The 273,156-nt window shown below is 42.7% G+C and overlaps 1 protein-coding gene across 2 annotated transcripts; it reads right to left on the reverse strand.

Annotated features, from left to right (window-relative positions):
* Positions 1 to 8,946: 8,946 nt before the first annotated feature.
* MYO10 (myosin X) lies at positions 8,947 to 179,923 on the reverse strand. Of its 2 annotated transcripts, none has more exons than XM_054190799.1 (41): positions 179,873 to 179,923; positions 144,938 to 145,036; positions 104,521 to 104,679; positions 87,845 to 88,032; positions 80,924 to 81,058; positions 79,797 to 79,921; positions 78,866 to 78,879; positions 78,657 to 78,741; positions 77,876 to 77,979; positions 75,490 to 75,619; positions 74,450 to 74,568; positions 73,536 to 73,682; positions 73,260 to 73,360; positions 72,958 to 73,024; positions 71,463 to 71,555; positions 70,635 to 70,703; positions 70,367 to 70,449; positions 68,746 to 68,854; positions 65,534 to 65,614; positions 41,511 to 41,635; positions 41,236 to 41,350; positions 37,861 to 37,967; positions 36,627 to 36,836; positions 36,286 to 36,325; positions 34,950 to 35,852; positions 33,536 to 33,659; positions 32,308 to 32,551; positions 29,882 to 29,977; positions 26,440 to 26,533; positions 25,616 to 25,671; positions 23,054 to 23,196; positions 22,397 to 22,591; positions 21,127 to 21,284; positions 19,729 to 19,852; positions 17,649 to 17,946; positions 15,817 to 16,024; positions 15,108 to 15,244; positions 14,039 to 14,159; positions 11,147 to 11,599; positions 10,576 to 10,767; positions 8,947 to 10,308 (listed from the first exon to the last, which is right to left on the reverse strand). In XM_054190799.1, the coding sequence occupies exons 1-41, from the start codon at positions 179,906 to 179,908 to the stop codon at positions 10,198 to 10,200; spliced, it is 6,198 nt and encodes a 2,065-aa protein (XP_054046774.1). In that variant the 5' UTR covers positions 179,909 to 179,923; the 3' UTR covers positions 8,947 to 10,197. The 2 variants fall into 2 exon arrangements, with proteins under 2 accessions (XP_054046774.1, XP_054046775.1); XM_054190800.1 differs by lacking the exon at positions 179,873 to 179,923 and adding an exon at positions 179,343 to 179,642.
* Between the last annotated feature and the right edge of the window lie 93,233 nt (positions 179,924 to 273,156).

Consider the following 273,156-nt stretch of genomic DNA (forward strand, 5'->3'; position numbering starts at 1 on the left):
GCTTTGTGTCCTGCCCAACTGTCCTGGTTTCAGCTAGGATAGAGTTAATTTTCTTCCTAGCAGCTGCTGTGTTCTGGATTTAGTATGAGAATAATGTTGATTTTAGTTGTTGCTAAATAATACTTAAGGACTTTTTCAGCTTTCTATAGAAGCTGAGAGGGAGCTTAGGCAGGACAGTCTGGCCAGAGGAATATTCCACACCACAGACGTCATGCTCAGTATATAAATGAGGGTCAGCGGGACGAGGATCTGCAATTGCTGCTCAGGATGGGCTGGGCAATCGATCATCAGGTGGTGAGCGATTACATTGCATCATTTATTTTGTGTATTCTTTTACTGTTATTATTTTCTCTTCCATTACTGTTCTATTAAACTGTCTTTTATCTCAACCCACAACGTTTTTTTTTTATTTTTCTCCCTCTTCTTATCCCATTGCTGGGGGGGGAGTGAGTGAACGGCTGTGGGATCCTACTTGCCAGCTGGGGTTGAACCACAACACCAATTTAGTTGTGAATGTCTCTGAGGACTGGAGATTCTACAGCACACTCTGGGCAACCTGTTCCAATGTTTGACCACATTCATTGTGAAGAATATTTTCTTATTATCTATCAAAAATTCTTCTTCTGCAAGTTTTGCCCCTTTCCTCTAATTTGTTTGGTCTGTACCACATAGGGGAGGACTCTGGCCCTGTCTGCTCTGTAACCTTAGTAAATAGATCTCCATTAACCTTCTGTCCTCCAGAGTAAGCGAACCCAGTGCTCTCAGCCTCTCCTTCTACATCACGTGCTCTACGCCACTGACCTTCCAGGAGCCTTCTGGACTCCTTCCAGTATGTCAGCGTGTATCTTGTATTGGGTAGCCCGAAACAGGACAAAGCATTCCATATGTGGTCTCACAAATGGGAGGAGGGGAAGAACCACTTCCCTTGTCCTACTAATGACCCATAGTTAGTGGATGATTATTGACTCTGTATCCAGTCATGCCCGTGGCACTTCCTAACTTATCTCTGAGCCCCATCTTAGTCATTCTTCCTATGGTAGCAGTTCTGTGACTTTGATCATCCGTGTTCCCCTTCCCTGACCCTTTTCCAGTTCTAAGACGACCTTCTCGTGCAGTTCTAGTCACATCATCACTGAGTTCAAAGTGGGAGCAGGTCATGGATTTAAATAGTTTCATAGCAATGCTCTGTAGTTTGCCTTATGCCTTTTGTAATAATTTCTAACGTCTGCTTTCCTTGTTCTTTTTTTTTTTTCATCCCCTAACTGGTGAAAAACATTGTATTGATATTTTCCTGGAACTATTTAAACGTCACGATTTTGTTCTTTAGTGATAATGATCAGTTCATCACTTGTTGTACAGGTAAATCTGGGGTTGAGTTCCTCCCCTACTCCCTGCAACCTCACCTGTCTCACTTTATCTACTTGGAATTTATTCTACCATTTTATGGGACAACTATTCAGTTTCCTAAAGTCATGCAATTCTTTAGTCTGCCCTTCTTCTCACTTCCCTGAATACTTGATGTCCTCACTAAAGTTTGAGCTTGCTCTATCATTTTTCCAGTTCACTATTGAACAATTGAAGAGCACAGAGCTCCTGCAGAACTTCACTCATGGTTTTCTTCCTTTGTTGAGAATGGACCGTTTGCTCTTATTGCCCGTTACCTATCTTCTAGCCAATTATTTCTCCACATCAGGACTTCCCTTCTTATGTGGCTACATAGTTTCCTTAAAACCTTAGGTGGTGAATTTTGCCAAAAGGCTTTTGGAAATCCAGGTAAACCAAACAGCTGTCATTCAGAGGTCACTGAGCCTGTCAAAGAACTTCAGCAAATTGCTAGGGCAGAGCTTTACTTTACAGAACCTGTGCTGCTTCTCCCCAGTAGAGCATACTTCTTCAGGTGTCCACTAATTGTATTCTTTATTACAATATTTACTAATTAACATTTAAAGCCTTTAGTTGCCTAGACCCCTCAAACTCTTCAAAGACTGGTGTCATACATGACATACATACCATGGACCCATCATTAATCCTGTTTCTGGTTGAAGTTTCATGCATGCTTTTGTGGACTTTCTCGCAGGTCTCTTTACCAAATGCTGATATCTTTTATAGTTACTGTTTAAGTGTAGAATAACTTTCCAATTAATAATTGGCAAACAGTTTTCTCCTTTGATGCACACCCTCTTAGCCTTTCAGCATCCAAAAGGTCTCTACTCAATTGTGGAGCACTGATGAAACCACATCCCAGTTTATTCTTTTATTTAAGTGTAATATATCATAATCTTAAACTATGGAGCAGCACTGTTAAGTGGTGCCCTATGTTATGCAAAATGCAATTAGGATTGTGACACACCTTTTAAAGTATTTTACATACAAGTTTGTACATCAGTTAAAATGTCAGGCACTAAAAGTCCTATTCTCTCGTCCCGTGCCACATGCTTCAAAACCACAGCATTCAGTTTAATATTCCAGGTTTTGGGCTTCAGTACAGCCATGTGCGTTGCTGCAACTAAATAACTAACTAATTGTAGTTAAAGGAAATGCAGGGAAATTCAAAGGCGTAATTGCCAGTTGGTCTGAGGGAATGTCAATCCAGAAACACTTTATTTTAGAGGCTGCCCTCTGCTGTTTCTCTCAGCCATCAGCCCTGCTTCTTGCCTTTTTTTTTTTTACCTTCTTGAAGTAAACAGGATAGGAAAATGAACATATTTTTAAGTTTTGTGTGTCAAATCCCTCAAAATACCTCTCGTCCCAAATTATATTTTACATAAAGAACTTTAGTCACTAAGTTCTTATTTGGTACCATATGAGGATTGTGTGTTGTTTTTTCTTATTCTCTTTTTAATTTTACCTCTCCTGTGTTCATAAATTTCTGTTTTCCTTTTTTTTTTAATCTAAAAAGGACGGACAATTTATGGGAGAACTTAATTAAAAAAACCCTAACACCTTGTCATCAGCAGGATGATGTTGTTTAGAATGTTTGCACTGCCTCTGCTGTTTTTTTAAAGTTACAGTAATCTGGAAAATAGAGCACTGTCTGAAAATGAAGAGACCTGCACTGTGCTTAAGTGCTCCCACTGTCCTGCTTCGTGAGAAGGGGAAGATCGCTTTATCTTCCTGATACACTTAATGCTCCTTGCATCTTCCTGACCTGCTCTTTGTCTTCTGTATTTGACTGAAGTCTTTACAGATGGGGGTGACCTCATATGTGTTTGTGCAGTGCCAAGCCTAAGCAGGGTGCAATCTCAGAGTTCCCAGGTACTTTCCCAAGATAAATAATGAAAAACAGGAGAACTTGTAATTTACAAATCAAAATTGTGGTTGATTTATAAAACAAATCTTAAGAAAGGCCTGTGCTTGCAAAAGCTTGTAAGTGACCTTAGAATGAAATACTTGGTGGCCTGAGGTTATGAGAGTGCTTAGCATATACGTAATTATGCTGGATTGTAGTAGACAATATTAGTTGCTAGGATAAAATTAAAACTTGGTGCTTTTAACACTGGGTCTGCAAAGATGTATATTTAGAGGAAAAATACATTAATGAGCACAGTGTGCTGGGCAAAATTAAAGTTTCCCAATTTGGACTTTTCAAAATGCTCGTATGTTACACTGAAATGTTTATCTGTTGGGCAGCTGGAACGCATGGGACCTACTGGCCTTATAAACTACATCTACCAGGTGGTACAAGATGAAAAAATGTAACAAAGAAAGAGTGACAAAATTATGTGAATGTTGATGCTGCTTCTTATCCAGAAATGTTAATATTTGGTTTTTTTTTTTCCCCTCTCTGCTAGGTTATGCTTCTTAATGCCTGTGAACTCGAAGCTTTAAGAGTAGAATCCAACAATGAAGTAATATATGAAAGAATCATGCTTATTATTCTCTTTTAGTTTTTCTGTAATACAGATCATGATCAGGATGCTCTGATGCCACTGCATCAGATATTCCTTTTTGTATGGTTATTGTGTGTGAGTACAATAGTAAATGTTCTGTTCTCAAATGCAGTGTTGTTTTCTGAATCCAGCTTTTATAGAATTAAGCTAGTATAACAATATAAATTTCCATGTTTTGAGTTGTTGTTGGGGCATTAGATGGATAATTCTATGATTCTATGATAATAAAGACGCATCAACTTTCAATTAGAAAGGACGATATCTCTGATGTAACTGTTTAAGGACCTGAGACAAAGGAATTTGCAGGAGAAAATGCATGTTGACAGGCTCAACAGCTATGATTGAAGCTGGTTAAAAAAACACTTAAAACAAGTGGTATTAGCCCAGAAATTGTATTGTACTGCAATCTCATAAAATATTTAGGCAACAATTTATAGACGTTCAACAGCAAACTGTGTTGCTGTTCTTGTCTGTTTAATCATGCCATGTGGAAGATCTATAAGAATAATTGATTTTCATGCATCTAATTTTGGACCTAATTATTGTAATCTCTTAGATAGCATTATCTGTTTGAATATATGTGATAGAGAGTCAATAATGACTTTATAGGTTTATCTCTACTCTTTGGTCAACTCTGCCTGAGAGCAGGCCAGCAACCTTTTTGAATTTAGCAATTGTTGAGAATTTATGAAACAGGTAAACTCACAGCAGAGTTATCATTGGCAAGGAAGAATCAAAATCACTGGGAATCAGCAAATCCATACATAAGTCTTTGGCTTTCTTTATAGGGATCTAAGCAAAAACATTAGTATTGTGATAAAAATATACAATACCTTAAATATTGTGGAGAGGAAAGTAATTCGATGTATTTGATTATTACATTGACTTCTGTATCTTTATGAACTGACGTTTTAGAGGCAGGCTATGTGGGTGATTATCAAGAGTTGATGTCTGATGCTGTGCTTTGTTATAAAACTGTAGGTCAAGAGATCAAGATTCTCAAAGTGGGAAGAAGTGTGGGACACACAAAATTGGGGGCAGTTGAGAATGGAGAGAAGAGTGTTTGCTGTGTGTGTAGCCAGAACTGGAACCCCAGCTGCTGCCAGGGAGAGTGCTACAAATTGTGGTCTGTAGAGCTGAGGCTGCACGATGGCAGTGGGTCTATCAGTGTGCTCTGGCGAGGGATAGTAGACAACAGGTAATTTCACTTGAGGGTAAAAGGTAGAAATTCCTGGTGGCAATCTGTGGAGAGGACAGTTGGGTGTAATGTTTGGTTTAGTAAACTGACAAGTTCCTAGTGAGGAGGGGACTAAGGTAACGCCTTAGCTAGAGAAAACTGGATTGTGGCACTGTACCTAGAGGACTGACTGTGGTAGGATGGGTGGGGAAGTACTCTCTCAGAAGGGGGCATCTGAGAAAAAAGTTAGGGAAGTGTCTTTCAGCATGCAAAACAGATACGGCCCCCTTTATATGGAATTTCTCAGAGTGCACACAAGATCCTTCCTTATAGTTGAGAAAACAGATCTTGAAGATGGGATTTCATCAGCATCTACCGTTTTTTAATTCTGACACAGTCAAAGGAGAGGATGTTGTGATCTTATTGTTGGTCAGCTGGTAAATATCAGGAGTGTGATTAAGGTCTGAAAAGATGTGTGTGGGTGACTAGCAGCAAGGGAAAAATACAGTCTTATGCGAGAAAAATTAGTTGAAGTCTGATCAGTTGATTAAATTTGGCTTTTTGTCTCCTTTCATCTTTATCAGTCTAGAATTCCCATGCAGAATTAAGGGGATGTCACTATGAGTAGGACTAATGAGATTATGAGATGCAGGTAAAGTACTTTCTCTAGATGAGGGTATTAGTATTGTTGTTATAAAGCAACAGTAAGGTGTTTAGAATACTGTACTATTCCCACCTCCTTTGTTTTTAACGAACTTAAACTGTAATAAATGCTGAAAGATGCTATGAGGCTGATTAGGTAGAATAGAAAACTTGTTTTTGAGAAAAGTTTATTTGAAAAAAAAGCTTTGGCTTGAGTCGTCTTGCCAAATGAAGTCTGGAAGATGATGCAACTTTATAAAATGTATTGGGAGGGAGGAGTGGGTAAAAATGTATACATGGAGGAAAAAAATTATTAAAATAAAAAGATTGTGCTGGAATAGGAACAAATAATTTGGTGATGAATCAAGACAAGAAATTTGGGAAAAATGTCTACAGAGAAGTTCAGGAACAGCCTTTTGAACAGGGTAATGTGGGCAAGTAAGCAGAATTAAACTAAGCAGCGCTCCCCCTGCTAGCGTGTCAGTAAGAAGGAGCGACTGGTTAGAAAATTTCAGCTTTGGCCTTTGAAGTTTCACTCTGATTTGTTGGTGTCCCCTTTCTCCAGCCCCTCTGATGTTTAATGTATTTTTCACTTTATGATTCCCCAAAGCTAGAGATGGATGGGGGCGTTGGCATGTCAGAGAAGCAGCTTGCGTAGCTGTTGCTTGTCCTACACGTCTGGTGCACAGCAGGAATGACGAGAGGACCCCATCTTCCTTCTCCTACCCCTGCCTGCTGTCTTTTGATAAAGACCAGGTAAAGACCAGATACTACAGCTGGAAACGCTCTCGGTATAGTTCACTTCTTTGGATTGCTGCTGCCCTCTTCTGATTGCTTCCTGTGACTGTTGCAGCATGTGTATTTGATGTGTTGTTGCACCAAAGGCCTTTTGTCTGTTGTGCTGTGTTGCGGGAGATATTCTCAGTGGATTCCTTCAAGATGAAACTTTATTAGATGTTTATTTGCAAAGTGAGTTTAACTGGTGTTAATAACTCAGAGATGGAAAGTCCCAGGACTATCTCCACAATGTCATCCACCTTGCAGCTGCATGTGTGTGCAAGCACGGTTGTGCCACAGCACAGCCGGTAGCTGTTTTCCTCTATCTGATGGAGGGAAATGCTGTGGGTTTCTAGGGCTGGGCACCATGCAGAATTAGTTATATTCAGGACAGGGCTGTCATATTTGACATACAACAGCTTCTGCATTTACTTCGCAGAGCTGTAAATGATCTGGAGTGCATGCGCTGTGAGAAGTAGTCTGTCAGCACTGAAGAAATTATCACCATTCTGCCGGAGTTGCTGTAGGATGGACTTACGTTGGCATGACTTGCAGTGCTGTAGCATGTCTGCGTTAGGAGTTTGTACTGGTGCAAACCTGTGTGTACCTGTCATAGCTGTATGCCTCAGAAATGTGGGGCTTGAAACCTAAGTTTCTGATGAAACGCTTTTCGAGTGAAGCAATTTCCCGTGCATAACTTGTGTAATTAAGTTTATTAAGAATTCTTGCACCCTGACAAATGGCTGTATGTCTATCATGAGGCACAGGGAAAGTGCTAGTCTGAAGCCTGAGGACATAGGTGGAATTGAGGCGTAATTTCTAATGCACAGTTCTTTGTGATTTCTGATGCTCTCAACCTAAAGAGTGTAGCAGTTGCATTACTATGGCTTGTCTCCAGATGTACAGATCTACTCTTTCTTTTATAAGTAGCGGTAAGCTTTTACAATGTCTGGGTTTTTTTCAAAACATAAAACTTTATTTCAAGACAAGAATAAAAGTAAAGATGTATTCTGATTTGTGATGAAAGTTCCTCTCCTCTCTTCAGTTACACTCCACTGCTACTGTAACAGAAGAGATCATAGGCAGGAGAAAATTTCTGGCTCTAGCAAGAAATTTCATGTATTCTTGCAAAAAACTTTTACTGAAGCAAAATAATTTGCAAGAATAGAACGTCTCCTTAATAAATTTTTAAATATTTTATAATTTAAGGAGCATTGTTTTCACTTCCAAACCCTGGTGTATCTATTACGCAGTATTTATTTTGATAAACTGCGCATTCTTTTTTGCAACTATCAACAATTATGAAAGCTTTTATTTGCCTCAACAGCAGCAGCTGAAGTAAAATTTGCATGGCAGGTTGGCAGAATTGGCATGAATGAAGAAAAGGCTCTTAGATGTAGTGACAGGCGCTTCTGTGTATTAACTATGAGCAAACATCCCTCCTAATGGTTGATAGCATCCAGAAGTCACTCAGGAGGTAAACGAATGGGGATTGGAGAAGTGGTGTCAGCTTCTCAAGACTGTGACTCTGAACAAGATCATCACCTTGTATATTCCTGTTTTTTTGACCAATTAATGATGATGATGACGCATCAGGGACTTCTCTGAACATGTTTGCAAACAGTACATGGATAAAACTGAACCTTCTTGCTCCGCTGGTTGAAATGTTTCAATTGTGTCATTCCAAGGATGCCTTGCTAAGAGCAGCTAAGTTCTTTCTAAATGACTTGCATATGGAAAAAATCAGAAATGTTACAGCCTCAAATACTCTGTGTGTGTGTAGCTGTCCATACTGCAGTTACAGTTCTCTCATTTTTCTTGTCTTCTGTAGATAAGTTCACCTTTGCTGGGAGGGTGGGGACATGAAATTAGTACTGTAATTTAGCAAGTCTTCAGGGACTGAGGAGCAGTGTCACAGATGGAGTGACTAAACCTATCTGCCAGTTGGAGGAGGGTGGAGGATTTCTCACAGCAAGCCTTGTAGTCTATAAAGGCTGCGTGCACTCAGGAGGGCAGCGCGTGCTGCACTACTGTGCTGTGGCTGGCTAGTGAAAACAAGCCATCTTACATCAGGGATACACAAATAGCAAAAGCTTTACTTGCACATTCCTTGTGGAGTGGAGTTGCTCAGCAGTCTGTCCCCTCTGTCCTGCTGGTTTAACTGACACATGCCACATGATCAAGGAGGTAGCGGTGATCACAGAGGGAAACCTGCCCCATTGCAACACAAAGCACCTGCACCTTTCCAAGCAAAAGCATATGTAAAGCCTACACTGTCTGTGTTCCTGGCTTGGCTCCTGAGAAGACAGATAGAATTAGGGCTTTGCAGCAAGTCCAACTCAGTATTAAGTGGAAACAGAGCATGTCACATATATTTTCTTTATTGCTGGACTTTTTTTTTTCGTAAGTAGGCATGATTCCTTAAAGGCTGAGGTTTTTAATAACAGTAAGGTTTTTCAGTTGTTTGGGTTTTTTTTTGTTTTTTTTTTTTTTTCTGTGGACAAAAAGACACCTTTGATCAAAGTTTTGCCTTATATTACAGTATTTCTGTACAAAAATAGAAGTCCAAAATCAGCTTATTGTTAGCTGATATTCCCCAATTTATTTACAGGGTACTGTCAAGAACCTTCATCAAGCAACCAGGTAAAATAGAGAGCTCTATATTAAAGCAGTTGCATTGTATAACTTTGCTTTCTTTAGTCAACTCTAAAGGGCTCTGACCTTTGGCAGTCAGTCCGAGTTGGAGAGTCCAGCCAGAATATAAAAAAAAAATTGATGTCTTTAAAAGAAAAATTTAATATTAAAAACTTAAGCTGACATTATGGAGTATTGAACTGATAACTGTATTTCCATATTAGGGTAGTCTATAAATATTCTCAGCTACATCTCTCTTTATAATACAGCAGATACAGAATGCAGACTTCTGCTACTTATATGGTAATACATATTTGCAATAGTAAAATCAATGTATGAAAATTCTGGAATTTACTTGTTAATAAAACTGCTTATAAAGTAACGATACAATTGTAACAACTATAACTCTGAACTATTAAAATGTACAGAAAGACTGTTTACACCATTGCACATACTTATTCCCTTTGCTTCAAAAGACTTGTGAAATACAGAATAAAATTAGTCAATTTTTACTGACAGCTCAAATATGCATGCACAATGTGCATATCCATGGAAGCAAGGGGAAACAATGTTGGCGTCCACCAGGAAGGCTGCCTGCAGCTCTCCAAAAAAATATACCTTGCTCTTTTCCCCTCTCCCTTCCCACATGTACACAGGCCAGTAGATTAGTGCAGAATGGATGAATATAACTTTGTTTTCAGTGTTCTGGAAGGACAAAAATAAGCCTCTTGACTTTTATCAGCAATTTTAGGTCAATACAAGTTGGGCTTAATATTGTTAAGGCACTTATTACTGCTTGTATTGCAGTGGATTGAGTCTTAAGGCATTTGTTACATCAACTGGAGATAATAATGCTTTGGAAAGTTTTGAACGAGCCAGCAGTTCTAGTATGTGACTATTTCAGCTGATTTTCCCCTCCCCACCCTGTGGTCTTTCTAAAACAATGTTTGAAGATATTTTCCGTGGAAACTCTGGTTCTTTGTTAGCTTGTCAGCAGATGTCATCAGTATCATCAGGTCGTTTTGAGGCCAAGCAGCGATATATTCTATTTAGAGCACAGTAGAACTGGTTTGGTTTTCACCTGGAGCTGCCCTGACTTCCATGACTACTCACTGATCGAGAGGTGCTGTAGCGTTTTTTCACGATCATACTGATGTAAGCTTTCATCAGCTTTGCAATGTCAACCACCTGCCAAAAGGGTATAAAGAGCAAAGTTCTTAGGTAACAGTATGTGAATGAATTTCTTTAGACACTAACAATATAAAACTGTCGAGCTTTCAACAAAATCCTTTTGCGGTTAAAGAAATAAAAATACTCAGCATTTCTGTCCGTCTCACTATGTCTTTACAGGGATCTTGAATAAATCTGTAACGTTTGTGGCAATTATTAAATTTCTAAGTAGCTTGGCTATCAGAACACAAAGACCACAAAACCAAAATCCCTTCTTGCTCTTACCTCACTAGTTTCAAAAAGCAGTTCTCTCTCATCCACCACGATCTTGTAGGTGTTGGCAAGCGGTGCACCAAATGACAAGATATGTTCATACTGGAACACCTCCAGAGGCCTTCCTTCCCCACGCTTGTAGACAGAAACTGCATCAGCGCTGACTCCAAGCCACAACTCTTGTGGGAATCCCCCTTCTTTACACTAGAGGAAAAAATGTAGATTAACAGCGAAGGCAACAGCGGGACACACAACACATACTGTTGAGGTTCTTGTCTTTAACCTTTTCTTAAAAAGTGCGCATTGCCTGTCACTTTTTGAACTTAACCTTTTACAATTGTCCTAAATTTGTTTGCAACCCATCAGGCTAGCATTCCGTCCCTCTGTATGTATTTTATGGTTAGCTAGTGGACTGAAATGGCTGCAGTGCTTGCCAATGGGAGTATGCTTTTAATATCTAACATCTTATTACATCAGCTGTCTGAGCATTGTGATACTGTATTTATGGTTTCTCTACTCCGTAATGAAACCACCGTGTCTACAGTATAAACTGTAGTTTGAGTGTTCAGGAGGTCATACTCACCTCTACGTCAAAGAGTGTTGAGCCATAGCCAGGCCATTCCTTAATCAAAGCCATATACTTTGCCATAGCCTGCTCCTGGTTCATCCTCTGGAGTTTTTTCCATTTATCAATAATACTAGTCCTGGAGGCTGAGATTTCCTCTTTGACCCACATGTCTAACATCTGATCCTCCTCAACCTTCTGTTTGCTGACAGAGCCACTGCGAAAACTCCTCCGCAACGTTCCTTCAAGAAAACTGGCTCGTTTTTTCTCAGCTTTCTCTGCCACAGTAAATGTTTTGGTAGACTGTGTAATCCGAGACTTCAGCTTTTGCAAGGGATAGACTTCCTCCATGTCTGGGACGGTGGTGTGTAGAGTGTAGTCTCCCTGGAGGTACTGAAGACGCAAAGCTGCAAGGACCTGGAGGGTTTCTTCGGGAGCAGGATAGTGTCCTCTAATCACTGCTTCATGAGCCTATCAAGGGGAAAAAGGTAGCTTTTTATATATAAACCAGTCTTTGAAAGGACTGAGAGAGAAACAGGAACAGATTTACTGCCAGGCAAATCCAGGATCTGAAATAAACGATCCATTGAATAAATCAAATGTGGTAAATCTCTTGGCAAATTTGTTAAACTGGGCAAGACAGGGTTTACCAGAAGAACTGCAAGGCAATTGAGGAACTTGCTAAACAGGAATCACTGTTACTAGTACAGCTCTTCGCGAACTCATGTATAACAGTAACTGAATTACTAAAAAGGAAAATAAAACGTGAAGGGAGAAAATCAGCATCTAAACACCTGATTTGGAGGAAGCCATCTGTGTTTATGGGCATTAGGAAGAAATGAGTATCTAGTTTTGCTCACTGCCATCAACAATATGGTTGTGAAAACTGATGTTTCCAGCCAAACAAGCAAAGCCCTAAGACAGCTTTGTAATAAACTTCACTGAGAGAAAACAGTAAATCTTCAATGGATCCCAGGTAAAGTTAGCAAAACATTTATGTTATGGGGTCTGTAGCATCAGGGATGAGACTGTGAACCAAGACAACTCTTTCAAATCCTTGCTCTTTGCACACCCATTCGAACTTTCGGAAATGTGCAGCAGCTAGAATTTTTATTTTTTTTTCATATGAAACTACTGCAGGAAACAAACTCGCCTCATCTCTGGAGATGCAGGAACTGGAAGCAGTTTAGTAAACACACAGAGATAATTCACACCTGAGTAAGAGCTACTCCATTTAGGTGTACACTTAGGACGGAGACAAAATGTGCCTTTAAACATGCAAGGTGGTTTACCTGAGATTGTACACATGCAGAAGAAAGAGCTATCTTGTGGAAACGGAAGGACAGTATTTTAATGAGAAAGAAGTAGTAAAAGATTTTCTTCAGCGCCTTATGAATTAAAGGATTCAGACTTTAAAACAATGGAGGTTACAGAACTAAAACCGATGACAAAAGGTTTTTTTGTCTTTCTTAATCGTCGGAAAAAAGATGATGACTGACATCAAAAGCAGATAATCAGAAAAAAAGAACAGAACTGATATTAGAATGTAATAAGTTACCTCTTAATGGTATTGCTGTAATATTCATTGTAGGGATTGACCGTGCCGTGCTTTATAACTGAAATACTATGGGTCTTGGCAAGACAAGGCATAAAATATTTGGCTAAACACCAGTCAGCACAGAATGCTGCATGAAAACAAGCTGCTTCAGCAAATGTGCTTGTTTTAGTTGTTCAGCCAGAAAACCACCTAAGTCTGCCTCTTTAACCAATAATGTAATGTAAAATATCTGATGCAGAGCTCTCATGGATTTTCTTCTTACTGGTTAAATTTCATTCCAAAGCAAGAGGCATTAACTGGCTGACTCTTCTATTGCCCAGATCCTTCAGCCAACAATAAGCAGTTCTAGATTGAGCTACAGTTGTAGGCTCTGGAAGGAGACTTTTGGTAATATGTGATGTAATATGGTGCCTTAAAACCTAAACTGTGAACAAGGAAGAAATACTCTTACTACAGTGAAGATGTTTCTGATCCCATGGAAGAGGAAGAAGGCTTCGTATATACGAAAATTGAAATATGTCAGTTCTCGATCACATCAGGCTTGCTTACCAACAGAACATCAGTGTCTTGGCATTGCAAATAGCCTTACACAGAATTCTTTATCTGTCTCTAGTGCTCACTTGAAAGAAGCTGTCCACTGGAAGAATTTTTAGCCATTTGCGATATGGTAGTAAAGGAGAAGGTCAATCAGCAATAATAAATGCCATCATAAGACAGAAATGCAACTGCTGATGCATTTAATTTTCATTATAAATCAATGTTGTTTATTTTATGTTTTGCAACATGGCCTCATTCTGAGCTCAGCACATTCATGAAGTGGGTTTCTACTCATCATAGCTGCCTCAGCGGTTACTGCTGAGACCAAACTGATTTGTTTTACTATGGTGCCTATGAAATACCAATCAGTTTCTGAAAAGAGAAAAAGCTATTGTTTGATTAGTTCTGTCCAGTTGCCACTGTGGGTCTCTAATAATTAATTTGCTTGCCAATTACATGTTTCACTTTATTTCTTACACTTTCTTAAGAACGTGGTTTCATATGATCAAAATTAAAAGCAAGTTTTATCCTTTTCTGTTTTATCCAGCTTAGATCCAGTTATCCAAGTTTTTATACGTAAAGCAATGCACAAGCAATGCAGAAGTAAGAAAAGTCCTAATGGTAGATAAATCATATGTGCTTTGCTTATGTCAGGATAAGCCTCTTTTGACCACTGAACTGCTTTCTTTGCACTTGATGCTTGACTAATAGTGCATTTAAACAGAAGCATAATCAAAACACTCTCTGTGCCCCCTACATTTCTTGCTTTTTTCCTCCTCTTACAAGTGCCTCAAAACAGAATCTTTGTCCTTTACCTGCTCAAACATAAAGGCAAATTCCACGCTGTCTTTTGGGACGTTTTCTGTGTCCAGGAAGCAGTAGAGCTTGAAGTAGAACTTCCAGTGCATTTCCCCAGCTTCAGCAGCGGCAGCAAGCCTGCACGGGTGTGCGAACAGGGAGAGAGAGAGAGCAGATCTGTGAAATCAAACTCCTTTCTAAATTGACACCTGAAGAATCTAAGCAAGGCGTCAGATGAATTTTGTTTTGTCACACCTGCTATCAATCTGATATTGTTGACAGGAGCTAATTGTTTTCAGCAGTATACCTGACTGATCTCATTTGAAGATATATATACACACAGATACACGTGTGTGTGCTTATTTAGAGCCTACAGCAAAAATCAAGGACTTACAAAAGTTGACTCACTCCTCAGACAACTGTTTCTAAGACAAATTCTCTTAACAAACTTCTATTTGTGCCTCTGTCAGGTATTGATAAAAGCAACGTTATTAAGTCCCGTTATAAAATGTAATTGCACAACACTTTTTTTGCACAACATTCCTTTTCCCCCCCATTATTATGTGGATAAAGAAGGCTGACTGCCATGCATATAACATAAGGACAAGCAGGTATTTAGGCTTGTATTACATTTTCTTACTACAGTGCTATGGGTGGTTTCAATTTTACTGGTAAGAAAAATGTTATGAGCTGTACTGTGGTGACTTCCACGTGAAGTTAGGCAACGGGTAGTCAGAATGGCAATAACTGCCTGGAGTTTAGTTCTCTCAGTACTGGGGCAGCCACGACGCTAGTAATGGTGGAATGATTTGTAGTAGTGGAAAAGAAAATGCGGAAATAGTGATGAGAAATAGTCCCCTACTGGTGTCAAGACAGAGGAAAACCAAACACAAGTGAATGGGTGGCTCATTAATTCCTTTAAGAAAAAAAATAAAGATGCTTTTGTTCCAGGAATGGCTATGTGTGTAATTCAGCTGCGTCATCACAAACAAGCAAGAGAAAGAGAAAATTCAGCATTATTGACATTGGAAACGTATTTAATTGCTACTTTTTAGAGTGGCGAGAGAGAAGGAGAGGTGCACTCACTTTTCAAACTTTGCCAAGACATCAGCCACAATGGTTCTGCTTTCAATTGCTTTATCAGTAGTTCCATTGTATTCAAACAACGCAAACATATTTCTGCTATCCTCCATGGCCAAGCCACGAATTAACTTTTCAACCACCTAATGAAAAAAAGCACATGAAAACACCATAGCATAGAAAAACAGCACCACAGAATAAGACAAATAATTATCAGAAAATTCAGAGCTAGGTTTTACATTAGGCTAAAAATGTTGCTAACATGTTCTCATCAGCTGTATTAATCATTTTTAGACTTTATTATTTATACTAAACAACGATGATTCATTCAGAATATCTATGTGCTATCACTTGGCCCTGTATTTCACCAACTCAGCAAGAGTCTTCCAGCAAGCAACTTGGCTATCATGCACACCAGTATCTACTGAAGTTATTCCAATAATGCCTCTATTGCTTAGTCTTTCCTGTCATTTTTCCTGTAAGAGGGAACACAGTTGGGTAATCCTCTGCAGAATAAAGACAGTTTTTATAGCAGGGATTTCTTCAGAACGCGCTGGGATGTTGGAGGGACAGCTCTGTAAGCCTTCCCTCCCCCGAACGGAGAAACCGGTAGAGAAACCCCCAGCGCTTCTAACGTTTGACGCTACTACTGGCGGTAACTAGCACGTAAAGGGACACACTGATGTGCCAAAGCCCTTCCGTCACCACTTCTCACCTCTCCAGCTGTAGTGTGTGAGTTGATTGTAATCTTACAGGAGCCCCCACCGTGGCAATAAACTGTGGATGTCATTTCCTGCCTGCCGATCAGAGCTTCTATTTCATCCCGGGATGGCACAAACTCTCTGCATTTGGTTTTCTTCAGAGATTCATAAGTAAAAAGTGCATATTTCTCCATTTCAGTTCCTGGAAACTGGTCACGAACCCTGTGAGACAAATATTACTACTTTAAGCTGCCAGTCTGTAAACTAGAAAGTTTACTTATTTGAGAACGTTTGGGTTTTTTTTCTGGAAAGTACTTCTGTATCCAGTATGCTATGTAATTGCCACGCTTAAAGATTTACCTTTACTGTCAAGGAAGGTGTTCTAGCTTGTGATTTAGCTGTGGGATAACTTACATACTTTCATCATTTTGTTCTACAAACCTAATGGAAAGAAAAAACTGAGCTACCTTTATAGCATTAACTACAGGAATCTTGTAATGACTCAGATTTGACAGCAAATCTTCTTGTAATCAGCTCCCCTTTTTGCCAGTAACAGTTGTTGAATGAAGACTAAACTGCCCTAAGATTCTACAGAAAAAAGCAATAAAACATATTTGACTGCTCGGTTTTGTGGCAGTGTCACTTAGGACACTTGATTTCTATTCCTGTTTTTCTTAAAGATTTTCTCTAGACCTTACTGTTCAGCAGTCAGTATTACGAGTATTCACTAACAATTTTAATGAACTCAACCCTTAATTATTGAAAACTGTTAAATTTGGGTAGCTTTCAGTACAGCTTTAATATTTTTATAATATTTCCAGTGATAAAATACCAGCTTTGTAGAGCTACTAAGGTTTAATTTATGTGAAATAGTACAGTGATTAGTGATCTACAAGGCATAAAAAGATTACTGCAGGATTACAGAAATGCTGTAAAATGACTATGCATCAATAATGCTGAAACCAACCTACAAATGTTCTATCAGCTGCATTTTTTTTAACTAGGAGACTGGTTTAGGAGCTGAATTAAACTGAGAAAATGAATCAATGCTGGATTTTTTCATTTTAACAGTTATATAAACTGATAGATATTTTTCACTGATCTTACTTTGGTTGAAAGGTATACCTTCAATACAAACATTTAAAAAATATTTATCAAATAATTAGATTTGGCAAAGTCATTGGAAAAGTCCATGCTCTAGCACAAATACAGACATGACTTTTAAATTACTGAGAACAGATTATTGTTGGTGGACTAACTTTCCTAATGACACGCTGCGTTCTTTTGCTGCATCACAGCACGAGGAACTCCGTGTTCTGGTTAATGCTGAACTGTCAAAAATGAGGTTTTTTTTTTTAATGGTCACTAATATCTTAAAACTGGATTTGCAAGCAGCCATTTTTACCTCAAATACATCTTTATGATAATGTTCTTTTATGTGCATGATGCATACCTCATAAACTAAGATAAGCAGGATTAAGAATTTTTAACAGGTTTATTTGGACAGTTGAGAATGGGACCTGGAGGGTACAGGCTTGCAAGTCCTGTAAGCAACTTTATACGATTACAGAAAGCCCCCCTTTTGTCAACATGAATAAATTATGCATTCAGTTTAGTGGGATTTTGCTTGATTCTTCAAATGAGAATAATTCCACCTAGATGAACTCACACACTCTCTTCATAGGACATGTTTTTTTAGATTCGTTGTTCGGCATTAACCAGTTCACTAAATGAATGCATCTTCAAGTCTCACTTCCAGATGTTTAAACACAGCTACAAGTTGTGGGGAAGAAAACAGTGAGTGAAGAAACTTCTGTTCTTGCTCTAATAGTTCAAAGCTTCTCACCTTTTGAGATGGAACTTAAGATATTTGAGGATGCTGCGACTCGGCAGAAATGTGCAACTCATGCAGGCAAGTATTTGCCAACTATACAGGTTGCCCACGCTCCCGGGGTTAGGCACTTTATTGGTCTGCTTGATGAGCTGACAGTAGAGCTCATCTCGAAGAGGTCGTAAATCGTGTCCTGTTTGGAGGATACCTTGGATTATAGGGATGGGATCAGACATAGACTCCAGCTGCTGTAAAGAATTAAATATCTTGATGGCTTCATCCTGCAGAGTTGTGTAGCCTTTGTCTTTCAGCACTACAAAAGAAACATGGGGAGAAAGGTGCTTAGACTGAGATATGAAAGAGAAAGCACTCAGGCTTAACACAGGAATTGCTTACTGCTGTTCTCTGACCCTTATTATGCGGGATATTAGGATGGATCTTCTCCATTTCAAACATATGATGCAAACTCATTTTACAAGCTATTTTGCTATTGAGATTTGATCTGAATTTAATGAAATCCCGTTTTGACATTTTGCGACAACATAACTTAAAATGTATATCTTGCTTGGAGGTTTTTTTGATAATTTTTCTTCCAGAGCAATCCACACTGCTGCAGTGCCTATCACTTTTTCAGTGTCACAAGAAAGTGAAAATCTAATCAGATCATAAACGAAGTAAAGCATGACTGCATTATGGAAAGTGACAACGATACATGGCATTGCTTTGGTCCACAGCAGTAGCATTTCAATTAAACCCAAACAATACTACTAAAATAAATCATTGCCATAAAACTGCAACTTGCTTTTTGAGTGCTGGAAAAGAAAGTGATTGTTTTTTGTACTACAGGTTATTCAAAGTGGGCTAACAACTTTCACAATCTGCTTAAAAGCACCATGCAGTACTTGAGTTCAAGAGATGGAGGAGATTACTCTGATGTCTGCATCAGTTAGGCCAACTAACCATCAAAGCACAAAACAGTATAAACGTATCTTACGAAGTTTCAAACCTACATTACATTAACACAGAAAATAACTAGAACTCAACTGCAAGTCAAGGCAGTAACTGAGCATCCGTCCATCTGTGGAGCTACATTTAGTATAGGAAGACTTTGGCAGGACTTCTGCCTCAGAGGGAGCTAGCTATTCCTCTCCATGGGGAATAGAGAGCAACCATGCTGCACTCCTGCATGGGACAACAGCTCAAGTGCCGAGGAGACCAGAACTGTGCCTTGTACAGGAGGAGGAGGGCGAAGAGAAGGGAAAGGTTTCTCCTAGGATTTTACTTTTCCTTGTCTTTTGAGCAGAAGGATATTGCTTGAGTTGTCAGGAAGTGTCACCTGAAATACCTTAGCTTTTAATCAGCTGTGACCTCCCAACCTCCTTTCAAGGCTGAAATTTCTGATCTGAAGTCATATCTTGTTTAATACGCAGTTGCAAAATAAGATAAGCAAATCCATTTAAGGACACCAAATTCACACCCACCAATAGCTCTGAACCATTCATTCAAAACAGACTTCTAAGTTAGTGACTGAGCCAAGGATACTAAAAGACGTGATTGTGCCTGTTTCAGGAGTAGATGAACCATTAGTTTTTCAAATCATGTCCGCTCAAATGTTGTTTCCCATAAATAATGCTTCCCAACGTGACTGATGAAACTTACACTTGTTAATTGGAAGTTGTAGCTGCTGCAGCTCCCTGCATGGGGTAGGAAGCAACAATGATTTGAGAAGAATACAATTCAAGGTGACTGAATCTATTTGGTTTAGTTGCTTATTTCAGTGCAAGGCTTTTCAAACTTGGTGGTCTCAGCCGTGTTGCTGAGGGTAACAAACTTGTATTACGGCAGCAATAGCAACATTCCCTTCTGTAACGCCCGTGCAGGAGCACCACACGCCCATGGCTCTATGCTAGACAAACTGCTATTCTCTACCTCCCGGAAGAGAACAGGGAAACTTGTCTATTAGTATTACAAACATATATTTTGCCTACCATTATTTCACCATAGCCCACTGACAAAAAACTCCTTCATAAGGAAGCTTATGAAACTGACGAAACTCTTTCATAAGGAAAAGTGTTTCTGTGATGGAAAAACTTACAGTTTAGATTGATGTCCCCATACGGCAGTGGCAGTAACGGCGAGTGCAATGGATGATGAGTGTAACGGAGAATAGGGTTTCTCTTATAAATCTGTTCAACCACATCAGCATTCAGGCAGTTTTCCTATTGGGGTAAGAAAAAAAGCAGGATTTGGGGTCCAGCATTAACAATAATGCAAGGCTTTGTGCCTTTAGGTTGGCTGTGAAAAAATGAGTCATCGGTGTTACCAACACTATCTGGTGGTAAATCCGGTTGTGGGTACTGTGGCTCCCATGGCACTCTGCGGGCTATGAATGCTCAGTATATGCTAACCTCAGGCCTTGCATAAGCTTACTTTATCTGTGCAGTAACAAACAAACCACAGCAGAGCTGCAGGAGACAAAAATGAAGTTTCATAAATTTTTTTAAAGTGTGTTTTCATTTTACAATCATTTTTACTCCAGTATTTCATAACTGGAATTGTCATCTGTATTCAAATTTTATTTAAAAATATTTCTCCATCATAATTAAGTGGCCTTTTCAGTTAGAGTCTACAGGAGCTACCATAACAAAATAGTCCGGAAAAACTGCTGTTGTAAACCTGATGCACCCATTCAGACGTCTAAATACTGTTCTTAGGCGACGTTTGACAGATATGTGACCACCGTCTTCTATCAATCCTCAACTTCCAGATATGTCTACTGCTCTGAAGAATAGTGTTCATAGTCTTGGAATTTAGGAATTGATACTTCTTTTTCATGAGAGAAGAGGTGGCACCCCCTAAGGGAAAACATTCGTAGCCGTTCTCCCCTCTATTTTTATTTGATCTCTTCTGAGAATCATCATCCTCTCTCCTGAAAGTACATTAGCAAAAATCTCCAGGAAGACATTCTCTGGCTATGCAGGCAACATCTCCAACAGGACCATAAAGCAGTAAGCATTAATTGAATGTTTCGCATAATGCAGAGACACGAGATGTTTAGCCTGTACTATCATAGAACAAGAAATGAACCATAATGGAAAAAAAGTAAAATCACAGGATCTGTCTTGTCCACATCCTGGTGTGCTGCTCACTGTGGACACAGCCCTGCTAACCTGTGAATCCGCTGGTATAGCAACGTCTGTCAAGTTACACAAACCGGTAAAACTTGTTACTGTTTTCATGGAAAAAAGTTATCCCTTTTGCCCTCCAAGTTGCACTTCATACTTTGTTGTTTTACTCTTTAGATAGAAATTCCTTTATCAGGTCAGCGAATACATTCAGGTTCCACAATTTCAGTCTATGTCACTGTGCGATTAAACCCCACATTTTCTGCTTTATTACCCCATATGGCAAAGCCAACGTAAAAAAAGAGGCCGATTTCAAATACTTAAGCAACCATTCTTTCCTACCCCACACCCTCCTGGTTTGTGCCTACCTTAATATCCTGAATAAGCTGCTGAGTTGGTGTATCAATCGGTGCTTTGGTGTCAATCACATTCTGGATGGCACTTGACCAGCGGGTCGCCTCATTAAGCAATTTTGTATAGAGACGGTAACAATGTTTGCGTCCGTATACGGTTACATTCCAATAACCTAGCACAACAGTAAAAATTATTAATCATAGAAGCTGTAGCTATAAATATACCCCAGCTTCTATCTGAAATCAGCTGTAGTCCCATCAGACCCCGAGTGCTGCATTCTGGATCACACTGCCAGTTTTTCAGGAGCTAAGAAGTTGTATGACTAATTAAGTATCATAATACAGATACTACGGTATTAAAGGAGATTGTCTCCTTGAAAAAAGCCCAGGAGTACCACCATGCAGCCTCCCATTTTATCCAGTAATCTTAGTAAAGGTGATCCTAAGACAACACTATGGAACACTGTTAGCTACATGTGGCTTGTGGGCCCTACTTCTCCAGCCCTGTCAGTAACAGGAAAACTTGAGACAGTCTTGCTTTTTATGCAAGAGTCTTTCATCATCTGCAGCACACGTACAAACAGGTATAAAGCATGAACTAACTCTGCTGTAAAAAAGTCATTAATTTCACACCAATGAAGTGGCAACTATGACAGGAAGAGCATTTCAGCTCAAATTCTCTCCCTGCATCATCGTATAGGCTTTTTATGAAGCAGATTCAATTAAAGAAAATCTGTTTCATCTTTCACTAGCGAAAGCCTCTTTGAAGTGTCAGTGACCCCAATGAGATATATAGGACTGCCAGTAGTCGCTTCTCATTTGCAAACAGCCACTTCCGAGTTGAAAACCAGTTTTGAAAATGCACAGGGGAGCTGACTCAGATGTAGAATGTAGGTTAGCATAAGCTGGACTCTTACTCTATACTTGCTCCACCAATACTAGTCCTCACAGTTCCTCAGCACATAAAATAATGTATGAGAGTGCTACTCAGACATCTTTCCTCAGGTCTTTGATGCGTAAGCATAAGCGTTCACACTAAGTTAGCCGCAGTGTCAGTCTATGATAACTCAAATGTTGGTGAGAACAAATTTTATTCCTGCATACATTATTACTTCTGGTTTTTTTGTCCAGCAGTTCCCTGTAAAAAGCCTGAGTGACTTAGGAACCTGATTTGTTCATCAGACTGCAACTGTAATAATCCATTTAAAATATTCTTCTGCACTGTTTGTTGCATTACTAGGACAGAGGCAACTGAGAGCGTATTTGAACAAGAGCAAACAATTACCTGTCTCTTTGAAGATTTTTTCATCAGGTGGGACCACTGAGCAGAGGCTGTTCAGGACCAGTGTACCCAATTTCAAAGCATTTTTCTCTGAACTCTTGTAGTAGTCTAAGGAATTGTGCGTTAAAACAAACCAACGCTTCTTTAGTTTTAATGAAGACATCTTTGGGTTGTTTTTCACTTCCTTGTGTAGCCATCCTGTTAAAGACACAATTTGAATCACACTTTTTTTTTTTATTTAAGAGAGTTGGACAAAATTAAGTTGTTAAAAGTTAGTTGTATACTTTTAACAACAACAAAAATATTATGTGAATTGTTTAGCCCACATATTAAACAACTTTGACTAGAATTCTCAAACAATGAAATGATGAAGATATATAGAATCTATATATAAACTTTTATATTTTGGTGTTTACCTAGAAAAAAATCTTTTGTCAACTTACAAAAATGCTTTTGTCATCATTATAGTGTTTTTTTTATATGGCACAGCAGGAGTATAGTTTTAGCTGTATTAATTTGTGAGTAAACTCCATCGTCCAAAGATGAGGCTCCAGCACTGCCATGCAATGCTAGCATATTACACAGATTGTATTGTGGGAACAATCGCTTTGAAGCTTAATGGATGTTAATTACTTTGTTGCTGCCCCACTCAGTTCTTACCCCTCACAATGAATTCTTGTCCCTCCACTCGAGTGTCCCCCTTTGACCTTTGGAGCAGTGTTATCCAGTGATGCATCTCTTCAGGAGTGTCAGCATTACAGTGAAGAACACGATTGGCAGTGATGATCACAAACGAATTGGGTCTATGAAAATAAATGAAGATTGATAAAGCCTTTACAATCAACATATGTACTGTTTACCTCACTCACCATAATCATAAACACTGTCCATTGTTTGCATTTTCCATACGGACAAATACTGTCCACCTCTAAAGCATCTATTTCAACACCACTAAACCTAAAAAAAAAAAAATTAAACATTTGAAAAGACTCAATTATATTGGATTCACACCAAAATGCTAGGGCTCTGAATGGTGGGAAAGTTTACATTAAATTGCAACTTGTCCTATCTCAAAATAAATCTATGGTGAGAAAAACCTGCAATCTTTAATCAGCTTTGGATGTGAATCAGAACTCTCTTTCAGGGTCAGATCTATTTAGAGTGTCTGCTTCAGTAGTTACATTAGCTAAAACCGACTACAATTTACAAAGGTCTATAGTGAAGCAGCATGTGAACACAGATTCTTTTATTTTTAATGCAGTGCAACCCAATTCGCAAAGAGTACAATCTATTTTTAATGAGAGTCTGGCTTTTACCCAATCCTACACCAGGATTCACTGAAGCATGAAGAACTAGCCCAAGTGAACTGTGTGGATGGCTCCCTGGATTAGAAAGGTGGCAGGTTTTTCAGCCTACAAACACTTGCTTTAACCCTTTACCATTGATTTTTTCATCCTGGAACAAACACAATTTTTAAGAACTGTATCAGATGTAGAAAATGGCAATGATGCAGCCTGGGCCACGCCATGCATGAGAAGTTCACGGGCCTTCCTTTTTACAGTCCTTGCGAGAAGGTAACTGGGTAGGAAGTAGAACCAATCAAAAAATTGTTTATGGGGATGGAGAGGTTCACCCAAATACGATACCATTCTCCGAAAACAGTGTGCGCCACATAAAAGCTAGATGGATGACAGGACAAAGAAAAAAGTAAGTAAAATGATTAGGGAGGGAAAACTAGAAAACTGTGTGAAGGGAGGTCACAGTAAAATCAAGAAACATGAGAAGTATGTAAATTCTCTTAAAAGTTACCTGAGAGTTATCTACAAGTAGTGCTCCCCAGTGCCACAGGAGGGGTAAGGGATTGATCAGAATCCCATGTTTTGGTCCCACTCGCTGTGGCGCTGAAGTGCTACATTATTGAGGAAGAGCGGTGGATGAGGAAATAAGCGGGCATGTGAACCGAACAGAAGAATTGTGATGACCATGTTTTAAAATATGTGCAGAGGAGGCAGCTTTAGATTGAGCTACATGAAGCGCACACTCTAGAAAGCTGGATAATGTGATATACAGGATAGAAGCTGAAGCAAGAGAACTGAAAACAGAGAGCCCTAAGGTATAAGGTAGCTCAAGCTGTCAAACAGGAGGTTATGATCAACAGTAGCCAACCTTCCAGGCTCCCCTCTCCTCCTCCCCAGTTCAGGAAAATAATGGAAGGCCCATTCTTGGGCTTCTTTCTGAATACAGATTCAAAGGGCTCTCTGCTCAGCTTCTCTCTTTAGAACTTGCAATAGTGCGTTCATACGTGTCAAGATAAAAATAATCTATTGCTTGTATTAGTAAAATTTGTTCCCCAATTGAAAAAGCTTCCATCTCTGATTTAGACTCAGAGAACTAATAAAAAAAAAAAAATTACAAGAAAAAAAATCCGTGTGAAAAATGCTTACGGTAGAAATTGCTAACTTAAAATTTTGCAAGCTCTGGACATTTGTGTTGTATTGTTTAGGAAACCTGGGCTTATAATCACAGTTACTTGCGGTATCAGTGTCTTGGCAGGCCAAGGACAAACCAGTAACTTCAACCCAGCTGTTTCACACTCGTGCAACGAGGAGACTGGAATGAACTCCTACATCACAAATAATTCCTCACAGCCAGTGACCTCATCACCAGAGCCACAGCCCCAACCCAGATTACTTTTTATCCCCCAAAACACTGTTATTTGTTCAAGAACTAACAACATCCTGACGGTTATTTTTTATGCTGCATTGTCTTCTTTCTTATAAGACATTTTTATTCTGGGAAATAGTTCTCATCCCTGTAGAACACAACATTCTTGCAAGAGAAGCTGAACAGAAGAATGTTAAAATTAATTTTTCTGCCTACTATATTGCTAAAGGACTCAAAAATAAGCTGCTGTTTTTCAAGAGCTTTACTTGTATCAATGAAAGAAATATTTAATTTTCTACTTATGGGTCACTTTAGTAGCTGAACAGTTCATATACAAAGCAGTGACAGGGAATTTAATAAAGCCCCCACAAAAAAACACCACCATTCTTATTACATGTTTTAACACATGCTGTTTAGTACTATAAAAAGGAAGAAAATAATGCATCACTTTAATGCATGGTTGGTCAACAGACTATAGAGACTAAAGTATAAAGCATCCTATTTTGGCTAGAGAAAGGAGAAAAAGAAAGGAAGTCACCAGGCATGGTTCTGACTTACCTATCTGGATTGTCAGCAGCACAGACAGAATCAATTAGTCCTACATCGAGCGTACCCTGTAAACAAATATCCAACCAGAAAAGGAGGAAGACATTTACTATTGCATTGCTCACAGTACTCTTCTCAGAGACAGGTGAAAGGAGCGGCAGCTTTGATCAAGCAAAATGAACCGTAGGTTTGGGCATCAGTTTCTCTTAACCATTAAAACTACCGAGGGGAAAATTAAGGGACGCAGATAAACAGATCCACTCAGAGAGTATTGCAAGTTAAGCTGGAGGCAGCTCAAAAACTGCTCTTGTTTTTCTATGCTTCCAAACCTGCTTGAATTTTTCACCTAAAAGCGCCATCCCACTATAAATGGCATCCTCTCAGAACAAACTTCTGAAGCCATTAAGCAGAAGTTTTTATCTCCCTTTGCTTGATATTAGGTTGCAAATTTATCCCATTTGTTCCCAGTGTATGTTGTACAGAATGACAAATGCAGGACCAGAGAAATTGCAAATTTTCTACTCTTGGGTTTTTAATTTACTCATTAATTGTATCTTTGCTAAACTTCAAACTCAAGGGTACACTGTGGTGTGATAGGAGACCGGACCAGAAAAAAACACCATAACCAACACTAATTTTTCGTCGAGGTGAATGATGGGAGAGGAATCAGAAGTCAGATTCTCCTCTTGCATAGCTACAGGGTCAAGCACAGGGAGCCTCTAGCCAGTGTCACAGCTACCACTGCATTTAAGGAAACCGAGGTTGCGACACTAAAAATATTTGCCCCTGTTTTCTAAAAATATTTGCTTTGAAAAGTTCTTCAGATTTAGACTTACCACAGCATTCTGTGGATTTGCCTGCTCATCGTGCATCTCTCGGATCTCTTGCTCTGTGGACGCATGGACCTGACTCAGTACACTAAACCACTGGCTGTGGAGAGAAAGGCAGCAGTGTAAGTAAAATGTTGCTTCTGCACAAGCCTTCTGTCACCTTTGTTCTGCGGAGATCTAGCAGGTTCTGCAGGTTTCTGAAATTGCTTAAGATTCCTTTTGTCAACATGCATAAAAGCAGCAAGGTTTTGTGTCAGCTGAAGTAATACTGGGTACAAGCAAAGCCCTCCAGATCTCCCACCCAAGCTCATGTCGTACCCTTCTTCCCGAAGACAAATACCTTGTACAAAAAGCGGCAGCTCTGAAAAACTGGCAGTAAGCACACTGAAACACCTGAGTGCTTAGAGAGTATTTGTAACACATTCCACACATTTTGTCTGAAAAAAACCCTCCATTACTAGCTACCGACAAAGCCTTTAATGGGAAACCCAACCTTCAGATTATAAATTCTGCTGTGCTGATAGCGTGACCGGTACTGGTTTTGTACAATGATACTTCTGCAGAGACCACCCAAGTCCATCAAGTCTTCTGTAAAAGGACAGCTGAGAGGGGAAAAAGAATAAAAACCCCAAGCAAATACCTCTACATTTTTTGTTCCCTATGGAGCATTGGAAAATCCAGCTGCTGGAAGGACCAGTGAAGTTGAACCAGAGCCAATTTGTGCCACTCCAGTGGCCTTGTGTATATCCACAACAGGAAAACTGGCAGAGAGGTTTCCAGTACTTCGTCCCCTAGCGCTGAGCAGCAATTGCAGAAGGATTTAATTCCAACCACACCTTCTGCTTCTGGGAAATCTCTACCCTCCTGGCACTTGTGTATGATAAAGCTCAACCGCTCTAAGCAATCCCACTGAAATCCGAGGGCAGAGCTTGGCCTGTTCAGCAGGTTCCTGAATGCCATTCTTTGAGATATGAATTTGCCATTCTAATGAAAATCCCCTGGGGGCAAGTTTTCAAAGGGCTCAAAAGCCCAGCCTGTAAAACAGACTCCTCACTCTTCTGCAGAGGCTTCTCCACCACCACCAGGTTGAGGAAACAAATGCAAAACTACTGGCTTTAAATATAAAGCTACCTTTTCTGCAATTGCTTGTAGTCACAGCATTTATGTCTATGACACTGAAGTGCCGTCTCCTTAACTCCAGCTTTCAGAAGCCAACTGTTCCCATAATGTAGGTATCTGGAAACCGAACTGCCAAAATAGCTTGAGAAAACCCAAAATACCATCGCTGCCATATCTTAAGTCCTTTCTAACAGCTTGTGCTTTCGTTAGAAACAATGCAAGGCATGAAGAAAAACTAAGATTTAGAATGCCTGACAATAAAGATGAGGAACGTATTTATTTAGTTCTGATTCTTTTGTTAAGACTCAGAGACACCAATAGAGAGGTTGTGTTTAACACTTACTTTGCTGGATGTAAGACAAGGGTCAACCCTGAAACCCCCTCAAAACAAGGGAAGGGTCACCTAGAAAGAAGGACCCATCATCTGAAAAAAACTAAACCTCACCTACCAAAAGATTCCCACAAATTCAATTCAGCTTTCTTTTTTCGGATCAAGAATTGCAAATGTATTTAAATGTCAATCATCTGTTTCAAAAACAAAAAAAGACTTCATAGCACTGTATGCACATTTAGTAATAATTTATTACTGGATTTTAAAGAACAATTCAGAGTTTTCATAATTTCATGTCATCTTGGTGTAAACAATGAAAATTAATCATGGCACTTTGCAAAAGACAAAGGCAGATTTCACTCTCCTCAAAAGTCCCAGAACCCAGTTAATAGGGAAGAAAGTCAGACCACGGGTTTGAGAGGAATAAACCCTCAGCCATGGCTGCCCACTGAAGCATTACTTCTTTCCTCAAATACACTTCCACAATCAAAATACTAATTCCTCTCTTGCAGGGGGTGGCAGGTTTCCATTGTTTTGTTTTTTTCTCATTATTTGAACAAAAAGCAACCTCAGATCATGATTTAGCCCATGCACAAAATGTTTTTTTCAATAGCAGATCCAGAACCAACACAGTCCAGTAATTTTGTACTTCACTTTTAACAATGCCAAACATTAACGAGGCTTTGACTTAAGCCTATCTGCAAATCCTTACACATCTCCCTCATTAAAATCTTCTGGGATGACTGAGAAAAAAGAAACATGAAATACGCTGGTAAAAAGAAATTTAATCTGGGTGGTGTGTTAAGTGTACTATACACAACAATAGCATATAGTGTCTCCTCCTCCATAATTAAGAAAAAAATGAAAGATGTATGACAACAGACGAGTCTTTATGCTGACAATTTCGTATTGGTCCCTAGGGCATGTACACAAGCCTAATAGGAGAGACATTAGCTAAGCCTTCATTTTAAAATATACAGACATCACACAAGAATCTTAACGATAACTGCTGGAAAGCTCACAACTTATTTCAAGGGTAACTTTAAGGACACCTGAAAAATGGAAGAAAGTTTCTGCATTGTAAGCATTGCTAAATTTATACTCAGGGTTCTGTGATACAGTAAGGTATTATACCTTTAAAAGAGTATAATACGAAGCAACTTTCAAGGCTTCAGAGCAAAACTAGCTCAAGTGATGCTGACATAGGCATCCTGTATCCTGGCCTTGGGGCAGCAAGGCAGTGGGTAATAAGCTTTGATTACTAAATTCACTTTATTTAAATGCTTGATTTTTATGGGCAAGCGTATTATTATCTCGCGTGAACTGTAGTGTGGGGAATTTTTTTTTTTTTAAAATACGTATTACATCTGATCTGACAAGTCAAGCTTGCTCCTCACCTACCGGCCTCCCCCTACAGTTTGATATGGATCCTTTAGCAACAAAAACAAGACCCTTTCTAAATCAGCAGAAAGGGAAACACTCTGTTGCACGCTCCTCTTATTCATGAACATGCTTTCACCCTAAAATCCACTGACCACATGACAACTTTTAAGTGAAAAAAATTTAGGCTCTTCTTAGGCAAACAAATCCCAATCCTAAAGAACAGTACTTTACTTCAGGCAGATTACAGGGTCTTAAATATTGATTTAATCTATGCAGCTAAACGCAGGAGGGTAATGCACAAGACAAGCATCAGTGCCTGATGACTGTCTCTCTAAAGACATACGGTATTTCAGAAAGTTGCTAGTAAGAAACGGGTAACAGCCAAATTCTAGGCAAATTTTCATTGGCAGTCTGACTCTTCCTAGTAATGTTCTTCCCCAAGATTTTCTCCTGAGCAGGCGTTTCAAAAAAGTGTTAAACGCAACATGCTTAACACAGCCTGAGTATTTGTGACAGAGGGCAAACAAATCAATGATAAGTACAAGTCAGAATGGCACAGAGCTTAAAAAGGAAAAAGAAAAAAAAAAAAAGAAAAAGGCTTGATGACTTTCATACCTTGCATCCTCAGGAGACTCTGCAATTAAGTGGTAGGTCCTATCACCCATTATTAGATCAATACCATTTTCTTTGCCTGTATTATCAACAATCTCTCTGAAAAGAAGAAAATGCCAAGATTGAGCATTAGAGATCATCAACATTTTGAAAATTCTTTCTGCTGAGAGGCTCACAAACTACGGGTACTTAAAATAACAGCAGCCAGCCCCTCAATCAGGTTCATTTGCAAGATTCACAATGTGATTGATCAGACAGTATTAATTCACCAAACTATTGTTGTGGTTTCTGCCTATACGGTAAAAACATTCAAACTATTATTAACGTCACTATACCAAGTTGACTATTCTGTTACTGTTTTAACAAGAACTAAAAAAAAAAAAAAAAAAAGCATTATCAAACCTCAAGAGAGGCAAGGATAACTGAGTTGAGAAATGGATATGTTTCTGAACTGACTGCATACCTAAGTAATTTTTGGAGTGATAAAAAGAAAGCTCTCGAAGATAAAAACCAAAAACCAAACAAAACCTGGATTAGCGATTCTGTGTGGTTGTGAGTCAGCATAAAGACAATTCCACACATGACTTCCAGAAGAAGCTGAGCACTCATCTGCTGAAAAATTACCTCTTTCTAATTTGTAGTTTGGACATCTAGGTATCAATATATTAAGCAATCATGAACCACAAAGCACAAGATTTTTAAGGAGTAATTTAAGTATTACATCAGGTTTTCCTGAAGCTTAAGAAATCAACTTGATTTCCTTTTTGCTGTTTTTAATGTATTTGTCTGAAGCTTATTATTTCCTTAACTAGCTGTATTTCCTTATCAGCTGTACTATTCTCATAAATCTCTATCCTATAAACAATACATGCAAGCTCCACTTATCAGACTCATGAGGACAATTTATCTGCTTATTAAAACAAAAAGCTGTAATTCTGCGCTGTTTTCTTTAATTTGGTTTCCTTCCCTCCCAGTAACAGTGTCCAACAGAATACTTCCCTATTCCTCGTTTTAAGTGAATCAGCATAAGATTTATTTAATTTAAACTGGGTCCCTAATATGGAGTGGTGAAATATGTAAGTCATACGATATGTTAGGAATGCACTCAGTAAATCTTAAAGTTACCTAGAAAAGCTAGTGCTTGTTTCTCATGACATACAGCTCTCTAAATACAAATACTCTTCCTTTTAGCTCTTTTATACACAAATAGTCATTGATTGAACATACAATTCAAGTTAGATTCAACAAACTTTTCATGACAATTTTAAAGGTACGTTCAGCAATGAACTTCTGTAGGGCACTGTCGATGAAACAATGTGGTGACAACAAAAACCAGATGGTTTATGCATATTAGAAAAATATGCTAAATAAATGCTATGGTACCTGAGACAGAGTCAAATTCAGTTTCAACAAAAAAAACCCAAACAACTGTGGTAGGAACTTCAGTCTCTATTCAGAGATTTACCTGACAGCCAGCAGCCCATTGGTTTTACAAGAGGAAGTCAGGATGCTTGCTGAAACTATTTACTTTGTCCCGAATGAAATCAGGCTCAAGCCAGGACTTCCAAAGAAAAAAATTAATCTAAGCTTTCAGTTTAGTTTAAGTACTCTGTTAAATTAACAAAATAAAACGGACAGTTGCAGATGACAAGGAGCAGAGTGGAAACAAGTGTTACAGCCATTTCTGTTTTTCTCTACCTTTGAAGAAAGCTTAAGTACACTTTTATACAGAAATGAGACTACCGATTTTAGCAGACTTTAATTTTTAATTAGTTAGATAATCCATAATTTCATAAAGCATAGTGACAGTTTAGAAGGAAAAATACCATCCCTTAGAAAACTTTTTTGATGCATGCTTCAGGAAGCGTAGAATTTCAAGGCGTAAGGAACTTTAGTTAGCAAGACATAAGTTATTACGCCAGGTTTAGTAAATCTATTTTTTTTAAATGAATATACACATTTTAAAGACTTTCTTACCGCTACTGCAGTTATTTCAAACATGAGAAAAATTGTAAATGCATCCAGAAGATACAGCTTTGACCCATGCTAACTTAAATATATTCAGGGCCTATTAATTCCACCCTCTCCGTTCCAGGTTTGCCTGCAGCTACGGACTTGGCAACATGCCCCAGATTGCCTTGGGAATCATTACAGACTAAGTAGGGCCTCTAGTCTGGGAGAAAGCAGAGATGGGTTTATTATAGCAGCAGTTTTCGTAAGTATTTGGCACTGGCTTAGCTCTGGAGCGCTCCATAGACTTAAGGGAGAGCCAAGTAAGGACAACACTTGCTTTCAGTAACTTCATCACGCACACTCTCATGCTTGCATTTACACAGTTTGAAGGCAAGGCACTTAACATCCTCCCAGATGAAGGCCCAAGAAGTATGTAGGAGGAACTATGGCTAACATATTAAAATATATAAACCTACTTGGCTGTTCGGACATCAATGGCACCCTTTAGCTTTTCTTCACTGTCATTTTCAAAGTACATCAGCCTGGACTGTCTGAGAACAAACCATCGTTTCTTCCAGTTCCTTCTGGAAAGCGTAGATGATCCACCCCCCTTTTTGTGAAGCCAACCCTGCTTAAGTGCTTCCTGCTTGGAACGAAACCACAGGAAGGTCTCATCTTTCAGGACGCACCAGCGTCGCTTCCATGTGTTTATTAAGCCGCCTGGCAAAAGACACAGATGTGGGTTTACATGTAGTTAAGACAAAAAATTATATTATAAAACAGAAGCTGTGACCAAACCCACGCTGGAAGATGCTGACCAACAATGCTGCAGTTAAACTGAGTCTCTGCTGTAAGCCATGAAACCAAAGATCTCATTTTTGTATATCCTTAAGGCCACCAATATTGTTGGCAATCTAAAGACTTTTAAATTATAAATTATAATAAATCTCTCTCTAAAAAACCCCATATATGTAACATATATATAATTATACACCCTTATATATAACATATATAAAATAAAGAATAAATTATTAAAAAGTCTTATTGCATGTAAGAATCACATCTTTAGCACTGTTTTCAATGTATCCCAATGAAAATCTAGGAAAAGTTTAGTGTTACACCCTTTCCTCTCTCCAGGTTATTAGGAGGTAACAATGTTCAACTCAACCACAAAACCTGAAAAAGCTATACTCGAGTAGGAAATATACCAGTGTGAGCTCCGTCACACCAAAGTGGGGCTACGTGGCGGACAATACACCTTGCACTGTACTTACATCACAGTCATAGAAACCTTAACCAAATCAAGTCAACTGAGGTCAGTAAAACTGGTCTGCAATGTGGAATGCTGTCTGTGTTATAAGGTTTGGGGAGATGGAATCAGCGTTCCTCAAAATTTGGTACAGTTTGACTCTGTGCGTTATTATGCTATATTTATACTGTATATTCTGTTGTTTACATGCCAGAAAAGATGTAAAATGAAACAGAGGCAGCCCAAAATGTTAACGTTCCTTTGCGGATGGGAAAAAGACTGCCAGCTGTAAGCTGCTGAAAGTAACTTAATTTGAGAGCAGCTCTCTCCAGACTTTTCTATTACCCTTTGAAAAATTAGAAAATAGCTTAACTCTACAGCGAATTGGAGTGCAAGGTCTAACAAACATTTTTTTGTTATTTTGTGTATTTAGCAAACTCTGATTCACCCAGTACCTTTCATGTACAGAAAGCTGTGAAAGTAGGGCAGGCTGACACAGCTGTAGACTGAATCCCTCCGGTAGGAAAGTTCATCATCTGTATCAAACCTGGAGTCAAAATCTTCTTCACTGTCTTCAAACTACAGAAGAGAGGAATAAAGGTGAAACGATCTCTCAGGAAGGAGTTTAGATGAAAATGGTTTAGGAGTCTTCAGCTAAATCATCTTATGTTGTATCGGAAGGACATGACTCCTCGTTGCTTTTCGTCCAGGTCAGAAAGGAAGGAGTACACCGCAGGAAGTTGCAGCTGGTCCCGTCTGATTATACACTAGCTCTAATGTCAGGTAACGAATCTAGGAAACAGCTTTGTAGCTGCTGAGGAAAGTTATCCCTTCGCAAGACCATGGCCAGCATATACTACCTTGTGCTACCTCCCTCCATCATTGAAGTGCTGTGGGTAACAGCTTAGAAAAGTCTTGAAAAAGAAACATATTCCACAAGCTGTGGTAATGGCTTCCTCCACCCTTACCCCAAATAATAAGAATTTCTGTTCTGTATCTGACGCACACCCAGAGTCGCGCAACAGGAAGGAGTCCTCAACACAGACAGCTAAAAGTGTTTTCTCTCCGGCAAGAACTGTCAACTTATCGCAACGACCATGGTGGCTCTTTGACTGGCTTTCATAACCTCAACTGTAACAGATATTTTAGTGTTAGCATTCAGCCAGCGTTGCTGAAATACTTCTTCACTTTCCCAGACACACAGTCGCACAGAAGTATTCTGTGACAGGTAGAGGGAATCATATTCTTCCAAAAATATTTGCAGGAGCAAAGCCCACATTACGCTCAGTAAATGGCACCGAGAAAGAGCTGCTCAGTATGAGTGTCTGCCTCAATAATTTTAGCCATCATGTGAAATTTATTCTCCAAGTCATCTGAAAATTCACCTGGCATTTCAGGGACTTCTGCAAACAGCTTATTGCTCCATACTGCTGCAACTTGCATCTGTAACTGAATTTGTTTTTCCAAAATCAATTCCCCACCATACTACTGGTACTCCTCCCTTGAAACACAGATGCACACAGAAGAAGTGTGCTTATGAATTGCACCCAAGGCCGTGCATCGAGCTCCTCGCCAAATAGCGTGCAGTTCTGCATTAAAACAGATGGAACCATATCCTTGCATAAGCCTAGGACTGCAAGCAGCATCCCAGCTGCCTCTAACTCTAATGCACTCACCCCAGTGGCATCTAGATGGCAAAAGACAACTATGTCCATACGCAGCCTAAGCAAGTCAAACTACACAACACAGACATTTATTTGTAAGAACAGCCACAGTGACTCTACGGCTGCCCAGTGGGAAAAAAACCCCACCCAAAATAAATCAGAAAGCACGTATCAATTATTAGATAATAAAACCAGTGATACTTACAGAAGACTGAGCTCCTTCAGAGCTAAATCGGTATGCTCCAGAGCTATTGTAGGTCCCCACTGAGCATCGGTAGTCCGGTGACCACTGGCTACTGTGCGAATTAGAGAAGGTCACACTGCTACCAGAAGTAATAGCACCATCTTCATAATCGTCTTGGTCATAATCATAGTCTCCATCGGGAGAAATAAGTTCCACAGAATTTGGGGGTCTACACGATACATTTTCTGGCATGCAGTACGTGGATTCACCACTTGAAGAGTTGTGGAGACTGACCGTATCGTGGGTAGGAGGTATAAGCATGGTGTTGCTAGCAGCAGGAATTGTTGGCACCACAGTATCATTCATATAGGGATCCTCTTCTGAGGAATCATCACTTGTTCTGATGCCACTGGTCCTTTGATCAGAATGGCCATGCTCACTGGGGTTGGGCGAATCCTTAAATGCATCATCATCAGCTTCAAAGCCCTCATCTACCTCCTCCTCAGGATATGGCTGGCTGAAGTTAAAGTTGGGCTTTTCACTGCAGGCATTTCCAGTCTGTTCAGTCAGCTCAGCAGGATACCCATTGCCCACAGAGAGAGACCTCTCAATGTTTCGGACACATTCATCAATCTCGTCAAAGTTCAGAGATTCCAGGAACTCCTGGGCTGCTCGACAGGCTTCGTCCTCGAGCCGCCGGAGTTCCTCGTCTCGAAGCTGCTGCAGCCTCTGTAGTGAAGCCTCTGTCAAGGATAGCTCCTGCTGCTTCTTCACACGCTGCAGGTCTTCAATTTCTTTTTCCAGACGCAGGATTTCTTCAACCTGCCTGCTTTCTTTCTGCTTCTCCACCTCTTGCTTCAGCTCTGCCTCCTTCTGGGCTTTCTGAATGGCAGCCAGTTCCTGCTTCTTTCTCTCTTCTTCAGCCTGCATTCAAAATAAAATAAAATAAAAAATTAAAAGAAAATAAAATGAGGCCCCTCAATGCAAGTTTCCTTTTAAAAATTTGTTTATTTCTAAAGCACTACTGTCCCAACATGCTGTTCATTTAAAAGGACCCTTATCCCTACCTCAGAAACAAAAGAAAAGGAAAGAAAAATGAAAGTATGATTGCATTTGCTCACAGATACTGGACAGCTGAAATACATGCAGAAAGTTCAAACTTTGCCAGAAATTAAATGAAGCATGAGGTGAAAGAAATTTCCATGCAAACAACTGTTTGCAAGTTTCCTTTGGCTTTATCTGCCAACTCCTATAAGAAGTTTGGTTTAAATGCCACAGATGCCTCTTATTTTTTTAATGGCTGGGTTGAGATACTCAAGTAAACAGGATGGCTGAAAGCAGTAAGAATATAATTTACCTGCTGGGCAAGACGCTCTGCTTCTTGCCTTTGTCTTTCCCTAAAATTGAGGGAAGCAGAGAAGTTAGTAAGTCAAGCTCAACATAAGCTCATCACGTACCTTTGCTAGGGCAGTATCTCAACTTGCAGAGATCATCTGCCACATGGAAAAGACAGCCAAAAAATAAGGTCACCAAGGAATATGCGAATATGAAACTACCATGATAGCTACGTGCATCTTTTATCAAAAGAACCAAAGGTTTCCAAAATCACTTGATCAAGAACAGCCTGAAATAAAGGCGATTCGGACCAAAATCTAATACGGCACTGCCAGGAGAGTGCTGCACGACAGCATACTGCACCTTTCTTCCTCCTCTCTTCTTCTTTCCTCCTCTTGTCTCTGCTTCTCCTCTAGTCGCTCCCTGTAAACACGTCGAGCAAGCTGGCCTCGCCGCTGCTTCTGAAGGATTATGGCTGCTTTCTTCAGGCACAGGAACTTTTTCCTACCACTGAACGCTCTGTAGTTCTTCTGTATCACAACCACATAGTAGAGAACCTTCCTATACCGCTTTCTGGGAGATAAGAAAAAAAAAAAACCAAACATGCAAATTTCTAAGGAAACAAGGAATTAATAAGCAGTCGCAAGAAGTCTTGCCATGGTGACCTGCAGGAACGACCCCATGGTAGCAAAACAATTTATTATTTCTAGCTTTGTGATGGTTTCTCCATTCTTGTTCACATTCTCCTTCATTTGAAAGGGATTCTCCCATTTCTGTGACAGGGCTGTCTGTGTCTTCAATAAGGAAATGCACATTACCCGTCTTACATATTCTTATGTCCCTGACAAAGAGATGCTAAAAAGACAGGCCTGTGTGTGTGCACACATGCAGAGAAAGAATATACATAGTTATTCCATATCTCTGAAAAGAAAGATCATGAACAGCAGGATAGCTCTGTCATTAAAAAAGGAATGTAGCTTTTAAGCAACATAGTGGTCAGAATATAAGGACAGGACTAATATACGCATGAAGAGAAATTACCCCATTATGCAAACAAGTTTCCTTAAACTGTCTACTGATTTGTAGAAAAAGCAGAGAAATAAACAGATGGGATGAGCAACTCCACCTAACACACAATGCATGAGGCCAGGTAAACAAGTGAAACATTAATCAGTTACCTAATGTCGTGGTTCTTTAAGAACTAAACTAATTAGTTTTATTTGCCTTCTCTTTTCTTACCATGACGAAGCAAAGATAAATCTGAATCTCAGCTGGTAACTTGGAGCAGCCCCACTAGGTGCCATCCAGCTAGAGTTCCTACCATGGATCTAATGCCATGATACAATTATACGGGTACTGGCTGACCTCCAAACTTCTATACTGTCCTATTCATTATACTAAAACAATCCAAACTCTATTTTCTTTTATTCCTGGGTCTGGCAAAGATACCAGCTGCTATTTTTCAAAAGCCACTTACAGGATTTGGATGCCTGGTCCCTAAGAAAAGTTAACAGTTGTGCCAGAAGGATTTAATTCCATGGCACCCCAGCCATTTATTCCAAAGCTTGATTATTAATATTCTCATTTAGTCACTTACCGGGCCGCATAACCTAAGATGTGCGCTCGGATAATCATTGCTGCCTTGGTGACTTCCACCTCTCGCTGTTTCTCCAGCTTGTGTTCCAAGGACTCCCGGAGAAACACCTACACAAGAAAACTTCTGGCTTAACCACTCGTGGAGAGCATCATATATAAAGGACAGCCAGGATGCTGCCAATGTCAGTCTGAGTAGCAAGCCCCAGCTTTGAACTCAGAGACGAACATACCGTTTCAACAGAAAAGAAAAAAACAAAACGTATTCCTCTTAAAAGAAAATACCTGCAGATGATCCTCTGACTTTGAATTTCAGTGGGAAAAGCCTGATTACACTAATGGAAATTTTAATTAGAAGCAGGGTTTTTCCAAAAGCAACATAATTACTGGAATCATGAAACAGCTTTTCCCACCAAAGAGCAACATGGGCCAAAGAAGTTGTAGGACTTAGCATGAACTTCCTGATTTGAGGAGCACAAATACCACCCCAGTAATTTAGCTGTTTCACAGTAACACCAGGGTCCACAACCCCTTACAAGCCTCATTGCTTCAAACGACATTGCTATAAGCCTGTGGAAGTAAGCGGAAATTAGAGTGGTTTCATAGTTGGGTTGACTCGACTGCGTTTTCCTGGTCATTAGAGGGGGAGAGAGACACTCCACCACCGCCATCCACCCATCCAGGCTCTCAGCTGAGCGCTGAATGGGGCCATTCACTGGACTACCTCTTAGAGGCAGGTTTAGCCCACGGCATTGCCATATATTGAGCTATCCTGGCTTATTTCGCCTTAAATGAATGAAACTGCTTCTCCAGCCAAGCAGAGGCGTGGGGGGTGCAGCTTCCCTCTTCCACCCGCCTTGATGTCTGCTCTTTACTGGGCACCCACGAAACCCTGAGCCATCTCCTGCCAGCCCTTTATCCAGGCCTTCTCAACTTTTCCTTTTGGAAAGGAAATCTGCTGCTGTCAGCTAAAGGTGGCAGCAGCCTGGCACGCTGCTGCCTAAGACATGAGCGGCTGGAAACGTGCAGTTCAGTGATACTTTGATTATCCGGGGTGAGCCAGGCAACACATCGCAACGTGGCGATGAGGAAAGTGTACGGACAGCGTGGGCTCTGCTAAGGGAGGAAGGATACAAAGACATCTAAAAGCAGGAATGCTTCCTTGAAGTGTTTTTGTTTTTTTCTTGCTGTGAATCCAAAAAAAAAAAAAAGAAAGAAAGAAAGAAAGAAAAATATGCACTTTTGGGGATGTTCAAGTAGGAAAAAGGTAGTTTTTCCCTCTGTGTTTAGGGGAAAAAAACTCCCATCATCAAAGCCAAAGCAGCATGGTTCCTGAGGAGGTGCAGAGTTGTGAGTTTTGAATGTAGCTAGAACGGGGCTACATTTTACCACAAATTACCCAACAGTAAGGAACATAAAAAAGCTCCACAGAAAGTCCCAGTGTTCCAGTATCTGAGTTGTATGGAGCACCTCTTTCTATGTGAAGTTTTTAGGCATGGCAAAAGCCATTTCTTTCACTCAGTGGGCAATCTGTCTGCTCTACACACACTGGCTTTAAAAATACAACAAAATTCCGCTTCAGAAAGGCATTCAGCTACTTCCTGAACAAAAATGGATGTTCAGCACATGTTAATGAATGCCCGGTGTAATGCCTTTTCCCGAGCAGGTGCATTGCAGCTTGAGATGTAAAGGACAAGAAAAAAAAAATTACACCGAAGCTAAATCATCGCAGTGTTGTTACTACCCTTTTTCAATAACACAGGCAGGACAGTGCCCCATCCCATGTTCAGTCTGAAACCAAGCCCTCTTGTTCTCTTCTACAATAAGCTGTTTATGAAAACTCTTCCAAATGTGTAGCAGCTCCTGGGGGAGGATGAGCCCAGGGAAGTTACAAGAGAGCTCTGGCTCCTGCTGAGGTCCTGATGAGCAGCTGGTTAAAACAATTTCAGGTTCTGATAAATATATGTCCCTAAGATGCCAAAGCACCGTCTGAGGTCCGTGTGTAAATACTGTTAATATACATCTGAAAGTATAATGGGAAGCACAGCCCAGCGGCGTAACATCATCACTATTATCTGTAAGCCATTGTCTACAAAAGTGGGATGAAAGATGACTCCAATTGTCATCAGAATATTTCAGATTCTGTCTCTTACAATAGCTGTAAAATGACGAGATCAACTTTCCCAATAGCACCTCCGAGACTCCTTAACTGTGCAGAGGAGTGGAGGAAACGCTTCAAAACTATGCAGCTGTGGGGAGAAGAGAATGAGGAGGAAGGGTGTTTCACACAGAAATCAATCAGATTTTACAAAATATTTTTGCTACCTTATGATAACGAGAAAGTTTCACAATTCTACCAATTGACAGGAAAACTGCAAGCACAACACACAATTCAGCAAACTTTACGTATGGATCTGGTTTTCATTCTCTCTCCGCTACAGACGCCCTGGGAGCACCCACAGGAGTTACCCAGAGAAAAAAAGAAGGGAAGGTTATCTGCAGAGGCCTGGGGGGTGATCCTTGGCAGTGATGGCCTGATATCTCTCCAGTCCCTTGCACCAGGTGTTTTTAATATTTAGGAAACCTCAAATCCTGCGTTGGGGAATCTTCTCCTGAGTATGCAGTGCTTTCACAGTATTTGTTCAGTTCAAGAGCACAAATTCGCAAGGAGGGAAGCTCTGCGCACACCTGTTGTCCAAAATCAGACTTGCAAAATGAGCATGCAAAAACACCCGGACTGTTTTATTTCTCAAATTAGAATCCATTCTTTTAATTAAAATAATTAGAATTTTTTTTTGGAAGAAAAAAAAGTTGTGGACAAAGTTCAGATCGTCCAGTAGGACGTACATCGAGGTCTAATATAGGTAGGACATATATCAAGGTACTTCTGAAAAAGACTCTTCAGACTCAGATGGCAAACGCACTTAGAGCTCAACTCTGACACACGAACACTGGCTAAATCAGCCACTGAGCAGGTATCACCCAGGTGGGTTTACGAGTATGAGTGAGGCTCCCTGCAGAACAAAAGTGTTAGCTCACATGCTCGATGCTTCTGAAAATGATAAAATCCAGCTACCACATTTTAAGTCCTGATCCTCACCAGCGCTATTGTTTGTGAGCAGTGGCAGAAAATTCAAGTGGGCTCTTTCTCCACGAGTGAAATCGCCAGTCAGTGTCTAAGTGCCTTAGCAAATTCCTCAGCACAACAATTAATTGTTGCTATAAGGGCTTCAAGACACCAACAGGCATGCGCAGCTTCTTTTAAGGCCACAAGTAATTACCATTACAACTACATCTCTGCAGCTGGGCGGTCTAAATCCTGTCCCCTCAGCTTTGTATAAGCACCAGCCCCACAATATGCAGAATCAGATAATTTTACCTTATTTTTTCCAAGCTGCCATTCAGTGCTTGTGTTGTCATACAGACGAAGTAGGACGGCACATTTCTCATGTAAATCTTCAGGCAGAGTTAAGTTTCTCATGAGGACTTTATACCTGGCAACCAAAAGTATTTATTACCTCATTTAAGAGACAAGTTCTATTTTTGCCATATGATTTTTTTTTTGTTATTAGATTTTCACTTTATTCCTCAACATGGAAACGTTGATTTGGTACCCGTGAATTGCATCTGAAGTGCACAAGTCAGTGCGTTTACCTTTTATAAAAGTCTTGAAAGGGCCTCCGGACTGGGAAACCAGCCCTCCGAATCCTGACTGTCTCCAACATCCCCGAATAGCGCAGCTGGTTAAGCACCACTGTCTGATCAAACTGGTCTGGCATCTGAAACGAGCAGGTTCAAAACAAGGGTTTTAATAGCAATGGTTAGAGATGTCAGGGGAAATAAACAAAGGGCAAATTACAGGAATCTGAAACGCACAAAAGCTACAAACTGGCTACACAATGTCTTAAAGGACAAGAGCAGTTCTGAGCATATAAAAATATATCTACAGGATGGAAATAAAGGGGTAATTACACAATATCCTTTCCATAGACACAACATTTAAAGCCATTTAATGCAATCAGGCCTCTCTTTCCGTTTCAGGTATACTCGCAGGCCATTGCTGTGCAGGAAGAAACGACAGGAAGAAGCCCAGGCAGCTAACAGGTCAGCAGCTATAAGCTTGACTATTTTCCCTCTTTAGCAACTGAATTTACAGTCCCTGTAGATGATCCCAAATGTTTAAGATACACAAATACAGTGGTGTGATACAGTTTTAGAAAAAAAAAAAAAACACAAAACAAACCCACAACAAAACAAAAAGGGCAGAAAAGATTTAATTTTTAGTGTAGTCACAATTCATCTACTATGGTCAGGGATGGAAGTTTGCCAGTGGTACCTCAAATCTTAAATAAGCTGTATTTCAAAGAGTTTCTATTTGCTGCTATTCTGAACAGAAGAATTTTCATCTGTAAACAGAAAAAAAAAAATCTGCTTATCTGAAATAAGTTTCCCTTAGTTTGGATGCAGTTCTTCCAGCATCATTTTTCATTTAGAAAACGAATAACTCTACAGCCACTCAGTCATGAAAACCTGCGAATACTGATTAGTATATTCCTGCCCTTGGGAGCCAAAGGAATCCCCTCGTCCCACCTCAGAATCCCCCGAGTCACCTGCGCTTTCACCACGCTTTGAGGTAAACCAGCCACAGCCACACAAAGCTACTCAAGATACTGCTAATTGCTGTCTTGCAAAACGCTGGCAACCCCAACACCAAAATAACGCCATATGTAAATACCCCATTTAATCAGCCCAAACATCCACTTTAACCCATCAGGTCACCCTCCTGCAAAGCCATTTGCAGGGGTGGAGTACAGTGCTTAGCATCCCGCAAGAAGTAGTTCAGAAGGTGGGATCTCATAGATACAGTCAATGGTTTATATAAGATCTGAAGTCCTTCAGCTGATAGAAATGCCAGCAAGATCAAGCCCTGAGCAACTGTAAATCAGAGGACTCTCTGCGTGTTTATTAACTGGCTTTAATCATGCCTCTTGTTCAACTTAGCAAATAAATGACTCCCCGAAATTTTAACTTATACGAAGTACTTTCAGGAAAACACAGACCCAAAAGTTCATTTAAAATACCCAGTCTAAACTTTTCCACCAGCACCTTTATCCATAAAACAAAACACTGTGTGCTAGTGATGATACCTTTGAGTTGTTACTTAGGTAGCTTCAAAAATACCGATAGATTAGCTTCTACCTCCTTCCATTAAAAGGCAAAATGCCTAACCCGAAATGTCGCTACTCTTCCTTTCATTAATTTCTTTTCTGGAGCAGAGGTGAGAGACTCGTCTGGAGATGCCTCAGTCCTTCTGCACGGAGGTGTTGCAGAGCTGGGCGGGGGCAAGCCCTCCCCCAGCACTCACCGGTCCTCTGGCAGCGAGAGACTTCCCAACTTCTTCCTTTGGTACAGGGGCTAAATCTCATATGGAAAAACACCACAGCCCGGCCCCTCCTCCACAGCCAATAGCACTGAGCAAAAATGAAAACAATTTGTGCTTTAAGAAGCGGCTGGTCACCACGGTGAGCCGAGCCCTGTCCTGCCTGGGGTAATTAGCGCTGTGTGCCTGCAGGACCTGATCCAGCCCCAGCAGGCGGACGGGGGCTGCGGAGAAATTCAGGAACCCCAGGGAACTGGGGTTGTTCAGCCTGGAGAAAAGGAGGCTGAGGGGAGACCTTATCGCTCTCTACATCTACCTGAAAGGAGGCTGCAGAGAGGTGGGGGTCGGTCTCTTCTCCCAAGTAACAAGCAAAAGGACAAGAAGAAACAGCCTCAAATTGTGCCAGGGGAGGTTTAGACTGGATATTAGTTAAAATTTCTACGCAGAAAGGGTTATTAAGCATTGGAACAGGCTGCCCAGGGAAGTGGTGGAATCGCCAGCCCCAGAGGTATTTAAAAGATGGATAGACGTGGCGCTGAGGGACATGGTTTAGTGATGGTGTTCGTCAGTGTTCGGTTGATGGTTGGACGCGATGACCTGAAAGGTCCCTTTCCAACCCAGGCAATTCTATGATTCTGATTTCCATATCCACGTGTATAAAAAAAATTAATACTCCAGAGGGGAAAAATGCCTCTGCGAATGATGCGAACAAACTCTTCTTTCTCAACAATGCGCTTCACTTGTATTTTGCCACCACCAGTAAAATAACCACAAGCAAAATCTTTGTATCTTAGTGAACACGCAGTACGAACGCTTACAATAAAGGTACTGATACTGTCACGACTGGTACTGCCAACAGTGTTTTCCATAGGTGCCCACGCTATGGCAGCCAGGCGTGTTAGGGAACTAGCCTTCCTTTGAATGTCCCTGCACACCCCTGCCTGTCTGTTTCTGCACAGGCGGCTGATGATGCCGACAGGGAAGGGAACGGCTGAACACGGACGCAAGCACAAAGCACGAGGAGAAACATCTTCACCTTTTGCCTCATGTAACCCAAGGCTGATTGTGCCACAAATGGACACAGGTCAACAAATCTTTTTTTTTCTTTGACACTATACGTGTTCTCAGTCCTTTTACCCCACCTTTACTCGTTGGCTCAGGAGGTGACATTCTTCGCAAGACTTGCAAACAAACAGTATTTTCGGGGCAGTGAGACCAGGAAGCAGATGCACGGATGGGAGTGGGGATACACCAAAGCCAGGCAAAATTCTGGTGACACTACAGACGTGTCCCCCACAAGGCAGCCTCTCAATTTGCAAGGGAGCACCTCCTGCTTTGAGAGCCAGATGGCTGCTGCACCACCTAATGCTTTTATTGCCAGCCCCAGGCATTTAAAAAGCCAAAAGTCAGCCACAAGGCTGGCTTGAAAGCTTATGTTACTTTTTAGAAAAAACTTTCTCCTTCCATCCCTGTTTTCAGGCGCAGAGAAAAAGGCAACATTTTCATGATCTTTCTCCAGCGACTACAGAAGTCGGAAACAGCCCTGCTCTGTCACCAGAAGCTGGGACTGTCACACAGTCACCTACCTTCAGAAGCCTGCATTTTAAAGAGAAGCATGAAACACTGCAAGAGACGTTAACGCGGTATCCCAGCAGGGCAACATAAAGACCATCGCCATTTTAATTACATAAGCACACTCCTTTCACTTTACATTACTAGCTATTTTTAATTGCTCACAGAAACATGAGGCTATTAAATTGGAGGGTTAAATCCTGCCCTGGCGTATCACTGAAATTACATCTGCAACAAGTCTGGCTGCTTTGAGTAAACAGGGGGTGGTGGCAGGAGATGTGCTGGACTCCTATTTTACACTCTGAATACGGAGTACCAGAAGCTACTCCCCATCACCTGGGGGTTTCTGAGGGAGCCATCGCAGCAGCTCTTCAGTCCTCAGCAATGAGGAGAGCTGCAGCCGGTCAGAGAGGGGGACGAAACCCTACGCACTAAAATGCATCCAGGGTTTCCTAGATCTAAGGCAAGCAACCAGAAGAAGTAACAAACGCGGTGCTGTGCACAACACCACGGCATCCGGCATATCCACCTTATGACTTGGCGATACGTTGTACCTCTGGTAGTTTTACTCTGTGGATGAAGAGAATTTCAGCCTCAATTGCATAAACACTTGCAGGCAGGGATAAACTTAAGCATAACTTCCAGTCAGCAGGACTCCTCGTACTTAAAAGACCAACTGCACGTTCACTTATTGAACCAGAGCGCAAGTACTGTATATACCCCACTATTAAACTGCAGACACTTCTAAGACAGAGGATGATGACCATCTCCACCCGAACGATGCTCAACGCAGCACTAAGGAGTTAAATTTGCAATGGTAAAAAATCTCCATGCAAAGAGCGACCTGTGCAGCTGATGTTCAAGTCTTGTAGCTTTACTGGTGCTCCTTCAGACTTCCCGTGGTAAGCAAGCTAACTTTCGGATTTATACCAAAGTAACACAGGACAGGACTCTCCGGGGCCTGCTAAATTTTTACTGGTGTTGCTGTGAAAACTGTACTCGTTTCACAAATGAACACTTGGGAAGAAATTGTATTCTGCAGGAAAATGTCAGATAGACAACAGAACCGTAACTGATTTTAAAACAATATGTCTTCCAAAGTAAAAATTTGAAGGTAAGACTCCTGCAAAGTAAGATCAACTTTATAAAAGAGAAGGCAACAGAACTGATAGCTTCCAAAATTGTCCAAGAGATGCAATCAACTTCAAATCAACTTAATTTTCAATAGGTATTTTACTTTTATGAAAGAGTGGCAGCTCTAAACCACTCTAACACAAAAAAATCGCCAGACAAGGGCTAGACTCACGTGGGTCACAGCCTTGTTGGGGCACTGAGCAACATCAATGTGACATTAATAGCTACAAGTCAGGTCTGCTCTACTTGATAAAGGTGTTTTTTGTGGTGCACTCTTTCGTAGCACAACTTGTAATGTATCATTTCCTGAATCCAAAAGTCTCCGGTGAATTTGCTCCAGACGGCACCAAAGCCAAGGCTTTAATGCGACCTGGAGTCTCTGCTGGCGAGACTCCGGCTCCTTGAGCTGCTAAATGCTTGCTCTGATCTGATGTGAGCCTCCTAAAGGGCAAAGCTTCTGCCTGCAATCACAATTAGAAGGAGCCATTAGGACAGACATCTAACACCTACACATAATTTTCATGATAAAATAGTTCCTTAGACTACAGTCTGACTGAGGCTCGAAAAAACACCGTCCCTTTTCCCTGGACATCACCCTTAGTGGAGACCTCAAGCATCGAGTAACACACAAGGAGAACACAACATTGTTTTGTTCTGCGCATCATTTGCTCCTTTAAAACACAGAGGATAGCTGACTTCCCCTGCGGAAATCCTTCTTCCTCCTTGAACCACTGCCTCCCTCAGAATAAATAGCACAGGCACGATAATGACGGATTACGGCAGCTTCACGGATTTCATGTAGGCAGGAGGAACTTCACAGAGACACTTGGAGCCGGGGGGGGGAACCCCAGCCCCTTGTTTTTAGATTCTCAGTGACATCTTGAGTAAGCCTATGTCAGCTTTGCTACTGTGTCTCAGGTGTGTTGATTTTCCTGGCTTAGCCAAGTGTTTTGTGGAAGACGGGTACAGAGAAAGAAAAGACGAAAAACAGGAAAGAGGATGTGGAAAAAGTAATTTCTTATTTAAAAACCAACAACTTTTCTCAATGTCTTACTTTTTTAAATCTGCTCTTTTACTCCTGAAATGAAGTCTTGGCAATTTTACTCTGGAGAAAAGCAGCAGAAATTAAAAGGAGGTCAGTCCTCCCCTGCTTTAGAATGGATTTTGAACTTGTTTACACATCCTAATGTGTACTGATATTTCTTCAGAAATATGGTGACTTATTAAGCCAGATCTTTCTGAAACAGTCCCCATGGTCTTCTGATCTCAGTCACCAGCTGCACGAGTCAAAACCAACGCTCCAGGCTTTTCCCCCCAAACAAATCTGAAAAGTGTGAATAAATTAACTTCTAATATAATAACTTCTAATCTAGCTGCACCGATATGAAAATGTCTGCATGCCCATTGTTTGCCTTTTGTAAACCACATTACGCTCAGTGATTCTTATCCATACGCGCTGCTCGGCAGCCTCTACTCGTGCCGAGGATTCAAGCCAGTAATCTGAGAGAAGTGAAAGGGCAATGCCTGCACCAGCCACAGGAGAATGCTCTGCAAAGCCAGGACGGGCAGGGCGCGGGCAACCTCCCTGTCAAGTCCAGAGACTTCAGCTGCAGCGCCATGTCGGTCACCCTCCTGCCGCCAACAGACCATTTCCTCCCCTGCTCTTCCAGCCATCATTTCTTCAGTCGCTTGCAGTGTAAACTTTGATGGCATCAGCTTATTCAACAGAGTTTCGACCTCAGAGTTGCTGCGCTTCCAGCCCAAGGAGCATTAAAACCTGTGCGTGTCCTGCCCAAGGACCTGGAGCATCAGGTCCCGCTGACCTAAGAGTATGCGTATTTCAAGGAAAGAAACCCTCTACAGTCTTCTCCAGCAGGCGGCTAGCTCTAACTGGAACAGGTTCAGGTCAAAACATAGACAAGGTTGATGCCTGCTTTGTTTTTGAAGACATTCCCTTACTGTCCCAGAGTATTTGTGTCCACAGACAAACACCGTAAGAGTATAGGAGAATAAAAACAAAGAACATGCCACAGCTAAAATGTTTATTTGGTATTTCTACTGAATAGCACGGGCAAGTCAAGGAATATTTGGATAAACCTGACATTACGGAAAGTGTTTTGCATGCTCAAAGTTCTCCTGCCCTTTAGCCACACACCCACCCCAAAAACCCATGAAAAGCCTTTAAAAATTACAAACACTACTGGTGGTAACTTGCTAGCAAAAGAGCACGGGTATATTGCAACAACACTTGTGCCTCAAAAAATTCTGCTGCAAACTCCAGGCCGGATTTCACTGCAAACTCAGTAATGATGTGCTGGCTCTTTTATACAATCTCTACAGGTCTGAACGTGAAGGTCCTGCATTTACCAATAGCAAGTGTTTACATGATTAGCTGATCTTCTTTTCAACTCCAACTGCTGCATCTGACCTGCGTGACTTATCTTCCAGCCCGAAGTATTTCAGATAACAGACAGACTTCACAATTAGCCACTCTCATGCCACAGATTAGAGTTGCCCCTGCTAAAAATAAATAATACTGTATAGAAGGAACACTGTAGTTTTAGAGTTATTCTGCTATACCAAATCAGTCAAAAGAGAAGACTCAATAGACAAATGTGAAAATGCTCTTGTATTTATATTCTGCTTGTCACCCAGCTTACTTTACAATCAAGGGCATCTCAAGGATATTTTTAAGACAGCAGCCCGTTTAAGAGCTATGGAGCAGTACATTACCACACTGACCATTTGCACTCGTGTTTAAAGATTTCAACTAGGTCAAGACACTGCTGACTTAGACCCATCTACAAAGATGCTGCAGTCACCCTTCAGGTCCTGCTTGTCTATACATAGCAAAGATAAGAGCTGGAACTAGCTTCATTGTCGGAGAAAAGATGCTCAAATGGTTCTGACCGGCTTGCTGCGATTTTATGCTTTTGTCAATAAGGATCAATAAACTCACAATCCTGGGGCTATTTAATCTACTTTTCGTTAGTCATTGTCACTGAACTCTTGCATTTCAGCGTAAACTTCTTTTTGTTTGGTTTGCATGGACTAAAGGCTACCCCTGAGTAAACACACAACGGCCTCTTTGCGAGCCTTCCTTTCTAAAGGAATACAGAATTTCTTCTAAAGGAAGACAGAGTTTGTCTGCCTCTCTCATATAAGCCCAGAGGAACGCTACCTCCTCAAAAGAACAGTGTAATTTCTTACGCACTGTTTAAAACTTCACCGAATAGGAATGGATTGTGAAAGGCACAGGTTTGAACACTGCAGATATTTAAGTTTGCTAAGTGCGTGTTTAGAGCTGTCTATATGATTGCCTAAATCGTCAGCCGAAGGGAGCGAGGCCTTGTTGCTTGAATACATTATTCAGGGCGTCCATTGAAATGCACAGCAAGTCTCGGGCTGTTTGTCCCAGCAACTGCAGGACCAGCCATGTGGGACAGATGATTAAAAGCATTTGGGAAAAGAGGGATTTAAGTTTTGAAGCCGCTCTGGCAGGGTCTCAGCACGCTGACAGAAGGTGCAACCCGCAGCGTGGGCCCCAGCTGGAACTTTTCACGGACCCTCCTTCTCCACCTGTGAGTAATCTGTTGCCATTTCATCTGAGGTCATCCTCACTAAAGCCCCCAGTCCCTGCAGACTAAACCCCAGCCTGGCCTCATTCTCCCCACACTGTGACTGGTCAGCAGGCTCCTCCTGAAGAAAATCAATCAGGCTGCCGGATAGCCACAGACAAACCATGAAGAAACATGCTGTGAGGTACTAATTGCAAGGACAGCTGTCCTTCCTTACCCACCCCGTGTCAAGATGGCCAACACCAACGCCACCGCTGTTCATTACGATGGTCAAGAAAACAACGGCGCACACCGCTCCGTGTCCGCCAAGGCTGCACAAAGACCAGCTGTAGATGGTGAAACCCAGACACTTCACTTCAGCGATGACATCAAATAACTTACATGGACTGAGACCCCACCCTTATTTTTCTTTGTTTTGTTTTTTTTTTTTTAAATTTAATTTTCCCACTGTACTTTCACTTCTCCACACCAGACTTTTCACACACACCTTACAAGTTTTTTTTGTTATTTGATAGTTTATTGGCAGGCTGGGCATATAAGTCCATTTTTATACTTAAAAGCAGTAAATAATGTTTTAGGATGGTTCCTCTAACATCATTTCTTCAGATAATGGTGTTTAGTATCAAGCATTTATTCCTGAAAGATACCAAGTTTCATCAGGGGATCCTAATTAGATGAAAATACTTGAGAGATGCTGTTTAAGGTTAATTTCATCTTGCATGGCCAAAGTCTGACATAGCTGTAAAACCTTTTTTTGTAACAATCCATGTAAGAACCTAATTCTGTGTACTTCTAATATCTAGTGTAGCGTTACTACAAGTAATCTCACACTTGAATACGTGAAACCCTCCATGTAGCTGGTTCTCACTGAAATGCTGACACAGTATCACTTCAGCACTGCATCCTGAAATAGTATTGCAGATAACTTTGATCCGCATTATCGCAACTCTCCTTGCTTTCCTTGGTGACACGGAAGTGAGCAACCTTTTTTCAGACTGCAGCTCTATACAGGGGGGGAGAGGATACACAGGGATATCGCCTCCTCTTCTCCACTGCAGATAAGTAGAAAGGAGAAGGCAGAAGAACCTCACATCCAGCCAGAGCAGCTAGCGATGGCTGGCTGGAGGAAGCTAACATCACACCCCACAGAGGGACAAGAGACACCAACTCAAAGAGCACAAGCAGAGCAGAAGAGGACTCTAAATCCAAATTGCACTCTTTTCTCGGCTTCAGTCCTGGGCACCCACCTGCTGCTTCTCTAGGTCTGGTCACACCTTATTCCTTTAGGACCATGTGCCTGAATGCCATTTACGTCTTGAGACTCTTCTATTTTGGGGCATTGCTTTAAAGAGAATACTAAAAATTCTCTGATATTTCAGAATTCAGTTTAGTGCTTTGAGGGCTAACCTGTCCTCCTCAGCTATGTGACCGCTACTGAAATGCTGTGTCTAATTTTGGAGCAGAATAAAGGACACTGCTACACTGGAAACCATTTAGGTAAGAGCCATGAGAATAAAGATCTGAGTAAACAAAAGCAGTAAGGGGCTTCAATAAGCCTTGAGGAGCTCATCAATGAGAAAGCGAGAGGTCTTGATAGTAATCTGCGAGTAGCTATACCAAGAGCTTACATTCAACAACAATTTCTAATATACAGCAGATAAAGACACAAAAAGCATGAAAATCCCAGAAGGCACACCTTTTTCTCACTGAGTATATTCATTGGAAGAGCTTACCCATGGTGGTGGGACCGTCCGAAGCCACCAGACACTTCAAAGAAAACACGGGATGTCCTCCTCCTTCCAGCAGGCGTTAATGGTTTCCTTACAAGTTTGCCACCCAGCGGGTTAAACTAAAAAAATCTAACTAGCCCCCTTTCAGCACTCCAGTTGTGGAAAAAAATACTACTTTCATTTATTTGAAGAAACTTAGTGCTGACTTCTGTAACCTTTGGTACCGGGACACCCAAAGACCAACTCTGCACCGGGGAGAGGAACAAGACGGCACACGGTGCGACCCAGAACGGCGCTTCCCACACGCAGGGCTTCGCCTTGGCAGGAGGAAAGCTCATTACCTATGCAAGTATTTGGCGGTCCAGCAAGGGAAGTTTGGCTGAGATTTTACTGTGACTGACTGTCTGCAAAGAGACAGGCTGCAGCGCTACGGACTGGCTTAGATTAAGTCATTACAAAGCCTTCACACATTCACCATGAAATAATAAAAAACGCCTTCACGTTATCAGCTCCAATTGTCAAAAAATGGGAAAAGCCCCAACTCTCATGAATCACACCTCTGCAAAATATAAGGTTTAAAATAATAAAAAAGTTTGAATTGTCTTTAGTTGATTTCAGCGTGGAACGTATGAATTTGTTGTACGGCCATGAGGGCCAGCAACTTCCTAGCTAAAAGTCAAAATCAGATTCAAGCAACATTAAAAAGTTAGCCCTTGATGGCACCCTTTTTTCAATATCGAGGCTACAAGCAGTTTCTCCTTCTCCAACGCATTTTGCCCCTGCACGCGCTTCATCCCCTCAGTGGCCCATAAAAGGTGCCTACAAAGCACAAGGCTGATGTAACGCACAGACTTGCTGCTCGGTGCTTTCTCAAGCAAGGAAACGTTCCAGTGCAATTCTTACGCTGAAAAAAATAAATATGCTTTTATAAAATTATCTCCTAAGGAGCCCTTTCTCCTCTCCTTCCTGTATCAAGCCTTTGGTTTGAAGGCTGTAATGGGAAATCAGCCAGGCTTAAATCACAGCCAATATCTGATATGTGTAAATGAGGAACGCCACAAAATATTCAGCCCAACAGCTTTGGGTTGCTAGGACACCGGAGGTCGGGCAGCACTGAAAGGGCAGATTATTCCCACCCCGGCACAGGCACAGGGCTCCATTCATGGCAGGGATGCTGCCTCTGGGCAGGGATGCTGCCTCCGAGATGCTGCCTGCATGGGTGCCGTGACCCGGCCTTCCCTGAGCATCCCTGCCCGCCCAGCTCCCTTGGGACCCCGCACTGACCATCACCAGGAGTGACCAGCGTCCATGCCCCTCTGCACCAAAACTGCCCCATTGGCCTTGCTGGTTTTCATCATCACCAAGGGCTCGCTTCAACCTGGGGGAGCCCGGGACACGGTGGGGAGCAGAAGGGGGGCTGCCTGAGAGCTACGCTGCAGCAGACGTGAAGTGGGTGGTCTGGAGATCTGCTTTAAAAGTACGAGGAAACCTGTAACACTGCAGTTAAGATACCTTTTAAGTCTCGAGAGGGGAAATTCAAGTTTACAGGTGGTGATGGGGATCCCTGTGATCAGCACAGACGTCTACCTGGCTGACAGCAAGAGTTGTGTGGTGGCCCAGATAAATGACCCAGCTCAATCCCATGTAATCAGTACGTTAATTACCCCCACATCTTGTATCTCAGCACGTCTCAGACAGCGTCAGTCTAACTTTGGCATTTTTTCTTAGAAATTGGTCCTTTGAGCTGCTGCTCTTGTATCCCTCCACATTTTTACATTATAAATTCAGGACTTGCCTTGCAGATCTAGACAAGACTAGACAAGAAGATATCAAGACTAGTGAAAGGTGTGTATGTGTGTGTTTGCAGGGAAGGGACAGAAAATGAAGGTAGCTGTTTGTTCCTGTGTACATTCATTTCACAGGAAAAAGCAACAAATAGGTTCTCCTTGGACTGCTTTGTTACAACACAACAGTCCATTCCCATCCCATCCCCTCATAAAGAGCTGGAAAGTCTCCTACTCGAGTTCTTTGATGTTTCCGAGAACCACATCAAAACCAAATTAGATTTTTCTGATAATTCTGAAATTTCTATCCTAAACCAAACAAAAATCCCCTTTACTGATTTCTTCATATATTACATAAACAGGTGATGGAGGAGCTCTGCAGGTGACAGCTACCTGTGCTGCCACAGAGGCCATGCTGAAGGCACAAGCGAGTCAACATCATCTTGGCTAGAACAGCAGGTAGCTCCAGTGCTTCCTGCAAGCATTGCTAGTAAATTGCATTTGCTAGAGCAAAAAAAACCAACATTGTCATCTCATTGCTACAGATTATATATTGGCAATCATTAACGCTTGCAATGAAAGCCACCACATATTTTTCCCTTACCAAAAAACTGCACAAACTACTTGTTTGTTCCAATTCTAGGAGTAGGAGTAAATTAACTTTGCTTTATTAGCATGGTGCAGTTACCTAAAATTGACGGCAAGAAACCTCCCTTAACACCAAAATGGTTATCAAACTATTAACTGGTCTATCTACAGAGAGAGAGAGAAAATGAATTATAATAGATGGCAAAATTACATCAGAACCTAACTAATTTAACATTCAGTCACCCTCTGAGTGATTTAATTGTGATGCCACTGTTCATCTCCACAAAGCCTGCAGGATTGACAGGCAGGGATGCTGGTCAATGGCCCTTTGTTTCTCTAAGGCGAGTTCCATCTTTTCTTAGTTACATGAAGCACACACTTAGTTGACTAGATCTATTTTCAAGATGACCCTGTGGAGAAAAGTTTTGCCTTTACTTACGGTTTTACAATCCGCTGCGTGATATTTAAGTGTTTAATATGGCTCTTCCTGCCCTACAAGTGGATTTTCTCTGTCCCTCTTCTAGATTTTCCAATCATGGTGAAATCAGACTGTTGAGGCTCCAGGATGGGTTAGACACATTTTCACTGCTGACACACCACCACTATGTTTCTCCTGGGACTGGCCAGCAGTGTGGGCTCCACGGCACTGGGGCAATGGATGTAATAAGTCTTCCCTCCTCCCCTGCAAGGACCAGCTGCAACTTCGGGATGGTTACAGAACTGTAAGGGAGCTGCACATACACCTCACTCCCCTTCAAAACTGTGTGACAAGAGGGATCACAGCTCCAGGCACTCTGTTATGTGCTGCCCAGCACCCCCACAGCAGCCTAAAAACAGTAATAACTTAAGCAAAGCATTTAGATGCATGCTTAGAGCTCATTGAGGCCAATGAGATGTACGTGCCCTTCAAGCATCTGGCTGAGTCGAGAGGCGCTAGGCTGTGCACGCCAGTGGTCACAGGGAAATGGCGACCTTGGATGGCTGAACAGCCATTTCTCCCCTGAGAAATTCCTAGGCTGGCCTAAGTACACAACAAAACATAACCCTTATTGTTTGAGTCAGAAAGAGACTGAAGACAGAATCAGCCTTCCTAAATGCGACATCGTTTGCTATGTGAATTGTTTGCTTATATTAAAAAATTCTGTGAAGCTAATTTAAGTGCTAAACCACTTTTAACAAAAATCATCATTTCTTCCTTTGAAAGACTACTTAATTAATGAGGCTGGACACTGTTTCTTTTTGGTTAAATATGCACAAATGGTGTGGCTGGCAAGCTGCAGATGGACATACTCGTCCTTTTCATGCTGAATCTGGGGCAGCCATTCATTCTAGAAAGCCAGTATCACAGAGGATTTGGCATTTATCTGGCTTTCTGGAAGTGGATGTCGTCTCTCCACCCACCTACTTTATCTCTGCTTGACTATTAAAAGTTTTGAGACTCTCGAAAGCCCCTACTTACCACATACTTAAAGTTTAAGATTTCCAGATCTATAGAGATTAGGTTTCAAAAACGCCACGATAGATCTCACCGTATATATGGTGGAGATATAACATATCACTCTGAGTTTGGTGACAAACTTGCCTTTTCTACGCTAAACATTGCGCAATGCTCACAGGTGTGTGACAATCCAAGGTGGCAGCCGAAACGAAAAACTTCCCAGTGTCCCGAATGATTTACATGGTGCAGTGGGCTCCCTGCCTCACCAGCAACTTCGCAGACCTGAACAGACCTGAACCCTTACCCCGTGCCTGGCACTGAACAACAAAACTACTCCTGCCCACAGAGCCTGAGGAGTTGTGGTGCTACCACCTCCCCGGCAAACCTCCTGCCAGTGGCACCAGCTGCCCAGCTCCAGGTGGCCTGAGCAGGGGACGCACGGCAGGAAGGTGGAGGAGACAAATGGACAACAGCAACCTCAAACCTCATTGTGCGTCAGCCAAAAACTTCCTGTAGTTTAGGCGGACTGCCCTCACACAGCCACGACTCAGCTGATGTCCTGAAACACGGACTTCACAGCTACGGCATTCCACTTCACACAGCTGAAACCACAACCTCACCTCCGTAATTCCAATGGCAGCCCTAGGACTAGACCTGCCTTGCTGCTTAGGCCTATGAACTGCCTAAACCCCACCAGAAACAGTAGATTCTACGCGTAAGTTAGACAACAAAGATAAGATGCTTTGGTGTGCTTTCAGCGAGCATTTCGTGTTTAAAGTTTCATCTTACAAGGTGAGAGCAGATGTTCTGAAGTGTACTTAGTCCTTACAAATTCATCACAGTGAGGTTTTCCCCATGAAGTCTTTGCTTCTTTGTCACATCCTGTGACTAAATTAAGAATAGCCACATATATATATATTTATCTATATACACACACACATAAACAGAGAGATACAGTTAAAGAGAAAAAGGTTTAGCAACTGACCCAAGTCTACACTTAAACAACTACCTTCTGCTCTTGACACAGATTTTGGGTTCTGGGATTAGCTCTGACAAAGATCAGGGAACGCTGGGACAGTACTATAACTTTCAGCTAATTCCTACCAGTAATGTAGCTGTACTGGAAAAATTAGTTGGTTTTATGCTTTCATTTATGTTATACGTTGTAGATACAGTTTTATTAATAAGTCAACAAATGAGAAACAAAACAAATCTTATCTTTTTTGAAACTCAGCAGTTTTAGCTAAAATAAATACTGAATACATGTCACTGATGTTCCACATAACAAAAATACCCATGTTTTGACCTACCACCACTGTTACTGCTTGGGGTTTAAAAGGACACATCTCAATATCAGTGAGAGAAGAACAACTACAAGTTATGAGAACCCCCTTTCCCAGTCCCATAGGCACTTCATCAGATCGTATCTCCTCCACCTAGATTTGCAAGGCAAATCTAGAGTTCCTCTTCTTGAGACAAGAATAAAACTCCCATAGACTTCAATGATGCAGGATCAAACCCATTCCCTTCGTAACAGGTTCTCCCAAGCAATTTTATCCTAATTTTTTACCCCATGGCTGAATTCTAATGTTTGCAGAGGCAAGCTCTTTAAGTGGGAAAGCAAGGAACAAAATGCAGATTCCAGAAGCGAAAGCAATCAGCAGTGAAGAACAGAGCTATTTGACCTGCTGAGTTGGGTTGGGGGGTTTATTTCATTGGGGGCAGAAGGGGGGGAGTTGACACAGAAAACAAAGTCAAAATATACTGCTGTTATGGTGTCCTTTCCATCACTACTGCAATTTATTTTTTTTTTCCAGGCACATTCCGTTTCCTGTATTTCTATGGTGAAAAAATTACTGTCTCAAATGTGCCCCATCAAGTTTCTCCAGTAAAACTACAAAATTAATTCAGATTTTTGGGTGCTGCAGATATCTTGCTGGACTCCCCACGCCCCAAAACACGCTCGTCCCCAGTGTCGCTTTCTTATCATGTAATCAAAGCAGAACTATAGCCATGCCTTACGCCGTAATAAATTAAAGGAATACTATGGTCCTAAACTTTACATAGCTGGTTTTCCTGAATCTACACCATAGACTGATGAACAACAGAAAAGATCTTTCTCCAGAAAGCAGCCCATCACTACAACACGGGTCTTCCCCGCTCTGCACCACACAGCTCTACTTCTGCTGACTTCTTCCCTGCTCTGTGAACAATCACCCCTTTAAACTTTCAAACAGAGTGTGATTTATTAAAGCAGACTGCTTGGCAGCAAAGCTCTCCTGGCGTTCGAAAATATGATTAGACCAGTAAATTTAGTTGTTTTTCTTTTTTTTTTTCATTAACTTGATTCTGCATGCATTTACCCTCTTTAAAAGAAAATACAATCCCAGAAACATTTCCAGTACAGCTTGCTCAGCCAAACTCCAGGCACTTTCTTTTCTTTTTCTACGAGTCCACTACTCCAAGTACGCAAGATTAAAAGTATTAAAAAAACCTGCATGAATTAAACCCCTTACCTTTTAAGGCTTTTTCACCCTTCAGCGTTCGCCCATTGTGAAAAACTGAATCTTTTAGCAGTTGCAGCTATGCACGCACACACACACACACACACAGAGAACAAGGCTTTCTTCAGCTCACTGGTATTTCAAGTCTTTCATGTGATATCTTTGGCTGTACTTGCTTAATTCATTCCTGCTGCTACTCAAAGGAAGTCAAGCCTAGCAAGGGCTGGCTCTACAGCAATCGCTGTAGATATTCCTGACTAACAGGACACGAGGGCTAATCTCACCTCACAGGCATCAAGAATGTAAATATATTTCACAGCCAACGAATTCCTAAACCTTTAAGAGATAAAAATGCACAAAATGCCCTAAGACACACTTTAGCAAGGGAGTTACGAACGCTAAAGTTTTTGCTAGAGAACAGTACTCTGTACCCCAGCGATGCTTTTGGAGCTCTAAGGATGTCTATTTATCATGGACTGTGCATATTCCCCTGCAGTAGTTACCATGAGAACACAGCAAACAGGATTTGAATGTAAATTGCCATCCAGAGATGTGGGGGGATTTTTTTTGTTGTAGTTAAAAAAGAAAACTTCCAAAGCTTGACGAAGTACACACTTTTTCTGTGCATACATTTGCATGACAATGCTTGCAATTCAAATACTTGGTAGAGCGCACAAGAAGGAAGAAAAGCCAAGTTCTTCGCCCGGTATTTATAAAAAGCAAATACTTCAGACTTGGGATCAGTAGTTGCAGTTCCACAAATGCCCATCCATGTCACACAATCACACATGAAGGAATTCATAAAACACAAGAAATCCATCAGGTGGCACAAAATGCAAAATCATTGCAGTGCTTGAAGTCAGCTGGAGGCAGTAAGACTCTCTGCTGCTGACAGATCAATTTCTGCAGCAGCCAAAATTCTTCTCGCTTCTAAATATTACACAGCAAGTGTTGCATTTTAAAAATACCCCACCCCTAGGTATTTTCTTCTTCCCCAGAATTGTTGTGGTACTTTGCTCTTCAGGCCACCTCCTCCCCAGTCCCTCCTGCAGCAGCGTTTGCTCCCCACGTGTCCCCCCCCAACCCTGCTCACAAGAGCACACTGCCACGCTTACTATCTGAGATCCTAAAAATGACTCTTACCACTTGTGGACAGAGTCCTACCAAATGGTCTTTCCGGGAAACTTGGCAACCGCGCACATACGTGCTGCAAAACATGCAAAAATCCGTTCGCCGGCACTGCCTGGAGTTTGATGCAATCTTTTAGAGCGCAGTGCCGGCTTCCCTCCCCGGCAGCACCCCATCGCAGCTCTCCATCCCCGGCCTTAAACACCTCTATTTTAAACCCCTTATACCCTGGTGACTGAAAGACAAACCCTAATACACTTAGCAAAGGGATGCCTAGTCAGCCCTGCTTAGTAAACAACAAACCTTGATGAAGAAGAAGGACATGCCTGTCTGGGCGATTGCCTGGAGAGCGGAATGACCTACTTCAGCCCAGCAAGCGGCGACGCTCTGAGATGGGGACAAAGGGACAGCCCCGTGGCTCCCGGGCAGCATAACTGATGTGCTGCGCCGCGGGAGTGATGGGAGCGATCCCAGGGAGGCGACACAGGAGACAGGCACTGCCAGCGCAGCACGAAACTCCTCGCAGGAACCGTCTTGTTCTCTCAGCCAGGGATTCAGATCCGCACGTAACATCACTGCCGGCACTTCGCGAGCAATTGCTTTCCTCACACCCACTCTCCTTATCACTTTCACCTAAGGAGTCTTCTAGTGCCTGACCTAATTACTCAAGTGATGTGCCAGAGAATGATGCAGCTGGGACATACTCCACAAGTCTTGATTTGAAGCTATGTAATTCTGTAAAACCCAAGGCGACAAGATCCCGGCAGCTGAATTAAGCGGCGTTGGCCGGGCACGGTGCCACACCTTACAACTGCGCCTTCCTGATTACGAACAATAAAGCCTTATGAACTAGTTAAAGAGCTAAGGATAAAGAGTTTGTATTTGGCCCCACGCACTTGTTGACCTGCGAGATTGGGCCAACATGCTGTGTTTTTGGGAAACAGTTGCTCTCCTCCCAAGGGACGAGCCCGAACAGCAGCTCCCTTGAGCCTGACCCAGGCTGCCCCAGCAAGCCCCATCCCTGCTCAGAGCCTGTGGCTCTGCTTCCTCCAGAAGCAATGACAGCAGTAATTGGCAGCTGGAAAGCCTTCTTAAAACAAGTATTTATTGAGAACGACTGAGATAAAAGAGTGGTTTTTAAAACCGGCAGTAAGGATCTCTAATACATGAGCTGCTTATACAGCTGTAAATGAATACTACTAGACCTTAGCTTTCTACAGATAGCACCACACACAGCCAGCAGCTGTACCTGGGACATATAATCCATTCCCTTTACTTTCCAAGTATGACAGAGTAGCTATTAACATGATGAACAGGCTTTCCATTCCCTTTTCCTTATGGACAGCAAGTCAAATTTACCCTGTGATCTGCTAGCTCCCAGTACCAAAGAACATCACAGGTTCGCTGCAGAAGGGCTACCCCAGGGCTCTGCAACTAAGTGAGTAAACCATAAAGACGCCTCCACTTAGGGCCTAACACTTTTTAGCTTTTAACTGCTGGGCTCAGCGTCTTTAAAAACCCACAAAGTCATCTACTCCCCAGTAAGGAGACCCAGAGTCTGCTGAGTGACTGAGGTTGGTGTATAAAGCACACGCTTGGGATATGACTGCAGTAGGATGGATGTGCATAGAAGTTTGAAGCTGGACCACTTTATTAAGGTGTTTGGTTGTTTTTTTTTTTAATAGAGAATTTCAAAAGTAAAGTTTTATCCAGATGCTTAGCTATCCCGTGCTGAAGGTATAACAGAATATCCCTGAAGCTCAGTCTCCCTCCCTGCATCTTTCAAGGTTTTATGTCAGCGCTGTTCTCAACGCAGCGGCATTAGGCTTGCGCTGTCCTTATACGCATTTCTGCAAAAAAAAAAAAAATATCTCTCTACGAGGCCAACTTGGTAATTCATACAGTCAGGTCTCAATATGACCATACTGCAATTCCAGCTTGACAAGCAGTTCAGATGCTGCGTTCACGGAACTCGTACCTGCTCCACACCCTGCGCACAATCACCCTCGCAGATGGGGCCAAGCTGTTCTCTCATCCTTCCTTTGTACCGCATTCCTCAGCTGTACTTCCAACTGGTGTTTAGGCTGGTATCATGCTATACTTACCTTTGTAATGATTCAGAGCTATTTTAAGAGCACAAGTTTAATTCAGACGCCAAGCGAAATGGGTTTGCATCTTATTTCCTATTAGGGGACATACTGCTTGCTATTCCAGGGCGTCTCATGGCTATTAATGACATATGCCTCAAAGTACATTGCAGGTGCCAATAGCCATACCTTGATTCACTTTAAATGGCTCTGTCCCCAGAAGCGACATTAGCAACCTTATTGCCTTGATAGTAATTTTCCCAGAATGAATATGGAGCATGATAGGACTCCTAAGCAGCAGTAAGCCTCACAGAATTTATTACAGACCTTTTTCTACCAGTCTCCCTTTGAACTGCAAAGTTATTACTAGTTTCACTTTTTCTGTTGCTCCCTGTAACTCCTACCCTGCAGTAGGTTTACAATACAGGTTTAATTTTGTCTCACTTGTCCCTTACCTAATTAAATCTTAAGATTAAAAAAATTAATATAAGAAACCTGCAGAGAAACAGAATTGCCCTTTCAGAGCTCACAAGCTTCAGAGAACGTGGCTTTTATCTTGACAGTGGCAAGATCATCACGGCAACAAAGAAATGAGACAGACAAGGAATGAGAAGGAGGCTAACTAAGGTTTCCAAAAAAACCCAAAAAAAGCAAAGTGAAATTCTTGTCTACTTCAGATATTTCATGCCAACTCTAATGAAGCCAGCATTTTGCCTATCAGGCCCAAATTGGACTTAGATAACGAAAGAGAAGTGGCTGCACCTATCTATATACATGATAGAACAGCCACGTGCAAACCTGTTCAAGTCTCAAGAACCGGGAATTACAGAAGCGAGCTGTAATAATCGAGTTTTTAAAAGACCAGTACAGATGAGGCCATGCAGATGCTAGAGGTGGGGGCCACTCTCAATGATTATGCCAATATTATGGGGCTCGCTATGATTATGCCAATATATTTTCTGAAGAAAAATTCTAAAAGGAGAAGGGAACTTGAGAAGGCACTTGAGCCAACCTGCCCAAGGCTGGCTCCTTCTGGCCAACAGGAAAATTTCTACCTTGGAAACAGCTTGGATAGGAAGTTCAGATCTTAAATTTACCCTGAACTGTCTCCCGAGCAGCACCAAGGCTTAGCAACTTTATTAATAGCAGCAAGCTGGAAGAAGGGTTCAGCTGATGGCTGTAACAATGGTTGTAGTTTATTTTAAAAAGACAGTGTTTTTTGTTTTGGTGGGGTGTTTTTTTCTTGTTCCTTTTTTGATGGTGGTGGTGTTTGTTGTTTTTATTTTTTTTTTTTTTAATTTAAGGCGCACAAAAAAGGATACATGGAGACCAGAAAAGGCCAGGTGGCAGGGAGGAATCATTATCGAATAGAACAGGAGGCATGAAAAGAAATATGAGACCAAGACACAGAGAAAGATGTGCCAAAGTTCAAAAGGATGAAACAATACGTAGTTGTGCAAGCTGCGCTGAAGATAAGGGGAGTTGTGGAGAAAGACCCTTCATTAGCAGAAAATACTCATTAAGCATACCAGGTGGAAAAGTTTCCACGTTATGGCTAGTTCAGAACGGACTGGAAACTGTGAAAACAGATACAGTGATTGTTCGGGGGTCTCCCAAAGATTAATGGGTCCTCTGTTCTTCTGTCTGAGGCCTGCTCGCTGAAATGTCTTGTGACAAAAGGTCACGTACTCCGTGCGCTCCCTTTAGGAAATCGCTCTAATGAGTGTAGATCCTGCTTTGATATGTAAATGTTCAGTGGTTTACTGCATATGCTGAATTGTTTTTGCTTGCCACTGTTAACATATTTAAAAATCAAATATTTGATCAATTAAAAAAACAAATAATTACTGTAAATTATCACATCTCTTATCCGACGTGAATACACTTTAATGTCTAGAGCAGCAGAGGAAGTACTGTCTGCTGCATGTTCTGCTTTTCAAAGGCCTGAATTTGTCTTACATCTGCTCAACCTCATTCACCTGCAGAATTCAAACATATTTCCAGAGCAAAACAGCTCTCGAGCCCCACCAGCTCCTCCCCTCCAGAGTTACAGAGGATGCTCGCCCATAGGCGTGTCACCTATTCGTACCCAACCCAGAGAGCAACCAGTAGCTCGAGAGGCTTTCCTCCTGATAACACAACTTGCCGAGTCTCTCTGGTCCAGCTCTCCTTTAATGCTGCACATTTCAAAAAAGCAATTCAAACATCCCTTTCTTTCACATCATTTGTTATTTGGCAAGCGCTGCTTAAGGACTTTTTGAAGAGTGACATTTTATCATTCCATACCACCATCACCGCAGAGTAAAAACCATGGACGGAAAACACAGAAGAAAATGCTCAGTGGGGATTTTTACTTTCTTTCAATCCCAGTTTCTCCGTTTCAGCAGCTCATCTGAATGTTTCAAGCAGTTATGTTTCTAACCAGCCCTGCACCGTGAGTCACGTAGGCGGTAATCCCTGGTAGTCCACGTGCAGCCAACCTGCCTCTGAGCCGTGCTGGTTCAGAGCTACGCAAACTAACTCACCTTATTTCCCTTTGTCTAACTGAAAAGAAGCAACAAGCTGTATGACAGGGTAAACTATGAAATGTTTAACGTCGTGTGCATCCACAGCATCCAGCTGAGCTACAGAGGAGCCAAATGCCCTGCATGTGCCTGCTTCTGTACCTGCACCGTCGCAGAACGAGCAACGCCAACAACATCACAAGACTGGCAATAAAAATTACTGTGTTTGTGAGACACAGGGGGGGACAGAGAGCAGTGCACAGCGGACAAAACCTAAAACACTGAATCCCAAATGTGCACTTTGAGAACACCTCCCCGAGTGAAGAATCCCATCAACAAGTATTATGTATGACTTTCGTTCTCATTGTCCATCAGGTCTTCTACTGAATCAGCTACAAGAGGTAAACGTGTGACCCTTTTCTCTGCTCTTGTTCTTCAAATAGGATTCCTTATTTGGTAAAGCCATTGAATCGTTAAATTTGCAATCAAATTAAAGCAAATGGAAAACAAGCACAAACATTTTTGTGTCAGATTTCAGTGACATTTTATATGTACTTTGAAAGGGACTGTCTACGGGAATTTCCCAATCTGTTCCTGCATGCACTCCTGCAATTAGATGTGGTTTCCTGAGACGGAGGCTGTCTCAAGCTCCTTCTGCTTGCACAACTGCTAATTCTGTGAGAACTGTGTTTTAATGATAGTAAAATGTATGTGCAGATACAGCAGCATATGCCAAATTTGTCAGGGATGGAGCATTCTAGTGGGAAAAGACTGGCAGAGCAACAAGGAATATGGGAGTGGGAAAACTCAAGTGTTTGCCTTGCTATGGAAATGCAACAAGTGCCTGGTTCTTGCATCAACCATGGCAAATCCTTGTGACTTTGGTGCTGTGGAGATGAGCCTTACTCGGATGCAAAAGGACAAATAAGGAAAATGTGTGGGTTCTTGAAATTCCTGTTATACTCCAGTGGCAGCAGGTGGGCTTCATGAGGATCATGGGGCTTCCAGGCAAAAATGGGAGCAGGGAAGAAAACAAGCTTTTCAAAACCGCCCTCCCCGAGTAATGAGGGGCTTTGCTACGCACAAAGGCTCACAGACACCAGCCGCTGGCCAAGGCGCTCTCATCCATGGGGGTTTGGCTACCTGGTGGCTGCACACCTCAGAGCACCAAACACTTCAGGACACAGAAAGCAGGTCTTATTTGCTTCCGGGCTGTTCCCTCTTGCTAAAGCGCCCACAATCTGCGTGTTATTTGACACACCACCAGTAACAGTGCAAAAGCAGAGTTAACAGTCAGCAACCTGAAAACATGTAAAGCGAAGGATGCCCTGTCCAGATAACACAAAAACCTGCAATGAAATCTGCCAGGTTTGATGTGTTAGTGCTCTGATTAACCAGACATCCCAGAAAAATGTAACACGTAAAACTGGACTTATAGCGAAGTCAACTATGCCTAAGTTGCCATGTGAAAACCATAAACCAGATTTGTTAGCACCTCTGCCTTTTGCATTTTTGTAGACCATGTAAGCATAATATAATAAACAGACCATACCTGAATAATGGTTTATAAAGCCAAAACCAGATGCATAAACCCCGAGAATATCAGGATCAGGCTAACAATATTAACTTCAGCATTTACTATACCATTACTGCTTCATTTCTAGAGAGCCCTCCAACATACCTAAGTAAGTCTTGACATTGCCTTTCAGTATCTGTGACTCAAAAGACAAACTGATACAGTAAGCCTTAGTTTCCAAGTCTGTTTTAAAAACATAATTCTGTAACAGAACAAAACAGCCAGCATGAAGACACTTGGAGTTGTACAAAAATTGAAAGACTGAGTCTGATGACACAGAGTTGGTCATTCACACCAGCTTTGCTGTATCCACCACCATTCACTGCCTCTAGTGATATAAAACAAACTTTGCATTTTTGACGTTTTCTTCCTAAAAAGGCTCTCACAGAGCTGTCAAACGTGCAGCGCAGCCTACTACCTTCCTTTTATAACCATCCTCAGAGCCAGTCATTTGTCAGAGTTGCGAGCAATGACTATTAAAAAGGTGCCCAAAGACGCGGCCCATGTGCAAAAAAAAAATCAAACGCCTTTCCCAGCGCCTCACCTTGCGGAGCCTTTTACGAAGTCAGGGAAGAACGCTACCCTCTACTTCACACAGCGGTAAATAACCAGACAGACAGTGAAAGATCAGGCCTGAGATGTATAGAAAAGGCAGGCGTGACTTTAAATCTTACCTTCTGCACGTTGGGCTTGATGCACCGAACAAAGAAAGGATTTGAAGAACTCAGCGTCGCCATTAAAGAATGAAGCGATTCCTAAAACACAGGTAGAAAGAAGACACCGCTTCACAAGCTGACTTTTTGTACAAGCAACATACCCCGGCAAAAGCTCTTGCGGCTTCGCGTTGCAGACGATATCTAACTGCAACACCTAGTGGCATACACCAGAAATTACTGTACCGTGTAAGCTCTTGCTTGTGAACATACAGAATCGATGCCTGCATGTTCTTTTCTTCCACCGGCCCTTCTGATCAAAACTACCATCACTGTTTTACAGTGAACAAGATACACAGCTTGATATGAAGAAAACTGTTCATAAGGAAACACTAAATTGGAAAGTTGCTGTTTCAGGGATCTTTTGAATGACTGATTAAGACTCAGGATCCACATTCCCAAACAGCTAAGCCTGAGCAAGTCAAAAGGAAGGATAAGGGGTCTAAGGTAAAACCGAAACACCCACAAAACCAGATTTTCTCTTTTCATTTCAACCACCTCATACCCACTCATTTTCCATTTTCCCTGCCATCAGCAGCATTTTGTGCACAGGGTGTTCCTCTCTCCTGTGCAATCTCAATCTTTCGTGCAAAAAAGACACTCTGATAATACATGTCAGTCAACAGAAGGGTAGAAAAGATATTAAAAATTTCTGAAAAAGAGTTAATTTAGAATACAGCAGCCATTGTTTTACCAATACTAGATTTTAAAATGGCCCCCTCCTGAAATTAACAAAAATTGAGTAAAGATCGATAGAGTGGTGAAGAAAACACATTTTACTGAAAGACAAAGCTAACAGCTTTAAGCAGGCAGTTTCAGAGTTATTTCATGTGATAGCAAATTGCATTTAACAATAAAAAGAGAGATTATAAGGTTCATCTAAAAAACCATAGAAGAAAACATGGGTTTTTTCCTAGTTTTGGAACTCTGAATGACCCAACACACATTAGACTATCAGTTGTCTGAACCTCAGCCTGGAGATAAAAATCACAAAAATCCCTCACTCCTTTTATGATTATTACTTTAATTACACTTCCACCCCTTTCCCCCCTGAGCCGTCATTCCATATCTTATTCCAACTTGCCTCATTCTGTATGATTAAATATAATAAACCATTTTAAACTGAAGTCTTGCATTTACTTTGTAGAGATACAAATGTCTGTATAGGAGGGGAGCCCAGGCTCTGAAGAGCCCCGAAAGCTAGCAATGATAATGTTTCGCCCCTCAAAGGTGGCACTGCGTGCCAGGCAGAGGAGAGACTACAGAGCAGGCTGCCAAGGAGAATTAAAATTCACTTTTTAAAGGAGCAACGCTGTGTGTCCTACCATATGTTTTGGAGTGAAACTGCCAATGGCAGTCTGTTACAAAAAATTCTTGCTTTAATGTGCAAACCAAGGGCTTTCTTGGTGATTAAACACGAAGTGATAAAGGCAACAGGCAGAGCTGTGGCTATGCACAGGAGCTGGTACAGAGCAAAGGGAGCAAATGGTGAAGTGGCTGGGAACATAAATGATAGTTTGTGGTTCGTTTGCCTTAGCCTATGGGCCAGGAGTCGGGTGCAGCAAACATTAAACAGCCAGAAGATACAAAGACAAATATTTTTGTGCAAAGACAAATATTGACAGCTTCAAAAAGTAAGGGCTTCATCTGTATTAAACCTGTGTGACCATTACAACATCTACGGACAACTAAGCCAATTCTCTCAACACAGGCTCCTACTTACACACATCAGAAAAGTTGGTCAGTCTAAACAAAAATGATTTAACCTATTTTCACATTCATCTGTGGTACAGACAGCCAGATTCTGCAGAGTGCTGCACGCCTCTAAGTCACTGTCAGGTGACGAGCTAATCTGAAGTTTGCCCTGCTTTAAGCAATAGGCTGAAACAGATGGTATCCAACCTCAGCTATTCTGCGTGCACCCCCAGGCCCGCATTAGGCAGGCTGTCAAACGAAAAGAAGAGTTAACCAACCTATCACGAGAATAAAACTGTGAGGGCAAAGTTCTTATCTTCAGTTCAAATGAGAGGGACTAATCCCTGCAAGGCTTTAAAACGTGGAAAAAACACCCAACCTAATTCTTTGGGGACGGCATGATGTGAAGGTCAACCTCCTGTAAAGCATCCCAGCTGGTTAACGGCCAGTTACTGCAGCTTCAGGTAAGAGGCAACGATGTTTTGATTTCACGTTTTATCATGCTTTATGTTGTCCAGGGGCCCTGATGGAGAAGAGGAGGAACTCTACGCTATGTTCTACCTTGCAAAGTGCAAATGACTAAGTTGAAACAGTACCTTCTGCTATCCCGAGAGAGCTAGAAAATGGTACCATCCCACCACAAGAAGTGGGTATTGTCTGAGACGGGCGGTGTCAGCACAAAGCAGGCTGTCCAAGGAATATAACATTAATGTTTTTTAATAAAAGACACTGCATGTGCCCCAGCATACACTCCTCGCTGTTCTGCCCAACACATAGCAATAGTCTATTGGGATAAAATCTGCCCTTAAGGGGTTGAAGTCTGCTCCTTTTTTTTTAAAAAAAAAAAAAAAAAAAGTGAATGAACAGTGCAAATGTATATTAATTCAAACAAAATGAAAGACAACTAATCCAGACTTGTACTCATGCAATTTAGAAAAGGTTTTGTGCCAATCTTTCTCTTTTAAATAATTTGCAGATAGACTTTATGCAAGATTTCAATTTGGTGCCATTTTTGATGGGAGGGCTATAAAGCCTCATAAAAAGGTGTTTAATGAAAATGCTTTCCAAACTTAAAGTTAAAAAGCAAGGCAACACCTTAATGAGGTATTTATTCAGTACTTATTTTTTTTAGCATACAGACACTGCTGTAAGGCTTTGTGCGATTTTGCGGTTGGTTTTAGATTAGAAAGAAAAACCAGGACGAGAGAGAGCAACTTCGTAGATGAGCTTTAAAATAAGGACAAATAAGCAAGTGGAAAGCAAAAGGAGTTTTGTGTGGATGGTGTGATGAGAAAGTTAGTGTCTGCTCGAAGCTAGGTAGTATGGCCGATCAGTGGATCAGTAAGTGCAGTTTCACAGAAGAGACAGCAACGTTTTGATGCTGAAGTTTTGCCTGCTTTAATCTGCAACTGTTCTTTACTGGGCAGGGTTTATCTATCACTGATTAGCTACAGAGCAGAGATGACACATTAACCAACCTTGAACTGGAGACTGACAGTGGGTTTTCGGTGCTTGCTTCCACATTTAAGAGTGTCTTGATTGTTGCGACTTGAAACATGTTCAAACAGATCATAGATGAAATCAAGACTGGAATGGGAAAGAAAAAGAATATCTCTAAAGTTATCTCTTAACAGACTATGAGATTCACCACTATAGAATGCAAAGAAAGCACTGTCCCTTAGAAAGCAGCTCCTCCATCCAAAAAATGTTTATTCATTTTCTCCATAATCTCTAATAAGCAATAGATTTTGCCTTTGCAGAATTTATGCAGAGGAGAGGGGGAAAAAAAAAACCCAAACCAAAACAAAGCAAAGCAAAACAAAACAAGGAGGTTCTTTCTTCTCCACTCCTAACACATCATTAGGGAAACGAAGTGTGAAGTCCTAGAGTCATTACTGCATTTTACTCCACTCACTCAACCAAAACTCCAGCTGACTGTAATGGGAACTGCACCTGAACAAAGACTAAAAACTGAGACTTTCAGCTGGTTTGGGGCCATAACACAAAATAACCACCCACATGAGCCTGACTTTCAGATACCAGCTGTGTATGCTGTTTTCTACCCTATCAGGCAGGTGTCCTCCTCTCACCACTTCCACAGAAACCTTTTAACTTGAGCTCCAGACAGATGTTGGTGCAAGAGCAAGAGCAGGCCCAGCAGCTTTAACCGATTTATTACTTTTACCTACATACTTCAATTGACAGATATTACGTCGGATACGTCGTGTAGCCAGAACAACCAACAGAGGGAGGGAATCGCTTATTAATGGTTTCCCCTGCACAGAAGGGCTTAAGGGATTTACAAACAAGCAACTCCCACAGCAAGGCAGGATGATGGGACGGGATGGGTGAGGGCAGCAGCTGAGACAGCAACACCTGGGCTCAGCTCCCTCCTCTTCTGTGCATCCCGGAGCCTCAACCGTACACCTAAAAAAAGGGATGCTCCAGCTCACAGGGTACCACCACAGTAAGGATCCTGAGACCTTACACAGCAGAATGACAGGAGGCATGCAGGTACCAACAACATTCAAGCTCAGGCTTTCAGCAACGTGAACCTTTATAGAAATTCTCTCCTTTGAAGTAATTACTATATGGCAGCTTGCACTGTGGTAGGTCCCTGACGCTAAGCTTTCAGACAAATTAGCGAATGCCAGAAATCCAAGCAAATCAGGCTGCACCTGAAGCAAAAAAAAAAGCACGCACACACACTGCCTATGGAGGCACCCTGAAACAGTTAAAAACCATCACCAGCTTTCAGCTTTCTTATTCACCACCGAGTAGCAAGTGAGCTCTCCAGAAACCCCCGGACTGAACAGGGATGAGGTACTGCACAGTGTGGGAAAACCCGACTTTGTGAGAACCTATTAGAGTCAGATCTGCTTACAGGCACGTCTGATATTTCTTCTATCCTCATTTCAACTCTGTCAAGGTCTGATGCTGCACAACATCTAACATATTCAAACCCTGGCAGAATTCAGTGATAAACCCTGGCAGAATTCGGTGATACAACATAAACACTGGCAGAATTAAGTGATACGACAGCCCTTAACATCATGTCCTAAAAAAAAAAAAAAAAAATAAAAAATTGCAGAAACGTACCTGCTTTCACGTAACAAGTTCAGGAGATCGTCTCTGAAAGTATCTCTGTTCTTCTCCAAGATCCCCCTGACATCATACTGGACCTAGCAGGAAACAGAGCCGATTCAAACAACAAGCCAAGTAGTCAGGCACCTCTCACAAGAGCGGTACTGTAAAAAGCACTGAGGGAACAGAGTGCTTTAGTTAATTTTGAGCAGCCTCAGGGTAAAATTAAGCTAATGAAAACTCCGTTTGGAATAATGTCAGCAAATAAAGAAAAGAAAATTACCTCCCCAGCGTAGTGCTTCACTCCAAAGTTGTGAACGGCAACTCTTGGTTTTACATAAAAAGGATTGTTCTAATTGGAGGGGAAAGAAAAGAGAAAAATATTGGGGAGGGGGTAGCAGTCAGGGAGTGGAACGATACAAAGGGTCACATTATCTTCTCAACCCAGACCTAAACAATCCATTGTCTTCCACTGAACTCCCTGGAAGATCAGTGCTCCAAACGCAAACAACCAACTTACAACGATAATAGGATTTGTTCGTCTGGGCTGCTTCAACTGCAGTAATAACAGATTTATAGTATCTAAAAAGGCATTATACTAAACCTGAACCCATCTGGCAGAACCATCTATTAAAGGCACTTCGAAAAAGAAGGCTCGGTCTTAAATTGGCAGTTATGAAGATTGGTGGATACAGTCGTATCCCAGAAATCCTCAAAAATAATTCTAGGATCACAAACAAAGGTGACACTAATCTGGACAGAGGAAACAGCAACCTTTCAGTAAATGACATCAAGGTGAATACTTCATTAAATCGAGGGAAATTGAAGATCCAAGTAATCCAAGTTACTGCAGGTTTCCAGAGCTCTAACTAAGAGCAGAATTGGGGTTATTCATCAATACGGAGACCTTTAACTGGACAGTAACAAGGATATGTTCTTCCAGGTAACTGACTCAGTCTTAACAGCAAATGATATGGATTGCCATGGAAGTAGGATCATATCCAAAACAGCCTCTACAACTATGCACATATATATTTGAACCACAAACTCCTACAGAAGCAAAGAGACCCTCCACAATTTGCACAGAAAACGTGAGCAAAACATCACATACAGCATGCTGGATATTCAGCTTCTCCAGCAAGGTGGAGTCAGTAGCTTGAGGAAAATGGCTCTCTTCATTGATGAGCGCCAGCAGACCCAGTTTCTAGAACAGCAAGAAGAGGCAGAAGATGAATTAGTGCACAGATGGACACAGATGTTGTTCCCAGTTTGGAAAAAAAAAATAAAGCACAAAGTCCTTGAAGTTCTTGTGTGCAGAGAGGCACAAAACCACCCATACATGACTAACACCCCACTCTCATAGAGGACTGCAATCCTATTTTCCTGGCAACGCTCCTTTTGAAACAGACAGCATGTGACATATGGGCAAAATAAAGAAAAAAGAAGCTACTGGAAGAAGCAAGAGTTCTCCTGATGTTTTTAGGTGTGTGCAATGTCATTACCCCAGAATACATCCCCAGCCCCCAAGATCTACAATGATCAGGAGTCCCTTAAATCTGAGGAGTTTGTGTAAACAGCCTTTCAAAATCTTTTCTTCCATAAAATTATCTAATTCGTCGTTGAACCAATGCAAACTTTTAGCACCCACAGTGCCCAGGGGTGCAGCAAAAGATACACAGCTTAACTACTCGCTGCATGAAACACAACCTCCCTTTGCTTTGCATATACCTCTGTGCGATTTCCTTTGATGTTCCCTACTTCTCATAATGGATGAAGGGGTAAACAAACCAAGCTGCCCTGCAGTTAATTAATGAGTCCAGCACGCTTCAGGCTGATACAGCCTCTCGGAAGAACATGGTTCTCCAGGTGCACATTTTAATAAGCCACTTCCCACCGTCCCAGAGCAGCTCCTGACAAGCCACACCGTCCTGACTGCAGTCACGTCCCGGCAGCTGGATCCCCTGCCCACTGCCATCAGCTTCTGTGGTCATCTAAACTCAGGCAGCCGCACTCCCTGCTGTGGAGATAAACTCAGGCAGCCCGCTTGTACTGCTGGCAGACGTGAACATGGATGAAACAATATAGAACTTCGGCTTTGTCATCCAGCCGGAGTTATAATGTCTCTGCAGTGAGCTCAGACCTCACCCGCCCCTCACCGCCAATGTTCCTACCAGTAACTCTGCAGAAACTTCATGCTCTTTCACATGTTCCTTTAGTACAAATCAGAACACAAACAGAATTACGGATGAAGCTAAAACTGGCAGGCAACAAATGAAGATTACCCGCATCCCAAAAGCCATTACGGGAGCAAGGCACTGTCATTCTTTCTGCCTCCTCTTTCTATTCTTTTTAATCATCTCCAAATAGTGCCTTTTTATATAATCAGACACTGTTAACAGATCCTAGAAGGAAAGATACATGTATTGAGCTTACAATATGATCTGGACTATAACCATGCATGAAAATGATCTGATTAAAAGTTCACTGTTTAAACGTGCAAGATCCACCATTCTTTTCACTTGTTCTTTGTGTTGGCAAGTGTTTTAAAGACATATTACCTCAGAGCAAAAACTAGAAATAGGTACTGGTATCAAATTCTTTATTACCTTTTCAATAAGATCCAAGCACTCTCCATTGTCTGTCCAGTCAATATCCTCCCAAATGAGTCCTTCCCTAAGGAAAATAAGGAGGGCCTTTTTATTGACGACTACGATGACATTATTTTAAATATAGAAATAGGAGGAGCTGATGTATTTATCTTGCAAATGACAGAAAAATCAGCTTGCTTTTTAAAAATGCATAGCTCCAGACAGAGATTTTCAAAGGAAGATGAGGCGGCTGGGAACCCAGATTTCAAGTGAATACTGGTATTTTCAAAATTCTTTCAAATTTCATCTGTATCTCTTACCTGCTGTATTCCAGTTGCTCCAAGGAAAAGATGTGCTTGTTGAAATACTCCTGAAGCTTTTCATTTGCATAGTTAATATTGAACTGCTCAAAACGGTTTACCTACAGAGACAAGAAATTTTTAAAAATGCATACACTCCAAGTATTTTACTTTGCAAACAAGGAACTGTTTTAAGTCATAATACGTTTAATAATCGAGTTCCAGCAAAGATGACAAAGATATGTAGAACAATGAAGCATATATATCAATCCATTTGAACAAACTTTTAAAACCTACCTCAAAGTTTTCAAATCCAAATATGTCCAAAATTCCAATGGACTTGAAGTCTTCCTTGCTCCTGATTCTACTGTTGATTTTCTTAATGACCCAAGCGAAACACTGAGAATAAAGTGCCATAGCCATAGAATCTCTGCTGTCTATTGCCTGCATTAAAGAAGGACGACACAGCGCATCAGCCACCCCTGTAACTGAGAACTTATCAGACTTTGCTGGTCGGTGTCCCTTGCACAGCATAAAGCAATGTATAATGCAAGCAGGTTTGTATTCCCATGTACCTTGACAGTAACTGTTTTAACAGTTACAGAGCGTCACAATTTAAGCTTTAACAGTGTAGGTCATAACAACTGTACACCTATGTGGCTTTAAAATTACATTTCAAGGCGAAAGCATTCAAAAAATAGGAAATTATAAACTTAAGGGTGCAGGAAGAGAAGAGAAGGACAGAAAATAACACCTTAACTTATCACTTTCCAGAGGTAAGCATAACGTTATGTATACCTACTTCTAATCTCCTTCTTGTAAATAATAAGATTACTTCTGCTGAAAGTTTTCAAAACCTGCAACCTGACACAAATATCTGTAATGAAAAATATCAGCTGTTGTGGACATACTCTACATGATTAGAATTTTAAATATTCTACATGATTAGAATTTGAAAAAAAGGTAAGCAATCGGGCTTAGTAAGAATAACAAGAGCCAAGCTACAAGCCTTAGCCAGAATGATAGGATGGGATCTATAGAATTTCTAAAAGTTCGATTATACCCTTCCCAAAAAAACTATGTAGTATTTTTTTCTAGCAACTCTGATGCATGAGCATCAGACTGACAACATCAAGTTGTTCCCTGGACTTGAAGACCAAGCCAAATATTTAACAGACCCTGAAACCATGTCAAAACTGAGATGCCTTTACCTGTTGTATACTAAGAGGTGTTAGGATTTCTTCTCCCCTGAGTATCATTGACCTCTGTGTCAACGCTTCAGTTAGCTGCGTGGAGTCCAACCCCAGTAGTTCAGCAGATCTACCCAGAGCTGGCAAAAGAAAGAGACAAATACAAACATGTCCTTAAATGTATAAGGTTATGAAACTAATTTGTTGTATTATTATTATTATTATTACTACCACCACCATTTAAGATGCTTCTAAAATGATGGGGATTAGAGATAAAAACACAACTAGAAACTCTAGGATACGCTTTTGCTGCTCATGAAAAGGCACAGTATCATAAATATGCACAACTGAAGGAATTTAGCAGTAGAAATTCATCACAAGTCACAAATATTTATTTTCCTCTTAATGTTACATGTCAAGAATTCAAACAATCTGCTGCTTACACTAACATATTTTTCCAGACACAAACAGTAATTCAGTCTTTGTCCACATGAATGCATTTCAGCTTCCCTCAGGATGATGATGATAAAGAAAACCAATTAAATTTTTTTCTTACTTGCATATGATAATTTGCAAATTTGCTGTAATGTAGTATCTAAAGCAGTATGTAATGCTACTCTATTGCCATATTTGAACAAATGCTCGTCAGCCCGATCTTTAGACATACTAGCACATACTTTCAGATTCGTAATTGAGGTATTGAAAGCCCCAACAAAAGATACCTTCAGTGGAGATCTCAGTTAAGGAACGTACTTCAGCACTTACATTTTATCAACTTGAGAATATGTCAAAGAAAGAATTAGATAAAATGGAATTTCATTACTGTTAACGGAATAATTATGTGCCCAAGTCCTTCCCTAGTTAAGACCTACCATCCAGCAGCAGAGTAATTTGCCTTACATGACAAATAACAAAAATAACACTTTAATCAACATTTACAGGTGCTAAAAAGCAGTAAGACCCCTTCACTCTTCGTCCTTGCTATGGTCAGATATACTAGCAATGAATATGGCTTTCACAGCCTCAAGAAACATTTACATTTGGATGCATGGCCTTCTCACCTGTTTTAAAGGACACCTGTGCCCCACCAGCAGTGATGAACTCAACGTTTCCTAGATGCAAAATGCCAGCCAGCAGCCTCAACACTTCTCGCACCTCCTCCTTGCTGAACTGCATCACTTCCATGGCAGTCTGGAATGAGATGTGAGCTTCTTCAATAACATGCACATGGAATCAAAAATGGGGACAAGGACACACCCACCAATGGTGTTGTCAGGCCTCAGAAAAGCAAGTCAGGACTGACAGAGGGCTGGCAGGAGTTAATTCCTTTGGTTTCGTCCCAAATCGAACACACTGTAAGACACAGAATCGTCATAGAATGGTTCGGGTTGGAGGGGACCTAAAAGATCACCTAGTTCCAACGCCCCTGCCATGGGCAGGGACACCTCCCACTAGAGGGGACACCTTGGAACACGTAAGTATCACCCTGGTTCTAAGAAATCTGCTTTTGATGCTGTAAGGATGCTGTAATTTGCTTTCAAGTTCTTCATTAAAATTGTATAAATATTGGTACACCCTACTGAGTCATGCATCAGACACAATTTCACTAATTTGCATGAGTAACTGATAACGTGCTCTCTGTTTTTACCAAATTTTGCCAATTAGCCTAGCAATTAGGCATGGGGGAGGAAACAGCAACACGTAAGATTTGCTCATTTGTTTTCTCAGCCAAGGAGAATTCAGAGGAGCCCTTCTGCAGCATGTTCTGGGCAAACCATGAAGCCCAAACACACGTCTTACCAGTGTGGTCTGACACCTTACAGCAAAACCAAGCAAGAAAAAGAGATCTATATAAAATGTGTTGAATTTATGAATAACCAATGTGGCAATGATCAAGGCTCAACTAGGTAAATGAGGAGAGGAGCAAGTCTTTAAAGAAATACTAAAACAAGAGGAGGAACATACACTTTCCTCTGACATAGAAGAGGTAAGTAATTGTATGCCTTTCGAAATTACCAGAATTTCCCAAATTTGGGTCCAATATGAGCCTGCCTGAGACCAGATCACAGTTTTATACCCTTATAATTAGACTCACCATGTTACGGTCACTGCAGGTATCTGACAGATGGCATGTGACCCAATTTATCGTTCATAAATCAACAGTTAATGAATGGAAAAGCCTCAGACTCATTCCACAATTAAAAGCAGAAAGAGAAAAAGGCTGAAGGTTTATTTTGCATAGAAGACCTTTCACAACAGAGCTCTAAGAAAGGTGGCAGCACTAGGAGCTCATGCCCACGCCCACCGTGCGGTTCCTCCCTGTCTCCTACAAAAAGGTTACCTGAGTAACATTTCCGGGACTTAAACCACAATTAAAATAGGCAAAGGGGATGACTATAACGGGAAGAGACAGGCGAGGGTGAGTTGTGGGGTTTCTGTCCGCCTCCTGCTGCGGGAAGGCGGCCTCAGCCCCTGCCCCACACGCCTGCCCGCCGCACGCAAGCATCACCTGCTCTGCCCACCCTGGGATGATTAGCACAAATTAAATGTCGTGCTAATCAACTGAAGCATGTGACTACAATACAGGTAAGTCATCAGTTTTTCCAACACCTCCTTCCGCCATGCTAGATGAAGGGGCTTTTTTACACAACAAAAAAATAACTGCGGCATCTGCTACACATTGATTTGTCGATTTGGCAAAGAGATTAACATAGCTAAGCAAAAATAGGTGGAGGGCATAAAACCAAATATTTTGCCCGATTTTTAAAATCCAACGCGTATCACCTCCGTGATACAGTAAACAATTAGCAATTATCCTAACAGTCAGTACAGACTAATTGCTGTAGCTAATTGGTGTGGGTATAAGATATAAAGCCATTCAAAGAAAGGCTCCATCAGGAGCCGGCTTTTAATCTGTGTTTCCATTTTCTTCAACTCTGTTGTGTAAGTTACTCCATACAGGTGGATTTCCTGGCTGCAACTTAGAGAGTCACAGAGGCCCAGGTGCTTCCCTCCCCACGTGCCGCACTGCGGGCTCGACCCAGTAGATGCCACGTGATCCGGGCAAAGCTTTGGGATGGAGAAACAGTGGCAAGAGACATAGCGGTAGTATAGAACAATGCAGGGAAGGGCAAAGGCATGTAAATGCCTTCCTGTCTTCCCTTACTGATATTCTTTTCATTCCAAAATGTAATCATTTCACTAAACCATAGCACGCTGCGAAACGATAAGAGTAAAAATCCAATATTGGAGGGAAGGTTCAAGGCGTGCTCAAAATGAGAGTGAAGTGTTGTAAGAAAATGTAAGTCCTTATAAGATCAGTGCCCCAGTGAGAGGGCTGCACATGCAAGTAAGTAGAAGGCTTTGTCCCTTGCTCTGTCAATGGGCCCCAGGCACCTGAACCTCCGGCATTTTTAAAGCATAAAAAACTAAAGGGAAACAACTCACAATCACTTCCTTGAAAGAATCTTTGTCACTGATTGTCTTATCCGCTATACATCCAGACTGATTCAGGTAGTGGTAGTTCTCTGGTACAGATAAGTAAAAAGCATCTAATGAGGAGAGAAAAAAAAGGATGAGTGAAAAAAGAAATCCCAGAACAAAAGCACTCCACAAATTACTACGCCAGAGTTAAACAGTTCACAATTTATTTGCTCAGAAATTATCATGATGCACACAACAAAGTTTTACATTAAAATCAGAAATGGGGTTTTATTTTGCTGGTTTTTGCTTTATTTAGCTGCACATTGGAGTTAACTCTACTTTTTAGCATGCAAAGACGGCAGGCCCGAAGGGAGATGCCGAGACAGCCTCAGGCAATTTTGCACATATACAAATGTCATTTCTTTTGTTCAGTGGATTTATTCTTTATGAGAGAGGATTAGAGGAAGCAGAATTATTTCTCTTTGTTGCTGTGGAGTTATTTAGTACCAGCAAAAATATTCAGCTTGAGCAGAATGAGGTATGTTTGTCCCCAAGTAATTTTCCCAGGGCCACAGCAGAAGCTGGGAGAAAAATTACCGGCAGCTCAGTGACATTCTTCAACTAAGCAGGTCGTTTTTATCAAGTTGAGCTCAAATTCACACTCACTGAATCCCGGCTGAATAAATAACCTATTTCTCTCCTTGGGTTAGCGGGTTTCTGCAGTTAAACTCTCCACTGCTGTCACCATGGCTGACTGCTAGCAGAAAGCCACTACAGTTGTGTGACTTGCGCTTTTGCCACTCACCTTTCTCTCTCTCTTCTATCCCTGCCAGCAGAGCATAGAATATATGATAATTTCTTTCCCCGGGGTTTTGTCTTACTACACGATTCTGTCAAAGTAAAAAATAGTTTCCGTTTAAGCCATCATTTTTAAGGAGCCTTTTTTTATCCACAATTTCAAAGAAAATATTAAATCAAACAAAATTAACTGATCAAAATCAAACATCAACTTACTTTTTCCAATAAATCTACAGCCAGGAAGAAAAACTTCAGTCAAGGAATAAAGTAAAAAGCAATTAATGTGCAAGCTATTTATAATCTTCCTTCTTTCATTTGAGACAATAGGAAGAGCATCGTGGTCTTTTCTCGCGACATGCCTACTGCCGTAACAAGATGAATAAAGTAGCAATAATGCTACTGCAGAAGTTCTTCTGCTATTGCAGAACTTCTAATACCAATGTGTTCCCACACTTCCTTCCCCTCCATCCCATCAAAACAGGACTTGTCATGTTCTGGATTTTAAATGACGTCTGCTTTCCTTTGCTTTTTCTTTTCCCTAAAGCTTGGAAACAGCTTTAAGGATGAAATTTGTCCCACTGCAAAAGCAGCTTATGTTCAAAACACTAGGTAGCATCCCCTCAGTATATTCCTCATCTCCACACCTCTGGTACTCCGGTGGAGTCTAATTTTGCCAAGTGCAGGACAAATCCAAGGATCTGACCTGCTGAGGCTCCCACTGCAGAAATTCAGCAGCTCTGCTCTTTCAAGTACTTTTCCAGAAAAGTAAGAAGCTTATCTTCGGATATAATAAATAAGGGAAACAGTTAACAACTGAAGTTATCCCCGAGAACTCAGGCTGTTTTAGCTCACTACATAGGAGGAACACACACACAAACCACGCCAGCAGTAGCAATACAACATCCTGGTCCGCCAAGAGCATATAAACCCCACGCTGCCATAAATGCATGTGTGCATGTGCACAAACACATGCAGAATTCCGTGTTACTGCTTCCCTTTCCCATCTACACCAGCTCAGTTTAATTGTGTGTGTTTCAGGATGGGGTGACAGGACAGACAAGGGTTAGCCATTTCCCTCTCAGCCCTCCACAGAGGAGGTACGTGGGGGCTGCCCGCAAACAGCAGTAAAATCACCAAACGAGGATACAATCTATAATTCTTCCTCCCTGAATGTTCCCTTTCTGACAGATGTTCAGCTGAATAAACTTCCCAAAGCGACTTGAGTTGTTGTTGTAAACAGTCTTCGCATTGCCAAAAGCTTCCATAATTGGGCTGTTAAAATAAGGAAGAATGACAAGAGCGTTAACGTGTGACCAGCATGCCAACGGGTTCACATGGGAATGGTGAAAGAAACAGCAATCGGAAAAGCTCACTTCTGACACCCTCCTCAGCCACAGCTTACATCCTCAGCATTATCCTCAATTTATTAACAACGGGCATCTCAACGTTCTGTCAAAAGATGCAAGTACTCAAGCAGCAGGAAGATTAATCGTACTAAACTACTCTGCAGCTTAATCCATAACTGCTCAAAAGATGCTTGCAATTCTCGTTGCAGTACTCAAATTATAGAAATAAGAAATCTCAGCACATGCAAATTGCTAGACAGATGTAGACAAAATAGTCCTCGTCCTAAGGCAATTAAAAAAAATAATTACATCAAGATACAGTAGGTAAAACAGAGATGAAGCACGATAAACAAAAGTAATGGCATCTCAAATTATCTTTGTTTTTAAATAGTTTAGAACCATATGTTATTTCATTTGAAGACTGAAAGGTTTTTTTTTTTGTTTGCGCAGAGCGTGTCCGATTTATCTGATGCATTTCCTCATCTGTCTTATCAGTTCTGCTTAACCTCCCTTCCCTCAGCACGCTTTTACCGCTTGCACACTTTATCCTCACCGTGCTGTATCTTGCTCTACCTTATCCTCAGGCTATACAAACCAAACCAATGGTTTCTCCCTCCCATCACCCTTTCCCTCACTCTGATTATTTAAATTCAGCCCCACCTCCCCCCCGCCCAAAATGAAAGCCACCACTAAAGCATCACGCATTTCAAAACTCAGCATCTTTTTGCTTCATGAAGATATACCACTGCGCTCACAACTCTGTAGAACAGCCAGGTATTTTTATTTAATGGAAAATTTCCCCCTTTCTAATATTCGTTTTATTGTTCAGTAAATGCACCCACACATTTAATTACATTGCAAGCTTTTATTTCAATGACGAGGCTTATGTCTTCTGGAAAAAATACCTGTGTATTGAAAGACCTAGTACCTGCTCTCAAGAATAGCCTGCTCCACACAGAAGGTCTTCTCCCTGCAGGACAGCTCCAGCGAATGTTGGCTCATTGCAGACAAGAACTTGAGAATCAGCTTAGTGCTTTCCGTCTTACCGGCACCACTTTCGCCACTGAAAGAAGAGGAGCAAAGTGTTTGCGCAGTTCCACCTGCCAGGGTAAAAGCCCTCTGTCTGACCAGCACTCCAAACTCTAAATAACTGGAGGTCAGGAAGACTGGGGTGATTAGAAACGATAACTCAAACGGCAGCAGAATACCCCTTTAAGCTCGCTGAATATGACATTCAACACAACATGCAAGCTACCTTTAGACGTCATACCACTGTTCAGACAGCACTTCAAGGCATTGATGGCGCAAGGATGTACACAATGTGCATGAGGCATGAAGAGCTCTCTGAATGCAGACAACTATCCAACAATTCTGACCAACACGAAAAAACAAAGTTAGAGCAAAGGCACGGCAATGGTTGGGTAGAAAGTCCAGAACATGAACTAAGATGGTAGAGTTTGGGACTATGTTGCAGCAGTCTAGCTAAGGAGGGCGCTCTGCTGGGAGGAAGAGGTTCGAGACACCAATGCATATTATAACACACAAAGGCTACTAGTATAATTAATAATTATATTCGAAGTGAGCTACGTAGTCTTTAAACAAACTTTTTATTTGCCCATCCAAATAGATCAGATTCCCATGAGTTCAAAATACAGTTTTCACCTCTCATCATCAGAGATGTAAAACCTCTCATCTTCACCCACTGCAGAACAAAGCTATTTGATAATGCTAAATTGACATTTTAGAAACAAACTGTTAATAAGCAACCTTGTTGATACAAACAGAAGGCAATATACTCTGTTTCTCTTCAAAAACAATACTTTGTAAAGAGAAGGTATAACTTTGGCGCATTTCTGCAGTATAATTTCCCTTCAATTATATAGTCTTCTAATTAAAAACACACCTTGAGCCATTAAGAAACATAACTTGCGGTTAAGGTTTGTCTAGTTTGCTTACTTCTCATCTGAAGTCACAGCATTATATCCTAAACTTCAGCCTAATTCCTAGTTTTCCTAATTCCTAATTAAGCTGTGTCTAATTCCAGTTTGCTCCCAACGAAAGGAGGGACATTTTGGTCTTGTCCTACCCTTTTCATTGCAGCAAGCGGGAGACTTTGACGGAGCACAACTGGGCATGTGGAGCACACTTAGTTTATTTGACAGTCTTTTGTTGTGCCATTGCTGAGTGGTGACCCTGGTGATTTTAGGTTACAGCAAAGTATAACGATGCTTTCCAGTAAAAAGCAAAGGAGAAAGGTACAGCCCAAGAAAGCAGCATGGCATTTTCCTGCAAATGAATGCCAACAAATACAAAAATGATCAGAGAAGAGGCATTCAGAAAACATAAAGAGACACGAAGTTTTGTGGCTGAGATCGAAGTGTTTCCCAAGAAGAATCAGAGTCTTTAAAATGTTTCATAAAGCTTCATACAAGATATGCTACCTGCTGATATGTTCCAACAAGTATGACTCATCCATCATACTTACACCCTCTCAAACAAATTCTGTAGTATTTTTAATCTAGTTTTAACCTTAACGCCTGGCCTTTTTGGTATTTGTTCCCTTTCTCTTTGCAGGCCCTCACTCACACTCCTTTGCAACAAAGTGAATATTTAATAATCCCCATATTTAATATTCGCTCCTTGTACAAAACATTTCTGCTAGTAGTTTTGAAAGAGCTTCACAAACCCTTGCATTATCCTTATCTAGTGCAAAAAATCATCAACGGATACATACTTCTTCCTGCCTAAATTCTCACCCTCTAAGCAGTGTACAGCTCGACAGCAAGAACGTAGCTGCCAAGGAGGACACCAGCTCTTTCACTGACACCGTCCTTCCTCTGTCCCCACCCTCTGTCCCATGCTCTGGAGCACCTGCAGTTCTATGGAAGCTGAAAATTAGCCCACCATAATCAAGAGCAATTCTACAACTAGAACAGGAGAGGCTCAGAACTGGGTCAGGCCAAAGATCTACCTGCCCCGTGTCCTATCTCTGGCAGTTGCCAAATGGAGATGCCTGGGGAAGACATGCAATACTTCCCTTCTGTGTTCTTCCAGCTTCCAGTTATTTGCTGTTCAGAGGGCTCCCGACCTAAACCTGGTTTCTGTGTGTCTTTTAACCCTCAAAGGATTTACCTTCCATGAGTTTTTAGCTGTACTCCCTTAAAAAAATGTGTTTCATTTTGGATCTGCCTCCTATTAGCTTCATTTGATGTCCCTTAGTTCTCGTATTGGAAGGAGAAACCAAGAACTCATCCCAGCGCTCCCGCTCTCTGCTGTGTATGACTTCATGGATTGCCCCTGCAATTACAGTTGCTCATCTCCATTAGCCATTCCCACATACGAAGCCATGCTATACTTTCGATTGCTCCTTTCTGTTCTCCTTTGAACCACCTCCAGTTCCACAAAGCCCTCCTGGATATCAAGCAAGGGGGAAAAACGCTCATACCAAATACTAAAGATATGAGCAAATGCTGGATTTACCCAAGGTTGTCTATTCACTTACTAGTAACCGTTCTATTCTATTCAGTTTTACAATTACTACTGAGCGTTGAGTGGATGGGTTCCTGGAGCCCTCTGGCACAACAGCAAGATCCCATCCCTGCATGCTATTGCTCAGCTCAGGACTCATAATTTTATGTGCATCAAGTTGGCTCTGCATTTTTCCTTTATAAAAAAACAGCTATTGTTAATGAGATGAAAATCAAGAACAAGCATGCTAAACTTTAAAGTTGTTTATTCAACCCTACAGTATGTACACTAATGGTAGGTTAAGTGGGGTCAATCTTTCAGACTCCTTAGAAAGCCTATGTCTACAAGAACTTGCCAAGGTCAGTAAAAGGGTGAATTTTTTAGTGCACAGTCAACCTTTCCAGCAACCTTTCCACCCCGTGAGTTTAAGTGCCCGGCTTGTTCCACATCACTACATTCAGTATTGTGAATATATTAAGTGTGACAGCAACCCACAAGGCCCCCACTTAGGGGATTTTTAGACTTTCTCCATGACTTGTTCTATGCAGGACACCTCGCTAAGGCACAGCAGCCTGGACTCGAGACTGCTGCAGTGGAAAAAGGGATCACCAAGAGAGACTCCTCATTCTGAAGGACATGGCGTGAGTGAGGCGGTATCAACACTACTCTAAATTACTTCTCAGATCCCTCTGCTGGCTTTAAAACCCCAAAGACAGACACACACAGACAAAATAGGTCTCTTCAGCAAATACAGATCGTCAAACAAATCTGTGAATTTTTGGTGTGTCAGTCTCGTAAGAACGTCTCCCCATCACAAGTCTGGGTCTCATCCAAAGAGTACTTTGGTTCATATTGATTTTCAGGCTGAACAACAACAAAAATGTTAGGCCACCAGGTGATAATGGAGAGAACAAACTGGTGTCACACTGTGATTTCCCACTCGTGGCACTGACCTGAATGTCATTGAGGGTGACTGTTGCTGCTCCTTCAACTGCTTTACACTTCTTTTCGAGTGCTTTAAAGGGGATCACCTGCTATTGTATCTGAGAGAAGAGCATGTGTTTGCTTGTGCACGGACCAGACCACCTCAAACAGAGCAGCAACAAAACAAAACCTCCTAAAGATATTTTCCTATTCTTACAATAAAGCAGTGGAGGTTTGAACTTGGTTCCAACTTGTGAACATCAGCTTATCATGGGGGTACTCAGTCCCTCCCCTATGTCAGGACAAGCTGTTTTGCCAGTCCTTGAGTAAGATGGACTCCCTTCTGCCAAGGCATCTAGCTGAAAAATCAGGATATGTTGGAGTTTTGTCTTTTTTTTCCTGTTTGTTTGTCTTTTTTTTTTTTTTAACATGTCTGTTGTAACATCAAATTTTACTGTGGTGTTTTGTTTGTTTTTTTTTTCCTGTTTTAAATTGAACTGTACTCTGCAGTAAGGTTCAGATCAACATGAATCTGAGCATTCGTTGCTGTAGATGTTTTTGTCTACATGAAAACTCTAGTTCAATAGCCAGATAAACAATTTTTAGCCTGGGAGAGCGAGAATACCATTTCACAACTGTGTAAATATTCTAATACACAGGTTGTGCACAGCTTCTTCAATGTGCCATTCTGTTGACATTTTAGGCCGCTAAGTCATTTTTATGCAGCATTATCATGTATTAAAATAAGCCTGTGTAACACAGACTGATAAATAAGCATCTTTGGATGACTCCATTTAATATGATCTCTTCTGCATTTCCTTCCTTTTCATCTCTGGTCTGGGTGGTTATACTGGAAAAATGGTCTCACACTTATATTACATTTTGAGTCACTACTGATGACAGTTTTTAATTCGGGTTCTTGCCTTAACCCTCTCATCTTACCCCACCCAGACAAATATCCCAAGTATTTCAGAACAGTAGAAGCTTTTCCACAGGTTTTTGAACCCAGCGCCTTAAGAAAGTAGCTCCGCTACACAGCTGAGCTAATTCTGGATGCCAGCAGAGGGCACTTCAAGTCCAGAGGATCACAAGAAAGCGTTCAGTACCTTACCTCACGGGGCTGTCACAACTTGCTACTGAGTTTTTAGATCCCAAAGCCGGGAGCAGGTGAAACCACCTGTCAGAATGTGAAGCCCACACGAACAATTCATTCATTTTAACTGGACGTAACTGTTTATGGTGTTTTCGTGATGCAACAAAACTTTCCTTTCTATTGTCTCTTAGATTAAATACAAGACCAGAATATTTGCCCGAACTCAGCCACTGCAGAACTCCACTTGACCATTTTTTTTTTTTTTCAAACGTCAGTAGTAACCAAGAAAGCCTGACAGTGACTTGCTGGAACATCTAATTCAAAACCAGTAAAAGATGCAGGAATGAGCCGGGTGCTGAAGATGATAAGTGCACTTCTGATGCCCTAAACTAAGTATATGATCACAGGGACTTTACAAAACCTCACGAGGGCCACTGAAAACTTTTGGTAATTTTAAAAAGTCCCACTCTGAGTCCTTCACGGATAGAGGAGAAAATACTATTTTAGGAAAATAGATTCGACTTTTTATTTTTTTATTTGAACTGCATGCTCCTTCAATTTCTGTAGAAACAAGATACCCTTATAAGGTTGTATTGCGGCACTTGTCTGAAACACTGAACAAATCGTTTTAATCCATGACCACACTGAACAATTTTAAAAGGGACTGCTAATGCAAAACTTCTCCATAGTATGGCTTATCTGTACCAAAGTACATGGTTTACAGAGCAGGGATTGCTGGAGACTCCTCTGGAACATCAGAGACTTCTGCTTATGTCCTTTTTAGGACACAACCTACTTTTCTCTTGGCAGCTTGTGGGGAACTAGAAGGAAAGGTAAAATACTCGGGACAGTGCAGAATGGCAAAAATACCAATGGCAACCTGCTAGGCACCAGAAATTATTTCAGTCCCCAAAATTTGGGTACACAGACCGTTTGCAAGTAACTACCTGGCATTAAAACATGAAATCGTGATTCCAGGCTAGCTATTTTCACATGACAAACATCTCTGTGCATTTCATTTTTTCTTGGAGTGTCACTTGGACTCAGCTTTATATGTACAGCACTACGCATTGAATAATAAAGAGGAGAAATACAGTTGAAGAAAGCTGAAAAAACACACTCAGTCCCCTCTGCCCTTGTGGCATTGCCAGGCAGGACCTGACTCGAGGCGAGGCCAGGCGGGGACTGTGACCTGAGAGCTTGCAGAAACTTGGAACCAGCCCTAGCTGTGTTGCATCTGATCCTCCCTTCCAACGGCAGCTTGGGTGTTGAACCACATGCACCAGATCCTCCTCTTATCCAGGAAGCCTTGCAAACTGGCCTTGTAGTCTTCAATGCCAGTAGAGACTGCCTACTGCAAAAGATGCTGCTCTCACTCTGCTTTACCCCCTCTCTGCCCCACGGCTGTCGCAAGGGCTCCCGTGGAGGTCGGGAGACAGCCAAAATTCTGTCACCTTGCGTCTGAAGAGCTCTCCACATTTAACTTGTGCTGGTAGGCTGCAGGAAGGCAAGAGCAAACAGGTTTAATCACAAAAACACCGCAAAAGTGAGAGAGGAGGGGGAAGGGGAAGCACAAGCTCTCTCACCCCCCCCAACCCCGAGCATCACCCCTGGCTCGGAGCCCGACGGCTGGTGCCAGGCTGCCATCGCCACCGAGCTGCTCCTCCTGGTCCGTGCGAGCCAACGCAGCTGAGCTCGCACGCAGGGGAAAGGGAAAAGAGCTGGCTGGGTCTTCGGCTCTTCTGGAGCAAGAAGGAAGGAGGAGCTGAAAGCAGCGAAAAGCTATTGAAATGCCAACTGCTCTCAACGTACACTCGGCAGCCCCGAGACCCTGAATGCCAGTGACACAGCGGATCAAACAGGAAGCTATTAAATCACCATTAAATTAAAGCACAACGAGATTAAGCAAGGAAGATTAATCAGGCAGAATTAAGTGGCTGAAATGTAGAGGGTTTTCTACTCTGCTATTCTTATTTACTGCAGTTCTCAGGACTGGTGGGTTATTTTTGCTTTTCCTCTCAACACAGGGTTCAGGGTCCAGTGGTGACAAACTACTGAGCTGCAGAGGGATGTTTAAACTGGTGGGGAAAGCACTTAGGGTAACATTAGATGGGTGAGTAGCAAAAAATGCACAACAATACAATAGATTTTTTTCACTAAATGAAATCTTGAGACGCATAAGAAAAATTAACATTTTGTTAGAGGTCCTCAGAATGATGCAGAGCGAGTTCAGAACTACCAAAACTCTGATGATTTAAAAGCCTGCTTTCTTCTGGAGTTCTCCTCTCCACGTGGCCCAAACCATGCTCCTAAATCACCTCGGAAGGCGCACCAGCAGGGATTATCAAAGCAGCAGCTGTTTACCTGATGAGGATACACTGGTTGTCATGTCGCTTCCAGAGGCAGCGGTAGCACTCGTTTGCCACAGCGAAGATGTGAGGTGGAATCTCTCCCATGTGGTGCTTGCTGTATCGCTCCACAGCGGCGCGGTCGTACAGTCCCGGGATGCTCTTGTAAGGGTTCACTGAGGCAACTATCGAACCGATGTAGGTCTGCAAGCACACAGCCCCCCCCGATTTGTTATTACACATGAGGTGGAACAGATTGACACTCTTCCCAAATGAAAGACAACACATACATGTTTGCAAAAGCCTAGCAATCCTTTGGACAGAGGTGGCTGGTGTTTTCCCCTGCTTTCTTCTTTTCAACAAAAGCAACAGAAGGGCAAAAGCTGTTTCCACCTCCGTCATGCTTTCATCCTTACCCCACCGACAGCACAGAGCTTCTCGGCTGTACGAATCCCTGCCTTAATGATGTTTACAGCTGCGCAGTAATGCCTAGGAGCTCTCGTCTACAGCTGCTTCTCACGTGTTCTTAGGGACTTGCTCAGCTTACTAAAAACCTGACTATCCCCCCAAGTATTGGTGCAAAAGCCTGTATTTCCATGTAGAGTATCAAAGTCCTTCTCTGTCACTCATTTTTAAAACAGAAGTATCATACATTATGGTAGACACTAGCACTATTATATGGTAGCAGGCCCTAAGAAAAGCACGTGAACTGGCAGATGCTCCCAAAACATTGGGCTTCTCCAGCTTAATTTATTATTAGTTTGATGCACAACGGCAGCTGACAAGGCACTCATTTGAATCCCATTGCAATTAGAGAGCACATCAGTTAAAACCACCCAGGTAGCAGCTTATGCCCATTCCCGTTGCCTTAACTCATTAGGCTGTGGTAACGTGATCATTTGCAACAGCCTATTTGCAATGCTGTTCATTTTCTCAGTCACCCTCTGCCCACTTCAACACATTTTTCAAATAAAATCGAGTTAAGTGAGGTAGGAGATAAGCATTAAGCATGTTACATCCAGCATCTCCAGTACATTACTGGGACATGTGAAATTAATTGATATATCCTATGGTGTGTGCAGCGTTACCGCTGTGATACTAATTTAATTTTGTTAAGCACTCTTTCTGCGGTTACAGGCAGGAAGCTGACACCTGGCTTCCACAGCCCTGTGACACGGTCCCCAGGTACATGCAGATGCTTCACCAGCAGTCAACCCTCTTGCCCCCGACAGGAACCAGCTGAGAAGCTGACAGCAGGGCTGGGGCTCTCTCTGCCTCCGCAGTGCCCTACCCAGGAATGGCTGGATAAGGCCAGCAGCATCTTGAACACCACGGAAACGCAGCCCCACGAGCTCCTCCTGCGGCTGCCCTCTTCTCTGGCAACCCACCCTGGGGGCAACTCACTGAGAGCTGGGGGCAACTCACCAGCTCCATCACATTCTCCTTTCTTCTCTGTCAGTCTCTTCCACAGCATTTACATTCTGCATCTACCTGCCCCCCTCTTCTCCCTAATTAACAGGTAATTATCACCGTGTATCAGCTCTCCTCTCTCACTGTTGGCCTGCTGTTCCATTCCCCATTATCCACCTGTTCCTCCTCCATCAGGCCCAACACAAGTCACAGCTTTGAGCTTTTGCTAAGGGGACTACAGCAGTGTCCTTGAAATTATGACAATTTTATTAGCTGCGAGGGGAATATTCCTCCTCGCTGTAACTCAAGTACCTTTTCCAGAGCTGTGAACTTCCAATCTGTGTGTTTTATAAAAGCCCCCATGCTGTGCAATAGCTCAGGAGGTTTCATCTAGCGGAAAGATACTATTTCAACATGAGATCATATCGCAGGGCAATTACAGCACTGAGACAGCAGCTTAATTTCAGGGGATCATCCCCTCTTGGGTTCTTAAATAACTAGTGAGGAAGTCTCCAAGAACAAGCTTCCTCAGTTTGATACATATTTCAGTACAGATTGCACAGGCAAAATTTTAAGAGTTGGGTAGGGTTTTTTTTTTTTTTTAAGTTACATGAATATACTGCAAGCATGACCAATAAAACAGACTGCTACAGATCTTCCTCTTTACCTTATTAAAATCTGACTAAAATGTAAGAAGAGTAACTGGACGCACGCCATCACAACAGATGCCACGGCAAAGAAGCAAATAAAAAAAAGTCTCCACGAAACACGATACCATCCAACTTTATAACTGTAAGCATCCACTCTATTAGCTTCTGCGTGATCAAGCACCTGACAAAACCACATCACCATGTTCCCTGATCTTCCTGTGATAAAGCACTGGCAAATCCGCACCACCCATGGCTATAGTCTGACTTTTCTTGCTTCTCCTGTTTCAAACGGTAAATATCGTAAGAGGCAACAGCAGCCCACTTCTGCACAGACTCGCTCGACATGAGGCAGCCTTTCACATGGCTTAAGCATAACTTTTTAAAAATTACATAAACACTTCCAGAATACTAGTCGTTACTGCAAATAAGAAACATTTTTTATTAAATAAAGTCAGCTGGCTTCATTGCCTAATAATTCATCTAAGGTATCACAGAGAAAAAGGTAGTGTGTTATGGTAATAACAGAAACCTGGTGAACAGCAGAAATGATACTGGCAAAAACAATTCCTAAATCATCCTATGGAGTAATGCTTAGGACATGTCACTATTTTAAAAATTCCTTCTGTCTCTCTTTTTCTTTCAGCAAAAAGATGAAGAAACGTGTACTAAAATAGCTCCAATTTTGTGGTTCCAGTCTTCTGGTGCTTTGACTATGTATTACCTCTTTGCAGAACAAGTTTAATGCATGCACAAATTGTCAACAAATTATAAAGATACAAGATGGAACAAACTCAGGCCCTCAAAAAACAACTTTCTCATCCCAAGGCAAGATCACAAAAAGAAAAAAAAGGAAAAGAAGAGCTATATTCTTTACAGACACAGTCAATCAGAATTATCACCTGCCAAGTGCCATAATCCAACCCACAACTAGATGTCTGAACGGACTAACTAGGAGTTAGCTGGCCCAAGAGAAAGTTACTCTTTAACCCAAGGTAGCTCAGCAAGGTATCAATGAGCTGAAGCAGTACCGTTATTAAAAACTATTCCCATTATTAAAAAAGTTCCCATTAAAAGAAGTATCTTCCCAAAGTCTTTGGAGATTTCTCCTGGGATACTCAACAGGATCATTTCCTGCATCACTTCCAGGCTTACTACTTTTCCCATCCAGTAACTATCACGCGCTCTCACTAGTAGCAGTATTTTATAGACAGTAGATCCTACTCCTGCTAGCCTCTACCCTGGCACCTCTAGGAGCCACAAAGCCAGGGACCCGAGGGACCTGACCTGCGGCCACAGGCAGAAGAGCATCGCTTCACCCCCTCCCTGTTCGCAGGGCTCTGCTTTCCCTCCCCGTGGGGACCCCGAGCAGCCCCCCATGCAACCCCTTTCTTGGAGGACAGATTTTCCAGTTTTGCCAGTGCATGCACCTTAGCAGCAAGTTAAACCGGTGTAAAGATACACAAAAAATGCCAGGCTGTTCAGTGGATGGGTATCGTCTCCCAAACTGCTATTTCTGCACCAGGCACCATCATACAGCCAATTAAAGCAGTTAACAGTCGGAAGCAGGATCTCTGAATTACTTTATTATGCTAACATCACAAAGCAGCCGTTTGGATGAAATTTCAGAAAAGGTATTTTCACATAATGCCACTTCCACTTTGCTAAAAAGAGAGCGAATTTAATTTTCTCTTTGTTCTTTGCAGTTTCTAATCTGATTCTAGCAGTCAATAATTACTTATTTTAATGAACGCACTCCAAAGTGGTTATGAAAATAGGAAAAACGCTCGCGCATCTGCCAGAGCACTAGCAAGCAGACAGGATTTCTGAAAATTTCCAGTTGAAATAATTTGAGGGGTGTTTCAGAGAAATACTCTGTAGAGCTCCTATCACAAGCCTGACTTCTTAAATCCTTTGCAATGAACAGGACAGTTTACTTTCCTCTGTTATACGACCAATTCAACACTTCAGACAGAACCACACACAAACTCTTGAATTACTTTGTTACAGACTAAACCAGCAACAACTTGTTATCAGATCACTACTAATATATTTATTCAAACCCAAGAATAAATGAAAATTGAGTTATTCAGCCTGAATCCCAAGGCAGCACCGTGATTACCACATTAAAAGGTTGGGCTCCTTTTCCACTTTCAAATTTTTACTGAAATTTCACATTGATAATGCATCTCCCAAAACACTTCCAGTCACACTCCTGCTCCCCCTTTTAGCACAAAAAGAGGAAATAAGATTGTTTGCTGATCCTCTAAGAGGGCTTTCAAAATTAGAAGTTCAAGCCCTGCCTTCTCAGCTAGACATTCAGTGAGGCGATGGCGTTGCAAGAGTCGAAATGAAAGACGTGCTTGAGAAAGGAAGAGAATTTTCATCAGTTCTCTGAATGCTTTTTTTTTGTTTTGCTTGTTGCCTTCTGATAGCAATCACCTTTGAACCTGTTTCTTGAAATCATCCCAAACTTCTTCAAACACTCAAACCCAATTAGTTCTTTAACAAGGTTCAAGAGGTCACAAAGATTTCTGATATCAACAGAAATGCTCCAGAAAAACTTTGCAATGGTTAGAGTATTCCTTTCTAACATGAGAGGGTTTTTTGGTTTTGTTTTTTTTGTTTGTTTGTTTTTCTTACGGAAGACGCAATCCGTTCACTTTAGTTTGATGACAAACAAATGTAAATGATTTAAAAAGCTTTATTGGTTAAAACACACTTTTCCAAGCCAGTTTAAAATTACAAGGAACAAGTTTGCAATAGATCAACTAAACACAGTTTGAAATGTCTTTCCCAAGTAGAAAAGGCTTTCAGACTAAAAGAGGAAAAAGTTGAGTAAGAAATTTCCCCTTCAAAATATTTTTTAGGTTCTTTACACAGAAAAAGCAATGAAAAAGGAAACTGCCCCAATGCAAGATCACTTCGTTAATCCTATAAACCAAACATACTAAATATATCAGGACCACCTTGCTCTCCCCATCTTTTCCCCTTCACAGATGCTTTTTTGGGTATATCCTTTCAGGTTTGCTCCATATCCAGCAACAATCCACCTTCCACTTCTTCCCTTTTAAGTCAAGACTTTTGCATCTCCACAATAACTTGTCTATTTCTGAAGATCCTTTATGATTTCTGTGTTTTACCCAAGCTTGCTCTTCCCGTGTAAGGTCATCAATTTTTCTCCACGCTTTTTCTCATGACCTCCTTTCACCCTCTACATCAAGGTACCCCTCTGTACTTCATAGACTTCTAGCATCTCAGACATCCCATTCCTCCCTCTTTCTTAAACAAATAAATAAATAGGGGACAAGAAAGGGAGGGAAAAAAAGGACTTCTTTCAGGCTTTGCATATCTCATGCTACAGGGAGGGTGGGAGAGAGGGCAGGAGCAGGCTGGAGAACTCTGTTCAAGGGCTTTATGTGCTGCTCCTGAACTAAGTCTTTGATCAACAATCACAACAGAAACTAAAACCGCTTGCACTATTAAAACAGGCACAAGGAGACCGCATTCCTCAATTTCTATCATTGTATTTCTTCAATGACGCCAAAAATCAATATATTCTTCAAATTAAGATGTTTTGTTACAGATATATACATTAACATTGAGAAATAGCACTTTATCCCACTCTCTTTAGAGCACTTTCAAGACTTTCTGCTTTGGGACAAGAGAAAAAAAAAATAATCTCATTACAGAAACAAAAGCATGTTTACAGATACCTCAACATTTATGTTTCTGGGTTGTTTTTGAGCAACCTCTAGAGTCACTTAAGGAAGTGATTCTCTGTCTGAAAAGTAAGGGTATTTTTTTTTAAAAAAAGGGCATTACTAACAACCTGACAGTTTATTCAACAAGTATTATTTTCTGGGCTTACCCTTAATATATGGGAAGCTTCAAATAAAACTGCAGTGCTGACTAGACAGCTACTTATATGTCACTTTCAGACAATGTATGAGAAAAGATTTTTATCACTGTTCCACACAACTTACACATCTCTCATACCTTTAAACCATCACGGCTAGAGTAACATTACTGAATTACAATACCAGAACGTGCAGAGGCAGACAACGTTTGACAGACCACAAACTTGCCATCAAACTTCGTTATCTTTTCAACACCAAATTTCAAGGTGTCAGGATGCAAAATCTGGAAACAGAAGAGTTTGCCCCACGCTGCAGATACAGCCTCCGTCATTCCCAGTTCTCTCAGGTAAAGGGATTGATGGTCATCATGACTGAATTTATTCTGAGGCACATATAACTAGGTCAGCAACCACATACACATCAGCATAAAAAGGAGAAAGATGGCTGGGCTGTATTTTGGTGCGCTTTTCAGGGGAGGCAACAGAATGGGCAAGGGTATGCCATAAACAGGATGATAATTAATGCCCTTGTTCTTGGTAGGAACCCTGGGTTATCCTCTCTGTGGTAAGTATACCCCATCTTTCAAATAGTCCCATGCTAATTTCAGTGGGACGGAATCCAGTTGCCTCTCTAAATTATAAAATGTCCGAAGCCAAGCTCCTTTCTTAAAAACCATAATCAAAGTGAAGTACTAAACTATAAGTTTATATGTTTTCAACCAATCAAGCCATTTCTACGATGGAAATGTCATACTCTATAATCATCCTTACGTGCTTGGGCTTCTGCAGCCCTCACCATATTTGGTGACTCATGGTGGGTTTCCAACAGCCCAAATTTACATCAGCTTTGCTTTTCTTTATCTCCATTTTTGTTGTCAATGTGCACAACATTATGACCCCTAAATTGTCCTTTTCTCTTCTCAAGGTCAGTTGTAGAACTGATTGCAAAACAAGGTGTTTGCAAACACACAGGCCACACTACAAGTGCAAGAGTTAGCATCCATAGGAGAGGACCTTTCGAAGGGAACCAGAACATGACAGAGAACGTCACGAAGAAGATCAAGTGCCAACAGGCAGCTACCTACATCCAAGACCTACCTGCTAAATGTTCTCCTTGTCATTGTTTCTGAAAAGTGTCTTCTCAGGCACGGTCATACTGCTTAGCTGCACCTTCCCATGTGCTTCAGCCCACAATGTGAGCTGCAGAAGTCTCTTCTACCAACTGCCTCCCTGGTAACCTTTTCCCTTCCTGTCCTGAGCGCAGATCAAATCCAAGGCATAACAGACCACAGCATTTTCAAAGTCAGGCTTTATGCTTGTTTTCGCTGGCACAGTTCACAAGAAGAATTTGGAATAATTTTGGATTTTTTAAAGTACATGATTTCAGATAATCAGAGGCAACTGCTGGGCAACAGCATACCCCATCAGATGCATCCTTGTCTGTTATGTTGACCCTTCAATCCAATTTATGTGACTTTAAGCTTCCCTTGGTACAAGATTAATGGATGGACTCAGTGATCTTAAAGATCCCTTCCGATCTAGATGATTCTGTGAGTCTTAAGAGTATTAAGCAACACCATCCTCTTCCCAAGCCCCTACAAGGGCAAAGGCTACCTCTTCATGAAAAAAGTGGTACTTTGGTATACCTTAACTTCCAAACTAAGCAAATCCTTCCACTCCCTACAGCTTCAACCTTGCACATTCATAGTGTCTTTGCTCTAGGCAACTAACTGAAGCTGCCTAGATCCGTCTGCTTCTTAAGGGTTAAAAACTGGGGTTTTGGTCACCTTAGCTGCCAATATGAAAACCCAAAACAGTGCACACAGGCAGTCACATCTTTCAGCTTAACTCCACAGAAGCTCAGACATAGTGAAGAACTTGCACAAAACTAAGAGCTTGCCACAGGCTGAGAGATACATTTATAGATTAATCTTATCTTATTTTCCAATTAATTTTCTCCTACTGAACAGGCTGTTCCATGTGGATGAAGATACTCTTGGAAACTCTATGAGTGTTATCCAGAATCTGCACAAAAAAATCCAGTTGGGAAATATGAAGCCAATATACAGAAAAGCTGATAGAAGAGCATTGTTACAGCCAAAGGTAAAAGCCAAAACAACAGAAAATAATATTGATGTCAGATAGACATCTTTCCTTATTTCAGAACTTCACAGGTTTCTGGCAGTTTTTCTCCTGTATAAAAGGGACCGACTCTCCTTGTTTTTATTGCCTTTTTTTTGCTGACTAATACAATACAATCTCTACCATGTATCAGTCCTACATATCGGATGTCAGGATAATGATCATTTGTGCATAGACTGTTTATGTAAACAGTTATAGAAGAGCAACTCTCTTCACTGTTGCCAAGTGGAGAGAGGAGGTGACCTCCTGAACAAAAAACCACCATCGATCGGATTGATCAGATTGATTTTTGTCATTTCCATTGGTCTGCAATCCAGCATGTGAATGTAGGTTGGCGCATCAGACTGTAGCAATCTGTGTGCACAAGTGCGCAGCTTAACTCTAACCACGGGATCTCTAGCTCAAATCGGAAAAGGCCCCACAAAGAGCGGAGACCCCATGGCTCATCACTTCATTTCAAATGGCCTGTGGCCACACACTAGTTCTTCTCCCTGCTTTGTTGTTGCACAATGCTCAAATGAGTCTTTCAGAGCTGTCTGAAGGTCTAATTCACCCTCCAGCAAGAGAAGGAAAAAAAAAAAAAAAAAAAGGTCATCTTCCTTCCTATAGTTTCATCTTGGGAAGATGAAGGGGCTTTTCAGAGAAAACAAAAATGCTGGTGTTCTAGAGACGCTGGAGAAATATATATATATTAATACAAATCTTTGGAGATATGTTTCATTCTGCCTACAAGTATTTTACATACTGATATCCAGATCTTCATAACTTCCATGGTCCTTTAATGTTTTAAGACTTCTATAGAAAGGGCTTTTTTAGGAGGAGAGCAGGAAGAACAGGAATTACGCTTTAACAGAGCATGAAAACAGAAATCAAAAGCCAGAATAACTGAAATGTAAGTCTATGCCAGGTAGTTTGTTGGATGGCACCGAACTGCTGCCAAATAGCCCTGGGTCTAGAAATTAGCACTGAGATGGCAAATAGTATTAGAAGTTAAAAATCTGCTAAATGGAACTTTTGGATTCCATTCGCTTTTAAAAGGAAAGACTGACAGACATCAAAAGGAAATAGCTGAAACTGCTTTTAAGAACTGGACTACATCTTTTCAAATAAAAATAACAGCCTAGATATGAATCAATAGTCCGTTTATGCAGGTAGACAATAGCTACAAAATAATTTAATTAATTCTCAACTTAAATGGGCTGTCTGTGGCCTTTCTGGTGTTAAACTACTGGAATATGTGCATAAGGCAGTTGGACAGTGTAGCCCAAGCAGTAAATTTTGTGCAGCTCGCTTTACAGTCAAAGCCTAACTCAGGTAAAGAAAACATGTGCTGGTGACAGACAAGTGGCTTACATTTCAGAGTCCAAATTCCTGCCCTCCTTTCAACGCCTTTGTGGGACTGGGAGGAACAGAGTTTACAGAAAGAAGGCAAAGCTCACCTGCAAGCCAGGCAAAGGCGCACGCAGGAGCATTCTGCGCCAACTGCAAAAGCTCTGGCTGAAAGGCGCAAAGCTGCTGTTGGCACTTATGCAAACGACTGAAAAATTTTCCTTTTGATTCTGCACGTTGATTTATTTTCTGTTCTCAGCTTATGGAGTCAGCAGTGGCATTTAATAAAGGTATGGAGAAAACAACACGAAACAAGCCTTCAAATCTGAGAAGGCATTTGTAGCAATATATACCATCACCAATGACAAAACCTGCACAAGATGACAGACTCCTACTTTGCAGTTTTCAATACGAAGGTATCATTAAGTAGGGCTTAAGTATCGTTCAAAAATCATGGAAGTCAACAGGCACTGACCCTGCACATATTATTTATTCTCCTACCAACCAACCAAACGAAAAGAAAAATACTGGTACTAAGCAGACAGAAAGAGCAAGCTTTTTGGTATTTTACTGAAACTTTGACCTCCTCTGCCTCCCCATGTGTCTCACTGGAACATCTCACTGATGATAGAGGGTAAAATCCCTACTGCAGCATATACACACAGCAGGTTACCAACAAGTACCTAATGTGCTGCAAACCATAATATAAATCTATGTGTTTGTGTAGCTGTTGCATACATGACAATATACCCAATTACACAGACCTTTCTGGGCAGCTAACTTTTTAACGATATCATGTTGATCACACCACCTCAGGCCAAAATATTTACTAGGATCTGAAAATATGCACCTTTAAAATCCCCAGTATTTCCAGTTGTGAGGAAAAAGTTCAGGCAAATGTTCTTTATTGCTGTTATTATCAGCAGTCCCACAAGTTCTGCAGTCTGGAGGAATTCAGAAGCAAAGTTGGTTAACCAACTGATGGCGTTTGTTTACTTCTCATATCATTACAGCTACGTTCATCCTCTAACACGTATTAAAAAAAGAAAAACAAACAAAAACCAATGATAATTGGCCTTTGGCAGACAATTGCTGATCTATATAACTGACCATCCTTTAGAAACAGCAATCACCAGAAATAAATTCCACTAGATTTCCAATTAAGAGCCTGCTGTGTTTATATAGATCTTTGTCTGCCGCTCTCTAGTAACAGATGTGAAATGGAAGCTGTAATTAATGCTTGGAGACAGGAACTCACTTTGAACTACATGTTGAAAACATTATCTGATGCGTGTAAGCATAACATGCTAATTATGGAGGTAAGTAGCTATGTATAGACATTTGTCATGCACTCTTAGCAACACTGTTCTCTGCTCTCTGCACCTCCACCGAGGGAGCTGGTGGAGAGAATTTTCCCCATTTCCCCAACAGCACAGGAAGGCATGAAAAACACTGTGATTCATCAGCACATTTTTAAAATTTCTTTACTGTAAAAGCAGAGCAATTAAATAAACAGCGGTTTCCTCACTGACCATAGAGCAGATCCTGCAAACCGGTTCCTTGGGACTGCTCTAGAGCATTGGATGCTTGTGGAGAAGAAAGAACTGTGCAACCACAGCTGGGTTGCGGACAAGACCAGGATAAATGTAGTTCTAGGAGCTAGTGTAATAACGAAGGACTTGGTCTAAACGTACATGTATGATATTTATATATATTTCATGGTACTAATTAACAACAGAATTTGCATGTACCATTGTTTGGGTTTTTTTTTCTTAAAGTCCATGGCCCACACTTATTTATACCACGGAGCACGACAGGCCAAAGACCAAGGCTGCCCAAGAATGGTGTCCTCGATACACATTCTTTTTAGGTTCAGTTTCTGCAGGGAGTGCATCCAAGTTTTTCTGCTTAAGAAATCAGTCATGACAGTTTTTGTAAGTAAACACTTTGGGGCTATTGTCTTCTACTGATCTTCCTTCGTCTCTCTGCCTCCATCTGCAGCTTGTGTCCGTGGTAGAGGACATCTGACCAGGAGTGCTTTCAAAGTGTATGAATTATGGTCTGTCTGTGGGTATTAGGTAACCGTGACTTTAGTGTGCCCTGCTATTCTCTCACTATAACACGCAGCAACATCCACTTCCTGCTGACCAACGTAACATGGCACAGAGCAACTGCACCGGATCTGAAATGAGTTTTACTGTACTCAGAAAAAACCAAATGTGCAAGATCCTAGACAAACAAGTCACCGAGACCAACTGACCTAGATACTAAAGTGTCTGTGCCTGCAAACAGAATTTGAAAAAACCCCGACAGCGATTATCGATTACTATTGCACAAACATCAACTAGTTGCCTCAGGGAACCCCCATGACTTCAAGGGAGATAAATTGTCTAATTACTGCAAGTTTAACAAACTACAACTGAACACGCTACTAAAGTAAACAAATGCAAATAGAATTAAAAATTGATGCATAAGTAACTGAATATACCTTTTAAGAACAGATAACTGAGCATTCAGTGTGACGAAGTGGCGAGGAGCTCTACGAGCAACCTTGTCAGGGAAGAGACAAGTTTTCCAGTTTAACGCCTTTCTTAAAAATCAGAGAAAAGCTGCTTTCTCATCCAAGTTATTCCTTGTTTGTTGCTTCAGCTGAAGACAGAAAGGAAGCCAGCCACGAAAGCTGAGCTCCTAATTGCCATCATCCTCCCTCTGATGTGGATGTGGCTGGTACAGCACTACATGTCTACGTGGCTGGTACAGAAGTTTTTTATACATACGCGGACAAGCCTAACAGATGGTTTTAATTATCGGCGGGCAAGCTGCAGTCCTAATTTGAAAGCGAGCAAAAATAGGTTATGTTCTCTCTCACCCTTCCTGGCCACCACACCCAACTGCTGGACAACCTGGTGGCCTTTCTCCCCATCAAGGGAGGGCGGACAAGCGCTCCACCCCAGGCAGAATGCCTCTCGGGGCACGGGTACACCTTCTCCACCTAAACAACATGGGCACGCGTCAAATCATCACCGCTTCAAAGGGGAACGTGCCTGCCTGGCACTTCAGAGCTTAATTCAAAAGGAAAGAACTAATCAGACATGCTTTGAAACTTGTTTATTGCTCGAACTCAGGCAAACAAGGGTGGATCTGACACTGAAAGCCTCCATACTGACCCGCGCAATGTGTACTGCAGTTATTTCCAGCCCGGCCCTCGCCTCAGCAAAAGCTGCTCTGTAATTCTCCGGTCTGCTCTTCTGAAATTCGCTCGCCTGCCATCAGGAGCTAACCGCTGGCCCCAGAGACAAGACAACCGCGGCTCATCCCAGCCCCAGCCCAAACACTGTCATTTGTGCGTCTTGCAGCACAGTCCACGCGGTGCGGTTGACGGCGTCCTCTCCAAGGCTAGGCCAGTCTCCTCCGCAATGTGTACTTAACTAAAAGTAAACCAGAATCAACAGCTTTGGGAACAACTGGCCTTTGAACGGCGACAAGAACGGCCGCCGCAGCACTTCCCCTCTCCGCATCGCGTGCCCCGAGCTGCCCTTGCTTCAGAGGCCATGAAATCCCTCATTCGCCTTCACAAAAGGCTCCGTTTTCAAACGTGGGCACCTTCTGCTTTTAGCACCAGTGTTTATCTTTCTGTATTTTGCCACATACCAGCCTAGCACTGAAGCTAATCTGAGCGTTCAAGGATGGGCATTAAACCTTGTATGCCCATGTCCAGAAGCTGGACCTCCCATATCAAGTTGTTCCTGATGGAGTAAAATGGGAGAGGAAGTAGCAATGAAACCCCCTGCACCATAGGATCACTGCCATCCTAACTCTGCTCCTTTTCCTGGACAACAAAAGCAGCGATAGGCCAGAAGCAAACTTTTAGATAAAAGCAGTATTAATCAAGAAACACGAAAAAATACCAGACAAGAGCCTGCTTTAAGTCATCGAGAAAGGGCTTGTACATCCCATGCTTCTCGCAGGCCAAAAATATGCTTTTATGGAAATTCAGACAAAAAGCATCACAAGCAGATGTCAACAGACTTGACACTGATACAAAAAGATGGTTGCACATAGACACGAACAACTTTCGTCATTCACCTTCTCACTAACAGCACAGACTCAGCTTAGAGCCTCCACTCATTAAGTACAGAGCCAAGCATCATTCAGGCTACGAACACAGTCTGTGTGCTAAATCAATATTTCTCCCTCCTCAAGAAACAGCAAGAAACATAGAAAATCCCCTGCTGACCCTCTGTAGCTGCAGTTGTTGGCAGCGGCAAAGAAGGTCACTGGCATGTTTGACAAAACTTGGCATCCATAGCAAATATCTTTATAGCATTAATTAGGAAGTAGTGAAGAGTTTGGGAACACGGGTATGATTATGTGAGACAAAGACGTTATTAAGTAAAGGAAGATTAAACTGAACTCAAACATCTGAAGGTATTTACTTAAATGCTCATTGGTGGAGAAAGAGCTCCTCAAACACAGACAAACACACAAGTTAACAGTGGAAGATTTGCATAAATAATTGTCTTCTTGAGAAAGCAACTGTTTAATTTTCCTTTTAATTGTTTCTTTTGAATTTTTGAGATTATATATACTTTACAATTTAGTATATTGCACTTCATATAATTTTTTTGTGTGTTTGAAGAAACGAGCCTCAAAACTTACATCCTAATTAAGCGCATTCCTCATTAAGGGACAAAGGTGCTTCCAGGTCTCATTGCCACTGAGAAAGCTAACAAAAAGCTGCCAAACTCAAGAACCACACCAATATGCTCGTAATACTACAAGCACGTAAGTCAAAAAATGCCAGCATAAACCTTTGCCTATCTTTTCCCCCCACCCCTGATGTGGACAAGGAGGTGCACGGAGCTGAAGCGAAGAGGGACCTATAAGCTAAAAAGCCAGGACGTGGCAATTATACGGTGGTTTACATTCAAGGACGGCAAGGAGTCTTTTAATGGGATGATCAGCGCCTAAACTCGGACTGGAGAGGGGCACACGCCTTCCCGATTTATCCCTAACGCACAGGGGACAGATCCAGCCAAGGTGCAGAGGTGGATACAAGAGACAGTATGTCCACTACACCCATGAAGCAATTCCTGGCCAAAGGGAGAGGAGTTTTTGGAGGGAAGGGAGAAGGCAAATGTACAATCTGGAAAGTTTTGATTGCTGCTGGCATGAATTCCAATGGTTTCTACTGTCCTGCACAAGAACTGGTCTAGTCCCAAAGCAGAATGACCAGGAATCTAATTTCTTCAGCTGCAAGTATGCCTTCAACAAAGCTAAACGTAATGCACCTTTCAGTCCTTTTTTTTTTTTTTTTTTTTTTTTTTTTTTTTTTTTTTTTTAAACATCAAACATTAAAATATCATTGAACTGTTCAACACAGTTAAGAGATTCTGGCTTGAAAAGACACGGTTCATTTTGCACTGACAATACCTCCTCCTACAACACGTGCTCATGTATCTATCAAGTTTTCATAAAATTATTCAAGCTATTTAATCATCTTTTCTTGGGGTTTCTGTTCCTGGAGCCCTATCCTACTAAAACATTACTACTGGCACAACAGGAGTGGGGTACCAATGAGGAGAGAGAGAAAAGATGATGCTTTTTACATGAGGTCCTGGTTACATACATAGGACAACAGAGAAGCTCTCATATGCATTTCAAAACACACCTTTTTTCCAGTCACCTTTTCAATCATTTTTTGGATGAGCTGGAGCCAAAAAGGGTGAGCAGTAAAATCAGCAAAACTGAAGGGACAACGAGTATTCAGCAGCAACTGAAGATCTGTCATTATTAACAGCACACAAACCTGTTTGTCTAGAAACGTACACCGCACTGAGCACCAAGTAGCAAAATACCCTAAACTAGCCTTGACAAGCAAAGAAATAAGCTAGGACATGTCTCTTCAGAACAAGGCTATTCTTTGCCTCTTCAAAAAAATCACCGCCTTTTACACACGTGCTTTTTAAAAGGGAGAAAGGCTGACATCCGCACCCCACATCCGTGTACGCATAACTGCTCAGAAAACAAATGTTTTTTTTATTTTGACTCACGTTGAGTATTGTATTCTAAGCTAACAACACTGGTAGAAAACTAAACTCTTACCAAGTAGTTTTTTTTTTTTCCCCCTGCACGTGCAAGATTGTTCATATATGCCATTCATTTTTTGTTTACGGATTTTTCTGAAAGGGAAAATGGTTCATTTGTTTTGAGAAAAAACATAAAGACTTTTGTAAAGAGAACGACCTCAACGTTTAGCATTCTCCATACTAGTCCCTTTGAAGGTAATATACAAGGGCACATAATTTCCTTGTGCCCTTTTTTGCTTTCGGTTTTTGCTTTGCCCTTTTGCTTATCATAAAGAAATTTCTAAATACAGGGAAAGTTTATTTCTATGTTAAGATATGTTCGTGTTTAAAAATAAAGAAGCCAAACCTAATAGATGATGCTTAGAATAAAGCATGTACATGGCCAAATTGAGGGTCTAGACAGGGGATGCAAACAAAAAATATTTATGTCTCTAATTACTTATTTTTTAAAAAAACAACCCACCAACAACTGAACCACTGAAAAATAAGATTTCACAATCTGTAACAGCCACTAATATTCCATATATCTTTCTTACATTTAGTGTAGTTCCAGATTTAGGAAAGACTCATATCTAGTCGGTTCAAGATAAATGAAAATATTTAAAAAGCAGGTAAAGCTAACCACAAAAACCCTTTGTTACAGAGCTGAGAAAAAGAATTCTCTGCAGACTCATTCCTTCTTGTTTTTGAAACTGCTAAACAGCTGCCTGTTCTCATACACCCCGACTCTGACTATCTGTATTTAAAGACACAGGTCCTCAGCTTGACGATCATAATACCATCCCCTTTCTACTACAGTAGAAAAGTGGACGCCAATCAGAATTGGATCTTGGCCTGATGGGATCTCAGATGAGTGTCACAGCTTAAATCCCACCACATCCTCTCTGGTGACACACACAGCCCACATCGTTGGGGCAGAGAGTCTAACGGAGAAGAGAGAAACGAGAGCCCTTTACGCAACCCTGTCACTGGAAGCGTAAAAGCCTACGGAGCATGCCACTTTCAAGGTTTCCAAGGGATTGCCTGGCCAGCCCTGAGCTACCTTCTCCTTCCGTCGTTGTTGGCGAGAAGTCACTAGACGATGCAAGCTTCAGCTCTATGTGGATGCACAAAGAACTGGAGAACGTTAGGAAGGGAGATACCACAGAACAGCAAAACCCACACAGCACTTAAACATTCCCTCTGGATATTTTTCTTAATTTTAGAAGAAACTTACATAGATTTTATCTTGCTGATAGCGCTGGAATAAGTTGTGCATAATGGAGCCTTCGTGGAGATCTATGAGTGCTGCCATGTCTTCCACACTCTCTGCGCTCGTTTGATGCATGGGCGTTACTTTTTGGTGCGTGATTGTGCTCTGTTTATAAGTGAATACCTGAAAGAGGGGAAACAAAGAAAATATAACCATCAGAACATACGTTCAAAAACTCCTATCTGAGAACGGGGCTTTCATACCCGTATTCCCTATCCAGTTTATCAGTGTGCAAACTTGTAAAATATAACAGTCTGCCAGCCATACCTTCTTCTAAAGCTTCTCTGACAATAATTAGAAGCCCCAAATACGTACACAGGGGTCATATGAAACTGGCACATACTGACAATGCACTGAGGACTATAAGGTTTTTTCCTTTTTAAGGGCAAATGTAATCTTGTTTCACGCTGGACTATTGTTGGACTTTATCAAGAGAAAAATAAACCAAGCAATAATAATCATTACCAAAAAAACCAAAATCAGCCAAACAAAACCTCACCCCTTACAGTAAACCCCACTTATACTCAAATTACTCTGGGAGGAAACGTTTTACAGTGCAAAACAGTAAATGAAAATTATTGCTCTAACAGGCTGCAAGTGTTTATATGTTTGATCTGAAATCCACTTAAATGTTTCCATTCAATTCTCCGGTCAGGACCGCTATCGGGTTAGGTCGTTATTCCCAATGCAAGTAGCACGCTAAATTCAGTGTGCTGCAGATATTGGAAAATGAAAGGCCGAATCGATTTCTAATTAATGCACTTTCAGGACGAATTTCTGAAGCCTGTTCCAAACAGACAGTAAAAGCTCTAAAAAACCACCGTTTCAATACTCGATCGGAAAACACTTCTACATATCTTCTGTAAAAATATCACAAATATGCTCAAAAGATGGACACATCCCCAATCTAGTTAAGTAAACTTCTATGAATACTAATGACATCACTAAAGATGATAAAGCAATAAGCTTATGAATTCAGCTTCCCATTTCCTTTTAATTTACATCTTGTCAATTCATCCTCATAGACGTAAATCTGCATCCTGTAGCCAACGCTACTCAGGCAATACCAGTCCCTGCTAACGTCACCCTTTCAGTGTAAGAAATTCAAGTGCGGGGTTAATGTAGATACTTTAATGATGTGGAATATTAAAAAACAAAACACAACCCTTCCAAAATCCTTTGAAATAATATTTATAAAGCCGACAGAAGAAGCTGAATAACCGGCAGCCCAAGCGCTGGCGAGCACAGATGTCAACGGGACACACAAGCAAACCACCAGAAAGTTCTCACAGATTCAGATCATCCAAAGCACAATCCCTAACTGCAGGAAAAAGAAAGACGCTGAGATCTGAGCTGTATTTTTGTGGTAAACAACCATCAAGATGACAGGTCAAGCATTTGTACAGGGCAGAGAGGTGCTGGCCAGGATAGAGAAAGGAGCCACTTGTACATGATCCAAGCGGTCCAGATATCCGACAGAAAGAACGAACGTGAACAGCATCAATTGACAGCAAAACTTTGGGGATGAAAATAGTGTTAGCGGTCCCAAGACTAACCAGACAAAGTACGAGCTGGAATTAGAGGTAGTTACGTTTCAAGAGTAATAAACTGCAGTCCCTAGTTGGAAGAACCATGACAAAAAAAGGCCAAAGTTCATACTGCCTAACAAAGAATACTGTATGCTGGAAGACTTGGAAATAAAAGGGATTTAAGGAGAGCAAATCCTAGAAAAGTAAGTAACTTAACAGAAACCATGTATCAGCATGGAATTAAAACAGAAAAACAGACTCAAGGGAATTAGGAAACCAAAAGGGGACACCACATATCCTGTGAGCGTGTCTCATGTGAACACAGAAAGGAAACAAAACATCATTTCTAGGAGAAGAATTTTTGTATTTGTGATGTCTGTTCTTCAGTATGTGATGCACAGGTTAGTAGGGCAGGCAGGGCACTCTATACATCACTAAGCACGTTTATTAACATAAGGAGTTAATAAAAATGCACCGAGAGAAGCAATGTGACTATTGACTCGTGAGTGGCAGGACTATCGAAGATGGTCTTTGCAGATTCACCCTTCCCACTCAAACCCACTATTTTCTCCACTTCAGGCTGGTTGTTCTCACACTTCCAGCTTTTCCATGCCTTGCCTCCTTGTTTGGGTGAGGAAACAGCTCTGTGAGCGGACTCGGAGATATGCCTGTGTGTCAACCAGACAGAAAACACAGCGACTGGTGATAATGCCTGCCACCCAGACCAGAACGAAGCAGAGTCTCTTCCCCAAGGCTGGGGAGTCACTTTTTCCCTTACTTTTAATTTTTACCAGAGCCACACATCCTTCAGATTTCCTAAACCCACTATGAAACTTGGTCAAAATCATCTAACAAGATCAAAGTCATCAGATAGGGCAGCAGGATCACATGCGCAGACCAAATTTCCTTAAAACGGGCTTTTAGAAGTCCTGCTGCTCAAGCCCTGAAAGGCCTGCTTTTGTTTTATTCCATCTTGACTCAATGCCTTTATTGGGATAAGGATGTGAAACAGCTACCTTGAACTTTATCGTTACTAATTAGAAGGTCACGTTATGAAATATCACAGCAGATGAAATCCTCAGGAAATAGGAACCAAGAGCCATTCTGCAGGGTCAGCATCCAGAAGAGGAAGATGAATGAGTTGGCTCCTGAACTTCAAGAGGAGCCTGTTGGCAGCTCTCAGGAGCGTCCATCCTCAAGGATCTGGCCAGCATTTCTGGAAGGTCAAGTAAAACATCCCGGAAACTTGGAATATGATTTAAGACAAGCCTAAATGAGAATTCAGCAAAAAATTTCTTTCCTCTCAAGATATAAATGGTCCAAGATAACAAACATGCTGAATACATGGAAAACTATAAATTAAACCCTAAAGAGACAACACACAAAATAAGAACTCTCAGAGTTATTATGGAAGTGAAAATTAGAGGTTGAGATAGGAAGGAGCAATGCAAAAAGCAACAACAAAAAGAACAAGCTCAAGAAATATAAAGACAAAACGGTGAACCTAGCTAAACAACAGTAAAGAGCATTTCGCTGGGAAAGGAGAACAATACTCCAAAACCGCTTGTCTGTCCCTACCATGGATTAATAGTGTCGTGATGAACACGCCAAAAAGGGACCCAGATGAGGAACCAACCTGAAAAGCCAGGGGACCGATGCTACCAAGTTCCCTGGGTAAAGAGCTGCAAGAGGTACTCTGAAGTTCGAAAATAACGTAGGAGGGAACTATCAGACACCCAGATATTTACAGCTTGCTGAAAGGAGAACCCACGCTCAAGGGCTGGAGGAACGCTGCTTTGTCTGTCTTGAAGAAGAAAAAAAAAAAAAAAAAGACTAAAAAAAAGTAATCACACACTACTGAGTAGATTTCTTTCTCTAGTAAAAAAGGAAAGATTGAAGAGACAGGTGAGTGAGGACAGGAAAATTTGAATGAATATTAAAAATAGGGTGACATGCAGAAAGTGTGAAAACAAACCATATTCGTCTGGTTGTGACAGCCTGTTTCAAACCTTTGATGACATGACCCCATGTGCTGATTCATGTCTGTTCAGAAATCAACAGGATTATTAACTCAATTCTCTTCTCTCCAGAACTGGGCAAAATTCACCAGCCTTGCTGTGATAAGGACATACCCAGAGCAGTGTCAAGGTCTGCCTGCTCAACCATCGTGATACCCGCAGCATTTGCCAGATCTGCTATAGGACACAACATCAAGCCCTAGACACTGAGAGTGATAACTACACTCATGCTTCCCAAAAGTACTACCCGGATGACAAAAAAAAAAGGAAAAGTCAGAGAAAATGAATTCATCGTCTCACAATGAGAACGTTAGCCTTGGACAAGGACGGGACCAAGGAAAAAGAAGTTAGAGGGAAGTCCTCAGCAGCACACCAACATCTCCAGGACGTGGTCACGACTGCATTGCAAAGAAGGGACAGACTCCCACGTCACCCTCTGAAACACCATCCGGATCCACAAATGTTGCTGTAGGAAGCAAGCACCTTCTCTTTGCAGAAGATGCCAGTCGGATGCTCTCTAATGCATTGTAGGAAGCTGGAGAATGTACAGCATCACACCTGGGACTCCAGATGAGCACTAGGTAAATGGGGGTTTGGCGGTTGATGTTCCGTGAAGGGATTTGTTAAGAAACAGTGGAGCAACATAAATAATTTCATACAGGACTCTGTCTGGAAAGCCAATGACTCCTAAACCACATCCTAAAGCAAAGACATACAATGAAGATTATGGCTTTAGCACATAAAGATATAGTTTTCCCTATTCATAAATACCATACCTATTCATAAATACTGCTGCATGACCAGTGCAATATTGTACGCCAGGATGCGCAAGCATTTGTTAGATAAGCGTATCTTTATATTTTGTTCAGAAAAGCATTTCTTGTGCTCCATGCAATTTGGAATTACTAGTATTTTACATGAATATACTCTTTTAAAACTACCAGCGAGCAAGTAAAGAAAACAACCGACCAACAAATCAGGAGTTTGAGGCATATGACTGCAATTAAATTAATTTCACTGATGCTTTTAAAAGAGCATGAAAACCACTAGCATGAAGACCTTAATATTCCCCACTTCTTTATGTTGAAAATGACATTTTTATCCTGCACAATTAATCTGGCATGAGAAAAAAATAAGAAGCCTTTCAAGTATTCCATTTCAGGGGAATATCACAAAACAATGTCTAATTAATTTTCTGCACTGACAAATTACCCCTAAGCTCAAGATCTAATGGAAATTATATTTTAACAAAAGATTTAATTTGTAATACCATTTATTAACACCGGGAAAGAAGGTCAGAGTGGGCCCCCAATGACAGGCGCACACATGCTTTCTCTCTCAGTGCATCATTTTGTGACATGATGCCAAGTGACAAAAATCCCTGCTTGAATAAGGTCATTAAATGGTATCAAGGGATTTCAGAACAGCTGAGTCAAGTGAGTTTAGGAGAATGCTGAATTAAGCGCTTAGGTAAAGCACATCAAAAAGCCGCACGCAATCCCCATTTCTTGCAAAAGCTACAAATCAGAGTTTGGCTTTCCAGTCTGCGCTGAGAGAACACAACCAAATCTCTCAGGGTGTTTTTCACAATTAGCTGGTTTTTTTGGTCTGATGCTGATGATCAATATTGGACGGGAGGAAGGCAGAAGGCCCTCTAAAAGTTTCCTAATCAACAATTCAGTATTTGACCGATGGCTGAATCTTCATCATTTTAAGCAGGATTTCCACGTAATTTTTATTTAAGGGCAGAAATAGGTTTTTCTGCATCTTGGAAGCCAAACTAGATCATTACTGAATCTGTATGTGCAAGATCATCTACTGAAAAGTTTACATATTGTGAGCATTTTAAAACAGCCCCTTCTGTACAGAGACCTGAGCCTTCCTGGGTTCCCTCCCAAGCGCAGCTTCCAAGAGGTGCAGGCGGGGTCTCTTTCTTTAATTCAAAGACTGAGATTTGGATTAGAGCAAAGGGTGGTGACAGGCGCTGGCTCCCCACCGCTGCTGCCTCTGGACCGGGATGGGACACCTGCCCACAGCTTCACGCCTGGACCATCCCTCATGGCCATCACCCACCATGCAGGCAGCAACAGTTTCGGCTGGTCACGAGCCACCAGCTTCACCACTGATAACACACGCCAGACATGGTGGCATCTGGTCAATGCCAAGTACTGCCCGCTGCTGTGCTGGGGAACAGTTACCCATCTCAGCACATCCCTGTCGCTGCTGGCATTGCATTAAATAAAGAGGGGGGTTTTTTGGTATGGGTAACAGAAAAGGAGAAACCAACCTCCCTCCACTGCCCTTTTCTAGGTAAAAAAAACTTTTTACGCACCCTAGGTGTACTCTAGAAACTGCAGGATATTACAGAATGTAATACTGATATTTGTACGTGTAAAACAGAAATATCAAAGTCTTCTTGCACACTCGATTTAAATTAAGTTGCTCAAATCCATATAACCAGAGGCATAATGTAAAATATGGTAATTTAAACATAAAACTCAGTAAGACAGGAAAGGAGAACGCAAAGAGGTATTGCGCAGATGTCATCTGGGAGATGGGTTTACAAACAGTAAAAGATACAACCAACCAACCAAACTTTTTTCAATAATGCCTATGATATTAGCAAACCAACTACTACGGCATCTGGCCACCCCACAGACATCAGAAACCAAAACTAATTGTGACCCAAAACCTGAAGCCATGAGCCTTCCTCTGGTTGCCCCACAGGCTGCTCTACACGAGTTCTTCCACAAGGTTAATCCCAACTGCTATGGTGATGCCCACGAAAATCCACACGACTCAACTGCAACTCCAGAGGACTTGGCTCATACGTTCAAGACATCAGGGTCTTCAGTTTTCTAAGGCATCTTTTTGCTTACGGTCACTGACCCTGCAGCAGAGATATGGGCATAGCCCAGCAAAATACACAAGACTACAGCGAAACATCCACTTAAAAGTATCAATTTTTTTTTAATTCTCTGCTGTTGGTCTGAACTGAGGATCATCATTTGTGTTTGTCTCGTGTTTAGATGTTAAAAGAATGCAATAAATTTTACAAAATGTCTTTATACATGAGTCCAAACAGAAAAAAGAGGCCTTGGGCTCACATTACAAGTTGTGGAATGCAGCGTTCCAGGGAGAAAAATAAATCATGGCAAGCCCAAGGACCCACAGATTAAAAACAAAAATAAAAATCTTGTCGTTTACTCTTTTTTCCTGGAGAGATCTACTGTCTAAGTAGATACTTAAAATACAGGACAAGGAGGCTCTCTTATAAATCAAAAGCAATTTAAGACCAAATGTAAAGCAGATTAACTACTGACATTTTAAATTCTACAGTTAATCATGACAAGAGTGTGACCCAGGTAATGATTTTGTCCAGTAATTTACTATTTCTCTGTAACAGCTGACCTTAGACATCCATTCCGTTGTCCCAACAATCTTTCAGGCAACAAGATGTACTCAAGTCCAAGGCTTGCTTTGATGCAGTATAATCTTCTTCAAAGCAACAAAAAAAAAAAAACCACAATGAAGTTTCTTATCTGTTAAACTATGGAGGAAAATTAAATACTTTTATGTAAAGTGTTTATTGATGCCAAGAAAAAAAATATTACCAACTAAACTGGTGTCTTTACTACTGTGACTAACACTAGCCTTCAAGCAAATATGCCATACACACATCAACTGAGAACCAGCTTATTCACCACCCATTTTGTAAAATTCCTCCCCACTTACCCTGGGAATCACCCCACTCCCCAGCCTCCCTTCCCAGTTACATGTTAATCTTGACCTCTAATGGAAAACGTCTAAGTGTCCACTTTGCACATTACTGTACCTACACAACCCATACATTGTGTATAATCCTCTATTTTGTTCTTACCCCCTGCTCACTTTGGTTCCAGCCATTTTCATTCTTCGTTCCTCTTCCTATCAATCAAACCTCTTCCAAACCCTTCTCCTCAGTCCCCCTGTCATAACACCTCTCAGCCTTGCTGGGGCCTGGGATATCTGGGTCAGGAACTGCTCCCAGGTTCAACTGCTGAAAGCCTGTCCCAGCACCTTCCCCCACCTCCAGCAGTGACACCGCCAGCGATGGCTTGCAGCCTCTCTCCTGAACGGCTTTCCTACTACAACTTTTGGGTTTTCGCACCCATGCAGAATATCCCTCTCTGCTCCCAAGCTCTGCAGCATGGGAAAGCACACTGCCAGGATGGCAATCCTGGTCATCACCGCCGCAGAGCTCAGCAAACCCACTAAATCACACCTCTTGGTTGTTTCCCTATGTGTTGACCGCTGTCAATAAGCCTGTCTGATCCAGACTTCCCACCTAACGCCTATTCCACAAGAGGTATTTCAAGGCAGTTTATTCCACACACTAACCTTTTTCCGTTCTTAGACAAGCTCTATTGTCAAGTACAAACAAGCTTCCAATTACAGGTTCAGCGCTTATGACCCTTCAATTGGGCTTGCGTACACAGACAATAATGAAATTTAATTCAAATTAAACACATGAATTTTACCCAGATTATACTACAGTAAGGCCCTAGGCAGTCTATGCTAATCCTTACAAGAAAAAAAGAGTGCATAATTTATTTAACTTGCTTTGCAAGCAACCTTATATAACCTATTTATACAGCACCTGAAGACACCACAAAGCCTGATTTTTAAGAAGCCCACCTACAAAAACTGTGACCACGGCACTGCAGAAAATATGAAACATTCCTGGCACGTCACCAGCACTTGCTTCACCATGGGAAAGTGCTCCTTTCTCTTTCTTGAAACAAGAAGTGGAGGGATTGCCGCTGCCCAGGCTTTCCCAGAGCGTCGGACCAAATAAAGTAGTCCAAGGGCAGGACGCAGCAGAGGTACCACAAGATGGGCCTTAGCTGGTCAACAGCAGCGTCTCAACTGGAAACCAGCAAGCCATGGAAGAGGCCTCTGACCTGCAGGGCACTGTGATACGAGGCAGAGAGCAGATCCCAGCAGGTACCCAAGGAAGGTCTGGACCAACAATCACCATGGGTTCAATCCTCCATCTCGCTTGGGACACCCCACCAAAGGCACTCCCCAAGTCCATGTTCCTGCCAACAGCACCCAGTAAACAGATGTAATGACAATACTTCTTTTGGTTTCAATGTGTATTGCCTTAACTGGCTCCATGGACAAGGGGGTGAAAATCAATGGTTTCTTCTTGTCAGAAGGAAGCCCAAAACACTAAAAAACCCACAAAACCCCCCTCACCCTCTATCCCTCATTTTCCACACAAAATAAAGTGCATCTATGGACAATGCCAGGCACTGAAAGCATTAGCTTGACTGTCAACATCAGTTAGAGCGCAAGTGAAACTCTCAATTTCAAATTCATATTTATTCAATGATTCATATGAGATAAACAATGACTATTTGCAACTGAAAGAACAAGACCAAATTTGAATAAAACGCCCCACTATCAAGAACTGGAACAACTCTGTTCAACAAGCAGCCTCCAAATTACACCAGCTTTTTTTTTTTTTTTTTGAGGCACAAAGCAATTAATCTCAATAGGTCTTTTTTTCTAAAAATGAAGGAAAAAAAAAAAAAAAAGAAAAAACCATGAAAACCCCGCAGGCAGCTGCCTGGACCGCCTCTGAGGCTAGAATAGGAGCAGCCTGCGTGCAGCATCACAGTAATGAAAGGAGAGGCAACACTTATGTAGGAGCTGGAGCTCCGAGGGGCCATCCATGCAAAGCAAGCCCTGCCCCAGACGACGGCTGGCCGGAGAAGGAGACACTCTGACAAGGCCCTCCGGAATATCAAACAAAACCTGGTGCAATGCCATCGTGAGCCTTTTGGACTCCCCCCCACCTCTATCTTCCTCTCAGTGCAACACTGCCTCTGAACCGACCCTGCCCAGGCAGCCACCACAGCTGGTGGGTGCAGATGGTGCCCAGACCCTGCAGGGACCATCGCAGTCCCCCCGGCCACCAGCCCGGAGGGCAACCAGGGGGCTGCCCAGGGGGGAAACTGCCACCAGGCACAGCTGGTTGGCGGGAAGCTTTTGTTGTGAAAGTTTGTGGTAATTATCACCACCCAGGCCAGCCAAGGAGGCTCTGCCACAGCACCAGCTATGAAGGCTGAGAGGTCCTTGCAGTGCCCCGGGTCCTGCTGGTCCCCTCACCCTGTGAAGGGGGACTACAGACCCCTCAGCAGAGGCAGCTGGGAGGAAAGAAAAAGAAAACAGAGCCAGAAAGGATTTTTTACACCAAAATGGATCGTATTGCTGTCAAACTTCACAGAATCACAGAACGGCTTAGTCTAGAAGGGACCTTAAAGACCATCTAGTTCCAACCCCCCTGCCATGGGCTGGGACACCTCCCACTAGACCAGGCTGCTCAAAGCCCCATCCAACCTGTCCTTGAACACTTCCAGGGATGGGGCATCCACAGCTTCCCTGGGCAACCTGTTCCAGTGCCTCGCCACCCTCACAGTAAAGAATTTCTTCCTAATATCTCATCTAAATCTCCCCTCTTTCAGTTTAAAACCAATACGCCTCGTCCTATCATTACACTCTGTGATAAAGAGTCCCTCCCCATCTCTCCTGTAGGCCCCCTTTAGGTACTGGCAGGCTGCTATAAGGTCTCCCCAGCGCCTTGTCTTCTCCAGGCTGAACAGCCCCAACTCCCTTGGCCTGTCCTCATGGAGAGGTGCTCCAGCCCTTCAGCAGGCTGAGACAGCCTTGGGCTCTGGTTTCCCTCACTCCTCACACCAGGTAGTGGGCAGCCCTTCAGCTCCCGCCGCCCACAGCTGGAGGCTGCAAGTTTTACAGCTTGCTCACTATAAAGCAAGAAAACGATACTGGCAGGCATCACTCACAATCCAGTGCTGAAGGCAAAAACGCCCCATACATTGAACGTTTCTAAAGCCATTTGTGAATTAAAAGACGTGACAACTTGCACCTGCACAGAGGAAGTTCATATACACGTCATCTCAGCTTTCAGATCTCCTGACAACATTTAACTATAAAACTCTCATAAATTAAGTGTTTCCATTTTATTTTAGTTTCTCCAAATCTTGGCTTGGTTTCTCCTAGTGTAAATACTGCACACCTCACAGCAACAATATTCAATTGAACTCAAATCACGTTTTTAATTAAACAACTTTTTTTTTTTCCCCAGAACGGCAGTGTGTCTGCTTCAGTAGGGCATTCTTATCTTAATTTTAAAAACACATTTTACATCTTTCTGTATTGACAGGTTTCCGGAGAAGCAGAACAGGCAAGAAGATCAGAAGAAGCAAGAGGCTAACATGACAGTGAACTAGCAGAACTCTGAAATTATCTTCAAGTGACTACTTTCCAAGATCATTTTGATGCAACTCTGGTGAAATTTAGATAGGTGTCTTTGCCTGCTTAAAAAAAATAAAAATTAGTTTTAGTTTTCCTTGCTTTTATGTTACAAAAATTTGAGTATGAGAAATCCTAAAAGTATAAATCTGAATTGAAGTGTGAGCCACTCATTTTAACAGACAACAAAAACCAGAGTCCCTTTATGCTTTTTTTATAAACTAACTTTGAATCTTTTTTTTTTTTTTTCTTCTTCTGTAATATTACAAAACAGCATTTCTACACTATCACTAATTGCCTCGTGAAGTCAAGCCAAACCCCTCCCTTGACTGGCAACCTGCACACCACGCTCCTACCCACGCCTCTGCCACTACTTACTGTTGCTCTAATCCAGAAAATGGGAACTGGGTTACAAGCGATCCCAACGCCATGCAAACACCCTGGCTTGAACATCAGTCCCTCGTTCATGCTTTTTTTTTTTTTTTTTTAATAGGATCAGAGAGGCTTTTCTACCTGTGTTTACTACCTGTTTTTTTCCTGCAGGTTGCCTGCGTTATGAGGCTTTGACGCAGCCATACTGCTACCAAGTCAGCCAAGGGCACATTTTATTCACAGCTCAAAGCTTCTTCATTGAAGCAGTCACTTTAACAAGGTAGCTGTCTATTCAGTTCCCCCTCCCCCAAAACTGTAGGTGTATAATGGTAACTTACACAGGGGGGTGGGAGGTAGAAAGGGGAGGAACTCAAGGCCTGAATACCGTAAGCTCCTAAGGACGTCCATCTAAGAGAACAAGTATGTACATGATGATACATAACTCACAACAGAGAAAGTTCAAAACACAATTATAGGTAAGCGAACATGAAATATCGGGCATTTTCCCCAAACTTAAGCATACAGTACAGTTTCTATGGTAGCCATGTTTACAAGGCTATGATATTTCAAAGTTAACTTTTATCATGCGTGATAATCTCAAGACAATTCAGCAGCCTTTCAGGAAAGAGCTAACCGAGGAGAATACCGCAAGGCCACTCCCTCCATCACTACAGCCATTAATTCAGTTAAACAGATTCTTTTCCAGCTCAGACTGAAGGTAACTGGAAGATGCCCTTAGATGACAGTGGGAAGGGGTGACCCCTCCTTACCTACATGTCCGGTTCTGACACGCAGAGGTCATTGTAGGGGAGGCAGCAACAGACTAGCCCTCAGCAGGTCTCCAAGGCCGCCTCTCCACCTACCCAAGTTAGCGCTGGGTCCCACAACAGCAGTTTGCCCTGCCTGAGAATGCACCCCAAATATCAACAAAAATTTTTTGCTAACATGGAAGTACTGATGGATAAGAAAAATAAAATAAAATAAAATTGGTGCAGGTAATTTATTCACACTCAGAATTAGCCAGTGCCATTTGTGCGGCACCTGAAACCTGTATATGCATTGGCAAGAAGACCACAGTCCAGGCACAGAGGTTGCTTTAGCCATATTTCATAGTATAGGCTGGACCTAAATCTCAGCTGGCTCCACATAGTGTGAGTAGGGTTTCCTCCGATGAAAGCATGTGAACCAGGACCCTGGTACGTGCAGTCCGGAGACATGGGAGAGTCCGTGTGTGGAACTAGCCTGGGTCTAGGAGGGGACTGATCATTCACTCGGCTTTGCTGCCAACCTACCCGGGCCCAACAGTAAAGCTCACTACAGCCCACAGCAATGCCAAAAGGGGACAAGGAGGTCGAGACGCAAGAAGGCTTCATGCAGCACCCTGCTGGAAGGATTCGCTGGCTTTGCCACAGCTGAGGAGAAGCAGCTCAGCTTCAGCGCTGCACCCCAGTGAGCCAGTCTTCCCAGAGACTGGGACACTGAACCTCAACACCCCAGTCTGCAGTGCTGCCTGTGGTCAGGTAGGGCTATGCTGCTCTTCCCAGCACGTCCTGTGTGCCTCGGCGTGCCTCACACTCCTATTTCTCACAGAAGATGGGGAGCTGGCTGCAAACCAAATTTTCAGCTTCAGTCTAGAAATAAATAAAGTAATAATAACAAAAGAAAAAGAGACATCCCAGCTTCCACGTGCTGGAGAGGAAGCTGCCTGTGTGTGATTTGCTGCAGGGATGCCTGCCCAGGTCCGCAAATCCTCTGAAATAAAAATTCTGCAATAATCCCTCCCAAGGGGTGCTGCTCCTGCATGCCCTGCTAGCAGGACCGTGACAAAGGACTCCGTGTGCGCGGAGGGAAGGAGCAAGGGACCCTGCCTCCCCGCCAGCAGACAACCACAGGCAGCATCCACCGGTCCCAGGTGGGCAGGGCGTCCCTCTGCTGCTACCCTCGCTCAGGTGACCTGGTAGAAATTTTAGATGACAGGTGAACAGTGGGGGAGGGAGTAAGAAGCTGGAATAAATCTGAATTTCTACGCAGCAAGCAGAAAGTTGGGGGGTTTTAATAATATATTCTCATAGGTTAACTGTTGAAGGAGGTTTCATGATCAAAAAATCAGTATAAACGTTATTATTTTCAAAAAGCGCAAAGCCACCTAATTTTAAAGTCTTACAGAGTACATTTTGCCCTTAGAGTCTTGCTTTTCTCCAGGACTGGTGTGGGTGGACACCAGCAGATGACCACGGGCAGCTGCTGGAGAAGCGCTGCTGGGCAGTCAGTAGCACTACACAGCTCAGCCTGTTGCAGCGGGACTTTGTTTCACTGTCTTCCACCTCGAGGCCCTCCCAAAAAGCCACCGAGGCGCTTCGCTAGCTGTGGCACAAAGCAAAGGTTAAAGCTTTGAGACATTGGCATGACGTTCTCCCAACAAGGCGCCCACCAACACGTCTTCTTACGTTGAACTGCCAGAGAGAGCCACAACCCTTGTCAGCGAGGAAACCTGAAACTTATTAAAACGGCGTAATTGGGACGGGCTCTCCACCCCTCCCTTCCCCGGCACTGTGAACTGCAGCAGGAGGAGAGCTTGCTGCCAGAAAGAACAAAACAGGTTCGGACAAGCATGAAACGAAGCTGCACGTATCTTAAGATAGCAGCTGAGGTGGTTAAGCATTTTTCATTACAACCGTGAAACCCAGACCCACGCCCTGAGAGCCCAACCGGCTCCTGTCGACTGAGGTCCCCCGGCCCCATGTGCAGATGAAGTCAGAGGGTTCCCACCACCATGTGCCAGCCTTCACTGAGTGGGAGGAGACAAAGTGCCACAGACACTTAATTTATGGTATCCTCAGGTTTTCCTCTTGTAACTCCTTTTTTATTATTTTTTTTTTTCAGCTGTTTGTTTACTTTTGAGGGGGGAAACCACACAACTGAAGTTTTCCAGACGTCCTCTGCCCAAGGATCCCACTCTGGTTTAAGATCAACCAAACCAGATGAATATTCCACAATGGTTCAATCATCATGAAACCATGGTGAAGAGAAAGGGAAGCGGTGGCGTAAAAAGAAAAGGGAAAAGGAAAAAGACAAGACATCTAATAAAAAAAAACCAAACCCACACAATAAAAAACCTTACTCCATCTTGTTTTCAAAAGGTTCAGAAATGAGCGGGAGGGAAGAGTTGAAATGCGTAAACTCACAGGAATTTCAGATTTTTGTGTATTTGCCTGGACTGCAAGCCCACATGCAACTTTCTTTTATAAGAAAGTACTGCTCTGGACATGAATGAATACTTATCCTGAAGTCTAAAATCTTTACGTCTAGATTGGGAACAAGAGAAACTCTGCTTAGTAACAAGCAGCACACACCAGTCATCTTCTAATCTGCACTGAATAGGACCATTAGTCAGACTGATTACATAGTCAGGCACACTAATTACTTAGGTTCTCTCAAATGCATGCTAGTAAATTTGATTATTACTCAAATAAAGTATACATTGTTAGGTAGGCCACAGTGAGCTCGCTCTTTCCTTGACCGAAAGCTTTTTAGGGAAAAAAGCTACCTCTTTGCTATGAAATTTTACAGTGTCTAGCACAAAGATGGAAAGACCTCTTGGAGATACTGAAGTACAAATATGAAAACACTACTACATTTTAATATGTCTGGTTTGGGGGAAAACAATATTACATTATTTTGCTTGATTCTATTACAAGGTACTATTATAAGGAGCATGAATAAATATACCAGGTCCAGGAGCTGTAAGAATTCACAGAATGGCTTAAGAAGAGCTTTTCTTCTGTCTTAGACTCACTAGAAGTTCCCCTTTTTACAGCTTTAGAGATAATACTGCATGTATTACTGTTCATTTTCTGTTACTGTGCAGCTAAGAATCTCTTTTCATTGCACTTGGGAAAAGCCTGTGGATGTTAAATACGAAACCTTAAAAGCTTTCTTAGGAAAAAAAAAAACCCATAACAAAAAAAAACCCAAACTGGTAAAAGGTTTGAAATATGCCCAGTCTTGGCCATTCTCCTGTAGTAGACTTCTTTCAAGAAGAAGATACGTAAGTGGCACTGCTAGAACTTGCCCAGGAGACTGGAGCACCCATCAGTCATTGCAGGGCATGAATGCCCAGGTATGGGCAGATGGAGTGGTCAAGACATGCAACACTTTTCAGGGCCACATCATACATCTTATTGTATGGCATGGATATTGCTTTGACATGTGTGAGAACATGCATTATATACTAATAACGAAAAGAAGTTGCTCTTGGCCGCAAAAGTTTGACAGACTGTGCTGTAAGTCGCTCCCATAAAATCAGCATATAACTGTCTGGTTTGCATTTGAATTATGAACCTCAAGTTCAAGAAGCAAAAGAGCAAATTTAACACGTAAGAAGGTGGCCCACTTATGAAAACACGTATGTGCAATTGAATTTTCCACAGCCAGCCTCTGCTTAGACAGAATCATAGAATTGCTGAGGTTGGAAGGGACCTTTAAGATCATTGAGTCCAACCTTTAACCTACCCTGACAAAAGCCGCTTCTAAACCATGTCCCTAAGTGCCCCATCTACCCTTTTTTTAAACACCTCCAGGGATGGTGAATCCACCACCTCCCTGGGCAGCCTATTCCAATGTTTAATAACCCTTTCAGTGAAAAAATGTTTCCTAATATCCAATCTAAACCTCCCCTGACGTAACTTGAACCCGTTTCCCCTCGTCCTATCACTTGTCACCAGGGAAAAGAGGTCAGCCCCCATCTCTCTACGACCTCCTTTCAGGTAGTTGTAGAGGGTGATAAGGTCTCCCCTCAGCCTCCTCTTCTCCAAGCTAAACAACCCCAGCTCCCTCAGTCGTTCTTCATAAGGTTTGTCCTCCAGACCCCTCACCAGCTTTGTAGCCCTTCTCTGGACACGCTCCAACAAAATATTTGCATTCCATGCCATATAGCATGCATGCATATGTTGGAGAAGCCCAACTACAATTGGTTCCCATGATACAAGCAAAGAGCAAATCATCGCATCCTTTTTTCCCCCCACATAAGGACAGTACTTCTTCAGTAGTTGTGTCAGAATCATGAAGGAGGCAGACAAGAAAGATGTCTTATATTCAGAGAACTACTTGGTAGCTTTACACATAACTGTGATGTTTATAGTCCTAGGAAGAAAAACCCAAGCTTTTGCTGCAAAGAAAAATACACAATCATTTTTCTGTCTTTGTAAGGATACCGTTGTTTATTTTTGAACTTGCCTTGACAAACCTCAAGCACATGAAGCTGTTAAAAGCCCTAATCTATACTCTTTAAAATGAGGGTTAGATATAAGTTCAACAGGAAATATGGTGAGATTACCCTGACATGTTACTAAAAACAGGCTAGAAGCAGCAGATTAAAATTGGACCACCTTTTCCGATTGCTTGCACGGGAGGAAAAGTTCTAAGAGAGATACACGGACATGAGAGTCTTGTGTATTAGCAAATAGCGTTGCCCTCCACTCTCCACACAGATTTATTTTACTATGTTTTCTGATAAACATCACATCTTAAAACTCATCTTTAGAGACTGATGGGGAAAACCCTCCTGCAAGTGACAAAAGGCTGTCCTTTCCCATATCAAAGTCAATGTTCTCTTCCCCTAAAGATGCAACAACTCTCACCGCCCAAAACACGCTCAGCTTAATGAACAATGTGATGCACAACCTTTTCAAGGGTGCAGTCCTCCTGTTAGCCTACCAACTACCTATTCTTCTTATTACAGGCACTTATAGCACACAGGCCTTAATGTGAAATAGGCTCAGAGGGTAGGGAGTAAAGCAGCAGATCCATCATCCACCTGGGATGGAGCTGAACTGATGGCAAATAAGCTCAGGCAGGTGCAAGTCCTGATGCCCTGCACTGCAGGACACAGGAGAGTCTGTGGATTGCCTGTTTTTTTTACATCCCAGCCCTTATCCCTCTAAACACTAGAATTCACAGCAAATTTCAAATAGTCTGCAAAGGTCATTATGTTGTCCATTCATATGATTTCTGATGGAGCACAAGGTGAACAAGGACCTTTATTTACTTATTTCCTCATTTTAACATGAGAGGAACGAAAGCAACTTTTGCTGCAAGGGACGTAGAAGAAAAATATTACTGAGTGATTTTATCTGCATAAACTTACAAGCTGATGGGTATATTTTTCCCTAACATATTGCGGTAGAGCAAACAAGCTATAAGTTTGAAAAATCCTCCTACAGAAAAGAAACAGCATCCAATTAGGAAAAAAAGGACGCATTAAGTAACGATTTCATTTAGCTATCCAGGGCCCTAACTAATGTCACCTTACCTGAAGAGTATTTACCTAACACAGTCCAAGCAACTTCTCCCCCCTCTGCTGTCTCAGCTGTGTGTGCTTCAGAACTGAGACCTAGGCTTAGACTCACTGGCCACATCCAGCGACTTAGTTCCATGCATAAACTCTCTCCTGCTCTGATGACGCAATGATTTTTATTACATGTATCTTCAGCCTGGCAGATTAAATTAGAAGTTTCTGGAAACAAGGGCATGCTTTGTACAGCCAAAGATCACAAAGTTAGGGAGACAGCTACCATCTTTTAAACTGAGCAGCTGTATAACATTGAAAATAGACATACCTAAATTAAATTTCCATTTAGCAAAGTCTCAGTCCTGAAATATTGCAAATCTCTTTCCTTCCCCCTAAAATATCTTGCATTTACTACCATCTGTTTGGATATTGCCTTTTGTTATGCACAATATTAATTTAAGCTAGCAGTAGAAACTTTTCCACAGGCACAGACATTTCTTCTACAAGATTTATGGCTCCCAACTCTCGTCCCACTGATTTTTAAAAGCCTGGGTTTAGCAATGTTCTGTGTGGTACCCAGCCTCACTTGTCCTCATCCCAGATCCATCAAGTCCATGGCACCGATAACGTACCACAGTATACAACATGCAGGGAAAGCCACTATCAGTGGTGCGGAAAGGAAAGAGCCCAGGATGGGCACAACTGGACAGTCACACACAGCTGGTGGCACAGAGGTACCACCTATATACCCAAGTTCAGTCCTGGCCACAGGACCGCAGTTCTGCTTATTATCAAGGCAACCACGGAAACCCATCCTCACCAGTAAAGAAAGATGCAAACGAATAAAGTGCATCTGCGGACACCGCAGTGCAAGACTGGCTCTCACGGCACCAACATGTGCAGCACAGGTGGACTCTAAAAAAGACATAATCTTGTCTTAAAACTCAAATGCTCTGGATTAAAGGCCAGACTTTATGCCTTCAGGTAAGTGGTTACGCGCGCCACAGCTAGGACAAAAAGGTAAAAGTAAGTCCAAACAAGAGGACAAAAAATGCGCATCAGTTTAGTAGGACTTCTATACACAGGCATCTCCATTAAGTATTTTATTTGGAGTCATTTTATTGCCACAAACAGGACCTGAAGGTAGTGAGGCATAACAAGCCAATTCAACAGAGGGTCATACCCACCCTTAACAAGAAAGCAACGGCACTCAGTGACTTCAGAATTGCAGTCAACTATCACCTGAATATTAACAAGTATTAAGTTTAATATTAAAATCTGAGTATTAAAAAGAATAGTAAGATGGCATGACAAATTAGTCATACAATATTGAGCTGACTCATCACCAGGTGACTCATAACTAATGACTGACTCCAAGTCAATTGCAAAATATGAAGACTGCTGTGATCCTACACAAAAAGCCCTAACATTTGTATCCTAAGCTCTTCCATCATCAAAAGATTCATCAGCACCAGCACTAAAGCAGGTTTCTTACACCGTTAACACAAATGTGTATGAAGTACACACGAACACATTTAACCTGCAAAGGAAGAGATTGTTTCCAAAAAGAATCCATTGATACACATACATTCCTTCCTTTCAGCACAGTACTGAGATTACCAACTATTCAAATACAAGATTCATTATTGATCTGTCATTCTGCATTACAATAGCTTCAAATACAAATCTTTATACTGATCTCTTCTTTAATGTCCACACTGACAAACAAGATCCAGGTGACCAGGAAAAACCTCCAACAGTCAGTTATATCCACAGAAGTTCAGTGCCAGTGAGGAATCACCCAACGCCTCATTTAGTTCGAGACAGGTAGATATACAAGAAAATCATACTTGTTTCTGGTATGGTTTGAAGATCGACCTGTATTAAATTATTCTCAGGCAACCCCCTGTATCGTAAAGAATGAAAAATTACTCTTATATTGGAAGTGCTCAATTCTGGGATTCACTCATCTGAAAAGCTCAGTTAACCCAACAAATCTGCTGACACTACCATCAAGAAACCTTGCATGCTCGCAGATGCAATGGAAATACCTGTTCTTGCGCTTTTATAACCAAGTACTACTATGCTAACAGAGAGAAAAGAAACACGCCACAGGAGCATACCTGTAGGATACCCACTTGAAGAAAACGCACAGGCATAAATGTGAGTGTGACAAATTAAAACACAGTCCTCACGATTTTGCATTTGCTAGATTCCACTGTAGGTGAAGTTTTCACAGGAAATGGATCAAAAAAAAAAAGGAGTAAGGCTCAAACTCAGGTGCTGGAAGTCAAGCACGAAATCTTTGTATGAAATACTGGGCAATTCTAAACAGCTAGGAAGAAACTCAGCAAGCTACACAGGTTCCTAGCGTTATTTAAATTAGAGCTCCTGATTTTACTTCCATTATTTATAGGTTTTGATTTAACTGATCTGCCCAAGAACATAGAGACCAGAGGTCGCGTAGAAATGGGGAGTTCCCAACTCCACCACGAGACCATATCCATCAAACACCGCTTCACGTTCCCAGGCAGGGAAAATACGGCACACGCAGCCTTGGTGCCAGCAGAGGAAGCCTGTAGCCTGTCAGTGAGGGGAAGGTTTACCGCTAGACTACCAGGATACACTTCTTGAGAGGAAAGCCAACAAAAGCACGTGCCCAGCGTACAACTTGTCAATTAGATTAAGTCAGATAACAAAGCTGAAAAAGCGCTTCTTTTGATCCCCTCTGTCTGCTGCTGCTCACAGCAAGGGAACTCAAGCACCCAGGTACGTGGCGTTGCTGACAGCATAAGCAAGCGCTGGTCTCCAAAGAAATCCACTTCTCGACATCAGAGGCTTTTCCTGTTAAGACAGGTCTGCGCTAGATCCTGCTGATGCAGCCCTATGAATCACGAATATGAGAGATTTTCCGAGCAGAGGCCCTTGACCTCAGCAGGATTACTCCAACTGTGCTTTTTCGGTGAATTTTCTTTGCTCGCAGGGCTGCTAGGGTTACTTGTCTCAGGGTTAGCGGGCTGTCCCCGCAGCTGGGAAGTGCTGGCACATCTGCCAAAAATCTTTTTCCAGACCTCTTGGGGCACAGTTCAGTCCAGTTAAAACACGCACAAAAGTAATAAAACTGAAAAACCGTTCCCTTGGTGCTGTAGGCTCCAGCAGCCCAAAGGTCTTTCACCCTACTGCAGCACCAGCAACTGAAGTCAATCCCTTCCCAACGAAGCTGTTTTGGCTATTACCGACATCACCTGGCCCTTTTCCATGCGCGTCTGAGACACAAACCACGCTGGTGGGGTCCTTGGACCTGAATGGGATTTTTCTGACCAGTTTCAAGGGAACTAAGGACGGCTTTGCCCCCACAAAATTCACCGCTTAACTACACGCCTGTCCTTCTACCGATCTAACTGCACCACTGCAGTTAAACCACTCTGCCGCATCAGCTGAAGTTACAGCACTATCAGTGCCCGCACGGATATTTTTATTTTGACTTTGCACAAACCACTTCCCAGAAAGTGTAAGATAAAAGCGCTGGGAAGAAAAGGGGGCTGGGGGGAAGAGTTGCATCAAAACAAAACACTAGTGTCAGAATTTGAATCACTGTAGTTAAAACCTTCATGGTCCCAATTTGGCCTACAGCCTTCTTCAGACATGCTCCCAGTGGTCAGCAGCTACTCCGTAAAACATCCCTCCAAAGGAGATACATGCATTTGGCAGCAGAAAATCAAAGAGATCTATTTCCATCAAATGTGAAGATCCTCCACAAAGGACCAATAACACAGGCACACGTTTATGTGTATGATCTGGTGAGAAAGACAAGCTCATATGAGTTACAGAAGGCCAAAAGGTGAGTTAGGATGCAAAGCCTCACCAACTGGGCAATCGGAAAGCTGTTTTGAACTGGCAAAAGGACACCCCCCTGGGGCACGGTGCTACAGGCAGATGCTTCGAGCGGGATACTGACCACGGGGCATGGAGAAGTCACAGCTGGAGCTACGGAGGCATGCACACTGCAACCTGCCACGGAGAAAGGTGCGGGACAGGCTCCCAAAACGCAAGGCAGTTTTAAACGTTAGCAAGCCGTTGCCGTCTCCGGTTCAAGATGGCAGAAGATAACACCGCCGAGACAAGTTCAAGCAAGCGCTCCCCACAACCGCTGCTGGATCACAGGGTGAAGAAGCAGGTTCAGATGGGCAACCAGCAACTGTTTATTACCAGTGGGAAGAGGCTGTCAGGAGCCTGGCTGGATGCTCAACCCCCGGATAGATCCAACCCGCAGGGTTGGCAACGGGAGTCCCTGGCTAAACCCAACACACACACATGAAAACACAGTGCAGGTACTGCCCGGGGAATGGCTGGACATACGGCTGAGAAACTTACCAGGAGCTGAAAAGTTCCTCTCAACTTGTAATGGGATGTATCCATTACTATTTTCTATTAAGAAAAATGCTTACACTCCCATGACTATCATCCTTCTTCTGACTATTTGCAAGAAGAAAAGCTGCAATACTTCTCAAGCAGAACATAAAAGCAAAGAGCACAATTTGGGGTTGGTTTGGGTTTGCTGTTTTTTGTTTTTTTTTTTTTTTTTTCTTTTTTTTTTTTTTCTTTTTGACCCACAGGCCTATTTTCAAACACAAACCAAGAAGTGAAAGACAGGCCTTTTAGTATTAAATTCCTAGTCCCAGAAACTAAGTTTTCCATGACCTTGGAGACCAAAACTCAGACACTTACCACTATCGTGTAGCTCCAAGTACTTGTAACGGATTCCAGATCTTTTAAACGAAAGTTCAAACTCCATTTGTACTCTAACAGTAAGAGCTAACTTTTCTTCCAAGGCTCTTCACAAACCTGTTGTTCAATAATGAGCTTTCAAAACTATGTCTAATAGTAAAATTCATTGCTCCCTTTATACTCATCTCATTATCTTGGCCTCTTGCTGTGCTTGCTCCTTTTAACGGATGGAGCAAGTATTAGCTTGATTTCCTACCACACATCAAGTTTTCAGCTGAGCTTAGCAATACACATCTCTAACACCTGATAAGATCTCTATTCATTTACTATTAAATGCATAAAGCTAGAGATTTTATTTTTGCCTTGCGTCGGACGGAGAGTGCGAGCATACCTTACTTTCCTGACATGCCGTAACTTCTGCACACAGACGTGACAGATAAGAAGAATTCAAACCGAGGCCAAAACTCTTTTATCATACAAAAAGTGAAAATAACATATCCATTTCCATCCATATGTAGAGGATCAAAACAAAAAAAAAAAAAAAAAAAGAGTAATTCAGAAATAAGTGCCCCAGGAATACTGCACCCGATGCATAACAAAAGAAGGTTTTAATACCTGAAGTTAGCAATAGCAAGTTTTGATGAGAAAATTCATGTTCAAAATCTGTTAAAAAGCCTCCCAGATATATACCTGAGACGTCCTCAGGAATATACCTGAGACCCTGCACATTCAGACAGGGACAACCACGTCTGAAGTCAGGTGAAGCAGCCTAAAGGAAAACGTGGAAGGAAGCTGGAAGCGGTGCTGACAGATCATGGAAGTCACACTACTCCAGTTGACTCCAAAGTCAGCCGACGTGCCAGGACAACACTGCCAGACAGACGCTTTGCTGTTGGCAAGCCTGTGCTAACAAAGACACTAAGCATTTTTTAACTGGTAGACTGGTATTTTTTTTCTCTAACAGAAACACAGATCACTTCTTAAGTTTCACAACTGGAAATTAACGGATAGTACTCACAAGCTCATTTCTGCCTCAGTCACCAAGTATCCTGCGGTGCCCTTGGCTGAAGGCAACAGCCAGAACCTGTCATCTACATCAATGCTGGAAAAAGTGAAAATCTCAAGCACGAAAAACCTGGTGCTGTCTCTCTAAAGCTAAGGAACCCCCCCTCCTGCAAGTCCACGGGAGCAAGAGCCAGCCCCTCTGACAATACCTGTGCCATGTTCCCTTAAAGGAAAATGCCAAGGAGGAATTTGCTCATTCCGAGCCCAGCTGACGTCTGGGCTGGCTGCAGGAGCCCCAGCTGTCCCCGCTGGTACAGCCCACCCTTCATGACTGCAACACAGGGAGACACTGGCCCAAACCTGCCCCAAGTTTTCACATCAATCTGGCACCACGAGTTCATAGAATCATAGAATGGTTCAGGTTGGAAGGGACCTTAAAGACCATCTAGTTCCAGCCACCCAGCCATGGGCAGGACACCTCCCACTAGACCAGGCTGCTCAAAGCCCCATCCAGCCTGGCCTTGAACACTTCCAGGGATGGGGCATCCACAACTTCCCTGGGCAACCTGTGCCAGTGCCTCACCACCCTCATAGTGAAAAACTTCTTCCTAATAGCTGATCTGAATCTCCCCTCTTTCAGTTTGAAACCGTTACCCCTCGTCCTATCACTACACTCCCTGCCAAAGAGTCCCTCCGCAACCTTCCTGTAGGCCCTTTAGGTACTGGAAGGCTCACTTTTGCCATTTGCTTTTATGCACTACCGGGTACAATGGTATAACACATGGATGAGGATCTGCACATTTCTGCTCTGCAGTAAACATAAAGCAGTGGCAGCTGATGCACACATTTACTTGTATTAAGTACGTGGTTTTAAGTGCTCAGATCTTTTTAAAGAGTGAAAAAAGGATCACCCCGATCCTTTTTCAGAATTCCTCCCTACTGCGAGGAGGACAAGTCTGAGCCTATCAATACCAATCAACCTCCTCTTAAATAACAGCCCCCGCAAAATTTGTTTGTTGAAATTAACCATGGGGCTGGGGATACATTTGGTTTATTTGCTGCAGTAATTTGCAAAGACAAAGCCGCACGCTCAAACTATTACACAAAGCGCTAGAGTCAGCAGGACCCAAGGTTCTACTTAACCACCGATTCACCGCCTGACCTTGAAGAAGTCCATCAACCTCGTCATAAATCTGTCGGCCCAGCTGTGAAACTGGATGCAAGCAGGACTTCCCTGCAAAACGCATGCTGCGTCTAGTTTGGCCTTTTGTTAAATAAATATAACGCCCCCTCAAAACAAAACCAAAGAACTAAACAATGTGGTTTTTTTCCTATATACAAAGCACTTTGTACTGTACAAAAAATGGGAGTACTTTACCAAGTGGGAGGGAAACAGATGTAAATATTTACACATGTACTGCAGAGAGCTGTTACTCACTCTAGGGACATGTATGCTGGTAGCTGTATAATTCCAGAGCTACATCAGCGTACTGGGGGTGCCTTTGCTAGACAAAAATAACGCGCTGGTCTCTGGAAAACATGCACTGTGCTAAGAAGGGTAAAGAAAAAAAAAAATTGACATTAAGGGGACAGTTCCTGCCAGACTGGAAACTAAATTAGCTTCAAACAAAACAGAGATTCAACAAAGCTACAAGTGCTCAGAGCTTAATTATAGGAGTACATGAAACTACTAGGTTGGCATCCAGATTTTTTTTAGTTTTTTCTGCTTTTCCATCACCTTGCAAACTCTTCCAAAAGGCAAGTGTATTTCAGACGGCTAAGTAAGCCTGGAAGTACAGGGGGTAGCTATTTCTCCTTATGGAACTTATACTCGATTGCCCCTTTACACCTCCCAAGGAGAAAAGTTCATGCAAAGACCGGGATGAGATGGGCCGCCTCAGCCAGTAACTTGCCTGCTTCAGTCATGTCCTGCTGCAAACGCAGGACCCACTACTTCACATCCCTCCCTACCTGAGCTCCTGCGGAGGTTACAGGACACTGTTTTTGGACTGACACTTCTACTACAGTATTTAGATCAGTGACGCATAAATCCAAATGCAAGTTAAAAATGGACTTAAAATCTGTGCTACGTAAGGGAAGGAGGCTGACTGGATTGCCTTTCACATGGCAAAGTCCGGCTCCATTAACTCATGGGTATGAACAGCTCAAGACTGCAACTTAAAAGTGATAAAAAAAAATCTGGAACAGGGTTCCAAAAGCTTCCTTATAACTCAGTTTCACCTTCCATTATAAAAATAAATCTGTCCACCCAGAAAGTTCTCAAGAAAAGAGATGTGGCTACTCTTTCCCATTGCTATCACCTGACAGGTGAGCTTGTTTTACAAGCATCAGCTTGGTGATGTTTGCCCCTAGTTTGCTAATCAGTTGCCCGCTTCTAATCAGCCATTTCTTTCCATTTTCATACATAGAGGAAGCACTGCTTGTAACTGCAACCCTGAACGACATCTGATAAGCTGCTTAGTATTTACATAACGTCCACACTGAAACTGATAAGTACATCCCATTGCGCGCGGGATAGAAGTCATGCAAAAAATGCAGGATTCGAGAGCCGCTTCAGCAACTCCGAATCTTTGTGGTGTCTGAATCTTTGCCTACTTCAAGCTGCCTAATCTGCTCTGAGGACATCAGGTACAGTAAACAGTTTGTTCAGCTTGTGGAGAGTCACAGATTTCAGGATTTCACATTCAGACAACACTGACTCAAGTAGCGATGTTCAAGGACTTTTCAAAGTGTGACCTGCAGAGCTTACCAATAGCACAAGGTGAACATTGCTCTACCTAAACCTGTTTTCTTTAGCCAAGGCCTGGGGTATTGTTTTAATCTAGCATCATATATGAAAGCTGAAAAAAAATCAAGCCTTCACTTAGAAAATTTCTGTAGGCTACTGCTGTCCAGGATTTCTTCTGCAGAAATGGACGTGCACGTGACACAGAGTAAACACATTTTAAGTCCAGTGGTTTTGTGAAGCAGTACATGTATACATCTACGGGAGCACCTACATACACATTTGCCCACCTCATCATCTACAAAGCACACGTACACGACTTTAGTACTTTCCAGAAGAGCCCTATCAACCTATTAGAGGCACTGAGGTACTGCACTGCACTGCAATAGCTCTGCTCATTTCTGAAAGCATTTGAACAAATGCATTTGACAGGCACACTGTGGGCATGCCTGGGATTAACAGGTACCAGCAACTGATTCCGAGTGACTGGTTATGCACAGCAGTGTTCTGGTCTGACCTGTTAACACCGTCATACACCTGGAATACAAAGCAAGCCTCTTAAAAAACGCCTGGAGAAACAACTCAGAGGAAAATAAAGGGTGACGCTCAAGAAAATGTGGACCCCTAGCAGCCTTCTGCTTCTTGGCCACCCCTTCGCCTTCTGCCACAGGCTTTGCTGGACACAGCCCCTGCCCACACCAAGGGCTTTTGTTCACGTACAAGCTCCGTGCAGCAGGCACGTTCTCCTTCGAAGTACACGCTCGTATGCGGGACTTACCAAGCCTTTGTCACGCTTCTGTTGCTTTCCTGATCATGCAGAAATACTGCTCCCTCTTCCCCCCTACCGAGGACATGTGAAAAACATTAACATATCTCAAACGCCTAGCAGACCTTCAGGTATCCTTGAAAGAACTTTACATTTCCTGGGCAAATCTTGTGGTGACAGAAGCCCTTTGTAACTGCATTTAAGCCAACGATGATGCACAGATAATGCCAACGAAGTCTGGCCATCAGATTTCAATGTATATTAAATGCCTGCCTGAAAGCAGCATTAATAATGGAACAGATTTTATTATTTACTTCTAATTAGAACTCCTTGCTGATGCTAGTGAAAAAATGCACTTTCAAAAGAGAAATAATCAGCAGTAAAAGACATATGATTATTTTCATTACAGGCTTGTGGCATTTCTAGCTATTAAGATTATTCCCTTCCCAAATCTGTTTTCAATAGCTTACGGTTCTGCTACATGTGGAAAGCTTCAGATGAAGCATTCAATGGCAGGTAGACATCTTAGTAACAATGCATATACTTTCAAATTAGCTTATTTTATCACCGTAGGCAAATCAGTATTTTTGTCTCATTTGGGCATACAATAATTCTGATGATTTGATATGTGAACACTCCACCAGACTGTTCTCTGGAGAAGGTAAGCTTAATTTTTCAAAAAGAGGAACGAATTGTTTCCAAGAGGCAAGATTTTATCTCTCCTGTAAAAGTCATCAGTTCAACAGAGTTATAAATCACTGGAGAAAAATCCCACAGCGAGTGTTCAGTAGAGCCTCCGACATTTAGCAGCTAAACACCTCGGGAAAGCCCGTCTGCCCTTGGTGTGCTCTCGCTGCTGCTGAGCGAGACCTCCCGGGGCTCCTACCCCCTGCAGCTCCGAGATGCTCCCATCTACGTCAACGCAAAGCAAAGCATGCAAAAGGAACACGAGGAGACCATCTGTCCCTTGTGCTCCTCATGAGCTGAAGGAGGCTGGGTGAGGTTTTGTGCCCTGCTGAGGTTTGCTGGGTTTGCAGAGAGGTGCCTGATGCCCGGGGCTGCCCCGGTGCCTCCTGGCTGCCCTGCTCCTGGATGGGGTGGTGGGATGGGCCCTGGCTGCCAGGTCCTGCCGTCACCCCACTGGCAACCAGGGAGAATCCATGACGGGGTCAGTGCCCACACATGTGCATGGACACTGGTGCGTCAGAGGGAAGAGCAGATGCAAAGGGGAGGCAGGCTGGAGGCCGACTGAGCAGGGACACATTATGGAAAGTGTAGTTGAAGAGATCAAACACACAAAAGCGCAGGAGTCCATGCATGGAAGACTGGACAGAGGGCAGGTAGGAAGCATCAAGAAAAAGAAGGAAAAAAACCCTCAGAAAACAAAAGGAAATACTATTAGGGTGCTTTGAACAAGCACCCCTTACTTCCACCCTGATATATACTCATCCCCACAAGCCTATAACATCCAGAAGTTGTCTGCAGCCAACTGATGCTGCTTCCCCTGGTACAAGTCCCTCTCCTCTCCTGTGTGTGCAACAACCACCCAAATGCAGCGGGGCAATATGTTGCTTTCTGTACAGCAGGCAGGGCAAAAAGAGCTCCTGCAGCATTTCCTAACTGTTCAGGGTTCGACTTCGCAACACACTGTTTTTTCCATGTACATTTTTTTTGCTTGTCCTTAGCCAGCTCAGCTTGGATAGATGAATATCCTTAAATCGCCTCCCAGCTCCATCATGTGTATGCCAAACAGGACCTGGCTTGTTTTATAAAATAAAGTGTGCTGTATGAGGAAGAGGCACATGACCCATGCTAACATTTTCTTCCCCTGGTTTAGCGACCATAAAAGCACTACTATGAAAGAACACTTAAAATTCCCTTTGCCACTAATATTGAAAGAGTTTATTATCACATTGCAGAAATGCTTTAGGGGGAATCTCGCTCTGATAACCTTCTCCTGAGAAAGCTCGACGCTTTCAAACAACAAGTCGCTTTGAAACGTTTTAAGGACAGAAACGTCACGGGGCTCCCAAAGGTGCAACAACACATTTTATCCCACCGGGGAAGCTCCTGTGTTCCCTGCTAAACGAACCTGAAGTTCTGCAAGAAGTATTGCATCTTTCAAACGGAGAGTGTTTTGGACATCAAGCCTTGAAAGTAATCTGGCATCAAAAGCCCAACCTGACTGCACAGATTTAGTTTGTAAACGAAGTTAACTCATGTGGCAAAGCCTATCTGGAGGCGCGGACAATCCCCCTTGGTTTCTGTATCTCCCGGGTACACAGAGGTAAGGCAGACCTCAGGAACTACTCCAGTGACCACAGGGGAAAGATCAAACAAGCTTTCCATCTACAGAACTGGCACCGCGCAGTCAAAGCCGCCGCAGCCTTCCCCAGGGGAACCGCTAGCAGATACTGCTGCCTCCCAGCATGTTTGTCACCCCCCCCCCCCCCCCCCCGCCATACCTGCTAATGAGCTGGGGCTACCAGCACCCCACACACTTGTCAGACAGCTACATTTTTTAAACTACTTGCTTGACTCGAAGAAGTAACCTAAAAGACCATTACCCAGTCATTTCTTTGACTTTTTAATTTTAAAAGTAAATAATAAAATAATCTATAATAATAAACAAATAATCTATAATAATAAAAAAAGTAGGGCACTCTATACTACTTGCAGTTTGCTCAGGGCTTAATAGGGATAAATTCACGCCCAAGTTGATGGGAGTCTTCTCCAAGTGACACTCTCCGGGTCCATCCACCATTTACGTGCACTGTAAGGTACAAAACCTCGCCAGAGCAAAACTGAGCGCTGCCCTGTTGCAGAGCAAAGTGTCCCGGTGCTTAACCTAAACCACGTGTTCCTAAAATCACCGACAACGCTGAACAATGAGACCAGCCCACATCCAAGGGAATTTAGGAACAAGGGAACAACTGAAGTGACAAGTTTGTTCGTCACGATGCTACAGATTCATCATTGTCGTCGTCGTTTTTTGGCACGATGCAGCCTGAATTCCTTCCCATGTTTTGTGAACAGCTGAACTGTGTTCCCTTACAAAAGAAATTAATATGGCTGCCTGTGTACGTCTGCTTTAATCATAAAACAAAAGCAGTTTTGCTGCCTTTAGTACCAGCAGAATAAAAGCACCAAAAAAGCACAGATGGTTTGGATTTTCTTTGCAGCAAGCAAGAGAGAAGACTGACATCTCAACTGTTTACGTAGCCACAACCCATTACGTGGCCGCGGAAAACCGAGGGGGGGACACAGTAAGTCCCTCTTTGTCAGCATCTCAGATACCGACTGCTTTCAGTCAGGTCTTATAAAAAGCATAAAGCAACTCTCTGCTCAAAGAGAAATGCTTTTGTTCATGCAGATTTAATTTATATTGTTAGTAAAACACTTAACAAGGGCCGCACTAATGCCAAACGAATTAATTTCGGTAAAGCTAAAGCAAACACTACCATTATGTTTAGGAAACACAGAACAAAACCCTTGAAAACCCAACATTAAAGGGGTTATTTATGGTCATTGCTCAGCCCTCCTGCCCCCATCGCTTGTGCACTAGAAACCTCCAGGCTGCTCACTTGCAAACTCCCCAACTTCTGACAAGACCTGACTAGGCACTGGTAGCCAGAAAGTTCATTTTGCAGGAATAATACAGGCAACTTGTTCTGGCAGTCAGGAGTGGGGTTTTTTTCGATGGGGATTTTTGGAGGGGGGATGGTGTTTGGCTTTTTTTTGGTGGTGGTTTAGTTTTTTGTTTGTTTTGGGGGTGGGTTTTGGGTGGTTTTTTTTTTGCTTGGGGTTTTTTTGTTTGTTTGTTTTTTTACAATTCAACCTTTCTTTTAAAATATCTTACTCCAGGATTAAAACTTTCCCCTTCCTGGAATTAATCAAACTGATAGTGGTTTTGGCAGAAAGGCAAGTAAGAGGAAAAAAAGTAAGGACAGCACATGTGCAACATATCCAAGAAGTACTTAATAACCGGCTCTGTATTTTTTTTAGGTAATAAATACACAGTAGTTCAGGCAAAAACACACATAAAAAGGGGGTCTTCCCTATTACCCTTTAACAACTATTCAGACAATAGCAGTCATGTGAAAATACTGTTCTTCATATAAAATGGATAAAAAGGCAAGCTGAATTAGCTCCTGAATCAGGGTGAAAAAAAAAAAAAAAAAAAAAAAAGAAGTCTTCTATTACGGATACTGCTTTCTTTAGCATTATGACATATCATAGTATTTCTATGCTATACCACTTAACATTTTGGAGAATTTAAGAGTCCCAAACTAATGATTTTCCCGGTTAGCAAGTACTTAAAAAGTAAGTGATGGCACATCAGGAAAAAAAACAAAACCAAACTTGTTCAATTTATGAGTGCTTGAACCAGCGATCAAACATCGTACTTATGAGCAACATTTTAGGGTTTTGAAGCAGCATTTCCATTAAGGAAACTACAGTTGCATTAAATCCTTACTAGGCGCGGGGAGGCTTTTGTGCATCGCAGTTACGCTCCATTAAACGCTTCGCAGGAGGCACGGGACGAGGCAGCTCAGTGGGCTCTGCAGGACACGCGCGGGCTCTGCAGGCCTCTCTTAGTTCCCAAAAATCTCTTTCTAAAGAGCGCGGGGTGGAGAAAACATGGGCAAGGGGTCACAGCCCTCCCTCCTCGCAATCCCTTCCAAACGATGCCCCACAGACTGGAGTACCAAATGCCGCCTCCCCAAGGCGGGCAGCGCCTGGGACAGCGCAAGCCTGGGCCACGGGAGGCCACGTCTCCCCATGGATGCTCCTGGCGGCGTCCGGCTCACATCTGTCCTGAGCTCTGTTTACAGCCGCGTCAACAGATGCTTGCAGCGAGAGTCACTGAACTTTGACATCCCGCATGAAGATGTAAACACTTCTCCACAGAAGATAAATCCCGAGCACTAAAAGGTGCTCCGGCTGACTTCTGGCCCTCCCCAACCTCCCCACCCCATCCCCCAAACCCAAAATCCCCATACACATCCCTTAAAAACAATAATAAAAGACCCAAAACTCAAAAAAAACCCCAAAAAACAAGAAGCCAACATGCAAATAGCCACAGCACCAAATTTGTAGTATACCAAAAATAATCAGGATAATTAATCCAAGTAAGCCAAATACAACCAACTGCAGAATAAAGTGAACTTTACAGCGTTTAGACAGATATAATCCGATTTCCTGGTGTAATGCCACTGCATTTGGCATTGACCCGGAGCCCCAAAGGCAGGGATCTGCTGGCCAAAACACGCATGAGTTACCCAATGGCTGAAGTCGGCAGTCACAACTTGTCGTAAGCACCATTAAATTAAAAAGCATGGAAGCCTTCATAAATAAAGTCTGCAGGAAGAGATGGATTCATTTAACGCTAAGAGCAGCCAAGACCAAAGCCCACAGCGTATATTTGTGTATTTTTTTAAGAGGCTGTATATACAAGGGAGCGCACAACGGGCTTCTTTAAAATGCTCCCTTGTAAGGGTGTATTTCAAGGGTAATAGATATTAAATTCAGGGAAATGTCCAAATAACCACTGTTTGGAAATACTGCCGAGACTTCACATGGAAGAGGAGCTAGAAACGAGCACGACGCTTTTCAACGATAACTAAGAAAATCCTTGTCCAGAAGGATTTACTTCTCCGATGCCTGATCCTATGAACCGACGCAGCCAAACACAGCATTTACTGATAAACAGTCCTACTGACTTCAATTAACTTAAGCCAAGTAACTTCAGTGGTGTTATTCATGCCCTGTGAATATGAACGGAAGACTCTTGTTTAAAAGCACTCCTCACAGTAGCAAAGGCTAGCACAAGAGAGTCCCAAACAAGGGTGAGAAAGGACACAAGGCGAAGAAAAGAGTCCTTATGAAAAGTACTTAACTGTTTGCCTGCAGGTTTGGGATTTATTTTTGCTTTTTAATTTTATTTTTAAACCAAAAATGAGGAAAACGTGAACTCCCCTGGTAGAACCACATGGTAACCCAACAGAATCCTATTGCAAACTCAAAAAATCAAACAAAAGGAACCCTCCAAACCAAGCAAAAAAGGAAAAAAAAACAGACCTCAAACAAAGCCCAGGTCTAACTTTTTTTGAATGAGGTCACGATAAGAAACTTCTCCCAGCCTTCAAACCAGAAGGAGGAAAAAAAAAAAAAAAGGTGAAAACCTCCATGGAAAGCATACTTGAGCTGTGTTTAACAAGGAACATCTGTAGCCTTCCCATTCTTGAGATGCGGAAATGCCCCAGAAGAGCCACATTAAGTTAAACACACAGGAAAAAATACTTTTGTTGCTGACCAAACCATTTACAGGTGCCTCTGATTTGAAGCTCAGGATACTGAGCGGCACTCTGTTTGCTGACATAACACCATGCCGTGAAGGACTTCTTTGTGAAGAAAGTTCACAGAAAGCTGCTTTAACTGACAGGGTCTTTACTGGTGAAATGTGACATCTGTTTTTAAAGAGCCTGCATTTTTGGGATATTAACGCTCAGCTGCTTCTATTTATAACAGATTTGATTTAAAAGTTCCTCTCAGTCAACTAAGCAGGTATGCAATTAAATATGCTGAAGTTTCAGTGTCAGACTCCGGCCATTTGATTCAACTTTTACTTCTCTCTGGATTAGTTTCTTCAGATATTCCCTCTTCCCCACCCCCACAACACTTATTATGTCTTACATTTACAGAAATTTTCCCTTGCAAGGGAATGGGCATTATTAAAAATGCGCGCTCTTAGGTTTGTTCTGAAAGTCCCCAATGCTCAAAGGCTTGAACAACCATGACTACATTAAAACAAATAGGGGGGGATGAGACACAACTATTATTGGCATTATTTTTATATATATTTGGATGTACAAATGGAAGAAAAAGTAGAGAGTCCTAATTAGGAGATAAGATAGATGTTCTTGAAATTAATGCCACGCCAACTCAAGACAACTCTTCTGAAAGATTTCACTCCCCCACTCCCCCCCCACTTTTTCTATTCGCCATCGATGCTTTCACTGGGGACAGTTTCAAGCATGTCTGTACAAGCCAAGAGTGCAAGGCAGTCCCCTTTCATGCAAGGGCAAAAGTTAGTATTTTATCTGAAATATTTAGTATTTTATCTGAAATAAAGTTCACATCATTTGGAAAAGAAAAGAAGAGAAACTGAGGTGTTTTTTTCCTCAACAGAACCTGTGATACTCTACTGAACATACACAAGTAAGTAATTTCAAACAAAGCATACAGTGACAGTAGGGCTTTTAGCATTTCATTTAAACATTCACTGGAGTACTTTATAAGCTCACACAACTTCATTAAAAATTTATACAATACGACGATGAGGAAATGTCTGCTTCACTGTAAATAAAACCCTTAAGGAAGAAATCATTTTAACCCTAAAAATGGAGGTAGCAACAACACCCTAAAACATGAAAAAAAAAAAAAAAAGACGCAGTAACTGTAATGACGTCTTACACACACATATATGTCTATATACACAAGGAAATATTAGGACTTTTTTTAAGTCTGAGTATTCACAGACTGCACTGACATACTTAACTTGTGTATTCGCAGACATGGTGTTGCCAAACCATCCGCCACAGACTCCCTTCACCAGCTCTGTGCACACTAATGGAACACAAACCAAACCCACCCACCAACCAGCAAATGAGTACAGCATTTTCTCCTCTGGAAAGTGCTCATTATAAAGAGAAAAAACATTGACACTGTGAACTGTCTGCTCATCGCAGCTTCTGGAGTCAGTGCAGACCCCTCGCGTTGAAGGCCAGCCTGCAGAAGGCTTCTGAGAGGCAGTCCGGAGCCAGCTGCAGCCCAGCGCCATGAACGTGCGCTGAGAGGGATGTTATGCCTTTCATCTCCCGCTCCTTTATCGTGGGCAGGGTGGCGAAATATGTCCCTGTCGTACTCTTCCCCTCCCTGTATTTAATGAGGCTTTCATCTACCCCTGTACAATGCCACACTTTTCTTTTTTTCCATAAAGAGTTAAGGCTGTTTCGTAGCCATTTGCTCAGGAAACTCAAACCTACAACCTGAAATTCCCTTTTTTAATATCCCATATGATACGTAGCAGATATTCCACTCAGCCTATCAAATCAGCTAGTTTTACAACCATCTCATGTAGAGGGTGACAACAGCAGAAGGCAGTACCACAATTGTCTTTAATGACATTTAACTAATGGACTCCTTAATTGAAACATTCAGGCAACACAAGAATACTCGAGGAGCAATTATATCACTGTGTGATTATCAAAAAGGGATTCAACACCTGACACACAACTTGTTATACTATTGAAAGGTCATGGCATATTCTCACAAGAGCATTGGCACTGGGTAGGATTCCCTACAACCAACACCCCTTCAGCATACAACCGTAAGCCACCACAGGTTTTTGTGGCAAATGTACTTCTACCACTCAGAACAGAACAGAAGGAAGAAATTAAGAAGTAATGTACTGTGCTATGATTTTTCCATTATTCTGCAAACTGACATTGGCAAGGACTTGAAGTTCAAACTCATAGAAGTAGAGCCTGAGCACAATTGCAGTGAACACACCCTCCTAGTCCCACCGCCCCGGCAATCACGTCTTGAGAAGTCACGCAAAATGCTCAGTGGAAAGGCGAGAAGTGCAAAGTCTAGTAGAAGCTACTGAATCAGAGCAGATGAATAACAATGCTGGCTTTGATAAGGTCCCAACACTTTTGTCAGTTTGTCATTAGACTTGAACACAAGCTGCAGCTGTTAAAAGGGTCTGGGAATCAGCAGGTTCGCTGATGATACCAAACTGCGTGGGGTGGCTGACACCCCAGAGGGCCGTGCTGCCATCCAGTGTGACCTAGACAGGCTGGAGAGCTGGGCAGAGAAGAACCTAATGAGGTTCAACAAGGACAAGTGTAGGGTGCTGCACCTGGGGAGGAAGAATGTCAGGCACCAATATAGGTTAGGGGTGGACCTGCTGGAAAGCAGCTCTGAAGAAAAGGATCTGGGGGTCTTGGTAGACAGTAAATTATCCATGAGCCAGCAATGTGCCCCTGTCGCCAAGAAGGCCAACGGAATTCTGGGCTGCACAGGGAAGAGTGTGGCCAGCAGGTCAAGGGAGGTCATTCTCCCCCTCTACTCTGCACTGGTGAGGCCACAACTGGAATACTGTGTCCAGTTCTGGGCTCCCCAGTTCAAGAGAGACAGGGAACTACTGGAGAGAGTCCAGCGTAGGACAACAAAGATGATTGAGGGACTGGAGCATCTCCCTTAGGAGGAAAGGCTGAGAGAGCTGGGACTCTTTAGCCTGAAGAAGAGAAGGCTGAGGGGAGACCTTATTGATGTTTACAAGTATCTAGAGGGTGGGTTTAAGGAGGATGGAGCCAGACTCTTTTCAGGGGTTCCCAGTAACAGGAAGAGGGGTAACGGGCACAAGCTGGAACAAAGGAAGTTCCAATCAAATACGAGAAAAAAAAACTTATCTACAGTGAGGGTGACAGAGCACTGGAACAGGCTGCCCAGGGAGGTTGTGGAGTCCCCTTCTCTGGAGACTTTCAAGACCCGCCTGGATGCAGTCCTGAGTGATGTGCTCTAGGCAATCCTGCTTTAGCCGGGGAGTTGGACTAGATGATCTCTAGAGGTCCCTTCCAACTCTGAAATTCTGTGAAGTCAATACGCCAGCCACGCTTCAAAAAAATCATCATCGCTCCCCTTGCTTCCCCTGCCTTGTTCTTCAAAGCGATATACAGCATTGCAGGGATTGCCAAGCCGTCAGAGGTAGTCATTGGGCATTATCTCAGTTTCATATCACCCGCTTGCAACCTTCTGCAGCCCATAAGTAACCAAACAGCAAGGGCAGGATGGTCTAAAAGGGCATCAGGAAAAGCAACAGGAGAAAAAAAAAATACCAATTGGCCAACGTCTGCTGGTATGGTCTCTTTGCATGCAAAGTGCACTCCTGAAAACCTAAGCCTTGAAAAACTGAAGTTACCAAATGCAGTGAATCACTAGTATGCCTTCAGCTGGGCAGCAGCCAGCTCAGACCCACCAGAGACGAACGCCATGTCACGGGTCTGAAGGCTGCTCCCTACGTCCTTCCCGTTTTGCACCACCTGCTTTTAACACAAGCAGGCCAAACCAAAGAAGGTTTTAGTTTGTTTTGGGTGGTTTTTTTTTCTTTTTTTCCCCAGTGATGTTTATAGCACTAAGGTTTTCTAAGGAAATGTAATCAGTCAGATGATATCACGGTAACGACTTGCGGCTTTTTCCATATTACCTGAAGTTTCAACTTGCATTATGTACACCACGGAAAGGCAGCAACACCACACATAACACATGCAGGCAAGACCATTAGCAAACAGCTTTTCCACTGGCCAATGCCAACATTAACTCTGCCATCCTTTTCTAGGGCACCAAAGCAAGCTCTGCGTTTTACAACAGCATCTGCAGTTCCTGTAAGGGTTTTGAAGCTCAAAACTCTTCTAAAAGTCAGGTTCTTTACAGCTACATGTTCAATTACAAAATCCTGTAAAAATTACAGGTAGCCCCTCCTACAAGCATGTGCGTCACTCCTACTAGGAGCTGGAGAAGGCCTATCTTTAAATGAAAGGCCCAATGCTGGACACTGCTTGGAGCACAGGTTTGTTTAACAACACACAGAGCAGCCTTCCTACTCTCCAACCCAAACGTAACAGTGATGCTTTAATGTGACGGATCCTGTTTTTTCAGCATCAAAGAGCCAACAGAGGAGACAGTCTCAGCCTGTCCACTTCACTGGACCTTATATTTCAGTAGGACAGGTCAAAATATGCAACCTCCCAAATCTGAGCAACACTAAATGCACAGTTTAACATGCAACCCACAGAAAGCATGCCAGCACAAAGGCAGCCTTCTTGTTTCTCTGTGAGGAGGCTTTGCACCTAGTGGTAGTTACTCTCAATGTAGTTTTGTGGATGTCTTCCCCCATACCATTTGTGTCTGGGGGTAACTTGGTGCAGGTGCAAAGAATCATAGAATGGTTTAGTTTGGAATGGATCTGTAAAGGTCCTCTAATCCAACGCCCCTGCAATAAGCAGGGATATGTTCAACTAGATCAGGTTGCTCAGAGCCCCATCCAACCTGACCTTGAATGTTTCCAAAGATGGGGCATCTGCCACCTCTCCGGGAAACACTATTCCAGTATTTCACCACCCCCATGGTAAGAGTTCTTCCTTGTATCTAGTCTCAATCTATCCTCCTTCAGTCTAAAACTGTTACTCATTGTCCTATCGCAACAGGCCCTGCTAAAGACTTTGTTCCCATCTTTCTTTAAGTACTGACAGGCCACAATAAGGTCTCCCCGGAGCCTTCTCTTCTCCAGGCTGAACAACCCCAACTCTCTCAGCCTGTCCTCCTAGGAGAGGTGCTCCAGCTCCCTCACCACCTTCACGGGCCTCCTTCTGTACCTGCTCCAACAGGTCCATGTCTGTCCTGTGCTGAGGACTCCAGAGCTGGACGCAGTACTCCAGGTGGGATCTCACAAGAGCGGAGTAAAGGGGCAGAATCACCTCCCTTGACCTGCTGGACATGCTTCTTTTGCTGCAGCCCAGAAGGCCAACCACATCCTGGGCTGCAGCAAAAGAAGCAAGTGCACATTGTTTCATGTCCAGCTTTCCATACACTAATACCCCCAAGTCCTTCTCGGCAGAGCTACTCTCAGTCCCTGCATCGATACCAGGGGTTGCCTTGAGCCAGGTGCAGGACCTTGCACTTGGCCTTGCTGAACTTCATGAAGTTCACACCGGCCCACTTCTCAAGCATGTCAAACACACTACTCAGCTTAGTGTCGTCACCAAACTGCTGAGGATGTGCTCAATCCCCCTGTCTAATATCTTCATCAATGACATAAACAGTACTGGTCCCAATACGGACCCTTGAGGGACAGTACTCACCACTGATCTCCATCCAGATATTGAGACACTGACCACCACCCTCTGGATGCAACAATCTAACCAATTCTTCATCCACCAAACAGTCCACCCATCACATCCATACCTCTCCAATTTAGAGAGAAGGATGTTGTGGGGGATCATGTCAAAAGCCTTACAGAAGTCCAGATGGATGACAGCCATAGCTATTCCCTTGTCCATTGATGTAGTTACTCCATCATAGAAGGCCACTAGGTTGGTCAGGCAAGACTTGGCTTTGGTGAAGCCACACTGGCTGTCTCAAATCACCTCCCTGTCCTCAATATGCCTTAGCATAGCTTCTAGGAGGATGCAAGTGTTGGTTGAAGAACGAACTGCTGACATTAGGAGGGCAGTGGATGGGTGTGGGAACGCAACAGCTATCGCAGAGTTGGGTTACCTGACTACCTCTTCAGATGCTGAGGATAGCAGTGACTTTCACCCATCTCTCTGCCTCCCCAGGGACATGGAGCACAACTAAGTTTTGCCACCAGAGACATGACCAGACACAGATGCTTGGATGTGACCTCCTCTCTGTCACCCCGTTTCCTTTGCCACACACCCAGGGATTCTGAAGAGAAGGAAGACATCGTTTTCTCTGCCTCAGACCCCAGTTGTTTCACAGTCATTTTCACCCCTCAGTGCCAGGATAGCAGCAATTTAACCTCAAATAGGTTATACCTTGCCCATCAAAAACTACTGTGCAATTCTGTCTGGTTCCTTTCCTGCCTGGCGAAAGTCATGCAAGGAAAGTAAGCATTCCCCGAAAGACATGCTTTTCCACCCTGCTCATCCAGAAGGACGTTAAGTGAAGGCAGCAAGTTTTCCAGTCTACTGTGCTTTCCTCAGCCTTGTTCACTACCTGAAGCTACCTTCATCTGGTGCAAATAACTAAGAAAAGGAAGCAAAACTGAGGGAACAAACATCCTCCAAAAGTCAAAGGGAGCATCCTCCAGAGGTTGATGACTGTCTCAGCATAACTGTTTACATCTGACTCAACCTAAAACTGAAACCCAAGCAAATGCTAGGGCCTATCTCCATCCCTGCAGGCAGGCAGAAGCCAGGAGCGCTGGACAGCCAGGAAGCAGTTAAAATTAAAAAAACAAAAAAAACCACCACCAACAAAAAAAACCCAACAGACAAAAAAAAAAAACAATCCCAAAAAACCACCGAAACCAAACAACAAGAGCAATGAGAGGGGAGTAATGGTCCCCTTTCTTCACAATCCTCTTGTGACAGGAGCTGGTGGAGCTACCCTGGATTTGCTCCAGGAGGTGTGCCTTGCTGCCTCCCATTGAATCAGTGACACTCCACTGCCGTGATGCCGCAGTGCCACGTGCCAGCCCCACTTTCTGTTATAGTCAGGGAATACAACCGTGGAGAGGCCACCCACCTCCGGTAAACTAGATAACCACAGGCCTGTGTGGAAGAAGGCTCTCACAGCCAGCAGCGTCGCTTCAGCTTTGTCAGGCACGATCATAGCAACTGACCGGACAGCCAATGGAAAGAGCTATTAAAACCAAAGTTGTGCATTCAAGTCATACAAAAGGAATGTTTTATTCACAAACCTTAGGCTTTTAGTTTCCCTCAAGCCCTTCCCACAAGGAGAACAGCTTTTTTTCCACAGAGCATCAAAAGAGAAAACAAAGAGGAGCGATGCTCATACCTGACCATAGTCTGTCCTGAATACGACGACTCCTTCCGCACAGGAATGAACAGTACTGGGATAATGCTGATTATTTTCTCGCAGCCAGACCCGAGACCCCTAAAATAAACAAAACAGAGTTATAGATGGCATAACTGAAAAAAGAATTTCACTCAATATTTTTCTATGGAAATACTTATCAAGTAAAAAGAGAGAAAGCGAGAGCAAAATCCAAATAAACCAGTGAAATTAATAAAATAAAACAACCTCTCAGCAAGTATTTGTTGGTTTCTGCCAAAACAGTAAACACAGGAGAACTACACTTAAGTGCTTTTTTTTTTTAATAGAAGTTCCTAAACGCTGGCAAGAGCAGCTAGAGCCAATTCTCTGAGTCATGTGCCTCATGTTAGCACACGTAAAATTACAAAGCGGTGTTTGAATTTACACACAGTTTAAAAGATCCTCCTCAACATTGGCTGGCTCCCTACCTGTTTATTTTCAACGTCTGTTAAGCACTCACAGCACTTCCCCCCGCTATCATCTTTCACCTTTTTTCTAAACCACTTTGCCCTTTATAGGGTCCTCCTCTCTTGACTGCACAAAAATGCAGAGGATTTAAAAAAAAAAAAAAAAAAAAAACAACCAAAAAAACCCCACAACCTGCTAGCAGGCAAGTTTACATAGAAATGATATTCACTTTTCAGAGGTGAGCATGCAATGGAGACACTACCAGCTAGACACCTAAGACAGTCTAGTAAAACAAGGTAGGCATAGACTATTTTAATTTTCACCTGGCTGGTAGATCCAGTGTCAAGAAAACAGAAACATCCAGCACTGGGAACAAGGGAGGAGGAACCACAGCTGACGCTGCAGCTGCAGCAAAAGCCATACCATTAATGATACCCACTCAGGTTGCTCCAGCAGAGAAGGCGGCTTCAGCCGGCATGAAAACACTGAGCAGCAGCACCCCATGGTCTGACCTCCAACCCAAACTATACTCCCGTTTCTCTACAGACAGACAGCAGTCATATTCTCTCCTAAAGAAAACAGTAAAGTGGTGGTAGAAAAGGGTTGGGTTATACCCTGATAATCAGAACTTTGTGACTTCGGGTGTACGATCACTGATAAAAAACAATTCAAATAATTAATTTTGTGTGCTAGCATCCAAAGGTTGCCCTTGCCTGAATTCCTACACCCAGAAACTAGACTTCCAGCCTTGTTAAGTTGGTGGGGTGCAGGGTCCTGATTAACAACCACGACAAATACAGATTTTTACTTCTGTTACACATATAGGGCGAGTGGCCCTTGAGTCTACCACCGACTTCAGCCATGTTACAAGTTGCATATGCTTTAGATAGTGTTGAATAGACATTATCCTTGTTTCTATGACAGGGGAACGCAGCACTGAGACACAAAATAATACTCACAGAGAATGTAAAAACTCTTGCTACTTGGTTTCTCTGAATGGTAAGAGCTCAGCTGCACAGAGGACCATGTAAGAGCATCCCTCATTATTTCCCCCACCACCACCCCCTCCATCTTTTGACAAACTGCTTTCCATTTTAAATGCTGCAAATGCCTGCGGAGCTGTTTGCCCTTTTACCTCTGAAACCTCGAGCCAGATGTTTCCAGGTTTACAGCGAGCCGGAGGCAGTTCAAACCCGGCGTACATTGACTCAAGAGCGCAGGGTGAGGGCAAAGGGAAGCAGAAAGCAGAGCACTCGCACCCGGGATGGGCAGGGGGGAGCAGGGGACTGGGAAACAGCAGGGAGAGGAGTCTCCAGAAGTGGTAAAAGCAATAGGGAGGACCTGAACATTTAATTCAAAACCCAGTGACAGCAGAGGGAAGACTTCCAGCAACTCTCTTGGGTCTGCATTGGACTCCAGCCGTCAGGAAACCGAGGGCACCGCTCTGTTTTTAACCTTCTCGAGCAGCATGAACACTCTCGTGCTGACAGGTCCCTCAAAGTAAAGAAGTTCCTTCTTATGTTTAGGTGGAACTTCCTATGCTCAAGTTTGTGCCCATTACCTCTTGTCCTGTTGCTGGGCGCCACTGAAAAGAGCCTGGGCCCATCCTCCTGACACCCACCCTTTAAGTATTTATAAGTGTTGACAAGGTCCCCCCTCAGCCGTCTTTTTTCCAGACCGAAGAGACCCAAATCCCTCAGCCTTTCCTCATAAGAGAGGTGTTCCAGTCCCCTAATCATCTTTGTAGCCCTTTGCTGTACCCTCTCCAGCAGTTCCCTGTCCATCTTGAACCAGGGAGCCCAGAACTGGACGGAGTACTCCAGATGTGGCCTCACCAAGGCAGAGTAGAGGGGGAGGATGACCTCCCTTGACCTGCTGGCCACACTCTTCTTGATGCAATGTACTCACGCTACACCACGCCATATGCTTAGAGCAAGGTGAGCTGAGTCTTTTGCCTGAGATTCCTGTATGTCCTCAGCCACCTCACTTCACCTGTGCATCACCGAAGGCTGAAGTTGTGAGAGGCTTCTGGAGGGCATCCAGTCCAACCCTTCTACTCAAACAGGGTCCCCTAGAGCTGGTTGCCCAGGACCACGTCCAGATGGCTGTTGAAGATCCCCAAGGATGAAGCCTGTGCCAGTACTCGGTCACCCTCACAGTATTAAAGTGCTTCCTGACATTCACAGGAAACCTCCTGTGTTTCAGTTTGTGACCACTGCCTGCAGTCCTGCCCCTGGGGACCACTGAGAAGAGCCTGGCTTCCTCCTCTTTGCACCTTCCCTCCAGGTATTTATATACATTGATGAGACACCCCCCCTCCAGGCCGAACAGTCCCAGCTCTCTCAGCCTTTCCCTACAGGACAGATGCTCCAATCCCTTCATGGTCCTTTATTGGACCCTGTCCAGTATGTCCATGCCCCTCCTGAACTGGACACAGCACTCCAGGAGGGGCCTCACTAGTGCTGAGCAGAGGGGAAGGATCACCCCCCTCGACCTGCTGGCAACTCGCTTCTAATGCATCCAACAGAAATACCTATAGAAACCTCATGAGATGAAATACTTCAGAGTTAACACAGGACACCAGAAGAAAGAATCATCAGCCCATGTAAGAACCCCATTCAATTTTACGACGGCTGTTTCATGGTTAAATATTTTGCTGTTAGTAGTGGGATCATTCTGGCACAAAATGGAAGGACTACATGGTCGTTCAGCTTGTAGAAAATTTTTACTTCACTGGGCTTTTCTGCCTTGACCTAATAACCCCACAGCAACAAGGCATAGAAGAGCTTCCCCCCCCCAATAAACAACCATTGTTTTATTCACAAATCGTAACAGATTTAACAACAGTGGCTACTGAGACAGCCAAACTCTGGAGACCTGATGGCTTGATGGGTGGAAGCATGTACAACAGTCACCCCGAGCAGCAAAGGCAGTTTGACCCAAGACTTCCCACCACCCAGAGAAATGCTCTTGCCAGCCCGCTCCTCCTCCTTGATGAATGCAATCCATCTAAATGCACGCATAAATAGCAAAAAAACCCTATTTGTCAAAATGCAGTCAACTTCTTCATGTGCTTCAGGACAACCAAACCCCTGTTGTTCCATTGGTTTATTATTTCCCAAAATCTCTGAGCTCAAGTAACATGAAGTTTATGCTTTCAAGGGCAATAAAAAGCTTATAAATATTAAGCCGCAACAAAATTTGCCAAAACCTCAGCATTCAAAATAGCCTCTCACAAGGAGGAGAATGTTTTCCATCTTGAAATGAAATAATTAATTCCGCAATTTTATTTCTGGGGATAAAAAGGGGCCTGCACAGAAGCGTTCACTTGGCTGGGCTAGTCTTAAAATAAGCTTTTTAAAGCGAGTAGGAAAGGGTTTGATTTAAACAAATGTACATTGTTAGGGGTCAATAGCTGCTATTCAGGGGAGGCAGGAGGAACAATGCAGTTCACAAAGCCCCAGGCATCTGAAATGCAAATACAACGTGTTCCCTGGCAAGGTAGCTCAACAATACGGGATCTGTCCACGGGCTGGGTGCTCCAAGGCTTTCCCGTCCGGGGGAGGCGGAAAAAAAAAAAAACAAACCACCAAAAAAAACCTTGGCAAGAGACACCTCAACAAGCTGTGCATGTTACAGCCACCTCCTGTGCCCAGCGAGCTCTGCAACGGGGCTACCGTCCCTCTGCCGTGCGTTCGTTAGGTGCAAGCAACAGTTTTGAGAACAAAACCTTCACGAGCAGTTAGTTTATGGACAAGACTTGTCACACAGGACGCACCGGCGGAAGGACTCCGCTCAACGCACAGGGTGGCACATTATACTGATCTGGACCTGTTTTTGGGGGGAGAAGCCTGGTAACTGGGGTTACTCCAGAGCTCGCTGATGAGCCACCTAACATCCTGCTGTTCTGTGATAAGGGGGAAAGCAAAGCCACGGAGCACTTACAAGAGCCCAATGGTTTTTTATTTCCACGAAGCGAGGTTGTAAAAATACTTGGAATAGTGTTCGCAGAAGAAGGACCATATGGCACCATTTCCATAGCAAATACATTTCTCCCAATTGCAAAAGGGAAAGGAAATAGGTTTGCAAATCTCACAGCTGCAAGACCACCTGGAGAAGTCCTTAGTCCTTCTAACCTCACAGATTTTACTGCTGAAAATGCAGATGTTTTATCTCCGCTGTATTCTATTCTTGGAGATGATAAAAATCCACTCTTTTTTACTTTCTGTTGGACGTATATGCTGGAAATCACAAAATTAGCTAAGAACTTTATCTCAACTACGTAAAACGGTGGAGCATTTGTTACAAAACTGTAATTAAGAAGCTAGATTTTGTATGCATACAGGTTATACACTGAATAAAATAACTGCCTGTGCATCAATTAAATTTTTATATATACCGTATGCATCTCTATATATGGAAAAGCACATATTGTATAATAACTGTGTTCTCATCCAAGTCAAATGCTGCTCATTCACATGTTAACTTAAAATCCAGCTGAGTCATCAATGCTGTTGATTCAAAGCAGTTAAAACAGCTTCAAATTAAGGGCAGTGAACGTAGGTTATGCTGCACCTGTATTCAAAAGCATTTCGCTATTAGGGCTTGGCAAAGCAAAAGGAACAATAGTCAATATAGATTTAGAGAACCTTTTGTTTATGTACCTCAGTAGCTTGGCTCCAAATGCAAAGTTTGAGAGACAGGAAGAGATGATTTTAACTAGGTCAAGCTGGACATAGGATTTTAATGGAAAAGATAACTAAAACCACATTTATTGTCGTTCCTCCTCTCTACTAACTCACACAAAGAAGGCCACAACAAGAAAGAAGCTATCCAGATAAAAATACAGCTTTGTTAATTTCACGTTAATGAACACATTTGCTTCTGAAAACTCGTCCCTCATTGCTAGTTTAGGATTACTGAAAACACTTCAGTTCAGGGACCCAGAACATTTAACATGTCGAGTGCATGCTTGGCCAGACTACTCAGTGGCAAACGCACAAAGTCCACTGGAAGTTGGAGATCCCTCACCGACTTCCACCCCAAAATGAAGTGTTCAGCTTCCTAAGCAGAAAACCAGACCTGTTCTTCCATACCTAAGTCCAGGAAAACAAACAAGTAGTAATGGCCATTTGTCTGATGTATTACTCTGTAATTCAGAGTACTGACCTAGATCCCCTCCTTCTCAGTGCCCGGCTTCCCCGGTGCACTTTCCTTCGCTCATCGATAAAAGGCTTCCACAACAACCAGCGGTGTTTGAAACACTAAAATCACTACAAAAGTCTGCGTATGCTACCACCACACAACCTAGGAAAGGGAAATAAATTAATATTCTAGAAACGATGCCAAGATAGTGCCGCTAATGGGCTCCGTTTCTCTCCAGCCAGCCTGCCTGCCTTCTGCCAATAGTTGGTGGGGTGGTGAGGAATGGATGGAGTGACAGAGGACTAGTTGAATCCTAAATCTCTGTAGGCAGTGAGAGAAAGGACAGCTTTGGAAGGTATTTGAGCATGGAATGTGAATTTCAGTACCTTAAACTCAACTTCATGAACTGACCACACACTTAAATCTAGGCACATACTCAGTCCAGCTGAATGGGGTAAAATTCATTTTCAAAACACTTAAGACATTAATCACAATTTCCTTAGAGAGCACGGGAGTAAACTACTAACACCTTTCTCTTCACAAATTTAGTTCTGCCTCCTGAACAATACCACTTTGCTTTACTGTTTTAAAGCAGAACAAAGCCATGAAGATGTTTCCGTGGGGTATAAGGTCAGTTGAGGGGGGTTAGTTTCCTGCAGAACAAAGTCTCCTTGAAAACGAGATGTTTCTGTTGCCTGTCCATCCCCCACACCAGATCAAAGCACCAGCTCTCCTGCTCCCAAGATCTGTGGAACAGCTGCTGATTAACCTTGAACAGGCTCCATCTCCTCCTGTTTCAGTAATTGGAGATAGCACAGCGCCGACGATGGCATACCACTTTAAAAGCAAGAAACTGGATTAAGACATATATTATTACAGTTACTGACTTGAGAGGGAACTGGAATAAATTTGTGCCTTCCCCAGCCCTTTGAAAGCACCAGTGCTTCTTACAGAACCACTGCTTCATCTAATACGGACTTTTAAAAAATATTTAAAAAAAACCCCAAACAACAAAAATCCCAGCCAGAACATTTTATCTTCCTGTTATTCCCAACACAAACATCACACAGAGATTACCCTCTATATACACAGGTGGATGGGCACACTCCTCCCCACCTTCTGCTGCTGAGTGTGAAGACACACATCACTAACAGACCTCCCTCCAAGGCCAAAATGTAATTGCACTTCTCTGCTAGAGCTCTGAAGACGTGGTTGCCAGCTCCTGAGGACGACAAGGTTTCCACACCGCTAGGAAACAACAGCTTTATCACACCCTCAAAAGCAAATCCAGCAATGAAATGCCATCAAGTCTTTTTCGGGAGAGTTATCGGTATGGCTACAGTCTGAATTATGACTTTCATGAGACATTCAAGTGCTACCTTTACGTTTTGACAAGTTTTGCAAAATACTCCTTTAACTTTCAAGACTGCCCAACCTATACCACGGCATCATGGAAGAAATTCTTTACTGAGGGTGGTGAGGCACTGGCACAGGTTGCCCAGGGAAGCTGTGGATGCCCCATCTCTGGAAGCGTTCAAGGCCAGGCTGGATGGGGCTTTGAGCAGCCTGGTCTAGTGGGAGGTGTCCCTGCCCAGGGCAGGGGGGTTGGAACTAGATGATCTTTAAGGTCCCTTCCAACCCAAACCATTCTGTGATTCTATGATCATAGAGACATTCAAGGCCAGGCTTGGTGAGGCTCTAAGCAATCTGATCTAGTTAAAGATGTCCCTGCTTACTGCAGGGGGGCTGGACTAGATGACCTTTAGAGGTCCCTTCCAACCCAACACATTCTATGATTCTATGATCATGGCTGCAAAAACATGACAATACAGGAATTTGGGAAGCCTACTGTGATTAGCAGCTGCAGCCAAGCTAGACAAGCTGCTAGTGGACAACAGCTCTTCCTTGTGCCTGCAAATTTAGGTAAAGAAATAACAGTTTCTGTGCAGTCAAGTCAATGGCATTTCTGATTAATTCTGAAATTAAAAATAGTGCTCCGAGTACTATTTGGCAACTGACCATGAATAAAACTGAAAAAATGAGAAATCAGGGAAGTGAGGAACACATACAGCAACTTTTCTTTATCTACCAGATCCACAGTTTCAAGACCCGCTGTACCTCACCATCAGCAGGTGCCACAGGCTTGCCTGGCACGGGACACCACCTCCACAGCTCTCCCCTCCCCACCTTTGCTCATGTGTGTGTGAGGGAATTTTAATCTGTTAAAACTCAGTAAGGAAGATAAGTAATTCAAAAAGACAACACGTGGGTGAGGAGAAAGAAGAGCGGGTAGTTACTGATAATAGCGGGAAGATGTAAGGAACACAGGGGAAAAGGGCTTGGAGCCACTGTAAACCTTTCCGTCACCTTCTACATTGGGGCAGGGGGTAGCAGCGTCCAGGCAAATGACAGAGCTCCTCGTACATTCATGGTCATCTTAAAAGTAGCACGTAATTCTCTCCTCTTATTTGAATTCCTAAAAAGGAATATACAATATCCTTACAAAAACCTTAACATTTACCCTAAGAACCAAACAAGTCCTAACTCTGTCTTCACAGATTTCAATGGGAGTTGCAGTCCCCTCTTTGATGACAACAGTTTTGCCAAGCACTCATGTTTTTCCAAAAACACAATTTTTATTAATTACAGTCATGACTACAAATGTAAAAAAAAAAAAAAACCAACCCAAACAAAACAACCAAAGAAAAAAGAAGCAACCCAAACACAAACCCACAAAAACCTCAGAACTTTGTTTCCTCAAAACCAACTGAATTTAACTGAACTGCATACACGCACACACCCTATTCTTCATCCATGGGAGGTGAGATTTTTTTTTTTTAACCTCAACAGGTATTTTAAGGAAGACAGAACTGAGGAAGGACAGTGCGCATAAAAGCAGCAGGGAAGAGAGACTCTCCTCTAATAACCGTTCACCAAAGCCTACAGCAATACAGCAACAGTAGTTATCCCAGCACGACCACCCAAACAAGCCAATTTAAATCACCACTAGCTTCTGCTAACATAATTTTTTCCATATCGTCTAGCAAGTTGTTACAGTTGTGCATCACTGTCTGTCACCGACTCGGGGACAAGAGGACAGCCTGCCAAAATGCCTGTAGCTCATCCACAGTTGTGCTTGGCAGTCCCCCGTCCAAAAGCTACCAGCTTGGCAACTTTTTGCTTATGCTAGATGACAAGCTTCTAAACTCACATCGAGGTGGAGAAGGATTTCTAAATCCACATGTGTGAAGTCATGCTAGCACCCTCTTATCATTCCCTCCTTCAGCCACGCTCTTGGGACTGGTGTCTCAAAGACCAGTAGAAATACCTTCTTCTTCACTACCCTCTTTACTGGGGCTCAGCCACACAACTTAGCTCTTCTTAAGAAACTTTGCCCGTAAAACCTCCCAGGTCCCGAATTTGTCATCTGCAACAGGTTGCTAATGGTCTCAAAACTATTTTTCACAAGTGCTGTAAAACACCCTGGCATTTTCTTCCACCATCCTCTTGCCTCTCCTGCCTGAGCAGGACGCAAAGCAAAAGCCAGGGGAGCCACTCATGAGCACCAGTCGTGTGGTACAGGAGAGACTGACCACTCTGAAATGAGGGTAAATTTGAGACTGAACTTGAAAGATGTTTCCCATTCACCTCCTGCAAAGCCCACAGAGAGTCTTGTTTGCAAAATGGGAACTCCTGCTTGCAAAGGTAGATGTTCAGTCTCATTTCAAAACGTTTTACTTATGAGGAACATCTTTAATTTGAGTACTTAAGAGATGATTAAGTGGAAAAAAAATACCAAACCAAAACACACATTCCTTTGACACATGGGTCCTCAAGAGAGGCATTTAACGCTTACTTTCAAGACACATGAAACTATTGGGCTTATTAGTCAATGAACTGTTCAGTTCTTAATGTTCTACAGTGTACCTGGACACTGTCTTTTTAGAAGAAAATCTAAATATGGAACAACTATAGAGTGCTAGTTTTTCCACAGATGCTAGTTGTGCTATACAAACACGGATATGCCTTGTCTGGAGGGACATTATACCGGTTCAGCCTGATTTGAATTTGCAAAGCAGGCGAAATTTCTGATCAAGACACAATTTTCTGACATTGACCACTCTTTGCCAGCCATCTGACTTTATTCTGGTAGTATTTATCAAAGCATTCTTGCATCAAGGAGCATTACTGATAAAATGCCAGTGTTGCACCGGAAAGTACACAGGAGGATATGAATTTTGCAAGGCAAGGACTATTCCTGGTTTCTAGGAAGCTCAGTGTAGGTCTTCTTTCCTCTTTTTCTTTTCCCCACGCCCCGCGCCAAAGCAGCAGGCAATTCCAAGAAAACTTAATTTTAGCTAAGTGGGATTCTTGTATGAAAAAGATAATTCATATTAAGCAGCAGACTGCGCAAGGTAACAAGCACACTTAAAAAATACTCCCAAGAATAACATCACAGCTTTCACTTGGCAAGTTACTGGCATCAAAGCACAAAGGTTCCACTTTAGCTCTTATTTCTATATTGCCAATTTTCATGATCCTTTTCCAGGTCTAACAATACTACAGGGTTTTTATTTATTTATTTATTTAAATTGGTTACATCTCCCTGCAAGTCAAAAATATCAGTTTACACATGAATCATTTTCCTGGGTTACAGCAGGGATGGGCAAGAAGGGAAAATACTTCCAGCCTTAATTGTTGCAGAAAAAACAACTATACGATCAGAGCCTTAAGACGAAAAACAAACCGACCCACCCAGACTACATTCTTCAAAAGTGTGGTTTTGGTTTTTGCCCCCCTCTTCTTCCAAGCTACCTATTTTCTTAAAATTAAAACTCAGGATTTTGGAGAGACACAGTTTACACTTTGTTGCCATAAGAATTAGCAAGACTATAGTCCAAGGCTCAGAAAGTAAGTGTGAAAGGGAGAGAGAAAAGACAAAAATGGGACCACTCAGCCCACATTTATTTATTTCACTAATAGAAACGCTGAGTATTGAAAAGAGGAGAATTTTAAATCTCAGGTCACAACTTCTTCCCCTAAGTTTTACTGATCCCCTCAGACTGAATTTGCAATAGGCAATTCACCAGGCTTCATTTCTCTTTGCAGCTTTGCTTTCACAGTATCATCACTACATATCTCTATTTCACCACAGAAACCCAAGTATTTAAAGTATGTAATTGCACTGAATTATTTCTTTACATCGCTAGTTCATGCTTCAAGGTGGAATTTTTTGGTTTGTTTTTTTTTCAGTTTGTTTGTTTGTTGCTTTTTTATATCAATCTCATTTGGCAAACTACATGCGGTTTGCTCTACAAACACCAGAACCCTTTCCTAACTTTGACGAACTACCACGTCCTACAGACGTCAACAGGACCCTGCACATGTAGAACAAGGACTTACTATGGTTAATACCTAATGGAATACAGTAACCAGGAGGAATGGATGAAAACTACCGGGCAGTTGGTAAATCAGGATGCGCTGCTGGACCTGATCAGTAGCACTTCCACCAACTGTTTCAGCCTTGCGTTTCCGACGGCCCAGCCAGCCAGTCTGACAAGCAAACCCCAGCTATGCTTTGACCACAGGCAGGTGACAGGTTTGGGCTGCACCAGGCCTAGCAGATGGAGCTCAGGTCCCCCATTGCTGTAAGCCACAGAGCTTTCACCAACAGAACCCACTCAACCCTGTTCATATGCCCTGTTATAAGTCAGGGGCAGTGTCCTGAACCCAGGGCATGCATCGCTTTGCAATGCCATCTCCAAGAGCCGAGACGGCCCAACGGCCAACCCCTCGCACATGTGGTCCCTTGGAGTGGGTGCAAGGCAGCTCACCACAGCTCAAAGGCAGGATCAGGAGCCCCAAGAAGCTGGATGAAGGATAAACACAGGCCATGTCTACAGCTAGCCAGGAAAATGTGGTTTTCTGGCCTGCAGCAGCTCGGTAGCAGCAGCTCCGAGGCTGATTTAGGAAGCTCATGAAGACGTTATCGGGCTTGCAGCATCACACAGAATGAGTCCAACGTGGGTTAGGAAACAACCTGAGGTGGTGGGGAACCAGTACTTCACACCCAGGACCCAGCCATCCTTAAAAATTAATTAAATAATAATGAATGGACCCTTTAAAGCCTTAAAAATCCAGGATGCAAGCAAGTTCCTCTCCAGGTCCGAACCCCTCCTGTGGTGCCTGGCTTCTTACAAGCAGGTTTGGAAGATGGGATGATCCTTTGCCAGAGCAACATATGGATGTTCTGACAAACGGAGGGCAGCAGGGCACCTGTCTGTGCTCTCCTTCCTTACCTTTCGTGCTTCAGGACAGCGCAGAAAAAGCCGATTCTACGACTGAAGTCCTAAGTTTGCAAGGCTAGCGTTACCAGCTTCCCACACTAATTTGCATGCTGCAAACCACAATAATCACCGAGCAACTCCAAATTGCCCGTCTGGAGAACACCTGATGAAAACACAACCAATTAAGCAGAACATAATGGCACGCTTTATCATTAAAGGGCAGAGCGCTGGCTTGTTCCCACGTACCCAAGGCAGAAACACTGGCGGTTGGTGGCCCAGGGCTCGTGCATTCGGGGACTGCAGGGGACCATTGCCGTGCCAGGTGAGCATCTGCTGAGCTCAGCCTGTCTCCTCGGGGATTGCAGGGGATACAGGGGACCACTGCCGTGCTCGGAGAGCACTGGCTGAGCTCAGCCTGGCTCCTCGCAGAGCACATACGGGGCCAGCCCCATGGCAGGCACTCTTCTTGGAGCCGTGAGGACATGCACTCCAGACAAGACAAAATCTCTCCCTTCTTTGGGGACCACTCAGACGGACGTTTGCGCTTTTTAATGGCACATGATATCCAACATCTTTTGCCCTCGGACTTCCTGCAGCTCACTGCCTTGCATACAGCAACAAAAGGCACTTCTTAAAAAAACAAGAGCAGGCAGGCAATAGTATTTTAATTAAATTCTAGCAGGATTACCCGCTAAGTAACACATATTACCGTTTTATGCAGAAACGGGGCAAGCACGTTTGCTGGAGAGTTAGTGGGAGATTCAACCAACGGGGCAGAAGTAAGCAACTAAAGGAACAGTCTGGGTATAGACTTTTAAATAGATATTCTCTATTTTCAGGAAGGTGGTGGGGAGGAAAAAAGAAAAAAAAAAGTCTTAGAGTGACCCTCAGACTCTGTAGCAGTCCTGTAAAGAGGCCCACAGGTCTACACAGATAGAAAAAATACAGTTTATTCCCCTTTCCATTTATTTTAGAATTAATTTGCTTTCACAGCAGTTGAAAAAATGACATTAACAGGACTCTCTGAAATTGGTGCACCTGTCTACAGCCTGAAACAGGTGTCTTTCTCCCACCTTCCTAAGGCCTGTTTTCTTTTGTCCTACCTACCCCCATCAATACTCTGGGATGCCTGGAAGGAACCACCCCCAGAGGCTTTGGTGGACAATTCTCTTGGGTCTGGAGTTAGCAGGAGGACTGGCTGTCAACAGCAGCTCTTCCCAGCTCCTTCTTCTGCAATGATTACTGAAGTCTTTACCTCATTCTCAGGTCAGAAACTCAAGAAAGGATCCCAAACAAATGTTAAAGCTCAGCCGTGAACCAAGATGTAAAGCATGTAAGATTTGATCACTGTTGTATTTCTATGTAAAATGACCTCCCACCCCCTTGAAATATGAAGAGGATACATCAAATTGTGGAGGATAAAAACCTATAACCTTAAATAATGTATTATTCAATTCAAAATTAATTCTGTTCTTAAATAACTCATAAATAGGACCTAACCTACCAACCCTGAAACAAACGTTAAGTGTCAGTAAGTATGAAACAGCCACTTGTAACCTATAAGGTTGAGAAGTAACCTATTTCTCAAACGGTGATCAAATGTCTTTAAACAAAAATCAATTGCAACAGCATTTGAAAACACCCAATTCACTTCCCCAAAGCAGAAGCAAAACAGGGACCTTTGGGGACAGGGAGAATGAGGATGCAGTAGTAGAAGAGAAATTTAATCCTAGCAGAGTCTCTCATTCAGCTGTTGGATGGTGCGAGCAGAAGACTGTCCATCAGGGCTAATCTCCACTTCCCCAGAGGCTATGTGACGCCAAAGCAGGCTGCACCGGTGGCGTTTTACACCACCGTGATGCATACAGAAGATGGAACTTCATAGAAAGGAGAGTTGGGAACAGATATCGAAAGCAAATTTAGCAATGAAGCTTATATTACTAGTTAAAGTTAGAAAGCCATGAAGTCCATCTGAAAGGCAGCATTTCTTGCATGCGCTTTGAACAGTTTTGCACTTTATCGGCTTTAAACTCCTCTCTGGGACGAGGTGATGCTTTGCAAGGCTTCCCACTGCAGAGCCCTGTCACTGCTGATGAATGCCAATGGTATGCAGCAGTCGCAAGGTAAAAAGGCAGCCTGAAACACTGCGTTCATTATATTCAGCCCCTCAAGGTCACAGCCCCCTGAAAGGCAATCTCCTGCTTTTGCTTAGTCCACTTCTCCCTGACCTGATGCGTTTCCTTCCAGTAATGCTACTCTTATGAGCATGCGTGTTTTGACTTTTCTGCAAGTGTGCAACTATAAAACGAAGCATGTACAGGGCGAGTCACCTGAGTCATTATAGCAACTCATTTTTTCTTTTGTTGGGATTTTTTTTCATATATATTTTACATATAATAAAGATTTACTCTCTTTAAATTCATTTGACAGTAAACTGCCAGAAGGGGAACACCTTTAGTAGAAAACCCAGAAATGGAGCAGGTATTTATATCAGTAACCCTCCTCTCCTCCTGTCACAGATACTTTCACGCCATGCGCTGGACTGAACCCTGTAATTTCATACACATAACTTCCCATCTCACATCTACAGACAAATCCCCCAGGCAGGTCATACAGAGCAGCTCGCAGGTCCCTAGAATGTACAACACACCTTTCCTCATGGCTTGTAGCGTCTTTCCTATGAAGGTCAAAATCTGCACTCCACTTTTCAACAAAAAGGCGAGGCACGCTTCCTCCCTCGCGGGCACACCTAGAGATTTGACGCGTTCCCATTCTGCGCCCTTGTTTTCATGGCGGGGATGAACGTTTCCTGCATCACTCCAGCGCCGATTTATTTATTTCTTTTTCTTCAGTGCCTGTTTATATTACAAGCTGGCAATTGCTAACAGGAAAGACGACTACCTCAACTTGTGGCTGGAGCAGAAAAAGCAGAAACACAGAGCAGTTGTTTCTGTAACATTATTTTGCATGCATACATGTGCATTTTACTGTACTGCAGAGTTGGTAGAAGATTTAATCCTACGCCACAAAGCAATTAGAAGAACTTAACAAAACAGAAGTGCTTTAAATCATTAATACCTGACAAAGTGACATCTATCCCAGAGATAAACGAGGAGTACAAGGAAATGCATCTGGGCCGAGGCTCTGTTCTAGACTGCTACAACCAGTACACAAAAGAACAATGAAAACAGGGTTGAGCAGCAGCATGCCTCTCAGCGGGCAAAGGAGCTTCTCAGCCAAGTGATTTTAGCTATATATTGTATTCTCTCAGAGTTGCACCATTCATGTGACAAGGTGGGAACTCCTTGCACCCAAGCTCTTCACATTAGCCAAGGGGATTAGCTCAAGCAAGAAGCAGAGATTGACTTTCCTTCCCACTTGTCCAGGATCAGGTCTGAAATCAGACCGTACTGTTTACTACCAGTGTGACCTACTTGGGCCGAGATGCTAAACTCCATTTTTTTGGCCTAAATCCAGGGAGGAGATCCCGTTTCCTTCACATGAAGACCTGCCAGCTGTGAGTAGGAGCCACATCCCCCAGCCAGGAGCTCCCACAAGCGCCGGCTGTGGAGAGCTGTGCTTCCCCCGGTTAGAAAAACTTGATGCGAGACCAGAGAAAGGCACGGCAAGAACACAGCTGCTTTGAGACAGAGGTATTCGAAAGTGAACCCCAGCAGACTTTAAGACTGGTGAAAATAATGAAATGACGGTGGAGACTGAGGGGGTATGAAACATATTTGCATGTGAAGCACAAGTGTATTTGTGGAGAGCTCGGGATGCACCAACGGGTAGGGGATCCTGCTGCTAGCAAAAGCATACCCAGGAGCTGGCACCTCTTTCCACTCTGGCAATCACATCTTCAAGTCATATTCTTTTACAATGAGGGTGGTGAAACACTGGAGCAAGTTGCTCAGAGAGGATGTCCTGTCCCTGGAAACGTTGAAGGCCAGGTTGGAGGGGCTCTGGGTAACCTGATCTAGTTGAAGATGTCCCTGAACATTGCAGGGGGGTTGGACTAGGTGACTTTTAAAGGTCGTTCCAACCAAAACTATTCTATAATTCTATGACAGTATTTCAAAAAACACTACCCGATACCTTAGGCTACCCATAGACTAACATGTGCCTCTACCAGGCAGCATATAGACAACATACACAGACCATGCAGCTACTGCAAGCCTGACAAAAGCATGCTTTGCTCCTGCAAGGAAACCGCTCCAGTAGGTTTACACATCCCTCCCTGCTCCACTTTTCCCAGCTCCCCCCATCACCCTCCCACCCAAAAGGTATGCTGGAAGCTACAAGTCACTCTGGACAGCAAGCTTTCACGAGCAACCCTTGTTGACCCTAAAGCCCAAGGAACCATGATCTTTCTCTTAGCTACCTCTGAAAGTACGTCCACTCAGGAGCACGAACCCTTACACAACAATTTGTTTTACTTAGCAGTGAATTAAGTCAACCAACTCTTCCGTAAACATCAGCCCAAACAATTCCATAAACATCTACTTCCCACAGCGTGGTGCAGTTCCCCAGTCTGTGAAACCTGGGAGGACTTCATAGGCTTGCCATCACAAGGATGTTGCTTTAAATTACTGATAAAGAAGGTGACTGCACAGTTAAGTTCCAAGTCAAAACAGCAGGGTGACTAAATTAAAATGCAAGTGTAACACTCAAAATTACTGATTCTTCCCTGCCCAGAGAGGTGCTTTTTCTTTAATAGTAACAAAAAAAGAACTCTAAAAACAGAAAAAAAGAAAAAAGTGCCAAAACCTAAAGTATATGGACTTCATAGTAGTTAATGCCTGCACAAGCTCAGACTGGGAATTTTCCATGACTGCTTGACATAGTGCTATTAAAACATATTTAATCTTTTTTTTTTTATGGCACTAAAAAACGCAAGCCTAAAATAAATATAAATGTATTCCTTTGCCTAAACACAGGCAGATCTTTTACTACTTTTCATACTAGTAATAAAGTCACTCCTCATATTACTACACCAAGAGTCAACAAAACGGCTATTTGTTGAGTTTGGGCAGTGGTTTTCTTAATAACTCTTAAGTAAAGTGAAATGACCTAAACACTGCTGAAAAACAATTTTTCCACAAATGCTGAAGCATGGAACTGTGCAAAGTGAAGCATTATACGGGCAAATTACTGTATAACAAAACAGGATTCAGGAAAGCCTCCTTTGCCTGAAAGAGCATGTGCTTCATTTCAGCTGATGTGAACGTGACGCATGCCCAAGAAGGAATGAGTGCTTCTTCAGCCCAGACCTCCTTTGGGAAAAATGCTCAAACTTGGTCACCCAGAGGGGTACCTGTCCCTACTGAATTACCCTCAGAAGCGTCATTTCAAAAAAGTGAGTGTTTTTAAGCATGTCACTGATTATTCAGATGGCTTTAGCCAAAATGGTATTTTTACTCTTCAAAAATGAAAAAAAAAGAAGCCTCTTATCATTAGTCTAAGAGCAACAGAACATCTGAGAAGTATCTTGCTCATGATTACCAGAAAACCCAACCCCATGCAACAGTTCTGCTGAAGTTGGTGCCTCCTTAATGCTAGGGCAGTAGGAATCACGAAAAGCCACTTAAAGCTTTACTGCAAGTAAGTACTGCAGTGGCAGTGTGTTCCTCCACTGCCAGCTCCATATTATCTTCCGCCAAGCTTTTACTTGGCTGGTCAAAATGACTTGGCCGGCCAAAAAGACTTGACCTTAAAATAGAACCAATTTTCTTTTCAAAGAAGCCATAAACTCAAACCCAGTAACTTTGTGCTTACTGCACATACTGCCTTTAACTCCCTGTGCGGCATATAACATAACGTTGTTCTGCAGGGAGGAACAGAGCCTTCCTCACCTGTAAGGAAATTAATTTTGAGTCCTTGGAGCGCCACACTATTTTCATGTGTGCAGCGGAAAATACTGCAAACCACAAGGACTAATGTGCCTGCTCCTTCACCAAGAAAGTCAACCAGAACTTGGCCCCTTGCTCAGCAGGGGCAGTAGATCTGGGTTTTTTTTGCATCAGCGCAAGGGCTTGGTGAGGGCGAGAGCCTTACGCGCTACACCTCTCTACCTGGGAAAAGGGAAAAATAAACATTGTAAATGGAAAATCCTGTAGTATTTTGCAACTAGAGAAGCGAGGCAAAAGCAGATTGAATTACTTGTTGAGGGCTGCAAGCCTTTGGCAGATGCAGCGATGCAGTTTAAATCATCCAAATCCCACGACAGCGTTCACATGACATCACCTTCCCGCTTGCTCACGGGCCGGTCTTCCTACAACTTCCCTGTTGTTTCACGTATCAACTTGTCTTTGTTTTGAAGAAGTGACTATAATTTCATCATATTTCTAGCTGCTCACGTACACGATGAGCACAGCTGAACTCTGGCAGTTGTTTATCACTGAACCGAGATCTTTTGAAGAGAGCACTTACACAATATTGTTTTGGTCACGTTTTCAGTTCCCATTCATCTTCAGATAGCCATGAGCATGTTTGTTTAGGCACAAATGTGACTGTCAGAACTTCTGTGTATTTTTTCAGATATACACATGCTTGCACGATGTTTTCTTCTCCTATTAGTTAAACCCCACCTCGTATTCACATAAGCAAGACCCCATTTCTACAGGACAACTACAAAATCTAGGCACATAGATGGAAGTACAGACACATGCTTCATTTTAATTCCTCAAGATCACGTTAAGACCCATCTCAAACATACCCAACTTCCACATGTAATACACATCATCAGCCAACTTGCAAGAAGTAAGTTTGGTTGGTTGGTTTTTTTTTTTACTCCAACATGCTGTACAAGTCTCTCCCTCAGATAAAACTGCATCCATTTATTTTTTTGCCTAAAAATATTTGACGGACACATTTACAGAAATAAAATATGTGATTCCACTCAACGGACCCTCCGTTGCAAAAAGAAGCTTCCAGCAGAAGTGTTTCCCAGCAAATCCGTTCCTGACTATTGCGGAGGGAGCAGGGGCAGGCTGTGAATCACCCCCAGCGCAGACACATCCACACCCGCTGTCCCCGAGGTCGCTGTGTGAGTAACCGGGACGGTGCTGCGCCCCAGGTGTTGAACATTACTCACCTGTAAAACTCAGTTGCTACTTTACACAACAGTGTATAGTGTTATACGCAGCTTCTTCCCGCTCATTTCAAGGAGCGCGCAATGTCTGGTTCTTCTTTAAATCTATTTTCTACACGATGTCTCTAACTTCAGACTTTTTTTTTTGTCCCTCCTAACAGCAGGTCTCATGATACCATCTGGTGCCTGAAGGACACAGGCTGGCACGTAATTACCCCTATCCAGTCCCAACACAATTCAATTTCTTCAGCAGAGTTCGGAACTACAAGACTCCTTCACTCCTGACTTCATACGCTGCTCTGCTTCCTCTCTGCTAAATTAAAGGAAGCATCATTGAAACTCAGCCTTCTGGGGGCCAATATGGTAGCAACATTTGCACTCTCCCAAAACCCAATCATCTCTTAAGGACAGCTTCCTAAAAAGCCAAAAAATCTTCTACGGAACTTCACAGTCATCTCCACTTTAAAAGTCACCGGAGTCTGAACACCTCCACTATAAAAGTCACCGGTGGTAAATGTTCTTCCTTCAACACATGCCACCACGCACTGCATTGGTGAGGAGATGGCTTACTGGGTTAATTTAAAAAAAAAATTCATTAGAAATAAAAAACTCATTTCTAGCTTTCCAGGAACATGCCTGCAATAAAAGCAGCTCTACAGTCACACGGAAATCAGTGTAACAATGACACTGAGACAGGTTAAAAAACGGTAGTAAGTTAGACAAGTCGTTTGTTAACAAAGCGGCATCTGTGCGGAGAGCACAGAGACCCGATTGTGGCAGAGATTCCCGCCCTCGTCACCGCCGGCGGGGACACGGCTGCCGGGGCCACACCAGCGCTCCCGGGTGACAGGGGGACGAGGCAGCGTGGCTTAGGTGGGGCTGTGTCACCCCCCGTGAGCCCCTGGGGGCGGACACAGCAGCGATGCAGAAGGGCACTTCAGCATGTGCTTTAATAAGCCTTAGAGTAGACTTGCAGAAGCTACACTTGAGCCACGGCCACTGCTATCTAAAGGCAATTTGTACCAAGATCAGCAGTCGTTACCTACTGGATTTCAGTCATTTTGACCGGTTACTGTTAAGTGGAATTTTGGGGGTTTCCTGACTCCCAACAGGGACAGTGTTCACAGAGTCATAGACTGGTTTGGTAGGGACCTTTAAAGATCATCTAGTTCAACACTCCCCTTGCCATGGTCAGGGACATCTTTCCCTAGATGTTCATAACCTCTACCATGGCAAGCTTGGACTGTGAGATGTAGGAAGACAAGCAACTTGTACCCAGCTAGAGGCCAAAACCACAAGGTATTTCAGAACACGCTTAATTTTAAATACATTACGACTCTTCTCCAATTCAGGTGGAACTGCATGTCCCACATTCATCATTACCTGCCTTGCTAGAATAAGTAAAGAGATCTTGATTTAAGTAGAGCAACATCAGCAGCTAAATCTCCGTGGAAAACACATCCTGATATTATGCAAGCCAAGGCACCAAACTTCAGAACCCCAAGTCTCAACACTTTCTCCCACTGCTTGTTTTGGGTTTGTTATCTTTAGCCATGATCACATAGCTTAGCTATACATCACCGAAACCCTAGAACTCTCCTGTGCCTTTAAACCTACCCACGCCAGAAGCCACTATCGCAGCCGCGTGTTTGCGAACTGCCAACGTCTGCTGATAAGAGAAGCAAAGCTCACCATGGGGAACAAACGGTCCTCGCCTCTACTACCCACGGCTCCGGGGAGACCTTTGAAACAGCCCTCTCGGCTGCTGGAGAGCTGCTGTGCAACATGCCCCATATGGAGACACAGCCAGCAGGACGCTCAAAACTAAACGTCTTCCAACTGAGGATAAGCCCAGGAGCATGGCACCTTTATTATGACTATCCAAAGGAGCCCGAGAAGTGTAACACATCCACAAATGTGCTCAGCATTAAAGGGGAAAGAGGACACGGCAAGTGTCAATGCTTGGTCACGACGGAAGAAATCCAGGTCTGAAGATAAAGGTCCCAGTTCCGCAGCAGTGAAGTCAAAGAGAGGTTAATTATTATTTAGCTATTCATGCAAGCCCCCAAGCTGCTCACTTAATGAGGCTGAAACACACTAAGCTAAGTGTAAAAGGTAGCTGCTGCTGCAGTAAAGACTTTTAAAATGCAATTTTTGGGATCAGCACCGTACGCAGTACAAGAAACCCAACGACACAGACTGCAGAAGGAGCCCCTCTGGAAAAGGTTAATCCCAGCGTCTGGAGACTGGGAAAACCTGCCACCCCTCCAAAGCCGCTCCTAAACTCCACAGAGGGACCAGGGTCTTCAGGGCTCTTCCAGGGTCCTCAGGGGAGTCTCAGCACATCACTGCTTCTCCCTGCTCTGTGGCCTCCTCCTCACCACCACACCAGGTGACGCCAAGGAAGAAAGTCAGCCTGCTCCTTCCCCAGGTTTTATTTGCCAAAAGACAAGACCTACTGACCCACTAGGTGCACATTAGCTACTCCCTACACTGTTTCCATATTGCTCGCACGATTACAGATATTGGTTTAGAACAAAATCCAGTATTTTATCAAAACTGTAAATGTAATGACAGAATAGAGATGCTGCCCTGCAGGGAACACATCTTATTGAAAGTGAAATGATCTATAAATTCATGTATTTATTTCAGACTGGGGCCAAGCAGCTTTTGCCATTTACACGAGTGTACTTGAAGACCTTTCTTTGAGCGGAAAACAGCACAAGTGCAGCTATTTTTAAAGCTATCTAAAAAAATGGCAGGGCATGACATACCTTATTTTTTACCACACGGTAAAGATGAAAAACTAGAACAACCTCTCTCTTTTATCCGTCTGAGAGCCTAAATGAGTAACTCTTTATTTATAGCCACTAATAGTTACCACTTCTGACCTTTTTTCTCCTCAACAAACCACCTTTCCATCAGGGTTTAAAGTTTCAGCTATTCAGATGTTTTTATTAGTTTTGCTCAGTATGGCTTTTGAGCTGTCAAACTTCCCAGGTCATTGAAAAATAAACAAACAAAGAAAAGGCAAAAAAAAAAATAATCTGTTTCACTTCATTCCAACTACAAAGTCAGAAAGAGGGAGCAGATATACAAACCAATCGCAATTTTTTTTTTGCTTTTAAATAATCCTGAAGCAACTCATTGCAACATGTTTCCTCCTATGCAGACATTCCCCCAGCTGCACCAAATCATTTACTTATATTTAAGGAACAGAAAAAAGCACATGCAATATACAAGAATGTTAGGAAACATCAGCATTAGAAAGGAACAACAGATAATTACAAAAAGAAGGCAGAAATATCGTATGTAGATCTGCATGGGCAAAGAGTACAAGGCACTATTTTCCCCACCCCTCTCCTCTTCATTGGCAAGAGGGAAAGGAACCAACAGCACAGCATTGCAGCTGGAGTAGAATAAAGTATCGACAAGCTCAATAAATATTGACACCCACAAAAGAAGCAGCAGCTTCATAGCTTTCAGCTTATTAGCACGGCCTTTCTTCAAAGCACATACGTGGAGCATCCTAGCTTCCAGGTGGTTCTCAGACCCTTCCACAGGTGAAGATGTAAAGAGCGACTTCCCAATGGTCCCAAGCACAGGCTGCCTCCTGCAGTCTCGGGTAAAGCTCTCGCCCTACCTGACAGAGATCTCTTCAGATTTCTTCCTCTTCTCACATTTACAAAGACCTGATAAAAATCCAACTGTTTCCTGGAGTGCAAGTGGTAGCACCATGACTGCTCTCCTACAGAGAAAGAGCAACTTGCTGATTACTAGTTACTCTCTAGTACATCATTTGGAACAAAATTAGGGGGAAAGATGATCACATGACAACAAAATCAAAGCAGGAATTTCAATAAAAGCAAAAATGGCAATTTTTACTACAATAATATTGCCACCAACAGAGCAGTACTAACAAATGCCAAAGCCCTATTTTTTAGGACATAAATTACTGCAGCTTTCTCAAGAATAACCCCAGATTTCTCCAATAAGCCTATGTGAAACTATCCAGAAGCACGTCATTGCTCAATACTGACAAAAAAAAAAGATTGAAGGAGACAACCCTAAAAAGCAAGACTTTCCAAAACGTTGGCATTTGTAATACCAGAAACCCAACCAGAAAAAAAAACAAACCCCACACTCAAAACCTACAGCTAGGAAAACTCCAGCTGGCCTCAGGACAGCAACAGAAGATTGTTCTCTGACTTTAACAGGAATTGCAAAGCCAAAAAAGAGCTTAATTTATGCATTTTAAAGCAGTAGCTATCAGGCATCATTATCCCATTGGACAAGGAGACCCCTTTGAGCAGCCGTCCTGCTAAAGCATCTGCTGCTCCTGCTCAGAGCCTGACTGCGGCTCCTCTACTCCTCCTCCCCAGGAAAGCCTCAGGCCGTCCCCGCAGAGACGTGACCCATGATCTATTGCCGCAGGTGTCCAGACCTCTTCTGCCTTGAGCCCTTCTTGCCCCTTCAATTTAGCCACTGATTAACACGCACCTACTTTTCTTTCCCAGAGAGAGACGACTCCGGTCTACACGTAGAGCAGGAGGCACATCCCTGTGCTCCAGCTCAGACGCAGCTCATGCTGTCTACCGAAAACACTGACGCCTTCCAGCAGAAAAAACAAAATTCCCAGGAAAACAGCAAAGCTTTTGTGGCTTCTCTGGCTGCATAAAGCGACCGTGCACTTTTCAGATCAAATACTTGCAAGCAGTATAAAGGAGTGCTTCTGTACGCAGCACACAAGTTCAAGAAATCAAAATTCAGGATTACAGCCTGTATTTGCCCGACTCCAGAAGCACCTGGAACACAGTAAAAGCTGAATCACTATCCGAAGGAAAAGGATCCCACAACTCAATGTTTCCCCTTTGCACTCAGTAAGGACTGCTAAGAACAAGCCACCAAACAAGGGCCACCGGACGCTCACAAGAAAATGCAGAGATTTGGGTACCACCCTCTGTCCTCCACCAGCTACTGATGGCTTCTCCACCTTAACTGCACAGTACGAAGGCATCCTACTGACAACGGTGTAACTACACAGTAAAAGTTTGACACAACTATTTCATTACATTACAATTAAGCTTATTGATGGGCTTCTGTACAAAAAACCCAGGGAGCTTACCACTGCACCAGGGTTGTAGTCATTTAAGGTACTGAATCACCAAAGCAAAATGATGGCAGAAACGGTGCGACAAAAACAGAAATCGGGAGTAGAGACTCTCAAAACTAACACAAAACAGAGAATCGCCCTTTTGCTGCAGGCGCTGCGCAACTCTATGCCAAAATCACATCTGCCATCTGTTAAAACTTCTCAGATTTGGCGCGCAAAATATTAGAAATGTAATTGCAAGGGGGGAAAAAAGCAGAGCTGCTGCACAAATTCTATTTTCTAGCTCAGATTTGCTGTGTTTGTTTATCCCTGGAAATAGCTTATCAAGTATCACGCGGCAGAATCCAACTCTGGGAGTTTCAACAACAAAGAGCTCGCTTCATCGGACACTCCTGGTACACAGTCTGAAAAGCAGCAGGAAATGCCACCCTTCAAAGCCCTCCTGCAAACACCGCTCTCATTTTCTTCTAGGGAATATACTAACTGCTTGCACACACCAAACAAACCTATCCATCGTACCCATCACCAGAAAGCTGTAACGAGGAGATAAACTCTAATCACAAAACCTCAGTCTATACTTAATAAGGGGGAGAGAACCACGATGACAACCAACAAAGCGAGAAGTCTGACCTACAGAATCGGCGTCTACTCCTTGTCCCGATGTGAACTTCGGTGTCCTGCCAACTTGGCTCCTCTCTGAAGCAAATAAAAATATACCCTAACCAAGATACACATCTGGGTTTTGACCCGCTAAAATGGCCAAATAGAAATGATCTCCGCTGCTTCTGTAAACCAGATGGGTACATTAAACAAAGGGATTTGACTTTTCCTCAGGATAAACACCATCATGAGAAAAACAATCCCATTCTCTCGACAAATATATTTAACTTCATCTGAGTAAACATTTTAATGGCGCACTAAACAACAGCAACTAAAATAGGACCAAATAATCCTTTTCCGTTAACGCTATAAACATCAATATTTCTTCAAAACAAGGAATAAACTTCTCTTATCTCCTGTCCCCAAAACCGGGGCCAGTCTGGCTGAATGCAGAGGGGAGGCGTGAGAATATTTCCAGAGAAATCCCCCTAATTTCTGTTAGCGAGGTCGGGAAGAAAGAGAGTAGACACATGCAGCGCACAACATCAAAACCACGCAAGGCTTCGCCAGTAGCACCGTTTTGACAGTCCAACATCGTTTCAAGAACTACAGAAATGTTTTCTCCAGATGCTGTGAAGTTCATCAAAACGAGTTTTCTAAAACCTTTTGAAGGTCTGTAAGAGCAAGAGGGAGAAAGAGGGCCAAGGGGCTTGGGGTTGTTAACTTTGATGACAGCTTTCAGAAAGACTCAGCTTTGTAATTCCAGCTGGAGTTAATGATAGCTAGCACTCATTAACCACTTGAGCCTCAGGTCCCTACCCCAGGTACACTACAGGCACCAAAATCAATCCTGACTTTGAGACTGTGATGGCAGCCTTGGGCAGCGAGGTGCCACTCTACCGGCGTTACCACGTCAAGAAGTTAAGAACATGAAAAACCACCCCCAAAACCCTCAGTACTTTTAATGACTACCCCAGTATAGAGGCAGACATCCCATGGTAAAAAGCCCTTGGGTAAACTTGCTCAGGGTGGGAATGTGGTTTTGCCCCCAGGCGAAAAAGCAACAACCAAACATTTTCCCCTGCTAAGGTATCCTTACGGCATCTCCCATAAGGGCATGCTCCAAAACAAAACAGAGACTTGTATTAACACACTCTTGTATCACTGACCTATAATAAAAGGATTATGAATAGTTTCCCAAGAATATATAGGAAGAGGCAACACTAACACATCAAAGCGTGCTTTGCCTTTTATTTCCCGAGTCCTCCAACCCAGCCGTTCACCCCATGCACGCCACCAGCCAGGATCACCAGGGAAGGCACAGCCTGGCTCCTCGAGCCTCCTACTGAGCTCCCCTCTCTTCCTTCCTCTTTCCCTCATGTGGAAAGAAACAAAACCAAAACCCAAATCATTTCACAGAAAGATTTATCCGATAAAAGACATGGGTTAGAGAGATATTGATTTCTTCGATATTCACCTTCGCTTAACATGAACTCAAAAATCTCTAGCGAGGCTCGCCACAAGATGAAGATTACATACTTTCAAAGAAAAGAAAGTCCGATACCATAATCCAAGCAAAGTGTCCCGCTGGAGCAATTTAAGTATTTGCTAATATACATTTGCTAAAATGTATTAACATACAAATACGGGAACCCTATTCAACTCTGAAGTCTGGCAGGCCCCTAGATGGTACAGGAGACTGATAAAGTCCATCTGCCAGGATGTCTTCCTTCAGCGTGCCATTAATCCTAGAAACAGTAAAAGGTATTATACTGACTCCCTCATCTAGGCTTTGCTCCAACATGCTTATATTTACCCACTGGGGGCAGGGCCACTCAAACACCTAAGAAATCCAACTTAAGATGTATTGGATATCAATTTTCAGTGCAAGTTCAGAAAATCATACAAGTGACCAGTACTTTTAATTTTTAAAGGCTTCTATAAAAAAGAGTAAACCATAAAAGTTTTCCTCAAAGTCTTAAAAGGGTTGGAGTGCTCTTTGGTTTTGTTGGGGGGTTTTTTGTTTGGTTTTTTTTTTTTTGTTTGTTTGCTTGTTTTTTCATTGGTTTGGTTTTTTTGTTGTTTTTTTTTTTTTTTGTTTGGTTGGGTTTTTTTACGGTTACTGGCTGTGGCTGCTCCTTCTTAGTGAAAAATAACTAAGCACAATTGCTCACTAGGAAAACTTACAAGATTTCATATCGAAACTGTGTGTTAAACCCCTCTACAGAAGAGGTTTACACAAAATGGAAATGTTTACTTTGGTCAGCAAAACCAAACAAACACCAATTTTTGCCATGCTTCAAGTCTACACCAAAATCGCGTCTGTTCCTAGTAAGGTATTTAATACGGAAAAACATTTTACAGGCCAGACTGAAAAACAGTCACTTGGCCATTAAAGGAAAACAGCGCCTAAATAGAGAGCAAGTATTTCCATTTATCAGTAAAACAAGCACAGGTGTGAAGTGTTTACAGCTGAAACACCTCAGCAGCCCTCCCCAGTCAAGTCACTGGTTTGCAGTGGGAAAGGGTCTGGCCAGTCCTGATATCCGTGGAATGACATGTTCCCTGCAGAGCACCCACCAGACACCCCCCTGACCTGGCTTTACGCTAACCATCGAGCTGAGGACATCAAGAACAAGGATGAATGACATTGGGACCTACCTGAGATGACAGTCTTGATCGCTGACTTTGCAGAAATGAGTCTAGGAGTGGACAGTACGTTCTCCTCTAACATCCTCCTCCTTCTCACAGGTACGGTTAGAAATACTAGTAATCTTTACACGTTCCTTCTGTTGTAACAAACCTTTCCCGGTATACTTTTCCAATATAATGCTCATATTTTCCATGTAACAGAGCGGTAATTTCTGCTTCAGTGTGGATATAGTTTACTTCACAAGGCAGATCTGGAGGGTAATAAATATTAGTTCCCATTCTGCATCCAAACTTTGAGAAGTCCTGTCTTTAAAAGACTGGAGTGTTTAAGCTACTTAACGGACTTCTAACCAAAAGGGTAATAATCCACTTAACTTTTCTTAATCAGGAGGTTGTCCAAAACAAAGTTGCATTACAGGAAATATGACCAATGGATAATGCTCAAAGTTCAGATATACATAGGACATCTTAAAAAATCCTAAATAAATAAAAAAAGCCACCATGCAAAATCTGAACCAATAATACCCAAAACTTGCCCTGCACTGTTGCTCTGACATGAAGCCATCCTCCTGCATGTCTCACTAATGGTTTAAAATGTCACACAGTGATAAATAACAGGAAGATCAAGAGAAATGAGAATGCCTAAGCCATGACCCTCTCATGCAAGCCTGAAGTCATAATCAATCTACCAAGTTTTGAGGTCACATCCCGAAACTTGTAAAGTAGCCACAATTAGTGACTTAAGGCTGGTAATTCTTTTTTTCCTCCCCTCAGCAAAAGTCTTAATTCACGGTGACATTTTACCTCCTGCCCTTCTACTGGGGCTCCACCCAAAGCTACGTTCCTGGTTCTGACCACAGCTGGGGACTGTGATTCAGTAAGGAAAAATACCGGCCCTGCGGCCAAAAAGGTTGGTGAGATCAAACTACCCAGAGGACAGGCTTCCCTCCAGGACTTGCGACAAACGGGCAGTCACCACACCGGCCAGGCAAGGGATGGAGCTGCTGCTCCTGTCCCTCGCAGGAGACTGCGGCACCTTCCGCTGGGGCTGTATCCACCCAAGAGACACAAAAAGACCTTTCTCTTGCTATAATTTTTTTTTGAAGTTACATCAATATTCACCCCCCATATTAAAAGAAAAATTTAAAAAAGGGCCAAAAAAAAAAAAAAGCAGGCATGTTATTCACTTGCTAGGGGTTAGGTCTGGATTTGTTCTGTGCAAACACAGTGACGCTATATAAATACACACACATCTGCACCCACGCATAGAGCCAAGGACCTACCAATTTTCCTTGAGCTATCTTCTAAAGCAAAAGACCCCCCAGATTTATGAGACGATATTGGTTTTACCAAGCTGAAACCCAAGATTTGGCTACAATCTCCACAATGGAAGCACAATGTGGTTGTCACCGACAGCGCAATTATTGATGAGGGGCCTCAAGCTTTTCCTTCCATCCTTTGCAGCACGCTCAGGCAAGAACAGCACTGAAAGATTACAGGCTTTCTCAGGTTACTCATGGGACCAGTGCACTAAACTCTTCAGAAGACAAAAAGCTCAAGCTCTCCTTCCTTTCTGCTTCCCTCGCTCTTGCAAAGTGGTCCTCTGCCGCCTCCACAGAATCATAGAAAAGAAACTGTGGAGCCTTTCTGATAAAAGCCTGTGCCACTCGGCTTCAAAAATAAGCTGGCATTGGCCACACTTTCAAACACAATTCCCTTTCACCGGGCAGCAGGCTGTGCGACAGCTCCAAAAATCAAAAAAAAGAAGAGCCAAAGAGCTCTGCAACCTTCACACCCATACACAGGGTTCACCAAATGAAAATACATATAAAGAAAGAAAATCTGGTTAGAGCACAATAGCTTAAACACAACGTGCTGACACAAACATACAATCAGGGGAAAGACTGGAAAAAAAAAAAAAAGAGTAAGCATTTTGGTGAGGTGTCACCAGGTGGTGAAAAAAAAACCCCAAGACTCAGAAGCAGCCGAGACTTCTGTAACAGTGGGGGTGGGTTCAGAGCTCTCCTTTGGTTGGAGTCTGACTGAACATACCTAAAAAACCACACGCAGACTGTGCACAATGTAGCACCTCTATTGCTAATTTCAATAGTTATGTGTTTTGCAGCTTTAAGAGAATTCTTGTGTCATTTTACAATATTCATGGTGCCAGCAGGGCTGCTAGGCTCCAGCCCAGCGATGATGACTACGCTTCAGTTGCACAAATGTGTCTTATGAAAGGCACATGTGAAGTACGTGGAGTAGGCAGTTACGATGACATGCTACTGATGAACTGAACCCAATTTCACGACTTACAGAAACAAACCTACAAAAAAACCCCTTTCTTTTCTTTCCGACTCAGTAAGGTAGTCTTCAGCCCCCTTGAAACGCTTTCTACTCAAAACATATTGCTCTTTAATTAACCTAAAAATAACTACTGTCAAAACAACCATCGGCTTTAAAAAAAAATCTAAATACGAGAAGGAGTCACAGCTCAGAAACTTTGGAAAACGCAGCCAACGTCAACAGCTGGAAGAGGCACTGTTCCTTCCTGGCATGGCTTTGGTGCTCAGAAGCCCTCCAGAAATGTAACCTTTACGCCACCGCTCATGGGATGATGGTTTTGCCCCACTGGTCTGAAACACAGCTTTGCTGGTGTACGCTACACAGCTTACACCAGTACCACAACCTGGAACATCAGACCCATACTTGTGCTATCAGTAAAACACTTCAAAATGAAAACTGGGAGGCTTCTGAGACTGTCCTAAATGCGTACACTATGTTGTGGAGCACCGCCAGAATCTGTGTATATTGATGCAGAAATTTATTAGCATCACCAGATTTTCACTTTAAGAGCAGAAACTTGGGAATGGCCAAGGTCACTTGGTTGCGGGAGATGGTGAACCTCTCAAAGGTCTCCATGAAGGACTCTGCGCTGGGAGGCAGTGATCCTCCAAACATCACAGCAGAGGAGCACCAAGGAAAAGTGTGCTGCAAGCTGCATAACCGAAATAAGAGCTTCCAGGCTCGGCAGACACCTCCTCTGACAGCTCCCTGAAGCAAAGTTCAAAGCCTCAGAATTCATTTTTGCCCCGTATCCTTCCCACTGAGGGAGGTTCAACACCTGCTCCTTCAGGACACATGCTGGGAGCCCTGCCCTTGAAGCAGGGTACACAAGCAAACATGTTCCAGCTGTGGAAAGTAGAAATGAAGGAAACCATTCTGAACTTGAGGTACCAGCAGTACTGCTAAAAATAAAAGCATGGTGGACACTGAGTATCTGCTGTGCCTCAATGGAGGCAACCTCGCAGCTCCCAATAAACCTCTGTGCAATGTTTACAGAAACATCAGTGGAACCTCAATGATGATGTTTTTATAACGCTCTCCTTCAGCATCATCTACCCAGAAGCACTAGACCCAAGGCTGCAGACAGAGTTGTTCTACCCCCTTGTATTCCCGTTGAGGAAATTAAGGGGGATGACAGAATAATCCTTTGTCTTTTAAGTTTGGCAGCAACCAAAGGCAATCGATCCTGGCAGCCGCCGCTATGCACTGAGCACCATCTCAGAGGGCAGGTTTGCTCCAGATGACCTCCAGAAGAACCCTCCAACCTCAACCCCTCTCTGACCGCAGCTGTGGTAACACCCCTCCTGTGACACGGACAGCAACTGTGGCTCAGTGCAACGCACTGCGTACCGAGGGCAAAGTGACCCCCACGGGAGAGGAAGAGGAAGAGGATGAACCTGACTTCTGTACCCACTTCCCCTGGTAAAGGCTGCTTGGGAACTTCAGATGCTGAAGGGGCAGTTTGAGTTTCCCTCTCCTGCCTTTTTTCTGCAAAATTTCCTTCTGTTCCTTCTCATCTTGAAATGACTCTCCTCCTTCCCTCACCCCTTGTAGCGGGGATGCATTCTCACTGGAAAAAAGAAGTCTGACCTCAGCTACCACAGGAGACTGCTCCCTTGTGGGCACCCTCGCTGTTGGTAAAACATATGGGAACAATTTTTTCCAAGCTGTTTTGAGCAGCACAGCCAAACGGCTCTATTGCACACATCCATATTTTCGATTCTGAGTGTGGATCTCCGGGATTTCTACAGGTTTTAACACTTTATATATGAAAATATAACTATGTAACTATACTGAAAAAGTTAACAATTCCACCACTGACCTTCTTTCAAACACCAAAAGTTAACACAGATCAGTCAACAGCCTAAAATACCTTTCATAAGTCTCCAAAAACACTTCTGCTCTGTATTTAGAGTGCAACTTTATAATTATTTTAGTATCTTCCAGCAATAAAAGCATTTTGGGGGTGTAAGTTTCAAGGACTCTTCTAGCCTAATTCTTGACTCATAATAATTTTTTTTTTTTTTAACTAGCTGAGTTAGAAAACTGGGATAGGGATGGAGATCAAGGATCCTCTGGAGACAGATACAACTGCTTCTCGTCCTAGAAGAATAAAAGCCAAAAAAGAAATAGCAAAGGAAGGACACTGGGCAGCAAGATTGAGAAGTCAAAAAGCCGGTTAAGTCTCGGACAAGGGCAGCGTCAGCTGATCAGCGGGAGCCTGGCATTATCCCACAGCCAGTCCCAACAGGAGCAGCTTCCCTGCAAGGCACGCGTCCTGGTGCTCCAGCAGCATCTTACCCAGCTGCCTCCTCCTGTTCCGGTGAGCATCATCATATATACAAAGAGCAGGCTGCAGTCAGCACCTAGCTATTGAAAAATATGGAAGTGGTAGCAATGCAGGGGGCTTTTTCTCTAAAACCTTTTAGTTATACAGTATTTTTCTACAACAGCCGGACCTGAACACACTCCTGCCTCCAGTGCAGTGAACAGGGGCTTCTGTTAACGCCGAGGAATGACAGCCACAAAGTGCCGGTATACGTCCTTCTCACCTTCCAGCTTTTCTCCCGGAACACAATTACAGCAGCGGAGTCACATCGCTGCTGAACGGGAGCGGAGCAGACCAGACCTGCTACCTGTGCCCTTCATCCTGCCTCCTCTTCCTTCCGCACCCTGCGACTTATTTTCAGGAGAACAATAATTCTCTCAGAAAAGTCAGCAAATATTTTCATAAAGAGCAGCTGCAGGATGTCTGCCTTGCACAAATCAAATTACCCAGCTAACGGCTCCATCCAGTGCCTTCAACAGACGTTTTTCTGTGGTAGCTGGGTCAGGCCCAGTGCATTGCTGCTATTGTGCCTTAATGCTCCCTATATGCAATTTACATACGCTCTGGTGTGAGGGAAGGAAAATGTTTATACTTATGGGTGGGACTCTGGATGCAGATTAAAGCCGAAGTGCTATATTTACTGATCTTTTAAAGTAGTATCAACATGTTGAAAGGGAGTAAGAGTTCTTAAGAAAGATCAAAGTCTGCATGCAGCAACCACAAATTATCATAAGTACATGCTGAAATACTAACACAGACTGGCAAAATTTACTTGCTTTTTCCCTGGGGCAAGTAATTTTGGCTAATAGGGGAGTCAAACCCATTAACTCTCTTCTTCACCTTTATGTAGGGCACGCTACTGCACTTGGTGTCAGAGCGAATGACTCTTCAGACTAATTTTGCAAGGCTAGGCTAATACACCATATTGCTCATGGCTTGCAAGCTTTTGAAAGGCGAGGGCTACATCCTCTACAGGAAAAAAAAAAAAGTAATATAATATTACTACTTAACTCAGACTTTTTGAAAGTTAATCCTATGTTTCTTCCTTCTTATTGCACTTGACAGAACTTTTGTTGTCTGACAAATGAAAAGCTAACAAGCAGTAAGGTGTATGACCTTCTTTTACTTGACTAATTACTATTCCAGTAAACAGATCACCTATTTTTTCTTGTGGAAGCATCAACAGCAGCACTGAGTAACAGGAGGGAAGTTATTCCATGAGGGCAAAGGACAGTTTTGCAGCTTAATCACAGCCCTGTAAAACAGATGCCTGGCCTGTATTTACAGCCCTGACAGTGCAACTGCTTCAGCGCAGGGTGCGATGAAAGCAGTCGTGCAGTCAGCCACCAGAAGTCACAACCCAGACACAACACAGAAGCCGCTGCATTAATACTGGACACCTTGTGTTCACATAAGGCTGCACCAACACTAGGCGGGCTGAACTGATTTGGTGAAATACCATTGTATAAAATTCAGCTAATTTAGCCAGAGGCACAAGCGGACCCAAGTTTTGATTTTTAGCGTATACCCTGGGTAAGTAGGAAAGCGCCTTTGATTTGGCTTCCTCACCCCACGCGACGAAGTTGTCAAGATCCACAAGATAATGGCAAAGCTCAAACCACTCTCAAGACTTAAGCCTCGTTACTTTGCCCAGCGTATGGGAAGATTTTGTTTGTACTTAACAGCATGCGCTTAATAAACATACCTTAAAAGAAAAGGACTGCCCTGCTTCTGAAACCTCCGTCATTTGAAGCCTCATATGCCCACTCAAGGTGGGAAAAAGTTCCCCCCCCAGGTTCCACGCAGGGACGCCCCGAGGAGGGACCCCCCCTGCCCCCAGGACACGCTTTCAGAGGCTGACCCCCGCCGGCAGCGGGGGACGGAGGGGACAGGAGGGAGGGCAGGGACCCGCACCGGACCCCCACCGGAGCCCCGGGCAGCCCGCGGTGCCGCCGGCGGGGTCCGGGGTCGGCGGGGTCCGGGGTCGGCGGGGTCCGGGGTCGGCGGGGTCCGGGGTCGGCGGGGTCCGGGGCGCCGGCGCCTCCAGCCCTGCCCGCTGCGGCAACCCCCGCTCTAATGAGCCCCAATTAGCGCCGAGAGCCTCCACGGCGGAGAGCGGCGGCAGCAGCCTCCGCTTCGAGCGGGCGGCCTCGAGTGCCGCCGAAACGCTGATAATTTGGGGTAATTTGGGAGCCGCTCGCCCCCGCCCGCTCACGAAGCCCCGACCCCCGAGGGGGCTGCTCCTGCCACCCCGCACCCCCCGCCAGCCGAGGTGGCTCCGGGGACGCGCCCACGACACTTTTCGGGAGCCCCTCACCGCCCGGCTGCCGCCCCACAAAGCGACTCCACGCCGGAGGAGGAGGAGGAAGGTAGGGGGAGGAAGAAGATCGCGCGCTCACCTCCGCCAAGAAGTTGTCCATGGTGTCCCCTCGGCCCGCCCGCGGGTGCGCAGCGCCGGGCCCCAGCCGCGCACCATGTGCCGCCGCCCGGCCCGGTCCGGCCCGGCTCGGCTCGGCCCCACCGAGCCGCCCTCAGCCGCCGCGCCGCTCCATCGCCGGCAGCAGCCCGCAGCCTTTGTCCGCCCGCCCGCCCCCTCAGAGCCGCTGGCCCGGGAGGTGCCGGCAGCGCATAGCCGCCGCTGGGAGCCGGGGGAGGCGGTGAGGGGGAGGAGGAAGGAGGAGGCTCCCGCCGCCGCCCGCTCCTGCCCCACGCCCGGGGCCGCCCCGTCCCGTCCCGCCGTGGCAGGGCCAGAGGCGGAGCCGGGGCCGGGCCGCTCCCTGCGCCGCCATCTGCCGCGCCCCCGCCCCGCCCCGGCCGCCCCCCTCCGCCGCCGCCTCCTCCTCTTCCTCCGTCCCGTCCCGGTGCGGCGGCCCCGGGGCAGGGAAACCGGGGTCCGAACGGAGTTCAGTGTTCTCCAAAGAGTACGTACCTCCACGGCAAGCTCTTGTTTAGGTTTGCGGCCCATTTGTGTAGGGGCTGTTGTCAGCCGTACCCCTGTTCCCATGCTAAATACACCCTGCGGCAGCCATTGCTTCCCGCTGAGAGAACAGCGCAGGTGAAAATAGCCTTGGGGCCACCTCCTAGGGGTCATAGAATCATCACAGAACGGTTTGGGTTGGAAGGGACCTTAAAGACCATCTAGTTCCAACCCCCAGCCATGGGCAGGGACACCTCCCACTAGACCAGGCTGCTCAAAGCCCCATCCAGCCTGGCCTTGAACACTTCCAGGGATGGGGCATCCACAACTTCCCTGGGCATTCCCTGGATGCACTGGGCTTCATTCATCAGCTCACTCTGTAGGTTTTCCCGTCCTTTACATTTCTGCAAAGCAGGTATAAAGTGTTCTTTTTTTTTTTTTTTTTTTTTGTCATCTTGCACTCTCGCCCTGTGGTAAGTAACAGCACAGGAAACATGGTAACAAGAATCAAAGCTTGCAGGTATATTTTATTAAAGCAGGGCAATTCCATTCACATTACAGGAAGAACTGTACTAAAAAATAAGTTACATCCATAAAGAAAGTGAATGCAGTATTCAGTCTTTTGTTCACGGGCAGAATCCTAACATTGCTTTGGGAGCTTGAGCATGTGAGTAGTGATGTGGGAGACCAGCCCTGGGTATTGGAAATAATCACAAGTGTGGAACTCTCATTTTTTTAAGGTGTCACAGGAGCTAACGTGTACAGCACAACAAGCACTGCTAAAAAAGCAAGCTTAAGAAGACATACACTACACAGGGAAAACACTCTTCTGTCATCTTTGGTTCCATTTATCTAGTGTCGTGTCCCCCCCCCAAAAAAAAAAAGGAAAAAAAAGAGGAGAGCAGGTAAAACAGATTTGGCTTTGAGATACGTAGTGTCTAAGATGGGGTTCTGCTGGTCTTGGAGGGTCACACGGTGACATCCAAGCAAACTGCTGTGCCATCAAGGTTAGCACTGGGATAAACCATCACAATGGGACTTTCTGTGAGATGGGTACCTGCTAGAGCCTGCGTGGGGGCTGTGCCTGCCCGCCCCCCCTCAGACAGAAACAAGCTGGGGGAAAGCCTTCAGGAAGGTGGCAGCTGCCTTGGACATGGCCATCTTCTGTAGATCAGCAGCTCCCCCCAGCTCACCTGGCCGTGGCTGGCCACCAGCTCCCGGCAGCAAAAGCAGAAACACTTCCCACCTTGTCTGTAGTTCAGCATAGCGTCCTCCGAGCAGCACCCCTCTTGCAGCATGCCAAGCCCAGCCGGGAGATATCCCATAGGACACCCTGCAGGCTCCTGGGGGCTACCCTGGGGGGGGGGGCAGGGTCACTTCTCTTGCCAGCCTCCTCCCTTCCCCACCCCAGTCTCTACACTAAGGTATATGGTTCATACCTTCTTATGGTTGCTTCAAAACTCAAGGTTTGGCCAGGATCTCACCTGAATTTGCCTGTCTACACAGTACCAGTTCACAGTGAAGTTAGCCTAAAGAGTTATTGCACTGTAGATTATATGGTATAAATCCTGATGTGGAAGCTCTGTAACTCTATTCTTAACTACCGTGCTTCCAAAGTTACTCCAAGGGAATGGGTTTTTTCCACAGTCACTGTGCCAGAAACCTTCCCCACTCAGACAAGCCCTAATTTGGGGAGGGCTGAGTCAGATCAAGGGTGTTTATTAAGTTATTTTGACTTCTGATTGAGTACTTTGTTTGACACCATGCTATTGGAATGTAACGCGCATGTCTGGCTACTGCATTGCACGTACTCAGGTCTATGAAGCACAACAACGTAGGAATTAATGAAAACTTTGAATCTGTCATCCAATAAAAGCAGCCTGTGTTTTTTCAAATGAGTACTTCAGTAAATTGCGAGAAACCGTTACCAATAGACTAGGACCAGATTTATGCAGCCTAAAAATATATCACAGAAAGAATGAGTATTCTCTTGTGGCGTGGATGTGTTGCAAAAGACTATAAAACTCAAGACTTTTCTCAGAATTTAGAACAACTGCAAAGAAATGTGAGCAGGAGGGGGCTAGGAAGAGGGATTTGGGGAGCAGAGGGGAGGGAAGAGCAGCTTGCACAGTCACTCCAACAAACTTCTTCCTTTTCTCCTTCTTCGTCTTCTTGTGTCAGTCCCGCTCACAGTGTGTAAGGGCTAGCATCTGTGTTTCATACGAAAGGGGGTTTGAAACACAGCGTTTCCTTTTCCCGCTCTGAAAATGACCCCAGGCTGGTTTCTTGCTCATTTTATGCAATTGTTTGGGGATTTGGAAAACCCCACAAATACACTGTACAAAGCTCCATACATCTATGAACATCTGGGGACTTGGCCAGTTCTGCACAGCTCCAATTTTCTTTTAATCGGTAGAAATTCCTTCACTGATTTGTGTGCCTAAGGTAAATTACTTCCTTTTGAAGCTGCTCACATGCATGCTGGCTCAGTTTTCAGTCTGGGTAAGGATGAGGAACAGACCGAAGGCTCAGCTCCACCTCCTCAATGAGACACCTCCTCGCTGGCCATAAAGGTCTTCCCGCCGTGTGCGGGTGGCCGGTGGTGAGGTGGCTGGCCAGCGGGCCCCTTTCCCCCAGCCTCTCTCTTGCTCCATGCAGTACAACTTCGGCATTTGCTAGATTGGCTTTACTCTCAGCCAGTCTGTTAAATCGTTTTAATATTCCTCACTTAAATTTGCTGCATTATGTGAGTCAGGGCGCATCTTCACCCAGCTTTTCTGACCTTTCTTCTCTCTACCAGTGGTTGCTAAAGTCCATATTTGACCAAAATGTCTGACAAAAGACAGACATCTCTTCCTTCCCCAACTCCAAAGTAATCTTAGCAGCTGCAACTTTCATAAGACCCTGGATTTTTAAAACAGATTTCAACTACTGCTGTATCCATTGACGACTGGAAATCTCCCATAGCATGCAGCTCTCTCCATTTCTGGTCTGGAGGCAACAACAACTTACTGACTGAAGCCCAGTTACCTGTAAATCACATGTTTTACCTGAGCCATGTTTCTTCAATGGGAATTTCCACAGACCAAATTTGTGGGACCCTTTTTAAAAGATTTATTGCACCTGCATTTATTACAAAGTTCATAGACATGATTGCATCTCAACGAACCATTAACTCATTCAGTACCTCAAGCACACTTGGTCAAATTCTAGATGTCCATTTTTCAAAGTAGCTTTCCCCCTCATTCTCATCTACCAAAACAGTCAGGGCACCATGGGGGCTGGTGGCTCTCCAGGGCTGGGAGCGTCGGGGGCTCCCCAGGGTGAGTGACGGCAGAGCCTGGCAGCCAGGGCCCATCCCACCGCTCCAGCCAGGAGCAGGGCAGCCAGGGGTCAAGGTAGGGGGAGCCCTCGGGAGGTGTGCAAGGACGGTCCCTGAGGGGCCATGACAGTAACTATGTTTGAGACCAAACAGGTTGTTCTGTTGCAAGTCCTATGTCTTTACCGTATCTTACTGTCCGTGATGATGGACATTTAGGTTCAATAAGGCCAAGTGCCGGGTCCTGCACTTGGGTCACAACAACCCCATGCAGCGTTACAAGCTTGTGGAAGAGTGGCTGGAGAGCTGCCTGGCAGAAAAGGACCTGGGGGTGTTGGTCGACTGGCAGCTGAATATGAGCCAACAGTGTGCCCAGGTGGCCAAGAAGGCCAACAGCATCCTGGCCTGTATCAGGAATAGTGTGATGAGTAGGACTCGGGAAGTGATTGTCCCCCCTGTACTCGGCACTGGTGAGGCCCCACCTTGAGTACTGTGTCCAGTTTTGGGCCCCTCATTACAAAAAAGACATGGAGGTGCTGGAGTGTGTCCAGAGAAGGGCAATGAAGCTGGTGAGGGGTCTAGAGAACCAGTCTTATGAGGACGGCTGAGGGAGCTGGGGTTCTTTAGCATATGGTCTGCATTTCTGGTAAGAATTCATGTTTCTTTCAACTTACGCCAGAAGAGGAGTTTAACCACTGCTTGTGTTTATTCTCTGGGGCTGCTATTGCACTCATGAGCTCCAGTCAGGTTTCAGCTAGCTAACTTTTGGTACACGAGATGTTTGGCATTGACATTGTCCAACAAAATGTCAGAGTTCAAGCACAAGGCATTATTGGAGAAGCAAGTATTTCTGTAGTGGGTGATGGTGTACGAGCAGACTGCTAGCACAGAGCACAGTTTGCTACCACACAACTTTTGAAGGCGCAATGAAAGAAAAGATTGCTCCAGCCAAAATTGTCATGATCTGCGCAGAGCAAAAAACACAGATTCCTCATGTTCTCATCCATCCTAACTCCTTCACAAGTGTATGCTCGGGTTTCAAAGCCAGTTCCAGGTCCTGGTCCTAGCTTTCAAAGCAATTAATGGATTCTCTTCAAGTGAATATCCAACAACCAGGCTGGACAGCCACCTTCTTTTTCTGAATCCAGCTTGTAGTAAGTCAGCTCTCCCTGTGTGCTGTACTGGGAGCTAAGTGTCCTACTAAGAGTTGTGAGCTCCAGGAGATGCGAGGTACTTTAGTACAAGGTCCTGTTCTTGCCAGGAGGAGCCTAGCCCTTACGCATGACAAGCAATGGATCAAATTAATTATTCATACTCACACATGAACTTTAGTTATTAACCTCTAGGAGTAATAAATAAATAAAAAGTGAGGAGCTGGCAGATTTTGTAACAGCTTCATTTATAGCTACTGTAACATAAAGTCATTTCAACATTTTCGTTTTATGTAAACAAACTCCCAATAGGAATGAAGAAAAAAAGCTGGGAGACGTTTTCTTGGCTTTTTCAGCCTCCCTCTCTCTTCTGGATCCCAACAGCTTCTTCCATCACTTTGACCTCTTTACATCTTAATTCCCCTGATTTTAGTTTCAGTTCAAGTACTTTTATGGAGTTCCTGGCTGAGAAAAAAACAACAAATGTAGAAGTCCCACACAACAATTGCAGACACCGTGGATGTGATAGCTTCTGTGCTGCTAGGCTGACAGCATATCCAAAACAGCAGAGCCATTCCCTGTTTGGGATGTTCAAATCCAAAATTGTTATCACAGACCTGGATTTCCATATTAAGGTGCATTTAGCCCTGTCAGCTTGGGGTCTGGTGAAGGGCATTAAGTATGTGTTGCTATAATCAGTTTCTGACCGCAACCTCTACCTGGGAGTTTCTGAGTTTCATTTTCCACATAACAAAGGTGTCTCTATTACAAGATTTCAAAATACAATTTCACAGCTTCCAACCTTTTCTTTTTTTCCCAATGACATAGATCCGCCTCTTGATTTAACAGCTGGCATCACACGTATGAAGACGGACAGCTTTCCAACTCCCCATAATTTTACTGATTTCCTGATTTCTACTCAGCATCTCCCTTTGCTTATCATCCTTAGGCTGCCTCTTCACACAGTCCCTCATATCACGAAGCGACCTGCTTCCTTCTTGGCCCTTCAGGCGGCATCACGGCTCGTGGTGGCAGGCTATTCCCTACCTGCAGCTTCTGTCACCCTCGGCCGTCTGAGCCTCATTGACCCTTCACCTCATTTAAGATAGCTGCTGCATTTCTTCCTCACCGGCAGCTCTTAATCCAGCTCTTCTTCTCCTGTAATCTTACTTGCAACCTATTCATTTTAATTCTGTTTATCAGCTTGGAATAGAGTTTTCAGAAAAAAATACCAACAGAGAAAGCTGTGTTGTACAAGTGTGTTGGTTTATCACATAAATACATCTTGCTGGAAGAAAAATAGAGGAGTGACAGACAAAAGCTATCAAAAAGCCTAGAATCAATTAAGGGATGAAGACAGTCAGGAAGCATAAAAAAAGACTGAAAAGAAATGAAAGCTTTTCTCATCTTCTGAATCAGGTTGTGAATGTATTTTCCTTGTCTGCACCCAGGAAGCCTGTTTAAAGACACTTGCTTAAAGGCAACTTAGAGTTGCAAACCCTGCAGCCACAGTTTATGCTCGTGTTCATTTATCGGGTAGTCAGACCTGTGCACAACATTGCCACCCCTCTCCGAAGGTTGGTTGCCACCCCAAGAGCAGAGCCCAGGGGGGAACCTGTGAGGGCACCTTTTGCTGCCTTGGTGCCGTGTAAGCCAGGTTAGTTCAAAACACTTCCCCTAGTAATTTAAACTAGGTCATCCTCGTTTCTACTGAGGCAAACAAGGAACACCCACACTTTTCTTGCCACTGGCAGTGGTATGGAAGGAAAAGTCTTCAGTAAAAGGGCAGCAAACCTCAGCGCGGGCCAGTCATATTTTAAGCCACTGCAGCTGTTCAGCCATCAAATATAAATCAAAGGCTGCCTTCTCACTTCTGGTGTCAGCCCAGTTTAAGCAATGTCCACGCTCTGTCCCCAGCACTTATCGCTCCCTCAGCTGTCACATGTGCAAAGGGTGAGCCTGCCTCAGCACTGTAGCTTGGCACCTTAGAAGTGAGTTTCCAGATCTCCCCCACTTCTCATGCTTCAGTTCGCACTGGGGAGCAGTCCCACAGCATGCAAACTGGGTGTTCTCCATAGGGAATTAAGCAAAAAGATGTGCTCCAGAAATGCCCTTGCCAGCCAAAGGGTGTTCAGGGCATAGGGTCAGATTAGAGCTGGGCTGAAACACAGCCTCCTGTAATGCACTTAGCATAGAATCATAGAATAGAATCATAGAATCGTTTTGGTTGGAAGAGATCTTTAACATCATCAAGTCCAACCATTAACCTAGCACTGCCAAGTCCACCACTAAACCATGCCCCTCAGCACTACATCTACACATCTTTTAAATACCTCCAGGGATGGTGACTCAACCACTTCCCTGGGCAGCCTGTTCCAGTGCTGGACAACCCTTTCAATGAGAAGTGATGGACAATGAGTGTCCAGCATGATGTTTCACTCTATGGATACGCTCCTATTTCCCTGCACTATTTGCTTATGTAGTGGAGCTGTTACGTCTCCATGGGTCAGTGCAGCAAAAGGTATGGGGGAACTGATCCTACCTTTTTCTTTTGGTTTGAGTTCTGGGTTTTTTTTTGGTTTCTTAAAAGAGCCTTGGCCAAAAAAGGTTTTAATTCTGACTAATCCTCTGGACAAGGGTGCTCTGCATTGCTGATACCATTTATTCCCTTGTACCAGATCACAGCTTCAAAGAGCCAGGAGGGGCAACCTTCATGGTACTGTGTGCTTCAGGGAACGTTTATGCCTTTCAGATATTTAGACTTCATCAGCCTGCAGTATAATTAATACTGAATGTCAGTGCTTTTCTGTTAGAAGTTTCTTTCTGTGAATCTGCCATGGTAAAGAAATATACATCTCCCTTGCCCCTAGATTCCTCCCTGTGTCTGAAATCAAGAAATCCCATCACAGCACAGGAGAGCAAAATATTCATTTCAAAGCAGACAGAATTTCCCACAAACTCTGGGAGGGCTTAAATGACAACCACACAGTCTTAGCGAGACACTCAGAATGCTGCAAACCTACACATTATAGAGGAGGATTTACAACTTAAAAAATCTTGCTTGAATACTTTCAAAGCCCTCCCTGGTATTGCATTGATGTGATATGGTTGATTTTGGTAGCTTAAATTTTTGCCCAAATACACTTGTTTTGCTTTAATATCTTACTCATGCATAATTTTAGGATATGTTTAGGTCTTGGTTGAACCATAACTTTATAGGTTTGCTTATTTACTGAAAGCATTCAAGTGAATAAACATGCAATTTCTTTGGTACAAACAAAAGAAAAGTTCCTGGCTTACATCAGCTTGTTATCCCGGAATAGAATCAAAGGCTGCTGAGGTAGTTTATATCCCTATTTAGAAATAGGAAAACCTTTGTTTTGTGTGCGCAGATACCGAGCACTTGAGCTTGACATGGTAGAGGAAGCCAGGGAACATAGTAAGCCCAGCGCTAGCTACATTCTTGGCATGCGGTCTGCTTGTAGCTGTATTTGGTGTTTGTGTTTACTTGCAACATATGACAATTAGTAGACTGGAAAGACATGGTAGTGGTGTTTAGTTCCAGGCTCGTTAAAGGATATATGAGACCATATCTTCTATTTCCCTTGATTCTTATGCCAACTGCTCTACTGTATACCATTCCCCTAACACCCATAAAACCGTAGCAATGCTCATTCTTTTCTTCTTCAATGAATTACAGGATTTGCACAGGATGCAGCAGCAAACTGTAAACAGAAAATAAAGTCGAGAACAATTCCATAAATACAGTCGTTAACATTTGAGCAACAAACACAGTAGCAAAACAGGTATTTTTCAGCAACCTGACAGTAGCGAGCCCCCTAATTCCAATGGGCTTTCAAAGGGAAATTGGGAAATAATTTGCATTTGGATCTTTGCCAGTGCTTTCTCAAAACAGTTAACACCTGTGGGGATGCATCCAAGCAAGTGCACTACCAGAACCTCATGCCTTTTCTGCCCAGCTGCTGCAAATATGTAGAATTCCAGATACAGTGGAATACAGTAACTAGTGACCCCTATTTTCTCTTTTTTCCCCCCTAACTACTTCGGAATTCCACAACTGGAAAGATTTTCATGTGTGTTTGTGGGCAGAATTTTGAATACAGCAGTGCAGTATATGTTGGTTTTGCCTTTCAGTTATTAAGACAGTAATTTTTTCCGTTAGAAAACTACTGAATCTTCACAAGGGATTTCTACTCAAAAGCATTCCAAAGCCTTCTATAAACCCTGCACAACACAGCTAATCCCTTCTTCTGCATCTAGCACAAATTCTTCTCCAAGTTTAAAAACTTCAGAAGTGAGTGGAAACCTCTTCAGAGAGGAAGCAAAGACCGACATATTTGTGGGAAAATCCCAGCAGAATCGAAATAGGTGGAGGGAAGTCATCTGAAGGCAAATCTGGCAGAATGGCCAGCTGACATCTGGAGGGTGAGCAAAGAGTGGGATTCCTCCTACTCACAGTTATCAGGGTAAAAACTGCATGAAATCAAGCCCTTGCTCTGTGCGCAGGTGAGGCACTGCAGACCCCGTTCATCTACGGAACAGCAACCCATCAGCATGGCTCTGCCTTGGCCGAGAGAGGCAGTTTTGAAAGTCTCCTCATAGAGTCACAGAATCATTTAGGTTGGAAAAAACCTTTAAGATCATCGAGTCCAACCCTTTTTCTAGACTGAAGTTCTTGGTGACGACACATCTGAAGGATATTTTGTCCTGACTAAAAATAAAAATGTCTGGTTGAATTCAGAGCAGCCGTTGCTGCTGACCGACCTAAATAAACTTTACCAGCTGAAAGGGACGAGTAGCTCAGCTTTGCAGGTTCATATTTAGCGCATCAACTTTTGTCTGGCAGCAATGGGAGAAGGTTTCCTCTTATCTTCATAAAGATAGGTGAATCCTTTCTCGGCAAAAAGCTAACATAAAAAAAGTAAACATCAAAAGATGAAGCTGAGTGTTGTCAAGAACAAAATGTGTGCTAAATTAGGGTTGTGTGTTTTGTCTTTCCTGTTATTAATGGCATCCTCAGAGGATACTGACTCACTCCATGACTGAAGTGCTTGTGGTTTGGGACCCATCCTGAGCCAGTAATCCTGGAACCAGGGAAGCTCTTCCCTTTTCTTTACATAAGGAAGCTTCCAGACACAGTCTCCATTTGTCGCAACACCAAGAAACATGGGAAGTGAAGGGCTCAAGTTAGGACTCTCTAAAAATGACCTAGTTATCATTCCATGAGGTTATCCAGCTACCGGTGAGATTTTCTAAGAGGGAAAAATCAGAATTTTGGCAGCCTTGGAGTACTCTTCCCTTCACACCCAGTCAGATCAAGGATTGGTTCTGCAAGTTGTCGCTTCACCCTCTCCCTGTAAGCAGGGATTTGTCAGCCGTGGGCACAGACAGAGCTCACCTGTGGTCCAAGGGGCAGAGCTGAGGAGCCAGGAGAGGGTGATTTGTTGGTGGCCATCTCACCTGCCTTTTCTCTAGATTCTCTCTCTGACGTAAACTCCTGACACTTCTCTTTGCACAACACTTAACACACTTGCAGTGGTTTTCCTTTCGTTCCCAGGAAGTGAGAGATGAAAGGGCCACACAGCTCAGGCTCAGCGCTGTGTTTACACTGGGGCATTTTAGCTCGATGAGAAATTCACCTCTTCCTATTACTCAGGTGGCTGGGATTCCTGCTGGGAAAGCACCTGCCTTCAGGGAAAGGAGGTAAATGATTCAAACCTTATACTGAAAGTCACCTTCTTCTACCACTGTGCTTGGTGTTTACTGGGACCTTCTAGCAGTCAGAGTCATCGCAGCGTCCCCACCGTGTGACACTGGCACTGCTGGAATGGGGTAGCATTTGTAAGGCCTCTTCTGCCCTCACGCTGCACTAAGGATGGGGCATGTAGGAACTTTCCCAATGGTAAGACAATAAAGGGCTCTCCTTGTCAGACTGCTCAGTCAGAATTGTCATTTTATGTTTTCACAATACTTGGCCTGATCTCAGCAAGGTAGCCATCCAGCTCTAAAAGCATAACTAATCCTATGGAAAAAGTATGTATTTTTATTTTTACACATGGCTCTGTAGCAACATTTAATCATTCTTAATAGCCTAAGTGGTTTTAAAAAGACACAAATTGAAGAAACTTTAAAACCAAAAAGGCTTCCATATTTAGATGTAAAAAGTTAATTGTTTGAAAAGCTTGAGCAGGGTTCTGTTGAGCAAATTAGTTATGCATGCAGTGAAAAGATGCCCTCAAGATGCTCACAAGCTAGGAACCTGGTCAAGCACTCCAAGGGTTTTCTTCTCATTCCTCACATATTCACCTGCACCTGTTTGTTGCTGTTGCTGGTAGGTACCTTTAGTTTTCAAGTTATTGCCATGTGAGCGGGCTTTTGGGACTGCTCGTAGCCCTTGCTAAGGCAGGGAGTCCTGTGCGTACGCAGCAGCAGGCAGTCTGGGCAGCGGTTCACAGGCTCATACTTCACACGACATGTCTGGCTTGGCGTGATGTCTCAGCTGGATGAAGATGAGCTTGTGCTCAAGTCTTTGCTGAACCGGATCGAGTGACAGTAATCTTGCCTAAGGTGGCCTGTAAAACACCTAACTACTGTTTAGCAACGAAATCCAGGAACCTGAAGTGATGTGTGAGCAATTTAAAATGTTAATTTTCAAATCCTTCCTGTTTTAAACATTTACAGTAGATAACAATGCTTATGAAATACACCCAATGCTATTTTTATCTAATTGGAAGTTACTCCCACAGTCTTATTAGAAATGTGCTGGGATTTACAGCTGTGTAACTGAGAGACAAATCATACTCAAACAGTTGGACTGCACTCCGAACAGCGATGCAGTGGGAAAGAAGCTCCAATTTCAGCTGAGAAACTGCTGCTCAAGCAACTGCTCGTTAATACATCTGCTTCATGGGCATGGCAAATCCATAAATCCTTTCAATTCTGGCTAAGGCATGCTCATCCTCTACGCTGCAGCTTGGAGAGCCCTTGAAGAGGGAGGTTTTGTGCGACACTCCTGGTCCTGCGGGTATTCTGTTGTTCTTCTGTACCTACCTGAGATCTGAGAGCTGCTCCCTAACCTCTGCAGTGTGACAGTGCAGCGCCACTGTGAAGCACAATGCTCTGCTGGCACGGCAAGGGAGTGGGTTGGTCCATAGGAGCATAAATTTGACATGAGGCTTCCCAGTTCACACATGTCACGAGTGTTTTGTAGTTAAGAGGTCTCTACTGCTTTAAAGTTGTCACTCGGAATGGGTTTCTTTTTTGTTTTGGGGAAATGGGAGGTTTTGTTTCCTGAGCGACCTTAAATTACCCAGACTATACAATGGATGGCATGATCAGGACACTCATAGTGACCACTTCTTTCTCTCTAGTCCTCCCCCAGCATCTTTTGTCCAAACTACATCAGATCCATTCATGAGGTTTTCTTCTTCCAGTCTTACACTATTCCTAAAAAATTCACAAAGGCAGAATTGATACCCCAAAAAATAATGCCAGCAGGAAACAGAATGGAGACTGAAGCATTCTCATCTTGAGAAACAGGCCAACAAAGAGACTATTGTCTTCATTTTGTAAAACTTTATTGTCAAATCGCTTTGACCTCAGCTTTAGACTTATCTATACGTTGCTTTGTAGCAAAATTTGAAATGCTGACAGACTGGCATCAGTGCTCACAATACAGTAATCTCATGACATCGTTTGCAGTTGGTCTTTATGCTCACCATGGTAAAACAGCAGCCAAAAAGGGCACATTATGTCTAATTACGCCAATGAAACTTGGACATTGTGCAGTGGAGAAATCCAAATCAGCAAACTGCTTCTTGACTCAACTGCTGGCAGTGTTCAGCTTTTGAAATCTTTCAAATAAAGTATTTATGAAGCTTTTCCACTTAACAAGGTGCAATCCAGCTTCTAAATATAATTCAGTTTTTGCTTGGAAGCCTGTCACCAAGGGTCAGTACTGAATATTCCTAATAGTAGCACACGAGTACACGTGTAGCTTGTGAAGCAGCTGGTATTTCTTGAGAGCACTGTGCTTTGTCAGGAACATCACAGTCTGCAGGGATGGTAATGAGATTGAGGTCGCAGACATGAATAGGTCATCCAAGCAGTGACAGTCAAACAACATCAGATTTTTAAAGTCAGTAATTACAAACTTTATATAAAATCATAAAACGGTCTCTGTTTCTACTAAATTGGTGTGAAATGAAGCAAACACTCCCACTAAGGAAATTCTGAAACAGCCCTTAAACATTCCTATCTCAAAACTGGTACCACCATACTTATACCTATAAGACTTGGAGTCCAAATAATACTGAAGGTAAACTATGTTTTAAAAGGTCTCCCAAAATCAATAGCTTTAGGTACTTTAGTTACGCAGTGTTGGAAAATGTGTGCTTTAGAGTCACTTCCTGAGTTGAAACTTATTCAGTGGTAATGGTGGAACTGGTCTGTGAATATGACTTTTTGTGATCATCTAATTTTACTTAAACAGAAAAGTGATGATGTACAACGTGGACCTACTTTTCTTTCACGCTTTTTTCCTCTGCTGCTAAGTCCATTCGGTTAAAGAAGTCATAAAAATAAAAGACAGAAGCAAACGGGATTCAATTTAATAAAGATCAAAATTGAGATGGGGAGAAATACCATTGTATAGAAAAGCTACAAGATGAAGCTCGTATAAAATTCTGTGGTAGTTCATAATCTTGCAGCATATCTAATGACAATGTCCTGGGGGACAGGGCAGAATGAACATAGCTCTTTACATAGGACAACGTGACAGATAAGCTATCAGATTTTCATTACAGAGCAGAGTTTTTGTCATTTATACTGGATTTATTATAGTAGTTATTAAGGTCAATAAAGCACACTATTGACTCCAGGGAAGATGACAACAGATACAGCCAACAAGCTGTTATTGATTTGGCTCAGGGGTAATGAAATACCCGCTGACCCATTCCCAGATCTGTTATTTACTGCTTTTGCTTATTGCTAGATGACAGCTAGCATGACGGATGTCCTTTATGTTTGTTATATATAAATATCCTAGTTTGCTGGAGTAGATTCATTTGAGATGCTTCAGAATCTCATGATGCGCAGACGAGATGCAACGATCTGTGCAATGAGATGTGCAGATATAGATCTGCAGAAAGAAATTGAAGAGTCTCTTGATTAACACAGAATGATCTTAATAAATGATACTCACCATCAAAGGAATACAATGGGCGTGAATGCTTACATGTGCATCTGACATTTAAATACAAGTTTTCATCTTTCCCGTATATTATGAAAATCAAGGGATGCCAGTACCTCATCCAATTATAAACAATGTCAAGATTTTTATTTTAAATTTTGAACAGTACTTTAATAGTTTATGGTATCATTGAAAGCCCTTGACAGATTTATGGTACGCATGAATCACAACCAGCTGCGAATGATGGGGTTGCAGTTCTATCAAAAGATTCAGGTAATGTCATAAACCACAGGAGAGAAGGCTGATTCACTAAAATCCCAAGGGAATTACAGATTGTCATGATTTCAGCTAGGATGGAGTTAAGTTTCTTGCTAGCAGCTGGTGTAGTGCTATGTGTTGGATTTGGGATGAGAAATAGTGTTGATAGAGCACTGATGGTTTTGATTGTTGCTAAGCTCCCAAGGCCTTTTCTGCTCCTCATACCATCCCACCAGTGAGCAGGCTGGGAGCGTAGAAAAAGCTGGGAGGAGACACAGCCGGAACAGCTGACCCCAACTGACCAAAGGGATATTCCATGCCATATGGTGTCATGCTCAGTATATAAAGGTTGGGGAAGAAGAGGGAAGGGGGGGATGTTCAGAGTTATGGCGTTTGTCTTCCCAAGTAACTGTTATGCGTGGTGGAGCCCTGCTTTCCTGGAGATGGCTGAACACCTGCCTGCCCATGGGAAGCAGTGAATGAATTCCTTGTTTTGCTTTGCTTGCATGCGCGGCTTTTGCTCTACCTGTTAAACTGTCTTTATCTCAACCCATGAGACTTTCCTCACTTTTACTCTTCCAATCCTCTTCCCCGTTGCAATTGGAGGAGTGAGTGAGTGGCTGCGTGGTCCTAGTTGCTGGCTGAGGTTAAACCGCAACACAAATCTGTATCTTCCACCTTACTTGAGTTTTTACATACAAGCTCTATGCGAGGAAATATTGATACACTTACACCTCCTCGACCAGATTCCCTTCTCTCAATGTGTCCTGCTTCATCATTCTCTCCTTTTTCTGACTCCTCACATCGCTTCATAGTGGGCCGTATTGCTTTGGGTGGCAACCATAATCACTGGCCTAGCTGCAATTTTAAGGCTCATGAGTCCTAATGCCTGTCTATTCTGTTTTACATTAGCAGTGTTTGAACTGCCCCCTGCAGAAAAGTCATCGAAAGCAAACGTGGGACAATTCATGATATACACAAGGTGACAAGCCAGTGAAATGGCTTAAGTGAAAGTGTCTGTGCTAACCTCCTGGGTGGAGGTTAAATGGTGTATCTGGGTTGTGGTATAACCGCTGTCCTGATGCTTATTTATATTAATGCAGGTTCCCAGGAGGCACCGACAGCCTGTCCCACCTTGGTCACCACAGCCCTGAGAGAAAGGAGCTCGACATTCTTCAAAGGAGGAGGCAAGCCAGATCACTCATAAATTTAGCCCTTTTGATGATCCATTTTGCATTTTCCTGCCCAGTTTGGACTGCGTGGCTCAATACAGAAGGGAATTTTTCTTCTCAGCGAGGATATGTCAGAGTAAGCCTGTCAGGTGTCTGTTCTGGCTGTGGTGTTCTTATTCAGCCCGTCCACAACTCTATAACCTCTGTCTGACAGCTACAGACGCATGGTTCCTCCCATTCCTAGCATGGAAAGAAAAGATATTTAATATACTACTTTTTCCTGTAGAGTCAGGGGACTTGGAAGCCCAGAGGAAGGACCAGTTAGATGTCCCCAGCCAGTACTCCAGTAGGTGCAGCCTGGTGCCAGCACATCACCAGGGCTGCAGGGCTCCCACTGCTAACCAGCGAAACAAAGCACAACGCCCTCCGCACCTCCTGTCGGTGTGACTCGTCACTTCACGTCCTCCCACACTTCAATGAAATATCAACAAATAAAATGATACGGTTTACACAGTTTACGCCCTGGACGAGCTACACCCCAGCTTATCTTCCCCAGTGCTCAGAGTTTAAGATTTTTGTAGCTTTCCGAAAATGTTGCAGATCAAGCCATATTGGAAAAGTTCAGTAAATCTAGTAGCTAGCAAGGGTTAAATAAATCTAATAGCTAGCAATGAAACCCCGGAATCCAGAGTTGCAAAAAGCCAGGACTTGCAGAATTTGGCACTTGAAAACAGATTGTACAGGTGCAGAAATATGACAGCTGTGTATGATCGTAGCCAAGGAGCAAATTAAAAGTGCTCATGAAATTCCCTTGCAATTAGTGCAGGGACATTGCACGTCATCAAAGTCTGTGCTCACAAGTCCAGGGTTTCACAAGATGAAATGAATGCTCACAACACGAACTATGTTTTGGTGTGATTATCAGTAATTAAATGGTGGGGAAAGTCTCTGTGGACCAGAAGATCTCGGACCCCATTTTGAAGTCCGATATGGAGAAGCATTTCAAAGAACCTGCAGGCCACCTTTTTAAGGAGGAAGCCACATCTGCTTGATTTACAATTTTAACCTTTCATAGAAAGCACTTATTGAGACCATAAACATCCACAGAACAAATAGCTTGTTGGACATATCACCTTAGTCCAAGTGGATTAGCAAAGCTCAGATAATTTCCCCGTACTGCCAGTATACCCTTTTCACCATCAGCTTATCTGCAGATGATTTTTTTGGGAGAAAGAACAAAAACTGGCATAAGAGAATAACCTAATTCCAGCAAATTATTTCCTCTGGGTGTAATTGGTCAGAGGAAAAATAAATCAATACAAAAAAGCCATAGTAATTTTTAATTTTTGATTTTTCAGAGTAAACATACATTCAATGTTAAGTACATGAACAGTCCCATTTATGTCAATAGAAAATTTCACAAAAATTAATCATGATCTGATTTATGTCAAGCCTTTACAACAATGCAGAAAAGTAGTTTTTTTTAAGATTTGGGTTTATTTTGAAGATTCGGGTTTTTTGAAAGAATGTCCTTGAATGTGTCATATACAAACCCTAGACTAACTTATTGTTAAAATGACCAACTAAAGTCAAATCAGAAAATGCAATAATAAAGCTCCTACCAAGATGGTTTTGTGTTATATTGACTTTATTTTTTCTTTAACGTATTACTAATCCTATTTCTCCAAGAGAAGAATTTGGGGAAAAAAACGTGGAAACCATATCTATCAAAAAGCGTTTTACATTGGCAAAGACAAGGCAAAACCCCTCTGGGTGGCCACTGTGTCAGGACAGTGTGTTAAACACAAATTATGGTAACATTTTAGAATGTTCATGTTGGAAAAAATATTACTGCCTTCTATTTCAAGCATTGCAAAGATGTGTAAATTATATATGAATAACAAACGTGATCTTCAGGTCATAGAAATTTGAAATGAAAGATAATTAAGTTGTTCATTTGTGCAGTTCATAATCTTAAGTTTTCTATGACACTGAAGAGATTTATGCCCATGCTTGATGTTATACATTGTTCATAACATCATCTATAACATATCTAATCAAGCATAATACGCGCATTTTTATTAAGATCAGAGACTTACTGTGCTTTTTAAACTGCCTAACCCTAACAGTGCGTCCGCATCACCAAAATGAAGTCTAGCTTTGCGATGCGGGATACGGGGACCTGAATTGTGCACGTGATTTTCCTCTTGACCTTGGGCAACTCACTAAGAAGGTCTCCTGGCACACTGCCAGACATACGTGACTCCCATGGGACTTAATAAGATGTGTGGGAGGATTAGACCTTCAATGCTGTGTCCCTGCACCCATTTACATAGTTGGATCCTCAAAGGAAAGATTATGCTGTTTGCAAAGGTGTCCTGACAAATATTTAAGACCTGAAATTTTAGCTTATACTCTTTCCTTCAACTCATCCTAAGCAAAGAAAGAGAGAGAAAAACAACTTCCTTCACTGACAGGCCCTAATCCTTTATTGAATCTTCTTGATAGACCAAGCCTCTCAAGGCAGCTGCTTTCTGCAGCACCAGCTCCTCATCTGTGGTGAGAACAGCTGGGAAACTGTTGCATGAAAAAAAGAGTGGGGAGAATTATCCTTGGGACCTGTGGCAAGATCTTTCACTTTAGGACATACTTCTGTTTGCAATTTTAAAGTCATGAAGCTTACATACATACAGATGCCGTATCAAAATGAACAAACAAGTCGTCTGCAGAGCGGACAGGAAATGCCTCAAGGTAACCCAGGCAACCTTAATTTTCTCCATTTGTGCAGTCTTTAATTTTTTCATCACACAGTAATGACTCTCCTTCAGCAGACTTCCCTGCCAGATGTTTATAGCAGCACCAGCAACCAGCAGGTTTAAGGTATCTAGGCATTCTGTGCTGGAAAAGTAACAAAAAAAAAAAACCCAAACAACTGGTAAAGCCCACATAGAAATTTACTGATCTTTCAGCTCTGACAAGATCCCCATAGTTCCTGTGCATTCAATTTTCCCTTGTAAGAAACATGAAAAACAGAGGGAAAGGGAGAACAAAAACCCTGAGAACAGCCCACCTTACACAGAAATGATACTTCTACGATGTTTACATGAGTTTATCCAACTCCTCCATACATCTAAAAAGCAGCTATGTGCTAGAAGTCCAACTCTGACCTCTACCAAGCTCTTTCTCTCAAGGTTTCCTACCCATTATGTTTATTTTTCAACAAGAGCTTGCTCACTTTACTGAAAATACATTTTCATTATATTAAAAAATTATTTTCAATATACAGCAAAATGCTTTTCAATATATAAAATTTTCAAACACAAATCAAATTTATTTATAAGGTGCCTTTTGGGAGAAATTGTTCCCCTGGAACTCTCATAAATGTGGAAGCAACACAAGAACAGTACCTGTTATACTGTTTATATAGTGACTATCGCAAACACCGTTGCTGATTTTTTTTATTTTCTAGAGAGACTGCAGCTGGAAAGGCAGTAAGGTTGTTCTCCCCACCCCCACCAGAGTAGCTAAGCTAGGGTTTTGTGTTGAGGAGACTAGCAACTGTAGTTTTCCCCTGTACTAAAACTATAAATAATAATCCCCTCCTCCTCACTCCAGCCAGTGGAGCTAATAATCAGGCTAAGAGGAGCTTCTAGAGCAACGAGGTATATCGATCATGCATTAGCATTTATGAAATATTAAGTACTAAAGAGCCAATCGGCTGCTAATTTATCCAGGATAAATACTTCCGCGTGAAATTACAGAAGTAAAGATCATACACGGGAAAAAAAAGTTTACCCATGCTGTCCAAACAGCAGCATTTACTGGCTGAGTAACCAGCCACCTTATTACTTATCTGTGAATAAATGGGTTCTACGTGTGCCAAATTTGGTTATAGCTGGACCAAAGTTGTAGAGCAGAAATCTGTGTTTAACGCAAAAGACAGGAGGAGGCTGTGACCTACTACTGTTGAAGGAAGCAAAAGGTTTGTCTTTGAGAAACGAGTCTGGGGTATCTGCTGTAGAAAGAAAATACAAAAGTACACAAGCAAGAGCGATAAATAAAATAGAAAAGATGAAGTAATAATAAATCAAGTGTAGAAGTCATCTAGGAACCTTGCAAGCTGATGTGCAAGTACTGCAACATCTGGAAAATTCCTCCAAATTTCAATCTTGGACTAGAAGGCTCTGACGAATGAGGCAAGCAGATCGCAGGCACCCATTAATAATCCCTCCTGTCTCTTCTGGGGTCAGTTATCCCTTGCAACAGATCTCATGTTAAAGTTTAACATGTTGGCCTCCTAACGAAAATCAAGTAATTAATCAAAGGGCTTCAGAAGTATTTATGACAATCTCTTTTCCCTATTTTATGTCCTGCTACAACAAGATGCAAAGGTTTTCATACTGAAGGGCAGATACAGTCTTGCTACTTCAAAATAAGAATTTCAGTGTGGAGTTTAAAATCAACTGAAAGCATCAGTCCAGTCTGAAGATATTCCATCCATTTAATTAAAACAATAGGATAGGGGTTACTCATCACACAATACTGAAAATTGGTTTTGTTTATTAGCATGTTTGCAATGTTTCTTTCTAAGTTTTACAGTAAGCCAGGGAGGACAAAGGATCTCTCAACTCCCTGCCTCTATTTTTTCTCCTTTAAAATTATGATAAGGGCTGGTGTGAGGCACTAATGGGTGGGAGGGAGGTGGCAAAAAGCATCTTGTCTTGTCAAGTTTCCTCAGGGTGGGTCTGCCACCACTCACAGAGGCCATGTTTCCCCTGCCCCATGATGTCAGGATATATATTTGTGAGATGCCCAGTGACCAGTCTTGCTCCTCCGGCTTGGCACGTCTTCCAGCCCTGAGCTGAAAGGAGCCAGGGGGGATATTGGCAAGAAGGGAGACCAGGGGGAAGCCAGAAATTTTGGGATTTGAGGGTGAACTGGAGGAAAAGCCAGGAGCCTGTGGTAGCAACCCTGGGCCGGGGCGGGGGGACTCCTACTGAGGGCTGTGGTGGAGCAGATGTGGAGCCCACAGAGCCTGGAGAAGAAAGTGCCCTACAGAGACTTCTGGGCAGGTTCTAGATGGTCTCCTTGCCAAAGAGCCCTCCCACCAAGCCAGAGTTGTGGTCCCATCTCCAGGTGGGCCTCGGCACAGGAAACAGCCAGCGTATGGCTGTGCATGGCTCATTGCCAGATGCAGGGAGGAAGGCTGCCACGCAGACCCAGGCGCAGAGAGCAAACTGCGTACCTTCCCCAGCCACCGACTCCCCATGAGTGGTAGGCTACTAGGGTGTGGACTCCAGACTTGACCTGGCATGGGCATCCTCATGCTCTAACTAGGCCTCTGAAGAGATCATAGCTAACTTTGAAATATGATATACAATTCTTGGAAGAATCCCTTATCAGGATTCCTCTAGAACCCAGATATCACCTCCGTTGGTAGGCGCTACTTCATCAAGAAGACAGAGCACTCTACTAGTACTTCTAGTAGTTTCTGTTAAGTGCAAGGAAGTGCTAGGGGCTTGGTGTTAAAAACAACCAACCAACAGATTTTCCCCAAAGTCACCTAAAAGCATAGCTACTCTACTTTTGAGGTCTGGTCAGGAAGATGCTGAGTGTTGGATCCAGCTGACTGTCAATCCACATCTAGAAGCAGAATGAGGTGGAGGGAGGTTGTGTTTCTGCTATCCCCCGAGCTGTTCTCCCAAGCACTGGTGAGCAGCAGGGGACCTCCTAGGGTGATGTGACTAATGCCATGCATTTGGGACAAAGGCAAAATACCGGCAAGTTGTAACCAAAAGGTTTAAAATAGAGATTCACTTCAATAGCTCTATTCACAGGATTGAAACTTGCTAGAAACTTTAAAAAAAAAATTCTTTACCTAAAAAGCTTCTTCTAACGTATACACTAAAGAAAAAAAAGTGTAATGTATTTAATTATATTTTCAGTCCAGAATAAAGTGTCAGTGGAAATGAGGATGACATGTGCCAAAAGAACCAACAGTTCGGTGGTTAAGGCAGTTCATCTGCTGCGTGGGATAATAAAGTCCAGATCCCGCTTTAAATTAGGGAATGTGACTTTCTTGCTATTAATTTAATTGTTTTCTTATTCATGCCAGGAGCAAACTTAAATTTACTTTTGGGAGGTCAAAATTCATTTAATGTTCTTGCAAATGGGCTAAATCATTTATAGTGCATGATATTAGTAAAAAGAAGCTTTTCCTGGGGATAATCTTCATTTGTATTAGCTAACAAACTTTGGGTTTGATCTATTTGGAAACAAATAAATTCAGAAACAACAAGAAATTATTTACTGACAATTAATAATTCTGCCCACATTTTTGCCAGGGCTATAAGTGCTTGAATAATATTCACCGGATACCAAATGGCAAAAAAAGAGCATGGGAAAGTGAATTACCTTCACCATCAAATTTACATCCATATGCATAACCAGCATTTGTGTTTCTGCATTCTCATTTCCCCATGAGAATGCAGTAATCCTACTATTCCCATTCAGGTAAATATTTTTTTTCTTTCATTATTGTGAAAATAGCCATAGGATTTGGCCCATGGGGAAATAAAACCGTAGCAATACCTCAGATATTTTATGCATTGTATCATTAATGTATTTGGATAAATAGCTTTGATAGTGGAGCTCCCATCCCCACCGTTCCTTCAGCTTCTTGATTTGAGCTTGTTCTCCAGGTCAGAGATTCAACTCATCAACATTTTTTAGTCTTCATTAACCTAGGTGTTATATTCACTTGTTGGTATTTTCATACCCCTTAAATTTCTTAAAGGCTTCCCCAAACTTAAATTAAAGCTTGTTGGTACTATAAAACACTTAAATTGGTTTACAACTAATGTAATGGCGTTCTGCTTGTAAGAACAAGGTGGTTTTCAGTTGTATGACGTACAAGCTGACATTCCCAGCTAACATGGGCTGAACACCACATATGAGCGTTTTACAGAACAGCTTTGATGAAAATTCCCCCTAAAAACAGCTGAGATTTGAAATTAAGTGTAACCCAACAGCTTGAAGGCAGGGGCTGAAAGCAAAAGAGCCAGTGCTCGTTCCCATTTCTGCGAGCCCCGCTGGAGGCAGCAAGACTTAGGCCAAAGCAGGGAGGCAGCATGGACACTTGTGTGACCAGCTCACCAGGTACCTGCACACGTGCTGCCGTGCCGCTGCGAGAACGCGCTCTGAGCTGTGGGAAACAGAGTAACCACATCCCTGGGGCTCTCCGTCTGGGATAATTTACATGCACTTCCCAGTGTCTAGCATCAGTTCACCTATCTCTACATCTCTAGCCCTATCTCTGTACAAAACCCTTTTTTAATGTGAAACCCTTTTAATTCAAAACCAAGAAAACCCTTTTAATTCAAAACCAAGGTTGGCATAAGCTTGACTAGGGCTGATGATGCGTTCAAGGGGATTTAGGCTTGGTTTTTATTTTCAGTTTATAAAACATATTGAAACCGATTCATATACACAGGTACCTGGAACTCTTTAGTATTTTTGGAAATAAAGTACTCATGGATAAGTCCAATGTTTATAATTTTCTACATCATCTTTTATGCGTGGATCTCAAAGCCTTTTCCTAATACTAAATATACTTAAACATGTGTTATTCCCGTTTTGAGGAAAAAGTGACAAAGAGGCTGAGTAATTTGGCAAAAAGGGACACACAACCCAGACATCCTGGACTCATGCCTTAGTCAGAGAACAATTCTACTGGGACTAGGTGTTCATTCTGCCCTGCTAAAATTAGCTAATTAATAGGATTATGAAGCGAGAGACTTGATATTCCGCTAAGGTCTGTAAGATGGCTATAGTTTCTAATACTTGAAAGTGTGTCTGGATTGTGATACCCTATGAAGAAGAATACATTCACCACTCATCGATACATTACCATTCACAAAAAAACCCACCAAACCAAAAAAAGAGTAATTTGCTTTTGTAAATAGTGAACTCGTGGACAGTAAATAAAAAGAAAAATCATAAATGTTAATCACCAGGGAACCAGAAGAGTTCAGGGAATCCATCTCCCAAAATGTAAGCTTTTATAGCAACATATGTGTTTTTAAAAGGTAAGTTAAATTTTTAAATGTGCATATGTTGGATAAATGAACAATAATACAAAACAATATCTCAAAAGAGATTTATAATGAGAGATTTACAGTGATAGTGAACACGTAAGTTTAGTAATTAAGTGAATAGAAAGTGTTGAAATTTAAAAATGAGAATGTTATTTAAAAAACCACAGGTAGCTAACCCATTATATAAGTCAGGAAATATTTGCTTCCTTAAATTCAGAGACTAATTTTCAAAGAAGATTTGAAGGTAACAGCAGGTCAAAATACAGCTTAACAACGTCTAGGAAGTTATCTCTTCCTTACTGTTTTATTAACAATGTAAAATTATCCTACACAAAATGTTATTATTATTCTGATAAGGTAAATAAACATATTTACTGATAATATCAATTATCCTGTCCCTCATAAAGTAATTTATCAGTAGATTATCAATCAAACTGGCTCTGACTTCTGCCCCTGGAAAGCCTTTATTTCTCTGTTCTTTTTTGCACTGACTTCTAGACGTTTTATTTTCTTTTGGCATAAGTGGAATTAAACCGAGCATAGCCTTCTTATGATTACTTTTCATATATAAGTTGCTCTCCACACTGTCATAATCTGCTGTCCGTAGTATCACATTCTTCTGTCTCTTAAGGTTATCCTATGCTATTTCCTGTATTTCCTTGTGCTGGGTACAGTTAAGCGTAAAGGACTGAAGAGTAAACAACAGGTCTACAGGAAGGTCTAAAGCAATGAAGCGTTTCAAGTTATCCTGGATCCAACAAAAGTAAAGGATAAGAATACATTTGCATCTCATGAAATGTTTGATTACCAAGGAGCGTACTTTCAACGTAGGTGACCGTACAGCCAAACTTGAGTATGGTCTGTGACAAGGCTTAAATGGTTTGTCAGGGACTTTAAGGTTGTTTTCCTTCATCCAGGTTTGCCTGGAATGAGTCTGCTGGGCTAGCGGTGGGACCGATTCCCTTAGGCCACCACCAGGCAAGGAGTAATGGATTTTTTCCTGCACCCTGGACAAACCTCTGTTAAAAGTAGGAGGGAGGTTCAATTAATCTCAGGTTTGTATTTTGAGAAAATTTAAGCTTCTGTTAATTCTAAGGGTCCTTTTACATAATCAAAACAGAGTAAACAGGCTATGGGAGGTGGTGGGCAGATACAGGCCTGCTAGGGAATACCTTACAGGAAAATTATTGTGGAGAAAATGCAAAGCCACCAGTACAGTTCCCTGCTAGTTCTCCCTGACAGCAGGTCAGTGACTAGCTCATCTCCTTTTCTCCAGCTTTTATTAATCTCAGCTGGTCCTACAAGTCTTCGGCTATATTTATATAGCACCATAATTACTGTCCAGTACAGATGACTGGGAAGTCTCCAACCAAACTGACAGAAGGTATCAATAAATAAGAACAGGTTGTGGGAACGTGTTAATATCGATGGAAATTTTGTTTGGGAAGACTTCTGATCCAAATTACATACCTTACAATAGCCAATAAGCCAGGCTCAGTTTGAAATTACCCATTGGTCTGACTCAACCCTGCAACCAAACCACCAACCTGCAGGCGAATGCCGAGCGGCTTTCCCAGTCTCTGCTGTTGAAACAGCCCACTTCTCATGATTTCTATGATGTTCTGTGGAGCAAGGACCTGCACCTTAGTTCCCACCGTCCCGATTTACAGTCCTCACAGCTTGCCAAAGGGCTTGCCAAAATATTTAATGATTAACACGGAAAAATCTTCAAAGGAAGAAATTGAAACATCCTGCCCATTTCTAGTTTTTCCAAGAACAGTCGGCCTCAGGGGGTAACATGTTCCCATATAAATGAAGACACAATAGCAAAGACTTAACCTGAGTGGCCTAGAGGATCACCCAGGCACATTAGCTATTCTGGGACAACATCTTTCACCATCTTGGTGGACTGGGAATAGTTTTTAAACACACAAATTGGTGTGGTACAGGAAAAAAACATTCCCACTCAATTCTAGCCCTGTGGCTATGTGGAGTTGCACCAAAAGCTCATCTGGCTCCCAGGCCCCAGAATCTAGGCAAACACAAAGTTAGCTTAAAATCGTTTCCTGCACTGAGATTACCAAGAGTTGGTTCTGGCCCTTCATAAATTCTCTTCTGCGTCTGCAGAAGAAACAGTTCAGGGAAGATTTAAAGCACACATTTGTCTTAATTCTAGCTCGCTTTGCCCACGCCTGTATGATCCTTGAGTACAGACTTTCGTATGTGGCTCTCACTCTGCCCGTGGGTACCAGAAGATTTGTATGGCAGTAATAGGTATAGTCCTACTGTCCTCGCCAATGATACCATGAAAAACAGGTCCCAGTCTGAAGAACTTCCTCACTCACCTACATCCTCCAATACTTATTATACCATCCAAGGAGTTGCTTTTTGGGTTTGTTTGTTTGTCTGTTTTTAAAGTAGACAAGCTAGGACACAGAGGACTAACAGCGACTGGTCAAAAGCAGTCTCTCTGCAGGTTTAGAGGACTTCTGCATGGAAATCTGGGCAGGAAGCAATGTATTTGGGAACTGTAACAGCTCTGCAGGTTTCCTATTCAGCTGTTACCCAGGTGGGCCCTGAAGAATTTCCTTTTAGAAATGAAAGAAAAACATATGGCAGTATCTACATGCACTATTAAAGAACTTCAATATAAACACAGCATCCTGAATTATTTTTTTTATTTAGAACAGATGGTATTTAAAAAGGGAATGCAAAGGAAGTACTTAAGAAGGGATATACATGGTACAGAACAGGTGAGTCAGGAGAAAGGTTCCAGTCTTGTTTTGCAAATTAAATCTCTTCCTGGAAAAACAAGGCCACTCACATTCTCAACAGATCAGTAGCAAAAATAAAATTAGGGGCCTCATTTCCAGCCCTTTGTGCACGCGTCAAACTGACACTGTTTTCATTCAGGAAACATGATAGACAGGACTTGCAATGATGATGCAAATCATGCCTGAAGCGTACTGGCGAAGAGCTGCAGGGGGTGAAGGAAATACGCGTAATGTTCATGGAGTCTGGATCTGCTCCACACTGTTAGCTACCCAACGCTGCAAGAACTGCTGCTGTAAACCATCAAAGGATGGGGGATGTTAACCTCCTGCAATGCTGGCTGGAGATGGGAGGATGGTTAAGCCTATCTTTCTCATTCTCTGACACATCACAATTTCATCACTTCACAGGACTGTTGCAACAAGTCACTGACAGCTGCTTTTAGGTCATCAGCTCTTCTAATGTCATCAACTTCCTACATGTCAAAATGTTCTCTCCTTTTTTTTTTTTTTAAGCAACCCAGAAGGATTACTGTGTTGGCGGTGCAGAAATGAGTCCGGTGGTCCATCTTCTACTCCCTGTAACAGTGTTAAATTATCTGACTTTGGCTTAGGACGTGGTGCCATGAGTCGGTTTCCTTGTATTTAAAAGAAACTAAAGCTTCCCTGCATCCCTCGGGACTTGTCAATTCTATTTAATCAGGATGAAAGAAATGACTCTTTTTGTTGCAATATGCGCAAATATTTTATACGTCATTATGTTAAAGTCATAACCACAAACATGACATGTTGCCCAATACCAACAGGGAATCGGAAAGCATTTCAACAGAACAGTTCTTAACGGTGCTTTAGTAAAGATACCTCTGCTTTGTAATTTTCCTTTTGCAGCAGATGTCACAACAACTAATGAGAGTTTATCCATTGATATAATCCAGCTTTGTATCAGGCAATTCAAACTATTTGTAAAAAACACTCTTTTGATCCTCAAAATCCAGGTGATAAGCTTATCTTTCACGACTTGAATAATAATTTTGGACTTTTTTCTTTTAGCCTCCTGTTCTTGAGATTTTTTCTCATGTTTTCAAGTTTTTTCTGTAGCTAGAAAGACATGCAGTACTTAATTTGAAAATACATTATATTCTTTCATTTCTCGTGTTGTCTTTACAAGGCACCTATCACTTCGCTTGACCTTGATAATATCACAAGATTAACCTAATATTAGCACTAAAACCTGCATGACCTTAAGAATTAAAGTTCCAGTGTGGAAAGAGTCACGTGATAAAAACATGTGTGCCATATGCCAGCACATAAATGTACAGGTATGTAGTCCTTTTAGAGGAGTTCCTGATCTGTGTATCAATAACATATATTATTGAGACTTAATGGGTTGAGGTTTGTTTTTATAATTCAGGATATACAAGCGACTTGTAAATTTCCATGTTTGCTGCCATGAAATCAACAGCCCCGCTTAGCAGAGAGCCCACATTTCCTTGTTTGACCTTTTACTGATCATGTAGTAGCTAAAGCTCTTTGTTTTGCTCTTGATGTCCCTGCCAGTTCAAACCGAGTTTTGGCTTTCCTAGCCCCCTCCCTGCATACCTGGCTGATATTTCTAAAGCCCTCCATTGTAGGCTGGCCCTGCTTCCACCTTCTGTATGTGGCTGTTTTGCGGTGGAGTTGCGCCAGGAGTTCCCAGCTTAGATGAGCTACGTTGCTGGTATGCCTTCTTGTTTCCCAGGTATCGGGATGGACCATTTTCATACCTGGACAACACAGTCCATACAGACCTGGTAGTTCCCCTTATCTTCTTCACCCTTCAGACCTGCTCCCCTATGATCCCAGCTGCCCACTCCCTGGACAAGCCACAAGCTACTTGCCCGGTGCCCCATGTTTGGGCTCTGTGATGCTCCTCCCTCACTCCTCTTGGGTTCTTCATCTCCACTCTTTCATGCTTACCATAGCCAATGCTACCATGGGTTACCACCACCCCTGCTGTTGCCTCCTTGGCAGGGACAGCAGATCCATCAGTGCAACCTCCTGGTCTGGCCCAACCAGACCCCAACAAGAAGTTGTTCCTGGCACCCTCCAGAAATGTCCAGGACTGCATGTGTCCTACCATGCTGCCCTTCCAGCAGGTGATAGGGAAGTTGATGGCCCCCAGGAGCACCAGGCCCTGCCCTACCCAGGCTTCCTCAAGGGGTTTGAGGAAGACATTTACTCCCTCACCCTTAGTCTGTGGTCGGTAACATGCTTCCTCCATGCTGCCACCTTCCCCAGCCTCCCTTCGGATCTGACCCATGAGCTCTCACCAGACCCTTTTCTGTCCCACAGGAGAGCTCCATACATCCAAGCTGCTCCTTCGCTTTGAGGGCATTCGTTCTCCTCTTCTTCCCTGCCCGTCTTTCCTGATGAGCTTGTGCCCTCCATTGCAGCACTCCCACTGTCTTGAATGCTCAAAGGCACATTATTTGATGCATTAAGTGCTCAGTCTCTGTTTCTTCTGCATTTTGATCCCACAATATTGTATCAAAACCACAACAGATTCCACAACCTGTTTATCCACTGTAGACACAATTGCCCCTCACAGGTAGGTAGTTAGTCTCATATGGATCACTTGGATTTGGAGAAAGGCAGGGACTTTCACACCTGCGCACTCTTTAAGAGGCCACTTAGGATGAAGGTTGCACAGAACAAGACACGGTTAGATCCCAAAAGATCCAGGGTTCCTTCCTTCTCTCATTGTCTTTTTCTACTTTTCTTTTTCTTTCTTTTTTTCCCCTTCCTTTTCTCCTTTCCTTTGTTCTCATTTTCCCTATATGCTAAGGGAACAGTGCAAAGTAAACTCACATTTTCCTTGATGCTGTGAAGGGTTTGATATTTCTGCCAGGAAAAAAAAAAATCTCTAAATTTTGCAACTGAAACCCCTATTTTTTCCTTACAGAAGAGAGTTCTTAACTAAATTCATATAGATCGGTGATGAACCTAAATTGAAAAATGGTGAAGTCTTTTGCAGCACAAGAAGTGTCAGAGTTCTCAGATAGTATTCCTTAAAGACTACTAAACCTTCAGTCATCTTGTAAAGAAAAGGCCAACCATAGCTAATTTTTGTGAGTAACATGAACAACATGATTTCATCAGGAAATAGAAACCTTCACAGAAGTCTTCTATTTTTATTGTCTTGAACAAATTTATCAAAGAACTGGTATTTTCTCATATGTTCAGTAGACAAAAAAAACCCAACAAAAACTCAAAGAGCCAAGATGATCATATATTTCAGTGCACAATTTCCCCAGTAATTTAAATTCCTTGTTCCATGACTTGAAAGCTATGAAAAAGTATTCAGACCCACAATATTTTTTTAATACTGTGCCTCATCTTCCACACCAGAATTTTGTACCGTATCAAAAATTTCCTCTTTTGTTACCATTCAGTCCAACACATTTGTAACTGAGAAATGAGGTATGCAGTAACTACACAAGCTCTACAGCTTTTAGTTTATCGGCATAATAATATGAATGCTGAGTGAAAAGTTGAGTAAAGTGGGAGTCAAAGTATTGGTTTTGATCAAAACTACCTAGGAGAGAACTGAAATCGTAGTGAATGGTAAAATTCCATCATGAGAAAGGGGAGGTAACAGAGGGGTCTCAGATACTACACTTAGTCTCCTAATAGTTAGTATCACTGTGTACGTAGAGACAAGAAAACAATTAAACCGAGATAGCGACATTTTTCGTGTGATATGGAAAAAGTCAAGAAAAGATGTGAGAAAATTTAGGATGGCATCAGGAAGTGAATGGACAACGTGCTGATGAATGAACTTCAGTACTGACTGGTGGGCAAAGTTTAGGCTACTCACACATGCCTTGTGGCTTCTACAAGGGCAAGATACATTGGCATTACTGTCTAAGCACGGCACCGGGCATACCTTGCTCCTTGCTGCTACCATCTTCCCCCTTCCTCCAGAAACTGCTGCCTGAGCTCATCTCAGGCAACATGAGCTTTTCCCTGCTAAAGTTCAAGCTGAAACGCGGCTATCCTTACCCTGCAAGGGACGAGGCCCCAGTCCCTCTCCCACTTCCCTTCTCCCAGGGAACGACGTGCCATTTCTACAGCTGCACCCCTGCCCACAGCTTTGTAAATCACTGCAGGAAAGGGTGCCAGCTGCCACATGGGCTTCAAGGACAGCACAGGAACAGACTGTACCTGATGCAAAGCTATTGGCAGGGTAGTCAGGTGTACAAGGAACAAGGCAAATAGTGCCAGAGAGGCACAGCTGTCCATAAACTGGGGGTGCAACCTCACCTGGTCATCCTCTCTCAGAAAGAATGCTACACAACTGGAAGGATGGAACACCCTCCAAAGAGTGAATTTTAAGACTATTTAAGACTATCAGGGGAACATGACAAAAAAATGTTTTTAATGAAGTTTTGCAGAAGGTAGATAAGGAATTCCTGTTGTCCCTGATTCCCTTGACCATGGCGGAGATGGGAAATGTCTGCCTAGGTATACCTCTATTATACTTGACAAGGATCTGCAGGAAATTAATATCTACGATTCTCATGCCTTTAAGGTAATGCAAGGCAAGGACTGAGGGGACCGGAATTTTGTACAAAAGCTCTGCTAGGGCATTTAAGTACATGATGGAGTAGGGCCTGCATATCCTAGAGGCGGTCTCCAGAGCAGGAAGCAGTACTTATGGGTCAAAGAATTTCTGTGTTTGAGGTCCAAGAGACTTCATGTCCAAGAGGCAGGTTTGCTTTCCTTCCAGTCAGAGCAACTCCAGAGGAGGTACACCACTCCCAGAGTTGCTTCACCAGGTTACGTGGATCTGTCACTCCGCTCAGCTAGTTCAGGGCTACTTACACCATACTTCATTGCACGATCAAGGCATTAGCTCTGTGTTCAATACACAGTGTACTTCTATCTCACACACAACAGTTTTAGACTTGGGATTGCTCAACTTGAAAATCAAAGAGGACACCTTCACCGTGAATACCGCTGCAATCTACTATGATAGCCTGGTCAAAAGGAACAGCGATATAGTGCAAGACTTGATCACTTGAAAAACTATTCAAGTAATAGTGCAATTAATGTGTTTTATGCCCAGTGCAATTACTTGTGTCTGTGGTACTTCATAGGCCATGCTAATTGTTTATAGCTAGTTTGCTCAGGTCTACATTATACTGTCTTCACAGAAATGCCTGCCACATAGGCAACTTACCACAAAGGAGCCCTCAAAAGGCATTAATGATTTGTGCTTTTCCTTCTGTCACTCAGCTTTTGAATGAGACCACACAGAGTGGAGTGAAAGAACAAAACACACTCATAAACTTTTACAGACCTAGATGCAGGTGCACGCTTAGCATCTGGAGCTAGTGGTTTATGGTCTTCACAATAATTCTCCAATATTAGTGATGTTTGAGTAAAATTTCCTATCAAAAAGAGAACTCACCGGTGCTATCAGCAGTTGGTAAATGATTTATAGGATCTATATCCAATAACTAGGTGAGAAAAAAAAGCCGGAGTACATTCTGCTGTTAACACTGTAACAGGTAATGTCATATCTAAAATAGATCTTGTCAGTTTTAGTAAAACAGGTGCCCTAGTGAGTAATTTTAACCTTAACTTCTTAATGCAAGCACAAGTTTTGGTTTATAGGGATTTCACAGGATTTTACCATTTTAAAAAGTAAATAGGAACATACTTCCCTCCCCCCTCAGCTGAGGGTGTACTTTAACCTCTAAAAGGCTTCACTGGAAAGACTCAGCAATTTGCCAGGATTAGTATTTCCAATATAAGACTTGACCAAATATGAGTTACGAGTGTTGAGAAGGACCAAGTCATACAGAGACGTAACTACAGGAAAGCATTTGCTCATTCTTTAAAGTCCTGTAAATAAATCTCTTCCTTTACTCTGCTGACTTCATATTTGGAGGTAAAATTCATATGCATATTTAATCTACAATCATGAAAGTTCATAGAAGAGACCTGTACTTCAAGACTAAAAATCAGATAACACCACTGCTAAAAAAAAAAAAAAAGGCAAGCCCAAAGTGTTGTGGCAAACTTGGAAAAACCACTTAACATATGTATTTATGCTAATAACAACACTGGCATTAAAATTACTGTTGGGTTATGCAACACAATGTATTCTAATAGTGAAAACTCGACGCTAGCTAGCAGTGTTAATACACGGCATCAGGTAAAAAGACCTGATTGGAGTCACAGAAGTCATACCTAGCTCTGATCTGGGACATATTACAGGTGTTGCAAACTTCTGTATAACCAGAGAATGACAATATCTGTCAGACATAATTATTTACATGCACAGAACAACGCTGGGCACCTTTTTTCAATGTCATGAGGGTACCACCAGCCCTGACTGTCCCTGACCACCCTCTGGGGTTCCCCCCACCTACCCCCAGTCCAGGACCCCATATCAGCCCCCAGGGCCACCAGCCCCTGCCCTGACCCACCTGGGGAGCCCCCAGCGCTCCCGACTCATGCAGCATTCTGAGCACATTGCAATCATTTAAGTAAACCGTGTTATTAACAGCATTCCTATGAAGTGGAAAAATCAACTATCCTTTGTAGAAAGTAAATTAAAGTCTTTAATTTCATCTGGAATTATATAAGTTTTGGTTAAAAATCCTAAGACGGAAGCATGTCTCACTCTCACATGGTAAAACATAACTAAAATGCGTCTCGGAACTAGATGATCTTTAAGGTCCCTTCCAACCCAAACCATTCTATGATTTTATGATTCTATGATTTTTTTTTTAGTAAACAATTTTATTTTTATCTAAGTGAGTTTTAAGTGGGAAACTTACTTTTAATTGACTTAAAAAAAAAAAAATAATCGGCTATCAGACTTCTATCAGTTGCAAAGCTTAGGGAAAGAAACATTAATAGGAGAGGGGGTTACCAGGGAGAGAAACTGATGCTGATCCCCCCACCAGCCAGCTGTCTGAAAGCAGGAGAGCAGGCTTGTAGCTCCAGGCTGGCCACAGCACATCCCACCCAGTGCCCAGTAGGGACGTCTGACCAGAAAAGCAGGGATACTGTTATCGGTGAGACACGCATGGAACAGAGAACTCCTTTAGAAACCAGTCTTCGTTAACTCTGTTTTTTATGGAAAACTTATTTTAGACAAATCTTTGAAATGCAGCTTGCCATAACTATGTTTTTTTCATCAGCAACTACATTCCAGTACTTAACGAATGAGGCTGTCTCACTATCACATATAACTTTTCGATAAAGCAAGCAATTCATCCAACACAGCGCCATAAAGCAGTGGCAGAATCAGAAGAAAAGTAGGAATCCCAATTCCCTCTTCCCTGACAAATTGTGAAACTATACTTCCTTTAGTTTTTCTTCATGATGTAAAGTCTATCACTCTTTACAGAGATTATATTTGTCTACCTAGATTGATGAAAGAAACCTGGCTTTACCATGCTTTCTATCAGAACTTCTCACAGCACAGCGCTAATGCACAAATCTTATTCCTGGGCTGCTTAAATGCTGACTGACACAACTGTTAAGCAGGCAGCTTTAACAAAAAACCTTCGGTTTTACAGTTTCACGACGCCTATGATCTCAGGATATAAAGCCAGGCTGTAGGTACAGAGGAGCAAAATTGTACAGCCCAAAAAAAAAAAAAAAGTCTAAACAGTGTGACCATATCATGAATCATCTAAATTCCTTTCTGCCCGCCCACACTCTTTGGAGTTATTTATGACAAATTCAACAAGTTGAACAAAGGGAAGAATGGAACAAACAGATGGTGTTGTGTTTCAGCTCTGGCTACTGTCAAGCTGGGCTTTTAACCAAGGTGGACCTCTTCTGCTCTTCCTTAGAGATCATCACAGACCTGAGAATGTGCAGTACCTACAAGTGCAATTGCTCTCCCTTTACTTGCAAATTATACCTTTGCAATGCAGAACCATAAAAATGGCGCTGCTAGGCCCCTTGTAATTACTCTCCTTTAAAATGGATATTATATACTGCTCACAAAATCCATCAAGGCTAATGAAGTCCTTTAAGTTTTACAGGTGGAAAAGTACCATATTTGCCCCTTGGTTATGTGCATATTTGAGCAATGGCATCATCAGAAAAGTGATTTTAGTAGCACTCGGTGCTATGACCTATTCACAAAATAAGAAATATTATCTTGTCAATTTAAAAATTAATTGTGGAAGGAAGAAAGGTACCAGAGTAAAAACAGTTCTGCAATCATGCAGTATATGTCAAGAATAAGTTAAGAAAAGGACATCTTATAGACTGTTGACTATTATGGGTGCCCCTTTCTTCTCCAGCCATGTGTTTCCAGTCCCCTTCTTGTACTAGCTTGTGCCAGTTTCATCTGGCGGTAAACCAGTCCATAGTAAAAAAGAACAAGTCTTTTCACTTTTTTACCAGGTTGTTTTTTGATTGGTTTCATATCCTAGAATTGATTTACCAAGAAATCATCTAAACAGTATTGTTCTTGCAAATGGAGGGACTGTAGCAGTGCTGGTTTAGATAAATTTGGGCTGCCTTGAAGCCACACCACGTAGACAACAGCATTTCCACTATATGCAATCTTAGCTGCCGATCTTCATTTGATTCTATATTTGGTTTTGCTTTGCACCAGCATTTATTTTCCCCTGATGGTATCAAAAGCCACTTACCATAAAAGTTCTTGAGGAGAATAACGAACACGTTATATATTGTTTTCTTCTCAGAGTCCACTATGATGCACAATGGCAGGTTATCATGCAATGAGAAACACAGCACTGAGCAGCACCCAGTTAATTTCAATTCTATTGTGAACCTGAAGGGATCTGCCCAACAATGGTGTTAAAAAAAAAGTATTTCACTTTTGTGGGAAATGTCACAGACTTCCATTGAAGCTTTTCCTTCCTTAATACAGCAGCGACACGTTTAATAACTTTAAGCAACACAGCCCTCAAGTTCCCACAAAGAAAGTATTTCAGAGCATTTGTGGTCTGCTGTAGAAAAGCATAGCATGAAACCAATGGTAAACGGTATTGTTTCACACTACATGTGTACTTATTGTTTCATAGCATAATGTTCAAAGAGGAAATACCTCTGACAGACTGCACTATAAAAACATGGGATTAGCAGCAGAGTCAGGACTAAATTCACAAAATCACAGAATGGTTTGGGTTGGAAGGGACCTTAAAGATCATCTAGTTCCAGGCCCCCTGCCATGGACAGGGACACCTCCCACTAGACCAGGCTGCTCAAAGCCCCATCCAGCCTGGCCTTGAACACTTCCAGGGATGGGGCATCCACAACTTCCCTGGGCAACCTGTTCCAGTGCCTCACCACCCTCCCAGTAAAGAATTTCTCCCTAATATCCAATATAAATCTACCCTCTTTCAGTTTGAGGCCATTACCCTGTGTCCAATCATTACACTCCCTGATAAAGAGTCCCTCCCCATCTCTCCTGTAGGCCCCCTTTAGGTACTGGCAGGCTGCTATAAGGTCTCCCCAGAGCTTTCTCTTCCCCAGGCTGAACAACCCCAACTCTCTCAGCCTGTCCTCGTAGGTGAGGTGCTCCAGCCCTCTGATCATCTTCATGGCCCTCTGCTGGACCCGTTCCAACAGGTCCATGTCCTTCTTGTGCTGAGGACTCCAGAGCTGGATGCAGTACACCAGGTGGGATCTCACCAGAGCGGAGCAGAGAGGCAGAATCACCTCCCTCGACCTGCTGGCCACAATTCTTTTAATGCAGCCCAGGATGTGGTTGGCTCTCTGGGCTGCAAGTGCACATTGCCGACTCATGTTGAGCTTCTCGTCCACTAGTTCACCCAAGTCCTTCTCCTCAGGGCTGCTCTCAAGCCACTCTCCTCCCAACCTGTATTTGTGCCTGGGATTGCCATGACCCAGGTGCAGGACCTTGCACTTGGCCTGGTTGAATTTCACGAGATTTGCACAGGCCCACCTCTCAAGCCTGTCAAGGTCGCTCTGGATGGCATCCCTTCCCTCCATTGTATCGACCGTGCCACACAGCTTGGTGTTGTCGGCAAACTTGCTGAGGGTGCACTCAATCTCACTGTCCATGTCACCGACAAAGACGTTAAACAGCACTGGCCCCAGTATTGACCCCTGAGGAACACCACTCATCACCGGTTTCCATGTGGACATTGAGCCATTGACTGCAACCCTTTGAGTGTGGCCATCTAGCCAGTTCCTTATCCACTGAGTGGTCCATCCATTAAATCCATGCTTTTCCAATTTAGAGACCAGCATGTCGTGCAGGACAGTGTCAAACGCTTTGCATAAATCCATTAAATTAAATAATGCAGGGCTCTAAATAGGTATTCTCTCTTTCGAGGTCACCATGGAGGGACACACAAAGGATAAGACAAGACAATTGTTTTTATAAGAGAAGTTGTTGAGGACACTAAAGAGAAATGTCTAACTGAAAGATGTGATGAGGTTTAGCGGGTGATAAAAGAGCAGATTAAATTCCGATAAATGTAGAGCAATCCTAACTTTATATACCCATTAGTATAGGATCTGAACTCAATGTTTTCACACAGTAGTAAGACTTGGGGTTAGACTTTCCTGAAAACCTTGGTTCAGCATCCAGTAGCAAACACAAAAACAACTACATATGAGGAAATTCTAAGTAAGAAACAGAAAAACGCAGAAGATATCATGCCACTGTATAAAACCCTACATATTAAATACTCCTACTAAATATACTCCTACGTTTTAAATACTTCATATAGCTCTCTTCCTGTCTCAAAACATATGCAGAACTGGAAAAGGTGTAGAGAAGGGAGAACATGTGGAGCAGTTTCCATATGGGAAGTGATTAAAGAATTAGGTCTAGAATTCTTCAGGCTCAAAGAGAGATGATGGAGGAGTAATGTCACTAGTAGATGGCATGTTCAAAACAGAAAGTCATGATCCTCACACAACATGCAGTTAAGCCGTGCAACTATTTACAGCTTCATTACTGATACTAGATTTGTAGGTGGATTCAAGAAGCCTCAGACAAATTTATAGACGCCATTCTGACTGAGGACAGACCTGGATACTTCAGGAAGGTATCCCTTATGCCTTATTATATTCTTTCTTAGGCATCCAGTGTTGGCCTCTGTCATAGGCAAGATATTTGATGCACTTTTAATTTGAATCAGCATGTTTGTCCTTATGTTCTTAATCAGATCCTGAATCAGATAAAGCTGTCTGCCGCCATGCAGTTGATCCAATTCCACCTGTGATTGAAGAATGATGATTTTTTTTGGCAACAATAAGCATTATGTGAGGATTAAATAATAAGTATCATTCCTATTTTGGAGTATTAGACACATCTGTTTCAAAACCTAGGCAGTCTCGACCACAATAAAGCACATTGTCTGAATGATTCTCTAATTTTAAGAATATCCTTCATAAATCACAGATTAAATTTGTTTCAGTGTAGATAATTCATTCAAGTCTGCAGACAAGTGAGGTTGATCACAATGATATATTTTATCCTCATAGAATAATCACAGTGGAAAGCATACAGTGAAAAATGATCATTGAGAATCCAATACAGACCAAGTCTCCTCCTCCTCCTTCACAACCTCTCTTCAACAACGGCAATAGACAGATGCCAGTGAAGAGTAAGTATAGGATACAATCCTTATCTCAAATGTTCTCCTAGATGCTACATATTTTCAGATCAGCGTAGTCTAGGCCTAACATGATTAGTCTGTTTAGCAACCCTGAATAGAAATTTCCTCCAAATACTTAACCTTTTCAATTCACATAAACTTTCAGTATCCACAATATCCTTTGGAAAGGAGTTCTACAAGACTGACACCCACTGTGCCAAACCCCACCTTCTTTCATATGTTTCGGATCCAGTTCCTACTAGAAGCCTCTTTTATACTGCAAGAGACAGTGAGCAGTCAATCCTTACCCTGCTATTCTAAAGACCTCTGTCATATTGCCTTGTAAACCCTTTCATTTCCAAACGGACATATCCTACCCTGGTCATTCTTCTGACATATACTTGATCATCCTTGCTTATCTTCTTTAGGCGTTTTCCAGTTTTAGTAAACCTTTTTTTACGATAAGAGAGGCAGAACTGCAAGCTGTCTTAATGCTGAGGGCAAACAATGGATTTATGCATGCAAATCACATGCATTCAAATGCAAATACAAGCATCCAAAACAAAAATGCTATTGTTTTGCCCTTTTTTCCTTTCTAACTCATGCCTAACTTTTATTTTGCCCTTTTTTTTTTTGATCACTACTGAATAGACATTGAATTGACATGTTCCATTGAATTGCCACTCATAATCCAAAGGCTTCACTGCTGAAAGTCATTGGTCAGCACAGAGACCACTATTTTATGTAAAATGGGATTTTTCCTCCTTACCTTTACCTGCACTGAATTTTATATAACATTTTATTGCCCAGTCACTATTCTCAAAAAGTCCTCCTATACTTCTTCACTATGTATCTTCATCCTTACTATCAGAAGTACTTCACGTCCTCTGAAAATTGTTTCACTTATCGCTCACTGTCTCCCTTGTCCTCCCTCTCCGCAGTCATTTCAGCAGCACAGGTTTGGGCATGGACCCCCACAGAATTCTGTGACTTCTCTCAGTTGCTACAATTGACATTTTCCTTCCATCCCTTGCATCCTGTCTCATAGCTAATCCATGTCTTACCCCACACTCTTTTGATTCCCAAGAGCTTTTAAAGGAAACTAGCTTGACTATTATCATTCAAACATTTTGTCTCTTCTCACATAGATCACATATATTCACATGTCTACTAATTCAATTATTTCTTGGAGTTTTACTAACTTGGTGGGTATAAATCTCATGATACATGAGATTTCCTTCGTTCTCCCTGCAACCTGTTTTAAAGACTGGCATAACATTTGCCATTGGTCCAGTCCTCATGTACCAAAATAGTTTTAAACTGAGAGGTTACACACCGCCATTGACAATTCAGCTATTTCATCCTTGACTTCTCTTAAAGCACTTCAGTGAATGTTGTCCATCCCTGGTTAGTGTTTGAATTGTCAACGCTTCCACAACCTCTTTAGGCCCTTAAGTGTCAGACATACTCTGAGGAACATCCTCCCTCTCCAAAGGGATCCAACATGGATCTGCAATTTAGTCCATGCGGAAAGCTTATGTAAAAATTCATTTGGCTTCTCAGCAGTGGTCTTGGCCTCTCAGTGCTCCTTTAATGCCATAAGCACCATTTGGCTCTACAGCCTCTCTGGTATGCTTCCTGCTCTTATGTCTGAAGGAATATTTAGTATTCATTTGATCCTTTTTGCTCATTGTTCCTTGAGCTCTATTTTGACATGCACTATTGCATTTATACAATTAATCTGCCAGAGTTTACAATCCTTTGTCTTTTCCTCGTTTGGATACAATTCCAGCTTTTTGAAAGATGCCTTCTTATTCTAATAACCTATTTATTGTGCTGATTAGACATGCTTGCTCCTTTTTACCCTTATTCAAGCCTTTCTTAACAGGTGGTACACAGTACTGCCGGGTTTACAGCATGCCGGCCTGCAGTAACCTCCTTGTAGCCTGCAAAGATTTAGTCGCTTTAGGTTCAACGTAACAAATTCCTAATTTTCACATATTTCCCCTTTTTGAAGTTGTGTACTACTGGGGCAGTGATGGCGGGGGGGGGGGTGAGGCCGACCTTTTTACCTCTGTAAGGGTGCTGAATTTGAATTTAGGACTTGTGTGCCCTCCCATTAAAATCAACACTGGTTGTGCCTAAGGAGGTATGGGTTAAGAACTACAGGTCAGGACTTACTGGGTTTTAAAGGAGTAATTTCTATTGGTGTCTCAAAGCTGTTTAAAAATCCGTAACATGATTTTAAAAATCCATAACATAAAAAGACCTAATCAAGGATTTTGGCCTAATGAAAGTCAGAGGTATTAAAAACTTTATAGTTAGAATGAATTCAACAATAAGCTACATTAGCAACATTAGCAGCCCTCAAGCTAAAGAATAATTTAGATAGCTAAGACCAGTGTCCGTTTGCCATTTATTTAGTAATGCCATTTATAAACTGTAATCAACAATCCCTCTTTATTAACTTTAGTATTTTACTTACGTTATTTGGAGCATGTCAACCATAGTTTTAATTAGTTAAAAGATAGGGAGCCACTAAAAATACACAGTAATTAGTGAGAAAGCTGAGACATTAAGCATTCTTTAGCTCATTTTTAAGCTGGTACTTTACTAAATCCCTACAAGCTCTCTAGATCTTCTGATACGCCTGCAGAACATGGTAGTTTGAGCACATCAAATTAACTTTTGTAAGAGCCATATCTTTTATGAGATACATTTATTTTTTAATGGATGATATCCCTTTTTTTAATGTGGAATCCTGTCAGGAAGACAAAGCAATTCTAATTTATTTCACACAGATAACACCTTCTTGTGGTTCAATTTGAGGTATTATTCAGTTAAGAAATTTGTTACAAATTTGGCTCAAGTTTGCAGTATGGTATAAGAAATCATTAGTCCTCTAAAAATACTTGCAGTGACTCCAAAAGATTTTACTAATGCTTCTCAATATACTGAAAAAAACCCGAATGTCACTAAAGGTGACATAATTTATGTTAGGCAAACCTGTGAAGCCACTGAGGGGGAAAAAAGTCATACTGTGCTCTAGTTAGAAATTATGATGATGTACGTTACAGCTTGAAACAGTACAGGTAACAATATTTCTGGCATGGTTGAAGACAGCTTGATTTTACAGACTTAATATTCTTCACATGCAGTATCTTGTATGCCGTTTTCCAGATTTTATAAAAGACAATCCTAGCAGTGCCTATCAGGAGGGCTGGAATTGTAGTATCACGGCACAGACCTCTGTCATTTGAGCCAACAGCAACACTCACAGCAGACTGCTATTCTCTGTTCAGGCAGATCGCTGGAGGAGACACATGTGGCTTTTGCTGAGCCTTTTCGGATAGTAGAGTCCAGTCACTAGCCCCTCACAGTCCCTGCTGCCTACTTTCTTTTATCCTAAATTTTCTGTTTCTGTCTGCCCACACACACATCTCTCCTTACCCCTTTCTTTACGATCCTCCCTCCCCACTCTGTTCTCTGTTGCTACCCCATCCCATCTTCTTTATTTTTGTCTCCTTAATCTTTTCCAATTTGTTTTATTTCTATCGACAAAACTATGTCTTTTTCTCTGGTATTGGTCATAGAAACAACTGCAATATTTAAGCTGATGCTCAAAACCCTTTTCTTCACAGACAAATACCCAAAGGAAGTTCAATCTCGACTGCATTTGGCAAATATAAGCATTTGGTAAATGGGAGTTTATATAAAACCCTGGCTACCAGGCTGTCTGTAATAGTTAACTAACCCTTTGCCAGTGTCAGAAAAGCCTGTAATAAAGAAGGCCCTCTAAAATTATCTTGGAATCCAATCATTAAAAACGAAATCTAGAAGCTAACTTTCCCCCTCATTGCCACATCTGCAGCCGGATTCTGCCTTCCCCCAGTGATGTCTGTGCAGTGCATCAGCTTCTGCAGAGAAAGTGGCAATTCAGTATTTTTTCTGAAAATTTCAAAAGGCAGGGACAAACCATGGCACCATGCAGGCATACATTCTCTTGCATATGCTTGTATTTTCATATCAAAAAACCCTCCCAAACCCAAAGCTAATGAATGTCAGTTGGATACGTGGGTAAGAAAACCCACAATTCATGATTATTGCTCTGAATTGAGCACTGCATGACACTGAACATTGCGAAGTCAAAATAATCATGGACATCCTCTGCTCTGGGCAGCATGAATAACCCAGACTAATGCTGTCTTGGGAAAAAATACTTTGAGAATAAACATGTGACCAATCACATTATCACCCCTTATTAATTTCTTTCATAACCTCTGGCAACCTGAACGCTTCAAATTCTTTCCTAGTGACATCTGTATTCATGCGTCTAACTTAGATTAAAACCCTCAGCAACAAGACTGCCCTTGTGTAAGTCAGCATCACTGCCAGCCCTGTTCCTGCCCTCGCCGAAACCCACTGCCCTTTGGAGCCCTGCTATCAGCTCTTTCCTATTGATCCGCTTTGCATGACCAGATACAAAGGATACCCCACAGCCACCTGCGCACCCTGCACCTTCTGGTTTCCAACCGAAAAGAGTTTCGCTCACTCGTTATTTCTCTGCTCTTTCCTCATCGACTCCGAATGCCTGTCATTTGGGAGTTGCCTTAATGCTGCAGGACAAGCAACAAACAAAAATAGATGGGAAAGTTTACTTGGAGTTACATGTACTCTGTCTGCGCTCTACCTAGGCTGAACAGCATAGTCTGCTTAAAGCACCTTACACAACACGGCAGGGATAACAAACATCAGCATCTCAGTTACACAGAATTTGTTCCCATCATGCTGTTCACATTAACATGTGAATAACATTTTCTATCTATCTGAGCTAATAAGTTTTCGCTGCAAAGTTAAAAATCTTTTTCATACTACACTGACCCACAAGCTTAATTTAAATGCTTTATTTGGGTCAGGATTTTAAATTGTCAGCTTTTTTTAGTTGACAAGTGTTCTTTGGGCTCCCTCCAATTAATAAAGTGTTTTCACCAGCACTTAACCTGAATATCAGCTACAAACTAAGACAACTTGTCAGGAACAAAAATGCAGACTGCAAACAAATCCACAAATTTCACCAGTTTTTGCAAGAGAGAAATAACTATACTGAAGACCATTGGAACTGCTCCAAGAAAAAGGGGGTATTTGTACTGGTTTAATTTAACACTTAACTGCAGAGGTTGAACTTCCCTGGGTAGACTTTGCATTTCGAAAGTGCTGTAGATAAGAACATCAAAGCTAGCAAACCTGAACAGGAAAAGAGGTTTCACAGGCTGGTCTGAGGTACTTGGCAGCAAACCTAATTTAGCATCATATTCAACTGTGCCCCAGATAGAAGCTCTTGAAGTATGATACATCTCCATTCTCCAACTCTTATGGAGATGCCTAGATGCCTACTTCATCAGTCATACATCAGAGACTATGGGTCTTTTTTCTTCCATGTGGCAGTTTTCAGAAGCTGCCAAAGGTCATAAAAATAACAAGGATATGCAAACAAAAGTAAAACAAGGCAGATTCACTGAGCTGAGTGACTGGTGCGGGGAAAAAAAAAAAGAAAAAAATGTAGGAGCAAAGCAACACTTACTACAATACAGTAATTTTGACTTACCAGATTTAGTGACATTTCCTATTCTTTGTAGTGGCATGGCCACATGCCGTTCTAAGTAAATTTTCCAAAGTGTAACTGCTATGAATTATGGCTTTTTGCTATGAGTTCAAAGCTGTCCACGACAGATCTACAGCCTGACTCATTACATTCAGAGTAATGATTATCCTGTATAACCCAGAAAAACTTTCTCCTTGGGAAATAAAATGGAAGACTTTCTCAAGTGCCTCAACCTACTACTGTCAACACTTAAGGACTCACAGAAGTGGTTAATGGGACTTTTTGAAAGTACCCAAGTTCTTAACTATCCCTAGAATAAAAGTTCCCCTTAATATCGACATGTAGATGCTCTACCAGGAAACATCCTGCCTTAATTAAGTCAGACCGGATGACTCACATACCTTCAAACATTTAAATACAAATATTTTTCCCCATTGCTCTGGGTGTTCAAAGGAGGGCATTCAAGCAACCTGCAAAGCCACAGACTCAAAACAGAAAGTATGTTGTTACACCTCAGCGGCTGACTACCTTTTGCTGATATCTCTGATTTCAGTTCTTGTCAGTCTTCCTCTGCTCCTTTCATGAAGCCCATTTCCATATGGATTCATCATTCTTCAGACCCAATCACCATTTCTATTAGGCTTCCCTGTCTTTGGGCTACATTAGCGTTGGAAAGGCCAGAGAACCTTTTACAATAGTGACATATAGACGTGGCCCTACTTTTTAGTTTGTCCTGTGTTCCTTCCTTGCCTTGAGGTAGTAACATAGATATTTATGCTTTTTATGTGACATGGTATGAAATCCACTTTATGACAATGGTCCCAATTCCCTGCCAAATTTGGAACTGGAAAACTTTCCCGGGGATGGGAAACTTTGAAGAATACAGCCGTCTACCAGCAAACTTCAGTTAGGCTTTTTTTCCTACAAAAATGAGTAGATTTCAGTTTTTGCATGTAGATTTCTTGCAGAAGTGTCATCATCTAAATAAGATAAGCTATATCTGGCAAAGCAGAACACACACTGCTGAAGTTGCTTTATCTCAGTGAAACAAGGGCAGCTTTGTATTCATGAAAGTGACCATCAGAAAGGGTGCTGGTCTCTTTTTATTTAGTCTAACAACTGAAGGAAGCAAAAGACCAAGCTATTTCATTTTTTTTTTTTTTTTTTTTTAAAGCAGGTCTTAGACTGTGAAGGGAGTATTTTGTGAAAGACACTCTCACATCTTAGTTGAAATCAGGTCTAGTCAGGGAAGGAAGCTTTTGCTTCCTTTTGCTGCTGATTAAGGGTCTAGGGTTTAAAGGGCAATTCCAGACACGGAAGGAGATCTTTATCACTGCCCTTGGAACAGTTCCCACTGTTGTGTTCATTTTTTCCTCTCTTTTAATCACAATTTACTGCTGAAAAACATATCTCAGAGAACGGTACCAGCATACCAGCTGTTCCATGAAGATGCTAGATCATTCAGCATTGTTATGTTTTCAATACTTATAAATGTTTCTAATAATATTACGTGGTTTCAATCAGTAAACAGTACTTAAGAACTACCACAGCTGTTTTCTGAGTAGCTAAAGTAGATCAGCTTGCAAGAAAGCAGCACAGGAAAGTCCTCCTCTAAAAAATACAGTGTGGGCTGAAGCCATCTGGTGAGTATTACAGGTCACCTTCTCCTCCCAGCCATATTCACCTAGGGTCCAGTCCATATAGGAGAGACGCTATACGATAAAAACCAGGAGGAGAACTAAGGATCAACTCTCAGCGTTCAGATATAACACATCTCTTTAATTAATCAGTAAAGTCATGTGGACATGGTTTCCATGCTAAAATAGGGGGATGACATGACAAATGGCAGAAATTCAGTTCACAGTGACCTGAGAAACTCGGGGACTGGGGCAATGGAAAACATGGAATTCGGTAAGAAGAAGTACATCTGGGGCAGAATAACCCCAGGTATCAGTATGGGCTGGGAACTGGCTGGAAGAGCAGCAGACTCCATGAAAAGGACTCAGGCGTTACAGTGGACGCCAACTTGAATATTTGCCAACCGTGTACTGCCATCATGAATAAAGTGAACCGCCTTAGGGGGAACATGGCCAGCAGATCAAGGAAGGTTATTCCCTGCTTAATCTGCTGCTAGGAGAGTGGGGCATAGCTGGTCTGCGGAGTTCACTTCTGGGAACACACATACACTTCAACAGGGATGTTAAAAGCTGGAGAAGGTCTATAAAGTGTCTATCAAGATGGCCAGGGACACAAAGCACATGAGCTGTGAGGAAAACCTGAGGGAGCTGTACTTCTTTTGTCTGGCAAAGGAGAGGCCATAGGGGGATAGAGTAGCAAGTCAGACTTCCCTTGGCAGTAGCAGAGAACATAACAAGAGGCAAAGGACATGTGTCGTGACTTGAGATACTCAGATGGGACATTAGGAAGAATTTCTTCGGCAGCAGGATAGTGCAGCACTGAAAGCAGCTAGGTAGAGAGCGGGTGGACTTTCCTGCTTTTCAACATTCAGCTAAGCAAAACCATTGGTCTAGCATTGATGATAGTCAATGATGGCTGGTGATAAATGTAATGATCTAGCAATGGTGACAGTTCTTGTTTTAAACAGAAGAATGGACTGAATGACATACAGATGCCCACCCCAACTAACACTTCTAAGATTGGGTGAGAATTTCTGCAATGAGAACTGACAAATGATGCAGCTCAGGCTCCCTGAGCTCACACAGCCCAGATCTACTTTATTACTTTCTATATTTGATGAAGGAAAAAACAAGTGTTTGAAGTGTCTTTGCTGATGGGGGAGTTCACATAAGCAGGTTCACTCAGGGGTGACAATGTTACGACTTACATCCCAGCCTAATTTCAACTCATTCCTTACAAAACAGACAGTTGCATGTCTTGCATAGCTCCTTTCTAAGCTTTCCCGCAACTAACTTAGTATAAATTATAGTTGGTACCTCTTAAGTGGCCTGTACTATACCGTAAAGCTTAGAAGAAAGGATTCCTTTCCACTAATTTTTGCTGACTTGCACAGTTTGAGAGTGACTGCCACGACTGCCATACCAGGACACAGGAATTGGAGATTCCTGTATTTGGCAGCACTCTAATATTATTTTTTTAAATTTATTTATTATTTACTGTGATTACCTGGCTGCCCAAGGCCTACTGTATGACACTAGCTGTCTAATTGATTTGTCCCAAATACTACTTGAGATGCATGTCTCAGTGTGGAAGATTCTGGCCATAAACATTTTTGTTGCTCTGTAACACAAAATAACATAATTTAGGCTGAAACCCACGTGTGACTGGAAAGGACCTGTTCTCCACTGAGAAATTGTCAAAGCACATGAAGAAAGCATTCCTGAGAGGATGAATGTATCTCAACGTGCAAAGAATTAAAAACACAGGAACAACTAAGGCTCATGCTCAGCCTGCTGCCTGTGCTAATGAGGTCAAAAAGCACAATTTGTGCTTTTGGGGTACTGTGTGAAACTACAAAAGCCAAAACATGCGCTGTTGCCAAAGTTGAAAATGTCATAATCCTTACATTTTATATACTTCACCTTATTCAACCCTACTCTGGATGTACTTGCCACCAGTTCACAATTTTGCCGAACATCTCTCTACTAATTTCACCTACAATGTCAAAACAAGAAGAGCCCTCTACGTTGTGGTTTTGGCAGCATGCAAGCAAACATTGAGAATTAAGACCTTGCCACACTGGGATCGTGTCTCATTGTTGACCAGTTTCCCAGAAACACAAAAGAATGCAGATGGCTGCAAAACCAAACTTGTCTAGACTCTGACTTGGAAGGTGGTTTCTAGTCCACAACACTGAACTTGTATGAACTGCTTAGGGTGCAGCATGCTTGACTGCACAGTTCAAATAAGTGTTTGTCCAAGGTTAAAATATCGCCATCTTTAACAGAAATGTTCCAAATATAATAGAGCATCAGTGTAAATGAAGCCTGGCTAAGGTCAGGCTATAGCGGTTACTTTTCTTTGTTCTCTGAAACTGCTGACAAGTCACTCTTTCAACCATTGGCCTGAGACCTGTGTTAAAATAAGGGTCTGTTAGTTGTAGTTGTGAAAGGACAGTTTGTGTCTTCATGGCCATCACTTGTCAATACCGTGATCATCAGGTATGCAAAAATGCTTATTTTAGGATAGTCAAAAAAGCTTCTCTCTGGTGTCTCCAGGTCTAGATGACAACGTCTTGATGATTATTCTTCTACCATCCCCTATTGGGTATTTAAAAAAAAAAACAAAACAAACCAGCAGATTTTTTTTTGCGTTTGGTGTTCATTAGCTTCATACTATAGAAGAGCTAGGAACCACTGTCAGCAGGACTGACTAGCTGGGAGTGATATGGCAATTAAAAGCACCAAAGCCTGTCCTTAGTGTTTCAGCAAGTGAAACATTAATTGTTAAATTGGAGACAAGTGACAGATTCTGGAATTTAAACATAGCTTATAGCAACCTGCCCATCAAGTGTTATAATGAGAGACAGGTAGCAGTTAGCTGTTCCAGCCACTAGTCCAACTTTTGTTCTGGAGGTGGCTGTTCTTCCCAGAACAGCTCCATGTTTGGGTTTTTCAAATCCTGTTTCTCCCCCAAAGCTCCCCACCCAAGCACTAACACCAAATGTGGTATGAAATATTTTGCTAATAAGCTACCAGACATATGGTCTAACAGGTCATCAGCATTCCTTGACGTAGTGCCCAAGACAAGACAGTCCTCTTCCAGATTCCAACTCATTACCAGATTTGACACCACCTGTAATGACTTCTACCTGGTTTTGTGTAAAAAACTAATTTCCCTCCAAGAAGAGTAACAGCTCCAGCATCTTCATCCAAATCCTCTAACATAACTATATGAAATAATAATATTTAGTGTTCACTTTTTACAGGGAAAGAATAATGGACAAGCAATATTAGGCGTGCCTAGTATTATTTTTGGTCTTCAGCGTAAGACAAGATATATGTGTGTGTTACAGTTCTTTTTCTCAATGGCATGAGCTCAGCACTTTATTTTACTAACGTGCTTATTTTATGTCTTTCTAAAGCCTTTGTACAAAAAGAATGCTAAATTAATGAAAACTTAAATCACAAGTCCCAGCTTGAATCACACAGAAGAGAAAGGCAATTGATTAGTTCATGACTGCAGAAGTTAGTTTGGTTTAAGGGCTATGAAACTTCAGATTCTCTCACCAATATTTATTTCCCTATTCTTTTATTGACTGCCATTAGGGCCACAACATTGCAAAAATGCACCAGGAGAAAGGAAATAGATGGAAAAAAAAAAGAAAATCTTACTATTCACAACATAACATATTCAAAGCTTATACAAAGCAGTCTAATGATCTGCAAGCTTGATCTCTCGCCAATTTTAACTTTATTCCTGAGAATGGGATTGTCATCTAAAATTTTGGTTTGGCTCAGAACCAAAATTTGGATATGAATTTCCACTCAGTTCAAGAATGCTTGGATCCACACTTAGCCTGGGACTATAATATCAACGAAGGGCATGTTAGTTTAAGAGAACTAAAAGGAACAGATTGTAGAAAAATCTAGGATACTGTGGGTAAAAATTGCATAGTGCTGGGAGAAATGATGCTTAGAGCAGTAACCTCACTTTGAGGTAGGACTAATATAACTTGCAGAGCTGAAGGTACAATTGTAAGATTCAAACAAGTAAATGATAAATTCATAGATTCCCTGCAACTCTACTGCAGCAAAAAAGTTACCCAAAGGGGATATCAAGTGGCTGCTGGAAGTCTGGAAGGTGTTTTCTAGGGCTGTTTATATTGGACTGCACAGTGATGAAAGCTATTTTTATGTTAGGATTGTGTCAAAGCCATTAGGGGAAGCTATCATGCTAAACCCAGAATTAGAAATCTTGCATAGCTTGGGAAAAAAAAAGAAAGGCTAAGACAGAGTACCCTGCCCCGGGAATTTTGTTACTATATGACTTAACACATCAAATAACCTCTCACAAAAGGAAAGGAAAATAGTTTTGGTGAAAAGAAAAACATCTCACACTCTCAAAGAATGTACAATTCACCTCTTTGATCACTTTATTTTGACGTAAACTGTAAATTTCTCAAAATCCAGACCTCTTTACACGTTAAGTATAAATTTAACAGGGAACGGGATGATAACCATAGTCCTCCTTGGCCAGACAAGAAACTCCCCTCAGCTGTATTGCTTGTTCCTGCTAGCTCTGATCTTACTCCAGAACTGAACAAGAACAAATATTGGCCCCTGGCTTCATTCCTCCTTTCTTCGCTTCCTTGCCTTACAGGAATAATGAGATATATATGACTGAGAAAAAGAAGAGTGCAAGATCTGTGGCATCTACTGCTAGCTCTTGCAGAGCATCTTAGGAACCAGTGGTACTGTGAGCATGAGTACTAATGAAGTCTGGTTTCCTACAGATGTGCTCCTGGTCCTCCCAGCTCTGAGTATTTCTTCTGGATGAGGTCCCTGGTGTCTTATAAGGAAATAAAAAATTGTAGTAGGTATCCACGTAGAAACTTTGGAGTCACTCCTTTTTATGAAGCTTACAGTAACTATTGTAGAATTCTTCCTCTCTGGTAAATCTGATTGAAGTCTCTCAAAGAATCAAAGGGAGAATATGGACACAGCTGGTTGGGCACTGTGAAATCACCTACGGCTTGTTCTCTCAGGGAACTAAACAGGACATACTTTCAGCAGGTGCGAAATTAAAGTACAAATTGCCACTGTAGAGTGGAACAGTCATGGTAGACCTGAGCTGACAGAATGACAGAAGGCACAGGATGATCCTTTGTGACTTGTCATGTCAGCAATCATTTATCTTTAACTAACGTTGGTAACTATGGGAAGAATCCTGAAGACTAGCCAAGTAAAATAAACGCCTGCACCCCACCATCAGCCCTTTGAGACACAAAACAATTTCATAAAATAAGCCAAAACCTAAAAGTATCCAGTATCAGTAGATAATAGAAGCAGTTAAAAACAATTTGGCCTTGTAAAAGCATACTTCTCATCTATTCAGTGTTACAGAGGGCTAAGCAACTGATCATGGTTGATATTGTGTAACACCATTCTAAACTAGGAAAATCTTTTCCACTGATTCAGTTTTTCTGTAATTGATATTTTGTTCTTCTTCTTCTATACCGAAGAGTGTGGATGGAACATCTGACATCTTGCTGTTAGAAGTACTGTCTTTTCTCTAGTGGGCAAGCAAATCCAGAAGAGCAGAGCTTGGCATGAGTGTATATATGTGTGTATATATATATATAAAAATATAACGACAGAAGCAAATGCTGATCCTCACCATAACAGCATAGTTCAAAATAAAGTGAATCCATATAGCTTATATTTACAATGTTTTCAGACTACATTTTTATTCCAAGATAAATTTCAAGCTAATCTGAATTCCAGTTGTGATGGCATTATTCACAGATTATCATGCTGCGGCATATGTGTATGACAGAGACAAGAACTGTTTGTCTGGAAACAATTTTATTTGCAAAATAAATTGGGACCTGAATCTAAACTAATATGGCTTTGCATTCTCCTGTCTCTCAGCCAAAAGGGACGCTATCTAGAAGACTGAAACTCCATGCACCATTGTTTTAATTGGCCTAGTTTAGTCACTCCATACTGTCACTCTGCAACGGGCTCTGGGAAGGAATACTTTTTTCCCCCCACCACTTACCGTAAAGCGGCAGACTTCTAATATCCAAGAATAATATTGTAAAAGGTAGTCCATCTGGGGCCTTGTTACAAGCTTAAGGAAACTTCTCTGTGACATGACACCAATAGGTCCCCACCCTACAGATAAATATTGGTTCCCTTCAAAAACTAGCATTATAAGCTAAGATACAGAGCTTATTTTCTGGCAGAGTGCTGCAGCTCAGCCCAAAGAAAGCCTGTTAATGACTGTAAGGATATGGCGGTGCTCGTAAGTGAACAGACACTCAAGACAGCTCTAGAGAAAGTAAGCATGTGGAGGAGGTAAAGATGTTAAGAAAGAAAAGCAGAGGCTGAATATATTTGTCCTCAAAATCTTCACTTAAAGTATTCAGAATGAAGAACGGTACTGGAACTATACTAATGCTTGAAGATACAGTTCAAAGCACAAAAAAGACAACAGGAACATTGTCATCACATTAAGAGGGAAGGAAACTTCTTTAGGTAACATAGGAACCAGTTTGAGTTTTCCCTGAGGCTTAAATCCCATCATTATTTTTCTGCCTAAAAATGTTCAAGGTTTTTCATCTTTTCCAATTCCCGTTTGGCAAACACCTCATCGTGTTCTGTGCTGCTGGCTCCAACCAAAATTTACTACTTAAACATCCATGAAAAGACTGTTCTCATGGTATTTCCTCCCAAGCCAAAAATCACATATTACCGGAAATCTTGCAAGAAACCCAAATCTTGCAAGATTTCTAGCCTAATTAGACTTGGATAAAGAAAACAGACCAACTTCTGATGATCTTGACTCCCACTGTTTGTCAATTCAGGTGTATCTACAGCTTTACCAACCCTACAGTTTGGATTTACTTTCTTCACTGTCTCTGCTATGCAGAGAATTTGGTTTTTTTTTTTTTTACACCCAATTGCAACCACGGCTGCAGAAATTTTGTATTCTGTGCCACGTCACTACCCAAAATTCATGGCTATGAGCAGAGCTTACATGCTAAGGTGCAGCATTGGGCTATCACAGTTATGCCATATTAAAGATGAAGTAATTTGAAGCAAGTTACCACTATAAAAAAAATGTTAGCTCCAGACTGCAAGAAGTAATACAACTTCAGTTTTTTTTTTAAACTAATCTTCAATCTCTCCATAGAAGAATCAATTTTTAGCTAGTTGTCTGTCTTTTGAAGGGCTACTAAGAGGTAAATATGCACGCAAGACACAAAGAAGCAGAACAAACAAGGCTACGATGGTTCTTACTTTTTTTCTGAGCAAAAGGTCCCATCCTACCTGAAAAGCCAATCCACCTCTCCTTAGAGCTACTCTGAAAACACGTTGAAAATTTTCTTCTTGTAGCATGGACCAATACAGTACAGAATTCCTTGATAAACACTGCAAAAAGTCAACCTGAGACTGCTCCTCTCCCTGAGCAGTTCCACGCTTCAGAGAAAAAGTTCCCTTGACCACATGATTAGTGGATACAGCTGTGTTAATCACCTCCAGGAGAGCCAGGCAAGCTGAATCAAACTTTCTAATTGTGCATTAACTGTCAGGTTTTTATTGCTCACTTGCTGTAAAGTGCAGTTATAACACCCAAATATGAAATCTTTCATTGGCAGTAACTACATGCATTTGACCTTTTGGAAAATATCAAGCAACACACCTGGCTTCTGAAAGTCTGCGAACAGCAGAAGTCTTTGAATTATTAATCTCTCTTCCTCACCCTTGCCTGGAAACCCAGTAGAAATAATTTCTTCTGTTAAGAAGTCATACCTAAGAATATTAATGCTAAGTTTCAAGAGGCAGGAAAAATGGAATGAAGCGTCCAAACTGCACATGTCAAACACCCCCGCTACTTGGTTGGTCCAGCGACAGTAGGAAATGTTAAATATGGGTTGAACAGAGCCAACCTGATGCAGCATGATTTTATTTGTGTCAGCATGACATATACAACATCTAGAACATTATTACTGTGTGTGCATAAACTTACTGGGAAAATCCCATAGTCAGAAATAAATAACTAAGAATGAAAGACTTATGAAAAATTCTTCAAAAGAGGAATTTGTTTATGAAGGAACACAATGCAATCCTTTTAAAACATAGATAATTTCCTGTTAAGCAGAAAGGTCTTAGTGTTGTGAGGCTTGCTTGCACGTTCTACTGTTATTTTACACTGCTAAGGCACTCTTCTATATCATCCCAGAGTTGTTAACCTCAAGACCTGACCCGACAATGTTAGGGAGCAGAGTGTGGGGCTGCTCCACAAGGGAGGAGAAGCTGGGGTCCTCCTCAGTGCACTTACCAATGGGTGCTGTCCCGCCGGGTCTGAACACACCAGGCTTGTATTGGGGTCCATCAGCAGTCCCAGGCACAGCAAGTGATGAACCAGGGTCAGGGTCCATTCAGGGGGTTCAGTCTGGAGCAAAAAGGGGCAAAGACAGAGACAGTCTGGAGACAAGGCTGCAGCGTGGGTCTGAGGTCCATCCATGAGGCAGGGCTGGAGACCAGCACTCCTCTAGCATGGCTCCAGACAGGTCTAGGTGCCCCAGGCTGGGCTGAAATGGGGTCCTGGGCCATGGGCAGGGTGGGGGTGACCACAGGGGAGGCTGGGCAGGGACAGCCAGGACTGGTAGTGCCCTTGGGGCCATGGCACTGAGCTGATTCTGCCTAAGGATATCTTTCATGGGTCTGAGGGTTTGAGACCCAGTAACCAAAGAGTAAAACATTTTCATCCCTTTCATTACGGGCTTCGGAACCCGCTCCTGTTTCTATACATTAACGTTCAGTAACAAATACATACTAGAAGCCTGGCTTTCCCTGTGTAACCTTGAAGCTGCTGATTTCTGGGCTGCAGCTATCCAAACATTTCCCAACATCTACCACTGCAAATTTCATGCTAACAATCAATTTAGGAGTGTTGGCTGTTCCTTGCCCAGCCAAATTACCCAAAGGAACTGAGGGAGAAAACAGAATCCATCAGGATTTATTCAACACGAAATGATCCTGCAAAATAGGTCACTTTTTTTCCCTTTGCCAGAGCTCCACCAGGTACTCAAAACATGAAATGTATGGGTAGCTTGAACTCCCCAGTTTCCATGCACAATGAGGTCAAATTCTGTCTCAAAACCAGCTTACTTTTATGATAAAGTAACTAGAGAAATATTGCTTGCCTAAACTTGTCCTATGAGTCGTTCCATGCAAGCATGACTGAGAAAATCATTCCCTCATTTGGCCCTGTTCATACCTATGAAACTTGTATTATTCTCTTGGAGGAACGGTATGGCTGGATCATGAATTCTCAACATGTTAATGAAGGTACCAGACATTGCAGGACCATCTCTCTTCCACCCAGATAAGGCATGAAAATCAGACATCTCCCATTCCACCGAGCAAAACTAGGTAATAGGACAAACACAATGTAGAAATGCCCAGTGAAGACAAAACTCACTTTTCTGGTCTTATTTCTGACCATCAACTGTGGGCTGAAAAACAGAATCCTTATGCTGCCCATTTCTCCCTGAGCTTCAGGTCCAACACCTGAGTCACTCTGAACGTGAGGACCAGCCCAATATTTGGCTGCCTTATTTTTGTAGTTGTTAAAAACATTTTGCAGAATGGTTTGAATGCCCTTATTTGATATTTTTTTTAAACTCAATTTCAACATGACCTTTTCACTCCATGTAAGCAGGTCCGTCAGCCTTTAGCTCCGGGCTAGTGCTGTGCACAGCACTCCAATGTGTAGCAGCACATCTCCCAGGGATGGGCGAAGGGACGTAGCCCTACCTCCCCTGAGGCTCAGCAAGGAGTCATCCTGTTAACCAGAAGCTGCTTTACTTTCCTACCTTTGAACTCATGTTGTTTGGCATTTTTTCTCATAATAGTTATATCCTCAGAGACCTTGGAAATCCCCAGCTCACGTATTTTCTCAGACTAAACAGTTTTCCATTCTTTTATCTCCATTATTGCATTTATTGCCAATAGCCTTTTTCACTGTCTGTATGAAGACAAACTAAGTCCCACCTCAGTCCCACCTACTTTGATGTCAGTGAAACCTGCTCACCTCCTTTAAAGCCAGCCTTGTTCATCATGAAAAATGTGTTCCATTCCTTGTGTTGTGGAAGAAGCATAAACTAGTACAAAAGAACTAAAATTCCTGGGTTTGGCAAGGTAAGGATAGTTTGGAGAATCTGTGCTGTAGGAGCTGTTGTGGGCCTCCTGCTCCTTGCTCTGTGCCCTCGCATGCTCTGGAGCAGCACACAGGAGGGACAGGCTGCAGGACAATCCTGGGGTCTTCCCTGCAGCAGCTGAATTAGCAGGGAGAGGGTGAGGGATCTCTCCTAACTTGGAAGCAGCAAACCATGCGGGGAGCTCGTTCCCAAAAAGAGAAAGGATCCATTTCTCAATCTCACTTTATTAATTTTTGCGCGTCCAAAATCTATTTTGTTATAGTTATAATGTCACGCAGAGCCTTAACTCCTGGAAGAACGGAAGCATCTGTAACGATGCTGTTATTTATTACGTGACAAATGACGCTGTGCTCCAGGGATTTGCTCTGCTTTCATTCTCCTCTTCTGCTCTCATTTCATGCTCTTCATTTCATTCTCCAGGCAAATGTTCATCTCCTTTCTGTGTGGATGCACACTGATGAAAACAAGTGTTTAGTATTCCACTCAGCCTCCATTACAGAGGCTACTAACTCATTTTGTGTGCATGCTTGTACGGCCAGACCAAAATATAAGTATATAGAAGCAGAGTTAGAAAAAATAAACCAGAGGCATCTATAACTGGTTTTAGCATCTGATCTGCTTTACATGCTGGCTGTTCAGGTATATTGTCAAATTCACTCACAGTTTAATCAATTCCCACAATATTTTAAAGAAATTCCTCATTTGTATTATGATGTAGGACTATACACAAAAAAAACAACCAACCAACCAACCAAAAATTAAATTTAATGTTCTTTGCCTACACTCCAGAGGAAAAAGAAGACATACCTTGTCACCCTGTGCTGCGCAGGAGTAAGAGGAACCAGACCTGGTTTCCAGAGGGTCCTGTGGAGCACTTGGTCCCCAGCGCTCATCTAGCCCCTTGGGAATGTAAGCTAGACCAGCTGGGGAGTTGGTCAGACCTGCGTGTGAGCACAGCCTTACTGGGCAAAGAGCGGCAATGAAAACCAGTAATACCCAAATACCCAGTCAGCACGACTGCTGCTTCTGGGCACCTTAGTGAAGCCCAGTGCTGAGCTCTTCCTTTAGGCATTTGAGAGACTATTCCCCTTGCTGAGCTGTACGTTATACCCTGCTCTTCACTCATGCTCCATAGTGAGCCTTCAGCAATTAGTCTCCTGCAGCTGTGGAATGCAGGAAGTCCTTGGCGGTGCTACTCCCGACCTCTGGGATTTAGGAATGGAAGAAGAAAATCCTCTGTGAAGGTGCCATATGAGCTGTGACAGAACCGTCAGTGCTCAGTCATGCCAAACAGGGGGTGGGGGTGGTGGAATTACTGCTCCGGCTCTCCCTCCATGCATTTATAAACTGACCTAGACTCACTCACCCTGCAGTTTTTAACCCTGGTTTGGCACAGCAAACAGGTTATTTGTCCTCTGTTTCAAACATGAATAAGAGCGTGCCCAATTTTAAAACTTAGCCCAAACATTTCTACTAATGGGGTCCTGCCCACCCAGCCAAACCCACCTGTACACTAGTAGCCGCCAGCGGACACCACCTCCCGACATTAGCAGGGACTTCTGCCCACCTCAAAGCCTTAGTAAGTGACTGCACGTTTCCCATAAGACATACCAATGAAGTTTCCGTCCCAGGCATTACATCAAAGTCTTACTTCTCAATGTAAACAATGAACACACCTACAGTAGTCAATTTGATGGAATTTTAATTAGTTTCTAGTAATTCTCACACACTGACCATCGTGGACTTATCAACTTAAAAAAATGACAAGTTGAATACTAATTATTACATCCCCAGTAAAAAGGCACTGTAGATATGTTGCGTCACCCATTTCTATATTTTGATCTTTATATTCATAAAAATTGGTTTTGGTCTTACACTTTGGGGATATAATTATGGTCCTATTGAGAATATTTGCCAAGAAATATTTCCATAAATATATATTCTAAGAAAATGCTATATAACATGTCTTCTTTTTCACATAGATGAAAACCCAAAGTCCTTTAACAAGTTAGGGCGAGCAGGGATCTGTCACTGCTCCCATGCAGGAGTGTTTGTGACGGGAGCTCCAAGACCCAAAAACTGAATGGTCACCATGCCAGAAAGATCAACTTGCATATGTCACCAGATGTTAATTTTCATTTTTTACCACCCATAAACTTGCTAGTTTAGACAAAAACCTCGAGATTTACAAATCCAAATTTCCCTAATAGTATTTTTGTTACCTCACACAGATATTGTGATTGCAAGTTCAATGCCTATATCAACTTTAAAAGTTAAAAGATACCATGTGCGGTATTAACTTTATTGTTAAAGAAAGGTAAATATTAGCAGCTAGTTACAGCAGTTTACTGACAAGTGGCAATCGTGGCTCCTTCAGAAAAATAAAGGAAGCCACCATCAGGACGGGTAATGATGCAGTACCCTGTTGACTCCAAACAGATACACAAAGGGATATAGATTCAAAACAAAGAGGTAAGGATAGAGAACCTGGCACCACTATAAGCCTTCTGGGCAAAGGTTTGCCTTTTTGTTATAACTATATACTTTTAAAATACACCATAAGCGTACAAAGAAGACAATTACACGTCATGAGGGGCAAGGACAGGTCTGCTGCAAACCAAGGATGTTTTCACTTCTATGTATCATTACTTAATATTCCCAACTAGGGACAAAGATAGCAAGAAAAGACGAGGATAGAAACATTAATGCCCTACATGTCTTTAAACTTCACTCACATGTTAAAGCTTTCATCAAAGGGGAAACAGTTTATGTCATTTTTTCTTCAATGTCTTATTTTACTGACAACTTACTGTCAGCTCTCCCTCTCTGTTCATTCAGTTTTAATGAAATCACTCAGAGGAAAAACTGAAACACCTATCAGCAATCGGAAGTATCAAGGCATTTGCCAAAAAGGAACAAAACCTGTGTAAAAGATTCTGTAATCCTTCTCAAGGGCTTATAAACTTTGGGTTTTCCTGCTTCAGGCAGTGCATGCAAGCTCCCTGCAATTAAAGTTTTCTATCAATTTCTTATTTGAAGACTAGTAATAGGTACTTATTCTCAGAGGCTCAAAATCTGGTTGCAATCATTGTGCTGCCGTGTGGAGTCCAGCAGTGAAATGCAATTGCACTTGGAGCTGAGGAGCAGGAAATAAACTGGGGGCTCGTGTTAGGATGCCCAACCTGTTCTCACAACGAATGAGGGCCCTGTCTTTAATTTCTGAAGTGAAAAATAACTGAAAGTTTCTCCATCTTCAGAAAGTCAGTCTCCAAAGCCTCTGCCAAGGGATTGCTATTAATATTTGGTTAGCTTTAAAAAAACCCAGCTTCTGCCTTAAAATATGGGTCCATGATTTCAGGCTGTACAGTCTTGTCCTACCCACAAGTGGCAGTTTGTATCAAGCAGTTTGCAATGCTTTTGCATTTAGGGATGATTAGTAAGAGTCCCTATTCCCAGTTGCAATCACGTACTTCTGTAATATGTTTTCTTTTAACAGAAGCTGCTACTTCCTAATGCACAACTACGTCCTTGGGAAGACAAGCGCTCCCTGCTCCTCGGCGTGGGACAACTCCTCGTCTTTCACCACATGCAGTTGGCAATGTTCCGTCCTGTCAGCACAGCCAGCTCTTGCCATCCAGTGCGGAAACTCTTCAAGGCCTAAGAATCATTTTATTTTTATTTTTTTTTTTATCCCCCGCTAAGTTTTAGTGCAAAATGCAAACTTTACAGTTTGCTATAAACCTTGGAAAAGTGGGCCACGCTGTTTACAAAAGCAATTAAGCGCTGTGTTTGCACAGAGCAAAGAACGAGCACTGTTTGAGAAGGGCTGCTCTCTCTTGGCAACGACAGTGCGTGTTAGATACCAACCAGGAAGAGAGATCTTAATGCCCGGCTCTTAGCGATGAGAAATGGAGGAGAGTCCAGGAGACAAAACCTAGGTGTGGATCTGGGACGACGCAGCAGGCAGAGGAGAGCAGCGGGGTGGCAGAGCCTCGGGGAGGAAGGCTGGCTGTCTCAGGGCACCAGGTTTTTTTTTCCAGTTGCTTTTTTCCTGCTGACTAGGTCCCCACAGAGCAGACAGGTAGATCTCGTCTCCCTTCCATGATCCTCCCCTTTGAAGGAAAAATCTCCCTCATCTTCCTGGTCCGCAACAGTAGGCCGATACAAGAGTGGGTTGCAACAGTAGGTTGTGGGATGCAGACCAGGGTGGAGGCTGGTTGGGGCTACGCAGCATATTTGGCACTGCCTTCTCCGCCTGCTAAGTTTCTGCAAACCCACTATACCATGGGAACTGCCTGCGTGTCGTCTTTGATTCTGCAGTACTGACAAAGCACTCTTTATTCGCGGGGAGGAGGAAAGTGAGCTCATATGAGCCACTGGCTGAGAATGATCATATGGTCCCATGCCTGCAGCAGCTCCCATCTCACGCATCTGCTCCTCCGCACCCTGGGTAGGGACCGCAGGGGTCCAGCTTCCCAGCGAGAGACACACCACAGCTGCAGTAACATGTACAGAACTGAGATTTGAAGTCAGAGGGAATGGGCACTCCGTCTTGATTTAGGGAGAGGAGAAATATGAGAGGTGATCTGCAAACCCATGTAGTTCTCAGATGCGAGCATTTAGCACAACTCATACATTCAGGTTCAAAGATGATGCCAAGTTTGGGTTCTGAACTCCCAACACTTGCAACGTTTGCAGCTACTCAGACTCAATTTTAATTTGAATTCCTCTCTATTTTATGTCATTTCCTGAGATTGGCAGCTTTGGAAATGTTGGGGAGGCAATATTATTTTAGCTGTTCTTTTCAGCCTATCAGCAAGGTTATGTTAGATCAAAATACAGCGACCTAAATTAAGACTGAGCTTTAGCCAACCAGCTCGAAACGTTTCTCACCAATATGCTGAAGAAGCAGTTAATTCTATCATTTGGCTCTAATGGCAGAGCTAAAATTTCATCCATATAAGGTAGAGTTCCCAAGATGCAATTTCTTATTGTTTTCCATAGCGTTGTCATGTAAATGCAGACACACACTCACCAAAAAGGGGATGAATTCAGGAGATGATGCTGTCTGAACGAAGAAGGCTAAACAGACAAAGCTAAAACAAATGCAGTCTTATTTCTAAAAATAAATTATGGTAGTACTGCCACTTTCAAATAAGGAAGAGAAAGCTCTATAGTACAGTAAAAGGTATTTTGATCTCTTGGTGTTACATTCAATAGCAAAGAATTGGGATAAAATAGTACCTACTGTTTCAATTTTTTTTCTGTCAAGAAATCCAGGAGTGCTCTACAAATATTAATAAAGCAACCTTCACAATACCTGAGAGACACAGGAGTATTACTACAGAGATAATTTTAATAGGAATAATTTTAACAGGAATAATTTTAACTGGATGCCCAGCCACAGAAACATGAAGACAGCTTTACAGCTACCACAAATATCCCGTATATCACAATTTATACACCAGGAATATACCCTCTGCATTTCTTAATGCACTGTAACTAAATGCCTTCAGAACAGCTTCTTTCTGTCTTCTGTGACTAGAAAGGTATAGAATATTATCTTGGACAATTTTTTCAAGATTATTAAACAAAAGTTTTTAATTATTGGATCTGTGATTTGGGGTGCTAGAACAGGACATACGTTTGGTGTATGTTTTTCTACAGATCAAAGAGCTGTAACATGTAATACTTCATGCAAAACTAAACATGTCCCACTTTTCTCTGAAAAAAATCAGTGAAAAAATAATTCCTCGCCCTTTTTGAACTTTCACGTTACTATGTAGTAGTGTGCATGCATCCCTAGTTGAACTTAAGAGAGCAAGAGGTTGCGGGAAAAATTGTGTCTGGCCAAAACCTGGAGCTATGAAACACCCTACTGGGTTCACAACGTGCAATCCAGCATAGTGGCAGCATCTTGAGTGTGGATTTCTGAAGCATTGTATAGGATTAGCTTAATTTTTGAGAATTAGCATTCAGACCGTAATATTTGGGTGGAATATATGGAATATATGGGTGGAAGCCCCATCCCTGACAGTGTTCAAGGCCAGGCTGGATGGGGCTTTGAGCAGCCTGGTCTAGTGGGAGGTGTCCCTGCCTATGGCAGGGGGTTGGAACTAGGTCATCTTTAAGGTCCCTTCTAACCCTGACAATTCTATAATTCTATGATTTATGGCTTTTCCAGGGGAAGTATTCGTTAGTAAATATAAGAACAGCCATCCCTGTTGAGATCAAAGCACTGCTTAACAGGGATCTAAGTTGAAAACTCAACAATGGAGTGACAGGCATGGCTGTGCTGTCTGATTCATGGCGTTGTAGCGACAAAGGGGAAATCTTACTGTACGGTGTATTGAGTGCCTCAGGCTGTAGTCTTTCCTCTGACTCCAGTCCCTGTTGCTTAGGTTCTGGCTGCGCTTGTCCCCCTCATTTTTTTGGCACCTGCCCCTTTCCCATGCCCACCAAGTCCCAAGACATCCTCATCCATGCTCTTCTTGTCCCGACTGAGCTGACCACCCACCACAGTGGAAGAAATCAGCATGGCAAGGGGAGACCTCAGCAACTGTTTTTCCTTGTCCTGTTATGTCTGCAAGTAGAGCATCCTGTTGGCATTCACTGGTTCCTCAGACAGCTTCATGGAGCAATGGGCACTGGTGGAGATCTCAGCTAAGCACCTCCTCTGGCTATTTTGCATTTTTGATTCTTTAATCTTTCACCCCATCCTTTTCTCACTGTTGTGGTTTTGGCCAAATTGGCCATTGGTCGGTGACAGATGATCCCCCCCAGCCTCTTGTGCACAGGGAGGAGGGGGAGAGACGAAGAGAGATTTACGAGTTTAGAAGAAACTAAACTACTTTAATGAAATATTAAGAATAGAATAAAAAGAAAAATAATGAAATAGATACAGTATATACAAAACCGTATTAAGCTCCCAGGATGATGTCACCGGCATCATGATGATGACATGATAATGTCACCTGGGAAAGTCCCAGGCTGGACTCAGCGACGAGTGGGAACCAGGTTCCAGAGTTGGAGTCAGGAACACACGGATCGGGATCAAAGGCAGATGAACAGACAGGGTCCTCCTCGGACCTCAGCCATTGAAGGAAGAGCGCTGACCCTTTGATCCCCCAGCTTTTATACTGAGCATGGGGCAGATGGGATGGAATATCCTGTCGGTCAATTTGGGGTCACCTGACCTGTCCACTCCTCCCTGCAGGTGGAACCCCTCTATGCTTTTCCGCTTCCAACCCTCTAACGGGGCAAATAACGAAATTAGCTGACCTTGGTTGTTATAGGAATAAGTATAATCAAGAGCCTCTCTGCGTACCATTCCTTGGCACAAACTGTCTTATCACTCTGAATGCACCATTTCAGACACAACATGCTGTTAATTTCAGAGAGTTAGAAGAGTCCTAGCTAAGAAATAAAATTACTGAACAGAAAGTTAGTTCTGTTTTACCTCAAACCAGGATAGTCACTTATCTCCTGTGGGATCACTTGTGATTTTTCCTGAGCTCGCTGTCTCTAATTCTCCCTTTTGGTGTTTCTCTACCCTTGTTGGTATTCTGGGGGGGTTGATTCCTGTGCTTAGGGTAAAACCAATAATAGCCCACAGCAGGCAGAGATGGAGCAGAAGAGTGGGGCCATTATGTAATGACACATCTTCTAAATGCTCTCCCAGCCTCCAGCATTTTGTGGCTCAGAGACTCACTGAGCAGGAAGATGTGTCTTTTTATTTAATAGAATTTGACAGATTTGTTTTCCATTTGCTTTACCAAAGAGATGCTTTATCAGCATTATTCGAACTGTGGCCACACACAAAGAGAAGTTCTTGCGTACATGCAGTGTAAATCCCGAGAGTGTAGCATCTAGTTCTCTTTGGCAATAACTCCACAACTGCTCTCAGATCCTTCAGGAGGACTTTAAACCATACTTTAGAAAATCACCACTACTAAAGAAATATTTTTTTCACTTCTGACATTTTGCAATGTAGTTTAGAAGATGCATATGCACAGGCTTGTTTCAGAGTCAGGAGCTTAGGTCAGATAACAGTAACGGTTAGATCTCCGGCTGGTGAAGTGATATATTTAGATTGCCTGGAAATCCATTTGCATTTGGCAGTTTGTCCCTGACCATATTCGCTCCCAGAACAACAACGGCAGATATTCATTGTTCCAGCATATCAGCAGAGTATAACAAAGACCTTGCCAAGATTAAAGCTTCCATTCCCCACTGTAAATCCTACTGAAAGGTGAGAGTTAGTTATGTATTAGTTACCACAGTTTATGTAGTCATGCCCCATTGATCAACTGCCCCTGCAGCACTGAAGTCACTTGACATTCATTTTTTGTAGCAGTATTCCAATGCATGCAAATTTCAAAACATAAAGGTCTCTTTTCATATTGTAATCACACTTCATGGGTTTGCACTGGTGAGTCTGAGATAACATAAAATGTCATTTTATGTTGCAATATTTCCAGTTTGTCAGTGTCAACAACTAATGTTCTAATTGAAACATTTAAGTAATGAGGAGGATCTCCAAGTGACTATGCTTTTAAAAAAGTGTAGATACCTAATAATCCTCTTTTCAGAACGGGATGCCCAGAAAAGCTCTTGCAGTTTGGTGAGGGGTCTGGAGACCAGGTCATATGAGGAGAGGCTGAAGGAGCTGGGCATGTTTAGCTTGGAGAAGAGGAGGCTGAGGGGAGACCTCATTGCCCTCTACAACTACCTGAAAGGAGGTTGTAGAGAGGTGGGTGTTGGCCTCTTCTCCCAGGTGAATAATGACAGGACCAGAGGAAATGGTCTGAAGTTGTGGCAGGGGAGGTTTAGATTAGATATTAGGAAGAATGACTTTACTGCAAGAGTGGTCAGGCACTGGGACAGCCTGCCCAGGGAGGGGGTTGAGTCACCGTCCCTAGAGGTATTTAAGGACTCTCTAGATGTGGCACTTCAGGGCATGCTCTAGTGACAGAGATTGTAGGTTGTTTGGTTGATGATCTTAAGGGTCCTTTCCAAGCATGAAGATTCTGTGATTCTGTGTTTGGTGAGCATTTTTGTAAATGTTCACAAAGCCCAATTCACTGAGTACTGAAGCATCTGAAATACCACCTGATCAGGGACAGTGGGATCTTGTGACCTCTGACAATCTGTCCTCATTGCTTTCTTTTCTAGTGTTGTATTGTCAATACAAGATGAAACTTATCTGCTTTACCAGTCAATTACTGCTTTATGGTGCCTTGCATCTCCCCTTGGCTCAGGGGCATCACAGGATCCCCATGCGCTCAAGCATTTTCCTTCTCACAGCGAGAAAGTGGGATAGTGTGGGAGTTATCATCCCCAGCTGGTACCTGTTGAGAAAATACCGATTCAGGACTGTAAGCATCACTATAGCTAAAGACAGACCGCCTTGAACCATGTATTGGATTTTGAGAGTCTTTTATCCCTTTTCTATCAGCTTTTTCTTCATTTTCCCCTTCTGCTTATAGTACTACCGTGAACTAATGAAGGACAATGCAGACGACTTCACATGCTAGCGTATTGTTTTCCTGAATAAAATTGTAGAAGATTTCAGCAAGAAAACTATAAATATCCTGATTTGTTCTGGCTAGCTTGCAGATTTTTCCTAACATGTTAAAATTATCTGGATAAACTTCCCTGATGCTTTTGCTAAAAAGGATTCCAGGGGAGATTCAGGAAACTCGATCAGTGAGTCGGCTGTTCCTGCAGAAATTAGCTGTAGAACCAGTAGAAGAATTACTGCACTTGTACATAAATGCTACACTTTGGAGGATCAGCACGTTGTGTTTTTTTGTAAAGGAAGTCACATCTCATAAATCTCTTGGAAGTTTTTGAAGGTGCAGTCAAGTATGTGGCTAATTTAGTCTTCCTGGATTTCCATAAAGCTCTTAAGGAAGTGAAGCAGCCTTTTCATAAAAGAGAAGGTCATTCCATAGATAATTAAATAGTTAATATATGAGAGTAGGAGAAAATGGTTAATTTTAGCTGTGGAGGGAAGACATCAGCAGCACGTTATGGTGAAATGTGATAAGGCTGATGTGATGAGATCCGCTGTTCACCGCAGTCATAAAAAAAATTGGAAGGGCATGAGCAGCAAGGTGAGAAAGTCTTCCAATTCGTGCCAATTTATACAGGAGAAGAATGAATTGCATGTCTCCCTTACTGGACCGAGTGACCGGAATTTCAAATGATGGATGAAATTCAGTTATAGGTCTATATTTAGTGGTGTTCATGAAAATATGCACTCGCAATTTAAATATTAACTGATGGATTCTGAAAAAACTATTCTAACTCACAGATGAGAATTTAGTTGTTACTGTGTGGATACGTCAGCCCAATAGCAATCAGAACACAAGGACAACGTTGACAGTTTATTACAAAAGATATAGAAGACAGACTATATTAGTGTGTCACTGAATACTTCCATGGCACATCCCCATCACGAATATGGTGTGCTGTTCTGCTCTGTCAACTCAAAAAGGATAAAAAAACCTAGAAGAGGGCTAGTGAAAGCCAGCAAGGTACTTCGCCACTAAGACCAGGAGTCTTCATTTTGGAAAAGAGATAAATGGAGAGAGATATGACTGTGTATTACAAAATCATGATTGGCCTGGAGATGGTGAGGGGGAAATGACTTTTTGACAGCTCTTCCAAGAGAAGAAGAGCTGTTCATCATGCCAAATTAGAAGTAGGAAGGTTCCAAATAAAAGGAAAAGGAAGTAGCTCCTCATCCAATGTAAGTTAAACTGTTGCAAGAAATCCCTTGCCAAGGGGTGGTGCGGATCCTGGCACCGTACGTGCACTGAAAAAGCAACCAAACATTCGTAGAAGAGTATCTATCAAGGGTTATCATATACAAAGCCTGTGACATCTGCCTCTGGAAGCCAACAAACTGCAAATTGCTAAAAGATAGCAAACTATTCTAGGAACGTATCAGAGTGTGAGTGCTCTGCCACACTCCTTCCTAGGTATTAGCTGTTAGGCTGGTTGTACCTTTGGTACAATCCTGCAGAACTGTTACAGCATTTTCTGTCCCGGCAGACATGAGGATGGCCCCTTACAAATATTTCTCTAAGGATATCGCAAAGTTCTCCCTCTTATTCCTTTGTTTCAGTTTTACATCACAGTGCAGAGCAGAATACAAATCACACAGCAAATTGCTGTTTTGTTTTTCAGTATAACGTAGATAATTGCAAAATTGTTAACGTCCACTCTCCTCAGGATATCTGAAATGCCAAAAGCTCTGTTCTGCAAATGCAGGGTCAGTCATTGGCTACTCGTTGGCTTTCTCCATTGTGCAATTCCGCACTGTTTGTGTATGCAGCACACAAACTACGCACAGCAGGTGCCGTGTTAAGCTTTTTTCTAATATGTTTGGATGAGCTGCTTCTAATTGGTTATCCTTGCACACAGAGTAAGAAAATGTGTCAAATACAGTCACAGAGGCTGTCTACCTAATAGCCCAATTAAGCCATTGTTCTGGGGGGGTCTGGCTGGAAGTTCCTGCCATGTGTGAAACAGAAGGCGGCTATGGACACTTTTTTAAGGACAGTCCATCACGGCTTCTGCAAAGAAGTATAACAGTAGTTAAGTGCAGACTGCTGTGTGTTTTGCATCTACAGTTAATCTTTATTTGTTGCATAAAATATTTGGCACCACTTACTAATGTCAGAGCTGCAGCTGGAGGTATTGTATAGTAGTCTAAAGACTACCCTAAAAGGTGAAGCTCTGGGCATTTCACCTCATCCAAAAGATTCAGCCAATACACTCTAGATCAATCTGGGAGGTCAACAGTGAGCACAATTAATGAATACTGATTAAGTTGCCCAACACAAAGTATTTTCATCTACATGCAGTTTATTGTCCTTATTAAGTTTCTTGTAACACAGTTCTCATAGACCCCAGGCTGTTTCTCTAGAGACCCGACTGGCAACCCCTGCTCATGAGTAAGCAGACTCAGTATTACGAATGTTAGAAAATGTGCCCAGTAGTCTCATTCAAATAAGAAGATAGCCCTTTTGAAGCTCTTCAGTCCGTAATTTAGATAAATGCAGACAAAGAGAGAACAAGTGTCTGCTCTTCCGCTGATGCTAGCCTCAGCGTCACACGTTCAATACTGGCAACCTGGGATCTGCTCTAGTGCTAGACCTGCAGTGACCCAGCTGCAGCTCAAGTCGAGTTCGCACCTGCTTGAAACCGTGCTAAGCTCCGCTGGTGCCACAGAGAGCCCCAGTTTGTAACCTCGGGGGTTTGCGCTGATGCAGTTGTGCCAGATGGTGGCTATGTATAGCATGGAGAAAGCTGACGTGGCATCTGGCTCGAGCTACTAAAACCCTAAATATGCTTCACTTTAAAATAAACATCTGATATGAATAACATCTAAATTGAGGGTCTTATCCAAACACTGTATCAAATGATGGCCTAATCCTACGGCTATTCTCAATTACTGAAAATTCAGGGTGCATCCTTGTCTGGGATGCTATATTGGAAAGTCTAGGATTCCTTTTGTAACCCCTGAGACTAGATAGCTCCAAGCAAAGGAGCTTTAAAATAGCAACTCTAAAGTTGGCAAAAGCATACTATTGCTAGCTAGCTTTACTTGAGTCTATAAAAGCAGTGATGACCTAGCTCGTGGCTTGGCGTAATTTTAGAGAACACGGCAGACAATAGGGGAAACTCTGCCAACACTAATATCACATTTCTAAGAACTGCCCAAGCAATATTAGTTCAAATTAATTGTATGGGCTGAATGAAAGTTTACCTAATAAGTACCATTTTCATGAAAGCAGCAGCAAATTAAAAATGGACTAGTAGAAGCCATGTTGAATTTTAAAAAGTTCATGCTGCTAAGTTCTCCCACTCCATTCAACCTAAGTTGAAGGGATCTCCCCAGAGTAAAACAAAATAGGTGTGACTTGGGGGAGAGGGAACAAGCCTCATTCATGTGTGCAAAACTTTCACTTCAGACCAGATGGGTGCGGGAATTCCTACTTTCTTCACTCAGGTTATCCTAGATGTCATCCAGAAGTGCCTACATAAGGAAATTTATTTGTTAAAAAAGACCTGCTGGTATGTCCTATGTATGGACCTTTGTGCATGCTCCTTCTCCTCACCTGGGCTTGATCACCAGGCTTTGGGCTGCACTGCATGCTGAAAGGCGTGGCTTTGTTTGCTTTTTAATTTTAAACTCTTTATGGAAAAGTATCTCGGTGTGGCATATTCTACCTCAGAGGCTCAGTCATTGCACTTTGTGATACAGTGGCTAAAGGATGTCCCTCAACGATTAGACAAAACTGAAGAAGCACCTTTGTGCGCATGAACCTAAAGCAACATTTTGTGCTACTAAATGGGGAAATGACAAGATTAACTCAATTCACACACACACACACAAAATGGTCCAATGTAAATTCCATTCAAAAATAGAGATTTAAGTTCATGTTTGTTCTGAGAAGTATGAAGTCAGAGTTCGAGAAGTATGAAGTCAGAGTCCGTCCAGTATGAACCCTGTTCCTGTTGGTTATGAATTCTCTTGTACAAACAGCTATTTAAGATACAGAAGGCAGTGGAATATTCTGATGAAAATGTGAGGAACTGAATTGCTCTCTAAAGACTCTTTCTTTGCAGGAGTTTAGTGAAATGCACGGACTTTTCATTATAAATCTAACACGACAAATTTTGCTTCCTTGTCTGCAGCTAATGGCTTCCTGCCAGCACTCATGGTATTTCTAACATATTTAAAATGCCAGTTATCTGAAGTAATGGTGACCCTCTGCCCTTCTAAAACTTTTAGCTTTGTGCATAGGGAGTGAAGTTAAAAAGCAGATGGTGAAACTGGGAAACTAACTGCTGCTACTTACCTGACTATAATGTTATCTAACTCTACTCACAGTGCTTTCTGCTGAATGTTGTGGGGTTTTTTTGGTGTTGTTTTTTTTTTTTTTTCTTCCATGGGATTCATTTTGAGTCTGTATTTTTGCTTAAAGGAGAAACCTAGAGAGATATAAATCAACATAGTCCAAGTTTTCTTAAAACATAAACAGTGTACAGTGTGCTCCGGTTCCTGCTGGAAGTCTCTTAAACTAACAAGCCCTTTGAGCCGTTCATTGTAATAGCTTAAGGGAAGTGCATGGCCTGCACAGTCCTTCCGTTTTCCTGAGGAGTCATTCGTCTTTTACAAATGAGTTTTTGGCACCCAGGACACTTCTAGACAAGTAAACCCGTTTTCTAGGAAAACACATATTCAGTACTAAATTCTCCTTTCATTTGATGGCCTTCAAATTCATTTACCTACTCGCTGTCAAGTTCACATTAGGTTTTTGTTTACTTAATGGAAACACCTAAAGTAAATGAACATGTGATTAAGGATGTAGACATGCTCTCCTTCATAACTTAAATAGCTTTATCTACATCGTCCTGAGATCACTTCACACTTACCTGTCTGTGCATTCCTGTGTTTCTGTCTCTGCATCTAGAAATAATTCGGCGTGAGGAGAGGGCCTGAGGAGCACAGAAGTGAGATGAGCTTAATTAATGACCTTGCTAATGCACTCGGGTCACTGTGGAACTCAAATACTGACACATCACTTATCTGAAGAACCTGCAGGCAATGGAGCAGTGACACTGAAGGCTCACATCCCGGTCTGTCGTTCACCCACAAACTGTTCTGAAGACCACCCTGTATACATCTCAGTCAGAACTGCGTGCTACTTTTCCTTCACAGTGAACAGGACAGTGACTGTTCCAGCCTTCTATGTTAGGGACAAAATAAAAATTTGCCTTGTAGGAAAAACTGGGGAGAGCAAAGGGACATGAGCAATTTAAAGAGGAGAACTTAAGCTTTTGGGGGAAGCTATCTCCAGATGAGGTGAATTGTCATCCTTCCCCTTACCACCTTTGTACAGGAGATCCATTCATCAACTGTACCTATTTATGGACTGGGTCTATAAATACCTACTGTATAAGAAGGCACAGAAAAGCCTTATCAAAAAACTAAACGGAGTGTTGTGGCTTCCAGTAATGTTCAAATGGTCTTTCCTTCTTTTTCAAAATATTTGCCATTTTTCTGTCAAAAATCTAAGCGTAGTTCTAGTATCTTTTACGAGCAAATGGCTTAAGGTGTTATGCCCTGGAGATGAAATTTTAGTTTTAATATCACATTTCATCATGAGGGATAAGCAAATTCTTTAAAGCAAGCTAAGCAATGAAGGACAGGAGCTCTGCTGCATTCATTCCCTCCTTGTTCCCTCTTGGAGTACCTGAAGTCCTACAAGGTCAGTGACTATTTTTTGATGATTTCAGGTGAAACTGATTTTCTGTTGAGCTTTTCCTACTTCAGTCTCATTCCAGTGCTATGAACCTGAAGAAAACATAACAAAATCAGGGTCAGGAACAACATTAGAAAATGATCAGTATGTATCCTGACACTAAGCAAAATATATCCAATTACTTTTATTGCGATTTTGCTCGCAGGTCGTGTTACTCTGGAGTTCATTTATATGTGTCAGAGACAGTGATTATGTTCTGTAGACTTCAATCCACTAAACAGACTGAATTTACTCTTCTCATTCCTAACCATGGCTTTCAGACTTCAAATCACGCATGTAGGTCTCACTTTCCAAGTCAAAATTCTGTTTTCAAACAAAATTCCATTCAAACAGGTCTGGCAACAGCACACTCCAAAGTAATATAATCTTACTTGTTAGGGTTTTGTCCCTTCAGTTATAGTATCTCGGTACTTAGTGTTTATTGTTAATACACCGTGACTCTACCAATATTGAGGAGGACCTATATGCCAAGGTAAGTTCATTTAAGAGTATGGCTCTTTTAATACTGTCAAATGTAAAAATCAAATGTATTTTTCACTTGCTGGTGCATTCAGATAATTTTTTTTCACTTGTCTTGATTTTATCATAAAAAAGTCTTGTGTTAAGTATGGGATAACTCAAAAAGAAGAAATAAGAAAAAATAAATTGTTATCCCAGCTACAGAGATTTTATCACTCTATTAACTGTCTTGTGATGTTCTTGGGTTAAGGAAACGTAGGTGAGATTAACACCACCTAATCGTTACATCACATACCACCATTATGATTCAATAATGTTTTGGACTGTATGAGAGTAGTAAAACTTACTACATACTGTAGGTGGCTTTGTGCTAGGAGTGTTACATCAAAAGTTTTATTACTTCTATATATTGCAATTATACTTCTTACTGAAAAAAATTTGTTTTGGTAAACCTCATTTTGAGGATGAAACCATTGATCCTACACTACTCCTAAGTACCTAAATGCTTACTGTTTCTTGTTAGTCATCTCATTCTTAGTCTCCAATTTCGTACTAAGTTATTGAAAAAGATCTCACCCTGCTACCTTGAGATCATAGCTTTTCCTTCTTCCATTGCTGTTTCCAGCCATTCATCCACATAAACTTCCAAGATAAACTGTCCGACTTGTTCTGATATCACATTCACTCACTCGTCCAGCAACTTTGGTCTCCTTTTGCTCCCTCACTACCCTTCTTTATTACAGTCTTTCATTATCCATTCCACTTCATATATCTGGCAACTAATCTTTTTTACAACCATATCCACTGCTTCTCTAATACAAGCTGATCTATTGTCATGACTGAAATATGACTCAAACCTACCAGTCTTACTTCCACTACTGCACATTACGTCTGATTCAGTGCCAGCTGGCAGTGGATGGGAAAACCCAATTACTTCACTGAGCTTCTGAATGAGCCTGGAAAATGATGATTTGCTCACATATTAAAGCTCCTTGTATTCAAGTAAGAATAACAGTGGCCTCCATGTTCCATGATACTCGGTGTTTTATACACCAGAAGTCCCAAGTTATTTCATAGACTGATTCGGTTACTGCTGATTCTAGAAAAAAATGTAAGATTTGTATCACTGAATTTGATTGAATCTGCTTTATGCCAAAGCAGGCTGTCACCTTCTGATCTTGGGGGGAAGATATTTTAGAAATAATAGCAGTTCTGGCTTAAATTCCTCTTCTTGAAATGAATACCAACACTCCTTTCCGCAAGTTCAAAGTAGCTGGATCCTACTCTTACACATATGGAATTAACAGGGCTTGTCAGTAGATTATGGAATCCTTTTCTTTAATGCTTTTGATACATAAAATGATAGAAAAATATTCCAAATCATGCTTGCGGGATTGTAGCAGGGACTAAAAGGAAAGGCAAGCAGGTGGTGGGGAACACATGCCACCCTGCAGACAGTGCACTCTCTTGCCTTCTTCCTCTGCCTCCTGACACCACATTGGTCACAGTATCGGTACCCTCAGGCTACAGTACTGATTTGCACCAGCAGAGCTGGGAGGACAGGCTGTGCTTACTCTTGAATACAACATGGGATCATAGGATATTTCAGGCTGGAGGGGACCTCAGGAGGTCTCTATTCCAACCTTCTGTTACAAGCAGGGTCAGTTGCGAGATCAGCCCAGGTCGTACAGTGCTTTATCCAGTCTGGTCTTGAAACTCTCCAAGGATGAAGAGAGACTGTACAGCCTCTCTGGGCAACTTGTTCCAGTGCTTGGTTGTCCTCAAGTGAAAAAAGTATTTTTTTCCTTATTCCAGTCCTTTTTCCTTTTTCCATCCTGAACCTCTCTTGTTTCAGCTTGTGCCCATTGTGTCATCTCCTCCCACACTTTCCTGTGAAGAGCCTGGCTCCATTTCCGCTATGACTTCCTTGCAGGTGCAGGCAGGTTACTGCTAGGTCCCCCTGAAGCCATCTCTTCTCCAGGCTGAACAAGCCTTAGTCCTGCAATTTCTCCCACAAGGCAAGTGTTCCAGGCCCTGAGCATCATGGGGACCGCCACTGAACTTGCTCCAGTTTGTTAATGTCGTTCTTGTATTGGGAAGCCAAAACTGGGTGCAGTATTTGAGATGTGGTCTAGGACATGCTGAGTAGCGGAGGATAAACCCTTCCCTTGATGTCCTGGCTGTGCCCCTGTGAATACCTCCCGGGGTGCTGCTGGCCATCCCTGCAGCCAGTGCACGCTGCTGGCTCATGCCCAGCTTGTGTCTGTCAAGGACCGCAGGTTCCTTCCTGCAGAGCTCTCCCAGACAGGCAGGCACCAGCCTGAGTCCTTGCACCTATGCTTCCTGGCCAGGGGCAGCACTTGGTGTTTGTCCTTGATAAATTTAACTGGTTTCTGCTGGCCCATTCCTCCAACATGTCTAGGTCCCTATGGATGGCAGCCCTGAACTTGAGTTTATCAACAATATTCCCCCAATTTGGTGTCATTTACAAATAGGATAAAAGTGCAGTCAGGTCATTGATAAAGATGTTAAGCAGGAGAGGTTGCGGGAAAAGCCCTACAGTACTGCACTTGTTATTGACTTACAGATAAATTATGACCCATTAACCCCTACCCTTATGAGCCTAATGAATGAGTTTTTAGATGGATGGTTGTCCATCCATCCAAACCGTAACATCCTAGCTTGGATACAGGAATGTTGTGTAGGACTGCGTTGAAAGCCTTGCTGAAGTCAAGATAAATGACGTGCAACTCTCTGCCTTTGTCCAGAAACTGAGATCTTGATCACAGGAGGCAATCAGGTGGGTCAGACATAACTCACCCTTGGTAAATCCATGCTTAATTGTCTCCCCAAGGACCATCAAAGTGAGACCAATTAGCATGTAGTTCTTCAGGTTGACCTTTTGGCCTTTTTTTTGAAGATGCATATGACTTTTGCCATTCTTTAGTCATCACACACCTCCTCTGGATCTCCAGTGGTACAACTCTAGATAGGCCTTGACAGGGAGGCCTTGCCAGGTAGTGTCCTTGCTCTGTCTTCCCTTCAGACACTTTGTTTGGATGAACAAAGTTCACTTGGAACAGAAAACAGCGCATTCCTTTGGGTTTTCCTTTTTAACACAGTGGTAAGCTTCCGTCAAGCAGAGAGGAAACTGAAATTCTGCTGCTCTCAGCACAGACAGCACAGATTGAATGATGCCCTTTACGTGTGTGCCCACATACACTTACAGGTAAAATTTCAGAGCCCTGATATAGAACCGGGGAAAAGTAAGGGATATGAGGCTGGGTTGGGAGGCTGCTACTTTACACTGGATACCAAGATTTCCCATTCTTAAACTTCTGCATCAAGCTAGAAAAGACTTGAGAAACTTTCTTCAGTGACCTCTACAGAAAAAAAAAACAAAAAAAAGGCTCTAAATTTTCCCTCTGTTTATTTATGTTTGGTCAGAGCATATGGCAGTGTTTTTTCACACTTGAGTCATTCAAAAATGGCTCAACAGATTTTACTCAGACATCCAACGTAATCACTTTTGGGCTGAGGTCGAGTGTGGAAAACTGAAGCCAAAAGGAATTTGAATTATGAGCAATGGGAAAAGGGATAGAGAGGCAGGAAAGCAGCTGGATTTCTAACTACATAATTCTAACTACATCACAAAGAGCCTCACAGCTTCAACTGCTTTCCTATTCTAATTCCAGATGAATGAATACCACAGATTTGTATAGGTGACATGGGAAGGAGTTTTCAAAGTTGCAAGGGGAAGTAGTCTGCAAACATCAAAACATCAGACAGTGTTGTCCTTGCGTGTAACCAATCCTTTAGGGGAAGGGGAAAAAAAAATCTTTTGAGGCAGTAGACTTAACGAGCAGATGCAGAAAGTTTATATGATTCATGAGCTGGAGGAAATGGTATCATCTAGCTAACTGTATTTACCAAGGTCTGCTGAGAAAGGAGAGTTGAGGATATTGCAGGGTACGGCCTAGCTCAGTGACAGTCCATGGAGTGGCGGATGCCACACTGAAGTGAAAATTTACCCTACAGAATACCAGACTGATTTTTGATAAGAATTAACGAAGGGGGAGGGACAGCCGCCTTGGCTGTGAGTGTTTCAGTGGAGGCTGAAGTGTGCTACTTCACAAATATTCTGCATTCCCTGTCTGAAGAAAGAAGACGGCGTGAACTCAGGTAAATATGCATAGTGACAGCAAAGCAAGCACTAATGTGTCTCCATAAAAGCTGCTGCCCCCTGTTTCTGTGGCGGACAGTCTCTCCACACCTAGCAGGGAATACCTGGTGATACGTAAATTATCTCTGATAACTAAAACCAGATGCCTTCCCCTTCTGTCTCCGTAAGCCTCAGACTCGCTGTTGCCTAAAAAAGCTTCTCGGCAGCTGTCTGTGTGAATTTGAAGGACAGCCTGGAAAGCTGAACTTAAGCATTTTCTGAAGCAGTGCTGGCAGGCAGCCTGAGACGGTAGCTCAGCGAAGTGCGATACGCTCAGTTTTCTGTTTGGATCCCAGAGACAGTCCAGGGTGGATTTTCCCATTGAACAAGACGGGAGTCTCATCCCTTCCATGGGAGCCTTTGGGAAGTACATCCTTTCAGCTAATACAAACAAAAACCCTCAGCATTTTTTAGTACAGAGACAAGTGAAAATGGCATTATAAATAAAAGCATAAGAGCCTACTGACTTAATCCAGTGAGACTGCTGTAAAAATGTACTGTGTGCTAGCATTCGGCTAAATCCAGAGGGCTGCTTTTAGCAATAGGAGGCGGGAACCTCAGTTTACCCACGTACTGCTTCTGAGGAAAGTGGTGAAAGCAGCGCAAATGCCCAGGTCAAGAAAAAAGGGATGAAAAAAAGATGTAATTCCTGTCCAAGCTCAGTGAGGTATGACCTAGTGCAGCAGTTCAGTCTTGAAGGGTGCTCATTCAAAATATAGGTGGTTAATTTAGAATGTGATCCAGGGGAAATTCAAGTTTCCTGTAGACTAGACGTTTAAATATATTTCTGAAACATTGCAGTGACTTTTAATGAATGAAATTTTATATCAGTTTTTCTACACAAATACACATTAATGAAATGCATATGCACATGAACAAAACAAAATTCGAAGAATGTTTTCTCTTGCAACAAAATACTGCTTTCAAGCTCAACCAAAATTGAAACATCTATTTCCATTTTGAAAAAAGTTTTTTATTAAAAAAAACCAAACCAAACCAACCAACGAAAAAAGAGAAGAAGAAGAAGAAAATAAAACTATACAACTTTTTCCAGAGAAAATGTATTTTCAAATGTGAGGACAGGAATCAGTGTATATAAATGTCACAACTTGTTTCTACTTCTGTGCACGTCAGGCATTACTAAGAAAACAGCATGCTAGATACAGAGAAAAAAAGCAGCGTTTGTTATGTTGAGACCAGGATGTTGCTGAAAAATTGTTTATTCCCTTTTCACAGTGTCATTTCCAACATCAGTTACACCTGCACCTTCTGAGGATGCATTAGTGATAGGGAAATCAGAGGAAATGGTTAGACCTACTTGATCTGTTCTGGTCCAAGGCAGCTGAATAATCGAGTGCCTTCCAGTTTGGAATTGCTGGGGCCCAGAAGAAGTTTGAATGCAAAAAGAGCCCTGGTCCATATATGCAACACGGTCAGAGAAGCTGTGTGGTTCTCGGCTCCGTCGTTCCGTAACGCTTGAGGAGATTCTCAGCTTATTGAGGATAATGTTTTTGCAAGCAATTAGTGCTGCATTTTGTACATACTCTGTCTTGTCTAGGCTGTTTCCTGCTATACTTCATTACTCTGAAATCGAATAACATAATGCTTGTATATAATTGCTCTTAAGGCCATTGTATTTACTTGAGAAAATAAATCCACCCTTGCTTGATGAGAACTCCATATGTATGGTTACACTGTTTTGGTCATAGAGGCATCTAAATACACGTTTCTTGTATACCGCAAGTAAAACTTCATTCTATCCTGGTCTGGGAAGAGAATATACAGAAAAGGAGACAAAGTTTAGAAGACTAACCAAGTTTAGAAGAATATAAATATTATAAGTTGGCTTCTTATATGTTGAAGACAAGTTAAGAGCAGCTTGATTGAAGGCCTGTCATGTTCTCTGTTGCTAGGCTTGTGAAGGGTTTGAAGTAATTATGTCAATCTCCCTGCAAGGAGCATGGTTTACTACTTCTCTGGCCCTTTTGGATTAAGATTTCATGAATGCCAAGCTCCTTACAGCTTGCTTTTTCCATTGGAAGGAATTCAGGGTTCTAAAGTTTCACCACCCTTCTACAAATAGATCATACAGAACCCACAGTAACTTGTTCAATTTTCATTTTTATTTTCTTGTTTTCGTATGAAATCATAATGTCTGAAGTTAAATTTGATACTCGCTTGCTATGAAGGACAGTCCTTGAATATGCTTTATATACAAAAATCCAACACCACATTTCCAAGAACAAGTATTTCCAAGGAAGCATGGAATTTTCCCAGAATTACCAGTGACTCACCAGATCCTCAACTTTGCCTGATGTAAATTAGCATAGCAGTAATAAAGGAAGTTATGCCATCTACATCAGCTGAAGATGTACCTCACTGCACAGCACAGAATAATTTGATGAAGACATACCCATTTTATGATCTTACTAATGGATCATACTGTCTACTGCTGACGTGCTTTTGTTACTCTCTCATTTGTGAGTTTACTTGAAAAGCAGTAACATCTGTGGGCCACAAACAGAAGACCAAAAGACTGTAGCGGTTCTCTGTTAGCTGTTTTGTAGATGACTATGAGCCCAGACCAGAACACTTTTCAAGAAATGTTCATTAAAATCGTGAGGATTTCCAATCTGAAAAAAAATGACAAATTATGGACCAATTCTTTTTCCAGAAATTAAACAGTAAGTTACAAAATAGGTTGGTTCTCAAGCATTTTGGAATGACAACAGTTCAAGATTTTTGTGGTGAAAGCATAACCTTTGAAACTGTTATTTCACAAACAAATGGCAAGCTCTGTCCTTCTTCACACAAACACAAGATTTGATTGCATCTGTAAAAACTGCCCCAAAGCATTTCCTTTGGCTGATGTGGAATGCTGACTATTCATTAAATCAGACACAGAAAGACATTTTTTTTTGGCCCTTATGAACTTCTGAAGCTTTGGGGGCTAACAGCTGCTTATCTTGTGAACAGAATTTCCTGTTAGTATCCTTCCAGCCTATTTGTTCACGAGAAGCACAACAAATGTCAACAAAAAAACCACACTATGTTCCAATTTTTAAAGACAATTGAGAAATCTCAGATGTTTTACACTTCCCAAATAGACTCCTGTTCTATTAATGAATGTACTATTATGGCCTTGCTCAGATCTCATTTAATTCTGGTGACTGTTAGTTGGAGTGAAACTATAAGGATGCTTAGGGACTGACTATAAAGACCATGGTCTTGTAACATACAACGCACTTCCAATAGCAGTATTGACAATCGTTTTAGGAAGGAGTGAATATTTTTAATTGTGAAAAACCAGTTTTTTTCTTGCTATGACATTCAGATTCAGAGTAAGCCTGCTGTTCTGACTCCCTTCATGTTAGCTAATAAGCAGTGATTTTGGCTGACAAAATGAGATGTCTCCCATTCTCTCTGCCCTATGGAAAGCTGCACTGCCTCCACAGCTATCTCCCTCAGCTAATGCCAGCTCCAGTATCAGCGGAGGATCTGTGAACTAATCCGTTCTTGGGAGGAAAGGACAGACAAATGTACTGTCACCACCATTCCTGATCCTACAAAGTATGCACTACAGCTTTCATTTGTCAAGAGACAGAAGATGGGAACTGTTGCTTACTTCCTGTGTGTGGAAGATTGAGTGGGCAGGACAATGATTTTCCAGGAGTCTCACTCCAAGATAAGCTAGGGTAAGCCTGGGCATAGCAAGAGCCCAGGACCGGTAGATGATATTCATGAGTGCACCTTCTGTAGTGGTCCCAAAACTGGGAGTTAGAATCAGCTATCAGATCCTGCTCCAGGAGTATAAGCCCACTGCTCGTCCCAGCAGGCAGCCTGGGACGTTTTAATTATGTGAGAGCTGATTTTGGCTCCACTTGCATGAGCTTAAAATAGAAAACAAAAGGTATCAGTTTCAAACAGAGGGAAATTTGGAATCAGTAACTGGTATTTTTGCAGGACCTAAAGATAAACTTGCTGCTCCTTCAAAAGTTCACTCAGATTGCAAATAGTTGAAATGAGTCATTCCCCTCCTGGTCAAAAATGGCCCTGATAAGATTCTGCGCGATTTTTGGTTTGGTAAATGAGCAGAAGCACGAAGCTTTCTGACAACGCCATTTCTAGAAATGCCTGTTGCATCAAACTGTGCTGCTCCACTCCCTCCAAGGGTACTTGTCACCAAGATTAAATCCTCACGGTGGCTCACCAGTTTCTATCAGAGCACGACACACAAGTGCAGCAAGCAGTGCTGCTCTGCTTATTCCCAGGGAGGTAACTTGAAAGCTATGCCTGCTTTCTCAAAGAGGGGACCAAACACATGACATATCGTTTACTTTGCTTCAGACGCTACCGGAGAGTGTTCACACGCTGCAGAAAGCCAAGAGTCTAAGAAGACCACGCACCATCCAGGACTTACAGCTACATTACCCTGAACTCCTTCAATAGCATTGGGTGATGTTTGTAGCAGGCAAGTTCGTGGTGCTTAGTGATCCCACCCGAAGGGCAGGAGCCAATTGGGAAGCTATGAGAATTACGCACCACAGAGCTTCACAGTGTTTAAAGGAAGTGATCCTTGTTTTCCAGATCCCTGTAGCTGAAGTTCAGTGTCTACCACACACACGTTACGCCGCATGTGCACACAGCAACTGCAAAGCACATGTGTCGTAAAATCAGACCATCCAACATCTGTGTAGCACATCTGGCCTCATTTATGTGAGACGTTGACTTGCTAGGTATGTGTGCCACAAGTGAGACATTCTTAACATGCCCTTAGTAACTTTTTTGCCTCCTGACTTCACTCTTTACCTAAAAGATGTGTCCGAAGTTTTTCCTAAACCCAAGGGATTCAGGATGCTCATATGAGAACTTTCTGATGTCCCTGAAGTGCAAGCTCACATTGTAACCTTTGCCTAAAGTGGAGCGAAACAGGAGTCCCTCTAGAAAAGTAGGTCATTTCTTTAATGAACACATGCAAGCTTTTCATGGAAGATCTCTGCCACTGTTGGATAAAACTGCACAATAGGTCCAAAGTTGTGGAGGCAGTAGAGGAAAGAAGTTGAGGCTTCACATTTCTGCTTGCAAACACTCTATTTTCTACACAAACCTTGTTACATACAGAGCATCAGCAGTGGCACTGTTAATGTTGTCCCGCACCCTGGAGTCCAGAAAGCTCTTTTTCTTGTCACAGTATGAATTCTTGGGCTTGTCAGCAAATAGCAAATGGAGAAAACATGCATTCTTCCCACTTTTCATTCACCCTAAGACTGACACAATAAACCCAAACTAATCTAAAATGCGTTTTCATGGACATTAGTCATTCTTAACTTTTCAGGGGATATCTGCTTATTTATACATATATTTGTACCTTTTCCATAAGGATGTTGCATTCCTATTTGTGCTGGAAACCAGACACCGTTCGAGATTACGGCATCACAAATTGAAAAGGGATCCACAAGCCACATACACTATGACTTACAGTTTATGACATGGAATACAAGTATAATTTTCCCTGACTGTAGATGAAAGACACTTTGAATTGGCTGCTTTATAAATAATCAAGCATATAACAAAATCCACATGAGTACTAACCTGAAGGTGGCTCTGGATTCCCGCTCACAAGCTGTACAGTCCAAACCTAATAAGCTTCCCATGTGAAGGGGGGTAGTCAGCCTTTCCTAAGGATGCTTTCCACTTATTGGATGCATAGCAGTGGCTTGGATTATGAAGAATTGACTCATTGTGTTCATTAGCATTTCAAAAGCATTTAGCTTGGCTGGAGCACTAGAAAAGATTGCTGTGAACTGTATTGCTGGATGTATACAGGCATTACTGAATACAATAGGAAATAGGATATATTTACATTTTTATGAGAGTTTCCTGAGCTAAAGGAATGTGCTTACTACTTTGAAGTTGAGAGCAAGTTCTCTTTCTGCGCTTCCGCAGCCTAAACGCTCACGTGTGCAGCACAACTGTAGTATCACAGCGCAGGTGAAGTCATTGCTGTTCTAACCATTCCTGTGTTTTCCACGGGTGCAAATGCAGGTGTGGGTAGAAAACTGGACCTGAGTGCTGGGGGTGGCTCTTCCTGGCTCATTTCACACCGTGTGTGTGCTTGTGAGCCATGTCACAGGGAGCAGCTGTCTTGTCCCCTTCCAGACCACAACTTCATCTACCCCTGTTTGCAGAAGGGTAAGGAGGAGAGGTCCTAGACTTCTTCTCCCTCCAAAATACGAAACAACATTTCCCACAGCAGGTTTTGCCTAACTTGTGTAAGTGAACAGAAATATGGCTATAAACAGACAACTTGAATGCGGATCCTGTATTCCCCTCTTGTATAACATAAATCCCTGGTGAACAGAGACTGAAGCCCACGGTCAGGCACGAGTAAAGGCTGTTTAGGAAGGATATGCAAGGAAGAAGGGAAGGGGGGGTTTGTGAAGAGTCTGACTACCCAGTGCTCCAGTATAAAGCTGTAGGATGTGCTCATTGAGCATGTCTCTGAGTCAAGAACAGAAGAGGAGTGTACGCTGAGGGTGAATCTGTAAGAACTACCTGACCAAGAGGACATAGCAGATGAGGCTTTCTAAAATGACTCGTAAAGGTCTCCTGTTTATAGGATCTCATCCTCACGTGGTTTTCAACCCTCTAGACATTGACAACACGGCATTTACGTAAGCACAACAGGAAAAGCCTAGATTGTGCTGGTGCTAATTTCCTAACACAGAAATGTTAGAGACTCAACTGTAGGTGATGCTCTCCCAGACCTACTGCTCACAAACTGTGAAGAGCTGGTGGAAAATGCAGTCACAGTTGCCAGTTTGGGTTGCAGCAACCACGGGGTCATTGAGCTCAGGATCTGAAGGAAGGCTGGGAAGGAAAGAAGCGGGGTAAGGCCTCTGGATTTCAGGACAGCAGACTTAGGCTTATTTTTAGGGAATTGCTAGGCAGAGTGCCCTGGGAAGCAGCCGTGAAGGGGAAAGGTGCCCAGGAAAGCTGGCTAATTTTTAAAGAAAACTTTCTGAGAGCTCAGGAACAGACCATCCTGTTGTATAGGAAGACCGGGAATTCTGGCAGAAGGCCTGCTTGGCTAAGCCAGGAGCTTCTCAATGAACTAAAACACACAAAAAAGGAGATTACAAGAAGAGGAAACAAAGAGAGGCAAGGAAAGAAGAGTATAACAATATTGCTTAGCAATGCATAAGGACAAATGCTGTAAGGACAAAATTGTGATGGTCAAAACAGAAGATGGGGCTGGAACTAAAACTGGCCAGGGACACATAGGGCAATAAGAGATTATACAGGTACGTTATCTGGAAAAGGAAATTCAGAGAAAAGGTATGTCAGTGGGTGAATGAGGAGACAGTCTAGTAACAAACATGGAAACTACTGAAGTATTAAAGTCCTTTTTTCTTCTGCCTTCAGAGACAAAACTTGCTCTGTGTGTACCACCACATATTTGGAAGGAGGTGGTCGGTAGGGGGCACAACAGTTTAGGGATGACCTAGAGAAGCTGTAAGTATCCAGTCCGTGGCAGGAGGTGGGTGCTGCCAGAGACGGCTGATGTGGTTGTGGTGCCTCTGTCCATGGAAAATAATGACAACCAGGAGAGGCAGCTGATGACCATGTTCTGTGGACACTTCCAAACCCCCACAGGACAACAAGGTAATGAGGACTAGTCAACACAGATTTCCAAGGAGCAATTCATCCGTGATGAACCAGACCACCCTCTCTGACAAAATGACTGTCTATGTAGTTGAGAGGAGAGTGGTGGGTATAAATACTTGATTTTAGTAAATCGGTACCTCCTGCTGTATCCCAAATCTCACTCAGAAGCTGAGGAAGTTTGAGCTTGAATGAGGTAAAAATTGGGGCTCGAAGGATAGAAATCAATGGCTTGAGGTCCGACTGGTAACCAGTGGAGTCCCTCAGAGGGCAACACTGTGGTCCATATTATCCAGTGTTTCATCCACAGTCTTGCTGATAAGGCAGGACACACCCTCCACAAATTTGTGGATAATGCTAAATTAGGGAGACTGACTGACAATGGCAAATGGCAGAACTTTAGTTCACAGTGACCTGAGAAACTCATGGACTGGGGCAACAGAAAACTCATTGGACTCAGTAAGGAAAAATACATCTGTGTCAGAATAACTCCATGCACTTCTGGGAACTGCCTGGCAGAGCAGCAGCCTCACTGGAGAGGACTTGGGATTAGAGGTGTTACCTGGTGTGACAGTGAATGCCAAGTTGAACGTGGGCCAACCGTGTGCTCCATCATGAATAAAGCAAACGTTTAAGGGTTACCTTAGGGGGAACATGGCCAGCAGATCAAGGGAGGTTATTCCTTCCTTTAATCTGCTGCTTAGGAGGCCACAGTTGGACTACTGTGTCTGGTTCTCAGGCCTCCAACACACTTCAAACGGAATGTTAAAACCTGGAAACAGTCCTGCAGAGGGATATCAAGATGGTGAAGGACACAGAGCACATAAGATATGAGGAAAAACTGAGGGAATGGAACTTGTTTAGTCTGGCAAAGAAGAGGCTAAAGGGAGGTTGAATAGCAGCCTAATAGTACATGAAGTGAAGCTACTAAGATGACAAAGACAGACTTCTCTTCACAGTAGCAAACACAAAGCAAACAAGAGCAAGGGACATACGTTGTGACTTGGGAGGTTCTAATGAGACATTAGGAGAATATTCTTCGCCAAGATGGTAGTGCAGCACTGGAAGAAGCTATCAGAGATTCTTTAGAGTCTCCACTCTGGGAGGTTTTCAAGACTCAACCAGATGAAGCCATGATCGGCCTAATTTAGTGTTTAAGATTGTCCCACTTTAAGCAGAAACCTGATGTATATACGTCCCAAGGTTCCTTCAAAACAGGACTTGTAATATGTTACAAAGTATCTCTAGTCCAAGCTGAAACCTTGCGTTTCAAGGAGTTTATTTTGCTCATGTAGATCAGTGTATATCTGTGAAGGATATACAATTCAAATTGTCAAGAAAAACTTCTGGCTAAGGAATTCATTTCAGTTTATGGTCTATTTTCCTCCTCTATCTCAAAGCAGATACTTTTTAGAGTTGTTTGGAGAGAGAAGAGAAATATTATATTCAGGCACTATGGGTAGTTACTGGGTAACTAATAAAATTGGATTGTAAACAAATCCATAAACTGATAATCAAGCAATTGAATGGAAAATAACCTCAAGTCAAACTGGTGCTTTTTTTTTGTTTGTTTGTTTACAATATTAACTCTAATATACCTTGGTAAAAATGGCCTGGTTCATCCAACCTATCATAATGGCAGAGGAGCTTGCAGTATATTCTTCCCAAAGTTGCTTTCAGCAGAACCACCTTGTGGTGGATTCGACATTCCTGTTATTTACTGAATAACAGAGGCAATTCTTGTTCTAGCTTTTTTTTTTTTTTTTTTTTGTATGAGAAGGCTAAAAGAAGGTGAGACAAATCTTCAGCATCTTTCGTTCATCACATAGTAATGGGAGTGAGCCATATCAGCTTAATGTATCTTTGCAGTTTGTGCTGAAAGGAGCTTTACGAATGTGGACGGTTACAGGGAACAGCAGCAGAAGACAGCCTTCCTTCAAGCTTCCTGTTTCTTTATGTGGTTGGGGCATCTAGCGGCTCTTGTGACGAAATTGCTTCGTGGCTGTAAAATAAATTGCTGAATATAGTTACTTCCTCCATGAGAAAGGAGGTAATTGGCAATTCTGGCAAAGGATTTCAATATTATGCTGTAGTGAAGGCTAGCGAATGCTTGATTCTATGGAGAGAAGAAAGTGTTTGAGAAGGCAACTGGGGAAAGTTTGTGCTTTTGTCCTCGAATATTGCATTTCATCTGTGCTCAAAGGCTTAATTATTCAGGTCAGAATATACAGTTAACTTTTGCTTAAAAAACCAGTCTTTTATAAAAAGAACGTGTAAAGAAAGAAGGCAACAGGATTTGCTTTTAAGTTTTGTTACTGACTTCCACAAACAAAAGAAACAGACATTGGGTAGAAGAAGAATAAGAAAACCAGATGTAGATTGTGGACTGAACAAGATTGGAGCCTCAGACCATGCACATGGTTATGTGTCTTATTCATTACATACCACTGCAAATTCACCATGAAATTCTCAAAACTAAGTCTACTGCATCTGTTGTGGAAAAGCAGAATATTTACCCAGAATATGACTGCCCCAATATGCTCTGGTCAGTTTTTCTTTCTAATGCAATGATAAGGATTTTTATTAGTAGCGCTGATGGTTGCTGTGCCAAAAGTCGGGTGTAGGTAATCTTCTTCCTGAACTGATCTGATAGGCCCTCCAACATCCTCCTTCTCCTTCTGCAAGGAGGAAATCATCTGCTCTAGATGCAGTTCTGGCATCAGTAATCCTCCCTGGTGCATAATTTCACTCATGCTGACTGTGTCGGGACAAGCAGCAGGAGGTGCCCGAGCCAACTGTGCCGTCACTAGCTACCCATCCAACGGAGGGGAACAGCCCTCACAAAATCCAGCCGTGTTGCTTCCTAGACTCCTTCACTCCCACTAGAGGGTCATTGCTCATCCTTAAGCTTTTTATGATCCTGACACTGTAGAGGAGTCTAGCCAGCATCATGATCTTACTAATCTGTTTGACTTGGGTAGGACCTGCAACGCACAGGTGTGTATGAGTGGGAAAAATTTCTGCCCTTGTCAAAAAGACTGCGCAGACAAAAACACATGAAAGACTGAAGAGCAAGGTGACTGTAGCGATCTTGAGTTTTGATTATGACTTATTTTTACTTACATTATGAATACCTGCAGATCACTTACATTCCCTTGGCATTGGTGAAAGATGGCATAGACTCCTACCCTAGCCATGCAGAGTACTGCAGCCTCTCCAGCAAGAAGCCAAAGTGCTGGTTTACAAGGGAAGAAAGGGGAGAGAGTGGGCAAGGAGACTAAAAAGAGGAGCTGAAGCATCTCTTAAACTCTAGACAATTCATCATTCAGCTAACTGGCAACTGTTTTGCGCTATGCTGTTGCCCAGTTTACTTTCTCAGTTCAAAGAAAAAGCTATTTGAAAGCCCTTCTGCTAATGCAGCGGCTACCATATTTGGAACTAAACCTCTTTACTGATTTGGCCTGTAATCTTTTCTTATTAATAGCTCAGCCTCAGTCTTATGGAGCTCATGGAATTTAGGATACATTTACTAACCCACAACTTACCTCCAGGTGTGGTATTAGCCTTGTTTTCCTGAGTGATGAATTAAAACACGCGGGTGTGCTTGAGACTACAGGGCAGATGGGACCAGTACAAGATGGTATCTTGAACTTCATTGATCAGAAGTAAAACCATATGCCTCTTCACAGAAGTCCTATCAGACAATATATTCAGGAATGTGGGCCATGAGGTCACGCCATGGCCCACCGGTGAGCTCTTCTGGAAGCTGCTAGAGACTTCGACTTTCGTGGAAACTATGATGTTCCAGAAACACTTGGAAAGTACTTATAGAAAGTTACAACTTTCCAGTCAAACAGGCTCCTTGTCCTGTCGGCTTTGTGTCAGACCTACCAGCAGTGGGGCCTCCTTCAGTGATTTGGATGAGAAAAGACGATGCTCTGCTTGTCCCATTGGAAAGTTCTTTCCTAGCTTTCTAACTCACTAAATACAAACTGGAGGTGCTGTTTGCATGGTCAGATGTTGTTACCACAATTAACTGATCTTCACTGAAGGACAGACTGGTGGTGTGGTCACAATAGCAGCCTGTGCCTCTCACCAAGTCTATTATCCTGTCTCTAAACAAATAGGAGCCTCTGGGCAAGCAAAAGCAGCATCTGCCTCCATTACATGAAGTCATTCAGTTACGTTGGTCAAAGAACTGTAGCGGATAAAGTAGGGGATGTCTGATACTTCTGTGCTGGAGCACAATCATTTATCAGCTTCTGGATCTCCACAGATGCCACTGGCCTTTATCTTCTTTCTGAAGTTTTTCAGCAAAGCTTGAACCATTTTGTGCGTGTAAGTGTTTGATTTATGCACCGTAACAACCTTCATCCTACCATATGTCAGGACTCCTCACATGCTCTTTCATTTGTAGTATCCACAAAATTCACCCAATAAAGGCAAAAGCTATAGCCTGGCTACAGATCCTCTGTCATTCAGCTACAAACAGCTGGTAGTGCACATTTCAAGGCTTATTTAAAGCTCAAGTACTTTCACCCACCCTCGCTGATAACCAAACTTGGCACGTAAAAACATGAAAATAAAAATATCAAAGTAGTGTAGCATTTCAAAGAAGCATTCAGGAAGCAGACAGCATGTCTTGCTCCAGCACGGAGAATCCTGTGGCTGAATGCGTGGTGCATGCTTTGAGAATGCGCCCGTCTCTGGTATGGAAAGGACAGGTCACCTAGGTGTGGTCGCATAACTTCACCATCTAGCTGCTCTTGCATTCCCTTGCCTGAAGCACTGTGTCCTTTCTGTAACAATCTACTGCTAACATTTCAATTCCAGAGAAATCTCCACAATTGACTCTTGGCTGGAAGCAGTGTTTTCATACATGGGAGTGATCTCAACAGCTCACGCTATCGACTTGTCTGGTGGTTAGGTGAAGAATAATGGTTTTGAGGCAGGAGTATTACCTGGCACTCCTTTTCTGGGAGAGCCACCTCCATCTCAACATTTACAAATATTTTCGGCTTTAGCCACCTCAAATGTAGTTATTTAATTTGACTCTCAACATGTCATTTGCAGTTTGTGCTTGGCACAAATAGGGCAGTGACATGCAAGAGGCAGAAAGCTTTAAATCTAGTGCCTCCAAGCTGAAGGAAGAAAGATGGCTGTATAGGACTAGAGCTGCTGTAATTTATGCTGGTTTAAACTATTTTCTGTGACCACTTCAATCACCAGAGATCCTCAGAACACCTCATTTCAGTCAGTTCCTGACCCAGAAATTCCCTTCTTTGGGAGAGGGTGGAAAAGGATGGGCAAGGTATATAAATGAGTGCTGCAACCTAGAGCAGTAGGAAGACAAGCAAATGAACCTCTAAATTTCTGCCCTGCAGTGAACCCACAGGCTTTCCCGCAGTCAGCTTTTAGGACAGGAGTGGCAGCAACATCAGATAGTTGTCAGGAATATTTGCCCTTGGCAGACAAATTTGAGGTGAGTGTCCATCTTGTCCTTTCTCTGCTTTGACTCAGTGGTGACACTGGCACTCTTAGAAGAGTTTAAATTACAAGACTAAATTAGCACAAGGACAGATGCAGGTACTCCTGAAGTGGCCTCCCGTGACCCAGTTTGAATCTGAAAGCAGAGCAGTGGTACCAATGTCATCTAGTGCCTTCACCAAGGAGCAATGTGCCTGGTAAACCTGATGGCTTAAGCTGGAGTTGTCTCAAGGAACTGCACGTTGTGCCGTCCTTACACAGCTAACTGGCCTGCCAGGAGGCACCTGTGACAAACGGGATATCAGGGAGCAGCAAGTACAGAGCTGCTCTGCAAGGGAGGAGGAGCTGGGAGCTGAGGGGAGTGAGATGAGGAGATAAACCAGATCCAGGGCCCACCCAGGAGGTCCAGCCATAAGCAGCAGAAGATAGGATCGGAGACGGTGATGGGATCAGGCACTACTGTAGAGCCACTGGAGCAGCGACTGATGGCCCAGGCTGAGCTGAAATGGGGTCCTGGGCCATGGGCAGGGGTGGGGGGAGGTCCCAGGGGAAGCTTGGAGGGGACACATAAGGCTAACAGTGCCTGCAGGGACACAGCCCCAGGGTTCACCGCCAGAAGTTCTCTCTCAAGGTAGGAATCCAATTTGCGTTTCAAACAGAGCAATGTTTTAGCCCAGTAACTGAGGCACATAGGCAGCCTTCGGTGAGGAGATCAGAACATCAAGTACTGGAGCAGAGAATCACGTTTTTCTTCTCTCAGGGTATTTGACACTCTTTTCTGTGCGCCTCACCTCTCCTACCTTGTAGGAGGTACATCCTATCTGTCACATTAGTTAGATCATCCAGTCAGTCATGCATTTGATCCTACATTACTGACATTCTTGTAGTTGAATGAGAACAGAAGAAAATGCTACACGAGAAGTCAATTCTGATCACTATCAAGATATTGATACAGTCACTCCAGCTGAAAGACATTTTTGTGGCCATAGAAGCCACACAGTGAATACCTTATTCAGCTGTTGCTTTGGTGAAACTTCCAAGTGAAAACGGAGCAAAGACTCCGAGATCTAACCTATAGATGGTCACAGAGGAGCCTGGCATACATAAATCGTAAGGGAAGCCTACAGTACTTGAGCACATTTCTTTCTTTTGTCCGTAAGCAACTCTAACTCTTAAGGGTAAATGGGGTTGGAGACAGAAATAACCCAGATAATTGTACTGTCAGAACAGCAACTATATCCATCTTTGGGAAAACTTGCATGCAGACTTCGGTGGAGCAAGGAAGCCTTTTAAAATCAATGGCTAGAGCAAGACCTCCTGGGAGGCACATATGCTTTGCGTTATTGACTGAGCTGAAGCCAGGAATGTTGGGGTAAAGCTGGGTTCACAACCCATGTATCCCTACCTGGCTATAGGCATGAAGCACCACTCGTTATGGTATAAACAATAACACCCAGTCTAGCACGACTAGCCTGACCTATGCCTGCCACCGTACAGCTTTGGGTCGTTAAAATTGTTATCAGAGGCTTGCATCTGTCTTCACGTCAGGACTTAAATTTGGATTGAGGTGTTCCAGTAGGCGTTTATCAAAGTCGTTGTTTTATGATTTTATCAGAGCTGTTTATTTTACGCGCTTTGACTGCAAATTTGTGAAAAAGCACCTTTTGCCTGCCTGTGCGATTGCAATCAGTTTTTGAAATTTGTGTAGCTTGTATTTACAGAATCACAGAATGATAGGGGTTGGAAGGGACCTCTGGAGATCATCTAGTCCAACCCCCCTGCCAGAGCAGGCTCACCTAGAGCAGATAAATTTACATTTATGAGGAGAATGCCCACTGCAAATAGAAAATTTTACATAAGCCTCACACTGACATTTTTATTTTCCCCAGACTAAGTGACTTTATGACCAGGTGAATCAATAGGGAATTAGACCCTAATTACATTACAGATACTCATAATAAAACTTAATAAACATGAATAACACTCCTACGAAATGTTAAAAAATTGAATTGCATGGTAAAATGAAGAAATGTCATTACGAAAATGCTTATTTAATAAACGGGCTTGGGAAAACCTCTACATACGGGAAACTGTATGCTTCGCCTCAACAGAGGGGAAAACTAGGTTTTGCCAATAAACTGGACAAAATGCTCCCTCTTGTGGTGCAGCGTTGGAAATAGCGCAGCAGATGGCGGCTGGGGGGGCCAGGCCGCCCCGGCAGATGCAGCCGAAGTTGGCAGGTTTGGAAAGCCCTGGGCTGTTCCGACTTTGGGTTTGCTTGTGTCTTCTTGGGCTGGTAAGTGGAAGGAAGGAGGCGTTTCTCTTGCTTAGGCTGCTTCTGAAAGAGGAGCACAGGTGGGATTTTTAACTTGGAGATTTGGGGTTTTTCTTGCTCGCTGGTCATTTCTCTTTTCCTACGGGGTCAAACGAAAAGGCGCCCACAGCCCCAGGGTAGGTGCTCCTTACTGATATGAGCTTCTCCTGAGGAAAAAAGATCAAAGAGCGGTCAGACACAGACATGGAGGTGCTGGGTGACAGGGAAGGAAGGATGTTGGCAGGGTGGGAGAAGAAGAGGGCAGGTGGCCTTGTGAGTACTTTGGACTTGTGCTGTGATAATACTGGGCTAAGAGCTGCTGCCTGTCGCCCTGTTGTCAGACCCGAGACAATCACGGAGCAAAGAGTCAATTACTAATCAGAAGAACAAACTGGATACAAATTAAAGAGGGAAAAAAAAAAGTATTTAGGATTGGTTTTGTTCCCGAATGGGGAAGATGGAAATATGGCAGTGGGTGAGACCTGGAAGACAGACAGGGCTGAATAAAGTTGGGTATGAAAGGTTGAAACTGGAGGGAAAGGTACTGATATGGAATAACTGGCAAGAGGTGACAAGAGGAGCTGGCCAAGGAGGAGGAGGTAGCTCGGGTGTTTGTCACAGCAGAGTAACAGTGTGGATTTCGAAAAACAGTGAACTGTTACATTACACAGAAGGGTGTAGGTGTACCTATATTTCCAGAGCAACCTGCTTCTCCATCTTTTTGCAGGTGTCTCTGTTCAGTGCTTTTTCTTCTTCCTGATACCAACTTTTTCTTTCAATTCCTTCGACATACGAGGAAAAGGTGGAGATACCTTACACGCCCTTAGTTACGACAAGGATGTTCAAATGCTGCTTAGAATTTCCATTTGGATAAATGTGTCACATGTATCAAATAACACATACAGATATGTATGATAACTTGATGTAACAAAGTAACTAAAGGGACCATTTGATGAATTCAGATTTCAGAGGCGTTTGTTCAGAGATACATCATTTAGCATGGAGGTATATTGAAAAGAATACTTGCTGGTAAACCGTGGTTATCATCTCAACCCTCTAGCTGGTAAAAACAGCAAAAGGATCAAAACCCCTCTCAAACTGGTAGCAGCAGTGACTGTTTCTGTGCCACTTTTGGTTGTACAGGCTTTCCCAAGCAAGTGACTCAGTACACACTCAGGAATTTTATTTCCTTGATATCCTGGGAAGCCTGTGTAACTTCTCTTTCCTTTACCAAGTCAGATACTGCTTGACTTCTTGCAGGTGAACATTCACTGCCTAAACATTCACCTTCAAATACAGGCTTAAATACCGGCCTGTTTCTTTCCTCCTATTGTATTATTTCACACTGGTTCTGTAGTGGTTGGGCAATTTTACACGACAATCTCTACAGCCCAAATGTCATGGCCCCGTGGGCACTGTTAGCCCTGACTGTGCCTGCCCAATCTAACCTAGGGCTTCCCCTGAGCCCTACTTATGGTCCAGGACCCCATTTCAAGCCCAGTCCATGACCGAGCCATTCCGTGGGCGTGCTGTGCTCTGCCTGCCTCAGCCTTATTTCCTGGCTAGATTTTGGACCCATTTTGCCTGTCACTTCTCTGCAGCCCTGCCTCTCAAACAGGCATGCCTCAGAAATAAAGCCGGGGAGGGGGATTTTTCGCCCCTTGACCTTGCAGCAGGCCACTGACGGGCAGGGCAGGCGCCGGCCTTACTGCTCCCTCTACAGGAGATGCTCCGGGGAACACGAGCGGGTGGCCCCGGTCTGCGCGGAGCCCGGCAGCCGCCGCCCGCTTCTCCCCGCGGAGAGCCGCGGAGGCAGCGCGGGGGGCAGGACGCGCTTCGGCTCCTCGGGGAGCAGTTCTCCCCCACCCCCCCTCCCCGACAGCTGAGACGTATATCAGCGTGCTCCCCCCCCACCCCTTTTAATTTTTTCCTCGATTACCCAATTTAAGGGTAAATGCTGCTTGCTTCACGCGTGCGGTGCAGCCCCTCCCAGCTGCCCGTTATCGTGAGCGGGGAGATGTCGCGGGTTGGGGTGTGTGTGGGGGTCCCGCCTGCCCTCCCTCCCTCCCTCCTCCAGCTGCGGCAGGGCGCAGCCAGCCCCCCAGGGCGCCTGGGGAGGGGTGCGGTGCTGCATTCGGGCAGGTGTGGCACGGCGAGCTGCTGCGCCCCGCGGCTGCGGAGCGCGGGTGAAACCACCGGGGGAAAAAAAGGGAGATGCGGAGGAGAATCAAGGGGGGGGGGGGGGGGGAAAGGCTGAAGCGAAGGCTGGCGTGTGAAGGTTTGCACGAAAATCTGCGTAATTGTCCCTGCAGTCGCCCGGGGAACCCGCCGTGCCCACGCTCACTCCCTCCCTCCTTCCCTCCCTCCACGCCTGGAGCTTTTATGTGACCGCGGGGGGACACCGGGGGGTCCCGCTGCGCTGCCCGCCCTCCCCTGACCCCCGCGTCTCCCCCGGCGGCTGGTGCCGAGTCCCCTCCCCGCCCCGGCGGGACGCTCGGCACGGCCACAGGCTGCGGGGTGCGGTGCGTGGAAAGTATAAACCCCAAACCCATTTTATTTCCCGATCGTTTCCCTACGTGGAAATGTACGGGAAAGCGGGACTCCTCGCCTCGCACATCGCACCGCACACCACGTCCCTGCAGCACGACATCCTGGCCGCCGCCCCCGCCCTCGCCCTCGCCACGTGCCCTGCGCCCTTTTCGCTCCATCTCTACCGAAAAGGCAAAACAGAATTATCC

This window comes from Rissa tridactyla, chromosome 2, assembly GCF_028500815.1.
Source record: "Rissa tridactyla isolate bRisTri1 chromosome 2, bRisTri1.patW.cur.20221130, whole genome shotgun sequence".
NCBI classification, from domain to species: Eukaryota; Metazoa; Chordata; class Aves; order Charadriiformes; family Laridae; genus Rissa; species Rissa tridactyla.

Bases quoted from the DNA above. Each gene is read 5' to 3' on its own strand.
- MYO10 (XM_054190799.1), bottom strand. From the start codon at position 179,908: ATGGGCCGCAAACCTAAACAAGAGCTTGCCGTGGAG. The intron at 36,837-37,860 runs GTAAGTGACTAA...CTTATCTCCCAG, and splicing joins ATCTTAGGTTATGCGGCCCG to AAAGCGGTATAGGAAGGTTC. The intron at 35,853-36,285 runs GTAAATTATATT...TTTTGAATGCAG, and splicing joins CAGAGCGTCTTGCCCAGCAG to GCTGAAGAAGAGAGAAAGAA.